The sequence below is a fragment of the Aythya ferina genome, assembly GCF_964211825.1.
Source record: "Aythya ferina genome assembly, chromosome: 8".
NCBI classification, from domain to species: domain Eukaryota; kingdom Metazoa; phylum Chordata; class Aves; order Anseriformes; family Anatidae; genus Aythya; species Aythya ferina.
In genome coordinates, this window is record NC_140304.1 from 14,570,355 (window position 1) to 14,858,712 (window position 288,358).

Consider the following 288,358-nt stretch of genomic DNA (forward strand, 5'->3'; position numbering starts at 1 on the left):
ATTTTTCTTTTATAGTAGGCTAACTATTGGAATACTGATGAACCAAAGAAAACAGTGGACATTTTTTTTTATTGCATGAGAATTAAAATGCATACAAGTAAGAAAGAAACTGTTTAAAGCCTAGCCTACACAGTGTCAAGAAATTCCCTTTTGTTTCATTTGCAAAGTCATGCCCAAGATAAATAAAGGGAATGACATAACCTTTGAAATTTGATGTCCAATTAGTCAACTTTGAAGCTGACCAAGAAGTTCAAATTCTGTTGTTGAATAAATAAAACCAAAAGAACCATTTGAATGATTCAGATTAACATAAAATGGTTTAACCAAATGAAACTTTTGTCAGCTTAAAGAAGAAACATTTTCCATTTACCCATTCCAGTTTGCTCACTGCCAAACCTGACATCTCAATGTGATATATTGCTGATGGAAGAAACACTACTTTCTCTCCTAGTTCTGCATCTGTTGTAGCTTTCAGGATGACAGAGGATAACGATGTTCAGGACAATGATATTTGTGATAAACATTTCCAGTGACAGCTTTTCCAAACTTCTGCAGTACTCCAGTCCTACATATGTAAACTATAACCCTACTTCTGACTGCTGAGTGTGAATACATATGATAGTTGATTGAAGACTTCACCAGTAACAATTGAATATTTATTTGTCATTGGTTACTACAGCTTTGACAGAGAAACATTAGTTGCTATTGACTTAGGTAGAAACATAAATTCTTCTTTAAAGAAAAGTGAAATTTTGTATGCATGGTCTAATAGCCAAGGGTCTTAATTTGGACCAGTCCAAATTAGATTTTCCACTAGTGGAAATCTTCAGGTTGTAGTCTTCGTATTCTGTGTCTCTTCCTCACCTTGTTAGCATACATTAAAGTTTATTGGTACATAAGTAGATCTCACTTATTAAAAGACTGCTTTATGATCTTATGCCATGTACTCCATTTTTGTAACAGATGGTACTTCTGATCACATTTGTTTTCTAGTAGAAAATGTAACACTATCAAAATAACATCAAACATAATATGAGAAATGTGTCCTGTATTCTACATAGAGTTCCAGGAGACCTGACTGACATTGCCTTTCCCATAAAGCTATCCTTTGTATACTATGTCTATATTTAGGCATTTTGAAGTTATGTAAAAGAAAAAGTATAAATGAGAACTTTGTGAAAGTTGGAAATATCAATTTACCTGTGAGTTGGGAAGACAAGTCCAGCGAGTATCAATTTACCTGTAAAATCTTAAGGCAGATGACAGTACTCCCTGGAGCCCAGGAGCAGCTGTTGTAGCTCTGTCTCCTGACTGATACAACTGCTTCTAGATGGAAGGTTGTGTTTCGTAAAGAAAGTGCTTTGAGGGACAGCCCTATCCTGTGACTCAAAGGGGCAGCTGTCACATACAGTGGAGGGTAAGTCCTACCCTTCTGCTACTCTCATTCTGCCCACAACTGTCTCTACTGTCTCCACAAAATTTGCCAACAGAACTGCAAAGCTGTCAGCCATCTTTGCTCAAATATACTCTGCCAGAGGAAAACAGAAATCTGCCATTGCCTTTTCTTAAAGCATTCTTTATAACTGAGGAAGCATTTATCACATCCCTTTTCCTCATGTCCTTGGCTGTTTACTGATCTTGGATTAGAAATTGTAGTCCCGAGAATAAAACTAAGAAAATGATTCATTTAGAAATGAATTCCTCTTAAAGAGGGCAAATACTTAATGGCTCTGAGCTCTCTTGAAGTGTTTTTTTTTTTTTTTTCCCATCAAGGTGGTCTTGTTACATACAGCAGCAGCTAGAGAAAAATAGTCTATATAGAATTTAAATGTTTTGTTTTTAGTTTCTCTCTGTGCCATAAATCTTTGCACAGATGTTCCAGGGGAAATTTCCTTTTGTATCCCATCTTTGCAAAGTTCAGCCATTCATCCCACATCAGCATTGTCTGCTTCCTTAAGATAGATAAAAGGGTATCTTTTAAAACAGATCCTAAAAGATTTTGTTTGTTTGTTTTTAAACAATGGGTTTTATGGTTGAAATGAAGATTATGTCACATACATGCTCTGTATCACCAAAGCTAAATCAAGTTTGTTCCAGATAAGAGCAGTCACTTGCTGTAATAGTTAGCATGGATAGGTTATCTGTAAGATGGAAAGATAAATTTATTTACCTTCCTAGAGTTATTTCATGGGCACAGTCTACCTATGATTAGTTATGTAAGGATTCCTTTGATTTGATGTATAATCTTTTTTATTTTATAGTGTGGATCAGCCATTTGTGAATGTCCTAATTCTGTCCAAACTACTTCAGTGTAGTAATCCATACTTTTATTTTAATCTTTCTCTCTCTCTTTTTTTTTTTTTTTTTTAATTATTTTTAAAATTATTTTTCCCAATTAGCTGTTACTGTATTAAATGGCTTGCATCGTCATCTATCTTTCCCTTCTAGGGTATATCAGATCCTAGATTTTTGAGGTCTCAGTTTCCTTTGTGCAAACTAACAGTCAGCTTTCACATTCGTTATGAGGCATTTCCTTTGTTTCCAGTGTTAGTCTAAGTACCTTTTGTTGCAGCTTACTGATGCTTTCCAGCTTTCTATAGTCTTTATATAATATCTTTAAAAGAAAAGCTCAGAGTATTCCAAATGAATCTATTTTACTGCTTGATATGTGTTTAAATTCTGTTTCACACATCTCACTTCTAGAGACATAATACATGCCAAAACTTTGTTTACCTTCTTGCTGCTACCAGACATTGTGCAGATGGCTACTGGTTTATCTTTAATCACTCTCAGGTCTTGCTGAAGCTCTGTTTTATAGACAAGTATTCTTATTTGTGCTATAAAATTTGCATCATGTGCTTCTGGTCTCCATTTCCACATTTCCTTACACAAGAAATAATCGTATCCTTTCCAATCAGACTGAAGTTTAGGACCATGACATAGGGATGCTTTGGAGAAAGGATACTTCCTTAGAACTGCAGAAAAATTTTGCAGATGCTGTTTCTGCAGCTTTTATTTTTTTATCTTTTTTTCTCATTCAAGGAAATGTGCTGAGTCATGTCAACCGATGACTCAGAAATCAAGTGGCTTAAGAAGTTTGGGAATGTATTCCGTATCCAATAATACTGAATATAGCTATCTTATAGTTAATAACAGGCCGTACTCAACCATGTAGTGTCAGAAACCCATGATATATTTGCAAGTCCAAAAATTAGTTAACAAAATATTCTGAAAAAAAAAGTCCCTCTGGAGTGCCTATATTTGTGCCCAGTACAACATTTTCTGTCCCGTATGATTTAATATTCATACACATTATCTCCTCACAACATATATATATATTATATAAACATACATATATATATTTATATATTTACAAAAGGGATATCAACCATGGAATCTGCATTTCCACTTAAGAAGGAACAAAACAAATCATTTAGGAATGTGAATTGGCAGAGCTGCTAGGTCACAAAAAGTGTTCTGTTTATAAATCATCCATTCAGAATCTCACTACTCCAAATAAACTACATGTGCACTCTGTTATCAAACTTGTTAGGAATATTTTACATTATCTATAAGCCTATGAAACTGTAGGCTGTAGTGTTGAATGTGCAAGTTTAAATACATTTTTAGTTTGGTGTATGAAATACATAAATGAAAGTAAAAAAGATGTACATAAAATGCTGTATTAAGCTGTAATAAGTATGTAATAAATGCTGTAATAAGTAACAGGTTCAGAGGCACATTTAAGTGTCTTCTGAACTTTCTCATCTCTCAGGTTATACATACTTTTGTAAATGGAATGTATTGTTTAAGTATTTGTCAGAAAACAAAAGTACTTTCTATATTCTGTTTCAGGAGAATCTGATCCTTTTTCTCTGATTTCTTAAACAAAGTGTACTGAACAGAGACACCAAAGATAAAGAAAGGATCCCCAAGGGGAAACTAGGACTTGCTGTTTGAGCAAGTTATTTTTATTGCAGAAATTTTGAAGCATGGGGGATTTTTTTTTGTGAATTTCAATAAATAAATTAACAAAAATCATCTGCTTTGTTCTGATCTCATCTCATTCCAAACAGTTAGGAAGATATTTAAGACACAGTTGAGAGAGACCGAAAGCATTTTCATTATGCCCTGTCATCTGATTCTGTTTTCCAACAAGCTCTTCCAACCAGCTACTCAAATCCAAGGGCCTATTTTAATGTACTACACAGAGAAAATTCTTGTCTTTCAACTTTCTGCTTATTTTTTTACCCTTAGGAAGTTAATCTTTTCACTAGGCCATGCCTATTGTAGTGTTTTACTCCTGTTCATTCATGCCATTTTACAAATAGGTCATCCTGTTTTCACGGAAACAAAGTCACTCCTGACAGTCCCGAAGGGTTTAGAGTAGCACATAAACACAATGCAGGACTTCAGCTTTTTATTTTATTTTATTTTATTTTATTTTATTTTATTTTATTTTATTTTATTTTATTTTATTTTATTTTATTTTATTTTATTTTATTTTATTTTATTTTATTTTATTTTATTTTATTTTATTTTATTTTATTTTATTTTATTTTTATCTTTCACAAAGTTTTTTAATTCATTATCATGTTTTCTTTAAGATTTTCAACAAGAGTCATGTATTTTAATCTTCCACTTAAACCATCAGAACAGATTTCAGTTTCACAGCCCAAGTCAAGGTCATTCCCTTTGGTATTTCAAGCTAAATACTCTATCTTGAATAAATAAATAAATAGGGGGATATTTCCAGGTTTTGTGCAGAAACAAAGACTTCTTGTGGGGTAAAGGGAAAATTAAATAGTTGCGAGTTGTTACATTACAAATGAGACATGTCTCTTTTCTATCTGATTAAGATCACAGGCTTAAATATGATTTCATATAGTCCTGACGACTATCTGGCTACCAGGCTGTGATTGCTCTTTGGTTATCAAGTCAGACAGGGATTCTCTACAGTATCTTTCCTTCTGCAAGTTTAGCCTGTGCTGGTACATTCCCACAGAAATATTTCTGTCTTGGATAAACTAACATTTTATAGCAGCCAGAATCAACATATAGTTAAACAATTCCTATACATGTATACATGTATATGTATATAATCACATCTGAAGAATATGTGTAAATGAGGGAAAGAGATTACTTTCAGAGATGTACAGATATTAGCTACTCAGTTTACTGAATACTTTTGTTTATCAGCAAAAATCTGTGAATTGTTTTTCTTAAACCTGCAGTCATTCATACCGAGTTTTTAAAATATTTAAGTGCAGAAGAAATGAACTTTTTATTCAGCCAAAGACAGCTTTCTCTGTACTTTACTAATAGGATTTTTACCCTAGTCTGTCTGAACCATTTATATTATATAAAAAAAATCATTAATACAGGTCTGCTTTAAACCTGTCGATCAATACAAATCATATCAAATGATATATGGTGGTTTATATATTTGGATTATTGCCACCACCAAATGAAAAAATATTCTACTTCAAAGCAGAGGTGACCCACAGCAGAGAATAATGGAAAAAGAGCCAAAGGGTTTATTAAATTTGACACCTAATCTTTCCATCAGCTTATAAAAATAAGACTGTTCTGCAGTAGTGGCCTAGAGCATTAAAGAAGCATAACTGAAGGATGCAGTGTTCTGAGCCACAGCTGTAAAAATACTGTTTTAATATAAATGGTGAGTAGCATGTTCTTATTTATTTTGCCATACAATCATGTAGTTGTCATGGACTACACTGAAAAACTGTTGCATTTAAGAATATGAAGTATTGTAATTTATCTAGGAAGATGGCAAAAAATTAATTTACTTAATGTAATAAGTACTACACCTAAAATTAAGAAGCTAATGTTGTGACATTGAGCATTGTATCACTGTTGTAAACCATTGTACCAATAAAAGATACAACCTTTTAAGTGCCAAGTTCTGTAGCCTCCTAACAGTGACTCAATTGATGGACATCTACGCAAATTGCAAAACAAGATTACCGCATACTCAAATCACTCTATGAAATGTTCTGGAAATACTTTTAACATCAAGAAGACCCCATAGTTAAGCATTCCTCTCTGCAGGGATGTAATAATGAAGAATAAGAGTCTAAACCTCCAAATCAGGATGTCTGTCACACCTTCTAGTACGGTATTACTCAAACACATTTGTGCCTTTAGGTATTGCATTCAGGAAGCCTCACACTCCTCAACTTTTTTTCAAGGAATTTTCAGAGACACTCAGTTTTTCCCTTTTGTCTGAGGATGACTTTACTCAATACATTTTGCAAAAGTTCTCCAGAGTACTTCCCTCAAGTTCCACATCTACTTATGTTTCTTCAGGCAGCTGTTTTGTAATATTCCTTCTGAGCCTTGAACTCACAACCTCAGTAGGACTATTTATTTATTTATTTGAGAACTATGAAGTTGTCATGTTTCACTTATATCTTCTAATTGTTTGATGGGCCTAAACACAGAAGTTCCTATGGCACAGCTTGTATGAATTATCTGGCAGGAAAGGAAAAATGCACAGTGGTTGAGCAGTGATTTGTACTCTTTTTTAAAGACCTCAACCACTCTAAGACTCCACACCAAAAGCAGCCTTAGGAGGAATGTTTGTCAGAATTATACGTCTCCTAGGCATGCTGAGATTGTCTCAGGGTGGAGAGCAGTGGTGTCATTTCTATCTTTTCTCCACCTATTCTCTCCAGCACTGGTGTGTATCACTCTTCATTAAAGTATGCATTTGAAGTCAATGATCAGAGATAGGATGGAAATGCGTGTAATATCTGGCCTAGGCATGAAGGACATTTTACAATATGAACATAGAGTCTTTTCTATATAAACTTAAGAATTTAGATAATAATAGTGGGAAAATCAAAGTACACAATGGGAAAAATCAAATTTCAAAGTAAATTGACATCTTGGTGGGTTGATGTTCCAATCTTGGAAATCAGACTTCTCTGATAAAACCTTGACAATCAAAATACTGTTGTGCACACAAAGAAGCATTGCACATATGACATTAAGACCTTGGTTTTAGCCAGATTTATATTTTAACTGCTTAATTTCCCAATTTTTTTACTTGCTACAGAAGTCTCATTAATAATGCAATGAAAAATGTTGTACAAGGGGAGAAAAAACAAGCAAACAAAACAAAACAAACAAACAAGCAAGAAACAAACCCAAACCAACCCAAACCAAACCAAAAGAAAATTGCTCCAAGGATGCTTTCCTTAGAGCACAAGAACTCTCTATCCTACTGCATAAAAAAGTGGACAGGGAGGCCAGAAAAGTGGGATGACTGAGCAAGGACCTGCTGGTCAAACTGAGATACAACAGGGAAATGCACAGGCAGTGGAAACAAGGACACGTGGCCTGGGAAAAGTACAGAGTCCAGATGTTCAGGGATTAGGAAAGCCAAGGCATGGATGGAACTGAGTTTGGCAAGATACGTAAAGAATAACAGGAAGGGATTCTATAAGTACATACATTACTCAGAAAAGAAAGGCCAAATAGAGTGTATTCCCTCTGGTTGCAACCAGAGAGTGGTGGTCAATGGCTCTATGTCCAAGTGGAGGCCAATGACAAGTGGTGTCCCTCAGGGTTCTGTCTTGAGACTGGTACTGTTTCATATCTTTATCAACTACACAGACAATGGGATCAAGTGCACCCTTAGCAAGTTTGTAGATGACACTAAGCTGAGCAGTGCAGTTGATACAATAGAAGGAAAGGATACCATCCAAAGGGACCTGGACAAGCTTGAGAATTGGGCCCATGTGAACCTAATGAGGTTCAACAAGTTCAAGAGCAAGGTGCTGCACCTGGGCTGGGGCAATCCCAGACATGACTACAAACTGGGTGAAGAACTCATTAAGAGCAGCTCTGCAGAGAAAGACTGGGGTGTTCTGGTGGACAGAAAGCTTGACATGAGAAAGCAATGCTTGCTTGCAGCTGAGAAGACCAACTGCATCCTGGGCTGCAACAAAAGAGGAGTGGTTAGCAGGTCAAGGGAGGTGATTGTCCTCCTCTACTCTGCCCTTGTGAGGACCCACTTGCAGTACTGTGCCTGAGCTGGAAGCACCAGCACAAGAAGGACATTGATCTGTTAGAGCAGGTTGAGAGGAGGGCCACAAAGATGACTGAGGGGCTGGAGCACCTCTCCTGCAAAGAAAGGCTGAGAGAGCTGGTGCTGTTCAGCCTACATACAATTGGGGAACTAAAGGCCGGTGAGCCTCACCTTTGTGCCCGGGAAGATCATGGAGCAGATCCTTCTGGAAGACACATTAAGGCATGCATGAGATAAAGAGGTGATCTGAGACAGCCAGCATGTCTTCACCAAAGGCAGATCTTGCCTAACCAATCTGGTGGCCTTCTATGATGGAGTGACAGCATCAGTGGACAAAGGAAGGGCGATGGATATCATCTACCTGGATTTGAACAAAGCCTTTGATATGGTCCCTCACCACATTCTTCTCTCTAAACTGGAGAGGTATGGATTTGAAGGATGGACTGTTAGGTGGATAAAGAATTGGTTGGCTGGTTGCAGTCAAAGGGTTGTGGTCAATGGTTCTATGTCCAGGTGGAGGCTGGTCACAAATGGTGTCCCTCAGGGGTCAATCTTGGGACCAATGCTCTTCAACATCTTTATCAGTGAGATAGACAATGGAATCAAGTGTACCCTCAGCAAGTTTTCAGATGACACCAAGCTGAGTGGTGCAGTCGATACAACAGAGGGAAGGGATGACATCCAGAGGGACCTGGACGAGCTGGAGAAGTGGGTCCATGAGAAGCTAATGAGGTTCAACAAGGCCAAGTGAAAAGTGTTGCACTTGGGCTGGGGAAATCCCAGGTATTTATATAGGCTAGGTGAAGAAGAACTTGAGAGCAGCCCTGCAGAGAAGGACTTGGGAGTCCTGCTGGACAAGAAGCTGGACATGAGCCGTCAGCACGTGTTTGCAGCCCGGAAGGCCAACTATGTTCTGGGCTGCATCAAAAAAGGGGTGCCCAGGAGGGAGAGGGAGGTGATTGTCCCCCTCTACTCTGCTCTTGTGAAACCCCACATGGAATACTGCATGCAGGCTTGGAGCCCCCAGCACAAGAAGGATTTGGAGCTCTTGGAACGGGTCCAGAGGAGGGCCACTAAGATGGTCAGAGGGCTGGAGCACATCTCCTGTGACAAAAGATTGAGGGAACTGTTTAGCTTGGAGAAGAGAAGGCTCTGGGTAGACTTAATTGCAGCCTAGTACTTGAAGGGAGTGTATAGACAGGAGGGGGAACACCTTTTTACATGTGTTGATAGTGATAGGACAAGGGGGAATGGTTTTAAACTAAGACAGGGGAGATTTAGGTTAGAAATTAGGAGAAAGCTTTTCACTCAGAGGGTGGTGAGGCACTGGAACAGGTTGACTGGAGAGGTTGTGGATGCCCCATCCCTGGAGGTGTTCAAGACCAGGTTAGATGAGTCCCTGAGCAACCTGATCTAGTGGCTGGTGTTCTTACCTATGGCAGGGGGGTTGGCACTAGATGATCCTTGAGGTTCATTCCAACCCAAACTGTTCTATGATTCAAAACACTTTCATAGTGCTTTACTTTAGCACTATGCTTAGCCTTCCAGTGTTCTTCTGTACCCTGGGGTTAAAAATGTTGGTCTTCCTGAAGAGTTGTATGAGGGGAGATTTATCATGTACAATTATGATTCTGAGATATTTCCTGGAGGGATTATGAAGCCTAGAATTAAGGCTTCTTTCTGCTCAGTTTTGGGTTCTGCTTGGGGTTACTCATATGTTTTATCAATACAGTTTTCTTCCTCCTCATTGGTTCCTGGATAAAATTTGAAAGCTGCAAAGCAAACATCCTAGTCTCAAACCACAAAAACAGCTATCATTGGCTCTAAGTGACCCCAGAGTTTTGTCAAACTTCTATCACATGTAGCTTTAATTAAGTTTAAGCAACTATTGGGCAGACATTAGATCCTTGAGTTACAAGTTACAAGTGACCATTGTTACAAATTAAAAACAGCTCAGGACAAGGCAAACTTGGCAAATCCTGAGACTCAGTACTGTCAAGTTAATGCAAGGCTTGTAAGTCCATTACTAATGGTCTCTTATTAGTAATGGTAAATATCATATCTGCCATGTTATGAACTTCTAAGTTTAACCATCTAGTTTCAACTCATAACAATTTTATGAAAAGCCAAGCTTTTGCCATACTGATCATCACACTGGTCCTGTGCTCATCTAAATGTTTTAGTGAATTTAAATCACTAGATTTCAAGATTTCAATTTCAGTACCACAAGTGGGTTAGACACTTATCTGGTATAATCCACATACGGCTGTCAAAGTCAATTAAACTGCTATAACATGAGTGCAGGATTATATCCACTACACTTTTAACCACCTATTAAAAGGAAATAGACCTCATCTACTTTTGCTGAGGATGGAGATAAGACATTCATTTCAAAGGCTTTCTATCTTTACCTGTAGCTTTCTTGGTTTCTTTCCTCTTCCTGGCTGAACTTTATGATCTGCTGCATCTGTTAGGCAAAATGACATTCTAACTCAGCCTCTGTTAATTTCTTGAGAGATCTAAACATATAAAATAAATTTATGTAAGTACACAAAGTGCACATGTAGAGAGTTGATTGTTATGCTTTTTCCATTCCATTTTTTCTACCATTCCTGTAGCATGTCTGTCCAATATATAATTTTTCATACTGTCCAATAATTATTGCATGACATCAGTGCTGAAATCTAAGAGACTATGTGCTTAGGTTCCTTTCAAAAATCTTCATTTTAATTGGTGTTTTGCACTCTACATTAGTACACAAATAAATTGGATATTTAAATAAAAAATCAGCATCTTTTTGTTCAAGACTGTAGATAGCACAGATGAATATTTAGGTGGCTGTTGATTGTACTCAGCAAAAGTGTCTTCCTGATAGGAGCTGAAATATTTTTTCCAGTAGGAAGCCACAACTCAAGTGCATGTTTTAGCCTTCCTACCATTAAGAGGACTCATTAATTCTAAAGAAATTACTGTGAATTCTAAAGCAACTACTGGCCCCCAGTAGGATGAATGCAAACACCCAGGCAAACCTCCAGGCAGTTCATGCAACCACAAAGCATTCAGGCCGTGGACTATACCTAGTGCTGCTGATATAGAAGGTGACAGCACACACACCTGTGGGAGGTGTGCCCAGGTAAATGAGCTGCTCTGTCTGGTGGCCAACCTTCAGGAAGGAGTGGGAAGACAGCCCCTGTCTGCCCACACAGTTTCCATTACTGAATAGGTATGAGGCTCTGAGTGTGGTAGGTGGAGGATCTGAAAAGACAGAGAAGGAAGTATCTCTGCAAGTAAATCTGAGCAGTAAAGAGAAGACAACATACAGGAAATTCTGACAGATCTAGTTATTCTGGGTCTTTTGTTTATCTCGGAAGTGGTCAGGCAGTTAGATTTGATGATCCATGTAGGTCTCTTTCAACTGAACGACTCTATTCTAAATGTGAAAGTAAAATTAAGTAAACATGTAATTATGAGAGTCAAAGATACCATAGTAACACACAGAGAAAAGAATTTATGCATGTTTGTAGTATTTACCTTAAGAAACTGTATTAGAAATTAAATCACTTTCATATTCCGTTGATAAAGGTATTAAGAACTTTATACAGGTATATACAGATCTACCCAGTCTAGAAAAGCTGGGCAAATAGATCAGCAGAGGGAGCTGAATAGTTACACTTTTCCTGCATGTGGAGACAAGACAACCATTACAACGACACTGTACATTTGTTTGTGACACTTTCCTATTAAGTATTTCTTATACAGCTATCTTCCCAAAGGAAGCCTTAGTTTCTACTCTGCTCTCCTATTTCCTCCTCAGCACCTAATCTTAACGAACAACCTATTCAAGACAGAAAGGTTTAGATGGGAAACTTGGGAAAAATTATCCTAAGCTTATTCAAGATAGGCCAATGGTTTCCCATTTGCAGCACAGGGAATACTACAAGATTACTGGAAGGTATTATTTGTCAAGTTATACCTATATCAAAGAGAAAGAAATAATCTTAATGTTGAAAATGATCCAGTGGAAATGAGGAAAGAAGTGGTTAAAACATTCCCATAACTTACAGAATGAATCATTGTGACTAAAAAGATTATATTGCTGTTTAAATAAATGAAAATGTTTATTAGAGAAAATATTTGTTTTAAAAATACAGAAAGTGAAATTAAAATTATGAATGTCATGGTAACTCTGTCCTGTCATCTTTGTTTGTTCCTTGTTTTTTTCCCGGAGGCCCAGTCCCCTAACTGCTAATGCTGCTTGTTTGCTGTTCACTGCCTGCTCTTCACTGCCTGATGCCATGGAAAGGGAACTGCTTTGCTAAATCCTACCAGAAAGAATCTAGATATAATTGGCCAAGATCCGAGCCAGATGAATGCAAATTGTACCAACCTTGTTTTCTGCAATCCAGGATATCTCCACAAACACTGTCACTTTAAATATGTGCATGTCTTCCTGCCACATCCCATCAACTCACATACTCGCTGAGTGTCATGATATTCAAGACTATTCTCATGAACTGTGACACTGAGCTCTCGTAATATCAGTATTCTGAATGAAAAAAAAAAAAAGCACATTGTAACCACGACTGACACTTCAAGGAAACTCTAGATAGAGCTCTGGACCACGTAGGAATGAGAGGACAAATTTTTGGCAGTGCAAATGAGACACTTACTGGATTCACAACATAGTCCACAAGAACATCTCTATGTATTTTCATATATATTGTATAATATTGTGATGGTTTTACTTAGGTGGGTGGCCGAGCTCCACCACAACTGCTCTCTCACTCCCCCTCCTCAAAGAGGAATGGGGAGAAAATAAAATGAAAATGGCTGAAAGGTTGAGATAAGGATGAGGAGATCACACAGTAATTATTGTGACGGGCAAAACAGACTCGGCATAGGGAGATGGTAAGATTTATTGCTTATTACTAATAATCTAGAGAAGTGAGAAACAAAGGAAAGAAGCTAAAAGCACCTTCCCCCCCATCCACCCTTTTCCACCTCCTCCCCCCAAGCAGCGCAGAGGAACGGGGGAATGGGGATTATGGTCAGTCTATAGAGCTTCTTCTCCGTTGCTCCTTCTTGGTCACTCTTGTCCCCTGTGCTGTGGGGTCCCTCCCACAGGATTCAGTCCTTGATGAACTGATCTGGCATGGGCTTCCCACAGGCAGCAGCTCTTCAAGAACTGTTTAACAGGGGTCTGTACCACGGGGTCCATCCCTCCGGAGCAAACTGCCCAATCTGGGTCCCCCATGGGCAGCAGCTCCTTCCAGGTCACCTGCTCCACTGTGGTCTCCTCCATGGGCTGCAGCATGGAACCCTGCTCCACCATGGTACTCCATGGGCTGCAGGGGGAAAGCCTACTTCACCACAGTCTTCTCCACAGGCTTCATGGAACTTCTGCTCCAGCGCCTGGAGCACCTCTCCCCCTCCTTCTTCACTGACCTTGGTACCTGCAAGGCCGTTCCTCACTCTCACTCTCCCAGCTGCAGTGTGGCACAGTGTTTTTTTTTGTTTTGTTTTGTTTTGTTTTTTCCCCTGTCTTAAATATGCTCTCACAGAGGCTCAAAACAACATCACTTATTGGCTCAGCTCTGGTCAGCAGTGAGGCCCTTACCTAACATGGGGCAGCTTCTAGATTCTTCTCAGAGAAGCCACCCCTATGGCCCCCTGCTACCAAAACCTTGCCACGTAAACCCACTACAAAAAAAAATCACATAGTCTAATACAAGAAAGCAATAAATGAACATGTGGGAACCCTTTCTGCAAAATTGAACTTTTTTCTCAGACCACCAGATGTTTCCAGCCATGAGATGAACATCAGTATTAACAGAAACCTTGATGAAATGGGCTTAGTTTTAAGCTTCTTTGTAGATACGGGCTTAGCACATCTCTGAGCAGACCCTATAAAACCCCTAAGGGGTTTCTACAAACCCCTAAGAGTCTGTACCCCTCCATTGAATTTTCTGTATATTTACTTGTCCCGAAGCAATTGCTCCATATGAGAAAAAAAAAACGAAAAAAAAAAGAAAAAAAAAAGTTTGGAGAGACTGAATGCCAGCTGCTAAACAATGCAGAAAGGCAGAAAGGTGTTAAGGACATTATAATTCACTGTGAAAAAGGCTGAAGCTAACCCAAGCACAGTCAAGACTGACAGCAAACTCTGGTATTTGTCTGTCAGTATTCAATTCTTACATATGCAATGCATTGAGAATAGATTTTATAAAGTATAATATGAAGTTATTCTGAACATGCATTATTACGGTATGTGTGTGTGTTAAGGAAAAAGAAGCAGAAGTATAGAAAAACAAAGTGTCAGGGGAAAATAATGAAGGAAGAGAGTTGTAGCTGGCTGTTGGCATTTATTGTTTGTTTCTTTGATCAGTCTGTGCTTGCTGTACCTCACAGGATTGGAATTTTTGATGGCCAGGTGCTCTCAGTTTGCACCACACAGAATTTTTGCTGACATCTAATTATTTTGTTCTACAAATACTTTCTGGAGGCACTACACCTTTTGCTAATAGCCTCTCCACCCCTAAATGTGGCATTGGTTCAGAATTGGGATGTCTCCGAACCACAAGTCCATCGATAACTACTCAAAGGATGCCGGAAGACAGGTTTGATGCTTTTACTTGCTATGATTTATCAGTATCCAGCATAATTTTACTCTATATAGCCAAAAGCAGCCTACTCAGAGTTATTTGCCATTTTGTCTTTCTGTTCAGATCCAGGTTATTACAGAGAATTATGTCCCCAGTCTCTCAACTGAAGTGAGACCACACCACATCCTGTTTGAGCAATGTCATACTAAACCAATCTTACGTTCTTCTGAATCTAAACTCTACATCATGACAGAGACCGTCAGATCTTTGCCTTAGACCAACCATTCCCAAACTAGAAATCATGTTTCTGGAAGTGTGACCACAAGAGGTGTTATGAATACAGACACAAAGTATAGTTGAGAACTGCTGCCTTAGATCCCAATCTATAACTGGTTTGCATGAAATATGAAAAACGTGAATTAATATAGGCACTATTAAGATGGCTCTAAATTCCTAGAAGAGAATCCTCTTGGAGGGAATATTCTGAAGTCAAGGCATAATTTTCCACTCTGCACTGCTAATGTATACAACACCAGACAGTCCATTGCATAGGCAGCTTTGCTTGTTGGTACTGTTTTTAAAAAAGGAACATCTGAAATTAAAAACAAATAAGTAACATAAAATAATAACTATAAAGCAGCGAAACCAAATCAAAAGCAAACCAACTAACCAACCAACCAACAACAGCAACAAACAACAACAAAAGACAACCAACCAATCAAAACCTTCAACCTGCTGTGACTTACATACAAAAGGAAAATACTAGATTTTCATGTCATGCAGCCTCTGATGCACCTTCTTCTCTCAAAAGCAATCTGGGAAAGAAACTTGAAATTGCTTTGTATTTTTTTCAGTATACCATGCCACAATACAGTTGAACATTTTTACCATGTCTGCCTTCTGACTATTTGGACCTTTCTCCTTACAGTAACTGACTTCTTATTTCATTGTAGTTTCATTGTACTTTGGCAATGGACAGAAATTATCTTGCACTCTTATGCTGATCTTTCTTTTATGAGGATTTCAGAAAAGAGGCAAATTAACAAAGCTGATACTTGTACTACAGTACATTCTATTTTGCCTACTATAGTGAGAACTGTAGAAACTGGCATACAATGGAGAGGAACTATTCTCTTCTGGATTTTAGTTCATTGCCTACATGTATCTTGACAACTTATAGAATGTTCTTACCATTTTTTTCTCCTCCAGCAATATTTTTAGAATAAACCAGAGCAGACCCTCTTTCATTTGTGTACAGATTTTGACAATCATTCAGCAGAGCACTCAGGCATATTTTTCTATCTATTTCTGTTCAAGTCTGCATATAAACACCTGTGCAAAGACAAACAGACAGGATATGTGTAGTGAAAAGTGTTAGGTAAACTTAAATCTGAATGGAACAAAGGTCTCACTTCATGTTGCTGTAAGTACATCTGGAAAGTCAACTCTCCTTGTTTTCAGCTCCTCCTTTCCTTCAAAGGAAAGATATAGACAATGCTGCTGTCATAGATAGATAGATATTGCTTTAAATGGAGAAGAAAAATGAAGGTGCATGAAAAGACTGAAGATACCATAGAACTACCTGTCAGGTCTTTTCTGGCCCAGTGATAATAAACAAACTGAGATCAACAAGGTAACAGATTCACACATCATTCTTAAAAGGAGGACCAGTCCTATGTAATGTCCCTGCAATTTTTATCCGTGTTTTGTGTTTCATGTTAGCCCACAGTAATATACTTCAGGCATGGTATGATATAGCACAACAAATTCCAGGGTTTCTGTATTTTAACATTATTCCTGTCCTTATTTAGCATCTAATAACTAGAACTGTATTTATTCATTTATTTATTTTACAGAAATGAGGTCAATATACCCTCATTCTTATGAAAAAGTGTTTTCTAAAGTATTCCACAACAGTGTTCTATTGAGTGTCCACATCTAGACATTGGAAAAAGGGGGCTACAGGCCAGCATCTGAGAGGAGATCAGGGGCTGCCCAGTGTCAGGTACGGCTGGTTCCAGCCAGATCCACAATGCCCCCACTGCAGCCACAGCTAAGCCAATTGGTAAAGCTGGTGGAACCTCTAGGAAAACATAACTGAGAAAAGGCAGAAACGTCAGACAGGCACAGGAATAAAGGAAAAATGAGAGAGAAACAACCTCGCAACTCCAGAGTCAGAAAAGGAGAGGGAGGTGGTGCCCCAGGTGCTGGAGCAGAGATTCACCTGAGGACTATGGAAGAGACCATGGTGGAGCAGGTATTTCCTTGCAGCCCACAGAGAGGACCATGACAGATATTTACACTATAGCCTGGGGTGGAAGAGAGCACTCTGTGCTGTTTCCCAAAGGAACAGCCCATGGAGAGAGAGGACCCCTGCTGGATCAGGGGGAAAATGCGAGGAGGAATGAGAACTGACCACAACCCCCTGAACTGCTTCTGTGGATACAGAGGAATTGGGAATGAGAGTGTGGCTGAGCCTGGGAAAAGACTTGTGTGTGGGGTTGTTGTTTTAAAGTTTTGCCCTTGTTTCTCAGTATCTGACCCTACTTTAATTAGAAACAAAATGAATTTTCCCCAAGATGAGTCTGTTTGGCTCATGATTGTGGCTATTAAGAGATCTCCCTATCATCTTCATCTTGACCAATGAGATTGTTCATCTTATTTTGTCCTGTCAGGATGGAGCAGTGGTAGAGTGGCTGAGTGGGTGTGTGGCATTTGAGCAAGGTCAACCCAATGCAAGTACAAATTGCTCCTGTCACAAGAGGTACGTGGAACAATTTCTGCATGGTTCATGTACAATTTCTACCAACTTCAATGGTGCAGGGTTAGGTCAGTTTCACACATAGGAATATCACCTTAATGATGCTGCATTATCAAAAGAAGACTTAGAAACTATTTTCAAGCTACTTAGAGAGTGAAGGCTTTAAATAGTTGTGATTTTAGCAAGAAGGAGGTGCTTATGTACTTACCTCCAGGGAATATTTTCAGTGACCAAGACAAGACTGTTTGTGATTGGCTAAAGATATCAGTCATTGCTTTGTGAGAGGATTATTTAAATAATACTGGAGAGTGTCTTAGTGGGGTCAGAATATCATTGGGTGTAGAGGTAGATTTTCATGGAAAAGCTAGCATTCTGAATGTGTTTTACCTAACTTAAATAAAAAATAACATAGAACACTTGTTAGGATAATTGTGGATGCATTGGCAAACTTTGCAGGAGTTCTTTGCTGCTTACCAACATTAAAGCTCTACAAGAAGAGAAATTTTAAACTAAGACACTGTAAAGTGCACCACAATTATCTGTGACAAGCATAAGATAATATTTTATGTGTTAGGTACATTTTACCAACTGTTCTTTATGGTACCTTGCAGAATAAGATCATCTACATGCAAATATAAGACATATGAGATGCACTGCTGAAAGAATGAGATTGATGATTTTTTATTTATGTATTTATTTGTTTTAATTTGTATGATTTTTGCCTTGATTTTCTGTGGAAACATTTAGCATTTGAAAAATACAAGATGTAGTGAACATCAGTACATGTTTCTAAGTTCATTTCTTCACATCATTTAAAAATTAGATGGGCTTGTTATTATAAGAATGAGGCATGTTGGAAGAACTGAAACATTTGAATCCACATAGGTTGTTTAACATAATGGCAGGTTTATATTATATTATGTTAAGATGCAGTCCTTAAAGTATATTTACAATTGAAACTGCTTACAAGTTAGTCAGTGAACTTTCTATTCAGTGAATTAGCCCGGTGAGTTTTGTCAGAAATTGACCGACAGTAAGTGCATGATGAGACAGCAATTTTTCTCAGATTCAAAATTTATTTAAAACTTATTTTCTAACTTACATGTGAAGTTATTTCTAACTTCACATCCTTATGTTCTTATTTTCTAACTTATTTGGATATTTTTTGTGCCTTCTTACACTTCTGAAAATCACAGATAAGTATATACTGAATCTGAGATTTGAGAAACAGCAAAATTGGATGAAGCTATAGTATCTGGCAGATGAGAGACCATTCTCTTTTTCAAAAATTCCACAGTTGCTGAGGTATCACCTCTTACTTCTCCATTTCCAAAAGTGGCCATGGAGGCTGTGGAGGGTTAACCTTAGCAGGCAGCTAGGCCTGCACCCAGTTCAGGGAACAGAGCGGCAAACAGAGGTCTTGATGTTGTTCAAGCACCACTCAGTGATAGCTGAAACATTGGTGTGTTATCAATATTGTTTTGGTGACAAATCTGAAACACAGCACCATATGGGTTGCTGTGAAAATAGTTAACTCTATCCCAGACAGACCGAGTAAAAAGGTTTACAGAAGACTGAATATTCTTAATCAAGAGGTCTTAATATTCTATAACAAGCTAAAATACATAGTGAGCCAGGATATTTTCCAATCACAACATCCATTTGCAAGCCCACGTTTTAGTGAGTAGCTTGTTTTGAAGCTGTGGCAGTAGAGTTTTCTTTGTTATACGTCACCAATGTTTTTTTCTTGTTGCAGAATAAAAATTCATGATCAAAAATTCCTTTTATTTTTGGAAGTAGAAGAACAATTTGAATACCTTTGTCCTCTCTCTCTCTCTCTCTCTCTCTCTCTCTCTCTCTTTTTTTTTTTTTTCTTTTTTCTTTCTTTTTTTTTTTTTTCTGTTTGTTTGTTTTAATTATACAGAGAAAAATATTTTTCTCTCTTGGAAGTCTGGGAAACTGGAAGTGATTTCTTCATGTACTCATAACTGCATTTTTTTTTGCTTTTGATATTTATGCTATTTTTTGCATTAGCAAGAAAATATTGTTGGCTACTGAGTTTGAAAAAAAAAAATCATGCTACAGCTATTTCTTATGTGTAGACAATGATTTGACCATTAACTGTAAGGTGCATCTGTAAAGTGCAGATTGGTTAAATTCATACTGACCTATTCTATTCATACATGCATCAAACTTTAGCTACAAAAGTTATTCAGCCTCAAATAGTGTTTATTGCCTCAAAAAAGCAACTGCCAATTATTTTATATGCTGACATTGAATTGTCCAATAAATTCAAGTAGTTGGTTGAAAAGGCCATCTCTTGCCTTTAGATGGTCAAAAAAATAGTCAATGAAAACTTTACCTTTGAGTTGTGTTTCGTAATCTTTTGTTTTATTTAGCCATGCAAAATGTGCAACTGATGCGCACCGAGATTATCCTACATGTATATTTTCTCATTGTTGCTTTTCACATCTTTATCTGAAAACATAAGGAAACACATTTGACCTCCTAGTGTTCAAAATAGGAACATGACTTAATGTTCTGTTGTGTAAGAGATTTCTGCCAAAAAGTCAATGTTATTTTTAAGGTTGAACAAAACCAAGGCAGCTAACTCAAAACTGGATACACGTTTTCTGATTTAGGTCCTAAAATTTGATTTGTTCTCCCTACAAAGTCATTAAAAGAAATTTGACTGAAATCATTGCTTTATGATAAAGGAATTTCACCACCTTAATTATATAAATTACTACTGCCATGCGACTTGGAAAAATACATGCTAAAGGTCTATCAAAGACATAATCTCTTCCTTCTTTGCTGAAGTTTTTAAGCATGTGCTTCAAATCAAGCAGATTCTAGAGCGCTTCATAAAATACATTTGGTCTTTTTGCTCCAATGCCTTGACAAATGGAGAATCAAATCAAATAAATGAAGCAAAAGACATCTTTTTTACTGCCTCCTTTCCTTTGTGACTGAGAAAAGAACCTGAGATCTTTCTAATATCAATCCCCCACAAGTCTGTAAGAAGTTGAAATATTACAATGGACATAGCTGTTGCTGACAAAAATATATCTATTTTGTTCCACGATGACCAAACGCCCACAGAAATTGTAAAAGACAGAAACAGAAAATAAATAAATAAATAAACACAAAATAAATTAAGTTCATCAATCTACATACATCATGTTTTTTCTATCTCATTAACTCCATAGCCTTGACAAATGATAAATGCTTGTAATATTGCTGTATTTTAAGTGTATGCTAGAGACTGGAAATACATTGAACAGATTGTTCAAGAAACTGTATTGTTCTTGTTCATTGTCATTAGTGACCTATGTATTTTGATTCTTATGAGGCAATGACATATAATAACAAAGATTATTTTCAAGTCTTATCTTTTGTTCAGCTCATTTATATGGGACATAAATACATCTGTTGAGATAATGCACCAGATGTTATTCAGAGAATGACTATATATTTGGAATAATATCTGTAAAATAATCCATTTTCCAAATGCAAATTACTTTCTATGCATGCCCTTTTCTTCCCAGCATAACTATCCTGTAAAACCCTACTTTTCTAGTGTGTAATTCCTTCACACTGCAAAGCATCATTCAAGATTTTCAGTGGTATATGCCAGTTGTTCCTTTTCAGTCCATGACAAATTTCTTTAATGCACCCTGACAAACATATATTTTCCTTCTGCAAGCATTCATAAAGAAAAAGTACATAGATTTTAATCAGGATCCCCTACCAGCTGAATACAGAATTGTTTTTGCTAAACTTACAGCAAGTCTGTCCTTTGTACCACAGAATAGATAGAAAACAATTTCATTTGAACCAACCACCCTTCCAAAAACTCATCTGAAAGCGGGTCTTGGTCTTTTATCTGCACCACAGAAAATACACTGAAGAGTCTTCTGTTCATGCTAACACTTCTCTGTCCTTTATCAATTCAAATGTTTTTCAGATTCCAACCTCTCTGGGCAGTGATTTTTTATTTATTATTTTTATTTATTTTTTAATTATTTTTTGTTAATATCTTGCTTAGTCCAGAAATAACTCAATTCTGATGACACAGAAGTAACAAAATACCAACAACCAGATTTTAAGTCTGTGTGACATACTATAGTCAGCTACCTGCTGTTTAAATGCATGGCTTCTGCATTTAAACACAAACACACTGAAAGTACCACTCCATTCCTCTGCAGATCTGTTGAAACGTTAGGCTAGTGTTTCTCAAAGTGTTTGTAAAGTTAGTGCTTGTGGTATAGTTTCCTCCATTCCATTTCCATTACACCAACTACTAGAAGTACATATGGCATAATGTGTAGGACATTTATTCTGATACTGAAGAGTAGGCTACCACAGTCATTGAGAAAAAATTTTCCACAATAAAACATGACATTTGATTTATAAGACATTCCAGCACAAAGCTTCAATGGGATTTTAAACACATCTTCTTTACCTTTTTCTCTACTGTTCTATTTTCATCTTGAAAGTAACAGTCTTTGGAGATTTTTAAAGTCCACCTACCAATAAAAAGTGAATACATTAATATATCAGAAGTTACTTAAAAATTCAAAGCCCTTATCGTTGCCTACAAAATCTTGGAAACATGGCCAAATATGACTTAATTTAAAAATAAATAAACAAATAAAACAGAGAAAAATGACAGTAACAGTATTCTAACACATTATTATTGTCATTTTCTCATGGATTTGAAGACAATTGCTTCATTTTCTGTTGCCCACTTCAGTTCTAATGTCAAGGTTGGGAATACTTTGAAGGAATTACATGATTTTACCCACCAAGATACCAGATAGCAGTGATCACTTGCTTTATACGCTAAGGAGAATTTACAATTATAAAGCTATGTCTATTGCAGCACAGACATTAAATCCATCTGTTCATTCAAAGATAATGTTTCTGGTTTGGGCTGCTGTGTCCAATACAAGTAGAGGACCTTGTAGTGCTCTACCTAGCACAGATAATAACTGCACCAAAGATTCCACAAAACAGACTTCAGTCTTCCAAGAACAGTGACTGAGTAGCTAGTTTGCTAGTCCCTAGAAATGTTCAAGCCCTAGAAATGTTCATGCCTCCGTATCTGACATGCATTTATCTCCCTTCAAAACACATATGTATAGCTATTTCTAGTGAGGTCATGTGAGCTTACAGGTCTTATAGGCCTGAAAAGAGTAGCAAAATACCATTGGTCTTTTCATATGCATTATCCCATCTCAGAAGACTGGTGTTTGAATGATACTAAGAGCCTGAAAACAAAACAAAACAAAACAAACAAACAAAAAACATCTTTTGTCCTCTACTGCCAAATAATAGGGTGAGTATAAGACATGTATGGGGCCCAATGGATTCATCCCAGGGTAATGAAAGAACCATCTGATGTCATTGAGACTTCTCAATTTCTCTTTAACATTCTTGGGAATCTGGAGAGGTCCCTGTTGATTGGAAGCTGGCAGATGTCCCCATCTCCAAGAAGGACAAGAAAGAAGACCCTGGTATTTACAGGCCTGTCAGTCTCACTTGAGTGACTGACAAAATTATGGAGAAGATTATTTTGTGAGGCATTGAAAAACACTCAGACAACACAATCATTTGCTATAGCCAAGATAGATTCACGTGGGGAAAGTCCTGTTTAACTAACAATTTCCCTTTTTGACAAGGTTACACCCCCCAGTGGACAAAGGGAAGACAGTAAATGCAATATTTTTTGTATTTCAGCAAAGCTTTTGATATCATTTCTCATACTATCCTTCTGGACAGAATGTCCAGCATACAGCTAGACAGGTATATGAGATAATGTTTGAACAATTGGCTGAAGGGTCAGGCTCAAGTGGTTATAGTAAATGGGGTTACATCAGGGTGGCAACCAGTCACTGCTGGGGTTTCCCAGGGCTGCATTTGGGGTCAGGTCTCTTGAATGATTTTATAAATGATCTGGATGCAGGACTTAAATGCATACTAAGTTTACAGATGATGTTAAATTAGGAGGAGTGGTTGAGTCCCTGGAGGCCTGCAAGGCCTTGCAGAGAAATCTTGACAAATTAAAGGGCTGGGCAATCACCAACCATATAAAATTTAACAAGAGCAAGTGCCAGACTGTGCACCTGAGACAGGACAATCCTGAATATACATATAGACTGGAGGACTTGTGGTGGGAAAACAGCACACGGAAAGTAATATGGGAATAATGGCAAGCTGTATCTGAGTCAGGAGTGTACCCTGGTAGCCAGGAGGGCCACTGGGGTACACTGGGGTGCATCAAGCACAGCATTGTTAGCTGTTCCGGGAAGTGACTGTCCCGCTCTGCTCTATGCCGTTGTGGCCAAATCCCAAGCACTGTGTGGGCACCACAGTATAAAAAAGATGTACAACTGTTAGTGTCCAAAGGAAGGCTGCGGAAATGGTGAAGGGTCTAGAAAGCAAGACATATGAGGAGCAGCTGAGGTCATGTGGTTTGTTTAACCCAGAGAAGCAGAGACTGAAGGGAGGCCTCATCATGGCCTACAGCTTCCTCATGAGGGAGAGTGGAGGGGCAGGTGCTGATCTCTTCTCTCTGGTGACCAGTGATAAGACCTGTAGGAACAGCAAGAAGCTGTGTCAGGGAAAGTTTAGACTGGGTATTGGGAAAAGGTTCTTCACTGGTAGCCAGGCACCAGCACAGTTCAAGAAATATTTAGACAATGCTCTCAGGCATATGGTTTGATTTTTAGATAGTCCTGTGTGGATCCACAAGTTGGATATGATGATCCTGTGGGTCCCTTCTAACTCAGGATAATCTATGATTATAGGAGTCTAAGTAGGCAGAAAGTCATCATTAATGCTGTATTTCTTTGATGCAATTTTTGGTAAGAAATTAAAGATAATCTACAGTTCCAGTTCGTTCCCTAGGAGTGAAATGCTGGGTAATCCTAAAAATAAACTCCTCTGCAAGAAAAGAAAAAGTCAGTGGTTATAATTTTATTCAAATGAATCATATCTCCGTTTAAATAAAAGCATATATGTTGAAACGTGTTTGTGAAGTAAAATTCTAAATGTAGCATATTTATTTCTGCAGTGAGCAAACACAGGTCTTATTTAGATATGAGTTCAATTTATGGATGCACTTAAATAGTAACAGAAAATGAAACCCAGGAATATCTGACACATTGTTTTCAAAGCAAAATACGAACACTTGGACATAGACAATTAAGCATTCCCTATGCCTTCTAGCTGAATATGCAAATTTGACATTCAAATCAGACTTCTAAAAAAAACCTCACCCATGTCAAAACACGCAATTCTTAGAATATGAGGAGTCCAAAGCCTTTTTGCTTTAACTTTAATTACTTTGCCATTATTTCAGTTAAGGGCAAGGGTCTTCAGTAGGTTATCATTTTGCTCTTCCCAACTGGTTCAAAAGTCAAGTAGTTTCCCCTGACAAGACATGTAGTATATGGAATTTTTAGATGAGGAATTTACAAGAGAGTACCATGCAGAGAATTCATTATAGCTTGAAGAGGAAGCTACTTCAAGAAGGTGGCCATGTTGTTTGCATAGTATGTTTGCCTGTTGCAAACTAAGGGTAACTCCTGAACTGATTTAATGAATTGCATGTGTTTTTGGTAGCTAAAAAGAAGCATGGAGCTAGTTCTGGAAGACAGAGGGTCAAAAATCTGATTATATGAAGTAAAAAAATATTTTATGGGATACACTGTTAAGATGTGCATTTACCAATATACATACACAGCACTATCAAATGTATATTAACAGGACAAAGGAATCTAATGAACTACACTTCAGTACCACTTGGCTTTTAAGACTGACAGATGTCATGTGCCTCTCCATTCTCACATGATGCTCTGCTGTCTCGCTCCTCAGGTGAGACTAGGTCTGAGTTTGGATTTAGTATTTCTAGTTCATGGTAAAAGGTCTATTTAGCCAAACCACTCATCTTTGGAGTACTCAGCCTCCCGACCTGGAAGTCTGGGATGGGGAGCAGAAGAACCCCTCCATAGTTCAGGTGGAAACGGCTAGAGACAGGCTGCTCCACCTTGACTGTCACAAGTCATGGGGCAAGATGGAGTTGGTGGAGGTGATAGCTGGGCCGCTTTCCATCATCTATCAGTGGTCATAGTAATCCAGAAAGATCCCAGATGACTGGAGACTAAGTGGCAGCCCATGGCTTGGGCAGGTACACTCTTTGCTGGGTTAAAAACTGGCTGGATGCCAGAGCAGTGGTGAAATGCAGCTGGTGACCAGTCACCAGTGGTGTTCCCCAGGGATTGGTGTTGGGGGTCATCCTCTTTAATATCTTTATTGATTATTTAGATGAGGGAATTGAGTGCACCCTCAGTAAGTTTGCAGATGACACCAAGTTATGGGGAAGTGTCAATCTGCCAGAGGGTAGGAAGGCCCTGCAGAGGGTCCTGGACAGGATCGGTTGATAGGCAGAAGGTAATGGGATGAGGTTCAACATGGCTAAGTACTGTGTCATGCACTTTGGTCACAACAACCCCATGCAGTGCTACAGGCTTGGGGCAGAGTGGCTGGAAAGCTGTGCAGAGGAAAAGGATCTGGGGTTGCTGATTGATGCTTGCCTGAACATGAGCTGGCAGTGTGGCCAAGAAGGCCAGCACCATCCTGGCTTGGATCAGGAACAGTGTAGCCAGCATTGATTTTTCCCCTGTACTCTGCTCTGCTGAGGCTGCACTTGGCCTTGTTAAACTTCATAACTGCATGAAGTTTAACAAGGCCAAGTGCCGGGTCCTGCACCTGGGGCGCAATAACCCCAAGCAGAGCTACAGGCTGGGAGAGGAATGGTTGGAAAGCTGCCAGGCAGAGAAGGACCTGGGAGTGATGGTGGACAGTCGGCTGAATATGAGCCAGCAGTGTGCTCAGGTGGCCAAGAAGGCCAACGGCATCCTGGCTTGTATTAGGAACAGCGTGACCAGCAGGGCTAGGGAGGTGATCGTCCCCCTGTACTCAGCTCTGGTGAGGCCGCACCTCGAGTACTGTGTTCAGTTTTGGGCCCCTCGCTACAAGAAGGACATCGAGGTGCTTGAGCGGGTGCAGAGAAGGGCGACGAAGCTGGTGAGGGGCCTGGAGAACAAGTCCTACGAGGAGCGGCTGAGGGAGCTGGGCTTGTTCAGCCTGGAGAAGAGGAGGCTCAGGGGCGACCTTATCGCTCTTTTTAGGTACCTCAAGGGAGGCTGTAGCGAGGTGGGGGTTGGCCTGTTCTCCCACGTGCCTGGTGACAGGACGAGGGGGAATGGGTTTAAGTTGAGCCAGGGGAGTTTTAGGCTAGATGTTAGGAAGAACTTCTTCACTGAAAGGGTTGTGAGGCACTGGAACAGGCTGCCCAGGGAAGTGGTGGAGTCACCATCCTTGGAAGTCTTCAAAAGACGTTTAGATGTAGAGCTTAGGGATATGGTTTAGTGGAGGGCTGTTAGCGTTAGGTTGGAGGTTGGACTCGATGACCTTGAGGTCTCTTCCAACCTAGAAAATTCTGTGAAATTCTGTGAAATTCTGTGAGTACTGTGTTCAGCTTTGGGTCCCTCACTACAACAAGGCCTTGGAATGTGTCCAGAGAATGGCTACGAAGCTGATGAAGAGCCTGGAACACAAGTCCTGTGAGGAGCAGCTGAGAACTGGGGTTGTTTAGTCGAGAAGAGGAGGCTCAGGGGAGACTTTATTGCTCTCTGCAACTACCTGAAAGGAAGGTGTGGGCAGCTGGGGGTCGGCCTCTTCTCGCAGATAACTAGCTTTAGGACTAGAGGGAACGGCCCCAAGTTGTGCCAGGGGAGGTTGGAAATGAGGAGACATTTCTTCTCAGAAAGGGCCGTCCGGCATTGGAACAGGTTGCACAGGGAGGTGGTGGAGTCACCATCCCTGGGGGTGTTTAAGGAAAGGTTGGACTTGGTGCTAAGGGACATAGTTTAGTGGGTGACATTGGTAGCAGGGTGATGGTTGGACCAGATAATCTTGGAGGTGTTTTCCAACCTTAATGATTCTATGATTCTGCAAACCGGCATCATTGGAAGATCTATGTCATTATCCCAAGGCAACATTTTTTTAACTTTTAGGTATTCAGCAAATGTGCACAAATGAATAATATCAAAAATCCTCATTATATTTAAAGCAGAAAAATGGCCAGAAGAAGTGATATGAATTGAGGAACCAAAGTTTCATTACTCTTGATTAAAGAAGTTATCAGGAGGGAAATGGAAACGTGAAATACGTATCAGACAGTTTCTACTGCACTCTAGATAAATGAAGAATGAACCTAACTATTAAGGGTCTGAGCCAATCTGTAATTAAGTTAATTTTCTCTTTTTTGGTGGTGTCAGTCAGACTCGAAATTCTTCTTGCTTGACTTAGACAATCTTTGGTGTGAAATGACTGAAAAACAAGTTCAGCCTATGACATCATTTGGGCTAGCATGAAACCTAAAAAGAAGAAGAGAAAAACATTAGCATAGCAGAAAATCTGTTTATACATACATATGTATATATCATATACACACATAAACATATAAAGGTCCACCAGATCTTAAAAGCATTTACAGCAACAAACACTGTTATGAAGACATCGTTGCCTACGCACAACCTGGCATTGTTGATCTATCCCATTCACACTCTGTGTCTCTTTGTCTTGTGTTTTCTCTGGGATTTCATCAATTTTAGAAAATGAACAGTAGTCTTATTGAGTATTTTGAATCCCAAAGTCTATTTGATAGTCATTGCAGACTTGATGTGCAGCAGTCTTTGTTAAGAAACACTGATCTTTACATAAACAGACTGACCTTTTTAACTGGTATTTTGTCAGGAGGGGCTGAAGGAAGGAGGGGGTGAGAAGAGGGAGAGGGAGCCTGTACTACTTGTTGATGTAGGAGAAAGCGTATTTCAAGGCAAAGGGGAAAGATGGTATGCCTTTCGTTTTTATAACTGCGTCACACATATGCCTACATATTTAACAGCTACTACACCTGGAATGGACACTATATTTTTTTTCTTCATTAACAGTAACATCCTTCCTCTACTTCTTTTCTTCCCCCATAAGAAAAAAAAAAGCAAAAAAAAAAAAAGCACACAACACCACCACCAACAAAAAGCAGGCTAAATCATTACTAAAAACAAATTACTTTATGATTTTTTTACTATAAAAATGACTTAAAAATGCTGACAGGAGCAAAGCAAGGTGATGCAAATGGGCTTCTTCAATTGCTCAAAAAAGATTGTGGAAGCAAAAAACTGCCTGATTGACATATATACGGACACTTCACCATAGTGCTCAGTGAGATGACTGAGAGAAGACAAAAACCTTTTTGATCAAAAAGGTCAACAGAGATGATGTGTCTTGTGAAGAGCATATGTAGCACAATGAACAAGAGCTGATGTTATACTGGCAACCACCCCGTTTTGTCCAATGTATACATCACATGGTGTATATGATCACTTACTGATCCTGGAAAGCATGTAAACATGTTGTAAACATGGCCAAGTTACCTTACTCTCATGTAAAGATGCCAAAACTTCTTGTTGAGCTGCAGCCCATTCCCTGTCAGTGGCTAGCTCTCAGTTTATCAATAATAAGCTCTCAGGCTAACTATGCCTATGGAATTATGTGTTTATTTGCCATGAACATGCATGTCTGGTTACAGTCATATATCTAAGAGTGGGACAGAACAGGAGGGGTGGAGGATGGGAAGAAAGATCAAGCTCCACAAATGCTGTCGCTGGCTCCCCTCCCACACACACACCTTGAAATTCAGCACACACTCTGGAGCCACTGTGCAAGGAAAAGGGAGCCAATACAGCTCGTGATTTCCATACAGAGAGCCAAGAAGCGCAGGGAAGGGGAGGAGGAAGGGGGGAACGCTGCGTTTAGACAGGGCAGGGAGGGGGGCACGGATGCTCCGCGGGAACATTCCCCCTGCGCTTCCCCAGCCCTACCGTCCACCGCCGGTGCCCTCCCTGCAAGAGGGTTCCCCGTGCAGGAGCCGCCGCCTGCCGCCCTTCCCCGCCGGGGATGCTGAGCGGGCCCCAGCCACTGCGGCCAGGATGGGGCCGCCGCAGCCGGACGGGCAGCCAGGCGCCGGGGAAAGGCAGCTCCAGGGGTGGCGGGAAAACGTCTGCGCAAAGAAAGAAAGAAAGAAAGAAACAAACAAACAAAAAAAACCCACGCACAACCAATACCCAAAACAAAGGGATCTGAAACAAAGGCTTCTCCGCGGGCAGCGGAGATGCTCAAGGCAGGGGTCCTCTTACCCGGTCGATACCGCCGCTGTCGCTCGCTGGGTTGCGGCTGCAGGAAGACGATGGCCGGCTGCCCGTCCCGGCCGTGCCGCTCTCTCGTGTTCCGAGGCCCGGCGGCGAGCCCGGTGCCCCCTGCCCCGCGCCTCTCCGCGTCCCACCGCGCAGGGCTCTCCGCGGCTGCCCCTCCCCGCGCTATCCCTGTCTCCCTCCCTTCCACCTCCCTCTTCCCTCCCGGGGGCGATCAGAGGATCCTGGCTCCGGCGCGGGGACCCCTCCTGGTGTCCCCACCCCAGCGCCCCAGCCCGCCCCTCTGCCGCAGACAGCGGGAAGAGCGCGCCTGCGAGTCACCTGCTGCTCGGTGCAGGCTTGTCTTTGCTCGGCCCGGGTCGGCAAAATCCCTCTCGTCCTGCCCACTATTCAGATCCCCCGGTTTCCTTAAGGATCACCACCACCATCATCAACAACAAAAACACACACACACACACACACACACACAACACAACACACACACAACACAACACAACACAACACACACACACACACACACACACACACACACACACACACACAGACACACACACAGACACACACACAGACACACACACAGACACACAGACACACAGACACACACACACACACACACACAGACACACACACAGACACACACACACACACACACACACACACACACACACACACACACACACACACACACACACACACACACACACACACAAGGCAACACCAAATCGTATCCCCTCCTCTTGCTATTTGGATTTCCTTCCGTCCCCCTCCCCCTGCAGTTTCTTTGGGTCTTGTGCCTCTCCCCCACACAGACACAGACAGACAGACACACACACACACACAGGCACGCACGGTGTGAATGGTTTTACTTGCCGCTGTGCCACAAGGAGCTGCTGATGGTTTCCAAAGTCCCACCACCACGCAAATCCCTCCTTTAGCTTGAAGCTGAAGATCATGGACTGTATGTTTGGATTCGGGGTGCATTTTTCTCACAGCTGCTTCGCTTCCTGAAATTTCACCCGGTGAGTAGGTTTTATTTCACATTCAGATTGCTCGTCTCCACCAAACAGACCCTTTAAAAAAAAAAAAAAAAAACCCAAAAAAAAAAGGGAAAGGGAAGGAAAAAGGAAAGGAAAGGAAAGGAAAGGAAAGGAAAGGAAAGGAAAGGAAAGGAAAGGAAAGGAAAGGAAAGGAAAGGAAAGGAAAGGAAAGGAAAGGAAAGGAAAGGAAAGGAAAAGGAAAAAGGAACCTTACAATTGTCTCGTCTTGCTTCTCAATCTTTCAATAGCTTGCTTCTCTCCACTTTCTGAGCTTGAAGAAATCCTGAAGCAACAGCCCTATTTGCCCACTCCATTCCACACATTAGTCACAGCTCTCAGCACTAAGTTGCAATCTGCACCGCAGTCTCACATGCACCGTCCTTACCATTCCACTGCTTATTCATCACGTTTTATTAATATTTTCATCAGACACTCTAGCTGCTACATTCTCTGGATTAACCCATTGCAGACACAGCGACTCACAGGGCTGTTGGAAGGGCCCGGTGTTTCTCTCCGTGTGGGAAGACAGACAGAAATCGCCAGTGGTTACGGGGTTGTGTGTGGAAAGGAGTGGCTGGAGGTCTGCGTGGGGAAATAATGTGGAAAAGTCCATCACTCATACTGATCCCCGAAGAAGCTTGGATTGGACTGGGGGCAGGGAATTGTGCCCCAGATGGGGCTGGAGGGGAAGAGAAGGGATTTTCCAGACCTCTGTCCTGCCGTTTCTGCTCAAAGGGAACAGCTCTGGAAGGGAGGCCGGGCTCACCAGGGGAGCGGAGCGCTGCTGCAGCGCGCTTCTGCCGTGCTGGTGCTTGCCCCCACTGTGCACTCTTGCTGTTGTTCTGAATCCCACTGCACGTCCTGGTTGTATTTTTTACTGTTTTAGGGAATATTTATAATTTTGCTCGCCTAGGGTAAGAACGAGGCATCACCTTCACAAAACATATGCACACACATATATATATATATACACAAACACATATATATATGCATATATATATGCATATATATATATACCTGCCGTGTTCCAAAGTGAAGACTGTCTTTTGAATCATGTAGGCACTTCTTTACTTTGACAGAAAAATACAGAAGAGGACCAAGGGAAATAAATTGTTTTTGTTAAAAAAAAAAAAAAAAGATCGAGCACCTTTAGAGTGCTATTTCTGGCTAATGCTTCCAACATTTTAGCGTCTCTAATTAGCGGCAGAGGTCCACCCACGTTCAATAGCAGAAGGTAGGGAGGGAACATGTTACTTCTCACGGGGAGGTATTGACTGAGCTCCATCTAAATCTGTCATTTAGTGTGCGGGATAAGCGTGTGTGTGTGTGTGTGCAGTCATGTCTCCAAAGCAGTACGTGCATAGATCATGAGAAAGGTGCTCAAGGCTTGCAAGCAGGTAGAGGTGCCAGTGAGAAACACACGAGATCTGAATTTATTGCCTGGTGGCAAGCAGAGAACCGAAAAAATCAATGCCCTCTTCTATATCATGCTCCCGAGAGTGCTCTGCCCGCCCCACTCCCCTCCCCCACCCCCTACCCCCGCCTCCAAATTTCTGGTTGATGTCGGGAAAGGGGGAGTGAAAAAAAGAGCCCTTCAAGCGTGGGATCCAAAATTCATCCTTCCTCCAGCTCCTCTCTTCTCCCAGCAGCTGGACACCCCACCGCCTCCCCCGCCCCCGGCTATTTCCCTCCTTACAGACAAGTGTCTTTCTCCCGGAGACTGTCCTCCAGCAGATTTTCTTTGTACCGGCATTGCCGACCTGGCGTCCTCTCCCCCTCCCGCCCCCTCTGCTGTACACACCGCTTCCTGCCTCGGCCCTCTTAGCACGGGACGGGGTAATGAACCAAATCCCAGCCGTTTCTCCCGAATTGCCTGCCTCTGACGCTGCTGCTACGGGGATTCTCCCGCACCAGGCTCCTCAGGAAAGTTTCTGTTCATTCAGACCCCCTTCCCTTCCCAAGTATAGAGGATTACCTAGGTAAGTGTGTTTCAAAATCTCTACCTGAAATTTCACCCTATTCTTTTTTTTTTTAAGCGTAAAAAAAAAGTCCTGGGGGGTTAACTCATTGCGGGAATAACTCATCTGTTGTTGAGCATCACCCTGCCTTGCTAGTTAAATGATAGTGCTCTGCAGAAGAGATTTATGTGCCCATCAGCAGAATATTTCCCGGGTTTCAGAGCAATCTGTATTTTCTCTATGCCGACGAGGGTGGGAGATGGTAGGACAGGATGAGGGCAGCGGAAGGGTTTAGATCACAGTCATGGTGATGGATGGCAGCGGTGCCTGGGCAGTAAAACTGACACAGGTTGGACATGTTGGTGTTTCTATACTCAACAGACAGGGAGGGGGGGCACCGAAACATTTCCATACAAACATCAAATAAATCAACGTAATTAATGTAGTCTTAATAGGCGATTGTAACCAGCGAGCGTGAGACACGTTGAATACAGAAGATTCCCATTAGCCTTTATGGTTCATTTCCAGCGTCCAGCACTCCCAGACCAGAGGATACCCTCTACTCACATAGGGCTGTATGACTCAGAAAAAATAAGAATGCCAGGGAGCAGCCTGGCAATTTTTTGCTTTGGTTTGGTTGGTTCGTTTGCTTTTTGTACAAAGGAGTGGCAGCGTGTAAATACCTCCCAATCCTCACACCCCAGTCCTGGGGGAATGCCTTCTGCCCACAGCCTTCTGCCCTTCTTTTAGGTGTCCAGCCTCTCTGCTTGTTTGTGGCTGGCTTCACTGTCAAGGATTACCATTCTCTCCTCTGTCACCTTCAAACTCCCTGAAGCTATGTGGCTTTGGGACTCTGTTTTGATTAGGAGCTGATTTTCCATTCTCAAATATTGTTGGTGGCAGGCTGACCCCCAGGGAGGGGGCTCAGATGGAGGAAACACCTTTAGAGATGCATACCTGGACCTAACCCTGAGTCGTGGTTCCTATAAGTTGTGCCTGTCCCTGGGGGTGAGACGCTGTGGGCAGGGCAGGCGGGGGCAGCCGGAGGGGCTCCCGCAGCCCGCTGGCAGTGCTGGCCTTCCACTGACTCCCCGCTGGAGAGGGCGGCTTGCTGCTTCACCGCCTCACCTGGTCCTAAGCAGGGGAAGGAAGAACTGAGCACTTAGGGGACTGGGTGTCTGTGCTGCTTCAGCCCTGAGGCTACCCACCGTCCCTGCAGACTTACCAAGACTGCTTGTGACAGGGGGCCAGAGGGACCTGACTGGGAAGGGTTAATCAGGGGTTGCAGGGTGCTCCAAGCATGAGTCCTGAGTGCTCCTCATAGATGCAGTAGCCAATCCTAGGCAACAGAAGCATGAACTATATGTAGCATGGTGTGAAAAGCAAGGTAAAGAAAATAGGGTGTACACCATCACCGCATATCAGAAGGCAGGAGACCTGATTTTGGGGGGCTACGATTCCTGTGCTACTTAGAGATCATCACGCATTTAAAAAGGTAAGGACTTCGTTACCAGAGATCTGTATTGTGACTGACTCCCAAATCCAAATGTATCTTCTGCATACCTTTCTTTAAGTGTTAAATCATGCAGTGCAGAGAGTGGGAAGAAGTAGAATATGGCATGATTTACCATTTGAATTTTTTTTTTTTTGAAAGAATACATTATTTTCAAGTGGTAATGATTTCTTTTAGAGATTAAGGACGTGTATGCATGTGAAGTGAAGTAAATTCACGACTGGAAGAAAAATGTAATGCATGTGATAAGTGAAGAATATTCTGTTACAGCATCAAAATCAGTCATAGATCCACATGAAATGAAGGCCAATGTGAGTCAGACCTGATTTACAAAATATATATATATATATTGAATAATTCAGAGAGATTGAATATTGAATAATGAATAATTCTGACAAGCAAATTTGACAGAAGAAGCAAAAATAACGTATTTGCTCACATCTAACATTACTTAAATATGCCATCTCAAAAGAATGCTCTAAAAAGAATAAATGAAGTCAAAACCTCAAAGACTGTTTATTTTCAAAGACAGGTAACTCCGACACATTAAGTATACAAATAGAGGTAAAGCTAGAGTGGTCCTACTTACATTTACAAGATATAAGAAATAGCTTCAGAGATAACTTCAGAATCCATTTAGATATCAGAGTTTTCAGGCTGCTGTCAGTGCCCAACTCCAGCAGTACAAGGGGTTTCTCATTTTAAATATGTGCTCTATCAGCTTTACTGGAAGACCTAGCTTAGAGAAAAGAGTCATTTGATGTATATCTCTTCCTCTTTCTGTATCTAAGCCTAGCAAGAGCTGTAGTCTTATACACTGTTGCTGTGCTAATTATCAGAGTTCCATGAAGAAATTACCTACAGTTTCTTGCCTTCAACCATTTTTTTTTTTCTCTCTAAATCATGTACATAATTTAAGTGAGAAAGAAAAAAAACCAAAATCTGTTATATTTTCAGTAAGCTGATCAACCTCCAGTGAGAACTAACCTTCCCAACAGATGCTGAGTTCACTAGAGGAGCTGTTTGGGGTGCTTTTTCATGAAATGCTGAAACCCTGTGAGTGAAAGCGTTAACTAGGAGACATGAAAACAAGCAGCTGAATGTTTTACAGATCTTGCTGCAGAAGGCAGCATTTGTTCAACAAACCAGCAAAACAACTTGAAGATCTTGAAGTGATGTAATCTCTCTGTCTCATCGTTTCCCATTTTTTCTACTACAGTCTGAATGGTATTGTGAAGAATCAATTACAGGAGCCTACTCATTGTTTACTCCAATGTGTGTCTGAAAAGTTATTTCTTTAGTCACGTAGATTGCAGTGATTTCACTCCTCTCAATCCCATGTGGAAATAATTTTTAATGGGACTAAAATAGCTTTATTTCATTTTTCATTTCCTTTTTTTTTTTTTTTTTTTTTTTTTTTTTAACCAGCAAGCTTGCTTCTTCAGTGGTTTTTGAAAATCTAAATGGAGAAATGGGACATCAAATAATTTTTACCTAAGTTTTTGCTTAGCAGAAAAAGGGAGTGGTGGAGTGGTGGTTGATACTTTCTGGAAACCTTACATGTTTTATAGGTGTTATGTGTAGCTCTTTGTTACTCCTCCCAAAGGTTCATCTCTCCTTCTCAAAGTCAGAAGGAGAGATGAACCTTTGTTTTCTGTCCTGAAATACTAGTAATCTCGTTTGGGAGTGAAATCACAAGAAAGACATTTTGGCAAAAAGAGCCAAAATACTCTTTCAGGTAGGTTGCATTAATAAAACTTGTCTTGATAGACTGCTGCAGGCAGTAACTTAAGTTAGTAATTTCAGAAGTTACCTTACTCTTCGTATTCTCATCCTAACATGCAAACAAGTGTGAGTGATATTTTTTTTCTTTGTTTTTTAAATTGCAACCACATTTTTCTTGTGGCATTGTTTTCCTATTGTTCAATATGTCTGCTGTTCAATGAGGGCCTGATCTTGTACTATTAAAGTAGATCAAAGCATGGTCATTAACTTCACTGAAAGAAAGATCAATTTCCAAGATAATAAATTGCAACCAAAATTAACTTCAGTTTTTGAAAAAAATGCAAGCACCATGAAGTTAAATACTGTATACAGAGCTATATAAGACTTTGCATATCGTGATTAAAATATTATTAAAACAATAAAGAATTGAAGGATTTTTAATATGATCTTATGCTGCTTTACATCTTAGTATTATTATATCTTCATTGATAAATAAACATTATATATATAATGAAGAACATTAAGAGAGCTCCATTTTCTGAAATGCCTCACTGAACTGCAGGCATTCAGTACCTTGTGACTCAAGTCATCATGCTACTGAAACTATTATGTGGTTATTTTTGTTTCCAGACTCTGAAATTAATTGCTTTTATGTATTATAATAAGTGTAAATGCATAAAGATAGTTTTTATATACATATGCACAGGTGTATATAAACATGTATAATTTATACCATACATATGTATCCATTCATTTCTCCACACATATGGTATGTATAATTGCTCCTTTGCCCTGGGTCACACCATGCGGTTAAGCAGTCTTTTTCCCACCTTCCATTTAAAGTCTCCATTTATTCTATGTGCCACAAGATAACAGGCTGACAAGAGGAAACAAGGACATTCTCTGCCACGTCAAAGCTTTAATATTTAATGAGCCTTTCACAAATGCCACAAATTTTGTTCCACCTTCAAAAGAAGATTGACCAGGCAATATATGCTATTAGCTAAGTTAATATTATTAAACAGTAGAAGTTTCTCTAATAATGAGGTGTGATTTCAAGGCTTGTTTTTCAGATACCTTTATAGTAGCAGTCACATTAATGATGATTAGATAATTCTGCTCATTTGCAGTAAAACTTTCACTGCCACATCTACCAGCACGATTAATGAAATAGTGACTTTTTGGATATTTATTATACATTACAAATAAAGGACTTAAATCTGGGGATTCAGATCACTACTCTAGACTTTTAATCTCATATTATTACTACTGAGAACTGTGGAGAGATCATTTAGCTCTTTCAGTATTTTGCATAAAAATACTGAATAAATACAAAGGATTTATAGCCATTGGAAATAACAAAAAGACCTGGTTAACTGACTGTGGATGACCACTCCAAGTCAAATGGGATTATTAAAATCCATTATAAACCAGTCTTTCCTTCGTTCCTTCCTTCCTTCCTAGAACATTTTCTCAGTCCTTCTAGAGAAAAAGAGAAGAAAAGAGAAGAGAAGAGAAGAGAAGAGAAGAAAAGAAAAGAAAAGAAAAGAAAAGAAAAGAAAAGAAAAGAAAAGAAAAGAAAAGAAAAGAAAAGAAAAGAAAGAGACTGTAATAAAGACATCCTACATTCCTCCTATCTAGAGGACTTCACTGATGTGTAATCTCTAATAAGAAACATAGTCAATGTCTCCTGTTCTTCACTGAAAAGATACTAACTGAAAGTTTAAAGCTTTTCAGTATTAGCTTAGAATCTTTCTGCTATCTCAGAATGTGTTTTTCTATCAGCTGCAAAATAAATAGTGATAATTTTGTGCTACCATGGTTTTAGTTTATCACATAGCTAAATTAAAACAGTTGAGAGATTGTAATCTGTGATGGGAATCTAAAACCCAGACTTTCTCTCCTTGTATAATGATGTTCTTGAGAGGCATCTTTTAATAGACATACTTATTCTTTTTCCTAATTTTGTAATTTCTTCTAAATTTGTCAAAAAAATGTCAAAGAATATATTTTTTTTCTAGATAAAATTAATGAATCACAATCATGCTTAGGAACAAGACCTAAGAGAAAGCTTCAATGATACATTTGTATGAGATAGCAAGCTGCCCAGTATATGACATAATTATTACTTTTACAACCAAGTCTTGTGTATTATCCATCCTGAGATGCAATTAAGTCCAGAATGACTTGCTGAAGCTTGAATCTTTGTTCAGTCAGCCATAAAGTCCCTACTCGTACTATAAAAAATTAATAGCTATAACATGAACATTTAAGAGGATCTGGCTATTTCCCATATACTAGTTATAGGCTTAAAATGATGAGGCAAAGGGACTTACGCAAAGTCATGCAACAGTTTATGGTAGGATCAGACATGGAACTATGGTTTATTGAATCCTTTATGAGTCCTGTGTAGGCAGTAGGCAGCGTGCACAACAGGTAACATTTTTTTTTTTCCCTGATAGGGCAGTCGTGGTATAAGTCTATTTTTTTCTGATAGGATAAATGGGCTGAAACCTGGGAATCTGAAAGGAGATGAAACCGTCCATTTACAACAACTGCAAATCAGCTCCACCGTCTGTGAAATCATCTGTAAAATATGGAGCACTGTTGTCTGAAAGACATGATAGAAGACATTATTATTCTATTAGATATCAACACTAAGAAACAAAGTACAAAAAATTGTCAATTCCTATTGAAATGTATCCAGAAATGCAGTTAAAGAAAAATGTCATGCTTTTAGATCTTTATGGAGATTATTTCTAGCTATTGGTCTAAACTGTAACGACTCATTTTCACATGAAAAAATAAAATCAAGAGGAGTATAAGTTTTTAATCAGATATCACTTTTCTAAAATTACAGGGCAATATTCCACTACTTGAACTAAAGCACCTAAACTGATAAATTCATTTTTAGAAATCCCAAACCCATGATTTTTATTATGAAAATTTGAAACAGGAACAGGGTTATGGATTTGGTTAGATATTGTCTGATGGACTGGAAGTATATGAAACTAGGCTGTCAACTGAATGTTGTATATACGCCCTTGCTAAATTCAATCAAATATTTGTCTCTCTTGCTAAAATCAGAGAAGAGCTTCATTCCATAATTTTTGTTACTTCCTCATTTTATAAACAATGCTAAAGCTTCAACAGCTTTAAAAAAAACTTTTGTTTTGTCTGGCCCTTCCCTTCCCTTCCCTTCCCTTCCCTTCCCTTCCCTTCCCTTCCCTTCCCTTCCCTTCCCTTCCCTTCCCTTCCCTTCCCTTCCCTTCCCTTCCCTTCCCTTCCCTTCCCTTCCCTTCCCTTCCCTTCCCTTCCCTTCCCTTCCCTTCCCTTCCCTTCCCTTCCCTTCCCTTCCCTTCCCAAGGGACTGCACCAAGCAGTCTCCATTCCCTCTAATGTGAATTTTATTCAGCTCAACAAACTGTTGATGAACAAAATTTCCTCTCACCCCATCTTTTAGCCTAATGAGTCCTTTTGCAATCAACAATTAGTTTTATTAGGGTTAGTCCTCAGACTTGAAAGGAAACCTTAGTTTGCAGCCTGATATTTATCTACTTCCTTCCATTTTAGAAAGCATACTAAAGACCTACTTAATCACCATTAAAATACACCCAACAAGATGTACGTGACACTGAACATTTTAGGTTAAACATTAAGTTTTAAAAATTGCAATTAATTGGAACACAAGTTTCTAAATATTTATTTCCTGTTAGGATTTTCTGTGAACATGAATACTCCAGGGTGCAAAATGGTGTCATAGCAATACACATCAGTATGTACCTGAGGAAATACTGTACCAGAAACTCTTCCTGTCCTTTTCCTGTAGAACAGATTCCAAACTTTTTCAAAGAGATCTTGTGTTGTTTCCATTCTTACCTTTTTCATACCATCAGATATTAAGATAATGTTTTGGGAGAATGCTTAGAGTAACTTATCGGATAGAGATGTGACAAGACTGAATTATCATGTACAATACTACATGTAAATATTTTTTGTACATGGGACAGTCCACACACATTCATGAACTTGGAAACATAAAGGAAAACATAATTTTTATGGATATAGTAATTCAGCCTGGAGTAGGTTTAAAGCTCTCAAAGGAGCAGGTTTTACTGTGTCTTCATGGCACCCTGGGTGTCTGATACCTAGGGGTCAAGCAGGATCCTGCTTAGATGTCTCAGGATTTAACATCTTTGTAGCTCTTTGTGTGACTGATGGATTTCATCTTCCCAAGGACATGGGCAGTAACTCTCATCTAAAGATGAGGAGCTGAGATACCATGAAGAGTGGGTAAATTTCTCTCTGTTTTATAACCTACACAATTCATGTGTTTGAGGCATCCAGATGCCTCACATTCTTTCATAAATCATGCACTGTGCTGCATCTTTACATGGTAGAGAAGAGCTGCTCCTCCTGGTTTGTGACCACAGAAAAAAGGCTAAAGAGCCAGAGTCTGCATCTAAGCAAGGAGCCAAGCCACAACCCAGGCAGATGCAGGCCTCAGTGGTGGCATGGCCCCATGGCCATGCTGGAGAGCAGTGCAAGGCTGATGGTCACAGGGGTCTGTCAGTGGCCTGATGACTTTCATGCATGGATAGGTGCAGCTAGTTCCGAGGTCCAGCTGGAAGCCCAAGTAATGTTGCAGGGACCAGGGCAGGAGCAGGCAAACCAGCATCACCCAGGCAGGGACTGAAGACCCAGGAATCCCAAGAGGTTGCTGGAGGCCCCAGGTGAAGCCAGTCAGGGCCACTGAAGCCCATTCATGCACTCAGGGCCCTGTCAGCTGACTTCTCCACAGCATGCTCATGAGAGGAGCAGACTCTTGTTAAGGTAGAAAACTTGAAATTGCAGTTTGGGGATGTTGGCCTCTTTTGTCAGCTAAAACATGTAAAGACTAGTTTGCAGAGAAGGATGAACTTAGATTAACAGATTGAAAAAACACCTGAGGGAATTTAGACATTATGATCGGACAGCAAATGTAAAATGAGGTCTGTTACAAATATCAGGCATTAAAACAATTACCTCAGCATACCTGACAGCTAATGCATACTACTTGAAGGACTAAAGAGACTGGCACTAGATGTACAGAGATATAATAAAAAGCACTTCCATTTAAGGACTCACAGACATTTGCAGGGGTGAAATCCTGCTCATATAGAGCAAACACCAAGGCACTTTTCATTGGTTATAGCTGAAACCATGCAACCCTTGACATTCAAAACATGTTCCAAACTGAGCCGATGATGGCTGCAGAAGTCAGGATGATAAAAACTCATCTTTTTGTGGTTGTGCTTTAATTTTGCTCCTCTTCTCTGATGGCAGGGGTATAAAACAAATAGTAGGATTTGTATTGGGCTTACGTGGCAGGGTTTTGATAGATAACCCCCCACAACACCCTTCCCTCCCCCTCCCGCCCCCCCCCAAAAAAAAAAAAGGAGGGTGGGAAGTGGGGTCAGAAGTCCCATTTGTTCTTTGTTTCAGCTTTTGGGGACATAGTTACTGGGGTCTAGTCCTTGTCACATACAGAAGAGAGAAGAAAAATGAAATACAGCAGTGGATGAAGCTCTGCTTGAGCAAAGAAGATGAGTTGTTAAAAGGGTGCATGCAGTCAAAACAAACAGCAGGATCTGATATGAGCATCTCACTTATTTTTAAGCCCAGAAATATTAAATTCACCTAAAGATGTTACGTATAGAATTATTTTATCCTTTCAGATATGCCAACATATCTGCTTTTGAGTCTTCATTGAAGAACAACAGAGAGCAAGCTGATTCAAATCCCCTTACTGAAAATCCTCTGTTGACAAATATGTACTTCTTGCATAATGGCAACAGCTATATCTTGAAGCTCCTGTGTATCTCGTGACAGGCATCCTTCAATTTCCCAGACTCTGCTCTGTTGTATCTTGTACTTCCAAACTTACATCCTGCCTTTGTTGTTACTGTGTCAGCCTTTTAGTGGTTCATGTGTCCTTTTGCTATTCAGAAAGTTTAGCTTGGGAGATTTTATTCTATGGATTTGAATATGTCTGTTTGAAGAACAAAATCCATGTGATGGCTGAGAGTAGAGCATAGCACAAGGGACATGCACTTTAACTCTCTGCTTTTTCCTCGTTCTCTTTAGCCCATATTGATTCCAGCTTTTTTCTTCCATGGCACATCATCAGCTTCACGACTGTTTCATTTACACTGGACTGTATGAGAATTTTGAGAACAGGTTCAACTCATTCATTTAACATTGTTGACATGCCAAAAGTTGAGGACAACATGATCATCTCTCATCCTCTCACTTCAGATAAGGAAGTGGAAGCACAGGGACATGAAGTAGTGAATCTAGAGTGTTCTCGCAAATAAGAGGAATCTCTGAAACTCAGAGATTTGTTATTTTTAAAGGGAAATGTATTTATCAGTTATTATTTTGGTTTGTTCAAAGAAAATTAAGTAGTGTTTTCTGAGTTCTGCATTTCTCAGACTTGCAAAGTAAAGTGAAATATTGTAAAAAAACAACACCCCCCATGTTATTAAAATTGTCCATTTAATGTAGAGTTATTTTATTAGGATGCTTGAGAACTGCAGGTTAAAACGTGGCCCCCCAAAAGCCACTGATGACTACTGTCAACTTTACTCACTCCTTATTAGCTATACAGTTACTCCACTGATGACCCAGTTGACCGTGATCTACTTAGGAGATATATCTCTACTTTTAGCATGTCTGTTTTATACACATTTCTTATCTCTTACAAAAACAAAGAAAAGAAAAGAAAACAGTGAGTTTTATGCAGTGAGGATACCACACTTCCATTTTAGGAAGATTTTAAACTTCCTGGCTTTTTTTTTTTTTTTTCTTGAACATAGCTGTCCATGCATCTGGTTTGCCCCATATTATTCTGTATATCTTAGTGTGCATGATTTATCAATTAATGTTCTTTACACAAGAGGCCTCAACTCAAAAATCTTAAACACTTCAATTTTATACTATTTTAGGTACAGTAGCTTAGTGGGTTTATAAATTACCACTGTGCAACTATATATAATTTTTAATATTTAAAAAAATATTTCCCTGAAAAAAAGACAAATTTGCTGGATTTTACCCTAAAGTACATAACAAAAAGATTACAGACTTCTTGTTGTCTTGCTCAAAGCTGAATTTGTGAAATTTGTCCCAGCAGTCGTGTTTGTTTTACACTTGCCAGTACTATATTTTCAGCTGATGTAAATGCACAGATTTTACATCAGTCTACTGCACCCTTTACATTTTTGTGAAAGCTAAGGCTTTGCTATGGCATTTCCAGAAATCAAATTCATGACTCATTCCATGAGTAAAATTCATTCTGCATCAACGCCAGTGAGGACAATAGATTTCCAACAGATTTCTAAAGAAGAATTTAGCCCATTATGCTTCTCAAACTCAATGTAACCTCAGAATTTAGAAGAGGAAAGGCTGAAGACTTATTAGCATTTGCAAGTGGTAACTGGGTGAAACCCTGGGGATAGCAGAATGTAATTTTGCTGTGCAACTATACCTGATAATTATCCTGTAAGTTAGCACTTTAAAGAGGTAGCATGTTGATAAGCCAGTTTTGTCTGAAGTGTCTTCTTTACAGAGTGTCTTCTCTCCTTTAAAATACACCAGCTCAGTTACTTAACAGGTGTTCATTTATTTTTCAGTTCTCACATCCCACTCTGAAAACAGCAGGTGCTCTACCACAAATTTAATTCAGATTGTTCCTCCCTGGAATTCTGTGCTGGCTGTTCTAACTACAACCTTTGTATGCCTGTAACAGTCTTTGAAATTTGTTTTTTAAAGTATTTGCATTTATTAGAGAATTTGAGTATTTAAAACCTTGAAATATTTTTTCACAGTGTAACCTTAGGAAAATTCCTTAGGCTGGGATTTTCTAAATTATCTTTTAATAGGAAATACATATTTAAATATTTTTGCCAGCTTACAAAATTCTTGGTCTATTCATGCTTCAGTTCCTTATTTGTTAATCTGAGGTAAAAGCTACCTCAGTAAAGGATATTATGGGAATTAATGATATATTATATTATTGATATATTAATTGATAATTATAATAATGATATATATATTAAAGGATATTATGGGAATTAATGATATACAGATTGTTTTTGCAGTGACTGGACAGTATATACAAGTGGATAAGTATCATAAATGTACACATTGTTTTCCACTCCCTAAAGATTAGCTGTATATTTACACGTTTTTGCAAAATATTTTCATATTTTTAAAACCAAGAGTTTATTTTCTTCTGCAACTGCACAGGTTCTCTGAAGTTGTTTTGCCCTGTAACTACATAGTTTCTCTAAAGATGTTTTGCCAGTGGTAAATTTATGACATGCCCTGAGGTGTAACCTTAAGGATAGTATAGTGCAAGGCACTTCAATATCCCTTCTCCAAGTGTGTATTTGGTCTGCATGTAGAAAGATGATACATATACAAAGCAATTCATTTTCTAGTCTTACTATTAACATTTTAAATACAAAAGGGGCTCAGTTAGTCATCATTACAGTTTAATGCTCTGAAACACTTCGGTGTTAGTAAGTACTCAAAAGAGTAAATACCTATTTCTTAATTTAAACCATTATATATATTTTTTTTCCAATAGAAAATATAATTTAAGAATCACAGGAAATTATGTCTTATCTTGCAATTTTATAACAGCATTAGATGTAAAAATTAAAATTATCATCATACCCTTTATAACCTCGCATAATGTAAAGAAATTATGCCCAGGATCTTCCTAATCTGTTAAGAAGATGAGGGAGGGAGGTGAGTTTGCTGTGCAATATATTTCTTCCTGATTATAGGAATGTATTGGTGGGAAGGAGAGGGAGAGTAGTGTTTGTGCATTTTAACTCTTGTGATGCAAAAACTCATCTGGCCTGTCTGGAAGAGACTAACTTCTTCATTCATACTGAGATAATTCTTACCTGGAAATGGCACCTGAATAATTACAATGGCTTTTATGGGCCAGGAGAGTAAACGATTTCCTGTTTTGCTTCAGATCTATGCATGCATGTTCATCAATCTCATAAAGTTTACACAGCAGTGTAATCTCACGTACATGAACTTCAATCTGCAAAAGAAAAGAACACTGATCTAGGGATAAGACTAAAACTTCATATAGTATACACAGATCTGATGATTGCTTGTAAATGATTGCATGTAAATGATTGCTTGAAAATATCAATAAAAATTTGAGAGTTCTTTGCTGCAATATCCTGGAATCTCATTTCAAAAAGATGTATAAAATTAATGCAGTCTGTGTTTTGTGATCATAAACAACCATGATTTCAACTCGGTGCTTTGGCTCAGCATGAAATAGATGACTAGTCTTTTTTTTAGTGAGGTTACTTACACATTTAATGGTTGCATGATAGGTCCAAATCATGTTACATTTATGCCTAGGAAGACAATAAACCTTCTCTGGTTGTAATGACAATTATTCCATTCTCAGGATGCAAATTCCTGTTGATTCATATGAATTTCTATTCTTTTCTGGAGGCAGTTAACATCTTGCAGCAGATATGCTTATAACCTATACTGAACACTCTTTAGAATATTAATGTCTAGAAAATATGAGAGGAGTGTATTTATTCAGCTACATCATTTCCATTATAATGACTGAACAGTAAAGACTGTGTAGTTGCAGGATGGTTCTATTGGAAGCAGGCTTCGTTTGGGATACACTTGCAAATTAAATTACTGATGGAAAAAAAAATGTTCCTGACAAGTAAAAAAAAAATAAATCAGCAAGTGTAATGTAAAAGTGTAATAATAAGTGCTGTTTTATTTGACTGTGAATTAGAAATTGTTTTTCATGAACATGTTCACATTGTTTCGTCAACTAGAAATATGAAGGCCCTCACATTAACATATTTTGATTAATTCTGTGCAGTTTTACCTAATACTGAAAATTAGAACTGAATGTTTCTATATATTTCAGTATTTCTGAGAACGTCTTGCTCTTGAATAGATGTTTTCACAAAATCTGAACAGGATACCAAATCATTATTCCAGTTCACAGTTACGGGACTGAGGTATAGAAGGAAACTGGCTTGTCTTCACTGAATTCCTAAATGATGCTATGATTGATTCTTGGTTTTTAACTGGACACCCAAACAATTCTTTATGTTCAATTTAAATAGTGTTGATCTATTCAATTGGAGTGAATTGGACTGCAAGTCAAGTGCTGCTATTAGGGATACTTAAAACTGTGGCACCTGGAGCCTGAATAGTTCATTGAACTCATCACTCTCTCTGGCTCCAGAACTATTGAACGGCATAGTCGCTCTCTGTCCAGTTATGCTAGTTTGAACAGAATAACTTGAGTCTATTAACTAAGTTTGTAGTGAAGGCAAGCCATTAAGTGACTCTTCCAAGGCCAAAAAAAAAAAAAAAAAAAAAAAGAGAAAGCAGGCTGTGTCTTCTGGATCTCACCTGTTTTCTGTCCAGTAGATGAATTGAGACCTTATTTATAGACATTTTTGAATGCTTTTGTACTGATGCTAACAGGCAATCATTCTTCTGTTGTATATTCTTCATTATTGATCATCATTATTTGGGGAAAAAAAAAAAAGAAAAAACAATCCCTCCCCTGAAAATTTGTTAAGATTTCCCTTTGACAGTGAACATTATACTGATGATGTTAATGAAGACATTAGTTTCAAAGCATTTGAAGTATTGAAACACTCCACTGTTAACTAGCCTAGTGGGGTTTATGCTAATGTAAAATGTAATAAAGTAGAGGCCACTATCTCTTTACGCTGAAAGAAAGGAAACTTGTTTCTACTTCCAAGGGATGCCTAGTGTGTGCTTATCTAATTGACTGTGTATTTTGTCTAGGTGTTGAGGGAAAGCTAAGAGAATGAAGGCTCTAAGTCCCCAGTGGAAGCATGATATGGCGATGCAGTGCTGGTGCTGAATTGTTCTCTCTGATGGCTCTATGGGAGTGGATAGCACTGAGTCTTCATTGCTGGGTTTTAGCGGTTGCTGCTGTTTCGGATCAGCATGCCACAAGCCCCTTCGACTGGCTCCTCTCTGATAAGGGACCCTTCCATCGCTCACAGGAATACACAGATTTTGTGGACAGAAGTCGACAGGGATTTAGCACAAGATACAAGATTTACAGGTATGAAGCAAAGGGAAAGCAATTACAGAAATAACATCCTTAGAAGCTGTAAATTATCAACAAGGGTTTCCTTAAATGAAAGTTTTACATGTCCGTAGACACAAAAATCATATATGCAAGTCCATATATGCACTGCACGCTATGGAAATGCTTGCTTGTATTGTTTCTATTCTGTTTAAAGAAATTTTGCTAATTGATAATATTGCTTTTGAAAGCATTGTTTACTACCTATCTCTAGTCTGAGAGCCTAGTGACATACTCAAAAATGTTCTAAGGTATTCAATCACATTTTCTGGGGTTACTATGGGACACCCTTGTTTGTGAAGAAAGATCCAGTTTAATTGCTTTCAGTGCTGCTCATCAAGACGTAAACTGATACTTTACAAAAGAAATTGTGGCTTCAAAGATACAGCTGGCAAAGCATAGGCTTCACTGTACAAATAAGGGCATTTCAAAAGTAACTCAAAAGATTTTACATTAGTTTATTCCCATGTTTAGAGAAGTAGCTTTCTTAACCCTGAGGGACTGAGATCTGAGTCCCTGTTAATTTTAATGGAAGTTCACAGAATCATTAAGGTTGGAAAAGACCTCCCAAGATTATCACCCTACCAGCAATATCACTCACTAAACCATGTCCCTAAGCACCACATCCAACCTTTCCTTAAACACCCCCAGGGATGGTGACTCCACCACCTCCCTGTGCAACCTGTTCCAATGCCGGACGGCCCTTTCTGAGAAGATATTTCCAGTCTGAACCTCCCCTGTTGCAACTTGAGGCCATTTCCTCTAGTCCTAAAGCTAGTTATCTTCGAGAAGAGGCCAACCCCCAGCTGCCCACACCTTCCTTTCAGGTAGTTGCAGAGAGCAATAAGGTCTCCACTGAGCCTCCTCTTCTCCAGACTAAACAACCCCAGTTCCCTCAGCTGCTCCTCACAGGACTTGTGTCCCAGGCCCTTCACCAGCTTCGTAGCCCTTCTCTGGACATTCTCCAGGGCCTCGATGTCCTTCCTGTACTGAGGGGCCCAAAGCTGAACACAGTACTCAGGGTGCGGCCTCACCAGAGCAGAGTACAGGGAGATGATCACCTCCCCGGCCCTGCTGGCTGCACTGTTCCTGGTCCAAGCCAGGATGGCGTTGGCTTTCTTGGCCACCTGGGCACACTGCCAGCTCATGTTCAGGCAAGCATCAATCAGCAACCCCAGATCCTTTTCCTCTGCACAGCTTTCCAGCCACTCTGCCCCAAGCCTGTAGCACTGCATGGGGTTGTTGTGACCAAAGTGCATGACACAGTACTTAGCCATGTTGAACCTCATCCCATTACCTTCTGCCTATCGACCGATCCTGTCCAGGACCCTCTGCAGGGCCTTCCTACCCTCTGGCAGATTGACACTTCCCCATAACTTGGTGTCATCTGCAAACTTACTGAGGGTGCACTCAATTCCCTCATCCAAATCATCAAGAAAGTTATTAAAGTGTTTGTTCCAACAGAAACCTCAGCAGCAGACCAGCTGAGGAAAAAAGGGAAAAACAGGGGAAGACTTCAGAAGTATAGATCTGCTTGAGAATTTGTACCTGGCTATAGAATCACTTTCATTATATATTTGTAACCTGTCAGTTTTCAGTCTTTAGAGGCAACACTGGTGAAATATCTTCTTAATCATTCGCAAGAGGTTTAACTCAGTAACACCTAATAGGTTTATAATGGACCTGGAATGAAAAAGAGAGTTCAGTTTAATGGTCGTGAGTCAATGACAAATGAAAAGAAGGGAAGAAATGAGAAAACATGAGAGAATAAGGACTGAAAAAACAAATCTATAAGCAGAGAGACTTATTGTTATAGATTGTTCCCAGAAGCAGAGATAGTGGTGGCAGTGGTGTAATGTAGGACAAATTGTTAACTTCTCTAATAATTCTCTAGCCTATAAACACAGACCATTTTGGCATAGAACAACACATACTGATTAGATTTAAAACAACGAAACAGTCTGTGTAAAGTTTATACCTACTTTAAATTATTATTCCCTGGTGGTATATATTTCTTTAGAAGGAAAGAGTGATACATGCCTACATGCATATGCCATTCTTTATTTCAATGCCCAGTGCCCTGTTACAAATCTGCTGGTCTCAGTATATAAAGCTTTTATTTTTAAGGAACTTGCTTTATTTTTCTTTCCTAAATACATGCAGTAGAGGGCACTCTGTTGCAGGTCAATTTTGTAGTGGGTTCTTCTTTGATATTATAGAGAAATTAAACACACTTTGAAAAGAAAGTGTGATTTGGAAATATGCTCTATGAAGCGGCTTGTCTGAACAGAACAGCATTGTCCTATATTTATTGCATTTTAAAAGCTAGCTGTCAGGACCAATAATGTAAAGTGAATAATGCAGAGACTGAGATAACATATTTTATTCCTATTATTCTATATTAGTCAACACTGAACAAAAATTATCTTGCTAAAAACATGAAAGATGGAATAGTATTTCATTTCAGCTCTTTCAATCAGGTCCTCAAGAGTTTTTCTTTTCTGAGACATCATTACAGAATCATTGTTAGGTTTTCTAGATCTGTAATCATGTCTCTAATATTTCTGCATAGGTTTTAATTGACTTTAATTTACTCAAACCCAAAGAGAGTGTCATTTGTATTTATTCCTGTCCTCTGCTTATTCTCTTCAACAAATGATCTGGAAAGAGGCACAAGCTACCAGAATAAATAGAAAACTGTCTTTTAAATTATTATTATTATTATTATTATTATTTTAAATTTAGTTCTCCCAGTACAAATCTAACTGCAAAGTTCCCATATAAAATATGGTCCCATTAGCAAGTAGTGCAGAACATGGTGACCTTACTACAAACCACACATCATAAATTTAATTCCTGTTGCTTGTCTATAAGCTTTCTCAGGCTAAAGTATCTTGAGTCTAATTGGACTGTTCATTGCCTCACCTATCTTTTATCTAATGAAAATGATCCCACTGGGACACAGTCCTGATTAAAATGGAGAGGTAAGAAAGGAGAAGAAAGAGGGGGAAACACAGAACATAGGCCTGTATTGACTTATCTGAATCATACGGCCAAGAAAAAAAGGTGCCACTCCAAACAGTGATGACAGGAGGGCCTCCTTTCCCTTTTCTCTTCTTTTCACCCCTGAGAGCCCATATCTGCCACACCAGTACTGTCATTTGTATGGCAGGAGACAGACTATTTTTAAGGTTTGGTTTCACCTACATGTATATAGTAATTGCTTTCCAAAATGTTTGGCAATCTTTTTTTTTTTTTTTTTTTTTTTTCTCACTTACATTGTATAATCGGCTTGCAGTTCAAACAGATGGAGTCCAGCTTCAAGACTAAAACACTTAAGAAAATACATCAATATATGGACTCTATGCTAGCATTTCTGTTTTCCTCCTGTTTGTATGCCAGTGAGTCAAAAAAAACATTGCTTTGTATTAGCACTATAAACAACTGCTCATCTGACCATGAATTTGTTATAAATTGTGAAGATAATGTCAAAGGTTGGTACTGAGAAAATGTACCTATTAATTGAGCCCAATTTCTTATGGGAGGTCTTAATTTAAGCATACGAAACACAAAGAAATAAAATTACACTTTGCCTTATCTAGCTTTCTGTACATAAAACAACTATTTGAGAAAAACAACTGATGCATAAATTATGGGATAGTAGCAGTAGAAAAATCTACTCTCACCCATATTTTAATCTATATACTAAAGGTCAGTTATATCCACAGGCAAACAAGCTGATCCTGTAGAATGCCTAGCTCCTCAAGGAACTTTCAGTGTTACAGGATAGAGATGGAAGAAACAAAATATACATGTTTTAAACTAATATACAATGTTTTAAACAAGGGTTTGCAGAACACTAATTAATTGCAACTGACGTCACCATTGTTGTTATAAGTTGGGGAAGGTGGACTCTTTATGGTGAATCTGTGGTGGAGTAATATTTCTATACTTTTTCATAGGAAATATCCTCCTGCAGGAAATTTAATTGTTGCAGTTTCTGATGGCATTTATTGCCAATAATCTATGTCAGGGAAACATCTGCTTGCCTGCTGAAAACTGCTAAATTGGTGGGAATGCTGTGTCTATGGAAGGTGTCTATTTCATGGAAGGTAGCTTGTGTTGTTAATAACAGCAAGTATTTCAGCAAGGGAACCTGATTTTATAACTTATTTAATACACAATAGGAATCCTGTGCTGCTTATGTAAATCAGCTACATGGACAAAGGAATTTAAATGAAAATAAAACAAGAAAAGATGTTACCAGGATGGAAAGAGTGATTGTGAAATTATGCAAAGAATATATATCATATCAGAAAAGGTAATTTCTATGAACATATGGAAACATTTATGCTATCAAATAAGGTTCTGAGGAAATTTCCTCAGGGATATTCTTTAGTTTTGTTCAAGTAAAATGATTTAAAATCTGAAACATATTTGAAAAATCAGGGGAAAAAAAAAGCGTAGCTTTTTCTTTCAAGTCTGAAAGCTTTGGAACATTTGGAAAAAAAAGAAAAAAAAAGAGAGAGCTGGAAGAGGATACAATTACTGGCAATATACATAGCATACAGTGATATGAACTATTTCAACAAAAAGCTGTCACAATGCCAAATTGATATAAACTGGCTACAAATAAGTCTAGGCTGGCTATTTAAAAAAGGCTTCTAACCTTCAGAATAAAATCGTTCTGGGAGAAATTACGTTGCAAAACCTTAAAATCCTAGGAATTGGGGAAAAGTGATAAGATGTTGCTTATGATAGCGGACTATGTTTTAGTAAGTATAGAGGTAAGTGTTCCTAACAAGTGTAGAATACTCTTCAGGAGTATTCTGCAAAAGGAGAAGAAATTGTCTCTTAAAGTACTAAGTAGCTCTGTGCAGAATGATATTTACATGTATGTGGTTTGAGAAGTGTTCCCTCAGAAGTTGTTTTAAAAAGGCTTGTGTTCCTGAACAACTCAAAATGATTACAAAGTAATGCTATCAAACTAAAGTTCATTTTGTATTAAGGCATATTGGTTTCCTCTCATACGTTCTGAATACTTTGGCAGTTGAACCTATAGGGTAAAGTGAAAAAGACTGAAGACTATTTGAACACTCATTAGTATGGTTTATCACTTGTATGGGAAGTTAAGTGGGATCAACATTGAAGTTAGTTTAATTTTACCCACCTATCAACATATTCTAGCCTACAACTATCACTGAATCACAGAATCATATAGGTTGGAAGAGAAGTCCAAGATCACCTAGTCCAACCTCTGACCTAACACTAACAAGTCCTCCACTAAACCATATCACTAAACTCTACATCTAAATGTGTTTTAAAGACCTCCAGGGATGGTGACTCCACCACTTCCCTGGGCAGCCCATTCCAACGCCTCACAACCCTCTCAGTAAAGAAGTTTTTCCTAATATCCAACCTAAAACACCCCTGGTGCAACATTAGCCCATTCCCCCTTGTTCCGTCACGAGGCACGTGGGAGAATAGACCAACCCCCACCTCTCTACAGCCTCCTTTAATGTACTTATAAAGAGCAATAAGGTTGTCCCTGAGCCTCCTTTTCTCCAGGCTGAACAAACCCAGCTCCCTCAGCCACTCCTCGTAGGACTTGTTCTCCAGATCCCTCACCAGCTTCGTCACCCTTCTCTGGACTCGCTCAAGCACCTCAATGTCCTTCTTGTAGCGAGGGGCCCAAAACTGAACACAGTACTCGAGGTGCGGCCTCACCAGAGCCGAGTACAGGGGGACAATCACTTCCCTAGCCCTGCAGGCCACACTGCTTCTTATACAAGCCAGGATGCTGTTGGCCTTCTTGGCCACCTGAGCACACTGCTGGCTCATATTCAGCCAACTATCCACCAACTATCCCAGGTCCTTCTCTACCAGGAAGATTTCCAACCACTCATCTCCCAGCCTATAGCTCTGCTTGGGGTTGTTGTGCCCCAGGTGCAGGACCCGGCACTTGGCCTTGTTGAACTTCATACAGTTGACCTCAGCCCATCAGTCCAGCCTATCCAGATCGTCATGCAGAGCCTTCCTACCCTCAAGCAGATTGACACATGCACCTAACTTGGTGTCATCTGCAAACTTACTGAGGGTGCACTCGATCCCCTCATCCAGATCATCGATAAAGATATTAAATCAACAAATTTCTTCACAGTTATATGCCTTCGACATACAGCATTATTTAAAAAAAAAAAAAAAAGGCTGATTCAGTTGTGTGTGTGCACAACAGCATGCCCTGATTTGCTCTTCATTTTATAGTCTGGAATGATATTTCCTTGTGCTCTGCCCAAGGCTGCTTTCAACTGATAATTTAGGAATTTTGGGGCATTGAGAGGAACTAGTAAATGTCTTCAGTAATTTCTTCCAATACAAATGTTTAATAAAATGGAGGACTGAAAAGAGATAGCTTCTGCCATCCCTTAAAAAAAAAAATAAGGAAACAATGGTGTGGCATTTCTTGGTGATGTTATTTCATGTATGTATTTGATCATACTCTAGAAGCCATTATCATTGATATTTTTTGGAAGGGACCATTTGATACTGGAAGCATCAGAGGTATTTTCTTTTTTAAATAAGACTGTTTCTTTGGAAACTGTATGGGAACTCATGTATTAGCCGTGCACCTCAGTTTTCTTAACATACAAAACCCACAATGGATGAGAGACGTAGTTACAGAGGAATAGAACAGGATTTTTTTTTATTTTTATTGTTTTTGAAGTGGGGGGTAAATTAGTACAGCAGAAGTTGAGTAAAGAAATGGTCTGTAGTCAGAAACCTCTGACTTTATCAGGTGACAGTGTGAGGTAGCTTTCAGTGGGAAGCTTAGCAAATTGGTCAGCCACTGCTTTCAACTCTTCAGAGCCTTTGCTTCCTTGGGCATTCAGTTGCATGCAGTGTCACTGCTGGGCAGCTGAGAACTAGGATTGTAAAAGTATGAAAGAGAAAACAAATTTATCTTCCACAACTGCCCTATCAGTAGGAAATAAATAGCAGAAACAGTTCTATCTGCCTATTCCAGAAGTTCACTGTATCAGTAAATTGGTTCTAGCCTCCATCATAATTGGTCAGCTTGCTTTAGAGATTTTTCCATTCAACCTGGTGGATAAAAGGTATAGTAATCAGATGTATCTTCATTCTCAGAAGGTTTACAAAGGCCTAATCTACCGAATGTACAAAGTCCTCTTTTTAAATACAGTAGTTCATAGACTGGGAATAGAGAAGAACAGCTTAAAGAGAATTTCTGGCATAGTGAAGTGATAGATTTTCACTTTAGTTTGTAATCCAGCACTGGTGACCTTATTATTGCAAGCAGTATAACTACACAGAACAAAAAGACATTAAATTATTTTCTGAAGAATTGAACAATTGTGGTTTCTTATAGGAAAAAAGGATTTGAAAACTAACATAAAAAGTGTACAATATTTCTTAAGAATCTATGGATCTGAAAAATATGAATAAGTTTTGTTTCTGGTTGCAATATACTTTAACAGCCTCTCTTAGTCTAGGTAGCTGAGGACAACAAAGACGTCAAAATTTAAACAACTGACCTTGCTAAAGCTACCTGTATAAGTACATACTTGAGCAAGGTAAAAGCTTTAAATGACTGTATTTCCATTCTAGCAATAGCTAGACAGTGTTCTGCAAAAGTGTTAGATTTCCAGCTCTTTGTTTCAAATGCAAATCTCCCTTTCATAGGAAAGCATTTCTGTCTTACCTCTAGGGCCTGAACATATATCAGCCAGAAGTGCTTTACAACTAGAAATTGCTATTATCAAAATTATATTAGTTTCTTGACCTATTTATCAAGTGGATTTTCTGAAAAGTACATGTCTGTGATGAGGTAGAAAGAAAAAAAAAAAAAGAAATGTAATTTAAAATGAGAAGCTATGTTTACATCACAGAAAAGTTTTTAAAATGCTTTCACATGAATTAAATCTGGAATCTAGTTTGGTTCACCAGTAATATCAAGGAGTTAGTGATTACATCAAATGGACATTCACAAAGTCAGAGAAGTCTTTCAATGATAGTCCTATGACTACCACATATGGACTACCTACAAAAGCACTGGCAGACTAAGGGACCTCTCAGATGAAAATAGGAGGTGCAGGAGATAAGGACTGAACACATTTAGGTATGTCTTCACAATCCCAGTTATGAAATAGGTTTACCCAAAGTATGATTATCCCCAAGAACAAAGATAAAAGAATCTGAGCTCCTGTGGATGCTTGTGGCCCAGGAGACAAGAGGGAGACAAGAACAAGGGCACCCGAGGTCAGCAGAAAGAGCCAAGAGTAGTGAGTTCTGATTTCCAAAAGGTCCCTCCTTTTCCATCTCTGTTGTATATGTGAGGCATCACAGTAGAGAAGTCATATGGTCTAGGTAAAGACCTAGAGCTTCTTATTCAAGAATGAACACATAAGAAATCAAGCAGATACTTTCTGACACTTTCTACAACTTTGGCTCTAAGTCAGTCTTTGAAGGTCTAGGGAAGGGTCTATGACCACACCCTGATGAAACACTATATTTTTAAGAGATACTGGTTTCCTACTGAATCTTACAGGATTCTCAGAAAAACAAGAAATTTATCAGAACCCAATTCTACAGCATTCAAATATCTTCAAGATGCTTTTCCAATGACCAGAATGAGACCTGCACCCTAACATCCCACTCCATTTTGTTAGCTGAGTATTAAATTACTGGGTTTCAAAACAAGTGCTAGCACTGGATAAGATACTGGGGAATGGTGCTGGCTGACCCAGCAAGACGAGGAGGGTTCTTAGGAGTCAGTTTTTTTGATAAGAATACAAGAATGTTTAAACTTGGCAACAAAAGAGAATATTGATGCCAACATTGCTTTCTGTATTTTTTTGTTTTATTTTATAATACACTGCAGCAGTCTGTGTTTTGACAATCTTTGTATTTCTTCTTATTTGTATGGTGTAATTAATCATAGATCCTGAGAAAAATCAAATGAAAAGGAGGAGAGTGAATCTTATTTTTTGTGAACATTACTGTAATCCATTTCCAGAATATATCCTCTTTCAAAATCTAATATTTTAAAGATTATTACTAGACTAAGCCCCCTACTGACTTGTTTTCCTAGAACAAAGAACATTTATTTAGATGATGTGGTGTATCATCATTTCAGCTAGTAAGTTCATAAATCATTTAAGATGTCTTAAAAAAAATAAGATAATAGAAGCTGTGACTTAATGGTTTCAAACAATCACTGAAGTATTAAAGCTGTTTAATACTAATAATAGCTTAATTCTCAAGTCAGCAGGATAGTCTGCCAAGATCTTGGACATGAAATCAGGCCATTATCATTAATCCTTTGATGATTTTTGGTTAGATGGGGCTTTGTTCTTCCATTTACCTTTCCTTTTCATTTTTGTTTGAATATCCCTGATAGTACTATTACTATAGATGTAGAGCATCTCAAATGCTGATGACTTCCATAAAAAGAAAAAAAAGAAAGAAAAAAAAATTGCCAATATTTATTTTGCTTACTGAAATTAAAGGCTTTTCTATTATTACTCAAAACAATTTATCTGTACTATCATTTTAACCCATTTACTATTGTTTTTCATTGTTGCTGCTAGGTCAGCAGTGCTCTCCAAACAGAATGGCTAAAGTTTTCAGTTGTTATTTTTTTTGTTATTAGAATTTATCCTCATTTTAAGTCTGCATGGGTGGCATGTAATTTTTTACACAGAGAAAAGAACAGAACAGCACAGAAACATTTTCTGTATTGGCAGAAGCATAGATTGGAAAGTATGATTCTTTTTATAGAAGAGTAGTTGTATGTTTTCCATACAGACGAACAACTGGCACCAAATGTGCTTACTTAGGATTTTTTTTCATTTTTTTCTGATACCATTAACTTAAGGTCATGCTCAGTATCTCAGAATTCAAATCTTAGTTTTCTTCCTCTGATTGTATGGGTTTTACTTGTCATTATACTGGTTGTGAAATTTTGTTGTGTAACTCCAGATTCCTTCCAACAAAGCCCTTGCAAAGAAAAGCAATGCCTCAAAATAATGTCTTGTTGCTCGATTATCACTAGAATACCAATATGACTGTTACGGAAAATAGTGTTCTTAAGGTCATTAATGGCTGCATATCTCAATTCATCTTCTGACACACTCATTTCCAACTAATTATGCAGTTTGAAAAGAAATGGCATTTTTACTGATCAGACAATTTTATGTATATAGAGAGAGTTCTGCAAACTACACACACAAAGCCCACTAGCAATTTAGAAGTTGTGTATGCAGGTCTCACATGTGTTGAAGAGATACCATCTGGCTTTAAGCAATGAATATTAATTTCTCAAGGGAAAAAGACATATACAGGTTTTGACTTATATGAGCAACATAATTCAAAATCTGAAGCATAAGCAATATTCTACCAAATATTCTGAAAGATCAGTGGAATCTGAAATATAATTGATGCATTTAAAATAAATATTTGTATTTATTGAATTGAACTAATTTTGAACTATATTCTTACAGTTCTTGAAGTTTAAAAAACAGGGGTTTTTAACCTATACCCTGAATGCTAGTAGTAAAATTGGATATTTTACTAGGAACTCAAATACAGTATCAGCTTTGCCTACTTATATATATATGCTATATTTAGGTTTTAAAAAAAGGCCACACAATTTTATCTAGTTTCATCTGCATTTTATTTAAATCGTGTCTTTAGCTGTTTATGTAAAACACTAGCTATAAATTATAATAATAAAACCAAATTCTAAATAATACACAGCATAACCCATCTGATAAACTACACTAACAAACAGGAAAAAGACTTTTGTTTACATTTCACATACTTATTTGTGAAAAAATATACAACATGCCAGGAAGATTTCTAACCACTCATCTCCCAGCCTATAGCACTGCTTGGGGTTGTTGTGCCCCAGATGCAGGACCCAGCACTTGGCCTACACCACATTTATACTCATATACATAGATTTATATACATTGATGAGGTCTCCCCTCAGTCTTCTCTTTTCCAGGCTAAACAGCCCAGTTCTTTCAGCGTGTCCTCATACATGTACGACAGGTGCCCCAGTCCTCTAATCATATTTGTAGTCCTCCTCTGAACTCACTCCAGTAGTTTTATGTCCCTCTGGTACTGAGGAGCCCAGAACTGGACACAGTACTCCTGGTGTGGCCTACCAGGACTGAGTAGAGCGGGAGGATCACCTCCTTTGGCCTGCTGGCAACATTATTCTGAATTCTGTTGGCCTTCTTGGCCACGGTGGCACACTGCTGACTCATGGTCAGCCTGCTGCCCACCAAGACTCCCAGATCTCTTTCTGCAGAGCTGCTCTCCAGCAGGTCAGTGCCCAGCCTGTACTGGTGTTTGGTGTTATTCCTTCCCAGGTGCAGGACCCTGCATTTGCCTTTGTTGAACTTCATGAGGTTCCTCTCGGCCCAACCTTCCAGCCCGTTGAGGTCCTTCTGAATGGCAGCACAGTCCCCTGGGGTATCAGCCACTCCTCCAAGCTTTGTGTCATCAGCAAGCTTGCTGAGGGTGCACTCTGTTCTATCATCTAGGTTGTTGATGAATAAGTTGAACAACACTTTACCCAGTACCGACCCCTGGGGGACAACGCTAGCTAAAGCCTTCCAGCTAGATTCTGCATCACTGAGCACAACTCTTTGAGCTCTGCCATCCAACCAATTGCCAGTCCACCTCACCATCCACTCATCTAGGCTGCACTTCCTGAGCTTGCCTATGAGGATATTATGGGAGACAGTGTCAAAAGCCTTGCTGAAATCAAGGTAGATCACATCCACCACTCTCCCCTCATCTATGCAGCTAGTCATTGCATCATAGAAGGCTATCAGATTAGTCAAACATGACTTTCCCTCTGTGAATCCATGCTGACTATTCCTGATCACCTTCTTATGCTCCCCATGTTCAGAGATGACCTCCAGGGTGAGCTTTTCCAACACCTTTCCAGGGATGGAGGTGAGGCTGACTGGCCTGTAGTTGTCTGGGTCCTCCTTCTTGCCCTTCTTGAAGACTGGTGCGATATTGGCTCTCTTCCAGTCCTCAGGCACCTTTCCATGACCTGTCAAAGATGATGGAGAGTGGCCTAGCAATAACATCGGCCAGCTCCCTCAGCACCCAATGATGCATTTCATCAGGGTCCATGGATTTGTGGATGTCAAGTTTGCTTAAATGACCTCCGACCCAATATTCATCAACCATGGGAAAGTCCTCCTTTCTCTGGACTTCTGCTCTTTTCTTCAGGATCTGAGATTTCTGACGGCTGAGGGCTAGCAGTAAAGACTGAAGCAAAAAAAAGGCATTCAGCAACTCAGCCTTCTCCATATTGTTTGTCACCAGGGTATCTACCCCATTCAGCAGCAGGCTGAAATTTTCCCATCTTCTTTTTTCTACTGATGCATTTGAAGAAGCCCTTCCTATTGTCATTGACATCCCATGCCAGATCTAATTCTAAATGGGCCTTTGCCTTCCTGTTCACCTCCCTGCATACTCTGACAGTGTTCCTATATTTGTCCCAAGTGGCCTGTCCCTTTTTCCACAAGTTGTCAACTTCCTTCTGTCTGAGTTTTGCCAGGAGCTCCCTGCTGATCCATGCAGGTCTCCTGCCCCATTTGCTTGCCTTCTTGCTCAAAGGGATGCACCAATCTTGAGCTTGGAGGAAGTGATACTTGAATATGGGGCAGTTCCCAAGTATTTACCTGCCATTACTTAGAGTGATAGTGTCCTCAGGTATGCTTTCTTCACTCAGAGGTGCGTCCCCAGCCAGTGATTTCTGGGCATAAATATTGTTGATTTGTGACCTTATGAAAGGTAAATAGGTAAAATGATAAAGGCAGAAATAAAGCTCTCATATTTTGCATTTCTGAGGAGATGGAAGACCCTAGATAAACATCAAGATTTTGTTTCAAATCTGCAAGAACTTTCTTTGTTTGTTTGTTTAGTTTTAAATACATAAAACCGTGCTTCATTTCCTTTATTATTGTTGTTGTTATTGTTATTATTTATTTGTTTAAGTTTTAACAATAAAGTGACAAAAGATCTTTGTTCAGCTGTTAACTACTGTTTCCCATTTTTCACATCTGCCTTCTTTCTTTGTTTCTGACCAGACTGTGGGGGAAAGAGAATGTGAGAGGAGAAGGGCATTATGATGTAGTGGTTATGAATAGTAGTACCAGGGGTTCATTCAGCACATAAAAATATTGACATGGGTCTGGGATGTATAATCCTTTTTTATATCTTTCCTTTTTGTACAAAAAAAGAAATAAAGAAAGGAATACAGTTTTTCACTTTGAAAGAAGCAGGCTGCAGAATTTATCTCAATTTTTGTGTCTGAAACCATTTGACAAATACAATACACACAAAGATTTATTGTATTTAGGCATAACAGTACCAATATGAAAATGAGATGTTCAGCACCATTAAAGTCATATTTTTTTAAAGACCTGGTGATTTGCATCAATAACTGTTTTGCAGGGAATGCCTTTACCTCAAGAATTGGCTCCAACCAAAGACTTAATCAGAGACTCATTTGACAGGCAGTCAGAAAACACTAACTCCAACATGTCATACTGATATTATACTGATTACAAAATAATAGAAAAATGGGTATGCAGCTCATATCAAATCACTGTTTTCTCAGTGTTATTTTTTCTTCCCAAATATACCTATAATTAGCTCATTTCCAGTAACAGCAGGCAAGATTATAGCAATAGCAGACAGAGAAAACACATTAATATTTCAACATTACAAGAATTAATTGCAAAATCCTTTCTTAAAATTAAGGAAACTTTCAGCAGTTAAGACTCATGATCTCTTTCATACTTGTTGACATGAAACATTAGAAAGAAAAAGGAAGGGCTTGAATGCTATTTTCCCCCTTTCTGTCTAGATATTAATATTTGGTTGGTAAGATTTTTAGTTCTTAAATAAGTCAAGCTGTAGGAGTTTGACAAAATGAAAAGCTGAACTAAAACAAACAGGATTATGATTGTTTTCTCTGGAGGGTAGCTGAAACTGGGATTTTAATTACTTTTTGATCATAATTGTGACTACTTCTCTATCTAAATCTCTACAGAGTCACAAAAAGTCCTTTATATACCAGTTCATTTCTGCAAGTCATTGCACCATATTAGCTTCCTATATTTTGTAGTTTTTGTAGTGAAGAAGATAATACCAGAAATTACAAAGAAGAGCTAAGGAAGTCTATCTAGGAGACATTTGTGTTTAAATCAGGCAAATGTATTTAGCCTTCAACAACCTACTGATTGAAATATGTACCTAAATGAAATTTAAATGGCAATTTTTTTTTACAACTAGTGCCTTCACTATTAAATCTAATGAATGTTAAATTATTCTAAGCTTCTCTGTTTCAGAGGATGAACTGTTATTTAGCTGTACAATCTAGATCATTAATAAAAGTACCCCAAAACTGCAGTATAATGTATTTGTTTATGCTTACTGCTGAATCAGAATTGCTGCTGCTTTTCTCACATGGCATGAGACCAGCAAATATCACATTACTCTTGCTAGAAATTTAACTGTTTCTGAGGTATATTTAAAACCCAGCATTTCTACACACTGTTCATCTTGTGTTCTACAAGCACTAATTAACTTTCAGGAGAGGTAAATATAATGAAATTTAAAAAAAAAATTTAAAAAAAAGTAATGACTATGTAACTGTGGATATGACAACCTGTGTTTATGAAGTGGCATGTTTCTTCATATCAGTCTCTAAAAGTTACACTGTAGGAAAAGTTTAAATGTCATTTATTAGTGCAACTTTCCATCTGAGGAATGAGTAGCTACCTCTGAACATTGTTGCTTGGGTTTTTGTTGGTGGTGTTTTTTTGTTTGTTTGTGTGTGTGTGTGTGTGTGCGCGCATGTGTTTTCCTTCTTCGTTTTGTTTGTTTTGTTTTGTTTTGTTTTCCACCCAGTAAAACAGACGTCGAGAAACATAATAATTTAATACAGTAATGCTTGGTGAGTTCCTTACAAGAGCAGCCTCAGTTCTGAAGACTGTTGCATTAGTTATCTCTGTTAAACACCAGTTTTTGTAAGGAAGCAGACGTGATAAAGAAGCAGACAGAAAACAAAATTTAGTAGAGAAGGTAGATGAAAAAAAAACAACAAACCAAAGGCTGTTTAGGGTCTAACCTGTCCTTTCACCTAAAAAGGTTGCTAAAAGGTTTATGAGATCTGCAACATCTGTGACTGTGAGAGGCCAGATGGGCAAGAAAGGGGTCCCTTTGCTCAATGTAGTCTAATTCCATCCAAGCTTTGCAGTTTGAAAAAAGGCACTCACTAATTGGAGTAATAGTCTGAACAGATATTTAATTACATATGTCAACACATCAGAATTTCTGAAGGATCTGTTTTTCTCCAGTGATACCTTGTGACCGCTCCAAAACTGTCAAATACAGATATAAATACCAGAATGCTAGTAGGTGAGAAAGGAGCCCCAAAACATTGGAGAAATCCTGCAGTTTACGTTATAGACATTCTGGTAGCTTCCTAACAACTTGGCTTTGACTTCATTTTTTTTTCTTTCAGCACCAAGCACCATATGTTAACTGTTACAGTGAAATAACACTTACCCAACAAGTCTGCAATTGAGATACTATATTTAAATTCAACTGTTAGGTGAAAGTATGTTTTATAAGAACTCTAGGAAGCTGTATGTAGATGGTTACAGAAAGGAATCTATATGTAGAGATTTTGAGAAGCATAATTGTTACAGCAGCATCCCTTCTGAATTTGGGGATATTTAGTGGTTATTCCCTTTGCTTTGAAGTACGTGTATAATTAAAAACATTGCATAATGCAGTGTTTGGCATATATCATCATGAATAGCTTGACAGTAATACATTTTTAATAATCCTGGTTTCTATGGGGTTTTCTGTAATTATTTCTGTCTGCATGTTATCAGCCTCTATACCTTACTTGAAATTAACCTATTGAACTAAAAAGAAATGTTAATCTATTTGTGCAAGCTTTTTGTCAATATAACTTTCCTTTTTTTAACAACAGAATGATGCTGGAAGAAAGATTTTTAGCTGTGGGAATTATCAGCATTGAGTATTTGACATTCTGAATTAGATCTTTTCCAACATCTGAGTTTGTTCTGTAAAGAGAGAGATGACAGTCAGGGAGCCAATTATGTTTTTAAGATTTCCAAAGCACATGTCAGCCTTGACATTAACAAAAGCAGCTGAACAAAGTTGCAACATTGGCACAGAATAGGTGTCTGGTTACTTGCTGGGACAGCACCAACTTCACACCAACAACAGCAACGACAACAACAAAATCTGCACTGATGAAAAAGTAGCATATTCTTTGTTTTTCCTCACTTTTTTTTTTTTTTTTTTTTTTTTTTAATTAAGCAAAGTCTATCAAGCCTCATTACTACTCTTCTCAGATGGAACTGATCGGCAAAATTCACTTTAAGAAAACTCAAAATAAATATTGTAAGATTTAATGAGCAGACTTTCTCACTCAGACTCATGGATTTCTGCCTTGAAGCAAGGTAAACATGTAGGCTTGGTTTTCCAAGAGAGATGAAGGTCCAGAAGGACTTGTATTAGTACCTGGGTTCCTTCCTTGCTTCAGGACTGAGGTCATCTCTACTTACCCATTTGTTGGCACAGGCTATTTCCCTGTTCTACACCAGCTCAGAGTTCTCACTTACATTCATGGGAAGAACACTTTTTCTATTACCTGCCTTGAACTTAAGGGACATAGCCTGTGCAATGGAGTACAGATTATCTTGTATCTACTTATGTACCTGTGTGAGGCAATCCAAAAAATTTTCTGTTAATGTATCCAGTTATTTAGCTACTCTATAGATTTAGCTCTAATCTAATTTACAAATGAATATCCATACAAGGAGTAGTCCAGTTCACTTAGCAGAATCTACGTTTTAATGACAGAATAACACCCAATCAATGGTTTCCATGGAGTAAAAATGTACCATATTACCATATTGGGAAATTTTACTGTGGGACTTCAAGTCATGTTACAGGGAATAGAGACGCTGCAGTGGACTGTCCAATCTACTACTAACTCAGATGAATCCAGCTCTAGATACCATTTGCTGAAACCATAAAGCTTAAACAATTCCCCTTAGAACATAAATTTTCCAGCACATAAAGAAAAAAAGAAAAGTCTTAATTCTTGGGTTTTTATTCCTCTTCCCCATGTGGTAATTTCTTACGGAAAATGGAGCAAGATGAGTATTACTTTCTCCTGTCTTCACGCTCGTGGACTGTTAATGCAGAATGTTCCCTATCACCCTGATTCAGGGTGTACTAGGAGACCACTGTCTCTAATATATGTACCAGGAAACTAAAGGGAGCATACATATGATAAGTAAATAACTGTACAACTTCAGACAAAAAAAGCTCTCCTCTCAGAAATGCTTTTGGAGAAGAATGTGATCAGAACAATTTGTCAAGTAAACTAGTGCCTTACAAGAAAGAGAACAACCTATCAACCCAAACAATGACACAACTTAATATGCGTCTTTTTTTTTTTTTTTTTTTTTTCTATTTAATAAAATGAAGAAAAACCATAATAATCTAGCCAGATAAGTTGAAAGACATGTTGACAACCACTCAGTATTCTTTTTCCTTTATTCTAAGGTAAACTTTGAAGAAGATAGCTCTGTGTTGTACTGACAGAACTCTGCTCACCTACAACTTTGAAATACTATTAGCTTCTTCACAAGAGGTCAACAGGAAAAGTAAATGGGCAATGAACGTAAAATTCACACAGCCACATAACACTGACTTGGTTAATGCAATTGTATCAATTATCAAGTATTGATGCTTTAAAACACTACACCTGCTTTCTTTACCTCTCTTTTTTTTCTTTTTCTTTTTTTTTGTTTGTTTGTTTGTTTTGTTTGTTTGGTTGTTTGGTTGCTTGCTTGCTTGCTTGGTTTTGTTCTTGTTTGGTAATTACTGGGGTAGACCACCACAAAATATGAGTTTACATCTTTCTAAATACATTAATTTATAATTCTAGCTATTCAAATGGGAAGTATTCTGTTATCAATAAGCATGAACAGGAATCCTGCTTTCTTCCACATCCTGACATTGTTTCACGATAACTCTTTGCAAGTAAACCAAGTAGTCCATGATCAGTTACAGTGTCAGAAGCAAACACCAATTGTTCAGAAGCTTAAGAAAGGAGGGAAATGTTACCTTGTAATTCATTAAAATGAGGTGTCTCTAACCACAACTTAGAAATTAATGTGTTAGAAACTTATAGACAACTTTTTAGCCAACCAATACAATGTCATTCACTGCCACAGCAGGTGACAAAACTTACTCAAAACAAAATGTCATAAACTATATAAAATGATGATGTATCAATATACTTGATATAATATAAATATATAAATATTATTTTCATTTAAATGTTAGCTTTCTTAACTGAGCTCATTATATGTACATTTTCATCATTCCATAAAAAATCTTTCTGTTGTTGTTTGTTTATTTGTTTTGTTTTCTGCAAATTCCTTTTCTGCTCCCTAATCTTCTAATCCATAGTACTAGGTCACCTGTAAGTAGCCATTAATCACCCATTAATAAATCTCCCCTACCTCACAAAAACATCAAGATTTCCTCTTGAGAGACTGAACTTTTTGCTCTTATTTTTGTAGCCTCTTGTCATTATTTCATGGAACTATAAAATGGTTTGGGTTAGAAAGGACCTGAATTACCATTGAGTTCTGACCCCCTGATGTGGGCAGAGACACTTCCCATGAGACCAGGCTGCCCAAAGACCCATCCAACCTGGCCTTGAATGCTTCCAAGGATGGGGCATCCACCACTGCTCTGGGCAGCCTGTGCCAGTGTCTCACCACCCTCAAGCAAAGAATTGCTGCCTTATAGCTACTCTACATCTACACTCTTTTAGTTTAAATCCATTACTTGTTGTCGTACCACTACAAAAAGTTCCTCTCCCTGACAAAAAGTTCCTCTCCTGCTTTCCTCTAGGCCCCCTTTAAGTATTGGAAGGCCACAAGAAGGTCACCCTGGAGCCTTCTCTTCTCCAGCCTGAACAACCCCAACTCTATCAGCCTGTCTTTATAGGAGAGGTGCTCCAGCTTTCTGATCATCTTCACAACCCTCCTCTGCACTTGCTCCAGAAGGTGCATATCTTTCTTATGTCTGGGCCTTCAGAAGTGAATGAAATGCTCTAAGTTGGGTCTCATAACAGAAGAGTAGAGGAGAAGAGTGGAGCAGAGTGATATTTATTTTATTCATCAATCATTCTGTATTCCAAACTTTTTGCAATAAGGATCTGAACCTGCTAATTCAAACTACTAGGCATAATCTTGTTAAACACATCAATTGTTAACACCAGTTTAATGTAAGCATTAGATGATTAATGACAATGGAACCATCTTAGAAATTAATTCAAAAATTGATGGGCCATCTTCCTCAGTGCAGCTCTTACCCTTGTTAGGTGCCTAAATAAACAAATATCACACTAAAGGACTAAAATCTTCTGAAAAGATGAGGCTCTTGAGATACTTGTTCTGAAAAGTAAAGTTAAGCTTTATAGAAAATTTCAACAAAGATTATCTAGTGAGAAAAAAATGGTCCTTTAACAGCATATTTAATTGATATGGCATTAGCTTCAATGATATTTAGAGAACATCAAAGATAGAACATATCTGTATTCTGAGGAATGAAGAAAAATTGGAACTTCATCAGAATGACCAAATTTAATTCAGTGTGCAACAATGGTTAAGATAACAAAATATTCTATGCAGCAAGTTTACTCATCCTTTTAACTTTATTTGTGCAGACTGAAATTAGCTTCCATAGAAATGCAAAGTTTTTCAGATTTCTGAGATCTGAACCTTTATCTTTCCCTGCAGGCTATTTGTATTAATCTACTTTTCTTTGAAGCACAGAGCTGTTAAAACTCATTTAAAACATGGCTATATTTCTATCAATGAGCCCAGATAGTTGAAATATAGATTTTAATTGTGCTTTTTATACTTTGAAAATGCTTACTTAGAAATATGTATTACAAAAGTATACGATTAAAGAGCTTTTATAGTTGCTGATCAGTAAGTTGTGTCTATATTGACAGAAAGAGATGGTTTAGTATTCAGAAAATTTTACATGGGCTACTTTTTATTAGGGGCTAATATGAAATACAGAGTCAGCTTTGTTCTCCTGACATGATTAATGTTCTGTCATGGAAACAAAATAGAGTAAAAGATGTGAAAATGTGAAATATGTTATGCTTTAAGAGTGAAATACAAGATTTTTTCATACTTCAGTATCAGCTAATCTACAAAATCAGTTGAATACACTACAAGAAAATAAGAATCTATCCTTACAAGTTTATTTCCCGTTCATCTGACAAATACCTTTTTCATTTCAGTAAAACCAGAGAAGGACAGTTACAATTATACAGTATCAAATAACTTTTCCCAGTGAATGAATGCACAAATACAAGCTCCCTCACCAACCAAAAGTATTGCAGCTCTAGCAGCTGCTGTAGCATCTATAGCAATATCATGGTCTCCATGTATCTTTAAACAGAAAAGGCAATACCACTATAACTTCTGGAGGGAACCTACTTCTGCAACTCACTGCCTGCTGCTGCTATATGATGTCCACAGCTCTAGAAAATTAAAATAAAATAAAATAAAATAAAATAAAATAAAATAAAATAAAATAAAATAAAATAAAACAAAACAAAATAAAATAAAATAAAATAAAATAAAATAAAATAAAATAAAATAAAATAAAATAAATGCAGGAACTAGCATTACATTAAAATGGTAAAAGTGAACCCCCTTTGCTTTTCAGGATATTGTTGGATAACCAGGATTGTGTTACTCCATACTTTGTCAGATTTTCAACAACAAAATCATCTTGTAACATTGAAAACCACCGGCAATAGAGTAGAAAGACATACAGAATGAATCTAATCCTTTCACAAATACCAGAAACATGACAAGATTTACACAGTAGAAATGATAGTAGCACATTAGGGAAGACAGAGAAATCAGGGATGTTTATGATAGACAGTAATGTTCTTTCTCTACAATGACAATTTTAGCTTAACAGCATAACAAAATCGGTTGGAAACAGGAATTACTACTGACTACTTAGAGGCACATAGGGTGTGTCTAATATCCTACCAGCATTGAAATGTCTTCCAAAAGCTGCACATACACACATATTTTCACATTATTACATCTTTTGAGTAAAATGTTAATTACATCATTGAACTCAGTGAAACTGGTAGTTTGGTATATTATTTGGTATAAAAAAAAAATGTTCAAACTACTTGCAAATACTTTTGAGAAATCTAACAAAACAAAACAAAAAATTAGTTCTCAAGTGCCATGTATTATAAAGCACTATGTGATGATGCAACATAGTGCATTTTATAGCATTTGTACCTACTCTATATCGGGTCATTATGATTTCGTATTGTTTTTGGACCAATATAACTGGGACTAAACTTCCCCTCTGATATCCAAATCACCTTCTAATGTTTTAGTTTCCTATCCTACAGCATGCTGTTCTGCAGCTAGTCCACAGAACATTAGGATCAGAAATTCCAGCAACCAAAAATAAAAATCATTGGACACTTCGTCTTCCTCTATATCCAGGTTTGATTTGGAACTGGCATTAGGTATCATATTTACTGATGATTAAAATTGCTTGGGGGGGGGGGCAGGGGCGGAGAAGGGAGGGAAATCATCTAATAAAACCATATGTTGGAGACATTTGTAGAGGTTATGGTGAGGGGTGAGAAGCCAACTCTCAACAGTCTCTGTTTTCTTGGCTGAAGAAACAAATTATTGTTTTAAAGTCTGGATTTAGGTTTTCAAAGAATCCTTAAAAATGTTAAATTTTCATTTAATTGGACGTTGCTTGTCATTAAGATTTTGATGGAAAAGCATTGAAAGCTCTGTAACTAGTGTTCACAAATTTACATACTGCATTTATTAGTAAACGAAGATCTCATAAATAGTAAATAATATGTAATCCTTGGACACATTAGTTGTGAAGACAACCTTTTGCTTCTGCCTGTGAAGACTGTGACCATTGCTCATTTCACATGAGAATTAAATCTCAATTACACTGTTCCAATTTCCAGCATTTATTATCAGTGATAAAAACCATCATTCTTTATGTCAGAAAGGTGCTAAAATCCTAATCCTTTTGCAGGATTAGTCTCAGCATCAACTCAACAGCAGACACACTTATATTTTCACATATTTTCTTCTAATACGGCTGTCTATTTACAATGAGGATCAACATACCATGCCATAGCCTAAACCTAGAGGTTTCTGTAGTCAGTCAGTTCAGATCCTTTACTCTAATTACAAATGGATTTCTTCATCTGAGATAATGGGTTTTCTATCCCAGAAGGTTAATTTAGAGGCAACTTACTAGTATTTTTGTATAACACTGTTACAGAGCTGATGTGGTCCCTGACTTTCAGGACCTAGGTACTGCCAAAGGGTAAATAATAAGAGGGGCTTTGCCGACTGCATCTGTAATGTAAAGTCTTTCATGGACTGCTACATGGTGCTGCTGTTTCACATGAGCACCAATGATGCAGCCAGGAGCAGTTGGAGCAATGTCAGGAGGAATTACAGAGTCCTGGGAGCAGCAGTAAAGGACTGAGGAGCGCAAGTAGTCTTTTCATCAGTCCTGCTGCTGAAAGGAAAGGAGATTGAAAGGGCCAGTCAAGCCTGGCAAATCAACAGGTGGTTGCAGGCCTGGTGCCACAGGCAGGGGTATGGCTACTTAGACTATGGGACTCACTTTGAGAAACCTGGTCTGATGGGGTCCAACTGTCAGAGAAGGGGAAGAGCATCTGTGGTCATAGGCTTGCCAAGCTGGTGAAGAGGGCTTTAAACTGGAGTTACTGGGGAAGGGGAACCTCAATCCATCCCACTCCTCTGAGCTTGATGCCAGTTTCAGTGACAGATGTCCAGATACCAGGAAAAGGTCACAGGTCAGCAGGAGAGCACCTGAAGGCAGCACAAAGGAATTCCAGCCACTGCAGCCAGTAAGCCAACTTCATCAGGGGCCCAACTCCAATGTCTTTATGCTAATGCAGTAGGATGGGGAATAAACAAGAGGAGTTAGAGACGTATGGGCATCTGCAGGGTTATGACCTCCTATACATTACGGATATGTGGTGGGATGGCTCCCATGGCTGCAGTGTTGGAATGGAAGGATATAGGCTCTTTAGGAAGGACAGGCAGGGGGGCCAAAGGGGGAACATAAACCTCAATGTCAATGAGCAGCTGGAGTGCATACCGCTCTGCCTGGGAATGGGTGAGGAGCTGACAGAGAGCTGATGAGCCAGGATTAAACATAAGGCAGGGACAGGGGACATTATGGTGGGGGAGTGCTACAGGCCACCAGATCAAGAAGACCAAGCAGATAAGTTCCTCTATGGGTAGACAGAAGCAGACTCACATTCACAGGCCTTGGATCTCATGAGGGACTTCAGCCATCCCAATATCTGCAGGAGGGGCAGCACTTTTCAGCATTAATTAGAAGTTGTTATCCACTTTACTGAGAGGTAAACAATTTACTGTTTACTGTTTTGCTGTTGTTGTTTGTGTTTTCTTTTATTTATTTATTTATTTATTTTTTACAGCAACTGTTTAATTCTGGGATTTATGCTGAGAACCATCTTCCACTAAACATTTTGCTAAGAACCAACAGTTAGGTGAGATGCTCAGTAATGTACCACGTGAAATTCTAAAGTGACAGGAAGTATGTTGATTAATAGCATTAGAAGAGAAGGAAAACTTTTTGTGTTATCTGATTGCCCAGATGGTGAAAGACACACAGCTTCTCACATTCATTCTTGCATTGATCCTGGTAAGAACAAATAATTCAATTAATGTGGTATGGATATGTAACATGGCACAGCAGGGAGGCAATCTGGGAGGTTCCTGGAATGCACTGATGACAACTTCCTTCTCCAAATGATAGAGGAGCCAACAATGAGAGGTGCTGTGCTGGACCTCATTCTCACCAACAAGGAGGGACTGGTGGGAAATGTGAAGCTCAAGGGCAGGCAGTCTTGGATTAGTGACCATGAAAAGGTGCAGTTTAGGATCCTGAGGGCAGCAAGAAGGGAGCACAGCAAGCTCACCGCCCTGGACTTCAGGAGAGCAGACTTTGTCCTCTTCGGGGTTCTGCTTGGTAGAGTACCATGGGACAAAGCCCTGGAGGGAAGAGGGGCCCAAGAAATCTGGGTAATAGTCAAGGATCACCTCCTTCAAACTCAGGAGAGATGTATCCCAGCAAAGAGGAAGCTGGGTGAAAATGCCAGGAGGCCTGCATGGAAGAACAACGAGCTCCTGGCCAAACTCAAGCAGACAAAGGAGGTCTACAGAGGGTGGAAGCAAGGACAGATAGCCTGGGAGGGATACAGAGAAATTGTCTGAGCAGCCAGGGATCAGGGTAGGAAAGCTAAAAGCCTATTAGAATTAAATGCGTCCAGGGACATCAAGGAAAACAAGCAAGGCTTCTATAGGTAGGTACATTGGTGATAAAAGGAAGGGCAGGGAAATTGTGGGCCCATTCTGGAAGGAAACGGGAGATGTGATTACCAGGGTTATGGGGAAGGCTGATGACTTTTTTGCCTCAGCATTCACTGACAAGAGCTCTAGCCACACAGCCCAAAGTCCCAGAAGACAAAGGCAGGGACTGGGGAGGATGAAGAACTGCCCACTGTAGAAGAAAATCAGGTTTGAGACCGTCTAAGGAACCTGGAGGTCCACAAGTCCATGGACCTGATGAGATGCAACTGCAGGTCCTGAGGTAACTGTCAGATGAAGTTGCTAAGGACCTGTCCAGTTGAGAAGTTGTGGCAGTGTGGTAGAGTTCCCACTGACTGGAGCAGGGGAAGCATCACACCTGTTTTTAGAAAGGGAAAAAAGGAGGACATGGGGAACTACAGACCAGTCAGTCTCACCTCTGTACCTGGTAAGATCATGGTGCAGGTTGAGGTACTGGAACAGGCTGCCCAGAGAAGCTGTGGATGTCCCTTCCCTGGAAGTGCTCTAAGTCAGGTTGTATGGTGTTTTCAGCAACTTGGTCTAGTGGTAGATGTCTGTGCCCATGAGAGGAGGGTTGGAATTAGATGATCTTTAAGGTCCCTTCCAACCTGAACCATTCTATGATTCTGGAATCTATGATATGTCTGATTATTTTGTCTCCTGCTATAATCTGATTAGTATGCTGAATGACCTGAAAAAGGTCTATGCTAATCTCTGTGTTAGGGAGATCTTTGGCATTTTTTGTTCTTTAGAAGAAATCAGGTGTGCAGAGATAATACACAGGTTCCAAATTATGGTTAAGGAATACCTCTGTCCAGAACATCTTTATTAATATTTCCATCAATTAACGAAGTACTAATTGATGGAAATAGTACTCGTTTATATGGCTTTCCCTTTGGGATTACTACTGCTATTGAGAATGGAGAATTCTGTTAATGTGCTACTTTTCCATATTATGCTGCTGGAAGGGTGCAATGTGATGGGTACAAGAAAGACAGCAGCAATAAAAAAAAAAAAAATAATAATAATAAAAAAAAAGCAAAGAGGCACTCACCTCAAGTATCTATACGCAGAAATATAGCCTGGGAAAAAAGAAGGATGAACTGGAGCTCTAAGACCAGTCACAGCATTGTGGGGGTAATGGAGACTGTAGGAGAGCTCATACAACTGTAGTGCTGTGATGGACAGAGAAAAATGGGTGCATTAGTCTTGGCTAGGGGTTATACACCTATATGATCTCTCACTCACCCTCCTCAACAGGACAGAGGAAGAAAACAGGATGAGAAATGCTTGTGGGTCACAATAAAGACAGGGAGATCACTTACCAATTATTATCACAAGCCAAATAATTTTGACTTGTGGAAAGTTAATTTAATTTTTTTCCCCATGTGAAGAAGTAGCAGCTCAGATGTATGGAGTGTTGCTATGGGATGGACAACAGGGGTGAGAACATGCAGGTCAGGATCTGAGGCAAGGCCAGAGAGAGTGACATTGCCATGGGAGTGTTACAGACTTCCTGGTCAGGATGAGGAAGTGGATGAAACACTCCTTAAGCAGCCCTGGTTCTTGTGGGGGATTTTAACCTCCCTGACATCTGCTGGAAGGCCAGTACTGTGGGACACAAGGGAGAAGGGTGGTTGGGAACAGTCAGCGTGGATTGACCAAAGAAAAATTGTCTGACTCACCTGATTAAGTTATGTACCTCCAGTAGCAGACACCACAGGCTAGGGTGTCCTTCCCCAATGCGACTGCAGTCACTGGCACTGAGTTTTACTCATCCACATCCAGGTCTCACCAGTAGCTGGCACTTAGTCCTTTCAGCTCACATACACATGGAAGAGAGAATGCAAATACACAGAGAGATAGGAAAATGATTTAATGAATGAAAGATATAAGAAGATAGGACAGACTGCGGGTGTTAGGTGCAGAGCTTGGACAGACAAGCATATTGACATGCCCCATTTTACACGTGACTGGCCCTCTTACCCGCTTTTCTACCTATCCCCCTTTGTTTGTCCTGCTTCCCCTTCACCCTGCACACTCCCCATGGGTTAAGAGCTCTGCAGTTACTGCACCCTCCCACTCTTGTCCCCCTTGGTTTGCAATCTTATTAGCTGCAAGTTTCATGCTTTCTAGAAATGGTGTCTGTAACTTGTTTGTCCACCAATTAATATGACCGGGAGGTTTGTTTCTACTGATTGTCTCCCACCTAAGTCCTCCATCAGATAACCTTCTTGGGATAAATATGTCTACATTCTCACACTCTCTCATAAACTAGTGTGACTGACCAGACTTGGTTCATCATTGATTATCAATGGAAATAATATATAATACATAATACTTTTTGAGGTGAGTGGGCTAAAACCTTTATGAAGTTCCAGAATATTGTTTTCAGGTAAAAGCACTTTAAGTGTGGGCTAAACAAGACAGGAAAACTAACCTCCCCCCAGTCCCTACCCTGGAAAAAGCCAAAAACAAAACCAAAAAAGCTTTTAATGTAAAAAAGGAAAAATGCAAAAAAGACAGTTACTATTTCTGTACTTCTAATTGATCAAAAGCATTTTCCTTTTGAAAAGTGTTTAAATGCAGAAAAAAATTGACCAGCTTCATTGTTCACTTCTTGCAGAGAAAGGGAATTCAGTTGTATTTTCCTTCTTGATGGCTCAAATATATCTGCTTTATAAGATTAAAAAAAAAAAAAAAAGAAAAAAAAGACAATGATTTGTGCATATATTCTGGCGGATTTAACCTTGTGGGTTTAATAGAGTAGACTCTAGCCTTTCCTCCTTAAGTTCTAGAAAAGTGCAGATTTATATATCTCATTAAGGGACTCAGAACTGACTGCTACCTGAGAAAATATGGGTGACTAATCTTACATGCTTTTAAGTGAAACAGAATATGGGTTTAGGACTTAGGGTGCTTTTTGTAACTTGGAAAACTTATGCCCAAATCCCTTTTCCTTACAGATTCACTGTGTATGACCATGCCAAATCCTTTAGTCTGCTTTTGCAATAGATAAAAACATTTTCCTGCCTCACAGGAATCTGTCAGGATGAATTCATATAAATGTTTCCAGGTACTATGTCAAGCGTAAGGGGCACGGATATTAAATGAATACCGCTTTTGCTGAATATGAACTTGCTTGTTGTTTCGCATTTAGGCCAATATGTCTTTCTAAGATGAGCTGTCTGGGTAATAATACATAATCACAATCAAAAGAATTTTCTTGCTATTAATTATCTGTGTAATGATAATGTCCATAATAGTTCCTAAAATCTTAAGTACACAATCATTAAGCTAGCAATGTGCTCTCCTTCTTATTTAATCTTTTTGTAGGTGCAGGGGGATTGTTTCCTGTATGTATATACATGTCCTCAACTGAAACCTCTCGAAATGAAAAACTTAGTAGGATATAGTAATAATCATTATAAATTGAGTTTATTGTTAATGAATTTAACTTCTTTTAGCAGAGAGGGAGGAATTACAACTTTTTCAATCACAACAACACATTGCATGATTTCATTGTTGTTATTGTATTGTTGTACATGTTTTCAGTGTATTATAGGTATATTGTATATTGTAGGTTTAATTCCTACTTCAAGGTGTTGTTTGCTGTTTGTAGAAGGAAAAACAAAGTGATATTGTGGAAGATTTCAGGACAAATTTTGCAGTCCTTTCACCCATGAAGAAGTAGGATTTGTCTTCCATTTCATGGTTTTATGAAGCAGTGATTCTGAGAGGTGAGTAGTGATTGGTAGTTCAAACACAGCTCCACATATATCCCTTGATTAATTTATTGCAGATGAAGATGATAAAACATATGGTCAGAGAGGAAATGCAAATATCAGGAAAGTCTAGGAACAGTTTTTTTCCTGGACTAACTGGGGGAAGGAGGAAGGATTATCCATAAATTGGAATCTGAAGGAAACCAAGGATTACTGCAAATTATATAATAAGTATTAACTTCCAGTATAAACTGGTGATATAATACCTTTACAGATTTGTAGGCACTAGTAGGACTTTGTCATTGTCTTCCACAGCTATCAGCACTGTGAGTAAGAATTAGATCCAGAAGCCACAATTCCTGCTCTACTATCATTTGGTTATACAGGATGGAGGAATCTTTCTCTCTACTGGACACATTCCAAGGCAGAATTCACTGCCCTGTACTGCAGTAGGTCAGACCAGCTGAATACAGAGTCCCCTCTGGCCTTAAAACACATGAATATATGAATCTCTGAAACAAGGTTGCATCTCTTAGCCACAGCTCACCACCATGTAGAAACAGTCCACACAATGAGAGAATGCTGCACCTTCCATCTCATGTCATACAATACGCATATTCCCTATAGTACTTATATATTGCTAGAAGAACTTGAGTACCATATAGGAATCAAAATTTTGCAGCCCTGGAATTTTTTGGAGACAGGTAGTGAAAGGGAAAAAAATCCTTTGTGTATCTTCTTCCTTGCATTTACAACCATCAAGTTACTTGCAATATAGATTTGAGTAAAGGTGTTGATTTTAGGAAAAAAAAAAGTTTCAAGGCCAAAGAGTTAGTACACTACTGACTTAGAATGTGCATTAGGTGTAAAATTGTGAAGTAGAGTCTTAAGAGGACTGACAAGCAAGTTTTTTAATTGTCATTATAACTCAACTATTTCTTCAGGAAAACTAGAAGATGTTCAGAAATGGAGCTGTGAAGGAATATTCTCCAATACTAAAAACTGGTTTCAAATGTTGGACTGGAAAGATTTAAAAAAAAAAAAGAGCAAAAAATCCAAAGAGGAACTATCATCAGTTCAGCTGAAGTTGTTTATTACATTTTTAAAATGTTAAATCTTGACTTTTTCACCTCATTCCTCACTCCATTTTCCAGATGATTTAGGAATATGCTGAAGCACAGAAATCTACATGGGATGAAATGATAATCTTCTCCCTTGTGCAAACCATTGTTTTTTTTTTTTTTTTTTTTTTTTTTTTCTGCCTTTTCTTTTTTTTCCTGTCTTTTTACAAGTTATTTATCCACTATAAGACCTTCTCTCTTGTTCCATTGCACCATGGTTTCTTTATAAGAGGTTGGGTAGGAAACTTGTCTAAAGTCTTTTGGAAAGCTGAGTATTACAAGATTAAAGTGAAGCTGTTTCTGTTTGGACAGGGGAAAAACTCACTCTGGTAATCCCCTACAGAAGAATTGTAATGGGACCATGCACAGCTAGTGTCATTACTGCTGCAAAACCATCAAAGCATGACTGTTTTTCTTTTCATACGGTAGTGGTATCCTGGGACTAATCCTGCCATAGGCGTAACAAATACTTATGCCTCACCAGAGATATCATACCTTATATCCACATAATATTCCCTGTTGCTGTTTGTCAGATCATGTTCCTGTTTTCCCAGTATCTTTCATAATGGCTCACATCATAAGCAGCAATTAACCTCTTTCATTAGCCAAATAAGCAGAATTAGAATTCCTGGTTTTAGAGCCTGAATCAATCTGAGAATTTGGTACTAGTTAAACATATGTCTTAACAGACTCCTGTGATCACAGACATCTCATGTAATTTGTACATAAGATTAAAGTTGTAAATGAAGAGCAAAAATTGAATTTCTTGTTTTACTTAGTAGGCAGAACAGATTGCCTGTAGGCTTACTATCATATGTATCGTAAAATAGGTCTCTCAGCACCATTCCAATTTCATTTATGGTGCAGGGAAATTCACCTGACCTGTGAAATACCATGAAACAACAATGGTACCAACAAAGAAGAGAGAGACAGAAGAAAACAAAACAAAACAAAACAAAACAAAAACAACAAAAAAAACCAACACAACAATAACAAACAACAATTTACCTAGAAGGCATATCATCTTTCCCTGGGATATTCCATGCAGACAGGCCTGTATAATGTGATGAAACTCCACTGAACCACTACAGTAAAGCATATTTTAAAACACTAGTATGTTTAGTATGCTTTCATTTGGCTTTTGATTCTGCTTAAAAGGTAGTCTATGGGGTTTACACAGCATTTCGAAAAAAAAATACTGTGATGTTTTCTACAGACTGTTTATAAAGACTGAATTATTCCCATATTTCTATGCCTTAGTTTTTGAAGGCCTCTTTTAAAAATGGGTCAACTACATCTCAGTTCTTACTGACAAATTTATCTTTTGGAAATCATACTTTTTCTTCAAAGCGACATACTTGCTTATTTTGTTATCAAAATGTCAGTTGATTAGTATTTTCCATGTCATCACCTATCAGTTATGCATTTGGTATGCATTGATCTAGCTACATTGGAACAATTCACTCTCCTGCATTCATAAACGAAAGCTGCAGGTTTGCACCGGCTGAGAGTTCATGTACATTGCTATCTCCAAGGAGACAGATGTAGATAGTTGTAACATCAAGTTAGTCACATGTGTAAGATTTTGTAGAGTCGGGAGGAAAGATAAGGGAAAGGTAAAGAAAATATGAGCAGGCAATTTCCCTATCACTTCTCTGTAAACTGTCCACTCTACCACAGATGAAGGTAAGATGCAGAAAATAATGAACAATAGTCTGTTAAACCACTGTCATTTCTGTATACTTGCACTGAAATATCTGGCAGAATACAAAGAGGTTATTAGGAAGAAAGTGAAGATAATGTGATAGGAGAATTGTAAATTCATCACAAATGCAGTCTTAAAATCAAACTAAGTTGTGAACCCATTTATCCAAAGGAAACACAGGGACAAGACTTACTTATATATGTGAGTGATTTCTAACACCTTCAAATTATTTCCCTCTCTCCTCTCTCTCCCTTTTCCCCTCCTAACATTAATGATTATTTTATTTTATTATTCATTTGGAACTTCTGAAAGTGTCATTCTATTTACAAAATCCTCTAAAATATTCTATATACAAAATATTTACTACTTATAAAATATAAGCTCAGGAAAATACGTGGACTTTCTCTTCTGTGTCTTGTTGTGCTTCAATGATATTGATCTGAGATAAGTTTGGGGAACAGGAGAGGAGAAGTGGCAAGTGTGGCAACTCGTCTTTGATTCAGAAAAGGCTTTCTGTGCCTGTAAGAATCCCAGCCAGAGATAATTTAGGGCTCTTATTGAAAAAGAAATAATGAAGTCAGAAAGCAGAAATGAATTTCTTTCTTAGTGTACTTTGGTATAAAATAGCAGTCTATGTAAGGTGAGGCTCACCTAACTGTTTTAGCATTGCAAGAAAAAAATTAAATTATGTGACTATCAGCCAATAACTTTCATGAGGCTATTTGACAGATAAAATATTTTGAGATTGAATCACCATCAAGTTCCAACCTTTTAGAAGTATTAAATTTCATTCAGACTACTTTATGACACAGCTTCAGGTATATTAAAAAAGCTATTTGACCTTGAAAAAAATACTTGAGTACAATGTATGATTTTCACTATTTGACTGGTAAATTTTCTTGTACTTTTTGAAGAAAACTGCATTTTCATTTTATTTTCTATGGTAGTCACTTCTTTCATTCTCTGTTTTCTGGTAATGCTTTAGAATTTGATGTCTGTCTTCCTCTGGCACAGTTTAAGATGTTATTTGGGAGGGAAAAAGAAAATACACAGATTTTAAATGAGGAGAAGAGCTGACTACAGGCTTTAGATGTCCTTTGGTTTCCAAGCTGTGCTGCATGAAGTAATGAAACTTAATGAAAATACAAAATACAGTTTACCTTGGACATCTCACCTCCATTTAATATAGTTTTTGCACCTTAATAATTTGGACATTATTAATGTATATTCAAATTGCCTTTACAGAGTACTATCACAAGTAACTAATGATTCTTTTCAGTGAAGTAAAGAAATTCACATAACTTTTTTTTTTTTTTTTTTTTTTTTTTTTTCCCCAGTAGAAATTGAGAAATGGTATAATATGTTATGGTCTTTAGTTTCTCTAAGACTTTCAGCTCATCACCACCCTAAATATCTTCATCGTTTTTCCATTATTTCTGAATACCAATTATTGCGACCTCTGAGAAATTTGCAATAAATAAGTTCATTTAAGATTTTGTTGAATACTTCCAAGATATCAAGTATAGTTGCTTCTCAACCTTTTCTATTTAAGAGGTCTGAAAGGAGGGGACAGGTTGAAGAAAATATACTTTTTTTTTTTTTTTTTTTTTTTTACAGGTAGGACAGGACATGGTAGAAAAAGACAAAAAAGAAGAGTTTCTGAGCACTCGGACAAGACACTCTGAGCATATCAGTAGCTAAATAGTCACACTGGTTTGGTATGCTTAAAAGTATTATTGGGCTATAGCACAGATTTCTTGCAGAAATGACCCCACAATGTGAAATAAAATAAAGCAGTGTATCATCTCATTCCACAAAAATTGGTCTTATGAGAGAAAACAAGTATCTCATCAAACCTTTTTGGAAGGATGGAGAGCTTTTGGATAATTAGTATTCTCCCACAAAAACCAGACAAATTTAAAATGCTAAATAAGGACATTTGTAGAGGAAGTTGAACAAGTTTTCTATTTCTTATCTTAACATCAGATGATTCCTGCTCTTTACCCCAAACACGCATACATAATTCTTTACCTGACCAGCACATTTTTATTTGTCTAGTCTCCAGTAAACATAATTGTGAGCCTATAAAATCCTACTCCTTTTATCTTTTATAGGGATGCAGCAGTTCTCAGCAGCTCCACAGATTTTCAAGTCAGTAAAAACGGCACTTATTCTAATGTAATAATCTTAGAAAATGTATTTATTTAAGCAGTTAATGACTCTTTCTACAGTAAAATTTCATTAGTTTTTTTTTTTTTTTTTCTTTCTCCAATTTGTTTTCAAGTCCCATCTATTGTGCAAGGAACAACAAACGTCGGTAGCACTGCAGAAGTGTTTGCTTCATTTGCAAGTAGCAGCAGTTCTCTGAATCACCAGTTCTGTGACTCTTCTTCACAATACTGCTTTTTCCATGGTTCTGTGAAAAACCTTGAGGTTAGCTAGACACATCCAACACACACACAAAGCTCATGCAAAACCACTCAATTTGCAGTTCTCTGTGAAATGATCATAACATAAACTATTTGAGAACTTTTCCCATTGAAGGGACAAATAGAATTTGTTCTTTTTGCTCTTTGTTACTCAAAATCACTTTAGTTGAAATACTTCACAGATTTCAAGTGTCTTCTGCAAAGGCTGTTTATAGTGACCCCTCTTTTGGGTCTTCATTTTACATTTAATTGTGTCAGGCTGTAAATTTATCATATGACAGTTAGCTATAATTTTTTTGTTGTTAAAATTTTCACACAAGCCTAGTGTGATTGTTTTGAAAGCACATTTGTTAACAATAGGCAAGGCATAGGAACAACATACAGCAAATATATGACTAGATAGATGTATTACAACTATAATGAGAAGTATAAATCAATAAACTGTGGCTCTTCTGCACAATCCTGTTGATCTATCTGAAGAAGCAGAGCTCAAGCCATTAGTTTTTATGCAGTCAGGAAAATGCTTTGCAGCTAGCTGGTTATGGGGAACCGCAACACAGGTAATGTAGCAACCATGAATGGAGGAAAGAACTGGGAAATTTGGCTGGATCTATGTCATAGATTTTTAAAGAGAAGTGGTTGACCTTTGTGTTTTGCCACCAAACTGAATGCCAGTGTTTCTAGATGTCCAAGCTAACGTTCAACAACCAAGTCTGTCTGTTTGTCTTTCCATCTATCTATCTTTTTCAATATAGATCAGCCTCCCACCATCCCTGGATATGGATTACAACCAGTCACATGAGTAATAAAGGTCTCAGGAATAACATAATGTACTTTACACTTTCTAGGCAGGTATAGACTTAGTTGCAGCTTTTCTGTGTATAATCTTACATACTTCAGGACATTTTGACAGTTGTGAATGAGGCATTCTTCTTGAAATCCTCCAAGCCATTTGAATTTTGCATCTTTTGCTAATGTTTCTGCATTTCTCTGTGTCTTTGTGAAACGAGAAAGTCTAGGTGAGGTGGGTTGCAAATATGAAAAATTAGACTTTTAGGAAGATTTTTTCAGTTTCCACATGAAAGACTAGCACTTAACTTTTTCAATACCACTTTTCTGTGACTATAATCAGGAAACTTATAAATTTATCTACTACTGAAAAATATAATGTGGGATGAAGTTCAAAGTCATTCACTTTAAGTCATGTTGTGTTTTCTTCTTATACAAAGAGCAAGAAGTAGGCTATGAATCAGAGACAAAATGTTTCCTGAATGGACCTCATCACTGGTGCCAGTAATAGAACTGTGTCTTCATTAAACCACAGAGCGTCATATCTCTTAACATGCCCAGCTGGGCCATATGTCTTTTTAGGTGCTTATGCCATTTGCGTCACAATGGCAGGACCTATGAAAAAAGTCCTGGGGCCACGCAGCTGCCATTTCTTTAAAACACTGTTACCCAATTCCACCTAAAAAGTTAAACAAAGTGTGTTTTAATAACCTCCCTCTGTGTTCAGATCAAAGAACTGACATACTGGGCTCAAGTGCAAAAGTCCCCTGTGTATCTGCAACGATGGAAATATCCTTTAAGTACCTGAACGGAGGCTTTAAGTACCTTAAAGGAGGCTGTAGCAAGGTGGGGATTGGTCTATTCTCCCACGTGTCTGGTGACAGAACAAAGGAGAATGGGCTAAAGTTGCACCAGGGGAGGTTTAGGTTGGATATTAGGAAGAACTTTACTGAAAGGGTTGTTAGGCATTGGAATGGGCTGCCCAGGGAAGTGGTTGAGTCACCATCCCTAGAGGTCTTTAAAAGACGTTTAGATATAGAGCTTAGTGATATGGTTTAGTGGAGGACTCGTTAGTGTTAGGTCAGAGGCTGGACTAGGTGATCTTGGAGTTCTCTTCCAACCTAGATGATTCTGTGATTCTGTGATCTGAAATGGAAGAGATCAAAGAAGAATCTGACTGCCTTGGCAAAAGGCAGTCACAGATCCTGGTCCAAGGAAGAGCATACAGCCAGTACAACCTGCTCCTCCCATGTGCTGAAAAGGAGGAGCAACTCCATGAAATGCAGAGGAAAGAGTTGTTTCTCTTGTTGAGAAAAGCATAGCTTGTTAGTGATATGAGAACTCATACCATATGAGGCACCAGAAATTCATAACAAATCAGTGAAATTCAACACCTCACTCAGCGTGGGTTGGTGAACAAAACTACCAATAAGCCAAACTGTAGCAGCATACACAATACAAATCAATAGCACTGAACTACTGATCTAATAGTGTGAACACTCTGCTTATTCTTTGTCTAGAGACAGAGAGCAAAAGGTTTTTATAGTCGTATAGTTAAAAAAAAAATCAATCCAAAATTAATTTGGTTATGAGCCCCAAAGCCTGGAGCACTTTCCATTCATGACATTTACTTTCCCTTCAGCTTTAGATAGAGAAGTTATTTTTCAATTTCTTGTCTGTGTGCATCTATGTTGCCAAGACTGTTAACTGCCTCACGTATTTCATACCAGTAGTCGTTCCACCCCTGTGGTGGGTGAAGTGATTCATCTATACAGGTTGCATATATATTAAAGTTTGTCTAAGAGCTTAATGATACTTTGGAGTTAAAAAGGCACTGTATAAATGAAAGTAACTCTGTATTAATGAAAGTATGAAAGTTAAAATGTTTATTTAACTTACTTGTTTTATTCTCAATGGAGAATAAAAGTCAAACAATGAAACAGTCAAACAATGAAACCTTTTAATAGTGTCCTTTCTGAGCCTTAGAAACTGTAGTATCTTGGGTACTATTGGGTACTATTACAGGATGTGTAGTGTATCTTGTAGTATCTGTAGTACATCTTGTTGTTCAAGTTAAAGAAGATCTCATAAAGCCAGATATAAATGAATGGACAACCAGCAATCCACTCTGAAATATGAAATGGATCCATATCAGCATATGGAATGAGTTTGACAGATGACAGAGGACATGATCTGTCTCTAACTTCATTTCAGTATCTGCAGCAGCAATAAAATGCTGCAAAGACTAATAAGGCTTCTGTGGACCACCTCAAGCTCCATGCTGAGCCCACCCTAGAGATAAAAATATTCCTTAAGAGCAAAGAAAAAAATATTATTCAAACATTTGTTATTATCTATCAGAAAAGAGATCAGATTTAGCATTTAGCTAACCTAATGAAAGAAAATAAGTCCCAGAAGAAGAATAGTGAAAGAGAAGGGAAGTATGTGAATGTTTTGAATCTTGGTGCCCTGGTAAATGACATACTGAGCTACAAAAATGAGACACTAAACTCTTCCCCCGCTGTGCCAAAAATTTTGAGCAAGTATGCTGTTGAGGAACGAAATAAATGTTTTTGCCCTACTTTTCTACTCTGCAGCTGTATTTCTGTAGTTTGCCCTGGTGTGAGCACATCTGCAACATCACAGTCAGGCTGACAAAGCATCCTTTCCTCCCTTTATGGAGAGGCAAAAGACACAGTGAAGCTTCACTCAGCCTTAGTGGGGATTTCCAGATGTTCCAGCAATGAAAACAAATAAAATGGTTCCTTTTTTTTTTTTTTTTTTTTTTTTGTAGTGAGAAAGAAAGTCTATGAACATTTGTCCCAGCTTCCTAGGTAATACAATTATGGAAGGTCATTCAGTAATTTCTGAACTAAGCCTATAGCTACTTCAGATATTTTAAGTGACACCACATGACAGTATATGTTCAGTCAGTTATAAATAATAGTTTCAGTGCTTGGGATTAGGGAATTCAGAAGGATGTTTTGAAATACCTGGTTTTCAGTCAGCTACCTGACTATATTCTCAGGAGTATTTTGTGTGATCCTACATTCTTTCAGGTAATTTGGGAAAATAAGGTAATCTTGGCTTGTGGGCTATACTTTTAAACAGTTTGATATTTTCCGTTTTCTAAAATGAAATTGTACTTGGCACTTCAGAAATCCTTTATTAGTACATTTTGGATTGACATTGAGACAGCAATATTTCCATTACTCGTTAATATATATAGATTTGTTCCTCCTTGTGTCATCTTTCTGTAAGTCACTGCCAGCACAGTGCAATTATAGTAAGTGTGCATTATGTAGTTGAAACAAAACACTAGAAGAATGAACTTACAAAAACTATAAGATTTTGTTAAAGACCATAACATCAGTTGGTCAGTATTTAGACTCATCCAATCTCATAAAAATAAGATCTCTGTTGCTATGTCAGACTAATAAATACCACATACACATAATTATAAAACCAAGGTTGTTATTTTATATTATCCCTGCTTGTTCAATTCAGAAAGAAAAACAACAGCAAATAGCATGCAGTGGCAAAGCATTTAATCTAATGGTATGATCAGCTGATGCATTTTCTTTTTTGATTCTTCTTCCTTTTCTTTTGATTCAGAAACTGATTTTGATTTAACTACATCAAAACAAGCAGAAAACACATCTTTTCCGCTCTATGGTTACAGTAAAAACACCACACATTCTATATGGCACTGTATTCTGCTGTAGGACAAGGTATAGCTGTGAAAAAAACATACAATTGCAGACAGAATTCTTTATAAGAATATTGAGAGAGAGAGAGAGAGAGAGAGAGAGAGAGAGAGAGAAGGAAGGTAAAGGAAAACTATAATATACAGCCTCAATGTATTAAAAATAATGCATTTCTGGCAATATAAATAAGAACTATGCATTAGGGAATGCTGGACAACAGTGAAACAAAATATAAAATAATAGAATCATAGAATATCCTGAGTTGGAAGGGACCCTTAAGGATCATCAAGTCCAACTCTTGACACCGCACAGGTCTACCCAAAAGTTCAGACCATGTGCCTAAGTGCACAGTCCAATCTCTTCTTAAATTCAGACAGGCTCGGTGCAGTGACCACTTCCCTGGGGAGCCTGTTCCAGTGTGCAACCACCCTCTCTGTGAAGAACCCCCTCCTGACGTCCAGCCTAAATTTCCCCTGCCTCAGCTTAAATAAAATAAAATAAAATAAAATAAAATAAAATAAAATAAAATAAAATAAAATAAAATAAAATAAAACGGACCATTTCACCACTTTTAAAAATTAATTGCATTATATCTTTAAGGAGATTGGCTCCAGGGCAGATGCGTTCTGCAGCAGAGTGGGGGATTGGACAGACAGGGCTAATTTTTCCGGCACCGAGCCTACTCGAGGGAGCCGCCAGGTCCTGCGAGGGAGGAGAACAAGGCGTAGGCAGAGCCAGCAGCGCCCCCTCCTCGGCCGCTCATAAACTGCCCCTAGGGAGCACGAGTGAACAGGATGGGCAAACAGGGCGGGGCACGTCAGAAGGGAGTGACGCGGCAGTTAGTGCGGCAGACAGCGCAGGCAGGGTGAGCAGGAAGGGCAGAGCGCTCCCCCCCCCGCCCAAACGAACACCTCCTCTAACAGTGATCTACTGCTAGCTCAGCTGCAATGGTGTACACCAGGCATGGTGTGCTCTCCAGGAAGTCTGTACACACCCAGACCGACTGCCCACTCAAAACTGCGGCAGTTCAGGTCTCTGGGTGCAGGGAGTGCCCTCCCCCACCAGACCAACCTTCCCAGGTACCCTTATGCAACAGGTTTGAGACCCTGGAGCTTGAGAGACCAGTAGCTGAGGAAGAGGTAGTAAGTCTACCCAGGAGGATGCCTAGGACGAGGAAGTGGACTCCACACCTCAGGAGTGCCTCCACCAGGACAGAAAGAAGGGTGATTGTTGTGGGTGACTCCCTTCTCAGGGGAACAGAGGGAGCTATTTGTTGGCTTGACCCTACCCGTAGGGAAGTCAGCTGCCTCCCTGGGTCCAGGGTCAGGGACGTTGCCAGAAAGCTTCCCAACCTGATTCACCCCTCTGACTATTATCCTCTTTTAATAGTCCAGGGTGGCAGTGATGGCGTTGAAGAGAGAAGCCTGAAGACAGTCAAACGGGACTTTAGGGGACTGGGACAGTTAGTGGATGGAGCGGGAGTACAGATTGTGTTTTCGTCCATCCCTGCGGGAGCAGGGAGGGGTACAGAGAGGACACAGAATGCCCACCTGATAAACACATGGCTCAGAGGCTGGTGCCAACACAGAAATTTTGTTTTTTTTTGACCATGGGGCACTTTACTTGGCACCCGGCCTGATGGCTGCAGACAGGTCCCTATCTCTAAGGGGAAAACGGATCCTAGGCCAGGAGCTGGCAGGGCTCATTGAGAGGGCTTTAAACTAGGTGAGAAGGGGGACGGGGCTGAAACAAGGCTTGTTAGAGCTGTGCCAGGGGGAACAATGGCCAGGCTGGGAGAGAAGGCAATGGCCCAACTGAAGTGCATCTACACTAATGCACGCAGCATGGGTAACAAACAGGAGGAGCTGGAAGCCATCGTGCGGCAGGCAGGCTATGACTTGGTTGCCATCACGGAAGTGTGGTGGGACCACTCTCATGACTGGAGTGCTGCAATGTCTGGCTATAGGCTCTTCAGAAGGGACAGGCAGCACGGAAGGGGCGGTGGTGTGGCTCTCTATATCAGAGAGAGTTTTGATGTTGCGGAACTTGAGGCTGGGAATGATAAGGTTGAGTCCCTATGGGTTAGGATCAGTGGGAAGGCCAACAAGGCAAGCATCCTGGTGGGGGTCTGTTATAGACCGCCGAACAAGGATGAGGAGACTGATGAGGAGTTCTACAGGCAGCTGACAAAGGCTGTGAAATCATCAGCGCTTGTTCTTGTGGGGGATTTCAACTTCCCAGATATATCCTGGAAGCACAACACAGCCCAGAGAAAGCAGAAAGCAGTCTAGGAAGTTTTTGGACAGCATGGAAGATAGCTTCCTGACACAGCTGGTTAGTGAGCCTACAAGGGGAGGTGCCTCACTAGACCTTCTCTTCACAAACAGAGAAGGACTGGTGGGAGATGTGTGTGGTTGGAAACTGTCTTGGGCAGAGTGAGCATGAAATGGTAGAGTTCTCCATTCTTGTCAAAGCCAGGAAGGGGACCAGTAAAACTGCTGTATTGGACTTCCAGAGGGCTGACTTTGAGTTGTTCAGGACACTGGTTGGTAGAGTCCTTCGGGAGGTGGTTCTGAAGGGCAGAGGAGTCCAGGAAGGCTGGGCGCTCTTTAACAAGGAAGTCTTAATGGCGCAGGAGCGGTCTGTCCCCATGTACCCAAAGACGAGACAGCGGGGAAGAAGACCGGCCTGGCTGAACAGAGAATTGTGGCTTGAGCTTAGCAGGAAAAAGAGGGTTTACAGTCTTTGGAAAAGAGGGCAGGCCACTCGGGAGGACTATAAGGATGTTGTGAGGCAGTGCAGGGACAAAATTAGAAAGGCCAAAGCTCATCTGGAGCTCAATCTGGCAACTGCCATCAAAGACAACAAAAATGTTTTTACAAATACATTAATGCAATTACTAAAATGGAGGACTAAAGAGAATCTCCAGCCTTTACTGGATATGGGGGGAACTTAGTTACAAAAGATGAGGAAAAGGCGGGGGTGCTTAATGCCTTCTTTGCCTCAGTCTTTAGCGGCAAAACCAGTTGCTCTCTGGATACCCAGTACCCTGAACTGGTGGAAGGGGATGGGGAGCAGAATGTGGCCCTCACTATCCATGAGGAAATGGTTGGTGACCTGCTACGGCACTTGGATGTATGCAAGTCGATGGGGCCAGATGGGATCTACCCGAGGATATTGAGAGAACTGGCGGAGGAGCTGGCCAAGCTGCTTACCATAATTTATCAACAGTCCTGGCTATCGGGGGAGGTCCCAGTCGACTGGCAGCTAGCAAATGTGATGCCCATCTACAAGAAGGGCTGGAAGACAGACCTAAGAAACAATAGGCAGAATAGAAACAAACAAACAGTTTGACCTCAGTCCCAGGGAAACTCATGGAGCAGATTATCTTGAGTGTCATAATGCAGCAATTACAGGGCAACCAGGTGATCAGGCCCAGTCAGCAAGGGTTTATGAAAGGCAGGTCCTGCTTGATGAACATGATCTCCTTCCGTGACAAAGTGACGCGCTTGGTAGATGAGGGAAAGGCTGTGGATGTGGTCAACCTTGACTTCAGCAAGGCTTTTGACACCGTTTCCCACAGCATTCTCCTCAAGAAACTATCTGCTCGTGGCTTGGACTGGTGTACGCTTCGTTGGGTTAAAAACTGGCTGGATAGCCAGGCCCAAAGAGTCGTGGTGAATGGAGTCAAAACCAGTTGGAGGCCGGTCACTAGTGGCGTTCCCCAGGGCTTGGTACTGGGGCCGGTCTTCTTTAATATCTTTATTGATGATCTGGATGAGGGGATCGAGTGCACCCTCAGTAAGTTTGCAGATGACACCAAGTTAGGTGTGTTTGTCGATCTGCTCAAGGGTAGGAAGGCTCTGCAAGAGGATCTGGATAGGCTGGACTGATGGGCTGAGGTCAACTGTATGAAGTTTAACAAGGCCAAGTGCCGGGTCCTGCACCTGGGGCACAACAACCCCAAGCAGAGCTACAGGCTGGGAGATGAATGGTTGGAAATCTTCCTGGTAGAGAAGGACCTGGGATAGTTGGTGGATAGTCGGCTGAATATGAGCCAGCAGTGTGCTCAGGTGGCCAAGAAGGCCAAAGGCATCCTGGCTTGTATAAGAAGCAGTGTGGCCAGCAGGTCTAGGGAAGTGATTGTCCCCCTGTACTTGGCTCTGGTGAGGCTGCACCTCGAGTACTGTGTTCAGTTTTGGGCCCCTCACTACAAGAAGGACATCGAGGTGCTCGAGTGAGTCCAGAGAAGGGCGATGAAGCTGGTGAGGGGTCTGGAGAACAAGTCCTACAAGGAGCGGCTGAGGGAGCTGGGTTTGTTCAGCCTGGAGAAAAGGCGGCTCAGGGGCGACCTTATCGCTCTTTATAAGTACTGGTGGTTTAAAGAAATTCTGGTGGCTTAAAGAAAACTGGTCGTTTAAAGAAATTCTAAAATAATTGTGAATAGCTTTCTATATACCATGCAGTTCATGCTGCCATCTTCCTAGGATAAAAGATAGTTCTTTTTTTTGATAATGAAGACCTTTGAAAATTAACCAGATTATACCTTCACAGGTGAAGAACTTGTGATGGCATTTACAGACTAATTACAAATTTTTATTTATTTACTTATTTTTTCAATGGGATATAAGGTAAAATAGAATATTGTAAAAATGGAGAAAAATATGGAAATGTATTGAGGCTTCAAGGGAAGGAAGGGCTGAAAGAGGTGACGCATCAAGTCTTCTAGTTCCAGAACAATGAATCCTAGTATGTCTTTGCTGATAAACAGCTGAATCCTGTTTGGTTCCCTGTGATAAAAATGTGTGAAAAAAACACATAGTAGTTCACTGTAGCAGAAAACTTCTCTTGTCACATGCTATTATGTAATGTTATAGCACTATGCATTAAAGTGATATTAGGTGAGCTCATTAGGACTGCATTCAGCTTCCAGAAACGGCATTGCGGAAGCAGCTGAATGCCTCAAAGTGCAAGCATTTTGTCTGAGTGTATTGTACAGGATTTTGCTGGCAATAGCATAAAGTCAGACATGCTTTCATCAGTAAAACCTTAATTAACAAATATTCTCTCCTTCTGTAATACTATGCTTAGGCTAGGGATACCCAACTCATTAATTTAGAAGGGTTTTCTTTCTTTACGCTTATGGGCTGCTGTTTGATCTCTCCAGCATGGTAATCAGCAGCGCTCAGGTTTCTTCCCGCATATGCTCATCACCATCAGTTCAATTTTTATGCACCCAGGTGACAATATAATCTTTAGTGGGATTCTCATTAATACAAAAGACTTTCTTGCATGCATATTAGATTTTCCATGAGCTGGACATAGTATCTACTATCCCATCTAAATTCAGAATGAATTTGAATATTGCAGGAATTCAGTTTTGTTGGCAAGTGTAGCCATCACTGCTTTTTGAATTTGAACGAAATCACATTACATACTTGTGATGTCTGGACTGACATGGTCTTCTCAATGTTAAAATAAAGTAGTGCATATTTGTCTCATAGGAAATGTAATTAAAAGACAGATAAGCACAATTCAGCTATGTCCAAGATTTCTGCTTTTAAAGTAGAAGTACTTAAGTACTTAACAAGTACTTAAGAAGTGTTAAAGTACTCAAGCTATTTGTGTCATAATGTCATAAAGGAGGATTTTCATAGAATCTTCTTATTTAAATTCATAATCTTATGCATATACACATTCATCATGCATATACTTTTCATGGAGTTCACTAGTTTTTCAACTAGTTTGTTGCCTGGACTCACACTACAAACACACACACACACAGACCGCCACCACCACCAACAACAAAATAAACAAAACAAAACAAAAACATTGATGGTAGCAAGCCTTTATTTCAGTATCATGTCCGATACCAGCTGCTAATCGCTTTTGAAGCTCATCTTTGTTTTTATAAATTAATGAACAATGTCTCTCTAGTAACTAGTTTTCATCCATTTGAGGAAGGTATTAAATGTAACTGCAGCTCAGAAGGCAAGTACAAGAATTCTTTCCCCTTTTCCGTGCCTGTAATTACACAGTGGTACTTTCCAGTGCTTATCATGAAAAGCTTTATTGCTGGCCATGCAAGCTCTTTGGACACTTATTGCCATTAAATAATTTTTAGAGAGCTTTCCTATCTTTTTGCTCTTTGTCTGCATAAACTGTAAATATCCTTAGCAGAACTGAAGCATTCTAGATCACTTGTTTTACCTAAGCATTTATTTTTTTACAGCAGCTGCTCTGCTTTTACAACATACTTTTATACCTTCATCTTGCAGGTACCTAGTTTCACAGACAATTCCAAGGGTTTTGCTGACCAGTCTTCATTGCAAATAATCATTCTTTTTCATGTAATCATTTGGAAAGAATTTCTTCCTGTCTACCCATTTTTCCATGGATACAATTTCAGATCATAAGCTAAAGTTGCAGAATTTCTTGTAGACAGACAGATTTGATAATCTGAAACACAACAATTAGGACCTTGCTCCAGGTGTACCCAATGAATTCTTTTAATTTATCCTGTTATTTTTCTATACACTAAAGTCTGCCTGAAAAAAAGGCCTGTGTGTGTGAGGGGGAAGATCGTTGTTTGTTTTGTTTTGTTAATTTGCCGTTACATTTTTTTCATAGCCCCATAGTAATTCAAGAGAGAAAAGCAGATAAAACTGTTATCCTACCATGTGTAGGAAGCAAGGTACAAGTTTTATCCTGGAGGCTTGCTTATTTAATATCAAAGGTGTCGTAGGAGGCTGGATTGAAAGTTCCTACAGTCTCTTAGTCTCTTCACTTCCACTTTTTCAAGGTATAAGTGAAAGCAAACTTAACAACTGTCCAGTTAAGTATTGAATCAGATCAAACAGGCAATGTCTCATATCATAGAATCATAGAATAATTAAAGTTGAAAAAAACTTCGAGATCATCTGATTCAATCAACACCCTACTACCAATGTTACTCACTAAACCATGTCCCTATGTGCCAGGTCCAACCTTTCCTTGAAAACCTCCAGGGATGGTGATGCCACCACTACCATGGGCAATCCATTCCAATGCCTGACTACTGTTTCTGAGAAGAAATGTCTCCTCATTTCTAACCTAAACGTCCCTTGGTACAATTTGAGGCCATTCCCTCTAGTACTATCACTAGTTGCTTGTGAGAAGAAGACGACCATCCAGATCCTCACCCCTTCCCTTCAGGTAGTTGTAGAGAGCAATGAGGTCTCCCCTGAGCCTCCTCTCCTCCAGACTAAACAACCCCAGTTCCCTCAGCCTCTCCTCACAGGACTTGTGTCCTTCACCAGCTTCGTAGCCCCTTCTCTGGACACTTTCCAGGGCCTTGATGTCCTTCTTGTAGTGAGGGGCCCAAAGCTGAACACAGTACTCGAGGTGCGGCCTCACCTTTGAGGAAGGGAAGTGAGAGAGAGGTTGTGGTAGAGTTTAGCTGTCCATTATAGTGAAACCACCACGAAGTGTACGTATATGTAGATTGTTGTTGGATAGTAAAGCTGACTAGGTTTTCATATAATAAAAAGATGTCAAATACAGGTAAAATGTTAAAGTTACGAAAGCTGAAGCAGCAACTGTGGAGAGGTTGGCTTGCAATTGCAAAACCTGGGAGACTAGCCTTGCAATTTTTATCTCTGCTTCTTAATATTCTGCTAGTTGTCACAACAGTTGCTTTCACTATCATCTCTGGCTCTGATGTAGCATGTAAGTACTGTTTTATTACCTCTGAAATATAAAACCAAAACAAAACTTGTATCCATATTTTACCAAAGCAGCAGTGGCTTATTCAGGATTTTCCCTTCAATCTTATATATTTTCTACTATCTGAGGATTTAATATAATAAGTTTGAGAATCTGTTATTATAAGCATAACAAATTACCTACAGGATAATGGATGGAAAGAGATGAATTACTAGAACATAAATCTGTACCATTCATTCACAGTTAGCAATAACAGAACAATGGTAAGGCAGATTTATTACTTGCTAGTATATCTATCCCTGTACATGATTTTTTAAAATTATAGTACATAGAAAAAAAATAATTCAGTTTATTAAAATGAGAAAACTAATTTCTGTTATCTATTTTGTAACTAAAAAAGTTTTTCATTTTCTCATATATTTATGAATAAGCATAACATTCATCAAAGTGTAAAGACTGTTAGACATATAGCTTATTTTAAATCTCTTATTTCACCAACAGAATGTATACTATGTGTTAGAGTGCAAGAAGTCTGAGCTTTAGAAAGTCTACTATTTAAAGAAATAATCTTTTATAGATATCCAAAATCTTTATATAGACAAAACATATTAAATCCATTTAGACATTAAAATAGTACATATAATACTTGCTTACTGGGTTTATTTCCTGTTTAAGCCATGCCTCTTCAGTATATCAGAAAATGTATCCTTGAGATAAATTTCTGAATCTCTGTCTCTGTTCTGCTCTGAACTCTCCCCAAAAGTATGAAAAATATTAATGGGGTTGCAGTATCATACTTAAGTAACATTACTTAAAAGGGAACGAGATGTCAAAGGAAAAAAAAATAGCCAGCTGTTATTCTAACTGTCCTACTGTTAGCAGGTTTTTTTCTGGCTATGGAGACATCTTGTTTGCCAGCCATCAGCTAGAAATTAGTAAGACTTGGGATTGTCCCTCCTGAGTGGTTACAAATCATTAGGGGACCATCACCTCATTTTTCCGTGGTAGAATTTGGTCCTGACTCACCATTCTGTTACTGGCTTTCACAAGGTGTATCTAAAGGTAGAGTAGCTGTAGTACGCATAACATACTTTGAAATGGACGTGAAAAAACACAAGCTGAGGAGACACAGATATCTGAAGTTACCAGAACTTACACTGATAATTGAATACAATTGTGGTGGTTTTACTCAGGTGGGCAGCCGAGCTCCACCACAACCACTCTCTCACTCCCCCTCTCCTCAAAGAGGAAGGGGGAGAAAATACAACACAGAGAACTTGAGGTTTGAGATGAGAAAGGTTTAATTAAAGGGAAAGGGAATGGGGAGGAAAAAAGAAATAAAAGAAACAATAAGTCCACGTGGAAGCACAGAGAGAGGGAAAAAAAATTATTCTCTACTTCCCATCAACGAGAGAAGTTTGGCCACGTCCTGGGAAGCAGGGCCTCAAAACGTGTAGTGGTTGTTCAGGAGGAACCACCCCCTCCCCCACGAGAGCCTCCTTTTTTATTGCTGAGTGTGACATCAGGTGTTACGGAATATCCCTTTGGTTGGTTTAGGTCAGCTGCCCTGGCAATGTCCCGTCTCCATCAGTTGCCCACCCCCAGCCTGCTGGCTCTTGGGGGCTTGGAAGGAGTCCTGATGCTGTGCCAGCACTACGCAGCAATAGACACAACACTGGAGTGATATCAGTGCTGTTCCAGCTATGAGTGCAGAGCACAGCACTGTGTGGGCTGCTGCAGGGAAAAGGTGACTCCAGCTCAGACAGACCCAACACAACAATAACCGTGGTTATAGAAAAGACAGAGTCAGACGGGGGCACAGCAAAATACTGTGGAGCAAATGATCAAAATTTACAGCAAAATATTGTAGAGCAAATGATCAGAATTTGCAGCAAGAGGAATTGCAGCTGGGCATAGAAGAAAAAATTCACAATGAGAATTAAGCAAGAGACTATGTTGTCCACAAACTGAAAGTACAAGTATCTTTCTCTTTGGAGATCTTCAAAATTCAACTGGACAAAATATTAAAGATTCAACTGAAAATGTCCCAAGCAGCCTAAGATTATGGGATCTGCTTTCAGAGGTTGGACTAAATGACCCCTGTGTTTCCTCTCAATCTAAATTGGTCTGAGTCTATGAAGCCAAAAAATAACATAGACCAAAAAATAACTTAATCCTTAAAAAAAAACAACACACAGAGTACTATAAATATTCTTTCTTTCGTGGTCATGATTGATTCAGATTTGTAGAAGGAAAAGACACATGCAATAAAATATTTATAAAACTCCTACAGTCACTTTTCTATCAGACTATCCCAAAATATTTTATAAAAAGGTTTTGGAAATGGGTTTCTCCTTTCATAATGGGTTTTCATTCACTGATACTTTATTTTATTGATGTCAAGCCTTCCAGTAATTTGAATGATTTTTTTTTTTTTTTTTTTCTTTCCAGTGGATGAATATGAAATCTCACTCCAAACAGCAATTTTATTTTCCTCAGGAAAGAGAAATCTAATTGGCAATTAGATCAGCTTTCAAAGTAAAAGTGAAAAGTTTACTAAAGTAAAGACAGGCCAATTAAGGTTTAGGTTCTCAGAGAGTACGCAGTTAAATCTCAATCCAGACTTAGGTAATATTTTGTCAGTTCAAGAATTTGCAGCTTTACTTCAGTGTTGGTACTTTTCTTCTTAAAGAATCTTTCTGCTGAGCCAAGGACATAAATCAGACTTTAAATTCAAAGCATACACAGGGCTACCTGTGCTCCTAAAAAGATTTATTAACTTTTAGCACCACCAGATAGTTAGCCAAACTGCTTCGGGAGAGTTACTTGAAGAAATGCAGCTCTGATGGACAGCTTGCGTGGAAAAAAAAAAAAAAAAGTTTGATAATTACAGGTAGGCTAATTGAACTTAACAGATGAAGCAAGACCTTAACAAGTGATCAGATGATGTGTTAGCTCATACCTAAAGAGAATGCAATTTAAAAATATGCTACAAATGAGAGTGCTTGTGGTATCTGTCCCTTTGTGGCTAGAGGGAGATAAGGGTGATTTCCTGAAAGATACATCATTTTAGAGGAGCAGAAGCTGTGAATTTGTATCCAGCAGGTAGTTTCTCTTGAATCCATTTGCACACACACATATACCTTATTTACTATTACACATTTCCTTTAGTTTATCCTTTTAAAATGTCATTTGTCCTACACCAAAAAGTGCTGGTGATAAGGTTTTTAAGGGACATTCTATGCTCAGAGAAAAAATATTCTTCAGAGAAAAATAATAGTTCATATAGAGAAATAGTTCATATAGAGAGCTATGAAGAAAAGGTGAAGAAAATCCTGTGGCTGCTAACCATGGAATAAACATGGAAACAGGGAAAACAGCTTGATTGATCAACAGTATTTCTTATTTGACAAAACTAAGTTTTTGACTGAAGTACAGAGGGTGCAACTCAGACCTGCATAAAAGCTTCACATATTTTGAGAAGGAGCATTTATCCATATCTGTAGGAATATATATGTGCTATATATGTGCTAAAATGATCTTTTAGCCTGTGCCAAATGGGTTAGCCAGCATGTTACTCTAGTTTTCAGTGCAAGCAAAAAGCTCACAGACTTTTACCAGTTCTAACCAGTGCCATTTCTAAATTTTGAAATTCATCTTTTCATTAAGACAAAGCTCCTGCATCTCAGTGAGATCCAGACCACTTATTTGCATACCTTTTGTCCTGAAGCAAGACATCAAAAATAAAACTGGATTCATATCCTGTAGCTGCACTGCATTACTTGAATCATATATTTATCTGCTGCAGATTTTGCATGGCATTGCTATTTTTTTTCCATGGCATTGCTATCAGCATTTGTGTTACTGTAGAACTAACACTTGCTACAGCAGAACACAATCTTGAGAGTGCTTAATACCTGGAATGGTAACAGGGAAAAGGAAGTCAGAAAAAGACATATTTATCACCCCTGTTTCTTAGATGATTGCAATGAAGCACAGAGATATTTATTAAAGGTCATATAAAATCTACCTGGGGGGCTAAAAATCTCAACACCTGTAGGCTATATGCTGAATTTAACACCTTAGCAGCAGGACTTCTTTTCTGTGGTTAAGCAAAGAACATAAAAACCTTTAAACCACTGATACAAACTGCTGGACAGGGGAACATGTGAACATCTCTAAGTGTTATGTATATTTTTGTTATAAAGGGTGCACTATAGCTTGCATGTAATCCTCTGTTTTAAACATATTCATTTGAAGAGTACGCAAACATCCTACTATATTTCCGAAATGTTCTACAGTTTTACAAGGCACAAAATTAGTTTTATTTCAAGGACAGTTTTGCATGATTGCTTGCTAGGAATACTTGAATATCTGAACACTCTTTTATCCCATCAGATATTTGGGAAAAAAAGGGATAGAATAACAAGATTTGTTTTTTTATTTTTATTTTTATTTTTATTTTTATTTTTATTTTTATTTTTATTTTTATTTTTATTTTTATTTTTATTTTTATTTTTATTTTTATTTTTATTTTTATTTTTATTTTTATTTTTATTTTTATTTAGTAATGTGAACCAAGCTTTAGCTCAGTGAGGATAGCCAATTAAAACTCAGATACTACAAGCTGTACTCAACCAGTTCACTACAACCGCAAGAGGTTAAGAAACATCTGTTTGTTATAATATGAATTCAAAAGCCAAAAAATCTGAGCAAAAATAACAAAATACGCAATTCAAGCCTTCAGGTAACTTACAGGAAAGTGGTATGAATTTATACAAATCAGTAATTAAAGTAAAGATAAAAGAGAGAAATCACTCTATTTTGTGTCATTTCTGTTTCACCAGATATGTCCGTTCCCAAGGATAATGAGGGATAGATGTGCTTTCCTAATAGTCATGGATGATACACCTGAAAATAAAAGCAGGAAATGAGTCATGAGGCTTTGTCAGATAGCTGGAGCTTAAAGCATGAATCTGCAAGGTCATAAAATAATTTGGGGAAATTGTTTATAAACAACCCTTCAGGACACAATTTATCTTTAAAATGAAAACGATGAAACTGATTTCTAGAACACTAATGATACCCTCAAATTGACATAGAAAGGTTGTAATTTTCAAAGAAAACTTCCTAAAATGAATAGATATAATTATTTTCATTTCAGCAGTTCTTTTAGTTTAAGATTGGACCACAAAATTAAAAAAAAATATATAGCAAGATAGAATCATAGAACCATAGAATCATTAAGGTTGGAAAAGACCTTCAAGATCATCAGGTCCAACCATCAGCCTGGTACCAATGTCACCCACTAAACCATGTTCCTGAGCTCCAGTCTCTCCTTAAACACCCCCAGGGATGGTGACTCCACCACCTCCCTGGGCAATCCATTCCAATGCCTGACTACTGTTTCTGAGAAGAAATATCTCTTCATTTCTAACCTAAACCTCCGTTGGTACAATTTGAGGCCATTCCCTCTAGTACTATCACTAGTTGCCTGTGAGAAGAAGACGACCATCCAGATCCTCACCCCTTCCCTTCAGGTAGTTGTAGAGAGCAATGAGGTCTCCCCTGAGCCTCCTCTTCTCCAGACTAAACAACCCCAGTTCCCTTAGCTGCTTCTCACAGGACTTGTGTTCCAGTTCTGTTTGCTCTTCAGAGCTAGGTTCTGATGCCCTAATGTAGCAAATAAGTACATATGCAATGGGTATCTCTTCTAACAGGAGTCACTACCTTCCAATATCTATGGTATTTAAACCAAGACTACATATATAGGTGTTACATCTTTGAACGGGAGTTGAGAAAAGCACTAGGAAGAAGTATCTATGGTCTTTCTGTATGACAAGACAGAGTAAGTAATAGAATCAAGATAGCACCTCAACACAGAGACCCTGATGCAAACAGCAGATAGATTTGTACTGATCCAAGCATATGTAATTTAAGGCAACAGAATAGGCAGAATAAAACGTTTTCTTTATTTGATACTCTCCAGGAGAAATCTAAATAATAGGTTGAGTGAAACTAAGACTATCCCTTACAGCTCTGGATTCTGCCCTCCTACTCTCTGCTCAAGCCTGTGCCCCTCACATGGGAGAACTGAACTAAACACTCCTGTTAACAGCTAGGTAGGAACTGCTGGTGCATGAAGGGAATATGGCCCTTTACAGCAGCTGTTGCCCTTCCCCTTCTGCCCTTCTCTTCCATCACTGCAGTACAGAACCAGTATGCTGAGTATCTGTTCCTTTTACACCTGCAGCATTTGCTGCCCAAATAAGTATTTATTTATTTATTTGTTTGTTTTCTACTGGTAAGCCAGGCTGGTAGGCTGAAGTGTTATCATTTGCAACAGTCTCTGAAGGCCCTAAATGCATAGGTTCTTCTAGTCTTACTAGAACATTGTCACATGAATGGATGTGCCCAAGAATACAGTTTCTGCTATGAACAGGAAAAAAAAATTATACCCAAATGACAGAAGACTTGAAATGGAAGTGAATTTGCCTTACTGTGGCTTGGAACAGAAGCAGAAGAAAATCAACAGAATTGACTTTTCTTAGAACTTGTATATATGAATTGTAGACAAAAAGATTTATCTTTTGTCCCAAGCTTTTCCACTTGCAAAATTCTTTTTAAATTTTCATAAATCTAAGATAATGTAGGTATCAAAAGATTTCTGATTTCTGTAAAATAATAAAATAATAATAAAATTATTAAAAAATTAAAAATGGCAAATAATAGTATTGCTTAAAGTGACTGAAATTCCTCATAAGCTGAAGTATAGCACAATTTCACATTAAGGGGAAAAAAATGTTAATAGACACTGATACTTTCAATGGTCAAACAGCAATAGAAAAGTTGCTCCTTCTTGAAATGCATATCCCCAATTAGATATTTTATGAAGCCTATCTAATTTGGACTCAGGTGTGAAATACATGTACTAGCATTTGTTTCTAGAGAAAACATGGACACACGTTAAATGGGATCTTGATTACATAAGACTTCAGCAGAAGTGAGGAAGGTCAATACATACATTTGTGAGTGAAAACTATCCTGGTTTAGACTGAAAGTAAGTTGAAGTGACTAGTAAATAGGTCACTGATTGGAAACCTTTTTTTTTTTTTTTTTTTTTCTAAGAGCAAGCTTATTAGAATCTATAAAGATTCCAAAGTTGCTTTTATTACACTCATTTGCAATTCTTTCCATGTGGATATGATCAATTTACTTTAGAATATATTCCTCGGTATTTTAGGATTATCTTTAATGTACTATGACCTTGAGTCTGGCCAGATATAGTTAATACATTACATTGCTGTAAATTGTTGGCCAACTGCTGAAGTAATACTGCCAGTTTTCATTGCCATTGACGTCCTCTTGACTGGGAAGGAAACAGTGATGCAATACTCTGCTGAAATATTTTGAATTGGCTTGTTTATCAGAAGTGATTAGTACTGAGGTGCTTGTAATCTGTTCACAAATCCTGCATTTTGGTGGAAAGCAGATGAGTGTGACTCTTCAGTCTGGAAATGCTTGCAAAAGAACTCCTAGATGTGTTTCTCCCACTCTCCAACTTCACTTTCTAAATATGTGTCTGACTCCATCAGAACTTAAGAATCTGAGTAGTATCACTTGGTTATGTTACACCTTTTTGGTACAGTCAAGCCTGTTGTTTGCTTCAGACAATAATGGATATTGCTCATAAATGTGAAGCACCGAGTCCCACTTTGGGAAATCAGTGCTATGGCAATTGGATCCTCATTACTGGCTGACAAAGATCTGATGAACAAGGATGATTTTTTATGAACCAAATCTATCTTGCCTTTTTGCTAGAGTGAACTTGTCTGAAAGCCTTGGAAGTGGAAGTTAAAAGTTAAAGGCTTTCCTCATTTTTTAATTATGCTTATACTAGTGAGTGTCTTTTTTGTAGGTTTGGGAACTCTGTTCAGACATGCAGTTACCTGCTGACAATCCAGTAAAAAGTCACACTGCTGCAATCTCAAAACTCAGTTATAGCAATCACTTTATGTTTCATTATTCGTGAGAGAAATTCACTGAGTTAGTTCTAAAGACAACAATAAGAATACTTTAGGTACTCATTATTACAGTTAAATTCAGCCTGGTTCACATGCTTTGCATTTGGCATTTATTCAATTTAAATTGCTATTTTGGATTGTAAGAACAATGGGATAGTTTGGCTAGACTCTCCTGTACCTCCACCTGATGCTCTTGTATCAACAGCTGAACATCCATGGTATAAAGTCCATGCTTGGTAAAGTCACCAAATTTGGAAGTTGATGTCTCATGAAATCCAGAACAGTTTGTCTTACCGTACGTTTAAAAATATTGTGTGTGTGTGTTTTTTTTTTTTCTAACTTGCCATCTCTTTCATTTTGTTTGACTTTATTATTATTAATTATTTATTATTATTATTATTATTATTATTATTATTATTGAATTTAAAGAGCGATATTTAACAAATAATTTAGTCTTAGTCTTCTGTTATTCAGCAGCTCAAGTATTATCACTCTATTAAAAGGAAGGAACCTTAGTTCAGGTCTGTATGCGGGGGTTTCACACTGATGGCTATCTAAGCTCCACCACACTGCTATCTCACTCCCCCTCCACAACAGGACAGTGGGAGAAAATATGATGAAAAAAAAATGCTTATGGATTGAGAAAAGGACAGAGGGATCACTCACCAATTACCATCACATGCAAAACAGACTCAGCTTAAAGGATATTAATGTAATTTATTGCATATTGAAAACAGACTAGAGCAGTGAGAACTGAAAGCAAACTAAAAGCACTTTCCCCCCACCTACTCCAGATTTTTCTCACTTCTTTCTCCCGGTTGCTGTGGCTCAGTAGCGTTTTTTTCCTTTTTTAAACATTTTATCAGAGAGGGACAACCAAAATCATTTATTGTATCACTCACTGGCTTAGCTCTGGCCAGTGGTGAGTCCCTTTTGCAGCTGGCTGGAGCTAGCTCTGATCTGACGTTGCAGCTGTTGCTCAGTGCTCACAGAGGACAATCCTGCAGCTGCCCCACTACCAAAACCTTGCCACATAAGCTTCATACACGGTGTGGCTATTTTACATTACTGTTTAGTTTCTAAAAGTGAGAGCTGAACCCTAAATACTTTTGAAAAGCAATAATAATAATAATAATAATAATAATAATAATAATAATAATAATAATAATATAAATCCTGTAAAGCCAGCAGTGTTTTCAAAGGTAACAAAACTTTCTCCATTAAAACATGTCAAGTGTTATCTCAAATATATTTCTGAGTGTGCCACTGTCCATTTTTAGTGTCCATTTCTAGCCATGTTCTAGTGTCACTGAATTAACCTTCTATACATAGTATCACCATAAATCAAACAGCTCATAAGACCTTAAAGGTGAAACTCAAGAATTACTACTTGTCTGAATGAAGTTAGTGGGTTTTTTGTTTGTTTGTTTGTTTTGTTTTGTTATTATTATTTTTTTTTTTTTTTTTTAAGGGAAGGAAAAAGAACATAAATATCAAACTTGGGCGCAGTTGTCAACCATGTCATTGCTACTGTGGAAACCAAGTGCTTGGTCATGGCAGAAAATCATTTGTTCCTTCATTGGTGTTTAGGACTGAGTTCATGCTCAATACTTAGAATTAGCCTAGCTTTTTTTTTTTTTTTTCATCTTTGTCTTGTGCCTAAAGGCAAAATTAGTCCCTGCACTTCTATTGCACTTTGCAGCATTCCCTATGCAGCAACTGTCCATAAAACCAGCTGCCTTAAGGAATCACCATCTAAATCTCTTAATAATTTAAAATGAAATGTTCTATTTATGCTAGAAATTCAAACCGTGCCCATTACTACATTATCTCTCCGTCTTCGATGCAGTCATGCTACTTTGGCAAATAGGGTACTATTAGGAAGGCCTTATAAAGGGATTGGCAATAGTTGACTGGCAGTACTATACCTGATATAAACGAAACTGTTGCTAAAATTACCCAGGGAAAACAACAGCAGCAACAAAGAGAAAAGAATTTCATCCTATGGGATAATTTAAGCAATATAAAGGACTTAATTCTCAAGACAGTTTAAGAAGACACAGATTAGTTGCTTAATTTTAATTTTAATTTTATTTCTATTTCTATTTATTTCTATTTCTATTTCTATTTCTATTTCTATTTCTATTTCTATTTCTATTTCTATTTCTATTTCTATTTCTTTTTCTTTTTCTTTTTCTTTTTCTTTTTCTTTTTCTTTTTCTTTTTCTTTTTCCTTTTATTTTCTTTTTCTTTTTCTTTTTATTTCTATTAGAAACTATATAAGTTTCTATTATAACTCTGCCAGAATTTACAGCTTTAGACTTGTATCAGTTTGATTTCTGTCATTTTTTTTTTCATTTCTATTTCCCTTCTACACTGTAATAGGAGCTTCAACACAAGCTATTATTGGGGAAATTAGCGTAGAATCACAAGAACAGAACCACACCGCTTGTGGTGTCAGAAGATCTAAAACGTATCTGCTAAGTGGGATTAGAAAAGCATGTGGATAGTGATTTCTGTTTTCAGATTTTGACCCTCTGACACTCACTCATTTCACACTCTTGCTTTCCAAGACCACAGCCCATCCAGTCCAGTTCAGATGTTTACTTTGTACCCAAGGAACTGTACAGTTAGTCCCACCTCCAGATGCCTGGGTGCTGGCTGGTGGTGTCACCTAGCCGTAGTGGTGTCATCTTGGGTTGCAACTTCAACACAGTGTTACATGTCCCTGTAAGCAGTTCCCCACAGGACGTCTATTGCTTTCACTATTTACTGCTTTTTAAATTAGATTGTTATCATAAGTCATCAATGGCCTTGCTGAGTACGTAGTCCTGGGCCAATATCTGATTTCCTCCTTATCTAAAGCCAGAGAGTGACCTAAATAGCTCACTACTAGTACACAAAGGTTTTATGCAAAAGGAAAGAAGCCTGTAGCAACACAGTTAGAAGGACTTAAGATACCATAAGCTAAGCTTTACTAAACTGAAGCATTCTGTCATTACACTATGCAATAAATACAGAAGTTGCTGCATATGACTGTAATTTTTCAGTAACATGGCATATGCTATTAATCTTGTGCTATTAGCAATTTCTATGTTTATAAACTTAGTCTTGTGCAATACTTTAATGTCGTCATGCACATGCTTAAGGAACCAAGTAGATAGATATGTCATTCTATAATTAGTTGTACTAGTACATTATGTTAATATTTGTGAGCACTAACTAGCTATCAGTACAAACACAGAATACTGATGACTTTCAGTCCACACTGAGATCAGTCCACATTGGTTTAGCAATTCACCAATGGTATTTTCATTCTTTTCTCCCTCAAGGATTTTGATTTCTTGATTTAATCAGTTGGTACATTTTCCAGTGTCCCTGCATTTGCCTTGAAGAATGATAAGAATGCCTTGAAGTTTGCATACCATTTGTTCTTCCTGAATACAGGTATTATGTTTACATAACATGAATCATGAAAAAAATTCTGCAGTAATCCAAAATGGTAGATAACCTTCTTGTGAGATACACAGCTCAAGACTGAAATTTTAGCTGTCTTAGGTACATAAAAGGAGCCGATTCTAAGCATTTTTGCTCTTGTAATCTCAAGCTAAATGTGATTGTTATTTTGGGTCACTAAATCCTGAAAAACAGGCTGAATAAATGTTATTCTAAAGCTATATCAAAACTATCATTATTAATCTATGTCTAATTGGTCTATTATCTATGTCTAATTAATCTTTTGCCTAATACTATACTAGGCTGTATCCTATCATGCTTACTAGGGAGAAGAAAGGCCAGACAAAACTATGGCAGGATCATGGAAGGAGAGACAAGATTCACAGTAACAAACAGGTGTATTGGTAATAACCAGGTAACAACCAGACTGTTCATAGGGTGCATATGTTAATAACTATAATATATATAGGTTAAGAATTTTCAAATTCTTCCATTTCTTTTAATACTTGCTACATAGCTTTCTGAAACATCATAGATTTTGAAGGCTCATGCACAACCAGTGAAATAAAGAACAGATTATGAAGTATATTTGTATAAATTGACAGCTACATGAAAATTTCTGCCTACATAAAATAGGAACATACAACTAATGATGTAATTTAAGTACTGTCATTCACAGAAGACATACTGAGGTATCCAGTGATATGACTTCTATTCAAACCAGCTGTGTCAGCTCAGGCATCTCTAGCTTGGTACTGGAACTTTTCCATGGTCAGTTTGAGCTTAATGCCTTGATTTTTCCTCTTAGGGGAGGGAATTATCAGCCACTTGTGTGACAAGTAAAATACATGGACTCATCAAGGCAAGTAAATAAGCCTGGCACTTCTTTATTGCAGCTGTGGTATCTCTTCTCAAGGGTAGCACAGACAAAATGCCATCTTCAAAAGGACATTTCAATGCACGATCTGGTTGTTGATGTCGTACTATGATTTCATGTTATCAGCATAGCATCAAAACAGTATTGAAAGTTCTCAGGAGTACTGTTACATCTCCTGGTGTATACAGGTCTTTGAATTTCGGACTTCTTTCAAAGAGACGTGTAACAAACTGGTGATCATATTGACTGCTATAGCTAAGGCAAATGCTTGTAGGACTTTGAATCAGAAAATGAGAGATTATGGGTTTCCATGCCCTGTGATGACAAGGGATGACAAACACAACAGCAACAACAGATTGTCTTTCCCTGCATTTTGTCGTCCCTGAATTCCTGCAGTGAATTATCAGCACTTGTCATAGCATTTTCTTGACTTGGGCACCTCCATTCCAATACTTGTTTGATCTCCAAATATATACAATTTTATCTTGTGAAACGGAAGGCTACTTTTGTTAAATAAAATAAAATAAACACAACAGTTTATATTATTGAGATTCTCGACTCCATGGTAAAGTCTGGGCACAAGAAAGGGAAGAATCCAAGTTTAATACTCAAGTTGACTTAGTATGATCTGCATTCCTGAGCAATTATATCACTGAGTATTGGCTTGCAGTCCAAATAAAAATATATAACACTAATAGGAAAGGTCTGTACTTACCTTTGTGCATAACACAGGAATACTTGGCATGGGAGCCCAAGCTCCAACTCATCCTGAAGTGTAGGTCTGAGCCAGGGCCAGGGTATAGTATCTTCTATAGTTCCTTTCTCAGTACCCGTAGTCACAAGGGCTACATTCAAATGAGGGGCTATAAACAGTAGCTTCTTGCCAGGTTATGCTGTCTAAGGAAAATTTTTTTTTTCTTTTTTTTTTTTTTTTTTAGCTGACTTTCTTCTGCTTCCTGCTGAAATTGTGCAAAGGATCCAAAATTTTCTTTTTTAATATTACGATTCATCGAAAGAGACAAAAAATTTTACAGTAATCCCTCCTACCACTCATTTCCATCATCATACACACCTTACCACCTCATCAACATCCAAAATCTTTTTTGTTATTATTATTTGTAAGTTTAATGGAAAGCTTATTGTTAGAGTTAATCTACTTTAGACAAAAAGCTCTTTTCACTGATACAGACAGGAGCAGAACTAGCCTGTAATATTTACAGAACAATCTGGCATGTAGAAATGTTACCACTAAAATTTTTGCTATGTGAAACACACAAATCAAAACTGCAGACTGCCAAAAGATAACAAAGGCCCTTAACAGTTTCAAGGTAGTTTTTGCAAATCTACATGGCCACTTTTTGTTATAGGACTAAAGAATACATTGAAATTAAATACAGTATTGAAGCATTAGTTTCTTAGAATTGAAAATGGAAAGCATATTTTTACTGTTGTCATAAAATATTTATTCTCTTCTGCACAATGCAACATTTTTGAGTATGCACTTTCAAAATTTGAATGTCATGAATGCAGACTGAGCTGATGCTTTTGGCATGTCAAATGTGCTTTAGCCTGTTTAATACTGGTTAGCGTGGGTACATGACTGAGGAGATAAAAAAATGTAGCTCAAGATGCAAGCAGCAAGTATTTCTCTAAAGAGTAATTTCATAAGTTCAGAGACTTGTCCAGCTGGCTCAGCTCAGAATATCTTTCAGCTCTTGATCACTGTGTACCATGTTTTATTCAAGTCACACTTCCACAGAACTTTCACAGTTTTCCCTTTTTCTGAGATAATTTACTTTCAGCTTGATCTCAAGTAACTGTCCAGAGCTGGTTTTGTTCATCTGTGAAACAGAAGGTATTACATCAGTGCTGTAAGTGCTTATGGAATGCAAACAGTGTGGAAATACCATCAAAAAGTATACATGCATGGGAGTATTGTTGCTTTAATTTTGAGCTGCTGATGCAACCTGTATGAGCTTTTGAGTTTTTTACAGCAAGGGATAAGTTCTGCTTACTTAATAGAAAATTCCCAGACAAATAAGACAGGGCTAACCTATGCTGCAGAAAATAAGTCATTATTTTATAGTTATGTTAATTTAATGTGATAAGAGATGAGTGGAAAAACAGTATTTATTTTTTTTATTATTATTATTATTTCAATTTTCTTCTATTTTTTCTCTTTTGTCTTTACTGGTCTTGTTCATTTCTGCTTCCACCACCTTCATTCATCAATATCCACATTTCAGCTTATTTTATTTCTCAGTAGAAAAAAAAATCTACCTCTACTCATGCTTTTCTTTCTAAATTTCATTTGCTTATGGAATTGTCACTAGAGTCTTCATCTTCAGTCATTCCCCGTAGACTGTGAGTTTCTTTGGACTTCATTTTTCTCTCTTTTTTTTTTTTTTTTTTTTTTTTTTTTAAGAACAGAAGATGTGGGATTATACTCACAAAAATGGTCCTGGGGAGGTGGTGCTGCTGAGTTTCCTGGTTTTCATTAGGAAGAGAAACTGGAATCCCAGATATTTAACACAGAGATATATGTTTGATATTGTTGTACATAATCCTTGTCCAAAAAAAAAAAGAGTCCCCATTGATTTTGAAAAGTCAGATATAAACTGAAATTCAAAAGGAAAAAAGACTGCGTATAACTAAAGCAAAAGAATTTCATATTAAAAAAATTCAGTGATGCAATTTTAATACATTATATTTATGCATGCAGAAAAGAAGTCCTATTCATTTCCCCATAATTTTAGAATTTTCAACAAGATACTTCATTGAAAAAGTCTTGGAACAAGATTATTCATAAGTATTATTTCTTTGGACATACTTAAATAGTCTTCAGTTATAAGATAGATAATTCCTCTTTAATACTGTATGGTGAATTCCTTTCCAGGAATGCAAATAGATGTGTGTTCAAGCAAGTCATGTATGACATTATGCAGCATATTAGGAACAAGCATTTCCATAAAAAGCCTTTCAGAAAAACAGGTCTTCTTATACACCATGCATTGTCTTTTCTCAAGGGCAGTACTAAATGACAGCTTGGAATAAAAATCAGAATTTTACAATAGCTGAATAGGTTTTGAGTGACAGAGTGGCTTCTGTTCTGCTTCATTAGACGTGCAAAATAACTGACAGATAAGAGACCGCAAGACCTATGGCAGTTAGCCATTGAGAACTATATAGTTTTGGTATCCTATGGAAAGCTGTTGAGGGAGTGAGGGGTGGACAAGAGTTTGAGAGAAATATCCCTGCAGTCAGGCTTCCACTTAATACATTTAAAATTTGTCTTGGGGCTAATTGTATTCCCTGTACTATCCTCTTGGACTAAAGGACTGTTTTAATTCTGTTTTTAAAAAAACACTGCAATTGGAATCTTATCCTGCAACTGAAGTTTGCAGACATTGTTCTGATAATGGCACTACTAGTGAATTTAGTAGCACTATACTAATAGCAAATTTTGATTAGCAAATTTATAAATAAATAAGGGCTCAGCAGCTTTACATTCATTAGTATCCAATTTATTCTCTGTACTTTTGGGAAGTTAATGACTGCAAGGAGAGAACTTGGCTCTACTCTTCAGTCACTTTCTTCAGAAGAGCTTTCTTCTGATGGTTGGAGAAAAAACAAAAACAAAAACAAAAACAATTTTCATCTTTGTACACTTACATACAAATCTCAGCCACAGTATGGTCTTCTTTGTATATGAATCAGAATTTTACATGGTGGTTTTTCTCTATATTTGGAGTCTTCCACCAAGTTCATTCCTATAGCTAAATTCTAGAAAACACTGCTCAAAGGTCTCAGCTGGAATCTTTAATTCCCAAATAATTTATAATATGTTTGAATCTAACATGTATCTCATTCATGTTATGCCTTATGTTTTGATATGGATTTGACTAATCAGAGTGAGTGTAGGCAAATTTATACACACACTGTAATAAGGTTTCCTACCCTTTCAGGAACTTTGAAAAAATCTAGGCGATTTATCCCATTTTTATTCATTGATCCTTTCATCCTTGAAGCAAAAGACATCATATTTCATATCTTCAGCCACAAGGACCTCCAGCCTCACTGAGGAATTTTCTAAACCACTGACTCTAATTTCCATATTCTGGGGAGAATGCATTAGATTAATATCTGAACTCAGTAAAGCATTTGATACCATAGCTTACAAGAATTATTCATGAAAATAATCTATCTTGGCTTGGCTATGACCCTTTGGAGGAATTTATACTTAAAAATGCTTAAATGTAAATGTCTGTGAGGATGTAATTCATCAAGGGGAGAATCAGGTCAATCCCAGACTTCAGAATGAAAATAAAATTAATGTCACTTATGTAGCCCCTTATCCTACTGAAGAGATCAAGCCCATAAGTTTAGAGGCAGTATAGTGTTTGAGAAATGCTGTGTTATAAGTGTCGAGGAGATTCTGGCTGACATTCTGATTTTTAATAGTAACAGTTTTAGGTTTACTTGCATATAGATACAAGCTTGCTCATTTTCCTCAGGAGGACTCTGGATGCATTTCATCAATTAAAAGAATATTTTATAAATGATTAACAATGCTCTGCCAACAATTGGTAGCACTCATTCAATTTCCAGAATAAAATTAAAACTGCCACAGTGCAACTAGTGAAAAGCAAATGCCATCCGTATCTATGTCATCCGTAAAACTTTTTTCCTCCATTATAGTTTCAGAGAAAGACAAGCAGATACCTTAATGATGTATGGAGGTGAAGAGCTTAGGCAAAATAAAAATGCCATGGAAATGTAAAGGGGATGGGAAGATTTGTTATAACCAACAATTTTCACACAAGCATGAGGAAAATAAGGTAGTAAGCATAACTGTAAGTGTTTAAGAACTTAACATTACTAAAGATAAACAATTTACCATGTCTTGACAGAAAACAGGGGATACGATTAATTTGGACCTTAAGTATACTGTTCATAGTATACGGCAAAACTTTTACGAGAGTGAGTCTCACTGTCTGTGTCACTTGGAATTCAGGTGAAAATACCCTCCTTTACCCTCTAATGAGTCCTTGCAGAAGTCATTTTTGGCTACTATGGCTACTGTTAGTAACTTCAGTGTTTCAAAGCAGTTCAAATAAGTTCTTGTTATCTTCAGAGATGATGTGAAAGAAGAGTGGCAGGTCATTTGATTCAGAGAGATCATCTGGGAAATATGACTGTATGTCACACAGTAATAGCAGCCTTGGAAGGTGCCTGGTTGTTGACATGTGCTGTGGTATTTGGGTCGTGGCAGGACACCAGTAACACTTTCAGAACCAGTCACCCACTAAGCAAGGGAATTGCTACAAATCAGGAAATCATAAATTTATTTTTTGTTGCTAGTGCAGAGAAGCAAGAGTAAACTTAGATTCATTTCAACTCTCAAGTAAAAAAGTGAACTGATGACCACTTGGAATATATTAATTTACATAATTTATATCTAGTTAATTTATATCTTTGCAGAAATTAGAATGGATAGGCAGGCTTCATACCCATTGGTCTGACCACTTTAAGAGGCTTCCAGTTTCCAAAAATCTATTAAAAAAATCTCATATAGTGCAGCTGTATAAGCCAGGGAACTCCAAACTTGAAGCTTGAATATGAATTTTCCCTACTTTAGGCAAGTAAGTTTGATGCTTTCTAGCTATCATATGTATATTTTAGGGATTGAGATAAGCTTTGCGCCTTGAAAATGACTGCAGCTGTCAATTTAATGGGAAGTTCAGTTTGCTGTAGCCAAACTGCTTTGCTATATTTTTTTTTATTATTTACTATTTATTTTTTATTTGTGACCTGATCAAGTTCAACATCAGGGTCACTAAACAACATCTTTAGAGGTTAATTACATGTCCACACATGTGATCAGCTAAAACATTGATAATTTTGACATAATAATTTTGATAGCAAATAGCTTTAAAAAGTTATATATACACCAGATTTTCTGTTAGCTGCCTTAAAAAGTTGAAACTTGAAACAAAACTGTGTACAACCCTGGAAGAGAATATGCAAGGTTAATGTATTCTCTGTTGCTGTTACTGTGCTGAACTTTCTGAAGGCTAGTATCTCAGAGAACACAATAAAAAATGGTTATTTAAAAACACTTCCACAGCTATAACACCTTTTATTTATTTATTTATTTATTTATTTATTTATTTATTTATTTATTTTATTTACCCTGTTGCACTTTTTTAATAACTTTCACCTGAAAATACTGTTCTTACTTTCAAAGGGTTCACTAAATCTCCTGTAGGTAGCCCTGTAGTCCTTTTTACAAACCTTCTTGCAAAATCAGCTTATAAAGTCCTATGTGAAAGATTATTATTTCAAGTAGCAATTCATGGGAACAGAGCAGCCCCTTGCACTTATGCAAAGGAGAGACGTAGTATAGTGCAAACTTATTCTTTTAAATAGAAAGTGTTTCTAGAAGCTTCAGTGGTTCCTTCTGTGAAAGGTGTGTACTTTAATAATATTTTTTTAATAAGACCTGCTGTGTTATGCCATTTCACAGCTAGGAAATCACCCATTTTTATATCACAGGCTACACTTAAATAATACATTCAATACATTATAGTAATACATTAAGTAATACATTTATTAAAAAAAAATGAATTTAAATGACTTATTCTCTATGATAAATTTTAAAAAATATTTTGATCCATAATGTAACAGTTATTACCAAAGATGAATAAACTAAATGCACTGAGTGTTAGAAATTATAAGAAACTCATCAGAGAGGTCAGGTGTCAAAATTTTCTTCTTCTTAAGGAAGCATGTAATCTCCCACTATGCTTCCATCTATCAAGGCCTATGTAACTGTGGTCATGCATTCGAGGCACTGGAACAGGTTGCCCATGGAAGTTGTGGATGCACCATTCCTGGAGGTGTTCAAGGTTAGGTTGGACAAGGCCTTGGGCAAACTGATCTAGTGGGTGGCATCCCTGCCTATGGCAGGGGGGTTGGAACTTGATGATCTTTAAGGTCCCTTCCAACACAAGGCACGCAATGATTCTCTGATTACAAGGGAAAAAAAAAAAAAAAAAAGTTATCTCTACATCATTCTTGTCCCTACTTTGCTTGACTTTGAGAGCCTTTTTCATTTGGCACTGCAGTTGAGAGATGACACATCTATCTATCTCTATATATTTATTGCAATGCATGTTAGAAAAAAAAAAAAAAAGAGGGGATGAATATTAAATATTTGTTAAGCTGAAGATGAAGAAAACACCTGTATTCAAATCTTCCATTCTCTGCTGTAGATTTTGGCAGAAAAAATAAACATAAAACATTGTTTGCCATATTAATGTGGAACCCTTACTTTGATACCAAGCTTTCTCCATTCTGTATCACACTTGTGGAGGTTGCCAAGCTCACAAATTTATGAACTTGGCTTTGTTTTTACCCTTCATTTCTACACAACTATCTATACAACAAAAAGGGTAAAAAGGTAAAATGACAACAGAAATTGACAATAAAAAAGTTGCATGAGTGAGGCAAGGATTGAAGCAATATATGAGAATAGGCTACTCAATAAAGGTCACTGAAATACACTGCAAGAAAACATGAAGCAGGGATGCTGTGAAGTTCTCTAGATTGGAATGGGATATCTGAGAGAGCAGAATGGATTAGGAAGGCCAGGAAATTTGTGGTGAATTTAAACACAATGTTAAAACCCATTATAATGGGGGTGTGTCTCTGAGAGAGAGAGAGAGAGAGTGTGTGTGAGTGTGAGCGTGAGTTTGTGACTGTGTGACTGTGTGTGTGTATTGTGATGGGTTGACCTTGGCCAGCTGTCAGCTGCCCACTGCCCTTTCACTACCCCTTCTCAGCAGCACAGGCAGAGAAAACAGGAGGCAAAAAAAGCACATAGGTTGAGATAAGGACACGGAATTCACATCTCAACTACCATAACAGGAAAAACACATTTGACTTGTGGAAAAATAATTTCATTTACTAGCAATTAATGGATGGTGACTAGACTAGGATGGTGAAAGACAAATGCAAAACCTGAAACACCTTCCTGCTCCCTAACAACTTCCCAGGCTAAAGTTCACTCCTTCACTCCTGACTCTTGCCTCCTCCCCTGCCCTGAGTATTACAGTGAAGGATGGGGAGTAAGGGCTTGTGTTCAGTCCATCACAGTTCCTCTCTGTTGTTCCTTCCTCCTCACACTTTTCCCCTGCTCCAGTGTGGGCATCTCCATGGGCTGCCCAGCAGTCTCTGCTCTGGTGCCTGGAGCACCTCCTCCCCCTCCTTCTGCTCTGCCCTGGTGCAGGGCTGTTTCTTACACCTTGTTTCCCCCCACTCCACATTGATGTGCAGCTTTTTTTTTCTTTTGAACTCTGTTTCCCTGGAGATGCCACCAGCATTGCTGATAGACTCAGACTTGGTGGTGGGGCTGTTGTAGAGCTGGCTGGAACCAGCTGTGACCAGCTGGAACTGTCTGTGACCAGCTGGAACCGACTGTGTCTGGCACAGGGCTGCCCCCCATCTCCTCTCACAGAGGCCACCCTGTATCTCTCCCTGATGCCAGCACCTTGGCATATAAACCCACTGCATGTTTGTGTGTGTCTGTCATGATTGCACAAAAGAGAAGGGACAAAAGGGTTTTGTGAGACAGGTAACTGAGAACATTTGTTTTGTTTAAAAAAATGTAACTCATTCTTGTGTGTGGTCAGTTCCATTCCCTCCTCTCTCACTACCCCTTTCCCATAAAAACACAAACAACAAAACAACAAAAACAACAAAACACAAAAACAAACAACAAAACAACACTAATCAAGTCCTTTCCTTCCAGACCTCAAAAATTCTTGAGCTTTTTATAGTACTGGTATGCAGCTAACTTTCTTCTCTGGTGAAAATTGGAATGGGAGTCAACAGATGCTGTTCTTCGGCTTCAGACAAGACAACTCTGGGAATGCAGAAGGAAGCTGTACTGCCCAAGCTGTACTGCCCTTGGCAATTGTATTCAGATTCAGTCTTGGCTTCTCATCACTAGATGCCCCAAAATACTAACTTCACCCTTCAGGTAGAATGTTGGATGCTTAAGGCAGATAGCTTAGATGAGGAGATATAGACAATGCTGAGGCTTGAGCCCACACAAAGATATTATGAACAAATTTTGGTCCAGGTGCTTGGCTTGGTGATAAACTTGCAATTGGTCCTGCTGCTCTTCAAAGAGATCATTCATCTTCATACATAATTATATGTGGAGTTACAAATTTCTGATCTTATTTCTTGCTCATGGGATAGATTTTCTTTCTGTTCCTTTCTATTCATGCAAGCTTCCATTTGATCCTACGAAAAGATTCACTCCTTTTCATGGACTCAAAAATTGTAACTAAAACCATTTCCATAGACATGCAATTATGCAGCTGCTTCATGCTGCTGTCTTTTTTGTTATGCTTATTCTTCTTCCTAGTGTTATCTCAGTGGCAGGAGTTATGATACTGGAGTAACACAGCTTCTTAGATCAGCAGTCTTAATGCAGATCTCTTCATCCACATCTAACTTTCAGCCAGAATACACACTATTTGCAGTCTGAGCTATATGTGAAGATCTTAGAAGATTCTTTCTTCTCTTCCGGCTATTCTGTTCATAGTGTGTTTATAGTTATGTATCTGATGAAACAGCAAACATGTTTCATGCTGTTTTGGGCATCCATGTGACCAAAGTGTTTTTTCATGTGGCTTTTGAAAATACCAATAAATTGAAAAAAATATTGGTACTTCTTCTGAGATATACCATATGCATCCTTAGAAAGTCATCTAAAATTGAATCCAGTCTGACCTACAGATTGCTTTTAATTTTCTTGCTGTCATGGACAATTCATCTCAGCATCTGCTGTTCAGTTGGCTGAAAAAAATGGAAATATGCTTTCAGATAAATGAAGGTGCAATAACACACACCAATCCCTTTCTCCTGCCCTTGTTTTTTTTCTTACAAGAAGAGGGTGTTTGATCTGTCAAGGTCTCGCACTGGAAAGTATATAATGCAGATACTGGAAGTTGTCTACCAGCCTGAAATTGTTTGTTCTTATCACAAACAAATTGTTCAGTTACTCCTCAGACTGTTTAGATCTCTGACTCCTAACATTTTCAAATGATAGTAGTAAAAAAATAAAATAAAAATGAATGTAATAAATGAAGTAGAGCCATGGCTGCTGCTTTATGTACTGCATGCACAAAGTTAATGAATCTGTTTTCTAGGGTAAGAAGTTATGAAGTAAAGTAAAGTGTTTTGGAAGTTGAAAAAAAAACTAGCAACATGAAAAATATATACAATGGCATACCTTAAAATATAACTAATTTGGGATGTTTTAGGAAAAGATATTTTTTTCTGGGCTAAATTTGATAGTACAGTACAATTCCTTCAGTGGTAAGAGAAAGCTGATGGCATATCCAAAAGAGACAAGATGTTTTAATAGACTCAAAGATAGAAGCTGAGGAGGACTGGCTTCAACTCTGTTGTAGAAAATCTGAAAGAAAACCTTCAATATAGATCTCTGTCTATTCTACCACAGGAGGTACTAACCTTCCATTAGGAAACAAAAATAAATATATAGTCCTCATAATTAAAAAAATGCTTGGATGGGGAAAAGAAGAAAAGGTCACAGAAAAAGATTCACCACTGATTTTACTTTTTATTTTTTATTTTTTTTTTCCAAAAAAAATCTATTATATCAAGGGTACCTGTCACACAGCTATCTTGATTCTTTGCAAATAGACCCATGGGCTTCAGAGCACCTGCTTCTGTGAATCAGTGGCATAGATGCCTGCTGCAAGGAAATTGCAGTTTTGTGTGCTTTTAAATCAAATCAGAACTAAAAAAGTGTAAGTAATTTATTGATGTTAAACAACTGACTCTCTGTTAGTGAACAGAGATATATATTAGTAATATTCAGAGACAATATTAGTAATACAATGATAAACCACAATACTAGATGCCTACAAGTTAATTTCCTGTAATTTCCAGGCACACTTCTGTAACCAATCCCAAGAGTTCTAATATGACACAAATAGGCTCAAACACACACATGCATCCCCGCAACACACACGCACAGAGCTCCCCAGGTGTCCCAGCTGAACAACTGAGGGCTTCCCTGGGTGCTGTTCCCTGTAGAGAGCTGGTTGCTGGCTGATGGTTGGTGAAGTTGGCAGTTGTGATGCTGCCAAGGTGACACCTGGTTACTGCTTAACCCAAGGGACATCTCTTTCCTTCTGAGCATTTTCAGTTTTGCAGCAAATGCTCTCAGATGTTTTTTGGTGTTTCACTCAAACACTGTTTACACTTACATGTGCATTAGCTGATGTTACATGGTCCATTTTGCTTGGAGCAGTTGAATCCCCAACCCAAGAATGGGAAAGTTCACACCACTGGAAAGACAAATGGGAATTAAAAAAGGAGCAAAATCTGAAATAGCATGCATATAAAAGAATTAGTATTTTTGAGGAAAGGTCACACAAAGTTAATAAATAGAAATAATATTGCTGTTACTTGGTCTGGAGAGTAAGAATAAGTCAATACAATATAACAACAACAACAACAACAATAACAACAATAATAATAAAACATTGCAAACTAGAAAACAGATATCTTAGTAGATTATCTTTATTTTTTATATAAGTAGAAAATATCTAAAATTTGGGGGAAAAAAACACCAGACAGGTGGGAACTGTATTCAATTCTATGTATAAAGAGTAAGAGAAATACCATTATTTTAAAAATCACCAATATGAGATTTCATTTGATGTGGAAGGTAGTTTTCCTTTAAAAACAAACTTGAAGTAATACATTTGTAGTAAGTCTTGATATCATTGTTTCAGTAAACATACAGATTAGTCAAATCTTACATAGCCTGAACTTTTACATACGGAAGAAAAAGAAATACCCCTACTGCTCAAACTGCAAGATGTTTCTACCTACTCTTGTTTGATGCTTGCCTTTAATATCCCTTGTTTTTTTTTTTTTTTGTTTGTTTTTTTTTTGTTTTTTGTTTTTTTTTTTTTTTTAGTCTGTAAAATCTGTAGCACCTTTAATGCAGATGAATGAATAATAAATTGTACACCTAAGCTCCTATAGAATCTTAAAAAAAAAAAAAAATCTCTGCACAAAGGAAACAGTGTAGTAATCAGAAAAAAAAAAAAAAGAAAAAAAAAAAAGACCTTATATTCAATCTGCTCAGATCATCAATGGATTTTAGTGTTTTACTTTAAAAAAACCAGTGATGGGCCTGGGACACAAGTCCTGTAAGGAGAGGCTGAGGGAACTGGGGTTGTTTAGTCTGGAGAAGAGGAGGCTCAAGGGAGACCTTATTGCTCCCTACAACTATCTGAAAGGAAGGTGTGGGGAGCTGGGGGTCAGCCTCTTCTCTCAGACAACCAGCGATAGGACTAGAGGGAATGGCCTCAGGTTGCACCAGGGGAGGCTTAGGTTGGAAATAGGAGACATTTCTTCTCAGAAACAGTAGTCAGGCATTGGAATGGATTGCCCATGGAAGTGGTGGCATCACCATCCCTGGAGGCATTCAAGGAAAGGTTGGATGTGCTGCTTAGGGACATGGTTTAGTGGGTGACATTGGTCATAGGGTGATGGTTGGTTCAGATGATCTCGGAGGTCTTTTCCAACCTTAATGATTCTATGATTCTACTCTATGATCTTTTCTATATATGCTAAAATATATGTTTTAGATTTAGTTTCTTTATGATGAATCACTGGAAAAGTATTAGAAGACATTTTTTTTTTTCCTAATGCTGTTAAATATAAATAGTGTAAGTGGCTTTGTATGGAAATGTTTGAAACTTTTTCAGTGAATTCTCAGTCTCTTGAAATTCTGTGTGAATTCTGGTTAGCTAAAAGCACTGGGCTTCAGGATGAAGAGGAGTCTCCTTCCTTCTTCCTGGCCTACCAGACCCCGGGAATAGTTCCCAACCTCTCCCATCCCAGCCTGTAGGCTGAGAGACCGCTGTGTGTCTGTTCCCATGACTAGCTGGCAGCAAGGCCTATTCTGGGCATGTAGACATACAGCATGGACACAGCCTTTCACACAAATCCCATAGACCCCTTTTTCAGGCCCTTCCCACTAGTTCGCCATGCTGGTTCTTCTCCCCACCTACCATGATCTCTCCCTCCCTGCACTTGGTTCCTCCTAACTAAACAACTTGCCCCTAGTTATTTTTTCCCCAGAGAAGTTATTTTTTCTACATCAGCATACAACTTGAGTATTTCTGATAGCATTTCCCAGACAATCTTGGTGTAACTGATACAGTTCCCTGCTTGCATTGCAGACTGCCTTTCTAACAGGTCCCCGGTGCTCCACTGCAAATAGTTGTAAAGTAGGGCTTTCTCTAAAATAAGCTCCATTAAAAACCTGTAAAATCTAGCAGCCATTCCTAACAGCACTATCTGTATCTTTTGTACTCTTCACACTGTGTTATTTGTTAGGTTCAGCATTTTTTTATGTCATGCTTGGCAGTTTTCCAAGGTCTGTTTGGTTACCCAAAACTGAGTCCAGGGCTTAGTCATTTGTCTGCATAACTTAACAATACATGCCTGATTCTCTAGACTCTTTTAATATCCCAATTTAAAGGACCCATAAAAATAGAAGACAAACAGATAATTGATTATTAAATTTAACTGTATTTTTCCTTTATTACATACTTCTGCACTTACCAAAAAATATTTTGATGTCTAATTTTATTTTCATCTTTCTTAAAGTATGGTTAAGTCTTTCTGACTATATGCCAGAAATTTTAATGCCACTTTTCTCCTGTGCCTATTAACAAGATATACTGGTTATTATACACAAAACAAATGTTTTCAAAGTCTCTCTGCTTTTACATGCTCTTCACGCTCTTCATGTTTTTTTTTTTTTTTTTTTTTTTTTTTTTTTTTTTTTGTAATCCACTGCTAAGTTAGCTTTTCATACCTTTCACTGTCCATGACAGCCCATGTGATCAATTTCCCCTCACCACATGCTAAGCCTTGCACTATACAAAGCTTTAATACAGACTAATATGTCAGGAGGATGACAACTGTATGTCTTAACAATTACTGAAACATATGATAAAAAGACTTAAAAATAAAAAAAAAAAAAAGAAAAAAGACACTAGTTCTATACAGTCTGATTTACATTAGAATAATATTGAAGCACACTATTGGGACATGAAGACAAACATGATATTGCAGTGACTCTACAGTAACAAGTGCTTTGGTCACAACAAAAAATGCTGGGTCCACTGCCTCCCTGCACCTTGTTCTGCCATACCAATATCGAACAGATAATGAGCTCACAGTGCCCAAGCATCTGATCAAAAAAGCTCAAATGTACAACTAGTAACCTTAGAGAATGTGAAATCAGCAGTATGAGATCCAGAAATCTAACCTTCATGATCAACCTTAGCCAAGGCAGTCTTTGAGTTTCCAAAGACTGAATTTCTACAAGGAGTGCTTTGGATTAATGAGATTAATTAAGGCTTGTGGTTTGCTACCTTTCAGTTGCAGTTGTTGAATCATTAGCTTTCTAAAACGTACCCCATCATCCCAGCAATCTATAAATCTATAGATGTCCTTCCCTTGACATCACAGAAATCTGTGTATACTTATCATTCAATCAAGGATATGTGCTGAGATAGGAGTTTTTTGCAGTCCTGTGCTGTAACTTCAGTCCAGCATGGGACAAGCTGAGTTGAATACATCCCAGAGACCTTTACCTTGAGACTGGAGCAGACTGCCAGGGATACCAATTAACAGTGATATTAATATATACCTGGCATACCATGGATACTGGGCACAGGAAGTTTTGCAATGAGCTGAAGCTTATAATCAGTAACTTCACAAATGCCTAGTGCCCACATATGTGAATGTTAGAGACATTCAATGACCAGTGTTAAAGTGGCTTTTGCATTGAGTTTTGCCTAGCAACCATGAAACAAAAACAAAACAAAATAAAATAAATGGTAAACAGGTCTTCTGGCAGCCTGTTTCCTTAGGTTATCAGATCAACAAGCATGAACTCTGGAGCAACTGAACTGGCAAGTCTAGCTTTGGCTAAAACATGAAAGCAATGCTGATCCCTTTGTGGAACACTGTAACTTGATGCAGAAATAGTGAGCCAAAGTCTCACAAAGGCTGGTTTTGTCATTGTTTCAACAAGCAAAGGTATTGAACTAGAGACCATATAAAAGAGCTCTAGACCTTTGAAAAGCATGCAGTGTGAGTTTTGCTCAGGTGTCTTGTGCCTGGCTGTAAACTCTGCGAAAATGAAATGCTGAGTCCCTAACCAGAGGGACATGTAATTAACACATGAAAATTATCCAGATGGTTACCATTTTTCTACCTGTGCTTTGGCTATTTTACATCTTTGTATACAGTCTTGACAGCCATTAAATCCTCTTATTTTTAACACTGCTTTTGGAATTAATTTAATTTTCATACTAAGAGACCCAAATTGCTGATGTGGGATGGAATCCAAAGCTCACTGAACTCAGCAGAAAAAAAATCACAGCCTGACTATATCTTGGAACAACTAATTAGTGTCTGAAACTATCCTATAGCTGACATCATACTGTTTCACAAATGGAGTTTAGTGCAGAAAAGAAAATCATATATTGAACTGCATGGAGCTTAAAAAAAAAAAAAAAATTGCCAGATTCTGCACTTGGGATGTGGCAACCCTGGGTATATGTAAAACTGGAGGACAATAAGCTGGGAATCCTGGACAATTGTAAGTGTGAAGACACATCAGCAGTTGTCTTGGCAGCCAGGAGGGACAACAGTATTCTAGGGTGCATCAGGCACAGCATTGCTAGTTGGTAGAGAAGTGATTGTCCTGCTCTGCTCTGTGCTGGTGCAGCCTTACTTCAAGTTCAGTGTCTACTCTTGGGTGCCACAATATAAGAAGGACATAAAACTATTTGAATGGGCAACATACATAGTGAAGGGTCTACAGGGAGATACATAAGAGAACAGCTGAGGTCCCTTGGTTTGTTGAGCCCATAGGACACTGAGGGGAGGCCTCATGAGGGCCTTCAGCTTCCTTGTGAGGGGAAGCAGAGACAGAAGCACTGATCTCTTTTGTCTGGTTACCAGTGATAAGACGTGAGGGAACAGCATGAAGCTGCAATCAGAGAAAGTTTATACCGGGTATTGGGAAAAGGTTCTTCACAGAGAGGGTAGCCAGGCAATGGAACAGGATCCTCAAGGAAATGGTCATGGCACAGACCCCGCTGGAGTTCAATAAGTTTTTGGACAAGGCTCTCAGATGTAGGTTTTGATGTTTGGGTGGTCCTATGTGGAGACAGGAGTTAGACTTGATGATCCTTCTGGGTGCCTTCTTAGTCAGGATATTCTTTGATTCTATGATTCTATTCTAACTTCATAGCTACATGAGAGATTTTTCTCCAGTTATTGTCTTGACTTACTGTGACTAAACATGGTTGAATGTGAGATGGAAGATATTCTGGTAGGAAAGACCGGTTCAGTCAGATCATTGTACCATGCAGTCTGACATCAGTATACTCTGTAAATAAATACCTTCATTAATGGAGTGCAACAACCACATGTCTAGTCTCTTAGTTACTCCAGAGCCTCAGCTGACCTATAGTCAGCACATTGACTTACTCAACAGGGAGGAATTTGTGCTGTGCAGTTAGACTGCTTCTTGTACCCAAGTTTTTTTAAAGGTGCCTGTTACTGCAAAATCTTTGTTTTCACAGAACCAAGAGCTGAAAAAGCTGCTAACAGTCATTTACAGCTTTGTCTTTATCACCATGCTGAAATCTTATGAAGTATTTAATTTTTAATGCTCATGTACAGCATTTGTTTGTTCAAAGTATTTCCAAATCATGTTGCAGGCTAACAGGCAGAGCTTCCATGCTTTCTTGGCCAAGTGGTGTAAATCAGTTCTCCACATCATAGACTGCAGCAGAATATGGAGGACTTTGGGTGTGGCCTGACAGGCCAGGCTTGTTTTAGTTTTCTTTCCAAAATCCACTGCAATCAAAAGCCCTACTGGCAATAACACTGTAATTCAAGCTGGAAAGAGCTATTCAGTGTTGATAGGATTTGATAGGATTGAGACTGTATCTCCACAACGTGTTGCAATTTTTCACAAAGAAAGGGTGATTTAATCCACTGAGGTTATTGCAATTACAAAACAGAATTCATAATTGGGCAGACACATTCTACAAGGTGTCACACTGTCATTCAGTCACAGCACAGCTGGGAAAAAGAGAGCTAAAGAAGCTCAGTAAAATAACTGATTTAGAGATTAAAATGAAAATGGTTTATTATTGACACACAGGAGAGATTACCAGCTTCATCCCCCTTGGTTTTTGCTGTGAAATCAAAACACAAGAACACTTAGACACAAAATATTTAATTCTTACTAAGGAGGCTTACCAGTTTGAAGTTGAAACCATCTATAAGGAGGTATGTCAGCTAGTGTTCCTTCTACAGCATGGATATATGAAAATGGCAGGCAAGCTTGTGCAGAAGCTTGAATGAGTAGAGATGAAAGACTTATGGATTTGTGCCTTTGTCTAAATCTTAGAGATAGTGGTGACCAATTTTGCGATTTTTTTGGTCACAAGTAATCTAATTACTGCAGCTAAATATTTTGAAGGATCATTTCACAATCATTGATACACTTGCTAGTCAGATTATTCTTATACATGGGCTACCTTTTTTTTTTTTTTTTCCAAGCAAATCAGAAAAAAAAATATGCTGGGAAGTGAAAAGTGAGAGCTCTTGGTGATACAAAGGGAGATGAAACAGACTCTACTGCTGCTTCATCCAGCAAATGGATACCGACATATAAGCTATTTTGGACTACAAAAGGCTTCTGCCATAGTTTTCTGAGGGTGCTGGGAGGTGAGATACCTTATAAAATAGCTCTACTTTAGGTGAAATTTTCACATCTTCATTACCTGAAGTACTGAGATTTTGATGTTAGGAGACTCACTAAGAAGAAAATGTCAACTGAAAGATGAGATAGAGCGTAAATTAATATATGCATGGTCTTCTGATAATATTTCTAAGTAGAATAACGGGAATTACACTTTCCCAAGTCTGGAATAGATGTTAAAGAATTAATTATCATAGCTTCTTCTTCTTTAAATTCTTCCCCTTTAAAAGAAATGATTTTTTTTTTTTTTTTTTTCAGATATATGGATAGCAAAAACGAGATACAAAAATAACTTAGTCAAGACATAGTCTATGCAGATAAAATCTGAATTATGACCAGGAAATCTGACTAATACCACCTTCACTTTCAGTATTCCTGATCCTATATGTGCTTTTCAAAGAAAGACAGTTAATACCAAATAAACTGCAGACAACTTTATATCGAAAAGACAAGTTTATATAATCATCATTCTTAAAAGGTTCCTGTGGAGCTTCATTCATTTACTGTCTTTCTGTTTGACTTGAACTTCCTTCCTCTTCTCCTTCATCTGAGAAGTATCAATTATATTCTGCTTTCTAGCACAAGTCATTGAAATACCATGAAGATTAGTCAGCAACATTCAGAGATTTTGAAGAGTAAAAAATCTGTTTAATTGTTAATTATAACTCTAGGAAAGAATTTATTGCTACCTCAGTGAGTATTTTAATTTAAGAAGATGATTTCAGTTTCTCACATAATCTTACCTGGAACTGCAAACTGCCAGCACAGAAAAGGAGAAGACCAATCAGATGGAGGAAAATATTCATTATAGCCTAAGCATTGAGTTTCTATCCTCCTTTAGCCTCTGTTAATGCAGCTTCCTTTCTCTGTTTGCATCATTCACCTTCCTGCTCTCACCAGTTTAAGCTTTTCTCAGAGCAGCAGAAGCTATTCAAACTCTGATTGATCAACAGCAAGCATAAAAATAGGCCATAACTCTCTGAAACATAAACTTTACATAGCAACAATAATGACACTAAAAATGTTAATTGTAAGAATTGCATTAGATAACAACAAACTTTGTATTTTTCTGGAGAGTAAGTTATTCCAAACATTTCAACATTTTCAAGGACTCTAAAAGTAGACATTCTTAAATAAAATAAAATGGGACGATCTTTTCTCTTTCTCAAAGCTATGCAGTTATAGCTAAACATAACCTGCCCACACATATGCACCTAAATTACAGACTCTCCCAATACCAGTGGACAGTAGTCTACATTGCACTACAGGAACTGCCCAAGGAGGCAGAGTATCATGCTAATAAATAGATAGCAGTCACACTTTACCATTTACCTACTCTTTGTCAGATATTTCATAGGCATTCCGATAATGGAAAAACATGCCAAAAACAACTGTTACAGATATTTGTGTTTGTTTATTGCTGGTTTTATTTCCCTGTCATACACTGTAGATTGATCAGTGACTGGGCTAGATTACAAGGGAGGTTATTGTCTTCCTCTACTTTGCCCTTGTGAGGCCCTGCTTGGAGTGCTGTGTGCCTGTCTGGAGCCCCCAGCACAAGAAGGACATTGATCTGTTAGAGTGGGTCCAGAGGAGGGCCTCAAAGATGATCGAGGGGCTGGAACACCTCTCCTATGAAGAAAGGCTGAGAGAGCTTAGGTTGTTCAGCCCAAAGAAGAGAAGGCTCTGGGGTGACTTCATTGTAACCTTTCAGTACTTAAAATGGACTTATAAAAAAAGATGGAGAGTGACTGTTTGCTCAATCAGATAATGACAGGACAAGGGGAATCATTTTAAACTAAAAGAGAGGAGATTTAGATTTGAGGTTAGGAGGAAATTCTTCACTCAGAGGGTGGTGAGGCACTGGAAAAGGTTTCCCATAGAGGTTGTGGATGTCCCATCCCTGGAGGCGTTCAAGACCAGGTTAGGTGAGTCCCTGAGCAACATGATCTAGTGGGTGGCATCTGTGCCTATGGCAGGGGGGCTGGAACGAGATCATCTTTGAGATCTCTTTCAACCCATGCCATTCTATGATTCTATATAGGGTCAGTCAGGGAAATAGGTATCTTGCTGTCCAGCCAGATGATTTTGAATATTTTAACTATGGGTGATACCTTTAAAATGGATCGTGCTTCTCAACTCCTTTATAAACTGCTCTGAGATGAACTGAAAATGAAGAGTCAGAAGACAGATATTATTCACTTTGTTTCACTTTGTGAATATACATATATATATTTTAAAGTAGCTGTAGTTCTTGTTAGAATTACTGTTGAATGCTAGGAGGCTAGAAACCAACTCCTATGTCTAGTCAATACATGTGGGACTGGGATCTGATGGATTTGTCTGGTTTGATCATGGTTTCCACAGTGAAGCCACAGTACTCATGCTCAATGTCACAAAAACGTCAGTTCAGTTTTTCCCAGTGGACATTGTGGAAACTTCAAGTTAGAAGCAAAATAACACAAGAATTCTCCTAACATGCAGTACATATTCGTGTTCTCTAAAGCTGGAACAAATTTTATATATAATCTGTTTCCATTTTCACTTGTTTAATCAACATCAGCAATGGTTGAACTATCAGACACTCTTCCCAGATAAGGTGCTTTTAATAAGAAGGAAAGAAAGAAAAAAGAGATAAAAATCCCTTTTTGGAAAGTGTTACTCAGTTGACTCTGTCCTCCATGAATATGTATGCTATATACAACATTCCAAGAATATATGTATATATATGTATATATAACAGCAGTAAAAGCCAAATTAAAATCTATTCATATTGGTGCTTTCACCATTTGAACATTTTTGGGATAAAAGAACTAGTAATGCTTATAGTGTTTCCATTAGTGGTTCCATTTCTGTGTCTGCCAATTGTATCTTGAATAGCCTTGGTCAGTTCACTTTGCATCTCCTCTGCTATGAAGACAAACCTTTCCTGGAATACTTTTCAATCTACTTCTGAAAAGCATGGAATATTGCTGATATAAATACTAAATTAATTCATTAAAAAAAAAAAAGTTGGAGATGTGAGAGAAAGGTCAGGATTGAAACTTTCAGTCATGCTGAACAATGGTATCATTGTCTAGTTTTAACTACTCTCTGTTTTGCTAAGTATCTGAGTTTGGAAACACGTTTCTCAGCATGTGGTGTAATATTTCCAAAAAACATAAGTTAAAACCATCGGGATCTCATCACTGCAAAAGGAGAGTGTCAGAGTTGTAAGAAGAACATAATATGTATGAGAGAATGTATTGCACCTGATTCGGTTTTTCAAGTCTTGCTTTCTGGTTATTTAATCCTGCATAATTTCAATAGCATTAGCTTTTCTGCTGCATTATGTCAGCATTTCCATTGTAAATCTCATTTTAGTGTGAATACTGTTCATTTGCAAGAAGGTGTGTTCTACACAGAAAAGTAGCATATACACGATCAAATTCAAGCACAAATCAATTCAAAGGAACATTAGTAATTTTAAAAGTAGACACTCACCTCTTTTTAAAACAGAAGATTAGGGAATTTCAGTTTAATTTCTGAAGATTTGTTAAGTTCTAGCTGCAAATGCAAATAGTCAATAAAAAAAAAAAGACAGAAATGTCTGCTGACAGGGGAAGGGAGGCATCTGGGGAAAGGATCTTTTAGATCTCTTCATGGTTGTTAACAAAAATCAGGAAAAAAGTGACAGTTGGAAAAAGCAGAATACCAGGAAAAAAAAATCTAGCAAAAAGAATGGATAGAATTGTCTCTGATCTTCAGATGCCACTAGGAATTTCCAAATCGGACTTAGGAAATGTATGAAAAGAGTTATTCAAATAAAGTGCACTATTAAAAATGGTGTAAGTTCTGGAAAGGCAGTTATCTGGCAAACATACCGTCCTTAAATCCCAAACAATCCAAACAACACAGCATGAGAAAGATTTTAGTGCTTTTTGGCCTACGTCTATCTACTCATGAGGAGGATGGGAAGAGGAGAATGGACCTAGCTCTTGTTCTGGCATACATTATTGTCAGACACATTATGACTTGATTCATCGTTTGGTCACCAAACAATTTCCAGAGCTGAGACCACCTTTGGAAGAATGAATATTATGATTTTATACGACAGGCTTAAACTTCCACATTTTTGATTGTTGGGGATGCGATAATGTGTGCAAGGACACAGAGAAAGAGACGTTCAAAGCTGAGGCAACAGCATCAGCTGCACCTCAGTGTCTCTGGATCTGTGTGGTGCTGACCTGTGTAGGCTTCATCTCTGATCATCATGAATCCATGAAACAACAGAATGTGTTGGATCACATCATGGCTTGTTTCTCAACACAAGCTTGTTAATACATCAGTTGCAACACTTCCAAAATATTTTTCCTTTATCTGCTGTCATAAGAACACAGTGGCCTAAAGAACAAATGCTATGATTGCAAATTTAGTGGTTTCTTCAGCATTAACTTTTCTCTGAAATGTCCCTGTTAAGCAGCTTTCCTGTAATTTGCAGCAGCTGTTGCGTCACCATGCCAACTGATTGGTGAAATGGGGGAAGGGCATACTCAAAGTCATTTCTGAGCTGTTCAGTATCTTATGAAGAAAAGCTAGTGATTATAATGAGAAAAGTAATTCTTTACCATGAAAGCTGAGAACAAATGGAAAAAAGTAAGACTTTTAGCTAAAGAAAACCTGAGTAAGATTATAACTGTACATGAAAAAGGTTGAATTGCTCAGGAGTTAGGACTTTCCTTGATCTTCCTGAGACTAGTTTTTTGGACTGAAAACTGGCCTTTGTGAATACTTGTTCTGCCTGTACTTGTGTGGTGATAAAAGGTGTGAGGAAACAAGGAAACAGACTTTAAATTCAAGCCTTTTACCTGTGGAGAACAGCTAATTTTGTCAGAGATATAGATGCAGTCGCCTGAATGCAGATGGCAAGTGGGCACGGAGGGAAGAAGACACAACTCCTAGTGGCAAGAGAGAGATAGAATCCCCTCAATGCCTTTTTCAAGATACAGATACTTCAGGAATGCCCTAATTAAAAAAGAAGTTATTTCCAAAACTAGAGCAATGGTAACCAGATACAAAAAGAGAGAAAAACAAACCCAGAGGAAGATAAGATAAAAATGAAGCAATTATATAGTTGGTGCATATGCAGCCATCTCAGCACATTCTCAGTAGTGTGGTGCTTGTTATCCCAGACAATTCCTTTAAGTATGTGCTGCAATGCTATTTAGCAGATGATAATGAAATAGCAGGAAAATACACATGAAAGAAAATGGAAATGTCTTGCGACTCCTCACAGAGAAGCTATCAAGCACAGAAACAGAGAAATGATAAACAGAACACTTGGAGGAAGGTGATTGCTATAAGCTACTTCTCCACTGTAAATTGGGCACTGGGGAAAATAGACAGAATTCCACTGAAGTGTAACAGAGGGTAATATTTGCCACCATGTGTCAACTGTGCACTCAGAGAATACAGAAAAATGAACTTCAAGACAGACTAGTTTTAGAAATTCATTTATAATCACTTTCCAATACAGAAGAAAACCTTATATGTTAAAAATACTGATGAAGGTAAAGGACAATGCCCCTCTCATTTCAGCTCCAGACAACCCCAGATATGTGTACACTTCTTCACCCTACTCTGTAGTCACTGTGCTAGGAGGCTCAGGGGCGACCTTATCACACTCTACAGGTATCTTAAAGGAGGCTGTAGAGAGGTGGGGGTTGGTCTGTTCTTCCACATGCCTGGTGACAGGACGAGGGGGAATGGGCTTAAGTTGCACCAGGGGAGTTTTAGGTTGGATCTTAGGAAGAACTTCTTTACCGAAAGGGTTGTTAGACATTGGAACAGGCTGCCCAGGGAAGTGGTGGAGTCACCATCCCTGGAAGTCTTTAAAAGACGTTTAGATGTAGAGTTTAGGGATATGGTTTAGTGGGGACTGTTAGTGTTAGGTCAGAGGTTGGACTCGATGATCTTGAGGTCTCTTCCAACCTAGAAATTCTGTGATTCTGTAATTTATTTTTTCTTTTAGGGACAGATATACTGATATATTTGGAGGAGTTGTGGACTCAAATGAGGGCGTAAAGGCCTTGCAGAGGGATCTGGACAGGTTGGAGAGCTGGGCGATCACCAACCGCATGAAGTTCAATAAGAGCAAGTGCCGGGTCCTGCACCTGGGACGGGGAAACCCTGGCTGCATGTACAGACTGGGCGATGAGACGCTGGAGAGCAGCCTAGAAGAGAGGGATCTGGGGGTCGTGGTAGACAGCAAGTTGAATATGAGCCAGCAGTGTGCCCTGGCAGCCAGGAGGGCCAATCGTATCCTGGGGTGCATCAAGCACGGCATCGCTAGTAGGTCAAGGGAGGTGATTGTCCCGCTCTACTCTGCGCTGGTGCGGCCTCACCTCGAGTACTGTGTGCAGTTCTGGGCACCACAGTATAAAAAGGACATGAAACTGTTGGAAAGTGTCCAGAGGAGGGCTACGAAGATGGTGAAAGGCCTGGAGGGGAAGACGTACGAGGAACGGCTGAGGTCACTGGGCCTGTTCAGCCTGGAGAAGAGGAGGCTGAGGGGGGACCTCATCACAGTCTACAACTTCCTCGTAAGGGGTTGTCAAGAGGCAGGAGACCTTTTCTCCATTAACACTAGTGACAGGACCCGCGGGAACGGGGTTAAGCTGAGGCAGGGGAAATTTAGGCTGGACGTCAGGAGGGGGTTCTTCACAGAGAGGGTGGTTGCACACTGGAACAGGCTCCCCAGGGAAGTGGTCACTGCACCGAGCCTGTCTGAATTTAAGAAGAGATTGGACTGTGAACTTAGGCACATGGTCTGAACTTTTGGGTAGACCTGTGCGGTGTCAAGAGTTGGACTTGATGATCCTTAAGGGTCCCTTCCAACTCAGGATATTCTATGATTCTATGATTCTATGATTCTATGATATACAACATCTCATTTACAATCATGACCTTGGTGTCATCAGCTTCAGCATTTTGATTACATTGTTATCTACTAGGATACATATAGTGTATAGTTTGAATTTCTAACTTAAATAATAGACACAGAATTAATTGGTCATATCAGATTGTAATACTTGTTGAAAGAATTGCCTTCACAAATGGATTTTTGCTACATTAAGCTCATTCTGAATTTTGTGTTCACTTTCCAAGTTGAATTTACAGAATAATAAAATAAATGTACACAGAACATGCACCTAATATAACTACAGTATGAGGTGAACACAACTGAGTGGACTCCACTGTAGTCTACAAGTTATATTAAATTTGTAATTCAATCCTGATGTATATGGCTGCAACTAATGCACTTGGTCAGTCTTTAGTTTTAAAGTAAAATGAAATTTAATGAAAATTTGAATGTTTCTCCCACATATGCTTAATGTCAAAATTGGTAGCATTTTGTCCAATTAACAAGAAGATTTGAACTGCCTCTTTTTTTTTTTTTTTAGAAGTTGTTTGCCAACTTTAACAAAAAAAATTCCAAGACAGTAACAGTGTAAATCCTTCCATCAAAACAAAAGTCTGTGAACACTCTGTTTTATAGTGTATAATAATTATTTTTTTCCATACAAAACAAAATTAAGCAAAGACTACACCTTCATATTTGTCTTTGCTAGCAAGCTTGCTCTCTGTCAGGGAACTTCCAGAAGGCATTCTGACAAAACTCCTGTCACTTTTGTTTACTTATGATATTGCTTAAGAAGATGTGTGAAAAGTATCAAGAAATACTTCTAACAAGTTACAGTTCAGATTGCAATAGAGAGACATACAGATTAACTGACAAAGACCTTTCTGAGTCAATACACGTGCACTTTGAACTTCAAACATTTTCAGTTCTGCCTTTTTGCCTTTGATTCTGATGACCTAGTACATCTGGAAATAAATATAGATCTGTGAGTTAAAAAACCTGTGATCACTGTGCTTCAGAAATATCTTTCAGCTTGCCTCAATAGAGGCCTTAAAACAGCATTATACACTAATAATCACTAAATAATAAGTCACACCTATTAATTTAAGTTATAGGTATTTTCATTCGGGCATATTTAACATCAGTAAGCTTTTTCTTTTTTTTTTTTTTTTTTTCCTATCATTCACATATATTGTAGATGCACAGTTTATGATCACATAGCATGGCCCATTATCTATAAAATAAGACAGCAAAATATTTCATTTTCACGTATTTGACTATTAATAAGAGGCTGTGTGAATTCTAGCCGCCATGTGCTGTGACATGTAGTTTATATAATAACCTTGTTATAATGTAGCTTAGGTACAGGGGCACTACTGAAATAGCAATAAATAAATAACAAAGGAGAATTAATCATATCTGAAACCTTCAAGGCTGATATATTCAGGTTATATTAAAAGGTCATTAGTTATTCTGTTAAAGTCATCTGAGATTTTGATTGATAAAATAAAAATTGAATATGTCTATTCTGAAAATTGATTGAAAAGCAGATATACTGCTTTTATCATAGAAAATGTAACTACTGGTTAAAATTCAATTTCATGTATGCTTTCAATAAAAAAGAGTTTCCACTGTAATATACTTTAATTGGAAAAAAATGGAGTCACATCTGTAATGAATGGGGTATAATTTTGTCTGTTATCCAGCTCTCCAGAAAATCACATTAAACAACAGGAATAGATAAGTGAGCCAAGACCAATGCAGCTAATTTTAGTTGGCTGAAATCAACACCATCTGGATGTCTGGCTGTGGTAACTTTATATTGATCCAATTCTTTTAGAAGAATTTGATATCAAATATATAAGCTAGTTTTTCATATGCATAGTTTGTAATGGGATGGCCTGTTCCTCTCCATCAAGTGTTTCAGATACTTTTTTTTTTTTTTTTTTTTTTTTTTTTTTTTTTTAATTCGGAGTGAATAATCCTGTTTTTGTGTGCATACCGGGTCTATAAATACATTGGTATCCATTTTATTGTACAATTTTGGAAAAAAAAAATGTTCTCTTCCCAAAGCCACAGAAATTCAATTTGAAATTGACAGAGCAGTATGTTCTCGTGTGATTTCAGTTCAGCCATACATCTGCTTGCGTACCAGTTATGCTAATCCAATTAAAGAAGATTCATGTACCAATCACAGCTTACTGGCTCTATGATTAAAGTGTTAAATATATACAGTGAATTATTCCCTGTACAAAATACAAGGAAAATAGTCTCAGTACATGTAAATAGTGAATAAGCTATGAAAAATAATCTGTTAACAAAAATGCAGTGAATCAAGAGAATTCAAATTGATCAAACATATCTTGTGAATAATTGACTAAAATGTAATTTTAAATCACTGTTAAGAGAAGAAGAGTAAAAATACCATTTAAAAGCCTTTGTGGCTTGTGGATTTATCTTGTGAGTGTCTCTTCATTTACTTCAGTGGGGTTTGTAGTGAACTGTAATAGACTAGACTGATAGAGGACATCATTAAATTTAGGGTCCATTTTATCATTTGCTTCTTTAATCTTAGCATATGGTATGAAAAATCATTTCTATCTGCTAATGCTCTCTTTACTCTGTTAAGATCTATAACATCAATCATATGATCTAAACTCATGGTATTGTCAGCTGTTCTGACACATTTTAGTTTTTAAGTTTGCTTAGAGTAGGGTTTTCCTCAGAGATTATTAATGGCTTTATAATTTAAAATTAATTTAGGTATTTTAATGTATGATTAGCTTATACCTCTTAAATATACCATGTAAAATTAAATATAGATATACACTACATATCTTATATGAAAATTATAGATAAACACTTATTTATATATACTGCAAATTAGTCAACAGGCACTTACAATTCACTTTTCTTTAGTGACTGATGCCTGCTAAGTACCAAAACATTTCAGATAGTGACATTTTGTCAATGTTGAATAACTTTGCCTTTGTATATTATTAGGTAGTATCAGAACCACATGTAAGAATCTCAGAGGGTCTTGAATCCCAAGGTTCAAAATAATCTCACACAATATCAGTGTCCTGAAATATGTTTATTAGACACTGGATAAGACTAGAAAAATGTCTGTCTTTGATGATGGGAAAAAAGCAACTTCTTTCTCATTACTGAGGACACCTCCCAGTGCTAGGAGGCCTCCAGTGGCTCATGGCAAATTTGCATACCTATAGCAGGTGCAGAACAAACATTATGCATTTCTCATTCCCTTGCCATATCTGACCTTCTTCACACTAATCTTTATTTACATCATTAGCTATGTTTCCAAACTTGCATTTAGAAGATTACTGTCTTATTTGAGCGATTGAAAGCACTTTGATGGCTCATCCTTGTAAAGACACCTCAGGGAGAAAGATATTTAAATTTCTAGGTATAGATAAAATGAAGATATGCATTTGTAATTTTTATACTTTTTTTTTTTTTTTTTTTTTTTTTTAATTCTTCTTTAATCTATTAAATCATTGGGCAGGTGAGAGAGGGAAAGCAGAAAGAGAAATACAAACATGTAGCATATCTGCTGCTTACTGAAGCAGATACTGAAATAGTGGACCAGATTTCACTTTAAATTAAAATGAATCCATCTTTAAATTTAATCATTAAATTTATCTCCATTCACACTAGCAAAGTGACTGTAGATTTTTGCAAAATCCATTGTTTCCATCTTTTATTTTTATACAATTTAACACATTTACATTGTTTGATATGTTTGGAAGGCATTATTTCAACAAAAATTGTTTAATTATCTGATTTATCATTATTAATTGTAAGATAGGGGCAGATTAGCCCCCCCAACCCTACAGAAAAAAAAGAGTTTGTTGATTAATGAGCTTTCATGCTGTCATGCAGTATTCTGATTGTTTTTTACCATTACCAGTGTTAGTGTTCTGTATAGATAGATGAGCTAAATTTATCACAGAAGCCCCTACACTTGGATCCAACAACTTTCTTCATATCTTGTCAATAAATGTATCTTGTCTTAGAGGTGTTCTGGGTCTGGCTATGAGTGTTTCCCTAAGAAGCACCAAGTGCAAGGTACCTATGCGTACTTAGATGTGTATTGAGATAAGAGACCTGTTTCAGTAAAAACTAAGTAGAAATTAAAAGAAGCTTAGCAGGCAAAAGATAAGATATCCATCCTCTTATTCTGTCTGTTTAGCATAAAGCCTGTGTGAAGGCTTCATTTTTATTAGTGAGGATTTAACCTTGACAGATACAACTTCAGTTCAACATGATGATATATACAATTGTGAAAATATAACAAAATCAAGCACACCTCTAATCTCAACTCCATTGCTGTGAATAAAATACATTTGCTGATGTCAGTAATATGACTGACAGCTTGATGCAAAGATGTTAAAACTAACCCATACTCATTTTCACCTTCCCAATAACATCGGAGGCTTGCATAAGTGATGTGGCCTATTTAACTATGAAAGTAATTATATTTGAATCTTGTTGATTTTGACTTTTGCCATCTTTTTGACTATTTATAAATATAGCATTTAGGTCATCCTATGATACCATGGTAATTTTCTGGATAACAGGTTTATATTTGTTTCTCATTAACTGACTTAGTATAGCTTATAGGCCTGTGTACATCTGTACAGAAATACAGATAATTGCAACTTAACTGTCTAAAGGAGGACAAGCAAGATACATGAGTTCAAAGAAACAACAATTGCATAGAACTAATGAAGCTTCACTACTGAATCAAAGTGCAATGAGGTCCCTTAAAAATACCAGACCAAATACAGAACCTTCCTGCAAACTATTCAAAGAGTATCCCCAGCCTCATTGAAAATTACTTTTGTAGAAGGAATAGGATCATAGAATGTCTTGGGATGGAAGAGACCTTAAAGATCATACAGTTCCAACCCCCCTTCCATGCTCAGGGATGCCACCCACTAGATTGCCAGGTTTCACAGGGCCTCCTCCAACCTGGTCTTGAACACTTCTAGGAATGGGACCCCCTCCAAGTGGGTCCTAACAAGGGCAGAGCAGACAGGGACAATCACTTCCCTCCCTTGCTGGCTACTCCTTTGTTAATGCAGCCCAGGATGCCTTCTGGGCTGCAAGCACATGCTGCTGGCTCATACCAAGCTTTTCGTCCACCAGAATTCCCAAGTCCTTCTCTGCAAGGCTTATCTCAAAAATATGTATAGAGCCTTTTGATTGTCTGTAGTTGGCAGGAGCAGCATTCCTAAGCATCCCTTCTCTTTCTTTTTCTCTATATGTCATTCCCCTCACCTGAAAAGCAGGTAAAAAAAGGTACATAAGAGCTTTTCCTTAAATAAAACCATCTTTAAATGCTCTGAGGAATTCTTAATTCTTCCCACCTGGTTCCAGACACACTGTCCTCAAAAGATTAGCTGTCTATGCAGCTGTGATTTTCCTCCGAGCATTAGCTCTGTTCTTGCTGGTCCCTAGATGGAGTATTTGACTCACTCTGCATTTTGTCATCCCAAGAACATGATAGTGTATTTTGCGGTATAATAGGATTAAGAGGGAAATTCTTACCCATAGACTATCTGTCAGTCTAATCAAGAATGACCATGATTAGCTGAAAAGAGTATTGGAAATCCCAAACTTGTTCTCAGAATATTGAGAAATTCAATATCTCTAATTCTAAAGAACAAAGGGATGAAAACAATAGTGGCCAAGAAGGTTCTCTACAAATGTTCCAGTTTATTCCTTGTAAACAACTATTTATTAGGTTATGTTCTTCCTGAGCAGCTTCTTTTAAAATACTACTCTTCTCTTGTTGAAGAAAGGTATAAATTATATTCCCAGTGTAGACATTTTTTATTATAGAGTGGCACAGAACTGTGCCTTGAATAACATTTTACAAATAGAATTATTATGCCTTTCATCTAAGACATAATAAAGTAAGGAATAAATGTTTCAATCCCTATCATTTTACAGATGGGAAAACTGAGGCTCCAAGGTATTTTCCTCTGTGTTTAAAAAAATGCCATTTGCAATGACTATATGATTGATGTAAAACATATTTTAGTCTCAAAGTCCCTAAAGCCCCTTCCCAAACATCATAAGGTCAAGAACAGACTGGTTAGTGACATATTTTGTATCCCAGAATAGTTGCTAGAAAAAAAAGTAATATATATAAAATAAAAAATATAGATATATTCTGCTACTTTTCAAAGGTATATAAGTATAGTAAACTGTAAAAAGTATATGAGTATGTAAAAAATCTGAGTCATCTGTGAAAATGAGATAAGATCTCTTACAGGTCTGGTTTTCAGTGCCAAGCCTTGTCAACTATATGAAACTATTTGCATCCAAGCTGTTGGCTGAACAAATATAGTAGAGTGTTTTGATAAATAATCCTAGGTTTACTTAAAGTAAATAGAACCTTAAAATACAGTTTAGGTTATATTTCCCCAACATGTTATCATGAAAGTTCTAAAGTGGAATGTTCCTGTAAACTTTAGTACCTCTATGGCATTTTACTACCTCTGTGGAATTTTCATGTTTCATCTTCTATGGCTACCATGTAAGCTTTGTAAATGTTTAATGAAAGATCAATCCACTCTGTTTCCAGTGTGATGGCAATCCCATTAGGGGATCACAATTATCACAGCTGACCTGAACAATCTAAAACTGCTGTGCCAGTAAAAGCAAGGTAGTGGAAGAACTGTACCCTTCACTTGGGTTTTACTGCTGCTTATCCATGCTTTCTTTTCTGTTGCACCCTGGCAACACATTTCAATTATGTCAGTGTCTCAACTGGAAAAGCTATTTGTCACCTTATCTCCAGCTGTCAGTAGCTATCATCTCTGAGTTACAAGCACATTTGAATTACTGACTGTGGGACTGAGAGGGCAGGACATCACCACAGTTGTAGTTTATTAAAAACCTACAGTTGTTCTGTAGAAAGTCTAGAAATACAATTTCCTAATAAGTAATTATTAGAAGCATCTTTCTGTTTGTTTTCGTTCACAGTAAGGACATAAACTTTTAATGAATCACTTCTCAGAGTGTTCACCTGAAATAATATAGTTCTTGTAACATTATATATATTATTTTTATGTAGGAAATTCTATGATCAGTATAATCGCAATTATTGATCCCAGCACTAATTTCTAACAGTGACATACACAAAATTAATACTTTACGTGGTAAGGATTCAGACAGTTACTGAACAATGTACTAGAAGAATGCAGCAAAGTGACCCAATTAAAAATATAAAGGAGAAAAATCTTTGTAAAATTAAATTTTCTGTCATGAGGTTTCCCTCAAATCACACAGTGATAATTTATTATTTTTGTAAGGTCATAGAATCATAGAATAATTTGGATTGGAAGGGACTTTAAAGATTACCTAATTCCAACCCCTCTGCCATGGTCAGGGACAACTCCCCACAGGTTCTCCCCATCCAACCTGGCCTTAAACTCTTCCAGGGATGGGGCATCAAGGAGTTCTCTGGGCAACTTGTTGGGCCTCACTACCCTTACAGTGAAGGAACTACCCTTTCAGTTTAAAGCCATTAGTCCTTGTCCTATCACTACACTTCTGGACAAAGGTGTGTCATTTGTCAAGGTCATATGTGTGAAATGCAATATGTCTATCTAGGACCAGCTTTTCCTCTCTCTGTGACTTCAAGTAAGAAACAATTTCATAGTTTCAGAAATCAGCAGCAGATTTTCTCTCTGACTATTCCTCCTTGTATGAATTTACATTTTTTTTTTTTTTCTCTGCCCATGTTTGACATAAAATGAAAATCACTGATTATCTAAGAGTAGGCCTAGAATCATAAAGGAAAACAAATTTGCACAAAATATAAGCTTTGTCTTATTTTTAAACACACGTGGATAAAATTTATATTGTATTTAATTGCACAACTTGTATGTAATCAAAATGACATCTTATTGGTGTCTCTGAGTCAAAATGTATCAGGTGTGGAAAAGTATTAGTCTCAAGAAAATGCTAGTCAATAAAAAAGAATCTAGGTATATTTTGAATATCACCAAACAATTTTATGTATGTGTCTACTGAAATGCTGAAACAACTAGTAAATACTGCATATGTGACTTTTGCAGTAGAAAATAGTGTTCTTGACTGCACAGCTCTAGACTACAGGTCCACTTCAGCACTTCAGAATACTGCTGCCTGCATATTGCAATATCCATTATATGACTAACACTTTATAAATTATTACAATTATAATTGGCTCTTTAAAATTTCATTTATTTTAAATTGTTGTATCAACTTGTACCAAATCTTTACTCTACATAAAAGTTAATTAAATCCAATTATTTGGCTGACAGTTCTTTATTTTCCTTCAGTGATAACGTTTCTACACTTTTGTCCAGAGATAACACAATAGTTGCTACTATTGTTACTTTGTGTTCAGGGAATTGCCAACAGAACAAGATTCCCTCATGCTAGAGTGTGTACAGAAACGAGTAAGAAGGTGCCCACAAAATACTTGCAATCTAAGTAAGAAATAAGAGATAGTAGATGGATATTGATGAGAGTGGAATACAGCGAGTTGTATGACATTAGTGAACAAAATAGGTTTATTCAGATGTATCTGCACCCAGTACAGATATTTTTTTCGTAGAGAGTAGTTCTTCACTTCACATTTCTGAATAAGATTTGTTATTTGAAAGCCATGTTCTCTCTCAAAAACCAAGCAATCAACCAAGCAAAAACAACAACAAAACAAACAAAAAAGAAACAAACAAAACAAAACAAAAAAGACCTATCCTAATAAGGAGTTTCTTTTACTTTTTAATGTCCCCCCTTTTTTTTTTTTTTCAAAATTATTTGAACACTGTTCTTGTTTTGTTTTGTTTCATTTTGTTTCTCCTCTCTGGGGGCACTATTGCTATTAAGATGGTAGCTGAGCTCTGGAACATAACATATATATTTTGTTGTCCAACCATAGAGAAGTAACTGATGTGTAGAGGAGCTGGGGAGGATGTGTTTTTGTAGCTTTGTTTGTGTGTGAACAATTTATTCTAAGAAAAGTACATGTAAGTCAAGGAATCTCACAGCACAGATTGTTTCTGTGCTATTCAGCTATTTACTGTAGAACACCTCATGGTCTACTCCTAATTTGTTGTCATCTTTAATACCCTTTCAGCCAGGTTGAGGGGTGAAGCAAATTGTTTCACACATATGGCATGGTAACTCTCTCCAGCCTTGTCTAAAACATGTCAAGGATCACTACTCTCTGCACCAAAGTAGGTCTACTCAGAGGAGATGAATGTCTCTATGGATGTTAGTAGCACTGTGAGTTTCATGCTAATACCAATATGCATTTCATGCTAAATACCAATATGTGTTTCATGCTAAACCAGTATGTGTTACAGAGCAGCCAAATACCAAGCCAGCTAAATGCAAGGCAGCATAAAGATAGCCTGTAGCTTGAGGAAAGAAGGTTGTCCTGTCTTTTTTCACTGCCTATGTTTTCTCATTCAGGGAGACCAAAGACTACTATTTTCTACTGCCTGCATTCTTTCCGCTGAAAGTATTTTATGAATAAGCTGATTACCTTTCTCCTGTGATTTGTTTGCTAGTTATATCCACTTACCATAGGAACCAGAGTTTCAGTTTTCTTCATATTGGCCACTAGACCATCATTGGAGGGTAAAAATAATTTCTTTGTTGCCACATTGAATTGTGCTCAAGCTGGAAATCTGGAAGGGCAAGATTTTATAATCAGGTAGGACTTGAACAGATTTGTATCAATGCACTTACATTGTTCATAACTACAACATAAATTACTTCATTTATCCACTACAACATAGATTACTGCATTTATCCATACACATCTTTCATTTGATGTAACATTTTTATTATATATTAAATACTGGACTATATTTAACACGTCTCTCAGTCTGTGAGAAACAGCACATGCTATGGAAGTTCACTGGTATTTTTTTCATGGCAGAATTAAAAAGGAGGCATGTTCTACAATAGGATGAAAATCATTCTGGCCAAGGCGTTAATAGCTAAGGTTACATTTACTGTGGCCAAAACAGAATCCCCAGTAATTGTTCAGCATTTCTCCTTATGCAAAGAAGCTGGACAAAAATACCATCACATCCATTGAGCATATGGCTTCAAAAGATAGTTAATCTTGGCACTATTTCTAGCTCTGTACAGCCATTTTGCATTGTGTAACCTTCTAATGAACTTTTTCTAGGAAAAATACTGTAACTTTCATGTAGATCCTTATTATCTGTAGCTTGGAGCAATATAGCAACCAGAAGAATGGAGCCCTAAGCACGGTTGCTATACTAAGGCTAATAATCAGCTGAAGTTGACAAGCATCTAGAAGAAAAGTAATAATCTTGTTGCTTATTTTAATTCAACAGTTAAGTCTCTTCTTTATTGCAACTGGCCTGATTATCTTACAGTACTTCCTATGTTATATTAAACTTATATTTTGTGAAAAAAATCAAAGCGAAATGAAGGCTCCTGACCCTGGCAAGCCGACCAGATCCGAATCAGCAGTACAGCTGCTGATGGCACTTTGCTCACACTTTCTGATGATGATGCTGAAGCATGGTAAAGACACTGTAAATGCAGACACCAATGATTCAGAATAGGCTTTTACTCAGCCATTTTAGTTTAAAGGCAGGGTAACCCTGAGCATAACTAAATGTTTGTGAGCATATGCCATGTATTGCTTCTGTTTGTAAAATATGTCTCTCTTCTGAAGTTTTTGTTCCAGTCTCTGTTGAGTGCATAAAGTCTCACTCCTTCCAAATCTGTGTCAATATTTATGGTATTATAAATACAATTCATGGAATATATGATAATTATATGACATTCTAAATTATATTCCATCTCCTATTGTTGCTTGTATCCCATTTGAATTTTTCCATGATCACTTTTATTTTACTCTCACAAACCTATTGTACAAAGGTGCTGAGAGAGATGGTGAAATGGATACAGACACATGCATTTTACAATAATGCATGATCAATAAATATATTTTAAAATTCAGAGCAGAGATTTATTCCATCTCAAGGTTCTTAGAAAAAATAATATGTGGACTCTGTAGATGATAATGTATTTTACTCAGCAGTTTTAATGTAGTCTAAACACCAGAATAAATCTAGTTGCATACAAAGTCTCCACATATGTGTCATAAGATACAAGCTGACCTACCCAGGATTCCTGAAACCTGTGACAGTAATGAAAGTTTTATTTCAGAGTTGAACCTTTTTCTCAGGTTGCATAAACGCTATGTTCATGCCATTTGACAATGACTCAAACTGAAATGCAACAGATAAACAGGCTTTATTCTTTCAGAGAATACGTGTAATGTTTAACTGTTTCTGTTACAGAAATTAGTAGCTCAACTCCAACACTTTTATTTAGTTAAGAGCATTAGAGAACTCTGTGTTTATATTTTGGAACTGTATTGGCAAGTTTATTGCCCTTACTCTCTGTTCAGTTTACTGTTGTAATTCCACTTGTTCTTTAAAGGTAGATGCAATTTATGCCACTGGAAGAAAGAGTATCACCAGACCATTTTTTTTAATAAAGAAAGCTCAAAATTTATTTTGGAATTAATACAAATAGTCATGCTAAAACAGAAGCATCCTTTGTTCTGGCACAAAATAAAAATCAAACATTTTATATACTGAATAAATCTTTTTTTTTTTTTTTTTCTCTTTGTGTTTGTATGGGCAATAGGGATCTGAGCATTTCTTACTAATGATGAAAACCCATATACTGGAGGTTAACATTTAGATCCAAAGATGATCAGCAGCATATTCCTCCAAGAGCTAAGCAATTAAAAAATGAATACATAAAAACAAATAACACACCAAAGTATATATATATAAAGAAAGTCTACATTTTTACATTTACTATTGTTTTCAAAAACTTGAATTGCTGCAAACATCTATAGTGTGACTGTTACATTTCACAATATCAGAACAGTGTTTAGGCCTATGTCTATGAGATTTACACTTGTGTTAAACCATATTCAGCCCACAGTGTTGGTAGAAAGAACTGCCCTTATAAATTCAAATGCAGGTAAATAACTGTGTTGTCTGTTAGTGCCAGTGCCTCTGGCATGTGCTCTGCAAGACAAACATATAAAGAAATGGGAGACAAGAAGTCCTCATTTGGACAGATAAATTTATGAATTGTGAAAATGAGCCAAATCATTTACAATATAAAAGTTTATTTATGTTTATATAACATTCTTACTGGAAAGGAAAAGGCTCTAGACATTATATGTAGCCTCATAGATAAGGTTTTGGATAAGCATTTGTTTGAGAATGTGATGCCTCTTTTATCCAATTTCTGTTTGCCTTCAAGCCAATCATTTAAGGTACCTTTTACCAGTTCACGGCAGGCAGACACAACACCAGCCTTTGCTCTGAGAGACGGGAATTTGGTCTCTCCGTGGCATTGAGCCTAAGCCAATACTAAGCAGATGTAACATTCCAGAAACAAGCAAACAATCCAACAAAACCTTTTCAAAGGACTTAAAAGCTCACATTTACTGCTACTCTGTTCAGGTCATAAAGGCTTTTCATCTGCTCTGACTATGGAAATAAGGTTATGTCTGTTCACAGTGCTCTGTACAGGTGAACCCTTACTATACCACAGTTTTCTGAATGTAAAATAGGGTGATTAGGAAGCACTTCTATTAAATTTTAAATTTAATCGTCACGGTTTGATTTTAACTAAATGTCTCTCTATTGCCCAGTAAAACAGATCAATTTTGTTGTTCTGAAATTATAAAAGCAGTAATATAAGATGTTTAAAAGACTGAAACTAAGAACTGCAGCAACATACTAACAATGAATTTTAGCATTTTGAGTTTCCTTTGTGATTCATCTTTGGGTATTCACCAACACCAAATCAATGAATGCTCTACTCAGTTCCTTCTTATTTTCTCCTCCATTTTTTCCAACAGATCCATTTGCTGATTCCATCTTCAAAAACTACATCTTCTTGTGTTGATTCATGCGCTAAAACACTTCCACAGACTCAGCTTTCTTCTTTATCTCTACAAGAAATCCAATCCCATTATTTTAATTTTAGTCAAAACAAAACCTCTGATCTTGTTGATTTTGAAGCAACAGTAGGTACTGTAAGCTCCTTAAAACCTCTCCTCAACTGAGAACTCCAAAGATGACTTCTAATGACTTTTTTTCTTATGAAATTCCAGAGTCATTGTGTTTTCTTAATGAACAATCAATGAAAGGAACAGGACCTATTGTCTTTTAATGTCATTAAAAAGACTGTAAATATACTTTTCTTCTCTTTATCATAGCTGTTTAATGCATCAAAAAGCTCTTCTTCAAGGCAGAGACATTTTCCATTTTAGGGGTTACTGTTGTCATATCTATAATGGCTTCTCAAAAGATATTCTGGGAATAAGAGTGAATGTAATTGGTGCATTGTGAAAAATATAGAAAGCAGTATTTATATTTCATTTACAAAACTTACATCCACACTTTTTCATCACACTGAAATTTAGACAACATAGGTTTTCACTGTACTTGAAAATAAATGTAATTGGAAGAATCTTCCAATCAAAAGTTATTTTATTATTTTATTTTATTTATTTTATTTTATTTTATTTTATTTTATTTTATTTTATTTTATTTTATTTTATTTTATTTTATTTATTTTATTTTATTTTATTTTATTTTATTTTATTTTATTTTATTTTATTTTATTTTATTTTATTTTATTTTATTTTCTCTTCTGCAAGTCTAAGCAAATGTACGATTTCAGAAAACTGGGTAATAGTTTTCCTAGGTAATAATTTTTTTTCTCTGGGCAGATGGGAGCAGGGAAAACAGAAAGTTTTGAGCTTGCCAAGACTTTATAGGAAGTTTAGATTAGTCTGAGCAATGTGGGTATTAGAAACTCTCCTCGTAATATCAAAGGGAGAATGAAAAGCCTTGTTATCCCTTTTGGACATGTGCCAAAACATGAAATCAATACTGAATTTCTTGCAAGGAAGGATAAACATATAAATCCCTTATAATGAAAAGCGACCTAGACTTTTTGTAGTTAATTGGATGGACAACTGCTTGTTACTCCAAAGTGTCACCATTTTACCTAACAGGTTATAAAGGTTATTGTCATTAATGTATCTACTGCTCAGCATATCTAAATTATCAAGGTCCAGAAAAGCTGTAAAAATCTAGATTTTTACAAAAATTATTTTTTTCTGAAAAAGCTGTAAAATCTACTTCTTGCCTACTCAGACTGTATGAAGATACACATTTACAGCAAAACATTTCCCATGTAACTCAGTCATTCTCCATTTCAGATGTAGTACAGACAAGGAAAGGTTTTACTAGGAATTCTTGTCCTCTCTGCCTTCTGTGACTAATTATTATTATATGTAAAGCTGATAAAAAATTTACTTGAATTTAATCCTTGATTTACAAGCATATTTTACAAGCTATTTCACCAGTTCTACACCGTTAGATGAACAGTTCATATAAAATATATTCCAGTTCAGTAGACTTTGCACACTTACCTGTTCTTGCTGTTTATTTATTTATTTTTTCTAATTTGCAACTTATCACTAGTAAGTGCATTTTTTCATAACATTACTATATACTGTTTGGTGATTGAATGGAGGCAAAAGGTAAATAAGAGTAAGTCACAAAAAGCTGTTACTTTTGTGCAAACACCTTTTCAGGAATAAAGTTGTAGCTAAATATGTGAACAATGAGACATTGAATTAATGTTCACAAGTGTGTTTGGAAGTATATCACAAACTGTGGATAAAAGGGAAACAAAAACACAAAGACAAAATACAGAAATAGTTCCCACTAGTAGAGGGAAATAGTATGAGGGAAAGTAATCTGACTGACTATGCATAGAAAAATAAATAATTTTTAATATATTAGGGGTATATAACATATCTAATTTTTATTAAAATTTGTTCGTATTTGTTCGTGGATTTCTATATACTTCATAAGTTAAATTTCTGTATATTTCATTTGCATAATGCAAGAAGATAGTGAAGCTGGTACAAATGAATTCAAGTTTTGGAAGCAGAATTTCAAGTACTAGGAAACTGATAAGGTGAAAATGGCATACAAAGGGAAGAAATATTACTAAGATGTTTCAAAATAATGGTATATTAAGGTAAGAAATAATCCTGATGATATTGCTTAATCATTATAAGATGAAAGTTGGTCTAAATATAAGAAATAATATAGAAGATATATATATATATCCAACATTTCTGCTTTGATATTGGAAAAATAATATGGTTAATGAAGAAATACAGTATTTTTGCATTTCTCATTTTAGCAATGAGAAAATGGTTTAAAAGTACTTTCATATATCTCAAAATTTATTTTTCTTTTTAATCAGCAATTCTTGATAATTGGCAATTTTAAGAAACACAGATATGATACATTCTATACTAACACACTCAGCTTCTTCTTTTAGACAAAAGATGTTATATTTATATTCCCCATGTTACAGTGTTTGTCCCTATTATCATGTTTCTATATGTAGGTAGATATTTTTAGAAGGCTGCTCAGACAATGTGTCAGTAATTCCTTTCTCTTTCACTTTGAATAGTAGAAAACCACTGTAACAAACATTTAATGAAAGTTGTGGCAGACTCTCCACCACTTAACTGATTTTAATTAGCATGGAAAGTTTCATGACCTGTGCCAGTGAGGGGGATTTTTTCACCTGAAAATCTGTGAATACTGCAGCCTTGGGCATTACCCGATTCTGTTCATATGGGGATGAAGTTTCTGCTTAAAAGCCAATTCTTCAGTGTTTTAACTCCAGTGTTTAGAGAATGTTTTCCATATTTACATGTTACAGAATTTGCATATTTACTGTTGCAGAATGGTGTGTGGGTGTGTGGGTAGTAGCTGCAAGGTAATGCAATATTGCTGTTATGGGATCCTCCTTTAAAAACATCTGTAAGATGTGGTGCAGTTGGGTTCAAAGAGCATAGATGTCCTGGTTTCAGTTAGAACAGAATTAATTTTCTTCCTAGTAGCTGGTGGAATGCTGTGTTTTGGCTTAGGATAAGAAGAGTGCTGATAACACCCCGATGTTTTAATTGTTGCAGAGCAGTGCTTATACCAAGCCAAGGACATCTCAGCCTTTTGCTCTGTCCTGCCAACAGGCAGGCTGGGGGTGCGGTAAGAGCTGGGAGGGGACAGACCCAGGACAGGTGACCCAAACTAGCCAAAGGGGTATTCCATACCATCTGACGTCATGCTAAACAATATATAGGGGTGGCTAGCCGGGGGGAGGGGGCCGGACTGCTCGGGGTTAGGCTGGGCATCGGTCAGCGGGTGGTGAGCAATTGCATTGTGCATCACTTGTTTGTACATATTATTAGTAGTAGTACTATTATCATCATTATTGTTGTTGTTGTTGTTGTTATTATTATTATTATTATTATTATTGTTGTTGTTATTATTATTTTCCTCTCTTATTAAACTGTCTTTATCTCAACTCACGGGCTTCGCTTTCCATTTCTCTCCCCCGTCCCAGAGAGGGAGGGGGAGGGTGAGCGAACGGCTGCGTGGTGTTTAGCTGCCGGACGGGTTAAACCACGACAATAACTACAACCCACTCTGAGCCTGTCTCCTGTGTTGGAATTAGGCTGTGTACAAGTTTTCTTAACAGTTAAAGCTATCTAAAAATAGCATTTGCAGAAAACGGGATACAGGGAGTGTGGTTGACAGTGTTACAACTCCTGTCGAAATCAGACTGTTGAACCCAGCTTTGGTTCATGTCTCTGCAGCTCACAGTTTACATGAGCCCCAGTGTATGATCAGTGCATGATTAGTGTATGATACAACTTATAAACATTATAATGTCTGGTTGACCTTTTTCCTCTGAGGATTACTATGGCAGTCATTTCATTTTACATCATGTTGGTCTTATTTAAGTTATGGCCTCAGGCATTAAGAAATCTTAAGTTTTGCAAAATTAAGTCTTGCAAAGAAAGGAGGTGGAGAAAAACACCATATATTCTCCCATTGAACTGTTCTGCCAACAGATTAACTTTCAGCTGCTTGGGAAAAATTGGCTTCAAAATCCTGCTGTCATTCCAGCCCATTTGAAGCAGTTACCTTTTCACCAGCCAAAAGTGGAACTGTGTCATTTAGAAGACATTAAGAGCACAGAGAATGGAGAGCAGAGTTCTGTAATATTAAAATGATCTGATGTTCATTCTCCAAGCAGGCTTTCCAAACTATGCAACACTACTCTTTATTAATATTTATGCTTCCTGGCACTAATGCTGTTTTATGGAACACCTAAGTTACTTATAACGAGGCCTAACACTTCAAATTTTATCTGGGCTCCGCTTGGGTATGGTTGACCTTAGAAAAGAGTGTTATGTTTAAGAAGAATCCATTAGACTCATAATAAATCTTATAAATCTATTAATTAATTATGTGGAATAGCAGAGATTATACGACCATTTCAAATCTTCTACACACACTACAATTTTAGAGTACAATGGCATTTTTTATTTCCTTCAACTAGATGTTTTATCGAGACCTTTCCCTATATCTCCCCATACTGTATAATTTAAAATGTGTCAAAATGAATGCAACAGTAAAAAGAAATGTGTAATTTATATATAAATTTGAAATAAAATAACAATGGCTTGAAATTCAAAAGAGGCAAACAGCAGGCAAAAAACAGAGGCAAAAGAGCAGGCAAACAAGGCAAAAACCCTTGTTTGCCTGCTGCCCTAGAATTACTTTCAGATCCACATGTAATTTTAACTTTTTTCAAGATGAAAACGTGTTCACATCTACTCTATAAAGAGGTACGTCATGTCAGAACAGTATTTGATTGAGCATCACTCTTTATGACATAGTGTAGCAAAACAAAAAAGAAATAAATGTGTATATATATATATATATACACACACACACATATATCTAAGCAGAGCTTTGTAAAATTTTATGTTATTTTTACCCTGTCCTGGCTACATGACTTCGACCTAACCTTCTCTAAATGGAGCAAATGGCAGGAGACCCCATTCAGGAAACAGGCTGTGGCATGCATGCAGTACAGCTGGTCAAAATTGGCACTAATAGGCTTCAGATCTCTTGCATGTGTGTTAACCAACCAGCAAGGGAACAGATTTTTGGTAGGACATACAAATCTGTGGGTCTGTTATGTAGGAACAGAGAATGCTGCTCATGGCTTCTGGTGCTGCTTATGACAATAATGCATTTCTATTATACCCTTTATCCTGGGAGCTGGACTTATTTATTTCCTTATATAAGCCCTTCCTCTTGTGTAAGCTCAGGAACTCAAAGCCACTGTCCTTCCCAATAACTGCCCTGAGCAATAAAGCACTATATCCAATGGTTAACATATTGTTCAGGCTGGAAATAGATCGGAAGCATAGCTGTTACCACATGTTATTAAATCTTAGCTTCCTGACAGCACTGAGACAGCTGCTAGTCTCAGATCTTATACATTAGAAGAAGAGGAAGAGGAGGAAAGAATAAACTTCTAGTAACGCCACTGTTTATATTCAAGGAGTAATTGGTTTTCTTGACCAGCAGCCAGCGCTGATGCTATGCTGTTCCGTGGGCGGTATTCTTCTGGTAAATGGTATTCCAGTGACTATGGAAGGTGGTATTTTCTCTCCTAAGAAGGTTCATTAACTCTGTCTGCCTTTGGCAGTGAACAGGAACATTATTTCCAAAGGAGAATATCACACAGGGTAGAAAAATCATTTGAGGGCTGGAGAGTTTGTGTTAGAAAGAACGACTCTAAGAGGAATGGGTAAATAAAAGTTGAGCTTTACTGTATGATAAGAAGAGGGAGAGGGAAATAGATCTTCATCTGTCATGGTTCCAAAACACATGACTTAAGAAAGACTTCAGGAAAAGTTGTACGCTGGTTAGTAAGTTTTTTAAAAGCTTCATCTCAGCCTTACAGAGTCACAAAAATGTTATATTAAACAAATAAACAAACAAAGAACAAAAAAGCAGATCCATATTCTACCCTCTCAGTTTCCACAGCAGTGAATTTGAAAAGAAGATTAATTGGAGTGCTAATAATTATTTCCATTGATATGCTCAAAATAAAAACAAACCTAAATTTTACAAAATCATTAGCCTAGGTCCTCTCTCTGAAATAGCATAAGATATGGAAAAACAATCTTTGCTTCCACAGCAAAAACTGTGGAAGGGAGGTTCTCTAAATCAAGTCTGATTAATTAAGCCAAATAAATTTCTCACAGTGCTAGAATAACTCAGTCCCTAAATTCAGTAAACAAAGGACTTTTAGTAGAACAAGAGGACCTGAACTTGGAAATACTTCTGAATTTAGTATGGATGAGACCACCATTTCTAGCTTTACTCCTCCAAAAAATAATTTTCCATCTTTTGAAGAAGAGATGGAATGGTAAGAATGAATTACCATCTAAAACTACAGTTCAGGAAGAAACACAAAAGGCAGCTGTTGACCTAGTTAGTCCAAGGTTAAGAGATGATTCAGACAAGAGCTGTAATTAGTTACATAGAACGTGAGTAGTATTTAGAAGAGCCTTTAATCTACCTGACATGAATTAAAATCTCTAAGATTTGGAAAGTAATGTTGTCAAGGTTTAATCTGAAAATGAAATGGTCTCTCTGAATACAGAAAGTGTTCAGATTGTCAAGAAACTCTGATAAATCTTCAACATCAGTTTTTAACTCAGGATTGAGATGTTTTTCTGAGAGACAGTTTCTTCTTCAGTCACAAACTTACTGACATAGATAGCAAGAGCCATTTAGTGATACTCTTCTGGATGCAATAAAAAATAAATATGCATGGATTATGGTCATCTTCACTTCTAAGAAGCTCTGACAGCAATAAGAGAATGAACAGCAGTAGCAAACTAGCTTTTATAAGAATTGTAACTTTTCCATTATCCTTGTGTTTATACTTCAGCTTTGATACAGAGAATTAGTCAGATAGCAAGTTAAGAAGAAAAGATTTAATCTAGTTATAAAATGTATTTTATATGAATGGTTTATATTACAAAGCTTAAATTTTTATCTCACTGTCAAAGCACTTCTGTCTTGATGGTCTGTTCACCAACTGTAATTGAGCTATATTTCTGATGTATTGAAATGAAGAAAAAAAGAAAGAAAAAAATGAAAACAACTTCAAATATGTCCAAAAAGCATAGAATTTAAATAATAATAATAATAATAATAATAATAATAATAAATAAAAACACACACTGCTTTCCTTATTTCTTTTTTTTTTCCTTTCACTTGAATAGTACATTTACAACCCAGGGTATGTTACTGTATTTAGTGCTTGTATTATTGTGGTCACTGTGACCAACCAATACCTTTTCATTTTAGAGTGAAAATGAAAGTATTTGTGCTTCATTTTCCTCATCACTTTCTAATATGCAGTAGTTCCATAAAGGTTAAAAGAATATATTATTACTTTTCTAGATTCATAAAAGGAAAATAAATTTGTGAGATTAAAACTTTTACAAATGGCAAATGAATTAAAAAACAAACAAAACATAACCAAAACAAAACAAAACAATCAACCATCTATAAAATAACAATTTTCAGATACTAATTTAGGCATATGGAAAATATACAGAGTCTTTAAGAAACAGTGGGCATCTGATTAGTCCTGTGTTCTTGAGTGGTAAATTACATTAAAGATCAACTAAGTTACATAATACTCATTCTACTATAATTCTGCCAATTTATTTTTGAGAAAAAAATCATCTGCAAGAATGCACCTGAGAGGGAAGGCAGTTCACTGAAGCTGCACCAAATTGTCATCTATCATGTGCATGTCTAAGCTACCCTGGGGACAAGGCAATTTGGATCTTCAAGAGAAGTAGGAGGTTGCTAGAAAGAAGGACTATAAAAATGTATTAATTTGGGTTCTACTCATAGACTTGGACTTAAAAGTATTGAAAACAGAAAAAAAATAGTGTTTATGTATTATACAGCTCATACTACTCATTCAGCCCCATGAAACTGTTTTGTTTCAAATATCACACAAATGTTATATGTTAGCTACAACCGTGATTTTTGTGTTTTGCATTAATTTTGAAAATGAATGTTTTATTATATTTAGCTGGGACCTTCAGTAGGGTCTTTCAAGCTCGCTAATCTATTTGCTTTTTTACAACCTTATCTGAGGGCAAATCTTAATTGACAGAGGACTTGGAAAAGCTAAACAACAGTCCAAAGGTTGTCTTGGACTTAATTCTTACAACATTCGAGTCTGTAACCAAAGTCGCTGTTGGTGTATCTCGGAAAAGCAAAGTTGCTGCAGACATTCAGTGTCTTGTCTAGATTTTGAGAGCAATGGTAAAAACTGTACCTGGTATCTTAATTGGTATGTAAATGGATAAAAGATGTGTTTATTACCGTGTAATTGACCTGTGGTTTTCCCTGTTCTCAGTGATGTATTTTGCAGGGAGGCAGGGGACAAGTCTATGAATTAATTTTTATCCCTCCTACAATTGAAAAGTGATCTGTTTTAGGAATCAGACATACTACCTGTATATTTCTTCAAAATGAAGACTAAAACTACAGAAAACTTTGGAAACGTCATAGTAAAGTAAAATGTGGTGTGATAATGTATGTTGCTCAAATTAGCTAGCTATGTACCTAAGTGGCTTATTATCAAAAAGCAAATAACATGGGCCATTTCTTGAAATATTTTTAAAAGTTGCCTTATGTTAATGAAACTATTTATTTCTTCTGTTTCAAAGTTTGAAAAATTATTAGTAGACTTTCAGTTCCTAACATATCTATTTGTTCAAGGCTGTATTCATATCAGGGACTAAACATAAACAATAAGAACAGCAGCATCCCCAATTGTTTTGTTTATTTATTTTTTTTTTTTTTCTGGACAGTTATTTTGTAATGGAATACTCCCTGCAATTCCAATAAATAACACTTATTGCTTGTCCTATGCCTATGATACATGACAGTGTCACTGTCAAGGCCTGCTGTAATACCCAGCTTGTTGCCCCCAGCTAGTCAACAGAGCAGAGTAGTTTGCAAATTAAGACATTTGTCTGAATGACATATTTCTGAATGAGAATCACTTTACTTTGCAGAGAGTTTGGCCGCTGGAAAGTAAACAATCTTGCTGTTGAAAGAAGAAATTTCCTTGGCTCCCCGCTGCCACTTGCCCCTGAATTCTTCCGTAACATAAGGCTACTAGGACGCCGCCCAACACTTCAACAGATCACAGAAAACCTTATCAAGAAGTATGGGACACACTTCCTACTATCGGCTACCTTGGGAGGTAGGGTTAATGCTTGGAAATATGGTGCATATGACTGAACTAAAAGCATTGGTCAACTGATTTCCTTGTAAAACTGTGGTGTTCTCTGTTCCCAGAGCAGCTAAACTGAGCCACTATGCCTCGGTTAGATTTTACAGAACAGGAACAGGTTTTGTCTTCCAGCCTTATGGCTCCTTCTTCTGCTGATGATAAACTTTGTTTTATTAATTCTTTGTAAACAATTTTAAGGACAATAAGAAAAGAATGCCCATTGCTAAGAGTGACGTACTTAGGCCTGAGTTCCTGGTGTGCATGATCCTGGTCCTTTGGGGATGTTGGTCTGAACTGAGAAGTCATTGAGCGACAGTTTTCAGTAAGAGGACCCTAAAACAATCTGACACAATAACAAATTACACAGGTGTCTGGCTCCATTACAGGACTGCAGAGATAAAGCAACAAACCCAGTAACAGTTGTTTCCAACAAATCTTTTCACCTAGGAGACTTTTAAATGACTTTGACTGCTTGGAAGTCCATATATTGCCAGTCTACCCTTTTTAGGACTACTCTCCACTTAACCAGTGGGACTAAAAGTCTCAGAATGGGATGGAGAGGCTTTTCCATGCGGTTAGTATTACCTTAATGGAAGCTGCATCTCTAAATCTCCATGGACTAATTTGGAAAGGGTAGCTAGATGTGTAATTGGGATCTGGTCATAAAATGGATTAAAGAAATCCAGTGAAGAGGCCTAATGTCCAAGGGAGAGCATAAATTGTTCCGAATAAAAGATAATTAGTGCCTGAGATTACCCATCGAGTCATCACAAAATGAACTGACATTTTAGAAATGCAGTTTTATCCCTTGGTGGGTGATTATATTAAAGATAATTCTAGTGATTGAGTATCCTTCCAACAGGACAGTCTTGTCAAAATCCTTTATTCACCTGAGGAATGGTTCTCTTTAACACATTTCATAACAGATTTCGAACCATATATTAAGGAAATGACAGCCTTCCTTTTCTCTTTTGGCTGATATCTGAGCTTTGTAGCAACTGAAATGGCTAACAGTAACTCTCTTTTGGAGAAGACTATTCTAGAAACAAGGTGAATTTCTGCCTTACTGGAGATATTAAAATAACAATACAGAACTAATTTCTATCATTATTTTCAAAACTAGTGCCTCTTCAGCAAATCCATCAATCTTTTGAAATTTAAGAATAAATTACATGTGTTGACCAGAAATTTGGAATAAAATTCCCAGATTATTTTTTTTTTTTAATTTGCTTCGTGTATTTCTTTCATACAAAAAGTACATATTTCAGAAATAAGCATATATTTTCTTATGTGTGTGGCACAGCTGAACAGTAAACCTAATTGCAGAAAAGAAATTAAATTTTTACCAAATATTTATGTACAATAATTAAAGATTTAGCTGCAACAGGTATGGTAATGCAAAGATTATGCAGTGGTAAAACAGTTATTTTTATTAGCTATTTTCTTATTATTAACTAACATAAATTTTGGTACAAACAGCCATATCATCAAATTCACTTTAAAGTTGAAATTGAACCTAACAACCTAAGAAAAACAGACTAACACAATTATAATTGTTATTTCAAAAGTACAAAGCACCAATATCACCCTGATTACAAAAGAGCTTCAGACTTAATGCCTTTTAGAAAGTATAGCCCTAAGTAAAAACTAAAACCTAAGGACAGGTCTTTAGAGAAAAAGACATTTGACAATTTCATCTTAAACATTAAATTTGATCCACAAACCCATAGGATTTCCTGCAGGGAATCCAGGGTAGGGTCCCCTTTTCTCCTCTCTCTTAATACCATCTCAGAAAGCCCCTAAAATGCAGTAGCTGCCATATACTTGCAAAAGTGTACTACTTACAAGGAGACAATGTTGACCTTAGGACTGTGCCTAAGCTTAATGTTTAAGGTTTTGATTTAAGTGTCTAGCCTTAAGTTTTAGGCATAATTTCAGACACACCTGCAGCCTTCCATTATCATTGGATGGGTGCTGAATACATTGAAAAATTCAATTATTAAAATAATTATGGGAAAATAGTAATTTCTAAGAGTGCTTTCATAAGGAGGCTAATAACCCTATACTTTTCTGTAAGTGTTCATTCTTGTTTTGGGGCTAGATTGAATGGAAATTCCCAGAGATGCTTGTCCATATTTTAACATGTACGTCATCTATTTTATTTCAATAATGTAATCATACTTTTTCTTTAATTATGAGTTTTATTCTGAAAGCTTTGTCACCTATGCAGCTTCTAAAAAGCAGAAGACCAAACAGAGTGCACATATTTCTTTTATTTAATGAATTCCCAGTCATCTGTATTCATGGCCATAAAGGAAAAATTGGCAAATGAATGATCTTGTGGTAAGATTTGTGTGCCCTTGTGACCATTTGGCTTTCATGAATATCCCTTTCTGACTGTAAAGGGAACCCTTGCACATAGTTTGTGAGACATTCCCATGTCTTTATTCACAAACACAGAAATATACTCCTCAAGGGCATTCTGAAATGAGAATTTAGGGAAGTTCTATTTTCCGTGATGCCACGAGTTAATGTGGAAAAAGACATTTCTCACTGTTTCTCTATGAAATGGAAATTTTTATATGTTTATGACATAAGGAAAGTCAAATATCCATAATGAGCAGGTTCAAGTTGCACAATGGAAGAACATTTTGTAGTCCAGTGTTTGTACAGCCAAAGCCATGATTGAGCATTGGGTTCACGGATGAATCTACATGCTTGCGCATAGGAGTAACCTCTTCTTTTTCTGCATTGACTGTCTACAGCATCCAATTTGCAGACAAAGGGAGCTGTGGCTGCTCATTTTCTTTCAATTTTGCACAAAAATTGGGATGCTGTATTGGGCTGGGCCATCACTAGTAGGTGAGGCATTTTCCTCCACTCTTCTAGAGCGACACATGTCCTGCTTACTTTAGAAAGATTGCAAATTTACACAACCCATCCAAAAATGGCCAGGACTGTTTGACAGGAGAGGCAAGAGAGGATTCATACATGTAATCTGCATCCTAGAAGGTGAGAGAAGACTTTATTGGACAAATCCCTGAACATCTCATCTAATTAGAACTGCTTTAGCCTGTGTGACCTCCTGAACTTCCTTCCAGCCTAAATTATTCTCTGATTCCATTAAATGTAGTTCTGAATTCTTTACCAGCTTTCAACTAGCACTGCTGTTAAGCAGATTCTTCATCAAGTGAGAGACAACACACAATATTATTTTTCTCCCCCCCCCTTTTTTTTTCCTGCATTTATACTTAATGCTTTTGCTTGCCTACAGCACGGTGCAAGGAACGTCCATCCTTCTGAATAATATACAAAAGTATTAGCTGCCATAAGCCTTAATGGTTTACAACAAATAGTATGGAGCAGTGAGTTACAGAACTGAAAATTATTGTGAAGCCCAGCGCACCACCGTGGAATAAGTGTAGGAGGATGAAAATGTCATTGGATCCCACGTTTCACACTGTTCTTACATATGGATATCAAAGTTGCTTAGCAAACTGGGTAGATTTGATGATGAGGAAATTACAGCTAACTGACCCATTATGATGAAATTATAGGTCTTATTCCTGGCATTTGGGTGAAATGAGTCTGATTCTGGTGCTCTGCAAGAAGAAGACAGTGGGTCCTCTTACCATCTGGAACACCACAACTGCTCTTAAAAAAAAAAAACAAATTTGCAGAAGGTTGCCAAGCTTGTTACGAAATTAAAGCATTAGAGGTCAACTGGCTAAAGGGCAATTTCAAATGTTTGAGATTTTTGCTCCTATTGTCAGACAAGTGCTCAAAATGCTCATTACCAGACCATCAATGCATTTGCTTGTTTTGGTCAGGAAATATCTCTCATAACTCTGAAAGCTTTGAGATAAAAAAAAAAAAAAAATAAATAGTTTCTCTTTACAACAATTTAAGAATATGAGCAAATCAGTTTAATTCCAACCTCCTGTTTTTGTCCTCTCCATTGTTTACAGTTATGCAAACATATTTGATATTCACACCTATACTATTCTGTGAACTGCAAAAAAGAAAGGGTCAGATTTTCCTTCCCTGATTGGTATTCCTCTTGAGTAATATATTACACTGCATATAGAGATGGGAGAGATTTTCAGTTGGTGAAAATCAGTGAATCTCAATGAACTCTAAAGTATTTACGATAATTTACACTAACTGCTGATATGACCTTTGCTTTCTGTGTCACTTCATTCAAGGTAAGGTACAAAGTATTGAAAAAAGAGTAAGAGAGAGTACAGTCTTAAGTAACTGATGTGATAAAGAACCTTGAAAATTTATTATTGGATATCCAAACCCCCCTAGAAATTTAATATAATGGATGCTAAGGGGAAGAAAAAAGCCCAACGATATATTCTCTTTTTTCTCTCTTCCTATCTGCTCAAGGAAGAAAATAATCAAATCATTTCACAGATGGTATATATGGAATTAATGTGCAGTTATTAAGTTGAACCACAGAAATGATGACACATCTGGCCTAGCATTAATTTATATAGTATTTGAAGCTGTGTACTTCCATCAGCATCTGCTTAGGTTTGGGAAACTAATCTGATGGTGTGTTCTGTAATTCATACAGGAATAGATTTTCTAGTGGTACTAAGCGATTTTTAATAACAATGGTTTTATATACATGTAATACTATATTGCATTACAGCTATTGTAACTGAGGTATTCTATTTAACAAGAAACATTTGAGAACTGCACAAAACAAAGACCTTTATATCTTTTTTAAGATACATCTACATGTATATTCATACATGTAAAAAGTACTTAAAAGTAGGTAACTGTATCTTCCAAGTAGGTAACTGTGGACAATGCTGAGATGTATCCAGCTCTGAGTTTTCTCTCTCTCTCTCTCTCTTTTTTTTTTTTTTTAATATATTTTATTTTTTTATTTTTTATTTTCATTTTTATCATTTCCTCATTTTCTGTAAAGAATTGATGAAAGATGCTTGAATCACTAGTTTTTCCTATCACTACCCAGTCTACACATGAAAATATAAAACATCAAGGAACGTGATCCTTTTGTCATTACAAAGTTGTAGGTACAAGAAAACAATCTCTAAATAATTGAAGCATAAAATAGGCTAAAAATTAAAAACATATGAAGATGTATTATTATGTGTAACAAAATACATTTACTCCAATATACATTTATATTATTGATTTATATATATTATTGAGTTACAGTTGTTATGGCATTATTCTATTCTACTATGCAAAAGATTATTTGCATTTTTTAAAATTTAGATAATTCGTGAATATATTAATAAGATACACACAAAATTATTTTCTGATATCTGAATGCCATTTATAAACTGCTGTTTAGGAGTCATATATAAATGGAAGGGTTATTTGTCTAGGTAAATTTCTACATACTTATTTTATTTCATTTCTTAAAAACAGCTCATAGAATATTTATCTCAACTCAGTCATTTAACTTATAAGTAAAAATCCTTCAAAATAAACCTAGAAAGAAAGAAATATATAGGCTAAGGTATAGGTATAATTCCTTATAATATAAGGTATAATTCCAAGGCTCACAGGGACATTAGTATATATTGTGCCAAGGTCAGTCTGTAGTGTGAATGTCAGTCCCCAGTCCCCAGCTGAATATCCGTATCAGTGGCAGCAGCTACATGGTAATAAAGCATCAGCATATGTCTTCTAATTTCTTGAACCAGTCATTGGATCATGTGAGGATTTTTTGTAAGGATGAGCAAATGTTTTTATGCTATCTCTTTTAACCCTGAGAAAGTGAACTAGACTGACTCTTGAATTTCGTGAAGTAGAGAGAATACTGCTTTTAGAGCCTACAGAAGACACAGTTGTATGGATCCAGTGCTGAATAACCACTTTTTCTTTGTATTCCCTGCCATAATCCATTTCAGTTTTTAAAATACATAACCTTGAATAGTTTTCTAAAACTACAGTTAATTTTTAGCTAAAGCCTGGATATCTTTTTAGCCATTTTCAGACTATAACTAATTCATAAATAAATAAATAAATAAATAAATAAATAAATACATTCATGTTTCAAGTGTGACAGAAGAGTTTCTTTAGGCATGGGTTTAATTTTTCCTAAATAAATTTAAAATTCAAGTTGTCTCCCAGTAATTAAACATGAATCAATGGTGTTACTTTACAAAGCCAACAGTTCTGGGTGCAAAAGGGAATCCTGTTACAACTCTCCAGATACATGGTAGAGCCCAAGTAACAAAGTATGGTGGAGGTCTTTGTTTTTCAGTCCACTTTAATGTTTTATCTAGCAATTGTTATATCAGCGCTGTAAGATTAAATACTTCCTGAATATGCAAAATGCCTTTTGAACATCAAATACTTTTGAAATGTATCTGATTGCACCACAGTGCCTGAGAATATTAGTGATGAATTAGTTTGGCATGCCATTCAAGAATGATGCAGAGATTTTTGAGGAGAAAGAGCTTCCTTCATTTTTACATCAAAGGCCCCTTCACTCAAGCTGTGTGCCTTCACTCAACCTTGGGAAATGTAATCTGATGTGATCTAAATCAAAACAAACATGCAAAATTATTTCAATCCAGTTATAGAAACAAAACATATCTGTTATGGAGCAGGGACAGAGACTACAGGGCTGGGGATGAGCGTAGGATGCTGGCAGGGGATCCTGCCTGCCAAAACGCACCCACTGGCAACTTCTGCAGCAAGTATGGGGTCAAACAATACCATGAGGATAGGATGATGTGATAGCTGTGAAGAGATTCAAAGGTTATTTTTCTTGACATTTTCTAATGAAAACAAAACAAAGCAACATACAACACTGTTCTTTTTCAAGGTTCTTTTTGGAAATGGGAGGATTTTTATCACTACTCTGATCTTCACCCCCTGAAGAGCAACTGTTTCTGATGGGAGAAAAACAAACAGAGTCTCTTTTAATAATAAAGCTTATCAGCATTCTGTTGAAATATGATTTTGATGGAAACAGCCTCACTGGCCCTACTAATCTCTAACACAGATCAATCGAAAGGACTCTCTGAGTTTAAACCAGAAGTTTATTCACTGCCCAGTGAAACACAAAGAACCTCTTTTTTTTTTTTTTTTCTTTTTTTTTTTTTCCCCTTCTACTGTTCAGATTTTCAGTGGAAAGCTGATTGAGCTTCCAATATTCACTTTAATCTAAATACATTAGTTGAGACACCTGGAAAAAAGAAAAAAAGCAAATGAAATCTAATGAAAAATTACACCTTTTTTGCATTGCCTGTACTGACCTCTGATTTAGTGTTTACTGCCTGTGAGTTGTGGTATTGTCTGTTCTGATACAGCTGTGTCTTTAAAGTGCCACAAAAAACTGCACAAAGCCCATGGCCCCGTGCTCCCATCTCAGCTCACTCCATTGCTCTTCATTTCAGAAAGGCGTTTCATATTGTGACTAGTGTCACAGGGCAACTTTTGAAAAGGCAGGTTTTATTTCATAGGCATAACTGAAAGCCAACAGTGCTGGAACCTAGAGCAGATTTTGATGGCAAATTTCTCTCAAGGCACCAGCCATGAGACTTTTCTGTGCTTCTCCATCCCTCTGCTCACTGCAGGAAGGGTGGCAACATCCCAGTGTGGGTAGTGGCCCATCTGGCCACAAGACCCGCACCATCTCACATCAGGGTGGTGTGGCAAAATGGGGCACACACGCCTGTGCTCATAAAACATGCTTATGCCTCTCCTGCCAAATGAACCTAGTCTGCTTTGCAGGAGGTTTTGGCATCAATTAAATACAATGTGAATGCATGTCTATTTATTAGAGCAGACAGATTAGGTAACTGGATGGGGAAACCCTGTTACTTTTGGAGACTGTTTTGATTTCTGTTTTTTGGAGTTCAAGCAATTAAAACCTGCTTCAATGACTGCATGCACCAAAACAAACAAACAAACAAACAAACCACAATAAAACAAAACAAAACAAAACAAAACAAAAATTACCCAAAAGGAAACTACTGAAGGGGAAGCATAAACAGAGTGGCAAATAAAATGAGGTAGACTCCAGCTGGAATATTCTGGGCAGCAGCTTTCCCTTCCAGGATGAAATGAATATACTGGGCAAGCCAGGAAGGTTTAGTTAGATACGAGAATCCTGGATAACACAAGTTTTGCCTGTGTATGGGCTGAAGAGCCTGTCTGTCCTCTGAACTTGTGAGAGACTGTGAAACAGTATAAATTGATTAACATGAACACATTCCTCTTTCTCCAAACACAAATGAATTTTCTTCAAGCAGAAGTAGCTGTGTGTGTCAGCAGATGTGTTCTGCATAGAGACATGAGTTCTTCATTTAACATTGCTCACCACCAAAATTATCTCCTTTCAAATAAGATGTCATATTTTTGTCCTACACAGTATCCCTCTACAGCTATATTTGTTGGCACATAAGCCCATCTGAAATTGCCATCATTTCCCTTGAATGGGCAAAATGCCACCATAGCAGATGCATGAGCAATGAAACTAGAGTGAGTGGCAAGTCAGGCCATATCAGTGTAGTTTCCTTTCCAGGAGTGAGGAAACAGCATTCTGTGGAGCTGTTCAGCACATAAAATACAGGTATAATGATATTATTTATTGACTCGAGCAAATTAACACAGAAGAATGCTGCCTACCAAATAAAGGTTTGGAAAGTGAGAAAAGTGTTTTAGTAGTTACTTTCTACATAAGTTGCACAGAAGAAAATATTAGTCAATAAATTATTTTTCTATTTTATTTTCTGAAGAAAAGAGCTTTGTCTAAATAAAACACAAAGTGAATGAATTCTTGTTTAGCCTGAAATACAGGAAAAAAAACATCCACAATGTAAACAATTAATGTAGAATATTCCTTACAAATTTAACATTCCCAGTAACTCTTTACTTAAAATGTTTTTAAGAACCTGCTCAGTTAAATGAATGAGATTTTGCTTTGTTTTCTTTTTTAATTATCCGTTGGGAATTAAATTTTCTAAACTCAAGTATTTGCCCATGTCTATTTAGAGAGGATAGAACTGAGAAAACCACAACCTAAGATGCTGGAGCTTCTCTTTGCTTTTGGAAGAACAAATCTGCTTTAGAAGTTAGGAAAGTGTTACTTTTGTCCCCTCCGCACCCCCTGACCCTTTTTGTTTGTTTGTTTGTTTGCTTGCTTTTAAAGAAACTGATTAAGCTTCTGATTACATATTTTTTTATACTTTTTCATGATATGAATTTGGTTTAAGAGATCTGTTAAATCAGGTTTCAAGCATCTTATCATTGCTGAATTGATTACACAGCATAAACATATTGACAGTTTATAAAGGTTATAAGAAGGTATTATCTTTCTTTTTCTGAAATCAAATGAGATTTATATTTCAAAAGAAGGAAATAACAAAAAGATGCAAAAATTATTTTGATTTTATTTCATGTTAACATTAAATACTAAAAAAAAAACAACGAAGGTATTGATCAACCTTGTATACAGACACATTTTTATATGATTAAGATTGAAAGTGTACATAATATTTATATATAAAAAGTTGGAATTAGTGTAGAAGATTTATCCCTGGTGTCACTGCTTTTTAGGTATAAATATGTTCAATTTTATTGTCGCTATTCTTACAAGGCATTAAAAAAAAAAAAGGAAAAGAACAGTAATTCTCTGTTGATTTTTCAGAGATGTTTCATATGGAAAAAATAGAAAGTGTTGTTTTTTACTTTCATAAAGGTGGATAAATTCTCAGAAATGTCAGAGAGGGAGGATAAACACTGGTCAGACCACTAGACCCATGGAAGTTCTCATTCATGTGCTTAGGCACTAAACTAGCTAAGTATGACAGCAGGGTGTTTATCTAACTGCTGTGGAAAACAACAGCTTGCCACCTTATTTCTGGCAAAACAAAATCTGTAGATGATGTCACTGATGAATGCTGTGGTTTCTGTTTCCATACTCAGGAGAGGAGTCACTCACAATTTTTGTGGACAAAAGGAAGCTGAGCAAGAGATCAGAAGGAAGTGATCCTAGCACCAACAGCTCTGCAGTGACTCTGGAGACTCTGCATCAGCTTGCAGCCTCCTACTTCATTGACAGGGACAGCACTCTGCGCAGACTCCACCACATCCAGATAGCCTCCACTGCCATAAAGGTACGGGAAGTACTCTGATAGAAACCTTCAGACATGTTTCCAGATTCACTACCTGCTTTTCAGGAGAGATGTTTTGATTAGTAAAAAAAGATTGATTTGGAAAATAACAAATTTTGTCCTAATCATTTTCTTACTTGAATCAAAGCATTACATTTATAATGAAGAAGACTGTTAAGAGGTGGGTCTGACAGACTAAAGATAGCACTCTCAATGATCATTGTATAATTTTAATGCTACAAATGTCCCTTACAGAAGTATTAGGTCATTGAGACAATCTGTACATGTGTGTTCAGCAATTATGTTTATAGCCACTTATATTTTTCCCACAGGTACATATAGTTTATGTTTTCCCTTGCACTTTTTTTTTTTTTTCTTTTCTAAATATAGTTTAGTGCACTCTTATGATTGACATGAATTAATTTTTACTGATCTTTCAAATAAATATGTATAAATGGAGCTCTTGGTTCTACAGCACTGTGGAGGCACATCCTATTTTCTGCCAAGAACTGCTTTGGTACAGTCAAAATACCCAACCTACTGACTGCAGTATGTCATTCATAGCACTAGAGGATACTTGGATAAATTCAGTGTCTCTGCAGCTATTATGTAAAGCAACAACTGTTCTTTTGAGCAAATCTTTAGCTGAATGTTTCTTATTGGAAATAGCTGCTCTCAGTCCATTTCCCGAATTGAAGAGCAAATCAAAACGCAACTTGCAGTTGAAAGCATGTTAATTATGAGGCTTTTAATGTAAGATGTGATTTAGAATCCACTACATTTATTGGATCAGACCACTGGTAACAAGGGTCTTTATTAAAGACCATCTGAAGCAAATTTGTATTTTTCAGCTACCTTAGTTATTACTTAAGTAAATATAAATTTACTTCCTTGGGAGTGCCAGGTCCTTTACATACAAGAATACATGCAGAACTTGTGGCATGGCAGCAACCACTTCATTTGTCTGTTATATGGAGGATATTCCTCCTGTCCCATCCATCATGGCAGCTAACCTCAGCTCAGAGCTGGTCATCTGCAGGTGCAAGACAGTGTTTGGCTCTTCAAGCATAACAGATGAAAACCCAGCAGAACCAACACAGAGTCCAGTCTCATCCGGTGGCTGCCTGCTGGATCACACAATCTTGCTGCAGACTGTCCTTCTACCTATCCCTCTGATCTGACTTACCTCTGCAATCTCAACATTCATTACGCAGAGCTGCAGCAATCTTTAAAACTAGTCTGCTTCCTTCAAAGCACAGGCAAAATTTTCCTTCTTTGTTAAGAAAATTTATTATCAGGAAAAGGTAGTAACAAAAGTGCTAGAATATAGAAATGCAGAAGCAAAGCAATCTCTGAAAGAAATGTCTCCTATTAGCTGCATTTTCAAAGCAATTCTGTGCTATAATACAAAATTAAACCCTGCTTCCTAATGATTTAGGTAATGAATATTCCACATGTCAAATGTTTTTTACAAACACCACAAAAATGACCAAGTTTTCTCTACACACCTCCACTGTTTATGAGATGGATATAAATGCAAGTGGTAGTCCACACACAAATCTAATTTGGGTAATTGACTGCAGCAGGTCTCTAGAAAACAGTTTTCACATCAGATGCAACAGTACTGACACATGAAACACTCATTTTGTAGCTTACTTTCGTTGAGATTGGGAATATTTGCATTACAGATTTCTATTGTTAGAACACTTAACTAAACATAAAAACCTGTTTCTGTTGAGCACTGAACACAGGAGCAGACAGAGAAGGCTTTTTTTGTTGTTGTTTTGTTTTGTTTTCTCTCCATACAGATTTTTGAAACACTACAGTTTTTACATTGGAAAGCCATGAAATAACGGTCCAGATCCATGGTGTAAATAGAATATTTTCAGATTGTTTATTAAAACATACTGATAACTGAGTTAGACAACAGGCTTTCCATAGACTTGCAGATCTCACCATCCCTGCGGTTATACCTGGGGGAAGATCTGGCAGTAGTAACACCCTGCAGGACCTGAGGACAGGGAGGGCCATCACCCATCTGTGTGCCTTCCCCTCCTAGACTGCTTCAAGGAGGGGAGTGAACCTAGCCTGTAAATTTCTGCATGGGTTTATTCACAGAAGCCTTGTCTGCCTTGCTCTCCAAAGCCCTGCTCAAATCTTCTGCATGAGAGGTAAAATGGGATTTGCAAAGGCAGTCCAAGAAATGTTCCCTCACTTCACTATAACTCCCTTCTGACAAATCCAATACTAACATATTGGAACAGGTGATGATTTTTTCCCCACATTTAGAAATCCCTGAAATTGTGAAATGTATAAGTTTTCTGAGTAATACACAATCATTTTTTGATTGCTGACTAATTAACAAAAAATAATACGTTCAGAATCTATTTAGTATTTGACACTATCAGTTATGATTCACTCCCAGGTAGCAATTCCATGTCTCAAACATCATTTGCATGTACATAAAACTTCATTTAATTGAAAAGAAAAAGACTAAAAGGATAGTTTATAGATATTTTTTCATTTTTAGATATTTTAGATATTTAGATATTTTTTGAATTGCTTGTTTTCCCTTCCTTTTTATCAGTCAACTTTAGTTAGATTCCGGAAGGCTTTTTAATATGCTGTATACTAGATTATACCCTACTAAAAGAGTTGTTTATATTTAGGAAGAAAGAACTGAGAATATTAATATGCTTCATATTACTCATATCCTTACTAGGAAAAACTCAGCTATCCTTTTGGGAATGTGTACCTCAATGAAACAAACAAACAAAAAAATCAGAACAGGCAAGACAAAGCACAAATCAAAATACACAGTACTGTGGATAAAAAACAATGCTTCAGTGTGCAAATGAGCATCCAGAATCAAAGGTAAGGGATACAACTATCCTTTCCTTTGGTTCTTTGGATCATATAACTACATACCGTAGTGCATTTTTTACCTTTTGAAACAGGTTTCTGATCATGTTTGGAGACATGATGCGTGATTAAATAGGCTGCTGGTCTGTAAACAATTCCAGTGTTTTCATGAATATGAATTAACATGTTATATTGTGCAAAGAATATCTGCATTACATCTGCATGCAAATTCATGCAATTTAAAACAACCTTTAATCGTTTGGGTTTCTTTATCAATGTTAATGTTCTGCCACAAAGGTGTTCGTGGAGTTTTGGACTTCCAAAACAATCAGACGATATTTGATACTATATGTGCTTGTTGGCTTGTTTATTTTTCACATTTCCTGTAACTATGGGCAATCTGAAACTGCAGCTTTAGTTAAAAACAACTGTGCACAACCATATTTTTCTGTTTGTAGTGTTCTCAAATGTCTGTCTTGATGACTGTAACACCCCTAAAAATATTCCACAAGAAATTAGATCATGAAGACACATTCTTCCCTTAAAAATAAAAATGTTTTCTCATAAAATGAAAAAGGATATTTACAAATTCCACCATGATATATATCCTAAACAAATTGCTATGTTAATTCTATGCCTCTTCTTGCAATTTTTCTTTTCCTTTTACTCATTTGATCTGTCATTTAGGCTAACTGATTTGGGAAAGAGATATTTTCTGTTTGGTTACATTGTAACTTGCTAATACATTAATAAGATTTAATGATCATTTAAAAGGAAAAAAAAAGTCACAATAATATTATGCAAAGACATATTCTCTCTTCTACTGGACTGTGAGGCAGAAGGAAAAAAACTAAGCATCCAAGAGCAGAGGGGCACTTTCAGTTACTTTTAAAGCACCACCAAAGATGGATTTGTCTAGGACAGGAAACGATGAGCATTCAAAAGTGCTATAGCAGTGCTCAGTCAAATGTAAAGACAGCAATGAGTAATTCATCCATTCACAAACTATATCTGTTTTTGTGTTTGTACATTTAGGTCTTAGTATTTCCAGCTTCTTCTTTTGGTGCGTCCTCCACAGATTAAGGTCTAAGTTTTCTGCAGATGGGACATTGAGAGGGATCCATTAAGTCTCTTGAGTTGCAGAGCCAAATATTAGGTCAAATATTAGATGTGAATAATCAAGCTCAATCAATCTTCTGAGAAAATATACATATATGTATATATCACTATGGATATATATTTGTTTTCTCAAATATTACAAACAAAAATGGCAGAAATATTTTTCTCCCTAATTTACTTAAAACAATTAATACTTGAGCAACTCTTATATTTTCAATTCAAATTCACTGAGGTATGTAGTATCTTTTTTTTTTTTCTTTTTTCTTTTTTCTTTTTTCTTTTTTTTCTTACAGGTCTTGATACATTATTTTGTGGGACTGATCAGGAAGATAAGATTTTGATAAGTTTAATAATTAAGGTTTTCTGTCAGAAATGCTCATTTATGTTACAGAGAAAGGAAAACATTAGGAAGGGGGAAATGAGAATTAACATTAAAAGTCTTCAAGCCTAATTATTATTTAAGTAGTGAAAAACAAACCTATAATTCAGACCAAAATCTTTTCCTGTGCAGCATGAGAGGAGTACAAGAGATGTATTTGATAAATCAAATTTGTTAATCAAATCTATTTATAATCAGGTTTGTTGATTGTGACATAATTATCTTAAAAAAAAAATCAAAACAAGAAAAAATGACATCAGCACAACTGATTGAAGCTTCACATTTTTACATTGACAAGACATTGTTTATTTCACATAAAAAGAGGAAAAAACACCAAGTCTGATTTTCCAAGTTGAAATCAAATGTTCATGGGAGCTACCCAGGGCCTATATCAATATTTGCCTTATTTAAAAATCTCTGATACATACATTCTTTCAATATTATTTTAATGCATTCATTTTAGTGTAAGTAGTTAGGCTCCTATGTTAAATCAACAGTTTTCAGCCTCAAGGGCATCACTGGACTCTCGCCAAGAGCCTGAGGGCTGCATCTAATTTGCATACACATTTACATGAATGCACATCCTGTTGTGTTTGAAATATTACAGATCCAACATTACTTCCCTTGTATACTCATTTTAGAAGCTTTTTCCTATGAATATTTCTCTTCAGATGCACTGACAGCTGTTAAGTCTCCCTATTAACATGCATATTAGGATGATGGGGTGTGTACTCCTCTTGTTTTATATAATCCTGTAAATTTATGGAAGCATAATACAGACAAAGCCAGGAAAGGTTTTCTTTCTGTTTGTGTTTAATGAGCAATGTTCTCAGCTATTCCAACTCACTGATGCCCTTACCTCTGTACAGCCATACTAATTTGCATCTGTTGAAGATTTCACCATAACTGAATGTCCAGGGGAAGGTCAAATGACCTGAGACCTAGCACTATAAAATAACCCTTATCTGTATGTCTGACCTTTTCCTTCACTGATTGATGGATGGTGTAAACAACATTTGAAGGTCACAAGATTCCTTAGCACCTTCTGTGACAGTATTATGTCTTTGCCCACTAGCAGAATGACCTCAGTGTACTGCCCTGAGATCATGCATCTGTTTTCCTAGCACCTAATTAGAAGACTTTTTAATGGTGGGTAGATAGGGCTATGAATAAAATATCCAAACGTTTTTCTGCTTTCTGAGTGTAACACAATGGGGATACATAGCAGTATAAGCTCTTACTCCTATAAGCAACCCTAAATCCTGTTCACTGGAAGCCACTGTCATTTCCACCAATTAGTGGAATGACATTATTAGTGAGAATTAGCTTGCATCACTGCCTGCCCTTGGCTGGTGTTGCTCTTGAATGTAGGATTTGCCCTGAGGAAATGCTATGTTGAGAAGAGCACACAGCTTTATAGGACCATAGATAGTTTAGAGGATGTGCTAAACACTTGCTGAATGAAATTTGCACTAGAACAGATAGATATGTAGAACAGATAAGAAACACATCTAGTTTATAAGAACAGGGCTCTATTTTGATGGTAAATATATCTGATTATATATGAATGACCCCGTCTTACAGTGGACTGCTAGAAAGGAAATTAAACAAATTAGCTTCTCAGTCAAAACTCGGACTGAAATCCAGACTATTTGTTTCTTTGTTTGGTCAGAAAATACTTCCCGCTTTTTTTTTTTTTTTTTTTTTTAAATCTTTCTTTCATACCTTCTATTTGAATGTGGTTTCCTGTGGATTCAACTAGTTGCTGCAATCAAAAGTGGAAATGCTGCCATTGTTAAATTCCTGACAAACTGTAACTGTTTCCACAGCTTGCCTCATGGCAAAATTTTTGAAGCTTTTGAGGACATGACCTGAAAGCAGTACCATAATTATGTGCTGAGACAATTATATCATGTTGCTCAACAGGGTTTATTTGCTCAGGAGCAGCCCTGAATTTCTACAACCCTGAATTTCTACAGCTATATCCCTTCTTTTTTTCTGAAGATAGATTTTTTCTGAAGATAGATTTTTTTCTGAAGGTATCACAGTACCACATCCTACTGCACAGCACAGAATTTGTGCTTGTCTCATTATAAAATCGAAATACATGAGGCTTTATACATTTATGTCTAGGAGCTGTTGGAGATCTTTGGATCAAATTATCCGTAGACATTACAAAATATAATGACTGCTATGTAGGGACGTAAACTAATTCTAAGCATACACCAGCTGTAAAGGTTAGGGATTTATTGCCAGATCTTATTCAGGAGTTTAAGGTGATAAAATTAAAAACAACCTTAATTCATTTGGACAGTAGAGTTCTAATTAAGTAGAAACTCCACATCTGCTTTTCCTCAGAGGTAATGTGGAGGTCAGCTCTTCAGTTGGTTCTGATCCTCGCTATCCCAGTGAGAGGAAAAAGGTGGGGGGGAAGTCACACAGGCAAGTTCATGCAGTCATGTTTTACTACATAATCTCGGAGTGCATATTCAGCGTAATTGACACCATGCATCACAGCAGCTGCAACATGACAATCATAAACGGATATGCTTTAGCAGCCTCTAACACAGACTACACTGTTTCAATATATTTTCAATAAAGCATATAGAGGAGTAATGAGTAAGAGAAGTTCTAACATTGCCAGCTAGTTGGTGACATCATGAGATGCTCTCAAAGGAACAAATTTGCACATAATGGAGATGTTATGATATATACTTTGGAAAGACTTTAGATAATTATTCTTCAGTCTTAAAAATAAATTAAATAAAATAAATAAAAATAAAGTAGAATAAAATAAAATATACCAGGAATAGACATAATGGAACATAAAAAACTGAACACCTTTGTTAAATTAATTATGTAGTTTAATCAAGAGAGGAACAGGGAGAAAAACAAAAGACAAGATGAAAAAGGAGAGGAGAGGAGAGGAGAGGAGAGGAGAGGAGAGGAGAGGAGAGGAGAGGAGAGGAGAGGAGAGGAGAGGAGAGGAGAGGAGAGGAGAGGAGAGGAGAGGAGAGGAGAGGAGAGGAGAGGAGAGGAGAGGAGAGGAGAGGAGAGGAGAGGAGAGGAGAGGAGGTGAGGGGAGAGGAGAGGAGGTGAGGGGAGGGGAGGTGAGGGGAGGGAAGGGGAGGGGAGGCGAGGGGAGAGGAGATATAGATATCTTATAAATTCTATATTCCATAAATTTACAAATACATTTTCATGTATTTTGCTTTTAGATTTTATAATTAAAACTTGAATCTAGTCTTCCTTTTGAATCTTATTAATTTAATGATACAAACACCTCTGAAAAATCCTTCATGTTTAAATCTTTTAGAGGCAAGTGATTAGTAGACTTACAGCATTGAATTCTCATGCAATTCACAATTATTTCTATCTTCAGGATTTGACACGGTACTACAGCCGGATTTACATTTCTTACAGCAAAACTATATAATGCAAGCAATGCATTATAATGTTTACAACATCAATATATGCAATGGCAGAAGCTGCTGTTAAGAAAAAAACTCATCCAGGAAGGACACTTTCTATAGTATAAAGTGATTGCTATACTGTGCTTTCAGCTCTTTAATGTCTGAAGTGATGGTGTTTTCATCATTGTTCTACAGATTTGTTTGCTGAATCAAGCATTCAAAAAAATTTTTTTTGTAATTTTGCATTGTGCAATCTTACACAATAAATAAGCTCCATAGAAGTCAATGAAGTCAACAAGGTTTCTCTGTGAACAAATCAATATCGAGATCAGGGTTTTTTCCATTCAAATTCAACCATCATCTTCCTAATTTATCAAACCAGTTTTCATATTCTTTCTTCAGATTATCAGAATTAACACTCTAATTCCCACAAAATAGTAGCTACATTTCATGTTCTTGCAGGGAGCTGCAGTATTCTACCTTTGATATTTGCTTCCTGAAAAGTAAAATAATAATATATATAATAATACATAATAATATGTACTATAACATATTAGCTATACTAGTTCATTTTGTTCTAACAGTTTTAATAATCCTAAAAGTAGAGGACACTGGTATACAGTGTCCTACCTAGTATGCAGATTTGTAAGGAATATATCTTCTCCAAAGTACATAAAGCCTTGAAAATAAAAATCATTCCATCTTTTTTTCTTTGTCTTTTAATTAAATACTTACTGTGTAAAGTGATGATAAAATAGTACTGATAATAGAGGAAATGGATTGAAGAGGTACATTAATATTTTTTCTTCCATCTTATTTTAGTGAATTTAAGTAGACTTTATTATTTTTATAAATCTTTGTTATTTATTATAAATCTGGTTATCTGTTTGAAATACAATACTCATGGCAATACTGAGCCATACATATCATTGGAAGAAATGCATACACTAAATACACATAAAGCATAGCAAAATTTATATAATGTTAAAATGTGTGGTGTTTTTTGTTTTGTTTTGTTTTGTTTTGTTTTGTTTTTTAGAATATACATGAGGACCTGTGCTTTTTGATTTTTAATTTATGTTTGAAATTTTTTCATTTGGCCATATAAATTTATCTATTAAAAATAATCTTGTAGAAAGCAGTTGTTATATTACACAAACACAGGAGTAAAATATTATGCTGTTCTTTCTTGAGTTAAATAACTCATGCATTACAACTCTTAAACTCCACAGCATCAGGAGCTTAAAATGGTATGACAATTAGCAAAGTTAATTAAGATAATTTAATAAAGCTTGTCAATGACTTCAGTGTCAATTTACACTGGAGAGGATCTGGTCTTGATGAAAATATAGGAAGCTAGCAAGTGCCTACAGCACATAGTAAAAGCAGTTCTATACTATATCTTATGATATCTCTTTTTTTCCCTTTTATTTTTTTTTTCTTTTTATTTCTTTTTCTTCTGAACTTCTTTCTAGATTTTCATGCTCAAGATCTTTTTTTTTTTTGTTTATTTTTTTTTTTTTTGGTCTCTTTTTTGGTTGAAGAAATGCGCTTGTCTTTATGACATTATTCTTTGCTCTAGGTATTCTCATTTACATCAGGTTCAGAAAGAAATGAATGAAACAAGTCCTTGGACAAGATTCTGTACTCCAAACAATTTTTGCACATGAATTCATTAATGAAATATCTGTCCGCATCCAAGGCCTAATGAATGGGCCTTGATATTTTGCAGGGCCTTCTATTACCACAAATCAGGTTGATTTGAAGGATTTTTCATCTAGGCACACCACTTTGTCATGATAACATTGCCCCTTGAGATTAAGTCTAAGAGCAGTATTCTGCATATTAATATTATCTCTTTGTCTATTTCATCAAATAAGAATATCAAGGATCACTCAGTCACTATCTGAACCTTTCTAAAAAGTGGTCAGTTTGTTCATTCATGTCTTTATAGATGGTGAATGGGTTAAGGTTTAGCAGAAGAGTTTGATGAAAACAGCCTTAATGCCATGGGGCAAAGGTATTTTCACTGTCAGAAACATGGAAAACAACAGGGTACAACTCCACAATGTTCCATCAAATTTAATGTTGATTTATACTGGGGAGGATCTCATATTTCTCAATATATGAGATATTGATATCTCATATGCCAATATGGGATATTGGCATGACTATACAGGAATTTGCCACCCAGCTGTTTTTCCCTCCTCCCAAGATTTTTTTTTTTTTTGATTCTTTGTTTTTCCATTTCACAATGGTCTTTTGTTACAGTAAAATTAGAGATATTTGAGCAGTTTTGGATAGATTTGCTTGCATTTATTCTGTAAGATTCTTTGTATATGCATTGAAATTTTAAGGGATACCAAGAAAATATAGTTTGTTTCCTACATCTTTTCCAGTTCTCATTTGCTAAAGGTAGTTTCCACAATCTTCAAATCTTGGAGTGACATTAAAAGTTTCTATATTTAAGGTTGAGCATAACCAAAAACTTCCCAGTCCTTATACTGGCATATATGTCCTTAACCTGTATATACATGACATGGCTTAAGTTTGAAATAAATGGTCTTTTTTTCCAATTAGTTTGACAAACTAAATTTGAAAGACCACATCACAAAAAACAACAAAAACAAACAAACAAACAAACAAAAACACAAGTACCAACTCACATTTCCAATAAATTTCAACTGAACTGAGAAATTAGGATTCGATCCTTCTCCTTTCCAATCAATAGCAGAAAGGCAATAAGAGAATGGAATTATCCAGAAAACACTAGATCTCAGAGGAAAAAAAAAAGGGGGGGGGGGGGGGGAATTTATTCTGTTTAGAGAAAACTGCTCTGAGTTTATGATTAGTTAGTTTATTTTTTACCATTTTTTTTCCTTTCAAATAGTAATTCAACTGCAATTTTGTTTCTTTCATTTATGCCTTACCTTTCCGAATCTTTATTTATTTATTTATTTGTCAAGAGCCATGCTCACTACCATAGCAGCAAGCTTTCTGTTTGCTTAAAAAATGTTATCTGAATTTAAATTAGGTAAAATTAATGATTACACTAAATGATTCACAGTAGAGACTCAGAGATCAGTAGATAAACAGTAGAGATCTAGAACTGTGTGAATATTTGCATTGTCATAAAATTTAGCCTCAAAGAAAAGTTCAGTGTATTTACTGTCAACTATTTACCATCAGCTCATGATTGCAGAAAGATAACATAGCGAGTTAGTATCATAAATAAAATGCCTTCTTTTACACTCTTTCTTCGATGGTGCTTTCTCTGCTATGAGTAGTCTGAAACAAGCCTGTAAACACTGGCAGTTCTTCCTGAAGACTGGCAGCTGGAACAGAAATAGGAACTCTGTGGGAGAAGTTTCTATGAGTAATTTACATATGAAGATTAATCACAGTAAATGACAAATTTTACTTTTCAGACCACTGGAGATTTATGCTGTTTTATGTAATCCCCCAAAGTTTTCCTTAACACCCCACCCTGCAGTGAATTCAGATGTTGCTTGGGTGACAAAGAGACAAATGCTACTGATATTTCTTGTATCTTGTGAGAATCCCACAAATGAAGTCCTCAAAACTGCTTGGATGATATAAAAGCTCATTTATCAAATTAAGAACCCAGTACTCTGAGTCTTGCAATTAGGGTAGAGTTCATAAATGCTTACATTTGTTTTGAGTATGAACATTGCTCCTTCACCTCACTTAAATGACATAGAAAATATCAGCAAGCATATACACTTCAAAACAGATTTAACACTTAGTGCTTTGTGTTTTACTATTTTTAGCCAATTTGGTATTTGAGTTTCCAGTGCAATTAATAATAAATATTTTTTTGATATTTTCCCTAACAAATAATATTTGCCAAACAACACATGCATTTACTTTAAAACATAAATGCCAGAGATTTGATTTCCAAGTCTTAAATCTCTAATAATTTTTGTAGTGAAAAAGCTGGCCAGTCATATTAGACTACTTTGAATAAGAATCATATTATCTGTATCAATATGTTATACATGATATATCATAGAATCATAGTATATCCTGAGCTGAAAGGGACCCACATGGATCATCAAGTCCAACTCCTGGTTCTAGACAAGTCTACACAAAAATCAGAACTCAGAACATGTGACTGAGAGGGTAGTCCAAACTCTTCTTAAACTCCGACAGGCTTTGTGCCATGACTAGGTCCCTGGGGAGCCTGTTCCAGTGTACAACCACCCTCTTGGTGAAGAACCTCTTCCTGATATCCAACCTGAACCTCCCCTGTCACAGCTTGACGCCATTCCCATGGGTCCTACCACTGGTCACTAAAGAGAAGAGATTGGTGTCTGCCCCTCCACTCCCCCTTGTGAGGAAGCTGTAGACCACGATGAGGTCTCCCCTCAGCCTCCTCTTTTCTAGGCTGAACAGGCCAAGTGACCACAGCTGCTCCTTGTATATCTTCCCCTCCAGGCCCTCCACCATCTTTGTAGCCCTTCTCTGGACCCTCTCTGACAGTTTCACATCCTTTTTGTGCTGTGGTGCCCAGAACTGCATACAGTACTTGAGGTGAGGCCGCACCAACACAGAGTAGAGTGGGACAATCACTTCCCTCAACTGGCTAGCAGTGCCATGCTTGGTGCACCCCAAGATATGGTTGGGCCTCCTGGCTGCCAGGGCACACTGCTGGCTCACATTCAACTTGCTATCAACCACAGATCCCTCTCTGCAGGGCTGCTCTCCAGTGTCTTGTCGCCCAGTCTATACATATAGACAGGGTTGCCCCGTCCCAGGTGCAGGACCGGACACTTGCTCTTGTTAAACTTCACGTGGTTAGTGATTGCCCAGCTCTCCAATTTGTCCAGATCTCTCTGCAAGGCCTTTCCACCCTCAACAGAGTCAACAGCTCCTCCCAGTTTAGTATCGTCAGCAATATATGTATTTACTGCAGCAAAATTTGGAATCAGATTCCCATCTCATGTGTTTTTTCTATGTCTTTACATAAATCCATGGGATTTAAAGGCTGAGTATTTGCTTTCCCCAAACATTAAATTACACAATAGTAATGGAACAGCACAATTAGTCAGAGTTACAGAACAATAAACCTAAACTGTTCAGCTAACAAAAAGGAGACTTCAATTTAAATGAAGTTAAGAACTTTAACATAAAGTTGCTTTGATTTTCTACAACAAATTTAGCCAAGAATTTCCCTTTAGTTTGAACATCTGAGAGGTGCTTAATGATTAAACTATAGATCAGTTGTAATTGATAAGTTGATGGGCAGGAAAAAGTGTAAAAAACTGTCACATAAAAATAAGAATTGTACAAAACTATAAATGGAGACTAATCATTAATGATGAATCAGAAACGGCAAATGTGTTGCAGTCATTTACCAGAAGGAATAAATGGGCAAGAAATAATAAGGACAGAACCTAAAAATAAATCCTTAAAAACATGCAAGTTTTTATATAGAGAGCAAACCAGTAGACATGCATATTATGGACAGTAATGTGATTTTTTTTGAGAGGTTACAGTGACAACCCCAAAAGGGGTAGTTTGACTGGAGTATGGTAAAATAAAGTAGATGTGTAAAATGTCCTTGCAGATGTCAACACATGTGAGGTGCTGAATGTTAGGAACTGTAGTGCTATGGCCAGCAAAAATAATTCTGTAGTTTATATGCATTTGACAAGAGGAAATATAAAATTTGGGAATATCTTAAATTAGTAAATTTTTAATAATGCTACCAAAGACATTGCAAATAAGTTTTAAACTTGTACTGAACTATTTAATCTTAGGTAAGATCTCTGTAGAAAATCTGGATCTTAATTAACCTATTCTTACTTTGATTTTTGAGCTTGAAGATTTTACTTCTTTTGATGTTATTTTTAAGTTCTAATATCTTTAATAAATTTTTTTAATACTTTTTTTTTTTTTTTTCTGAAAATATAATATGTATAATTTTTAAAACCGACCACAGGTAAAAGGTAAAATGTGTAAAAATTATGCAGAAATAATGTTTTTTTAATCTTGACCTTTTTCTGTGGTTTCACAAAGGAATATTTTGACTTTGTATTCTGATTCTAGAAAGACTTTATATTTTTGTGTATAGTTTCCCAACCTAAGACAACAATTGTCCATTCAACTGTGATTGTGATAATATCTGTGAGTCTTATAAATTTCCAAATTGTTCTATCATTTTAAAACTAACGGGAACACAATGAAAAATCCCAGTATCCTCAGCATTGTATATTGAAACTCAGCAATGAAGATATAAATCCTATTCCTAATCCTTTTTGGAAGTCCTTGCATGGGATTTTGCAGTTGGACTAAATAAAGACAGAAGATGTCCCTTTACATTATGCATCCCAGGATTTTTTGGAGCTTTTTTTGTGCTTTATATAATAATTGTATTATGTTTGGAAAAGAAGTGAGGGCTAGGGAGCATGCTATACTTAAAAAATCCTAGCAGCATTCATTCAAGATGTGGGTTAGCAGAAGTATCTAAATGTAAACAAAAATAAAATATTGAGCGTTTATTGCATCTTTACTAAGAAGTCCATTACTTCTCCATAAGAGAACTTCACTCTCATGTATTCCTCAAAACTTGTTAAAAAGAATAACTTGTTCTTTCAATGAGAATGCCTATCCTCATTATCTGTTGTAAGGCTGATGCAACCCTTGATTCCTGGAAGTGCAGGTAATAAAGATTTTGGCACTCCTGCCCAGACAGCCTAATTTTCTGGGAGCTTTCCTGTTGTTTCAGATAAAGATACATGGGAATAAAAGGGAAGATTGTGGCTCCAATGCCAGAACTGTCAATGTTGCCAGCAATTTCAGTTGGGGTAATTCCTCAGCTTCAAGTTCTAGAGCCTCAGAAGTGTTGCAAAGTTTGCAGAGCCATTGTTATGGAACAGCATAAGGAATAATCATTTTTCCTTCCCTTCCCCACCTCTATCCCAGCTATCTTTAGAAAGCTGTTTAACTTACATATGTTTTGGTAGCTCAAAGCTGGTGCATTCCTGAATGTCTTCATTTCTTCTCTAACTTTCCTGTGGCATAGCATAGATTCAAAGGTTTGTCGATGTTCATGTGCATCCTCCTGCAATTAGCAGTTAACAAATTGTTGTCTGAAATAGTGGAAAATAGAACTGAACTTACAAGTGTTTGCTCTGTATCAGATGAAACTAAACAGTTCCCCCAAATCATTATCTTTTATAAGAATGTAAAAACAGAATGGAATTAGGATAGTCTGAGTTCATTTCCAATTCATAAAATATTCTGATTTCCAAGGTATTTAATGTTTAATGTGGGGATAATACCTTTCAATTCTTTGTCATTGTAATGTAGCAGCGTAGCTCACAGTACATTCCTGAGAATAGAGAAAGAAAGGAGTGAGAGGGATTACGCTGATCTCATGGGAAGTTTTATCGCTGTGTTCAGTGAAACTGAAAGTTGTCTCCTTCCCTCCAAATTTGAAAGAAGTTCTTATTCCACTTTTCCTGGTTAATGAACATTTTGCAATTTATTTCATTTGCTGAAACATCAAGTTTACTGACTCTGCAATGTCATATAACATCAGTTGACAGAAAATTAAGATGGTAGTGATTCCAGATTGTCTCAGTTAGTGGATTCATCAAATTAAAAAGTCAGTCTTATACTAACAAGACAGCTGATGGAAAATGTATTGAAAATGTCACATGCCTATGAGGTATTGCTTTAGAATACTAGCAATTCTAAAATCAAAGAAACAAACAAAAACAACAAAAAAGCCTACCACCAACAAAAAGCAAACTCCTAAAATGGCATCCTGTGGGAGAGACCCTATGTGGAGCTGGGGCAGGGAGTGACCGTGAAGGAGTGGCAGAGGCGAAGCGTTATGGACTGACCACAGCCTCCATTCCCTATTCCACTGTACCACCTGGAAGGAGGAAGTAGAAGAAGGTGGATGGTAATTGAAGGTTTTTAGTTTCCTTTTATTTAATCTGCTAGTAATAGACAATAAAATATATGAAGCTCCCTATGCTGAATCTGTTTTGCCTATGATGATAATTAGTGAGTGATCTCCTTATCTTAGCCCATGAGTCTCTTTTCATAATATTTTCTCCCACTGTTCTTTTGAGAAGTGAGAGAGTAGCAGGGTGGATGTTAGCTGTCCATCAGCATGAAACCACCCCACTGCATTGGCAGGAGAGCCACTTCTAAACAGAAAATACAGTTAGGTCTTATTCATGTGATCAACTTTTCTTAAAGTGAAATGAGTATTGAGTTGAATGTACAGGGATGACAAGGTGAGGAAACATGGGCTGGAAGACAAGTCCTTAAGGTAGGGTTGACAGGGAGTCATGCAGAAAAATTCTAAAGACAATAGGGGATGAAAAATATGTGCTGTGATAACATCCAGCCAGGCAGCCCCTCATGACTCTTCTGTTCCATATCAAGGTCATATATACACCTGGTTTTGTAGCTCACAGGTATGATTTATCCCTTACAGACCTTTGCCTACCACCATTAAGTGATCCTTGCCGCCTTGCAGCACTACTGGACTATGGACGCCATTATGTCTAGGTTAACTCTTCTGTCTGATTGCTGATAATGTGTAATTACACTGGGGACTTCCAATTATTTTAGGAACTGCCAAGCGCTGTTACTATGCAATTAATCCCACTGAATGATTTATGAAGGAAAGAACTTACTTAGTGAGTGATGGTGGCAGGATCTGGTTTTACCTAACAATTAGCTTCCTTGCATAAAAAAAGTTCTTCCTCTTCGTCAGATGATCCTCCAAAATATTAAATCACTCCAATTTTGTCTTTTTCCTTGGGTTTCTTCTCCTGATATGCCTTTGTTCATTCTTCTATATGTACCAGTCATTCAGAAGATACCTTCTTCCAACACTGGTGTCACATATATATGAGGAATTTCCTAAGTCACTATTTAAATGTTTAAAATATTAAAGAGGGTAATATGAATATGAATGCAGCTTCCTATTTTGAAGTGACTAGCATTGTTTCCTTCTCCTTTATGTGCTTAGTTATCTTCCTTAGAAGCCAAATACATTTTAAAAGAGTCTTCGTAAAGAGGACAGTCCTTTATGTAAGACAGCCTACTATCTCTGGATGGGCATGTAGATAAGAATATTAGCTATGTGTATTTGAAAGAAAACACCTGGGGAAAAAAAAAAAAAAAAAAAAAAAGCTCTGCAGAAATATATTTTATTCTTATTAGGAGAATCTTCTGTAGGCCTAATTATCACGGACAAAAAAAAGTAGTTTCCCAGGGAAATACTACCCACTGATATCACAAGAATTCAGCCCTTAAGCAGCGCTGGGAGGTACATACTCAGTGCACTTATAATCAGGTCATTATCACCATGGTTATGAGTTTTAACTGACTGAAAACTGTAGGCATTTATCTCGTTAATGCCACATGTTACAGTTTATTTCTGGGAACTGAAAATCCTGCTGCCCAGGGAAACCTGTGTTGTGATAATCTTTGAAAACAAGGCACTTGAGAATAGCTTGCTTGGTTCATGTCAAATATTTTGTTACTGGTTCTTAGGGGTTTTTCATTATTAAATAACTGTTCTGCTGTATTTTGCTTTGTGAGTTAGTGTCCTTTACAGATTCTGGATCAAGCTCTTAGAAATCAGTGTTCTTTATTCATCTTTATTTGTCTTTATTCATCTGCAATCACTTCTGGACTATACTAGCATCTTAGCATACAATATTTACATTTTACCTTTCCCTCTCCTGTTTTTGACTTAGCTTTTATTGTACACCTTCAGACAAAACACTTTAGCTGTGATCCTGGAACTGAATATAGTCATACTTCTGTGTTTGGAACATACTTAAAGAAGTGCCAATTCCTTTCCAATGCTTCTTCTATCATTGTATCTTCTTCCTTTGACAGACAGAAAATGCAAAATTATCGGTGATTTTAGTAACACCTGCACTGAGACAGAATTAACTCATTTGGATTCTACCTCCCTTCCCCCCCCCCCCCCCATCTTTTTTTTTTCCCCTTGTAGTCTACTTTTCTACTTAAAGGATTTTCCACAAAATAAAATCCTTTCATTTGATCAAATAACTTGCCAGAAATTTGAAGCTTTCTTATGTAATCCGCATTTCATTTATTGACTACTCACATTGTTCTTCCAATTTGCAATCTTTGTTGAGTAGGGCTTGTGCAGGGTATAATATGATTTATGTAACTTTGGCCTCTGACTAGAAGTGCCATCCATGGAAAGCTGGAGTTTGGCTGTTTTATAACTGTTTTTGGGGTTTGGAGTTATGTTCGAACTATGCAGTCTATTTTCTTTTTCCAATATGATCTGTATGCAGAAGTTTAAAGTACCAGAGAAAAGGATTAGACAGAAGAAGGCTAGAGCACTTTGAAAAGATGAACAATAGAAATATATAGATTTCAGTGAAAATCTAATACTTAGAAAAAGGCCTTTTATATTGCTCTATTTTTAGATCATTATTTATTATTTTAAATTATTATTATTTTAAAACAATATTTTATTGCTTACCTACAATGAGCATGAGTGCCTGTCAGCTCAACATAGCCCTTCCCATGAGTTTATGTCCACAACAAAATCTAACCCTGCTCTTTTTTTTTTCTCATATATTTAATTTTCATTTGAATCAGAAATTTTATATGGCTGGTCCTTAGAAAACAATTAAAAAAAAAAAAAAAAGCACCTTGTAATGATATGTATTTCCCCTCTGCTTCCTAGATACACCAAGATACACCAAGTGTTGTCACTTCCATAATCAAAACAATGGTTATTGCTATCTGTGTTTTGCATCATCCAAGTGAAGACTGATGTTTCATGAAAAAAATGAGACATTATAATTATACAACTACTTACTAACCTTTCTTATTTTGTAATTGCAGGAAGCATAAGAATAAACAGAATGAATAGGAATTTGTAAAACTGTCTTTATAGTTCCTACATTTCAGATGAATTCATGAATTGCATTGCCTTATAAACAAATGATTGAAAATAATAATTAAAAAAAATGCAAAAATAAATGGATCTTTATATAAAGAATTTCAGAGATAAATGCTTAGCATAATCTTTCAGAAATAGGATAAAACTTATAACTACCTTCATTCCTATTTTCTTCTGGTTATTTATCTTATTTAATGTAGATGCCTGTCTTTGATACTATATGAACAGTTTAGTATTCCTTATATGGGCTGAGGATACTATAGAAAATGGGATTTTAGAATGAAACTCTGATCACTTGGGAGAAGGGAAAGGGCCTGGAGGGTCACCGATAAATCAAAGTTGTTGTTCTGGCTGTGTCCCACACAAATCTGATACCCACGCAAGAATTTTTATGTTGATTCAGGATGATTAAGCAAAAAAACGAGGTAAATCTGGCCTTGGCATAAATATCAGACACTGCCAAATTTGGGCAGGGAGTAGAGATCCTGACTACATTTATTTCCTTGCATGGCTGGCACTTTGCTACCAGATTTGGCTGAAATCATTTCAGCGTGTTCTCCCCACAGGCTGATGGCATTACAAAATCCTTCTCAGTTCTCAGGAATACTAGTTCAGAGTAAAAGAAAGGGGCCAATAACTTGGGATAGCATAAGATTTCACACTTATTTTATGAAAATTTTAGGGCTAGGAAAATATTAAACAATGTATAGATAATCTCAGTAGTTTAAGAAATTGCATGATCCAGCTGCAGCCACTCACACATGCTGGTGGTAGCACAGACACTGTAAGACCACTGAGTGATCCTAAACAACATAATCATTCATGAATTATTTTTGTAAATCTCCATATTCCTTTCAAAACAGATTGCTTAAATAGCAGGCTTCCTTCTATTCATAAGAGTTAATGTTAGATGTTTGCTGCTCAGTGGAGGCGTAAATTTTGGAAATGAGCTCTTTGACCCCGTAATTTAGACTTATTCTCCAGGAGATTCAGGGTATAATACACTACCTGAAATAAAGAATAGTATTCAGAGCTGAAGCAAATCAACGTCCTCTTTCTTTCTGGTGTTGGTATAAAGGGGAAGGAATTCCAAAGCCATGAATTTTCTACAGCATCCAATCCAGTTAAAAAAAGTGAGATCTTGGTATACCCACTTGTCCTAAGTATTTGAGATTTTTCCTCAGCTACCTATAGAAGCTATAATAGCCATTGAGACACTGCCTGGCTGGCTGTGGAGCTGCCAGCCTGCCCTCTGGGCATCACTGAAGAGCTTCAACAGCTGTCGCAATTAATTGCAGAGAAACTGGATTAGGCCCTATTTTTTTTCACTTATTATGGCATTTAAAAAGAAGTTAGCTTTTCTAATCTTTTTTTTTTTTTTTTTTGACACTTAAGTGTCATATATAATATTCCATAAAGTATATAAATCACTTGCCTTTATTATTGTTATTATTATTAATAATGTATTTACTCATTTAACAAACTGCATGTTGCCAAACACAACCCACCACTGCTAACACAAAGCTTTATTTGTGGTGATATTGTTTTGATAAATTTAGATGTATTTTGATCCTGTGGTCATTGATTCTGTGATTACAGTAGGCAGGATGTCTAGTCTTACATCTAATCTTATTTTAGATCTTTCCCAGATGAAAGATAACCCAGCATCACCATTGTAAGCGCAGCTCATAAAGTATTTTTACTTCTGAGTCCTGCTGTGCTATAGAGAAGAAATCAAAGTTTTTTCATGATTTCAACAGGGAGCTGCCATGTGCACAAGTTTCATCAATGAAAATCATAGTCTGCATTTTTATGAACCATATTTATTAAATTAATTCTATAGCTATGAAGAAATAAATCATCTGTAGACTGTTGGTCACTTGTAGTGATTCCTTGCTATTGAAATAGCACTTTCCAAAGTTTGTTGTACTGGTAAAACATTTACAATCATACTTGTCATATATAAAATGAGATATTTCACCTTAAGTCTGAAATGTACAGACAGCTGAATTAAAGGGAAACTTTATGCAACAACCTTCTGAACTCTTCAGTCTGTTTTGAATAATGCAGCAAATGCTTTTCCATTCCCTTACCATCAGGTAACAGAAACGCGGACTGGTCCTCTTGGCTGCAGTAACTATGACAACCTAGATTCTGTCAGTTCTGTTCTGGTTCAGAGTCCTGAAAATAAGATTCAGTTGCAAGGTATGTAGGTACAATTTCATTAATCTGTTTTGGAACAGGATGACATTTATCACACTATTTGTTTTTATTTTTTCCACCTCATGAAAGGTCATTTTCTTTTTTTCTTTTCTTTTTTTTTTTTTTTTTTCTTTTTTTTTTTCCTTCCCCAATAAGTATATTCTAGGCAAAGTGAAAGAAATGTCAGTAACTCATGTTGCCTTTGAAATAGAAGCAATTTCTGTGCCCATCAGAAAATAATCTGAATAATGTTAACATTTTACAGCCTGATTTAGCAACGACTTGCTCACCTTTTACAAAGCTTGAATTCCCACAGATTCTACCAAGCAGGGAATGACATTTAATGTGTTCAGCCTGCTTTGCACATTTTGAGTAGTGGCATATACATCATGCAGTCATCCCACTGGAACAAACGCAGAGTCCAAAGGCTCCTCTGGGACTTTTAAGAAAATCTGGAAGTTTAGACATCTCACACAACAGAAAAAAAAAAAAAAAAAGAAAAAGAAAAAGTGAATATATATATTTATATATATATATAAAGAGGATTAATTTCTAATTTATTTGTTGTTAATTCCAACAGATACGTACCCCAAATTGCAGATTAGGCACCTAAACATTTTTGAAAGTGAACCTCTAGGGACCTTACTAATTATTGTTTGTTTCAGTTACACAAATGTAACATGAACAACTTTTTTATTATTATTTTGAAAACAGACTAACTGATGTTTTTGTGTATACCCGTGTATATACAAAAAGAGAAGAGTATGGTTGTCAATTTGCTTTTACAGGTAGCTTCACAATTATTTCCAGCTGTAATTAAAATTACTATTGGTTCATATCTCAGTTGGACATATAGTGTGAAGTTGTTGCTGATTAATAAGATTGTCTGGGAAAGATTATCTTCTTGTCTAATACATCCTTTTTTTTTTTTTTTTTTTTTTTGGGGGGGGGGAAAGGAGGAGAGGGTTGTTTTTTGCTTTTCCTCTCTCTTTCCAGAAGGTGAGAATCGGTATAAAGCCATTAAATCAAACAATGATTTCACAGATGATATATTTATATATATGTGATTTTTATTTTTTAAAAGAACTTGTCATTTTTATTGAAATGCAATGAAATATCTCCAGGAAAAAAAAAAAAAAAAAAAAAAGCCATTTTTAATGGTCTGCAGCATTTGCACAATGTTTCTAAGTTAAAATTTGGAAATCAATCCTCACATCAGTCAGAGAACAGTTTTACACATGCCATTAAATTGTCACAAGAAATTTAGTGTCAGAACTGCTTAGACTATTTCATGCTTACTATGTAGGAATTGAACAAGGTGGGATTGCTTATCTGGGCTTTCTTTTACTTTCATAATACCAAGGTTTTTCACAAATATACCGGTACATTAAAAAGTATAGTCAAGAGTTTTACAAGTTTTGATATGATGCAGAAGAAAGCACAAACAGACACAGTTTTAGCAATATTATAATGCATTTGAATATGGCTTTCTACTTGGAAAGGTCATAAAATTACTGTTATTTTTTTTTTTATTTACCTTAAAATTAGGAATAAATCTGTATGAAATTGTCCAAGTACCCTTTATCATAAATAAACATTTAATAGCTGAGAAATTAATTGGCCTACAAATAAGCCCCACTGGTTCCTGAAAAATTATTTTTACTTCAGAATATAGCTACATGTAATAAATCAAAAATCTTGCTGTGTGTGTTTTTTGTTTGTTTGTTTCTGACTATTGTTGTAGCTAAAGGACTGATGGCTACAATTAATTTACAATGCTTCTGTATAAAATACTCATTCCCATCAGTGAAATCATGTTAACAGTGGTAAAAATTTTCAGATGAATAAACTTCTGGTCACAGACATTCTGAATTTTTAATTTTCCTGCTCTGTGGTTCTGATACATCTGAACCACATACATTTTGATACATGTGAAACATGATTTTATAAGACTTCTACCTGTCATGAAGTGTGAAAATGGTTTGCAAAGGGATTTGGGACATAGCATGCTAATTTTTTAAACAATATGGTAGCTACATCTTCCATCCCTTCTCCATGCTAAAGTTTTAGTTGATTGAATTCTGTTTCTTAGGGTTTTATAGCCCTACCCAGCACATCCAGCTAACTGTCTCTTAGCATTCTGAAATCCTGTAGGAGTGTAAACATCTATTTGATAACACCTGATTTGAGCTAATTCCAATGCATGTTGTATTCAGAGGACTTTCTGTGGTGATGGATGAAGTCCCATCCTGCAAAGTCTGCTTAAAGTACTGAAAGATGAAATAGGGGTAAACCACATTATAAATGCATGCACTCAAAAAAAATCAATAACAAAACTGATGTTTATCTGATTTTGCTCAAACTGACACAGTTACTGGTCATAACGAATCATTGTACACATATTTTTGCAATGCCTTGCTGAAAATAGGCCATTATTTATTGATGTTTTACAAAATGAAATATTATTTTAATTTTATTTTCCTAAAATGTCCTACAGTTCAATTTTCTGATTATTCTTAGTTTGTGTCTACAGAATCATGGAGAAATAACCAGAGTAATTTAGACATTTCTGTACTTCAGGCATACCTACTTACGTCAAAGCCAACATGGAAAACAAGTCCAATACAGAATGGAAATGTTTGTCTTCAAACCTCTTTTCTTCTGGTTATACAGCCCCTTTACTCTCACTGTTGTCTTTCAAAGCTGCTTTCCCTCCAGCACTCCCAGAATTTGTATTAGCTGCATAGTATCAGTATTGTAATTCATCTGCATGTTTCCTTACTGAATAGCTTCTACAGCTGAGTTTGTAAAAGAAAAAAGAAATTACACTAGTATACAATGTGAGGAACACAAGTTACTATCTACTGGAATGGATGTTCCATAATGAGACAGGAGTGTAAAGTATATATCTGAAATTAATTCTTAGGTAAGGAAATACATGACATAGTGCAAATGCTTGACATATATGTAAATTGTCCTAAGTAAACGATATAGTTTATTTTTGTAGCTTATTATTAGCTTATTGTTTATTTATTTATTTATTACCATGTTATATAGGTACAGGAAATTGCTTGACTTGAATATACATTTGGGTTTAATAACACAGTACTTACTCTGTTTCCTTCAGGTCTTCAAGTCATCCTCCCTGAGTATCTTCAAGAACATTTTGTCCAGGCAGCTCTGAGCTATATTGCCTGCAATTCAGAGGGGGAGTTCATCTGCAAGGACAATGACTGCTGGTGTCAGTGTGGCCCCAAATTCCCAGAGTGCAACTGTCCCTACATGGACATTCAAGCCATGGAAGAAAATCTGCTACGCATAAGTGAAACTTGGAATGCATACAACAGTGAATTTGAAGAATCTGGTGAGATGTTTTATAAGATTTTTGTCTATTTGGCTCTGCATTATAAATAAGATTTATACGACAGACTACATCTATATCCAGAATGGTTCAGAGATCTAAAGCTAAACATCCTGGATCTCAGTCTTAATTATTAAAACATTCTGATAAACTGCTTTCATCACATCATGTTGAACAATTTGTGTGATTACATCAGTGTTTAAGCAGGCTATGTTTGAGTATGCATCTCTTACACTTTGTGGAGTCCAGGGCTGTGAGGACTTGGTCCCTACTGGAGCAAGAATTGTGCTGGAGCAGGCAGAAAGCAAATCAAATGGGGAACAAAGTCAGGTTGCATATACTTAACACAGGTATTCTGAATTTTTATTCTGTTGCTGAAACAACTGTCTATTCAATTATTGCTGAAAAAACTGTTTCATTTCACATCCATTTTGCTGTGTTGGGTCAGAGTTGTACTTCCTTTTTATCTCATACCTCCGGAGATGCCCAGAGACAGAGAGCACAGCCTGCCTTTAATTTACCAAATAGCTAATAGTTATCCCATTGTAGTTGATAACTTGTATGTTATCTTCATGTGATTTCTGCTTATGCTGGGCCTACCCATTGCCATTGCAGAATGTTTATACCACATCAGTTTTCTCTAAAGCATCAAGGTTTGTTTCATACATCATTTCATCTGTCCTGATCTTCAGAATTTCCTGTCCCTTAGAGAATGAGAACCACAGGTAAAATCAGGTTCTGAACAGCTGTTTTCACTCAGTGATATCAGTAACAGCTGTCTAGCCAGATGGTGGGAAAAGTAAGGAGATCTAAGCAGATCTGGGAAAAATCACCAAGAAAAAAGATAAATGAGGGAGATAAGGAAAAAGCAGAAATCATAGTTTGAAAGGAGTTGTACTGGGGAAAGAGGATGAGTAAGTGGCAGAGAGGGGCAAAATGACTAAGCATTTCAGCAATGGGTGTTTCAGCTCCCTGAAATTCTTGTATACTAATGCACTTAGTATGGGTAACAAACAGGAAGAACTGGAGAGCTGCATGTGGTCACAAGGCTATTATCTCATTGCAGTCACAGAGACGAGGTGGGATAGCTCATATGACTGGAATGCTATCATGGAAGGCTACGTACTTTTTAAAAAAGACAGGACAGGAAGGCAAGGTGGTAGAGTTGCTCTTTACAAGAGAACAGAAGAGAACAGCAAGAGAACAATAGAGCGCAGTTCTCTCACAGGAGAACTGGAATGCGTGGACGTCTGCCCAGGGCTGAACAAAGAGTGAGTTGAGTGCTTATGGGTAAGGATTAAAGGGCAGGCTACCACGGCTGACCCTGTTGTGGGTGTTTGCTACAGGCCACCTGATCAGGAAGTGGAGGTAGATGAAGCCTTCTTCAGACAGCTCCCGGTAGCCTCTCAGTCCCAAGCCCTGGTTCTCGTGGTGGACATCAACCACCCTGATATCTGCTGGGAAGATCACACAGCCAGGCACACAGGGTCCAGGAGGTTCCTGCAGTGCATTGATGACAACTTTTTTTGGCACAGTTAGTGGAAAAGCCAACAAGGAGGGGTGTGCTGCTGGACCTTGTACTAATGAATGACTAGTTGGAGATGTGAAGGTAGGGGGCAGCCCCTTAGCTGCAGTGACTATGATATGGTAGAGTTCAGGATCTTATGAGGAGGAAACAGGGCAAAATGTAAGATTGTGACCCTGGACTTCAGGAGAGCAAGGTTTAACCTCCTCAGGGATCTACTTTTTACATTTTTACATTCGCTGTTTTGTTGTTAAAGAAATTCAAAAATTTCTAAAGACTCTATATCAGTTACATATTCATCACTTTAACTGTTAGTGAGACTTGATGTCTGCATCTCAGTCTGTTTTTGAAGATCTTAGGTCCTTTTCCAAGCTCCAGTTTTACTCTTGACATGAGAACACCAGAACGTTCTTTCCGGAGAACATTTCTGCCTGGAAATTATATAAAATTAATTATAAAATTTAAAAATATATAATTACTGATTATAAAGCATTAAATTATATTTCATTTTGTGTACATAAAAGCAGCATTTTGTCAATGGCTACTTTAACACCCTTATACATTTCTGGATTCATGATATCATTTACTGCTTTGCAAACTGGAATGAGTGTATTGACTCTACTAAATGACACAGATTTGTTTACCAAAATTTGTCTTGTTTGATCAGGATGAAATCTTATTCAATAACTGAAGAATTTCATTTGATGGTACCTACTTAGCAGCAATTTTAGTTACCTGAAAATAATGATTATACACATACTGGAACCTGTGGAGAATTCTTATGGCAAGATATACAGGGACATCAAATAACTTACAAGTTAGAATAGTTTATTGTCAGACACAAGTAGTCCTGTGTTCAGGACTGAACCATGATTGTCAGGAGGCAAACAGGTAAGAGTTAAATTCTATGCTTTTAAAAAACTTAGAAATTTTATCTTTTTATCTTTTCTCTGTATCTTTTCAGCTATGTGAATACCCAACATGAAAACTTTACCTACATATGCCAATTAGGTTATTGCTAGTAATCACATTAACTAATAAACTGTGAAATATGGTTTATCAGTATCATTAAGCCATATGCCACATGTACATTTAAGCCCTTGAATTATTTTTAATCTAATAAATGTATGAAGCATCATGTCTACATCTCATATGTAGCTTAGGAAATCTCTGTTCTTATTTATAAACAATTTTGCATAAGAAACCTTGTTCAGTGCTTGGGCCTGCACTTTGCTGAAGAAGAGTTGTCATGTGAACATTTGACATATAATGTAGTCATGGTTCATTCAGTCTTCCTCTGTAAATCATATGTCACCACCTCAAATGCCTGTCTAATATTGACACACATAATCTGTAAGCATTTCCAGCAACAGTGATTACTGCGAGATTTTCTGAAGAAAATTAGACCTTCCTTGTGAAAACTTTAAGAACAATAACATACCTGCAATATCTGATTCATGTAAACTATGTGTTCTGAGAACAAAAGTGACTGTTACTAGACAAAATTAATGTTTTAAATAGATATTCTGTAGGTTTGATGAGGGAAGTACATCCTTCAGGCTTTGTCTAATCAATGTAAGTCAGCTTTTGGGATGAGTATGTTATTTTATTGAAATCAATCTAGAATAAAAATAAATTAGCTAGACAAGAATAGGGAAAAGGATGTCTAGATTAAGAATTTGGAATCTGAGTAGGTAAATACAGGATAATCCAGTACACTAACTACTGGCCTATATAGCCTATTGCAAACTGCAGAGGAATAAATGGATTAATTCCATACTTTTACATTTATTATGAGGTTATACGGAACTCCAGATGCACATAAAGTTTAATACAAGTGTATTAACTTCCTAACTTTCCTGCAACCCTAACCCTTCCTTACTTTACATATAACAGAATAATTATCTGAATTCAGAGACAATTTTTTCCCCAGATGAAGACCTATAAAACTTCCTGGGTTCACTTGAGGTCATGCACTTTATCTGTGGACAGAATTTAGCCTAAAGAGGAAGTAAATAGTCTATTTAAAATTGCTTATTTACAGTCAGTGTTATCATTCTTTCTGTCTGTTCAAGATAAAACAGATGAACATATTTTTTAAAGTGAAAAAGGGTAGTTCTTTGGTGCCTAAATCCCATTTAAAATCAATGGGTAGCTAGATTTAGTTTGTATGTTTGAAACTCTCCATCTGAATCTCCAGAAAGAAAGAAAAAAAAAAAAAAAAGGCAGGAATGCAGGAAGGAAGGAAAGAAGGAAAGAATAAAAGAAGAAAATATGACTGTTTTCTAGGGCTTACTGCTCTCTTCCAAATTAGCCAGTTTACAATATTACTTTGCCTTTTAAATCATGAGATGCAAAAGAAAAATGTGTGTACATACTTAAAAGTCAAAGGTCCTGTACATTACAATTACAACTGCATAAAGGTGAAAATTTAGTATGACCACTCTCCAGGGCAGGACTATATCTGTTTTCAATGTGTTGCTCTTTTCAGGTTGTCACTTACTCTTGTATCCCTACCTATTTTACTCCTTTTGTTAGGACAATGTCCAGCTCCCCCTCCTACTCCACCTGCTCTGTAAATTTAATCTTTCCCATTCAGGAAAAATGTTTGATCTAAACACTCAACTGCTAATTAGTTTCACACAGTAAAGCGTGTCAGAAGATTACTTAGGAATATTCCCAAATTTTAAAACTACGTAGGACTCTGAAAGCTTTTGGTTACAAGATGTGTGTAATGCTGTTAAGGAACACATAGTCGTTGTACATTGCTGATTCTGAAAGTCCAGAGACTCTTTTTTAGCAAGACTTACCAATGCAAAGAAGCAAATTCTAACAAATAACCCTGTCAACCCCTGTCTGGCAACTTAGCATCTTATAGAAATCATGATACCTGTTCTAAAATGGATGGAAGGCATGAATATCCATCCACACGCTCTGGATTCTGATAGCGGGGTAAGAAAATTATCATGCATTGTCTGTACCAAAGACCAGTCCTGGTGTGGTAGGCTGCTGAGTACCTTTTGAAATCTGGCCACTTCATTCAAATAATTTAAATGGTATCAATTTTCTTTTAAGGTGGTTTGTCCAGTGTCATCTAAAAGAAATGTTAGCACTCCATTTTGTAACTGTGTGATGTTTAACACTAACAATCCCTCCATTTAGTCAGGAGACTCTAATATAATTTTGTTTGCCATCCCAATAAGCCACCAATTTTTCTATTCCCCAGTGCAAGTTCTTTCTAAAACTGCTTTAGCAAAAATATGCATTATGGAATTTCTTTTTATTGCCTCTTGCTATCTTCAAATCAGTCACCTAGCTGACAAGTAAAAAAGGTAATTTTTCCCATCTGCCAAGCTTGCAGATTCACTACATTGTATATGTAGTATATCTGAGCCTGGGTTCTGGACTTCTCACTTACTACCAGTAGGAAGGACAACCTAAGATCCAAACAGGGCCCTCAATAACTCATGTGTAAACTACTGTGATAATACTTTAAGTTTTTTAAAGGTTTAATTTAGGAATGTCATATCAAACATAGGTATTGCTATACATACATTCTGACCAGAAGAAACTTCTTGCAATTATAATAGAAGACAAGTGCCCAGAGTGACTTTGAGGGTCTGTGTTGGGATTCCAATTCTTAAAAAATAACATTGTGAGCTGCATAGGTTTGATTTTGCATTACAGACAGGCAGTAAATCTAAAGCTCCACACTGCCATTTACAGAGAAAACAATATCCACTTAAAGTTCTCTCTTACTGTGATTCAGTGACAGATTACTACTTTTCCAGTTGCTGTATTTTAACTTATACACATGTAGCATAAGCTACAAAAAATAAACCTGAAATTAAAATGGAAAACTGAAGGATTTCTTCTGTTTATAAAAGCAACAGATTTCATCTTGCTCTCTAATAAGCTTAATTTTTATTGATTCAGGAGAGAGAATGTACCTGTCAAAAGGTCCTTGCAATCTCATCTTACATGGCACACATAAGGCATAACTGCACAGGTCATTTTGGTGGCACAGTTTGCCTTTCTGTTGACCAGAATAGACCAATTGCAATGCAAAGTGAGTCTCATTTGAAATCTTAATTGAAAGACTCCTTGTGGAATGTCTCAAAAGACTCACTGGAAGTTGAAGGTGCTTTTTAATCACAGAGAATAAAGACTTCAATCAATATGGTTCAAACTATTTGCCCCAGAGCACTAGAGCAGTGGTTTTCTTTAAAACAGCATTCACAGCCTCAGGCTCAAGGCCAAGAAAATTTAGCTTCCTGAGTTCCTAACATAATTATTGTTTTCTCTATTATCTTGCAAAGGTGTTAATTTGCCTCCCAGTAATTAACTTCCCTATGTGGTTGTCAGGAAGTTTAATCGATATACCAAGCTGTCATTCCTTCTGTGACTGATACTCCCCACCTCACCCCTGCAGAGGTGTCACTGTTCTAATAAAATGAACAGGTGGGATGTGTAGTTTTTCTTCAGAGAGTCAATATCTAAAATGTTCATCTCTGATTCAAAAAATGAGGCTATGGCCCATTAGGTCCTGTCAGTATAATTGCCTGTATTTCAAACCTAAAAGCATTATATACCTCCTGCTTAAGCAGCACCTGGCAAATCAACCTATTAAAGATTTTCACAGTATTTGCATTCTTAGACACTTAAAATGTTGTGATGATATTGTAATAAGAGGAGGAGCGGAAGAGTTGATCTAATACAATTCTACTTATGTCCACCATGTACCATTATGTACCATAATGTAATTCACTTCAAAGCTGGTGACAAACTCACTCCTGGTGGAATTCCGACCTTCTCTGGCATCTTTGGACTTTATTAAGAGGGATGTCACTCCATGGTCTCACTTTTAATGTAGGCAATGCTGTCTATTCTGGTTTGTAGCTTCTTAAATCTTCTTTTGTAACAGTTTAACATTGGTTATTTACTTCAAGGCATTTTCCAAGAACATTTTCAGTTTAACTCATTCTCTTTCCTGAACTATCCTTCTCTGACATATTTACGTGTTTATTTGCTTAAACCAGATTTCAAGGTGTAGGAGTTATCAACATGGCCAAGAATAAGAAAGGTAGCTTCTGGGGATGACAAAGGTTATGCCGAAATCTACACATAAGAATTATGTCCTATGCATTAGGTGCATTTACAGTGCTATAGAATGATAACAGCTAGCACGAGATAGAAATTGGAATGTCCGTGCTGCAGGAATATTTGTATAACAAAAAAACTATTGAAATTATCAAAATGTTCACAAAAAATCCAAAATAACCCATGATTCAAAACAGATACATTTCTTGAGATTATTATTATTATTATTATTTTGAGTTTACAATTAATTACAAAGAATGGCCAGTGGAAGGGTAGTGATATGAACAATTTGAAGGGAACAATTATTTAAAATCACACCTGAAAGAATAACAGGACAAAGGAAGGATCCTTTATAAGTTGGGATTTATGGAGACGGCTGTTGGAGTTCATCTTGTGGGTTTCTGCAAAGTGAATTCACAGTCAAAGTCATATTTAGACTGAAATTAAGAAATGAGTCTTTTCTTATTTATATGAAATCTGTGTCTTTTCTGCTCTCAGCAGAGTCTAGGGAAAATTATCTGCTGCCTAGTAAAACCTCAGAATTTCTCCTTGATTTGCAGGATGATATTCTAACTATACTGACACCTTTAACTCTACAATGTTTTCCTTTTTACCTGTGCACCAAGAGGGGTTTGTAACGGGAATATCTAGACTTTCCTGTTCTAGTAAAATTAGTTCCACTGTAACATTTGCATATGGTTCCTAAGAAATTACACATTAATGAAGGACTAAAGGATCTCTGTTCCCCACCAATCTCACCTTCAACTGTGCTAATACTTAGCCCTGTTGTCTCCTCTTTGGAGAGGAGTTTAGAGGCCTAGAGTTTAGAGGATCTATTCCTGCAGCAATCTTCAATTCAAAAATGAAAGCCAAGAGGAAGAACAAACAAACAGAAGCCCCTAGCCCACTACAAGAATAATAAAAATTTGCTTCACTTGAGACTTGCAAAGCAATTAGATTGTACCAGTTCAAACGGCATCTCCAATATTAAATGTTGAGCTTCTCTCCTTCATATGAAGTCCATATTGCCAGAGCAGATACATTTCATTCCTTATCTTTGTCCTTCAGAAAGTTCAAAAAAAAAAATTAATTTACTTCGGAGAAGTAAGTGTTTTAATTATAGGGAAAGCTAAATGATTTATCCTTTAAATGTGGATAAATTGGAAAACTAGAGAAAAGGAAGGGAGGAAGGAAGGGAGGAAGGAAAGAAAAAGTTTACTTTTCCTGTATTTTCTATGAAGAAATAAGGTGGTTTTAAAGCCACAGTCTTATGCTTCCTTCAGTTGGATTAGTTTCAAACATATATTTCTTGGATCACAGCTGCTACTTCCATGACAAATTAAGTAATGTATCACAAACAACTAAAATTCATTGCAACATAAAAACAAATATATGTTAATTTTAGTACTTTGTTTTCTCCAGGCTTTTGAATCACAGTGGTATATTTTAAAAATCATATATCTTTTATAAATCTCTTTAATAATATCTAAACAATATTGAGGCAGCACTTTATTGAACAGCAACCGTATCCAACTGTTAGAAATGTAGGCCCTATTGCTTTTTATTCTCTCAGACTAACAGCTTTGTGGTTTGAGGTATCAATTTGCAGCTGATGCTGGTATTTGACTTGCTGTAATATTTATTGCCCTGGTAACAATTAAAACATTGTTATGGGAAAGTAATTATATTACTATGGTCATATTGTTAAGGAGAAACTTTTTTTTTTTTTTTTTTTCTTCCTCCACATACAGTCCTGTTACGTAAAAGGTGTAATAATGTGTTGGGATTTATGAGATTGTTCCCATCAGAAGTCTCGCTCTTCACATTAAATGCAGCAATCAGTGTGGAATCCAGAGGATACAGTTGCCTTAAGACACAGGCAAATTTATTATTATTATTATTTTTATTACATGCCAACAATTAAATTTGGGGTCTATTGTGCTGAGTGCCCTGTAAAGATATAATAAGGGACAGGCTCTTCTCTGAAGAACTGGCTATCTAAACAGAAAAGACTGTTGAGACGTAGAAAGCATAAAGTGTTATCTACAAAATATTATGAAATACTGAGTCAATTCTTCTGAAGAAAAACAATCCTTCAATAATTACAAGAATGTAATAGTTTAATCATCTCTCAATGGTAGGAGTTCATGTTGTAGTTTCACAGATCATGAAATGTGTCTGTTTAAGATATGAGCACATTATCTTTCCTTTCCTTTCCTTTCCTTTCCTTTCCTTTCCTTTCCTTTCCTTTCCTTTCCTTTCCTTTCCTTTCCTTTCCTTTCCTTTCCTTTCCTTTCCTTTCCTTTCCTTTCCTTTCCTTTCCTTTCCTTTCCTTTCCTTCCTTTTTTTTTTTTTTTCAGAAGGCACTATGTAACCATGCTCATTTTATCTCTGTCTCTCTTTTACCTGCATTGTGGTGGTGCTCATTAGAATGATCATACAGGGCACAGGGATAGTCAAGGATGATGTTTATTACAGGAAGGAAAAGGAGCATTTTCTTGTTGGAATGGTTTTTCGTTGTAAGTTAAAGTCTGTAAACCCTCCTTGTTGCTTCTAAACATTGCATCTGATTAGTTGTTAGCTGTAGAGTTTATTACCATTGTGCAGAGGACAGTGCTTCTTAAATAAATTAATACATAAATATGGAAACTGAAAAGTCATATTCTGAATACATTCTCTGAGATTTTTATTTTTATTTTTGGTCATCATGACACTGAGTTTAAGTAAATATACCAGTGTCTCAGAAGAACAGAAGAGAAATGAGAAGTTAGTGATTAGAACAGGTATTCAGGAAAGCAGCTTTTGGATCTGATCCTACCTGGGTGTATTAGTACACTCCTCTGAAGTCAGTAGAGCTTAGCTGATTTATACAAACTGCAGATCAGAGCTTTGCCGAAGGACATACTTTGAAACAGTTCAGTTAACCCTATTTATTTATTGTATTTATTGTATTTATTTATTTATTTATTTTGATACTGGTTTCATAAATTTGAAAATACACTCCTCAGGCTTGAAATGCTCTACCAAATCAATGAGACTGTGCCTCTTTCAGACAAACCAAACAACCCTCACTCACAACATCTATGCAAGCCTTGAAGGGAAAAGATATCTGGGATGTGTTGTGCAAGGAGACTACGGTGTAATTGTCACTTTGTCACTTGGGAATAGGTTCTCCCAGAATTACACCAAAAGACAAAGAGCTGCTCATGTGGTAAAGCAGAACTTGTCAAATACTTCTATTAAATCGAATAATTAAGGTAAAAACACATATTTACTCTTTTTGAATATGGGATAAGAACCAATATCTTAGATAAAATTAGGAAAAGGATCAGGAAGAGGTGAAGGGTAAGAGTTAGGGTTCAAATACTTCATAAATGAAACAACTCCTTAAGACCCTTAATTTGCACCCAGAGACAGCAGGGGGGCAGTGGTGCTGACCTCAAGTGGAGAATAGTAGAAGGCTATAAAGAGGAAGGCAAGGCAAGAAAATGAATAACACATTGCTAAGGAGATCACAAATGCATTATTAAAACCAGCTTATTAGATATTAAATCACTCTTTTTGCCCTTGCTTTTCATTTTGTACCTTCCTGAAGACCTTTCAATATCATTTTTCTTCCAATGAATCATAATCCATCACAGAAAAATCTATGCCAAAAAATACGTTTTATTTCATCATGGACCTCTGTCCTTCCGAATATGGAAAATCAACATTTGATGTTTTTGTGCTAGTATTGCCATTAAAAATGTAGTTATCTTTCTACTTTAAAACAGTTAAAAAGTTCAATTCCAAAATTACAGAAGTTCATTTGAAAATTTTTGAAGTTTGAGAACACCAAATAAGAAGTTAATTTTTGCTGCAAAAATAGCTACATAATTAAAGTCTATTAAATTTTACCTCTTTTATTTTATTTTTTTTTTAGACGAATTCAAATTATTTATGAAGAGGCTGCCCATGAATTATTTCTTGAACACATCTACTGTAATGCATTTGTGGACAATGGATTCTAATTTTCAACGTCGCTATGAGCAACTAGAAAACAGCATGAAGCAGCTCTTCCTCAAGGCACAGAAAATTGTTCACAAGCTCTTTGGCCTTAGTAAGAGATGCCATAAACAGCCACTCATCCGCATGCCAAGGCAGAGGTAAGAAAACCTGAGAAACTCATAGTATTGTCTAATGCTATAGTATCCTTAATGACATGGAAGTGGGAATGTACAGTATGCTGTGTATGTACAACATACACATACTGTTCATGCTGTGTATGTTCTACATATGTTCATATTTTTCTGTTCATGCTGTCTTAAATGTGATGGTAAAGATCAAAATAAAACCTGATTTGTATGCTATTGTGTTTTGTCAGGCAATTTAAAAGTGTCGTGAGCATACAGATTCATGCCCTGCTTGGTTTACCCCTTTTTTACAGAATTCTATTTTCAGTGGAACTTGGCCAATTGTAACAGTGCCAAATAATTGTATACAGAATACTCAATACCTATTCTGAAGCAAGCATAGCTATTTTAAGAACTTTCCAGGTCATTATACAGTGTATACTACATACTATTGATTTCTTGTCTCATTCGTCAGATATGAATTAGATTTGAAAGGATGCCTAAGGAAAGAAAACGTGTTTTAGCTCTGCTTAAAAACAGACAGAACCTGAAAGCTACCTAGTCAAATCTATATTAACATAAAGTGGTTATTGTTGATTGCTGATCAAATAACTTTATTGAAATTAGTGGAATGACACAGAATAAATCTGAAATGAATGAGCTTTTAGGGAAATTATTTTTCTGAGCAAAAGCATCATGGATTTATTCCAGTGACTCCTGAATTTAGCACTTATCTCCATCAGTTTTGAAGAAATCTAGTTTAGGTTCAGTATTCCAGAACTGCCAGGGGTACTTTACACTCCCCTTCTTTCAGCTCTGCTGGAGTTCCATCAATTTCCCCTTGCCTTTTGGTAGCACACAGCTAATCCAATCTCTTTTCCTTCCTTCCTTCCTTCCTTCCTTCCTTCCTTCCTTCCTTCCTTCCTTCCTTCCTTCCTTCCTTCCTTCCTTCCTTCCTTCCTTCCTTCCTTCCTTCCTTCCTTCCTTCCTTCCTTCCTTCCTTCCTTCCTTCAATGTCTTTTTCTTTTTTTTTTTTTTTTTTTTTTCCCCACATCCTGTGATCTGCTAGTTGAAACAAAAATATGTATGTATGTTTGCTTTTTTGGAGTCATTTCATAACTATAAAACATTCCACTAAGAAAGGTTATATAATTACCACAAAAGAAAACTGGAATATGATGACATAATGATGATCAATAGATAGCTCCAAGATCAATGTTAAAGGCAGGTTTGGGAATACTTAGCCAGCGGGATGCGTTTACTAAAAGAGAGCATTTTCAAAAGATGGATTCCATCAGATTATGTGGGAAAATTGCCTTCTGACATCAAGGCTTTTATGCCTGATAAGAAAAAGCTTTAAAGTGAGAAGTGAGGAGGAAAGGCCAAAAGAAACTGATTTAATTTCCAAAACTGGTTAGAAAAACAAACAAACAACAAATAACTCAGAAAGAGATACAGGGATGGATAAAGGATTCAGTCGCGAGGGATGGTAGGAAGAATACAAACAGAGGTCATGACAGAATACTGTTCAGGTACTTCTAGTGATGACAGTATACTTAATGCAAGCACCATGCTGTGTTTGTCTGTAAGGAACAGCTAACAGTTAAGCAGTAAATGAGTAGGAAAAACCTAAGGTATGCAATGGAGAAGCATGAATTATCTCTCAGGCTATAAAGTAGACATTTCAACAGAAAGGGAATTGAATGAAAGAGCAAAGCTAAATACTACTTTTTCTTGAGTTTGAGAGAAGACAGAAGTAAAAGCAAAAAACAGCTTCATGTGCCAATGATATTAAAGACTCCAACAAAAACAAGAAAGAATTTTGTTCAAGAATTTGAACAAAATGTAATAATTTCTAAAGGATTTCAAAACAACTCATTTGGATTAGTGTTTGGGTCCTGCTACAGAGAGTTAAGTGTGAATTGTTTTATGTAAAGAGAGATTATAGAATGACAGAATTATAGAATATCCGAGTTGGAAGGGACCCATAAGGATCATCAAGTCCAACTGCTGGGTCCCCAAGGGACCAGTCAAAAATAAAAAACAGAATTAGAGAGAGTTAAGGGAGGTATAAATACTATTTAAAATTATATTTTTTAGGTACTTGTCTTTTCAGATATAGATTAAAAAGCCTTCAGATTTTAATAAAGATCATGATGCTGGAGGTGAGTAAAACAAAGCAACTGTGGTAATGTTTAATTTTACATTGCATTTCAGAAGTCAATAGATGATATATATACAAAAGATTTTTAAATGAACATGTTGAAAGTGAGAGCTGGCTTTCTATTTCATGAAGTTGGGAGTTATGTCCTAAAAGTTTAATTTAATTCATGAAAACTTTCTGTAAGACTGAGTTTTATAGGGATTTATCTATGTAGTCTGCCAGAAATCGTTTTGTCACAGTTGAAGGAGCTCCTACATAGAGTCAAGGTTGTAATTCATTACTGAAAATACCCATCTTTCTGGCCTTAGAATTGTGTTACTGAACATGAAAAATAACATTGCTTGATTTTTATTTTTATTTTATTTTTTTTTGCAATGATATTCAATTAATCTGTTAGTCACAACTGCTTTTAACTTTATCCATATTTCCTGAAAATAGCCCCCTAATAATGCTAAAATAATGCTGAAACTAAATTATGTTTATATATTCATTTTCTAATCCTTGAATGAAAATAGCATTGAATCCTCTCTTAGCATCATTGTTCATGGTAGAAGAGGGTCAATTAACTTGCAAGTTAAAGATACATTTGTCTATCTGTTTTTAAAAGACAGTTTGTATTCTTCAACTAGAATAATGTGTAAATAGTTTTCTTTCAGTCTGCACTAGCAATCAGAAGGACTTATTTATTGCAGCACTTTCATATACACATAGGATGGGAACAGGATTACTATTTTTTTTTATTCTGCTCATTACAAAGCTTTTTAAGTTCCGGATGTTCTTCACAGATTTAAGCTGTTTTTCATTACCATGAAATGGATCATTATTCCTCTTCCTGAAAGTCATATCATGCCAAGATACATCACAAGTTTATGTATTTGCATTATAAATTGTTACAGCACAGTTCAGCATAACTTTTAAAATTCACCTGAATTAATCAATACACTTCAATAATCATTGAAGTATTTACTGGTTGTCTAAGTTCAAAGAAAAATACCTATTCAAAACCAACAAGGACTACAGAAATTCTACAGAAATCGCTGTGTGGATAACCTGTTCTCATGTTGTGTATAGGGGTGATAGAACGATAAAACATTCCAAGAAAGTAAGGGAAAAGAACAAAACCAAAAACAACAAAAAAGCAAGGTTAAAAGAAATGTACTTGGAAAGAGAAATTTTTGATTTTCTGTGAAAGACTACTACCAGGGTGATCTAATGCCTCCACGAACTTGAGGCTCTGCTGTTTCAAAAGGTTCAAGAGATTATTACTAACATGCTCTCATTGCATTTACGTATCAGCCTTAAAACCTTGAAATATGATATGCTTATTGTGTTTGCTTTGCCAGAGTCCACCATATGCAGCAATTGTTATTCCACTAGATGGCCAGATCTTGCTGCAGTTTTTATACAGGAAGATTGTTGAAACACTGCTAGTGGCACAATACATTTCGCTTTGCAGGAATCAGTAGGTGGCATAAAATGTACATTAGAGGGTTCTTGAATCATTGCTAGCAGCTCAATACATTTTGCTCTATAGGAATCAAGGTGTTGTGTAAAACTGTATTTCTGCACTAATGCCATCATGCATTACTTCTGTACTGAGACTATGACGCTTAATTAATAATTGTAAATCTTTGGAAGCAGTTTGCATATGATATCTGTGCTTTAGTATATCTAGCCTGAGAAAAGGAATGACACAACCCTAAAGTTAGTCCAAGCTTTTGACTCTGTTAGTGTCTTTCTCAAATGTGGTGAGGAAGTGTTGCCCTGGGATCTGTGTATCTTTCATCTCATGTTAAGGTCATCTTTGGATTGAATCTCCTCATTTTTCAAAGACAAAACAAATGGAGGAAATAAAGAAGTATCAATGTTACATAATTGGTTTTATATTTTAATAGTCCATATAGATCACTCTAGTTCACATATAGCAATGGGCCATATAGCAAACAGCCACCTAAATTGTGGTTATACATTTGTCAGTGTGTTTTGGGGAGTGAAAGTGGGTTTAGTTTCTATTTTGGTTAACACAGCAGTAAGATTTCTTTTAAAATTTAATGACTATATAATGAGAAGCTGAAAATCAAAGGAAGAGATGTGATCTTACCCATGAAATGTTATCAGTGTAACTTCTGACATGAATCAGAGCTGAGGGCAAGCAGGCACTTAAATCTGTCCGAATTAGGGAACTGAGATTATAAAATTGGCAGATTTATGATTAAGAGTGTAAAACAAGTATAAACTGTGTTGAAGGAGAAAAAGAATCTTCACTTTCCCAACTATAATTTCAATTAGAATTGCAATGATTTTCCATGAGTGGACTTGATACCTAAGCACTACTGAAAGACGTTGAAGACAGGGAGCAGCTTTCATTTCTTCCTTCAGAAGTGCCAGTTTGGCGCTTGGTTTCCTTCTTTTTCTATGTTATTCAAATAGGGTCCTTGGCTAATTTTATTTGAGTGAATGAATGTTGTGCAGGATATTGCTGTATGTATGAACCTTATTTATATGCAGTTTAAAACACTTCATAATGAAGAAGCAACACTCAAGACCAAATTTAACCAGCACAATTTGTGATTAAATAAAGACACAAACAAAAATATGCAAAAAAAAAAAAAAAAAAAGAACACACATACAAATAAAAAAAATAAAACACAACAATAAACCAGTGGAATAAACTACGTCTTGCTTGGCATGGTAACAAATGCAAATGTGCTGCAAGAAATTGCAGCTGAAGATTATGAGCAACTCATGTAAATAAAACTTTTAATTTTAAAAGATGAAAAATATTGCACAAAAAGCATATAATCTTGAATAAAATGTCAGTTTTTGAATCTTTAAAACTAATGGATGCTTCATATTGTCATACAATGTACAGCAAGGAATTTTGTTATACCAACATTCCAGCCCAGTCATTAACAGAATGGATTTTACAAAACCACGAAAACAAACAAAAACCAAATCTGATTCTGATAGTGCAAGCTGAAGGCAAATATAGAAAAAATTGTTTAATAGCTTGTAAAGAAGATTTTAATTAAAATATTAGAATTCTTATCTCTAAAGGGAAGGCCATTCTCAGTCACCTTACATTTGAAGTATGTCCTTATCTTCATGAAGGACTATTAATATTATATATATATATATATATTTTTTTTTTAATTATTTATTTTTAAAGAAACATACTTTGGGAGCTAATGTAGACTTAGATGCTGTTCATCATTGTAAATGGTGAATGGATGCATCAAACCGAAGAGCTGCAAAAATAGTTGTTTTTTGAAAAGAAAGTTAGTTCTGGAATTTCCCAAAGAATGCACCACAGGAAGGTCTAAAAAAAGATGAGTTATGAATTTGCATTTTTCCATTTCTTCATGAACTTCACAGGGTAAAAAATTCACATGCCCTAAGAGCACAACAGGGCCTGAGTACTCTAAAAACACTTCACAGAAGGTACTTGTGTTTCAGCGTTCTCTACAGCCCATATGCAGAAATAAAAAGAAAAAAAAAAAGAAGCATTTGAGAAATCTGACTTTTCTATAACACCAATAACAAAATCTAATTTTAAACTTCTGAATATGGAGGTTTTGTAACCTGTTTTCGGGAGAATGCTTCAGAATGAAATACACAAAAACCATAATGTTTTTTGCCCTCAAGATGTCACACAGCATTAATTCCTTACTGCCCAAAGTTGGTTATAAGCTACTTTAGATTGCTTTACTGTAAGCATAATTGATTCCGGGCATAGAATTATTAAGGAATAAAATTTTCCACTAAGGAAGCCACAAAGTTCAATACATGGATATTTCACAATACATCACAAATATGTTCTTCCTTTCAAAGCACGTTCGTGGCACTGGATGTAAGGAGAAAGATCTGATTCATCTGATACATCACTTCGCAGACTGGTAAATAGTGATAGGTAAATAATGATTTTAGACAAAAATTGCATTACAGAAAGACAGTGTAAGACAGCAAAAACTCAGTTGTATGGACTGGGTCTAAATATGGTGCTTCTGAAGAAGCAAAATTGAACTACCAATAATATCCCTCTTTTTTTTGGGTGGGGGACATGTTCACCTTTTTATAGAGTACAACTTAGTGACATTTCTAAAAAAAATGTTCTAAGAAAGGACAAAGAGAAATGCACTTAGATTGTACAACATTTTAAATTACCAACAAATACTAGAAAATTAATTGATCCACTTCATTAAGAAGTGGATCAATTCACCTTTGGGAATTGGCAACTTTGAATGTAAGGGAACCCTCTCCAGTTAAAATTTGATTTGAGCTAAGACACCATGTAGACATCTGAAAGTTGTATGCCATATAAAAGGAAAGTGATAAGGTGAAAGTATGTGAGATAAAATGAAGGTCAGTTTGACAGTGATTGCTTTAGTAAACTGAATAATAAGTCCACATCTTTCCTCAGAGGAAATAAAGCAATCCAATTTGAGATGATGCCTTTAATTGCATGGGGGATTAGAGTTATTTAAAACTAATGTGACATATAAAAATATGATACACAGGCCTTCATATAATAATTCTGATAGCATGGATATCTAGGATAAAACTTTGTTTATAGGTATGTTTTCACACATAACGTAATAGCTGTGCATACAAAAGGGGAAACCACTCAGAAGCTCTCTGCTCTCTGTTTTGGTTTTGTAATGTTGCACTTTATTATCTACTCACATAAGCTATTCTCAATCTCTTGCCATACATGACATTTTTTCAAGCCTTCTGATAACTCCTTTTGTGAATTTTTGATGACTAACAACATTAGAAGAAAATAATCTCATCATCTTATAAATTGCTGTGAAACTAATAGACAGGTTATAGTAATGTCACAGAGCAGCCTTATGCCTGCTTCCATGTTCTGAAATTATGACATGAGCAATATGTGGAATGAATCATGGAATCATTACAGTTAGAAAAGACCTTCAAGATCATCTAGTACAACCATCACCCTACCACCAATATCACTAAACTATGTCCCTAAGCACCACGTCCAACCTCTCCTTAAACACCCCAAGGAACAGTGACGTCACCACCTCTCTGGGCAACCCATTCTTTCTGAGAAGAAAGACTACTCTTTCTGAGAAGAATGTGTCCTCATTTCTAACCTAAACCTCCCCTGGCGCAACTTGAGGCCAACCCCCAGCTCCCCACAACTCCCTTTCAGGTAGTTGTAGAAAGCAATAAGGTCATCCCTGAGCCTCCTCTTCTCCAGACTATACAACCCCAGTTCTCTCAGCCATTCCTCATAGGACTTGTGTTTCAGGCCCTTCACCAGCTTCGTAGCCCTTCTTTGGTTGCGCTCCAGGGCCTTGATGTTGTTCTTGTACTGAGGGCCCAAAGCTGAACACACTACTCAAGGTGCGGCCTCACCAGAGCTGTGTACAGAGGGACGATCACCTCCATGGCGCTGCTGGCTACACTATTCCTGATACAGGCCAGGATGCCATTGGCCTTCTTGGCCATCTGGGCACACTTCTGCCTCATGTTCAGATGAGCATCAATCAGCACCCCCAGACCCTTTTTCTCTTCACAGCTTTCTAGCCACTCTCCCCCAAGCCTGGAGCGCTGCCTGGGGTTGTTGTGCCCAAACTGCAGGATCCAACACTTAGCTATGTTGAATCTCATCCCATTGGCCTCTGCCTATCCACCCATCCTGTCCAGGTCCCTCTTCAGGGCCTCCCTACCCTCCAGCAGATCAACAATTCCCCCCAATTTGGTGTTGTCTGCAAATTTACTGAGGGTGCATTAAATTCCCTCATCCAAATTCATCAATAAAGATATTTGCTTGATTGCAAGTTGAATATGAGCCAGCAGTGTGCCCTGGCAGCCAGGAGGGCCAATCGTGTCCTGGGGTGCATCAAGCACGGCATCGCTAGTAGGTCAAGGGAGGTGATTGTCCCGCTCTACTCTGCGCTGGTGCGGCCTCACCTCGAGTACTGTGTGCAGTTCTGGGCACCACAGTATAAAAAGGACATGAAACTGTTGGAAAGTGTCCAGAGGAGGGCTACGAAGATGGTGAAAGGCCTTGAGGGGAAGACGTACGAGGAACGGCTGAGGTCACTGGGCCTGTTCAGCCTGGAGAAGAGGAGGCTGAGGGGAGACCTCATCACAGTCTACAACTTCCTCGTAAGGGGTTGTCAAGAGGCAGGAGACCTTTTCTCCATTAACAATAGTGACAGGACCCGTGGGAACGGGGTTAAGCTGAGGCAGGGGAAATTTAGGCTGGACGTCAGGAGGGGGTTCTTCACAGAGAGGGTGGTTGCACACTGGAACAGGCTCCTCAGGGAAGTGGTCACTGCACCGAGCCTGTCTGAATTTAAGAAGAGATTGGACTGTGAACTTAGGCACATGGTCTGAACTTTTGGGTAGACCTGTGCGGTGTCAAGAGTTGGACTTGATGATCCTTAAGGGTCCCTTCCAACTCAGGATATTCTATGATTCTATGATTCTATGATATTAAAGAGGATGGGCCCCAACACCAACCCCTGGGGAACACCACTGGTGACTCCATTCACCACTACTACCGTCCAGCCAGTTTTTAACCCAGCAAAGAGTGTACCTGAAACCACATCTCTCATGCCAATGTTTTGTCCTTTTAAAGTATGGACTACTTGCTAGTGCAACAGTACTCTAATAGTGCTTTGGTAATCACATTTTAGTAGCATAAGTCTCAGATAAGGTATAATGTCCTGCATCATGTAACAAAATGTTAAAAAAAAAATAAAATAGTAGGAATCATCGGACATGAAAGGAGTTCTACCAATAAAATAATAATGTAACATGCTTAATATAATATTTTGGGATGTTGCATCACATCTTGTTTTGACACTTATGATTTTAAAATGTTACTAAAGCACAAACCACTATTAGAAGAATGGCAAACAGTCTACACTTTAAAAGAACAAAGCATTGGCATGAGGGATATGACTTCATTCCAGGTTCCTTTCTATAATAACATTGAATATTCAGACAACAGTATCTCAGACAATAGCTCAAAGGTGACAGTATTCAGAGGTCCAACAACAGAAAATGACTCAATGAAAACATTTCACTCAAGAAGACTGATGAGTACTTTACTGTCAAACTCCTTGTAAGTTATCTTCTAAGAATAACAGGGTAAGAGGAACAGAAATACTAAATTCCTTTCAAAGATAAGCTTCCTCTGTACAGTGCAGTTCCGAGAAGTGAAATATTGGGATGCAATTTCCATTCTCCATTATGAAACTGTATCTACAGTATCTTTCTTTTTTTTTTTTTTTTTTCTTTTCTTTTTTTTTTTTTTTTAGATCTGCTAACACTCATCCCACTGTGAATTGCCTCTGTTGTTTCCAAATGCCCAAGTGCCCAAGTCCCTTGTTTATAGCCTAAATGCCCAAATATATATTTCTCCTCCAGGCAAGTTTTATAATGCGATTGATGCTGTCAGCACTGGAGACTGAAAATTGTAACATAATAAAATGAAATCAACTTTGAATTAAATTTTATTTTATAGACATGGTGTATGAAAGAAGAAAAGGGCATATTAAGAAAAAGCTGCTACAGAATTTCTATTATAAAGATCCAGTTTTCAGCACGTTTGCTCTCCAATGTATATCCAGGATATTGCGGAGCTTGCTCTTGGCCTTTTGATTTTCACTGTGACCTAAATGCTGTAATGGACATTCACTCATGCCAAATTTAAAGATATCTTAATCACCATTCCACACAAATTGCTTGTAGAAATAACATTAGAGCCAACACTGCAGTGACTCACGAGGAGTGTGAGCCTGTACTTTAAAATAATTATTGACATATAGATAGATCTTGGCAAACTTTTATTGGCTTGGCAGCTTCTGTTTGCTCTTGGGCTGATGCTTGTCTATCTTTGCAGTCATGACATTTGACATGATGGCTAGGATGCATTCTAAATAGTGCCCCCCAAGTTCAACAAGCACGCTCATGTAAACCACAAATTCAGCAGGAGGTCAGGCATACACATAAGCATGAGATACTGGACTTCAGATCATCCTGGGCTTCATGCTGTTCACAAGTCCAGATAGTTCTAGTATTCTCCAGATTTCACCTGTAGAATAAGAGAACATTTGAGCATTGCTTTATGTAATCTAGAAGAGAATAAAATGTAGCAAATGAGCAGGTCTTTTATCATCTGTGATCTATTATGTAAGGTGTGAGAAAAATAAGAAAGAATAATCGTTGATATTCAGTCTCCAGCATCAGGTTTCCTGTGTGGAGTAACCAAAGTCCCTCTGCCTGTGCTCCTCTTAGGCAACAGAGCTGACAATATACTGCCAATATCACATTTCCCTTGCTCTGTTTTGTCTATTGTCTTTCTTCAAACTGATACACAGATTGTCTCTCACTATGTGAGAGACTGTGTTGGTACAGCACACGTCACAGTGGGGACCCAATCTCAGCTAGGGCTGGTATTAATTTGTATAATATAAATGGTTTTCTGACCTGTGGTATTTGAAATAAAAATGTGTCTCCTCTGCGGGAAGGTAGTATTAATGCAAAACACACAAAAGCTTTGATATGACTGCAGAATAAAAGGGAATATGAAGAGTGGACTTGGTGACAGAAAGTGCGTGTGTGAGTTATTTCCATACATAAGCATATTTCAGGCAAAACCTTTCATTGCTCCAATGCTTCATTTTGACAGAGGCCTCTTCTTGGCAGGTCACGCCTGTCAGTCTCTGAAAACAAGCTTTTCCAGTCTCCGAATTGTAAAATATTCACAAATAAACAATTCGGGGGATTTGTTTACTAGGCACACCTTGGGCCCCTGCTTCGCCAGGGGTGGCCTGGAACACCGGCGTGGCCAGGCCACACCCACCGGCTCCTTCAAGAGGCTGACAGGGCAAGGGCGGTTCTGCCCCGGCCCTCTACCTAGAAACAGCTCCTGGGAGGGCGGTGCTGTGTGCTGCCATCACGGAGAGGGAGGGGGCTGCAGCTGCGTGCTGCTGGTGTGGCAGGGCGTGGGGCCTCTGCACTAACTGTTGGCAGTGTGCGAGATCAAACGCCTAGTATGGTGTCCAGTAGGCAGAGACCTCACTCCAAAAAGACTGTGGCGACCCAGACAGAGGGCTGCCCAGAGCCCTGGCTGTAGGGAGTGCCTGAGCCTGCCCGGGGGAGGGCAGCGGGGAGATCACCTGTGTCCTGTGTGAGATATGAGCAGGTGGAAGACCTGGTCAGCATGGTGGCAGAGCTGAAAGAGCAGGCTGAGAGACTGAGGGCCATCAGGGAATGTGAGCAGGAGATCAATTGGCAGGGCAGCTCCTTGGCATGCCAGAGGGAAAGGCACCAGGGAGGTATCCCACAACTGGTGGTGGACCCCTGCCCTGCCCCTGTTGGGCAGAGGAGGGGGACCTGAGGGATGGGGAGGGTTGGGAGAGGGTCCCTGCTCGGCATCGTGGGCGAGCCACTCCGCCTTCCCCCCCCCCATTCTGCTTCCCTCATCCCCTCAGGTCCCCCTAAGCAATAGGTTTGTAGCATTGGATGTCAAAGGGGAGGTAAGTGGGGAGGTGTAGGAACGTCCTCCAAAGAAGTTACCAAGGACAAGACGGTTGACTGCACGCATTCAGACTGCTTCAGCCAGGAAAGAAAGAAGGGCGGTTGTGGTAGGCTACTCCCTTCTCAGAGGTACAGAGGGCCCCATTTGCAGAGCAGACCCAAGCCGTAGGAAAGTGTACTGCCTACCTGGGTCCTGGGGCAGGGACATAACTAGAAAACTCCTGGAGCTGGTTCACCCCACTGATTACTACCCATTACTCATAGTTCAAGCAGGCAGTGATGAAATCACTCAGAGAAGCCTGCAAACTATGAAGAGCAATTTCAGGGATTTAGGGCAAATAGTTCAAGGAGTAGGAGTGCAAGTTGTGTTTTGTTCTATTCCTTCTTGGGAGGTGGAGGACATGGAGAGGGCTATGAAAACACAGGGAATGAATAATGGGCTGAGAGTCTGGTATTGAGACAGGAACTTTGGGTTCTTTGGCCATGGGGCAGTTTACTTGACCCCTGGCCTGTTCTCGATGGATGGAGCTCACCCGTCTCAAAGGGGGAAGCAAATCCTAGCACAGGAGCTAGCAGGACTTGTGGAGAGAGCTTTAAACTCACTATGATGGGGGAAGGGTTAAAACAGGGCTCACCAGAAAAGTGCTTAGGGGAACAGTGCTGAAGCTGGGGGTGAGGCAGATGTCTCATCTGAAGTGCGTCTCCCCCAATGCATGCAGCATAGGCAACAAACAGGAGGAGCTAGAAGCAATTGGGAGATAGGCTAAGTATGACCTGGTTGCAGTAACTGAAACATGGTGGGATCACTCCTACAACTGGAGTACTGTGATGGATGGCTACAAGCTCTTCAGAAGGGATAGACAAGATAGGAAGGGTGGTAGTTTGGCTCTTTATATTAAATAGTGTTTTGATGTTGAAGAGCTTGTGGTTGGAAATGATAAAGTTGAGTGTCTATGGATAAAGATCGGGGGAAGTCCTGTAGGGGTGACATCTTGGTCGGGGTCTGTTATAGACTGCCTCATCAGGATGAAGAGATGGATGAGGCATTCTATGAGCAGCTTGAGAAAGTTACACCATCACCAGCACTCCTTCTCATGGGGGACTTCATCTTCCCTGATATATGCTGGAAGTATAATAATGCGCAGAGGAAGCAGTCCAGGAGGTTTTTAGAGTGTGTGGAAGACAGCTTCCTGACACAGCTGGTATGAGAGCCTACCAGGCAGGGGAGGTGCCCTGCTAGACCTGCTTTTCACTAACAGAGAAGGACTGGTGGGAGATGTGAAAGTTGGGGACTGTCTTGGGGAGAGTGACCGTGAAATTGTAGAGTTTTCTATCCTTGGTGATGTCAGAAGGGTAACTAGCAAAACTGCTGTCCTGAACTTCTGGAGGGCAGACTTTGACCTATTCAGGTCACTTGTTGCAGGGGTCCCTTGGGAGTCAATCCTGAAGGACAAAAGGGTCCAGGAAGCCTGGATGCTCCTCAAGAAGGAAATTGTAAAGTCACAGGAGTAGGCTGTTCATGTGTCCTGTAAGGCAAGCTGGAGAGCAAGAAGACTGGCATGGATGAACTGGGAACTTTTATTGAGATTCTGGGAGAAAAAGAGAGTCTATGTCTGCTGGAAGAAGGGACAGGCTACGTGGGGCAACTAGAAGGAAGTTGCCAAGATATGCAGAGAGGAAGTTAGAAAGGCAAAAGCCTGTCTTGAATTCTTGGCCACTGCAGTAAAATAGAACAAGAAGTCCTTTCATAAATATATTAACAGCAGGACAAAAACCAAGGAAAATTTTCATCCTTTACTTGATGCAGCAGAAAATGAGATCACTGAGGATAAGAATAAGGCTGAGGATCTCAATGTCTTCTTTACATCTATCTTTAGTAGTCAGATCAGCTATCTTCAGGGTATTTTACTCCTTGACCTGGATGTCCCCTGTGATTCAGGTGAAGAACCCCTCCCCCCTGTAATACAGGAAGAGAAAGTTAGAGACCTGCTTCTCTATCTGGAACATCACAAATGCATGGGACGAGACGAGGTCCACCCTAGGGTGCTGAGGGAGCTGGAGGAGGTAATTGCCAAGCTGCTTTCCACCATCTATCAGCATTCCTGGTTATCTGAAGAGGTTCCAGAAGATTGGAGGCTTTTCTTTTCTTTTCTTTTCTTTTCTTTTCTTTTCTTTTCTTTTCTTTTCTTTTCTTTTCTTTTCTTTTCTTTTCTTTTCTTTTCTTTTCTTTTCTTTTCTTTTCTTTTCTTTTCTTTTCTTCTCTTCTCTTCTCTTCTCTTCTCTTCTCTTCTCTTCTCTTCTCTTCTCTTCTCTTCTCTTCTCTTCTCTTCTCTTCTCTTCTCTTCTCTTCTCTTCTCTTCTCCTTTCCTTTCCTTTCCTTTCCTTTCCTTTCCTTTCCTTTCCTTTCCTTTCCTTTCCTTTCCTTTCCTTTCCTTTCCTTTCCTTTCCTTTCCTTTCCTTTCCTTTCCTTTCCTTTCCTTTCCTTTCCTTTCCTTTCCTTTCCTTTCCTTTCCTTTCCTTTCCTTTCCTTTCCTTTCCTTTCCTTTCCTTTCCTTTCCTTTCCTTTCCTTTCCTTTCCTTTCCTTTCCTTTCCTTTCCTTTCCTTTCCTTTCCTTTCCTTTCCTTTCCTTTCCTTTCCTTTCCTTTCCTTTCCTTTCCTTTCCTTTCCTTTCCTTTCCTTTCCTTTCCTTTCCTTTCCTTTCCTTTCCTTTCCTTTCTTTTCTTTTCTTTTCTTTTCTTTTCTTTTCTTTTCTTTTCTTTTCTTTTCTTTTCTTTTCTTTTCTTTTCTTTTCTTTTTCTGGCTTTTTGATCATTCACATTCTTAAGAGAAATAGCTCCTATGTGACAAGAATGGCTGCAGCGTGTACTTCACTGTGCACTCTCTCCTCATCACTTAAAAGTGCTACAAATATCAGGATCTGTTGCCTCAATTAAAATTCATATATATATCTTTGTATTCTGTAAGAAATTTTGAAATAAATTAACTTTTCAATATGCATAGTCTTTTAAAACTTGGCAATTAAAAAATTATCTTGCCATTAATCATCATCAGAACATAGACTCATAGAATATCCCAAGTTGGTAGAGACCCACAAGGGTCATAGAATCATAGAATGGCTCAGTTGGAAGAGACCTCAAAGATCATCTAGTTCCAACTCCCACATAAGCAGAGATGCCACTCACAGGATCAGGTTGCTCAGGGACTCATCTAACCTGGCCTTGAACTCCTCTAGGGATGGGGCAACCTCTCTGGGCAACCTGTTCCAGTGCCTCACCACCCTCTGAGTGAAAAATTTCCTCCTAACTTTGAATCTAAATCTCCTCTCTTTCAATTTAAAACCATTCCCCATCGTCCTGTCATTATCTGATTAAGCAGTCACTCACAATTTTTTTTATAAGTCTCCTTTAAGTACTGAAAGGTCACAATGAGGTCTCCCAGGATCCTTCTCTTCAGGCTGAACATCCCCAGCTCTCTCAGCCTCTCTTTATTGAGAGAGCCGTGATCATCTTTGTGCCCTTCTCTGGACCTGTTCTAACACATCCACATCCTTCTTGTGCTGGGGGCTCCAGACCTGGATGCAGTACTCCAGGTGGGGCCTCACAAGGATAGAGTAGAAGGGGACAGTCACCTCCCTCCACCTGTTGGCCACTCCTCTTTTGATTCAGTCCATGACACAGTTCGTCTTCTGGGCTGCAAGCACGTACTGCTTGCTCATGTCGAGCTTTACCCAAGTCCACCAGAACCCCCAAGTCCTTTTCTGCAGGGCTGCTCTCGATGAGTTCTTCACCCAGTCTGTATTCATGTCTAGGGCTTTGCTGGCCCATTTGAAGAACCTTGCACTTGAACTTCTTGAACTTCATTAGGTTCATGTGGGCCCACTTCTCAAGCTTGTCCACGTCCCTTTTGATGGTATTACTTCCTTCTATTGTATCAACCACACCACTCAGCTTGGTGTCATCTGCAAACTTGCTGAGGGTGCACTCGATCCCACTGTGTCATTGATAAAGGTATGAAACAGTACCGGTCCCAAGACAGACTCCTGAGGTACACCGCTCAGGAGTCACCAGCCTCCATTTGGACATAGAGCCATTAACCACCACTCTCTAGGTGTGATCTTCAAGCCAGCTCCTTATCCGCTGAATGGTCCACCCATCAAATCCATCTCCCTCCTTGTCAAATGCCTTGCAGAAGTACAGGTAGATGACATTTGGTTGGTCTTCCTTTGTCAACTGATGCAGTCACTCCATCGTAGAAATCCACCAGATTGGTCAGGCAGGATTTACCCTTGGTGAAGCCATGCTGGCTGTTTCAGATCGCCTCTTGGTCTAGCATGTGCCTTGACACTGCTTCCAGGAGGAAAAAAACTACTTGAGGTGAAACTCCACCAGCACAGAACAGTCAATTCTCTCAACTGGCATGCAGTGCTATGTCAATATGGTGTAGACTTTGTTCACTATAGATCCTAAAACCCTCCTCCTTTCTGTAAAACTGGGATATTTCTAATAGGTTCCAGAATCAGGGTGATTATCTTAGACTTGTCCATTTTTTTGTGTTTGCTTTTAATTTTCCCAGTGTTAGGAAACTTCTTTTTGAAAGCTAGGTAGAAATCCTAAAAGATTCTTTAACTGACCTTAGAAGAAACCACAGGCATTGTGCCCTTGAAACACTGTGTATATTAGTTCAGACATTTTAGGATAAACTTGCCTTAATTTTGGAAAAAAGTGGGGACAATAACTGATGATTTTTTTAATGTAAGTTGAAAGCTTACCATCTGTATAGATTGCTTCATCAGTGTATTTTCTTCAGAAAGCACTACTGGTTTATGTAATTCCTGGAGCGATGGCTAAGATACAGTATAAATATAAATGAGAAAGCTGGCAAATATATCCAAGAGGTGAGCAAGGTACTGTGAAATGGATAGCTAAGCTGATGACTGTGTTGTCCGTAATGTTTCTCTACAAAACTTCAGTTAAATTAGCCCTAAGTAGAGACCAATGTAGCAAATCCCAAGACAGCAGGCAGGCTTTCAGTTTCATCAATTTAGCCCTCAATACATTGCAAAACAGTTGAGTAGCATTTTCTTTCTTGCTGAGTTGAGTCCACAGTTGATGAATCTTGCTACTGGTATGGGGTTGTTCAACATTAAGTGATTATTTTATTTTATTTTATTTTATTTTATTTTATTTTATTTTATTTTATTTTATTTTATTTTATTGTTTCTTCATCTAATCATCTGCTGCATATTCAGGCTGCTTATCCATATTATCCACATTAGGGTATAATGTCAACAGAATTGGAGAGGAAACATTTTACTTGTGGACTATGACATAAGCAAAAGTTTGTAAAAGCCAGAATCTTCAACTATAAATGTGAGAAGTAGAGGAACATGTTTCCATCCATGAATATTTAAAAGGAAGTTTATACAGGATATCTACATCTGTGCTTCTAAGTGTTGTTGCAAGTTGGGGTTGGATTAACTTCAAAGATGAGAAGAGACCCTATGTTTATGAAAGGCAAAATTTCTCTGTACTGAATAGAGGTTAGTGTCCTAATACAGAGGAGTGAAGCATTATAAAGGAGTTTCCTACAGGAGGCACCTGTGAATCTTGGCAAATAATGATTCCAGAGCCTGTTTTTTTTTTTTTTTTTTTTTTTTTTTTTTTTTTTTTAATAGCCGACAGTAATTGGTTGTAGACAAATCCAGATGAATAGAGCCATGCAGTTCTGAAATCAATGACATTGCAGGTCTCACAGCCTATGTGATCATACATCTCACCAAATTTTGTAAATATATTTTACAAACATTTTTTAAAAATCTATTTCATCTCTGAACATGCAAGAGCATTCATTAAATTCTTTCTAACCTTGGAGTGGGTGCAGAATTGAAATGAAACTTTCTCTGTGTGTGAAATTCTCATAATTTTGATATTGTTCTGTTTATATGTCTATCCTTAATGGTAAATATAAATTGTAATTTTTGCATGTTGTAATCCCTATTCATTTATATCAAAAATACAACTCTGCACACAAAATCGTATTCACACAAATACAGATACAGAAATTTAATAAATAAAATTAAAGAGAATATTTCTAGGACTCTACTGAAATTCTGTAACTTTCTATCATAATTACCAAGTTGAAATTTCTTATGCACACAAGTTAAAATGCATAAAACCTGGTATCTTAAAAAAAACACAACTGGTTTCTTAAATCTACCCCCAGCAATTTTATAAGACTACCTTGAATTCCAGATGCTTATTTAACATTCCTAGGACTTTTGTATTAAGAGGGTATATCACAGATCAATCCCTCCAAGTGGCACTTTGCATACTTTAAAAAAAAAAAAGCCTTATTTTACATTTTCCTGATTGTGATCTGAGGCATTGCCTTCACAAGTAGAAAACTGGAGTATTCAACAGGCAGATAAAAAGTGTAATTAGTTACCGTAATGTCCTTTCTTCATGAGATTTTTGTATATTTCTTGTAGACCTAAACTCAGTTGCTTGATCATAATTCAAATCCATCGTCGTTGTTACCAGCACCAGAAAAGTGAACGATTCCTCTGCAGTCTTATGTCTGTAAGCTCCCATAGATATTACTGACATTTGTATATATTTATTGGCAACATCAGTCTAATCTGGCATGGATTTATTCTTTTGAAGCTCAGGTAATCTAATCCCTTTTCCCTGTAATGATGTAGGTTAACCATTTACTGTTATTTGTGCTCAGTGTCCTGATGGAAAATTAAAGATGCTGAATCATTTCAGATAATCTGCAAACAAAAAGAATAGTTGAACTTATTTTTAATGTAGTTAACACTTTGTGTTTGAGTGTGGAAGCTGGTCTACTGGTGAGGTTTCATTTGCATGCCTGGATTTCTAGGCTGTTCTGAATATGTTGTTGACATCAGAAGGTGCCGAATTAACATTTCCACTGGAGCAAAGGAAAAGATTGAGTGCTTAATTTCTTGAGAAGATAGCTTTCAAAATGCAGTTAAGGTGTGCAACTGCTGGTATTAAGGCACCTGAATGGCAGTAACACTTTGCATACTGTTAAGCTATGAAGTAAAACTGAGTATGATTAATGGGATAGCTTTGCACATAACAGCACAGCTGGGGATTATGTTATTGTATATTCATCTTCCAAACTCTCATAAAAGTAGATTATTGTAGTACAGCACTTTTGAATATCTAAAAAATTATCGGAATCTTAACAGTTCCCATGTTCTAACAAAAAGAAATATTCTGCATAGAAACTCAGTGTCTTCCTCAGTCATTCACCTTCAAAGAGGATGAGGAGTATAAAACTCTGTAAGGGTGTTCAGAAGACATCGATGTCCTTATACAAATGCCAGAAGAGATGTAAATATTTGGATCTGCATGGGAGCATAAGAAAATAATATTTTCTTAACTTGTGTGGTCCAGGTAGACTGAGGAGATCTAGGGGGCATGCCTGGGCATAGGGACAGCTGGATGCTGGGAACTGCTGCTCTGAGTCCCAATATCATGGTAGTTACTTTACTTCATGTTAAAGGGTTTAGCTGCAAAGCCATTGAATATATTGTGAAGAAAGTGACTGTGTACTTCTTAAGGATCAAATGCGTTGTCTTTCAGTCTCATGCTTGAGCATGAAGAGATGGCACAGAGTGCCTGAAATACCATATCAACATTTAGGGCATTCATGATAGGACCTATGCACAAGCACCGAAATACCCTGAACAGCAGTAAGAGGTGATAGTATACTGACAACTCTGAATAAGCAGTGTATTTGACTTTAAGTTGTTATCACTCACTAATTGCAGGAAAAGACGTTTACAACCATATAAATTCTGCTGAAACACAAATGGAATTGCTGCCATGTGTCGTGAAATATCACTCACAAAAGATATTCATTTAATGCACTGCTGGCATCAGCTGGAAGATACACACTAATCTCAAGCAATTTTTTGTCATGGTCTACCTCTACTCTCTTGATTTATGGTTTATATCTATTGGCCATGGTAGGTATTCTTCCTTTCAATACTTTCTACTAATCAGACATTTTATAGAATCAATTGTTACTGAATCATGGTGTATTCAAAATAAAAAACATATTTATGATATTAACCATAATATAATAAAATAATATTGTAAAATAATATATTATGCTTTGGAAATAAGGAAGTGGCTGATGATAACAAATTAAACATACCAATTTGTATCAACTTACTGACATGCAGGATATAGCAGCTGATAAAAGCTTCTCCTTTATAAAGACTAAGTTACCCTTTTTTTTTATTTATTTTTTTTATATATATAAGTGAAATCATCCTTAAGTCTTTAGTATTTTTTCAAGTATCTTATTTTTTATGACTGGTTGAGACACAAGAAGAGATTTTTTTTTTTTCTTAATTGCTCAGATTCTCACTCATTCCTTTTTTTCTGTTATTTGTAAGGCAGTATAAGTTTACCTTTGATAGCATATTAACTTTTTTTTCCAGTAACTTCAACTGTATTTGTCTGTTGTCATAAGGATTCAGTTTGATTTCTGTAGCGTCAATTATATAAATCTGCAGAACAATTTACTGGCAATCTGGCAGGTATCAAAAAGACACAGGTCGAAAGAAAATTATCAATTAAACAAGTGAAAAAAAAAATGAAGTTCCTTTATGCAAATAAAATTTCCTTAGCAGAATTTTAGCCTTTTTTCATTAATAGAATAATATGAATTATATGCACATTTCTGAACTGTATATTTTCCGTATGCATAGCTCAGATAATACTTCCCCATACTAGTATTTAATTTGACATAGATATGTTAAACTGTCAGTAAATGAATACAAAAATAAGTATTTCTAAAACAGTAGTTTTCTTTAGTATATTAACTTTCATCAACTATTTATAAGAAAGTATAATATAGTATCTGTATATTTTTAGCTACAAGCAATGACTATGTACTTAAGCTACATACTGAAAATTGTTGTTGGTAGTTTTAGTATATTACTGCAGTATCAATTTTTTGCTACACAAGAACTTACAAAGATGGATCTGGCTAGGTGAAGCTGAAGTCATAATAAGAAATATTTTCACAGGTCAGAAAAAATATAAATAATAAAAGGCAATGCATCTCTTTACCTAACAAACAGGAGTAATGCAAATATACTACACATCATGGAAACATCGTCATGATTAAAAAGGTAAACACATATTAACAAATTCTGCCTAGAGCTAAAAAATGCTCTTGTTCCTTATGCTTTGTAAAATACATTTAAATAAAAGTTTTTTTTTTTTTTTTTTCCTGTTGCTCAAACCCTGAAACGCTGCTTTAGAGAATGACCTTTAACTGAATGTGAAAACGAAGATGTCCTTAAAGAGTATGCCCACTTTAAAAGGTTCAACTTAGTATACTGACTGTTGCTATGAATGTAACTGTCAGTATTCTTTGAGATACAGTGGCAAATAGATGTGCAAAGTAGTGACAGGTTTCTGAACATTCTGAATGCTGGCTACACTGTACTGAAGAAGTTATTGACATGGAGTATATAGATAATGTTTTCTTCTGGTCATTTTTCCTTTGTCATAAACATATTAAACCAGGAGTTAGTTGGTATTCCTTAATGACTTCAGAGAGACTGGTTTTAGCTTCTGACCAACTTCAGCATTCATAGATCTGTTAAAGGTGTGATTTAAAAATAAATAAATAAATAAATAAAAGAATTTAAAATACAGCATCCATATATCAGACTTTTCTCCTTATGTTTTTGTTTTGTTTGTTTATTTGTTTTTTCTCTCCCAGAAATCTGCCAGAGTGCTTTCAAGCTGAATAAAAACCAAACATTTCAAAAGAAATAGACTGTACTTTTGAGGAGACAGATCACAGAATAACAGAATGATAGGGATTGGAAGGGACCTTGAAAGATCATATAGTCCAATCCCCTGCCAGAGCAGGGACACCTAGATCAGGTCACATAGGAACACGTCCGGGGGGTTTTGAATGTCCCAAGAGAAGGAGACTGCACAACTCCCCTGGGCAGGCTGTTCCAGTGTTCTGTCACCCTCACTGTGAAAAAGTTTCTCATATTTAAGTGGAACCTCCTATGTTCCAGTTTGCACCCATTGCCCCACACCCCTTCTGATTCTCCCCAGGATGCCATTGGCCTTCTTGGCCACAAGGGCACAGTGCTGGCTCATGGTCATGTCAGTCCTTAAACCTAGTCCTCATCAACTGAGGCAAACTCCTGCTTCATCCCAACTTCCTCTGGGGCACCGGGCTCATGGGGACAGCCTCCAGCATTATAGACAGAGACAAAGAAGGCTTCGTCTCTGTCTATAATGTAACTCTGCCTTCTCTGTATCTCCTGTCACCAGGGCACCCACCTCATTCATCAGTGGGCCTACATTGCCTCTAGTATAAATTTTATCTGAAATGTATTTGAAGAAGCCCTTTCTGTTGTCCTTGACCCCTCTTGCAAGGTTTAATTCTAAGGAGGCCTTAGCTTCCCTAGTTGCATCTCTGCATCCTCTGACAACAGTCTTATATTGATCTCAAGTGGCCAGCCCCTCCTTCCATGATCTGTAGACTCTCCTCTTCCACTTGAGTTTGTTCAGCAGTTCCCTGTTTAACCATTCATGTCTCCTGGCTCCCTTTCCTGAGTTCCTACCTGTTGGGATGCTCTGATCTCGAGCTTGGAAAAAGCAGTCCTTGAATGCTAACCAACTATCCTGAACCTCTTTACCTTCTAATACCTTGTCCCATGGGATTTCCCCTAGAAATTGCTTGAAAACACCAAAGTTGGCCCTACTGAAGTCCAGGGTTGTGAGTCTGCTTGGTATTCCGTTCCTGCCATGAGATCCTGAACTCCACCATCTCATGGCTGCAACCAAGGCTGTCCTCAACCTTCCCTGCTTCAACCAGACCCTCCTTGTTAGTGAGGACAAAATCCAGCAGCGCTCCTTTCCTAGTTGGCACATCCACCATTGGAATTAATTCCAAGGATGCTATCAGCTGCCTGCAGAAGGCCTCGTCAACTGCCTCATCCCAATCTGGTAGTCTGTAATAGATACCCCAAAAAGTATCCCCCATGCTAACCTGCCCCTTAATTCTCACCCACAGAGTCTCAACTTGCTCCTTATTAGCCCCTGGAGAATACTCAGCACACTGTAGTTGCTCTCTCACATAAAGAGCAAATCCACCACCTTGCCTTGCTGGCCTGTCTTTCCTGAGAAGGACATAACCATCCATGACCACATTCCAGCCATGTGAGCTATCCCACCATGTCTCTGTAAATGGCACCAGATGAAATTGGGAACAATTTTTTATACCCAGCAAACCTTTTCACAATGTAGATAATGTAGGAGCATAACTTTAGCCACTTTTTTTTCTTTATTTTTTTTTTCTTTTTTTTTTCCCTTAATCAAAACATCAAGATAGGGTTTTTTAAGTGAAAAATGGAACAATTATTTTGCTTATCTATAGTAAGTTCTCTAAAGTAACAAATGAAAAAAATACTACACATGCATACAGATATTGTAGAAAATTGCAAATTTAACAACAGATGGCAGGAAATGGAATTTTCTATCTTATCAGGACAATAAAGCAGAAAAAGTTGAGGAAAATTTGCTACAAAAGAGAAAAAAATCTTGCAAAAGGAAAATAGCACAGATACTATATTTTGCATTTTTAGATTCTATTAAGAACAATCTATTTTTAATTGGAGAGGGCTTCCTTTGCCTGTAAATTTAGTATGCATGCTCATCTAAAAAGTATTTAGAAGTTATTGTCATTGTGAACACAACAGGTGCTGCTCATGCACTAAATTAGATTCACTGCTCAGAGCCTGCACAGCTCTGGTTGTAAAACAGAAGAATCTTGAGTAGCATCTCAAACAACATTTTCACAAATCATTTATATTATAGTGGATCCTAAGTAGGGAAGCTGCATATTTCTAAATAAAAGCTCAAATACTATTGTTTCAAATGCTCTGAAAAAGTACTTTACAGAAGACTGATATATCCAACATTACTCAACTAATACTAAAGTGGTATGAAATTTGAAAACACTGAGATATGAACCATTCGTGATCCTTTTGCAGTGCAAATGAATAAAGAACTAGTTGCAGGAAAAGACAAACAAAAGATAAATCCCAGTGCATGCATTCAATACAGGGAAATCCTAGGTCTAGGGGAACTCCTGTATGTTCTCATTTCTAATCATCAGATGTTTTATTTTATTTTGTTGTTGTTGCAATGTTGATAGTTCATAAGGAAAGAAAATGTGAAAAAAATTGTAACACAGTGGTAGGTCTGAGTTCATTGTGTTGTGGCCTCATGTGATCCTTAGAGGTACTTTTATGTCCTTGGTATGCTTTGAGGGCAGAAAGTCCTATCCATCAATCATTTCTGATTTATATAAATTTCTGATGAAAAAATCCAGCCCCTTCTACCTGACACAAGAACATACTGCTTCCACCCTCCCTTGAGAAAAGGAAGCTCTTTCATTACTAGCTGTAGAACTAGAATAAGGTATTTCTTAGCGCAATGTAAGCAATATAGATATTCCTCAATATTTTCAATGTTTCTCAAAAACAAAAAATCTTATGAACAATATTTTGTTTATTAGGAATGAATAGCCCACTGATTTTAAGAGGAAACCCAGATCATTGTTATGCATAAGCTGGTCATAACTAACTATTTATTGTAAGGTATTGTAACTCTGTATTCCAAATGAATCAAATGTTAAAAAAAAAAAGAAGAATAAAGAAAAAAAAAAGAAAAAAGAAAAAAGAAAACAAAAAATGCTTTCCAATATTAAAAAGGTGGCAATTTTCCAAACAACAGTAAGAGAGCTGATAAAATATCATATTTCTTTTTGATACAACACTGTTAAAGCTAAGCTTTTATAGACAGCTTTTTCTTTTTTTGTTCTGTGTTCTTCACCTTGATTTCATTTTATCTGAAGTTTGGTATTTCTGTTTCTGAATTATAATTCCCTGACTTTAAGTTATGTCGTGCTTTAGCAAAGGGCATGGGGATCAGCTACCCAAGCATACTGACAGGATTCAGTCAGTCTTCTGTTTTTTTGCTTTCTCTTCATGTACTTGAGAATTATACTTGACTGTAGAATTACCTGAAGGGTAAGTACCTTATTAGGGGTGGGTGTGAGAGATTGAGTATTGGCATTACAGTTTTTGCTTTTGAAGTCATCCTAGTGAACTTAAGTTTTATGTGCTTAATGGCATATGCTGAATACAAATTGGCTAACAAAACATAGTCTTTTTTAATCACAGTGCATATTGTAAAAACAAACAAACAAAAAACACAAAATGTAAACCATATTAAAAAGTTCAAAATTGGAAGCATCTATAAAACAGCCTGCTTGACAGCCATGCTCAAACTCAGTAGGAAATTTTAAGTAGAATCTGTAAGAAAAAGAAAAATCAATTAAACTGCAGATCAGCCTGTACCAAAAATAATAACCCTAGGGCAAGTAAGCAAGGCTTTCTTCCAGGGCAATGGCGATGAATAAACATTCCCTCCTCTTTTTCTAATGGTTATCTTTACCCTAATATTGTCTTCATATGGATGTTATGAAATTGTTGCAATCCTCAACCTTTAGGTTATCTTAGAATAGACTGCAGATTATGCCATAGCTCTTTGAAGTTTCAAATTTTCTTATCCATTTCAGTCATCTCAGGGAAATTAAATGGTCTTACAAAACCCACCAACTCCTTTTTTTTTTTTTTTGTGGGGGGGGGGGGGAGCTAATGGTGTAAATATGAAGAGCTTAATAATTAAATTAGATAATAGATAAGCTCTTAATAAATAATTAAGAGCTTAAGTACCTGTATGTGGAGAGGTAGTTCATGTAGCAATTCAGATTTGAAATATTGTGAAAAAGATTTGTAATGGTTTCCATGGAAACTAAAAACACATTGGAGTAGGTAGTATTAAAAGAATTCAGTCCAGTTACATTTAAATAAATAAGGATCATTTGCAATGTACTGTTTGTAAGTATAGGTAGTATCTTTATATACTTTTAAAATTATGTCACTGAGTTTCAGCCTCTAGTCAGACACACAGGTTCTAACAGGGCTAATATTAAACTGGTTGATGTCAGTGGTTGATCATGAGTGCTCTGAATTTAAAGGTAGTCTTTTCATCAATGCCTTCATTTTTTGAATGAGTCCATAGTGAGGTAAGTAGATCAAAAAAGTAATAAGCATTCAGATAATAGTAACGCTTGACAACTGTATTGCAGCAAGCTGCACAGATCATAAAACTCCTGCCAGATATAAAACTAACATTAATTTTATCTAGTTATATTACATACATGTCTTCCTACAAATGTTTGGCTGCATACAGTTAACTTCAAAAAACAACCAAGTAGGCAAAATTTGAGCAGAGTCTATTTTTCTTTAACTTCCTGGTAATGTCAATTCCAGTTGTTACAAGCTTTATGAAAAACACTGGATTCTGTGTAGATTTGGACTTTTCTGTCCTTTTGCCAGCAGAGACTGTAATTATTCATCAAGGTGAGAGTGTTTGTGTTAGAGCCTTGCTTAATTTCCCAGTGACAAATCTGCTTGCCTTTGCTGTCAAACGAACCACAAAATAGTAGCAGCTACAGACAGGTGAAAAGGCATTAATGCATTGAGGGAAAGTGCCATAGTAAGCAGGCTGAAAAAGATCCAACCAAATTTTCTCAGCACCTGTAAATGCCCCTTTAATATGAATGTGAAGTCATTTTATCCACCAAAATGCAAATAAAAAAGACCTGGAAACTCACGTGGACAGATTGTGTATTGAATAAACAGAAGAAAAAAAATAAAAAGGTGATATTTATGCCTCAGGACATTAGGGCTATTTTTGTGGCTATTCCTTGTTATTCAGTGGTATTCACTGTGCACAGTAAGAAATCCTCTGCAGGGCAGAGGGAATACTAAAGCTCCAGATGCACAATTCAGCTAGTTGCTCTGCAGTTATCCACCTCAAGTTCTTGTCATCCCCTCACTATATCTCTAAAACCTTTGTGAGCACATCCGACATCCCAGTTCTTTTTCTTTTCTTCTGTTGTGCCACATAGGTTGGAAATTCTTCTATACAAAGTCTCTTAAGAAAGATTGGCACTTTCTATACTGGTAATGTCTTCATACTTGTTCTGAAGGCACTTTCATTATAAACACAATACAGAGTACAATAATATTTGCAAGGTGCTGAGAATAGACAAAATCCTTTTTGAGATATCTTGGTACAGCTATTATCCTACTAATTACGTATTTAAAAACCGTCATTGTGGAATTCTTTGTTTCATAACCTGATTCACAATCTTAATGTTTAACAATCCTTCTTGATATTAAGTAGTTATAAGTGCAAAGATACTACAGGTGTACGATTTTGTACAGGTTAAGAAAAAATAAATAAAAATCAGCCATTTACTCTGTATATGAGTTTCAAGATTACATCCAAATACGTCAAGCAAAGGATAGCAAGTTGCTCTACATGGCATTTCATTCTGTAATAACTGAGGACAGCACTGCACTTTTCTGCAGCTTGTGCATCAATCTCCCTTCAGGTAACTTTCCAGAAGTAAGAGCACTGCTTGCAGTTCTATATAATTCCATATCAGAAACCACATTTAACAGAACTATTTAACAGTTTTACATAAACATGTAGTACACATGGTTTCTCTGCAGTTCTGTGTCCCTTCTGGGAACAGCATGCTAGTTTCACTAAACAGAAAGAAAAATGATTCTATGAAGCTCTTCTGCATGGGGAGATTTTCTTTCTCCCCTTTGATATTATGATAAGTATAAACACATAATAATGAGGAAAGAGCAATTCATCAGCATGAGATTGAATATCTAGAAACATAAACAGTTTAGGAGAGCTAATATGTTCTTTCTTTGTATCAAAGGTTGTAACTTCAGATTATGATTTATAATTGATAATACATTCTTCTCAGGTGGAGAGTATTAACATAATCCCACATATGTGATTTTCTTGAACAGATAACATGATGATGCAGCAAAGAAAACTGTGGACAAAACAGATTGACCTGACCATAGAATTGTAGAATGGTTTGGGTTGAAAGGGACCTTAAAGGTCATCTAATTCCACCCACCCTGACATGAACAGGGGCACCTTCCACTAGATCAGGTTTCTCAAAGCCCCATCCCAGCCTGGCCTTGAGCATATCCAGGGATGGTGCATCCACAGCTTCTCTGGGCAACCTGTTCCAATGCCTCACTACCCTCATAGTAAAGAATTTCTTCCTTATGTCTAATCCAACATTTTGAGTCTAAAGCCATTACTCCCTGTCCAAACACTACACTCCCTGATAAAGAGTCCTTCTCCTGCTTTCTTGTAGGAAAACAATTTTTTGTAAAACAAATAAAATCATAGAATCATAGAATATATTGATTTGGAAGGGACCCATGAGGATCTTTAATTCCAATTCTTGATTCCATACTGAGAAACCTATGAGATAAACTGTTTATCTAAGAACATTGTCCAATCATTTATTGAACACTGATAGGCTGGGGGCTGTAACCACTGTACTGGGGAGCCGATGACAAGATCAAAAAGAAAACAAGCAAGCAAAGAAATAAAGAAACAAACACACACACAAAAAAAAACCACAACCATCAAAGCTCCATTAGAAAGCTGTAAGATATATCCTAACAACTTTGATTTTTTGGCAGAACTGCAAATTAATGCACAGGAGTTAATGTGGCATGTATAACAAGTATATATTTTGACTTGTTTCTGCCAGAAGAAATTCTGAGGGAACAACAATTCATCCAGTCTTTCTATCAATTTATATGTTGCATTAGATGTAGAGCTTAGTGATGTGGTTTAGTGGGGACTGCTAGCGTTAGGTCAGAGGTTGGACTCGATGATCTTGAGGTCTCTTCCAACCTAGAAATTCTGTGATTTCTGTGTGATTTCTGTGATTTGAGTGTTGGTTCTTTTGTTTTTGTTGTTTGTTTGTTTGTTTGTTCATTTAAGATAGACAAAAAAGATTATGGTGTAATTACTTGGAATTTATTTATAAGCATTATTACTATACTGTCACCTATTTAGTTTTATACAATATCATTACATTACATATCTCTATATATTGTATGTAATATAAAATTTTATATGTCTATATTATGTACTTGCAACATCTGTCCATTTACGTTAATACTTTCCCTATTTATGATCCTCACACCATTGGCATCTTTGTATTAGAATTACACATTGTTAAACAAAATACAGAAACACTTTCTTTAAAACCAGCATGAAACTATTTTTTTAGACAGCCTCTAAATTTTCTTCAGAACCATAAGGGTGCCTTTGTAATTTATTCAAGCATATCGTGACAGAAAAACAAACTTATCTTCTCCTGTAAAGTATATTGTGCCTACATTAAAACTGAGGGCTTGCTCAAAATGTAGTTATTTTATGTTGTTTTCAGTTACTATTAACATGAGAGAAAAAAAAAAGCACATTGAACTCCTTTTTTTATAAAAAAAATATTAATATAATATACATGTATGAGGTATGAATACAGAACTGAGTTTTGTATTCTTTAATTAAAATCATTAATATTTACTGGGAGATTCTTGCTTTGGTGTAATGTGGTGGGTGGCCAAGCTCCACCACAATCACTCTCATTCCCCCTCCTCAAAGAGGAACAGGGAGAAAGTATGACAAAAAAGGCTCAAGGGTGGAGGACAGGGAGACCGCTCAGCAATTATCGTGACAGGCAAAACAGACTCAGCATAGGGAGATGGTAAGATTTATTGCCTATTACTAACAAGTTAGAGAAGTGGGAAAAAAAGGAAAAAAAACCAAAAACGCCTTCAGCCCATCCACCTTCTTCCACCTCCTCCCCCCGAGTGGCACAGGGGAACGGGGGAATGGGGGTTATGGTCAGTCTACAGTGCTTCTTTTCTGCCACTCCTTCTCAGTCACTCTCGTCCCCTGTGGGGTCCCTCCCACGGGACACAGTCCTTGATGAACTGATCCAGTGTGGGCTTCCCACAGGCAGCAGCTCTTCCAGAGCTGCTCCAGATATGGGTCTGTACCACGGGGTCCATCCCTCAGGAGAAAACTGCTCCAACCTGGCTCCCCTATGGGCAGCAGCTCCTGCCAGGTCACCTGCTCCTGCGTGGTCTCCCCTCCGTGGGCTACAGGTCCAGCCCAGAATCTGCTCTGGTGGGCGTCCTCCACAGGCCACAGCCTCCGTTGGTGCAGGTCCACCTGCTCCACTGTGGTCTCCTCCACAGGCTGCAGCGTGGAACCCTGCTCCACCATGGTACTCCATGGGCTGCAGAGCTGCAGGGGGACAGCCTGCTTCACCATGGTCCTCACCACAGGCCACAGGGGACTTCTGCTCCGGCACCCGGAACACCTCTCCCCCTCCTTCTTCACTGATCTTGGCGCCTGCAAGGCTGTTTCTCACTCCTCTCACTCTCCCAGCTGCTGTGTGGCACTTTTTTTTTTTTTTTTTTTTTTTTCTCCGTTTCTTAAATATGCTGTCACAGAGGTGCAAAACAACATCTCTTATTGACTCAGCTCTGGTCAGCAGTGGGGCCCTTACCTTACGTGGGGCAGGTTCTAGATTCTTCTCACAGGAGCCACCCTTATGGCCCCCTGCTACCAAAACTTTGCCACGAATTTACAAAGGGAGGATATATATTGATAAAGGAATCCAGTTGGTTTTAGCAGCCCCTACTGTGTCACTTCTTCCTATAAATTAGGAAGAAGTATGCCTAATTAAAATAGATTCAGATAATTTTGGGAAGCCCTGTTCTCATAATTATGTTACAATTACTTCACTGCTATGTGTAACTTTGGATCAGAAGACACACAAAAATTAGCTATTTTTACACTTACATCTTGCATCTTACAATGGAATATCTTTAATCTCAAAATACCATTTCATTATTTTTTTTTCCTTTTTGTAAGCCAATGTTCCTTCCATTTAATTTATTCATTGCTTTATCTATCTTATGGACAGTTGAACACAGAACAAAGAGCTGTCATTGCTCTACCTACATTAACATGAAGCTGTGGGGGAAAGGCAGCAATGGTACAGGGCTACACTAATCATGCTGATTTCAAGATGTAAGCATTCATCTCTACAGAGGGATATTCTTTTTGTTGTCAAATCAATAGGTCAATTGCATGCTAGTGTATGAGTCTCTGCATTGTGTACAGTTGTTTACGTGGAATTATCATGTTCTTATATTATCATGTTCTTATATTACTTGCCTTTCTATATGTAGTTGGGGGGTCTATCTTCAGTTTGTCTGATTATATACTTCCTTCACTTTCCCTGACATGAAAAGGTTGATTGTGTTGAAATAAGATTCCTAGTTATTTTTATGTGTTAAAGATGCATATCAAATGGACAAATAATTAAAATGTCTAGCTCCTACTTTCATAATTTTTCTTCACAATTGCACTTTAATATACATGTGGAAAAGCCCATGTAAAAGCTTGCAGAATTAATGGATAATCTGTTGCCCAAGATGAGTTTTATACTCATCTAACACTAGAAAAACAAGTACATGTACATAGATATGTATCAGATGAGTGGCTTTAAGAAACAGATATGATGTCATATAATTTGCATTATTGTTATTTTTGTAACTTCCTCCTGTGCACATTAACTCTTTTTTTTTTTTTTTTTTTTTTTTTTTTTTTTTTTTTCCTAGCACCTTAATTCCTAATTTAACATGATTAATTAATTTTACTGGCATTTCCTTTGTCCCTGCTATGGATTGTTATTTAAAAGCTATGGATCATTATTTAGCAAAAGCTTTCAAAGCTTGTCTCCGATTTGAAGCTTTTTAAATAAGTAACTGTTATTACAAAGCAGTTTGATTCTGATTTCACTCAATAGTCATTATGCTTATAACTTTGTCAAAGAAGAGTGGGTATGTTATCTTAAAATGCTATCTATATGACTATTCTTTGTTGGGGGGGGGGAAGTGCTAAAGATTACAAAAATCTTTGCTACAAGAATAAAGGGGGTGCAACATTAGTGTAGTTAAAACTACAGATTTGTGTACTCATAACATGCTAACTGGAAAGATCCTCTGAAAAAATAAGCAGAATATGATCTTTATATCCAGGAAAATCAACAAGCCCTAAATATCTTTAAAAAGTTAAATAACTACATGTACATACTTGCTCAGAGATAAAAGTCTAAGTTGCTCTAGCTGTGTTACCACAACCAACATTTTATTAAGAAGAAAACAAACAAAAAAACATTAAAGATTTATTGTTAAAAGCTTTGTTTCCTAGAGTGAGGATTTCAAGAACTTTGAGATCTTCAAATTGTATGTGGCTTTGTTTAATCAATAAAACAATGTCAGGAGTTTATTCTTAAGGAAACAAACAAACAAACAAACAAACAAACTTTTGTGAGAGTTTAGCTAGCAGCTGCCCCAAGTCGGACTTATCTCAATGAACTAAATCTAAAGAATGACAAATATCTTCTCAATGTCAAATTTTTTTAGTATGAAATATCAAGTAACTTTTTTTTTTTTTTTTTTTTTTTTTTTTTTCACAAGGTGTTAGATGTCTATGTCTTTTAGTACAGGGGTTTAATTCTGCTTTTTTATAATTAAGACGATCTGGAATTTAAATTAAACATTCATTATTGGTTTTAAAATATAGAGTACCACTCATTGCTGTGGCAAGAACTGCAGAAACTGATACAAGAACTGGGGGTTCTGCAAAGATTATTCTTAGATTTGATTAAGAAGGGAGAAGACAGTATTTGACTTCAATAAGTCAATGTAGATTCAGTATAGGTTGTTATTAATCCTAGCAACAGAATCAGTCTCCTTGTTCTTCCAGTCCCTTTCCTGTAGTATAGGTATCGTACACAGGTCTCAAACCAAGCTACCTTTTAGTTCACACATCCTCTTGCTGGAAGCAATTTTAGCATATGGTAATGATATTTCTATATAATTTTCACACATAATTAATATGTTTTCTGTGAACACTAGCATGGGATTTTAGCAAATTTCTAACCAGAAGCTCTTTCTTTCATTTACATGTATATACATTCAGAAAAGTATCATGCTCCTTCTCTACCTCACAATATGCTGTGGGATGAGTATGCAGCTTGTGAAGACCTCAGTTTCACCACAGGCCATGTACCTAGTGCAGATCTTTAGAAGAGCTTTAAAACATCTGGCTCAGGCAGAACCAGCTGTGAAATTATAAGACGTGAACTCAGAACAGCTGCATTGCTCCCATTTATCATCATTTGAAGCTGTTATTGAGAGTATCGTTGACATACCTGTAACATCAGCCATAGTCAAATAATTTCAGGCGTGTTTAATGGAGCAGTGTTTGTAGTACTACTTTAATTTTGTAAGGCTCAACAAACAAAACACATTCAGTCTTCTAATCAATCATTCACTGGCCTTCTGGTGACTGTCAGGATAGTAGTTTTTTGGTGATTCCCAGAAGAAAAGTGCATTCACATAAAGGCCATTATCAAATTTAGTAAAAATTAATGTTCCTGTTAGGAATCACAGCAGAGGAACTAAGTACTTGGATTCTTATTTGTCCTTCCCAAGCAGTGATCCCACAAGATCAAGAGTAGGATGTTTTAAGCTTGTATTTGCTCTTGATGTTCCTGTCTTACAGATTTATACTGGACTCAACCTCCAAAAGAGGGAAAAATAGGTAATGGGTATTTTACTGCATATACACTTTCAGTTAATTTGTTTTACTTAGCATCTGCCTCACTGAGTACTCATCATCTGCTATTGAACCATCTGATGTACAACAGATGTTAAGCACTTAGTGAGGCAGAGGGGGAGGTAAAAGTGTCATATCATGATTAAGTACTTGCCATGACTATTATATAAGGTGACCATACTGCTTTGTTCTTACGTTTAATATTACAGTGTATTGAACAAGAGTAAGCTTAAGTTTTGGATTTCAACTTGCAACTGCTATTCAAAGAAATTAATTTTTCTTTTGAAATGTAAAGTTATTGCATAGCCATATATATATATTTTAAAGACATATTAGAATTAAAAATCAGAAAGCACTTCATAAAGAGGCAATGCAGTGCATCTCTCACAGAATTATTTCATCTACAAAAACACTTAAGATTGCTATTTTTTGCCATGCTTGTGTAAATGTGGGATTATATGGCAGGCTTTATTTGCTCTGTAAATATTCTAGCTGAAAGCATGGTAGACAACTGCTTAGTTCATCCTGTGCAACATAAAGTTCACCCACAAAAGATACTGGTAATCCAGCAACAGCCCGATTTTCTTCTGATATAGTAGGAAAAGGGTTAAATGTGAGAAGGTAGAATTTACTCCTTCAGTTGGCTGGACCTGTTATTAAACTATAAATAATTAGAAATCTGTTTCCCACTAAATTTTAAGACTTGTGAAAGATTTCTGGAATATTGTCACACACAAGTAAATATATTGATTAAATAGGGTTGGATATAAATGTTTGTCCACAAAAGAGATTTGTGGTTCAGGTGACTAGAAATTCTTTGCAGTCAAAGTGGAAGGGCAGTTGATGGGTTTTAACTAAAGGGTACATGTATGTGGTTTATAATTGTATGTGTTTTGTGTGAGTTACCTGGTTCAGTGTCCTACACTGTGTAAGCAGAGGGTTGATGGTCTATTTCCTAGTAAGACAACAGGTATTCTGCTATCAGAAAAATCAATAATATTTATGTTTACATAGAAATTCCAGCCTGGAATATGCACTTCTTTTGTAACTTTTTGTTGGTTTTTAAATGGTTAATTTCCATAACTCTGTATTAATCAACAAAAAAGTTACAAAATAATTTGGAGGAATTTTGGGGAGCATTGTGTAATTTAATAGAAGGTGTCTTACACTACAATTAATTTATTTCTCTAAATTAAATATTACTTTATTACTACATATTACTATATATTTTTTTAATTTAGAAGTAATTATTATGATGTCAAGTAATTATGATGTCAAGTATACTATTCATTAAAATAGCTTTTGATAATTGCTTATCGCATAGCATTATATGATCTTGAAAACACAGATATTTCGAGCAACACATTTTGTTTCAAAGCTGATTGAAGTAAATAATATTTTTTTTCTTTTTCACTAGGTTTGGAACACAAAAGTTCTACAGCTCAAGGTCTGCAAAAACAAACACATTAGGCTAGTAAATGTAATTTTCCAAATGAAATAATATTGCTTATAATCTTATTGAAAGGATAATTAAAAAGCCCTTTCAGCTTTCCCCCAGATACTTATTGTCTTAATTTATTTTTTAATTAATTAATAAGTAAGTAGCAACTGCTCAAGACAAGTAGCCTCTTAGTGACTAGCTACCCATTAAAACAAGGAGAATATAACTGATTAAATAGAACCAATTAAAGGTAAAAGGACACAGGCAGTGTCCAGAATGATGCGATGAATGAAGGGATGTACTGAAAATTTAGTCACAGAATCATAGAATCAGAAAATGGCTTGGGTTGGAAGGCACCTTAAAAATAATTGAGTTCCAACTCCCTGCCACAGACAGGGATGCCACACACTGGATCAGGTTGCCCAGGGCTTCGTCCAACCTAGTCTTGAACACCTCCAGGGATGGGACATCCACAGCTTCTCTGGGCAACCTGTTCCAGTTCTTCACCATCTTCTGAGTGAAGAATTTCCTCCTAACTTCTAATCTAAATCTCCCTTCTTTTAGTTTAAAACCATTCCCCTTTGTCCTATCATCTACCCAAGAAAAAACAAAAACAAAACCAAAAAACAACCACAAAACAAACAAACAATCAAACAAAAAATACCCCTTGCTCTCCACCTTTTTTATAAGCCCCCTGAAGTATTGAAAAGCTGCAACAAAGTCTCCCTGGAACCTTCTCTTCTCCAGGCTGAACATCCCCAACTCTCTCAGCCCGTCTTCATCAGATAGGTGCTCCAGCCCCATGATAATCTTTGTGGCGCTCCTCTGGACCTATTCTAATAGATCCATGTCCTTCTTGTTCTGGGGACTTCAAACCTGGACACAGTAGTCCAAGTGGGGACTCACAAAAGCAGAGTAGAGGGGGACAATCCCCTCCTTCCAGTGCTGGCCACTCCTCTGTTGATGCACCCCAGGATGCAATTGGCCTTCTGGGCTGCAATTGTTCACTGTTGGCTCATGTCGAGCTTTTTGTCCACCAAAACCCCCAAATCCTTCTCTGCAGGGCTGCTTTCAATGAGTTCTCCCAGTCTGTACTCCTATCTGGGATTGCCCCGACCCAGATGAATTAGAAGTGTTACATTCAAGACTTCATAGTGTATCTAGACAACCAAGCTCAGTCACCTAACTTAGAAAAATAAAGAATAATTAGATCTCATGTACTAGAAAAGGGAAATCTAACGAATGACATCAAGTAATAGCTGATACTAGTTGAATCTTAGGTGAAGAAAATAATGATCTAGAAGAAAGTGAGATTTTGTTTGTCTCGTACTATATGCACCAAGTTTCAAAAAAATATTCCTGCACTATACTGTTGTCTGGAGGCAATGGCAAGATCTGAGCAAGAAAAATGGATCCCCTTAAAATCCCGAAAGATATCTAGTAAATGTCTTTTGATTTTCCTTAAAAGGCTGTTTATTTTAATTATGTTTTCAGAACTATCTGTCATAATATAGATGTAATTACTGACTTGTAGTCACTCATTTGTGTAAAATTTTCAGTCAACCTGTGGCTGAGGTCCTTGTGGAGGATATTCAACAGCTCAATGGTTCTCAAATTCTGGTGTTAGCATAGATTGGACTTGTGTAATGAACTTACAGAGGCAGCAAAATTTTCTGTTTGGACAGTAAATATCAGGGGTTTATATATCACTTGGGAAGACAAGCTCTTTTTGTCCTTAAGTATTAGAGACTCAATCTACATCTGTTGGCTATAGGCACTGAAGAAAGGCAGCACCTTAAATCTCAAAGCTGTAGACAACTTAATCGTTCAGCTATGTAATTTTATTCAGATTTTTTGACTGCTTCTTCTATCCTTTAACAGAAAAAGAAGAAAGGTAGGCTTTTTAAAAATAAAAAGAACAAAAAAGTGTTATTAAGGATTTTACTTGTCATAATAACAGAAACAGTAGATTATATCATTACTAAGGAAAAAAAAAATTCTAAAGACTGTGTGACTGGAGATGTAAACTACCCAAGTCAAATCAACCTTCAACCTGTCAATTAATTTTATTAATTTAAATAACCTTAATCCAGCAATTGAAAATCCTCCTCTTCCAACAGTGTCATGTTTATCAATAGGTCTCCCTCCTTCCATCACCTCTGTGCACCAAGAGAATTTGTTCCCTGCTCTCTGAACTCCATTCTTTGTCAATCTGCAATAATTCTGCAGACTCTCTTTCTGTCTGGCTCACCATGCATTCCAGATACTTGTCCAATCTAACCTTCCCAGATGTATCCACAGGAGGAGACATCCTCCTTTATTCCCCCCCCCCAATTCTTTTATATAAAAATGGGGGCTGAACAACCAGGATAAGACAAACTGGACATTTTTACTCACTGCCTTCTAGTTACTTACTCAGTTTCCTAGCAAACTGTGGACAAGCACATCCCAAAACTTTTCACACAGATGTATTATATACATTTTTTAGTATACACGTTTGATACAGAACATCTTTTCCAGAGTCAATTAATACCTGTATAAGAGTAGACAGTATCTGACTTTAACTAGTGCGAAAGCCTCATATTTTTCCTGTTTTCTTCCTGTTTTTTTTTTTTTTTTTTTTTTCCCTGCAGAACACTAGCAGTGATATTTGTTGTTTGTACTGAAAATTACCATGAAGAACATTATTTGAACTATTTCAAAGTAGCAATATAATATAATAAACCGGAATCCTATGCACTACATCTAAGAGGAAGAAAGGGTAAATGAAACATAACACCTTAAATCTTAAAGATCATCTTAAAGCTGCAAATTTTCTCCCTTTCCCCATGTGGTGGCTTGATCTTGTCTGGGTGCAAGATGCCCACCCAGCTACTCTCTCACTCCCCCTCTTCAACAGGATGCAGCAGAAAAATCAAATGAAAAAGTTCATGAGAACAGGGAGATCACTTACCCATTATAGTCACAGACTCAACTTGGGGAAAATTAATTTAATTTACTGCCAAGCAAAAGAGACTTAAATAGTAGGAAACAACAACAACAACAACAAAAAGTAAAACACACATCTCCCCCCACCCCCATTTTCCCTGGCTCTACTCCACTCCTTCACTCCCAACTCCTCTACCTCCTCCTGCCCCAGGCAGTGATGGAGGGTGGTGAGCAAGGGGCTACAATCAGTCCATCACAGCTCCTCTCCGCCACTCCTTCCGCTCACACTTTGCTCCTGCTCCAGTGTAGGTCCTTGCCACAGGCTGCAGCTCTTTAGGGTAGACCCGCTTTGTCATGGGGTCTTCTGCACCGGTTGGAGAGGAATCTACTCCAGCACCTTGAGCACCTCTTCCCCCTCCTTTATCACACTTTCCTCCCCCTCCTTTATCACACTTTTCTACCTCAGTCTGGTAGAAAGCATTTTGCCCTTTCTTAAATGTTTTCTTAGAGGTGCCAGCATCTTTACTGACAGACTCGGCTACGGCTACAGTGGGGCTGTTGTGAAGATGGCTGGAATTTCTGTGTCTGGCCTAAGGCAGCCCCTGATCTCTTCTCACAAAGGCTGCCCTTACTCCCCCTTCTCCACTGCCATAACCGTGCCACTGACATCCAGTATACCTCAATAAAGTACTATTCAGAAATCTAGCTTAAAAGTATCTGAAGTCAAGCTCCAAAATTCATAGCTGGAATATAGTTGAAAGATAACACTGCCTGGGCTCTGGGCCAGTAGAAATCGTCTTTGTTGAACCTCCAAGCCATATAGAAATGTCTTGTCCATACTAGCACAATGCAAAATACAAGCTGCTAATCTCTGCTGAGAAACTAATGTAGTTACCTGCCTTTGTTTAACCTTCGAGCTCAGGCACAGTGAGTTTTCATTTGACCAGAATATACCATGCAAATGTATCCTTAGATACAACAACCTACACAACATATAGTGATGCCAGGGCAAGCTCAGTAGATACAGATTACTGTCAAAGCAAGTACACAGTAACTTCCCATTCTACCTGGGAAAGCTGTAGTTTTAATGTACTACTCAGTTTTGGAGTAACATTTATATTGTGACAGTGGATTTATTTGTAGAATGGATGTTCTAGTTTTATTCAGGAAAGAAAGATATAAACTTTCCAAACATATTTTTCCTTAATGTTGACTTTCTACTAAATATAGAGAAGCAAGTTGTTTAGGCATTCATGTCACAAATGCTATTGTATATACTTATACCTCCATAAAATACTGATAGACAATATATAAAAAAGAAACAGAAAAGAGGTGAAAAAAAAAGTACTAAAACCTCCCCAAACAAAAGAAAACCACAACATTAAAAACAGAGAGTCACCAGAGTATAAAATGATGTAATATTACTGGTTTTTATTTTCATGTTTCCAAAAAATCAGATTTTGAGATGCCATATGTTTTACTTTTAGTATTTACACTAGAGTTGGGAAAAAAAAAATCATTAAGATTTTTGAACTATCCAATGCTTGAGATAAATTCAGGTATAATAGAAAATGTAAGTTAGTAAATGAGGCTCTTGCACTGAAACAGTGCAATTGAAACAGAAGAACTGTACAACCATCATCATTGCCATCATCATCATGGCAACAATAAAATTGACTCTGCAGCAGACAAAACAGGTCCTTTAAGCTGTGCACTTGTAGGATTACTAAGAAGGACCTATAAAAGGAGATAATTTTTCTCTTGACTATGTCCATATAACTATGTTCACATTTTCTTTCTGCTAGCAACTGTACCTTATCAGCTAAATTATTGGTTTCAGTATCTGTTTTCACAGTGTAATTTAGGACATAAACTGTTGTTTCTAGTGGAACTGAAATGAAATGACAAGAAAAAGATAAGTGATCATTCAATTTCATCTCAGAACGTGAAAATTAAACACAGCTTGGTCATCTGTGGCTTCCCATAGGGATATTGTTCTGTTGGAATTCATTCAGAGAGTTAAGACTGAATCTGTTTTAGTGGGGTGCGGGATCCTATTTGCTATTCCAGGTAAGAATTTTGGTCATTCTGTAACTCACTGTCTATAAATCAGGATGGTTACAGCTAGTAACAAGAAAGTGTGCAAGCTTAGAAAAATCTTCAAAAGAAAAACAGAGAGGTGGTACAAAGTCACATACACACAGATATATACAAAGCATGTCCCTGTGCAAAAAGTACGAGGAAAAAAATCTCAAGTGTATAGGATTTCAAGATGTTAATCTGAAGACAATTACAAAAAACCAGCTCTTTGATAGGCTTTCTTGACAGAGATAGAGAGAAAAAAAGTAAATGAACCAAACGTTCCTGTTGTGTGATCTTATAAGGAAAGTTCTCTATCATTGTTAAAAGGTGATTTAGACATGTATTTATCTACCAGCAGATGCTGTCATCTGACTTTAGGTATGTTTATAGTGCCTTAATCTGCTGTTAAAAACAGCTTTATCTTCCCCCCCCCCCCCCCCTTTTTTTTTTCTGATAAAAAAAATTACAAGGTTGTACTTATTGTGTTTGTGTCTCAGTTTGAGCTAAAATATATTATTTTAATGTTGCAGATCTTCCAACTATTGGCTCAACCGCATCCAGTCCTTTCTCTACTGCAATGAAAATGGCCTCCTGGGGAGCTTTTCTGAAGAGACTCACACATGCACCTGCCCTAATGATCAAGTTGCCTGCCATGGGTTCCTTCCCTGCACAATTGGAGATGGTTCTGCATGTTTGAGCTGTGCTCCTGACAACCGCACACGTTGTGGGAGCTGCAATGCTGGATACATGCTAAGCCAAGGGATTTGCAAGCCTGAAGTGGCAGAATCAACAGAACACTACATTGGGTTTGAGACTGATCTTCAAGACTTGGAAATGAAGTATTTACTGCAGAAGACAGATCGGAGAATTGAGGTCCATGCAATTTTCATCAGCAATGACATGCGCCTCAACAGCTGGTTTGATCCTTCCTGGCGCAAGCGGATGCTCCTTACCCTTAAGAGTAACAAGTACAAATCTAGCCTGGTTCATATGATACTAGGCCTCTCTCTTCAAATCTGCCTAACTAAAAACAGCACCTTAGAGCCTGTTCTTGCTGTTTACATCAACCCTTTTGGGGGCAGCCACTCTGAGAGCTGGTTTATGCCTGTGAATGAAAATAATTTCCCAGACTGGGAGCGGACTAAACTGGACTTACCCCTTCAGTGTTATAACTGGACACTGACTCTGGGCAACAAATGGAAGACATTTTTTGAAACAGTACACATCTATCTGAGGAGTCGAATAAAGTCAAATGGTCCAAATGGCAATGAGAGCATCTACTATGAACCCCTGGAATTTATTGATCCCTCAAGAAATCTGGGCTACATGAAAATCAATAACATCCAAGTGTTTGGCTACAGCATGCACTTTGACCCAGAAGCAATTCGAGACTTGATTTTGCAGCTGGACTACCCCTATACTCAGGGATCACAGGACTCGGCACTTTTGCAGCTGTTAGAGATACGTGATCGTGTAAATAAACTCTCTCCACCTGGTCAACGTCGTCTAGACCTCTTCTCTTGCTTGCTCCGTCATAGACTCAAACTGTCTACCAGTGAAGTGGTGAGGATTCAATCTGCTTTGCAGGCATTTAATGCCAAATTGCCAAACACAGTGGATTATGACACAACCAAATTATGTAGTTAACCATAAATGTGAAGCACAACACAAAACCTTGAAGGAGTTTTTACAGTGCTTTTGTGGAACAGTTTATGTTTGGAAGAGTAAATTTAAATTGTCTTTTCAATATCTGTCTTATATCAGTCAATACTGTTGGATGGCAATTCACACACATGAACTTGCTGACAATGAATATATTATACCTGCAGTTTTGGTTTATGAATGAAATAAATACTGACACCAGTCTAGAAGACATTCTACTTTTTACAATAAATTTGATTTGTAATTTTATATGTTCCGTGCCAATGCTTTTGTGCATTACATCCTTTAGAGGGAACATAGAAGGATACCAATAAAATTTTGTAGCTGAACAGTTATTAAAAAGAAATGCTGTGGGATTCTTTCTTCTTACACAAAAGTAGTAACCTTGATATACTTTTGTGTGTTGAACACGGGTTGTAGGTAAATAAAAGATAGTGACTTATGGTTTTAAAAGAAACCACAGAAAAGTCAAAACTATGGAATATTATATTATTAGGATATGAATCTAAATGTTCATGCTGAGCTGACATGACAACTGTAGTGATGCTTTATTTGCTACACTTCTGAGACTTGAAAAGGTTTCAAGTTGCTTAACATGACATACAGACTCCCAGAGTGGCAATATTGAGGGTTTTAGGATGGTCAGGAGGTTAGTATTGTGAGATGCACAGTAATGAAAGGTTGCATTAGCTCAATAGCAGACAGGTGAGAGCCTGCCTGTGAAACTGATATTACTCACCTACAAGAGACAATCATTTCCAGAAAAAGACCTGTTCAGAAGTCTCCATAATCCTTTGCTTTGACTATGTGTTTTGTATAGTTCTGGAAAGAAGAAATAGTAAACCCTATGTATATATTGTCCCTTCCCCCATGTACACACATATTAGTATTAATATAGAATTATCCATTTTCAACTACTTACCTAAATATCATCCATGCTGACAAGCTTCAAGTTCAACCAAAAAAATTCTCTAACAATACAAGTGTTTAATAAGTGGATTTTTTTGTCTTATGTACAAATAATAAACTTTCAGTGCAAGATTTTTCAATTTTAAATAACACGCTCTTTTACATATACATGGCAGTTTTTTAATCTAGTTTAAAAAGCAGAAGGAGAAAATAAATGTAATTATCTATTAATGAAATGAATTAACTATGGTGCATACTTGTGGATCAGAATTAAGTTATTTGATATTTTAAACATTAAAAAAAAAAAAAAGCGTCTAAGATGGCATAACTTGGGACTCCCAAGAAATCTCTGCTGCATCTGTCAAGCAGTGAATACTACAAATGGCTGTGCTTTCAGAAGTCTTTCTAAGTAAATATAGGATAAAATGAAGGAAATTGATGTGAAGTCTTTTGGTAACACCTCTTTATGTGAAATCTGAATTCATGCCATTTATGTAAAGATATATATATATATTTTTAATGGAACAGAATTTACATATAAAACCACTATTTATGTGCTTGCACATGAAGAAAAAAAAATAGTTAATTTCAATTTAAATTCATTTAATTTCAATTTAATTTCAATTTAGTTATTTTACAATTTAATTCTGAATTGCAGCCTAGTCTGAACTTAAGGTACACTCTTCAGTTTGTTTCTAGGTAGACCACAACAGCAAAAGAAATGCTATGTTTTGTAAGCAAATTAAATATGTAAGAAAATTAAAATGCACGGTCAGAAACACTTCAAAAACTCCGCTACAACAGAGAATTTTCTTTTTCTTCTTTCATCTCCCTCCTGATTTCATCATATAGTTATAACATGTCCTATTTCACCAACAACATATATATATATATATATATGTAACATGTCCTATTTCACACAACATATTCAGATAATTCCTTATACTTCCTATACCAGGAAGCCTAGCGGTACTAAAGTTAACCTTTTTCCCCAAATCAGCCTCTAGAATTCCTGTTTGGTTTCTACTCACAGCTTTCTTTTGCTGATAAATAATGCATCTCCGTCTCTTTGTCTGTATCAAAATCCTGGCTTACGTTAATAAGACTAAGAGTTAAGATTCTTACTACTCCTTATCTTCAAGTTTTTCATTTGGCATGTCTTTCGTAACTGTAATAAAATGCAGAATTAGACAATTTGATTTGACTAGTCAGTCCCTCTTGTAGTCTTCTTAAATAAACAGAAGACTGGTGTAACAAAATATACAAAAAGCAAGAAATCCTATTATGTTCATAGAAAATAAAAATTACACTAGAAATGTGGTGCAGTGATAAAGCACTCACATGTTATCCCTTTGCTAAGGAAAATACTGTTATGTTGTGGCAAATCACCTGAGATGTTTTCCCCTTTTTCAAATTCCTTCCTAAAACAGTTCTTTTCTTTTTCTTTTTCTTTTTCTTTTTCTTTTTCTTTTTCTTTTTCTTTTTCTTTTTCTTTTTCTTTTTCTTTTTCTTTTTCTTTTTCTTTTTCTTTTTCTTTTTCTTTTTCTTTTTCTTTTTCTTTTCCTTTTTCTTTTCCTTTTCTTTTTTCATTTTTTTTTTTTTTTTGAGAATAAAAGTTCTTCTCTAGACCCAAATATGTACACAGAAAAGATGAAACCAAAAGAGGATTAAGACAGACAATTATTACACAACACATTAAGTGTATTTAACTGAAAAAAATCCTATCGGCCACTTACAGACTTTGGAACCAGGGCGTTCTTTTAATAGTAAGGGAATAAAGAAAAATATAAAAGGAAAATCATAAGTGAATAGCAAAAACAAACAAACAAGCAAAACAAAACAAACAAACAAACAAAAAAACCCACAGAATTTATTAGGTTCTCACATTACAAATGGGAGCCAATGATATTTCCCTCTTGATACTTTTCTATTTGAAATATTTCTGTATTTTCAAAGAGAACTTAAGGGTGAATAAAAAGAGAAAAAATAAAAAATCTGGACAAGTCAAAACAGACAAGAACTCAAGGCATAAAATTTTTGTTGTTGTTTACTTAGATATGAATTCACTTATGGATAAGAAGGAACTGTGGGTTTACATATGTACACTCATTTTTACTCAGACATAACATATTTTTCCTCTGTTTAGTGTATGATATACCTCAGATCCTTGCTCTTTGCTTTTTTGCTGTTCATTCTCCATTGCATTCACTACTGCTTTTATTACATGCTGTTATAAACTGAAAAAAAAGACAAGCAAATTATAGTAATTTATGCGATGGCATGATAACAACCTGAAAAAAAACTCAGAAAAAACTTTAGTGACTATAGGCACAATAACCAGATAGATATTCATTATAACACAGTAACCTTCCTGCTTAAGTGAAGGCAACCGCTATCCAGTAAAAATAAAAACAAACAAACAAACAAAAACACAACCAGTGACAAACTTCTATAATAATCTTTTCCAAGGAAACACAGTTCAGACTATGTTCAAAGACTCAAGAAGCCAAGCTAACATCTATAAGTTTTATTACAGGAACAAAGGATAATAATGATTTTCTACCTTATCAATGCCTAAACCGGAATTACGGTGTTACTTCCTTTGCCACAGGACAGTTTTGTCTTTACAAATATTTGAAGGAAGAGCCTTTGTTTCCTAAAGTATGCATAAGCTGACTACATTAACTGTGAAAGCAATTGACTCATCGGATACCTTATCTGACTAAAGAAGCAAAAGTAAGGAATTTTTTCCAGGCTGGATAGGCAGCCAGGCAGTTTACACAGGAGGACAGAGACATACATGAAGGAGGGTGCTATAAAAATCAAAATGTTATTTGCTTGAAAACACAGTGCATATTGGTACAAAACAAAATATTGCACAGCACAAAGAAAGAAAATTGATCAACACACATTGCTGTCCTACTGAGTTATGGCATGTCTTGCATGGCAGGTGTAATAGGAAATGGGTGGTGTGATATGATAATGGATTTTGCAATCTAGTGGCCGTTGTTTCTTTGAAAGGTAGATGGCAGAATCTGAACTATTGTTTGTTCTGGCTGTTGTTTCTTTGACAGGTAGATGGCAGAATCTGAACTATTGTTTGTTCTGGTACAGTCACTTTTATTAATGGGAGCATGCTCCAGGTGGTGTACCAGGAGTTCCTGACAAGACAGCTAGAGTGCAGTTTTGAACCTAAGAAAAAGTGGAGAGGGAAATGGTATCATTTTACTAGGCTTTTAAACATGTGGAAGAGAACACCTGTATCTCACTGTAGTTAAAAAAAAAAAAAAAAAAAAAAAAAAAAAAAAAAGAAGCCAAAATTACCCTGGGTGTCATAGAAGTTGGTAACAAAACATATCATGGCTCCTTTTGTGTGAGAATCAGTGACATGATAGACCTTGACACACAGCTAGTAAAGTATTATTAATACCATACGCACTTTGTTGAGATTTACAGCACAGGCAGTTTACAGGGCTGCACAACTGACTTCAAATCCACACATTGACCTTCATACAGTAAGTGAAAAGCCTATTCTAGATGTAGTATAATAATCTAATATTACACATACAGATCACTCCTGAAGCAACCTATAACTATATAATGTCAGTGTACCCATGTGAAAGTGGAGTGTATGGCTTTCTGAGAGACTATAGGATCATACACACACACACACACACATATATATATAATATATAGTCACACCACAGACTACTCCATTTTGGGAGTACATGTATCTTGAAGAGCAGGACTCCTAATGTCTTTCTTTCCTCTCATAACCAACATTAAGGTTGGGGTTATGAATAACTTCCAGGAATGGTGAAACTATTTCTTTCCACACAGGTAATTTTATTTTATTTTTATTTTTTTTATAGTAATGTGAATGTCAATGTCTCTTTTTCAACATACAAAATGCTCTTATTTTATGGTACATTTTAGCCTGGCATAGATTAATAGAATCACAGAATGGTTTGCATTGGAAGGGACCTTAAAGATCATCTAATTCCATCTAGGTACACCTCCCACCTGACGAGGTTGCTCCAAGCCCCATCCAGCCTGGCCTTGAACACTTCCAGGGATGGGGCATCTACACCTTCTCTGGGCAACCTGTTCCAGAGCCTTACTTTTCATAGTAAAGAATTGCTTTTTTTCTAATCTAATCTAGGTGGTTGGACTAGATGATCTTGGAGGTCTTTTCCAACTTTAATGATTCTGTGATTCTATGATTCTAAACAACCATGCTGGTAAAGATGGATGATAGAGGCTTATCTGCTCTTAGGACACTGCTGCACTAGTTATTCTATATCGCCTCGTCAACATACAGGAAACAGAAAAGAGAGAAGAGGCACCTGGAAAGTGGAGATGGCTTTGCTTTGGAAAAAATCACTCCTGTGAGAAGGTCCAGCTTCTGTCATTTCTGAACTGAAAGGAGAAAAAAAAAAAAAAAAAAAAAAAAAAAAAGGATTAAAGGATTAAAGCAAAGCTGGGTGTGTGCATAACAATCTATGGTTCTTCTGTAGGTGAAAGAGGAAGAACAAAGAATCTCTGAAAGTGTCTTTGGGATCTCATCAGAGGTGTGTAACTCAGTCCAAGAACACTTAGGTACAATAAGGATAAATACAACAGGAAACCTGAAATATAAAGTTTAGGTACTATTGCTTGGTGTGACTGTGACATGAGATAATTTGCCAAAATTGATTTTGAGCAAAAAAAAAATAAAAATTATATATTTCTTTCCCTCTTGGTGTGGAAGAAACTTTAAGTATTAAACATGTGCATGAAAGAAAAACAAAAGATAATTAACATTATAAAAGTGCATATGTTCTTTTACGTGCCTTTTTTTACTGACAACCTCCTCCACTTTAGTCACTGGGTATGCCAGTTATTTATTAGGGCATAATTCTTTTACCTACAGAATTAAAGCATTGTAATGTGAGAGAAATTTACTCTAATGTGAGTTAGTTTTCTATATAATTTTAAATAAAATATATGATTGCATTCAGTTACATATTTTCCAAGTCCTTCCTCACCACTAAACAAACAAATAAATGAAAACCATCACCACCACCAAATGTAAAATGTAGTTAAGACAGTTTAAAAAGGAGATGACATGATATAGAATGTATAAATTTTTGCTCAATGAAAAAAAAATAATTTAACCTGTTCTCAGAAGCTGAAAGCATTTCATATTTTATTCCAACAATATAACAGAGTTGTATCATTTAGTAACAACGTTAACCATATGCTTTTAAAAGACATGCCAAAGAGTTATATGTTATATAATAATATTAGATTAGATAATTAGATTAGATAATTAAAAATTAGATATTTTAAATCTAATTTTATTTTAAAAATAAAATTAAACTAGATAATAATTCTATAATGTATTGGTTATCTGAAAGTGAATATGTTTTTTAACTGGCTTTGTTTCAGTGAAGTTCAATTAATTTATTTCATTGACATTCAGTGTTTAAGATTTCAACACCAAAATCAGCCTTTCTTGAAAGGACTACTTTGACAGCATTATATATGAAAGTTCATGTTTAGCTGCAGGACAGATATATTACAATTTTCATTTGTTTGTTTATTTTTCTGTTTTTTATATTTGAATCTACAAAGTTAAGAAGGGGACTGAATTGCTAGGTGCTTTAAAGTGCTGACTTGTCAACACAAATGACAAAATGGAAATTCTTAGTTAAAATCTTATCTGGACCAGAGAAAACCTCAAAGTCAGACTTTAGTTACAAATCAGACTTTATTTACCAACATGGGAAATTACTAATTATTTATATACCATTTCTCAGTATTTACATTTTGAGAAATCAAAATGAACAGACACTACTGAATTAGAGTGAAAATACCAGTGGTATTTTCTAGGACTTATCTAATAAGTCCTAGTGTAAATGTAATATGTTCATGAAAGGTCTTTTTCCTTCATCTGAAAAAAATTTAACAGCAATGAAAGTCCCGTCACATTCTCTTATTAAAATAAATTGTAATGATTGTCACTTCAGTGTCATCCCACATTGATTTGAAAATCTTTATGCGACTATTTATTAAAATAGCTGGATTAGACACACATATATACACACAAGTACATTCAGGCATTCATTGAATTTGCCTAGTTACTCTTTTCTTTAAGAGGCAACTTGTAGACTCTGATAAAGTTAGTAAAAGCTGTTACATAAAGAGCTGAGGTATACTAGGTAGTAATCCCCCTGCAAGCAAGAATATTTGACTTTAAGGTTAACAATTGTAATTTCTACCTAAGCACTATATATAGCGCTATATATAGTGCTATACAAGCAATATATGAGAAGCAGAAGTTGCTTTGTATGTAAGCTTTTTGCCACAATGCTATAAGGTAATGTCAGATCCCTGAAGCCATTCATACCTCTATGGAGGTATTCATTTCATAAAATGTAAAGCATCTAAAATTATTATTATATATATTTTTAAGATGAAAGCCTGGGCTTCTTCTAGTTATGATAAAGACCTGAAGAGAATTTTCAGATATCTTAATAGACTACACCTGGCCACCATTTACCCAAAAATCCTATGCGCATAACCTAGATTACATGTATAATGTTGGACAGCGTGACTAATCAAGCCATGTTGGAAAATGAGCAGGACTTCTAAAAATCTTTTAATGTCATCTGTGCCAACTCTGCTGAAATTAGGGCTATTCCCTAGGAAAACCTGCAGTATAAATGAGAACGTAGGGAAACAAACACACACACAAACAAAACAACAACAACAACAACCACCAAAACCAACCAACCAACCAACCAAACAAAAACAATTCAACCTTACGAAGCATCACCTGTGTAAGAAATAATCAAAGCCCATGTTTAGCCACTGCATGCTCATGAAGGAAGTTTCCTTATTCGTTGTACTTAAATCCAGGAAAGTGTAACGCAGCTTAATGTGAAAACTACCGTAGAATCAGGCCTTAAGGAAATATTTTTAAAATATTAGGAGAAAATGTAAAATCTTATGAAATATGATGTTTTGATTTATAACTGATTTTCCCCTGGTAAGTTCTCAGAATTTTCACTAAATCAAATTAAACTCAGTGAATCCAGCCTACCTCATAAATCATGTATCTGAATTAGGCATGCTTCAGGTGATGCATGTCCTAGCCAGAAAGCATCAGGATGAATCTGATGACATGAGATGACCTGGATAAAACAGTGAAAATGCACTTTTTATACTTACTTACATGATGCCAAACAAGGCCCATATTTATAATACGGGATGAATTGTCCATATGTACAAACTATATTGCCACATCTCACTTGACCTTATTCAAGAGCTTCTAGTACATTCACAGTAATGGAAAACCTTTCTGCTGAAACAACGGTTCAAGTTACTCTAAACTTGACTCTGAAAATGTCCCCAAAAGTACCAAGTCCTGGATATCTGCTTATTCACTGCTTGTGCTAGCAGACATCAAACAACTAGAAAACAGACAAGATGCTGTGGATGAAGACCATTCATTTTAAGGAGTTTATTGTTTCAATAAGAATGAGATCATTCTTCTCCTTAAAAAATTATCATAAATTCACAAGGTAAAGCTATACAATATGACCATGCAAGAATTCATATAAAATGAATTAAATACAGTGGAAGGCACCTGTTCCCAGCTTTCACTTCCTAGGAAAGCAGCAAAGGCTTTCATTAGTTAATTGAACCTCATTTACAGGTGTTCAAGGGGCTCATATATAGCCTTTCCAGAAAGAGAAGGTGCCTGTACCTGGCTTCTGCAGAACTGGGACCTTTATCGGACTGAAGCTTCCAGAGATGCTAATGTGTATATTAAGGGAGAGGAGAGGAGAAGAGAAGGAAATGACAAGGTAACTGTAAAAATGATCCAGATATCAATTTTATCCCAAACAATTTTATTTCTCTCTCCCCCCCCCCCTTTTTTTTCCCCACCATTTTCAGAGAAATATGATACTGGACACTGTCAGTAGTAAAAACAAAAATGAATTAGAGCATAGTTCTGAATCAGTTTGGCACTATTTATGCATCTGTGATCATTTTTATTTAATGTAACAGTATTTTTATGATACTCTGTTCTACTTGAAAACCTACTGATGAACCCAAAAGACACATTATAAGCTTAGTATTATTTCAGTTATTTCAGTAGTACTACTATGATGGTCTAGTTTCCATTTAGAAGAAGATTGGCTTGCCTTTATTTTCATTTCCAGAGTGCTTCATTAAGTTTACAAATTTTTCATTAGGTTTTATTAAATGCATTAAGCTGAGATCAGGGAGCTGCACTTTGCACACTTGGTGAAATGTACTTCATGGAAAAAGCCTGTTATAAGAATTGATCAAGAGTCATCTATGAATGCTTTGGTTGCTTTGTGGCTTTGGGGAGGCACTTTCTGATTGATGTTTATTTAAAAGAAAGAATTAACATTTTGCCAAACATATCATACAGATAAAATAATTCACATTTTTATTAGCTGTTTTCTCTTGATTTTCTTTGAATTTCCCTGTAACAAATGTATATTCTCCTCTTAGCAGGCAGGCTGAACTAACTTGTTTGGGAAGTGCTGATATTTTGCCAGCTAAGGGATTTTACTGTAAGTCTGAAGATACCTGATTAATGTTTTAAAGCACAGGTCTTGGAGCTTTCACTAAGGGAGTTTTCATTACACACACTAAAAATGTTAAGTTTCTAGTCCTCATGTCTAGGTAGAAATAATTAGTAATGAAACAAGAATACACTAGGAAATACACTTCCAGATGGCACGTTCCATACCAGGCTCAAACTAAAAGAAAAAAGTTTTCCAAGCTGCCAGAGCCACCAAAGTTTCTGATATGCAACATCATTCTGTGATTCTGTGATCTCTCATTCCTGTGGCAGATTAACACCTTTTCACTGCACTTGTTTCTCTCAGTGCAACCTATGTGCAGCTGAAATTGTCTGGAGTGAAAGATCAAAATCAATAGACTTAAACAAATTTGAGTGGTTAATTTAACAATACATTCTCATGTTTTTAAGTCAGATTCAGAGTATCACATGGTTGGTGTTTTTGCTATTATGCTAAGCATATGTAATTTATGCTAATACATCTCTCTGATTACTGATTTATTTATTTTTTAATCACTAGGAAGCTCATAAGTAATCAATTAGCCATTATTTCTTTGCTGCATGGAGCTTTAATTTCTATATTGAAAAAATTTTGCACTCTGTAATGTTCTTGGTTGCTTGAGATGAAGATACTGGTTTTGACCACACTAGAGCAGATACCCACAGTGCAGCCAATGGAGGACCTTTTCCAAAGCAAGTTTATCCTGAAGAAATTGAGGCCTGTGGCTCAACCCACACAAGAGCAGGGGAAGAAAGCTGTGAGAAGGAAGGAAAAGCAGAAAGGAATTGTGATGGACTGATCAGAACCCTTATTCCCCATTCCCCTGCGTCACTTGGGGTGTAGGGTGGTAGATGAACTGTAAGTGAAGTTGAACATGGGAAGCAGTTAATGGGAAGGTGTTGATTTAATTTGTCTTTATTTCTCACTATTCAACTTTTATTTTTAATTGAAAAAAAATATTTTCCCCAACTTGACTTTATATTGGGAAATATATGTCTTCAATACACAGAACAAAGATCTGTCATTATCTGTGTTTCCTAAAGAATAAATTACCAGTAGGTCACCCAGCCACAAAACTTAATCCAAGATTAAATCCTCAGATTTTACTGCTGAACCATACAGAGCCTACAGATAGCTGAAGGGTAAATCACATCAAATAACTACCCCATTCAGAAATTCTTCACAAGACATACTTTTTAGTTTCCTGATTGATAACTCTTTAAGGAATCTAACAAGCAGGACATCCTTGAGCACTTTTCATCTAGCTGAAATAGGTAGCAAAGCAACACATTTACAGTGCTTTTAAATACTATGAGAATGGCTAACAAGTTATACTTAGAATAGCTGTAGCATTACAAGAGCTAAAAATCCAAGAAGAGCTCAGCTTTATCTCCCCTGATATCAGTGGGACTATGTTTGATAGTTACTATTATGTGATGCACAGATTTGTGTAAAACCTATCAGTGATGTAAAACACACTCTCTTGGTTTCTGCATTATTATAAATTACAGTATCCATATGTTGAAAAGATCAATGTTAAAAATATCATAAAGACAACTGTGGAATTTTGTATTGTATTTCCAAAGTGCATAAACATTTCTACAGCATGACAGATTGTCTGAGCATAATGAGATGCAACCTTAGTGCACCTCCATCTAAAATTTAAGAGATAAAAGGTTCTCATACATAAAACACCTATATCTATCATAATTTATATCCTATATTTTACATCTTACACCTTACATATTATTATTATTAAAATATATTTCTCCAGACTGTTGGCACTTGAGCTAAATGAAAGGTATTAAAATAGTGCTTTTCAATCATCATCCATATCAACTTTTTTCTCAATGATTCATTCTTAGACCACCACATAGTTAACTTATAAACCTCACAATAATCTTATTATGTGGTTTCTAAACAATGATCCAGAAAGTTGAGATTTTCCATCAAGATCTAAATTGCCCTCAGGTACAAAGTATATTAGAGAATAAGAATGTATTTTGTTCATCTCCAGTAAGTGTGAATATTCTTGCCTTTAAAGCATTTTCCAATGTGAATAAATACACAGAGTCACTTCATTGCTGCTGAAGGCTCTGTGGACTGTTGCTGCCAGACTTTAACACGGGGTAAATTCACATTCAGAGTTTCTCTCTCTCACTTTCCTCTCCCTCCATGAATCACTAAGCACCATTTGAGCCTGCAAGTCTTGCCTGAAAGAATCCGCATTAATTACTACTCATCAGTATTAAGCATGGTGACAGCTCCTGTTAGCAGCACTGTTTATTTTGTGACCACCTTTTCAGATCTGCTGTCAAATGAAGATTTTTTTTTTAGTGCTCCCAAGAAAACAAGCTTTCTCTGTGGCCAGCTGGTGAGAGAACAAATCTCTTATCCCTTTCCTTTCAAGTTCTAAATTTGCCATCCTTATTTCCTTGACAATGAAATTCTATCCTTATATTATGGGCCAGTCTGGAATTACATATATATATATTTAAGGCTGCTCAAAAGATAGGAGCTATATGCTGCTACTCAGCCTGTATAAATAAATAAATACATAAACAATTATTCTGAAATCAAAACTCCTTGAAGATCCATAAGACAGAAGCTAAACTCAGTTAGGCCTTCCAGATCAACAGAGACTTTGATTTAAAATTATTCATGTTACATATATTCAGAGCTCATGAGAATAGAAACATTTTAACTGTCTTTTTGTCTTTTTAAATATCTGTATGCTTTAAGCCTTTCTTAATGATAAATAACTTGATTTTCCGTTGAACTCTTGTGTTATATATTCCTATTATAATGTGTTTTTTTTTTTTTTTTTTTTTTTTCCTCTTAGCATCTATTCAGATCTGTAGGTATCTCCATACCTATGATAGACTGACTGCCTTTTTCTATAGGCAGTCCAGTCAGTTGGACAGGCAACAAGGCTATGAATTGGGCACTGCATTTTTGGAAAATCTAAACAAGACTTAAAAACAGATTGTTATGCATGTGTCACAGTAAAACAGTATCCCTACATGGGAAAATGATACTAATTTAGTATACTAAGTAAATAAAAATATAAATAGAAGTCCAGGGAATAACATCTATTTCTGCTTGACATATGAATCTCGAGTTATTATTTAATATCAGAATTATAGCAGTCACCATCAAACACACATACAGGAGAGTTTATAGAAGTATACAGATAATCTGCCTCTGTTGCAAGGGATCTTTTTAGTTTAAATATCTCACCAGTTCATTTCCCATGGGGGACACTGCACTCCATTTAGGTCAATGTTCAGCCAGGTCTGATTTCACAGAATCACAGAACACAGAACTGTAGGGGCTGGAAGGGACCCTGAAAGATCATGGGGTCCAACCCCCCTGCCAAAGCAGGTTCAATAGGACTTCAAAGTTCTAAAATTATTAAGTAGCTGGTGGTTGACAACTAGAATGCATTTATGTGCAGGACTTCCAGTTAGCAGTATAAACAGGGAAAAAAAATAATAAATACATCAGGAGGAGTAATGCACCAAGCAGCATGAGACAGCCTTATCCTGAAGTACTTCAGTTTTAGTGTATTTTTGCAGTGAGAACTGTGAATTTGATTTGGTCATTACCACAATGCTGCATCATTAACTTCCAGACACCTCTAGAGCTTTTCCATTTCCCTTGCTATATTGGTAGATTGTTAATTCTTGAATTAGGCTTTATTAGACCTTCAGTTCAGGTGCAGTACTTACCTCAGGCTTACACAGCTGTTCTAGGATCATAGAATCAGAATGGTTGAAAGGGACCTTAACCATCTTCTAGTTTCAACCCACCTGCCCAGCATAGAATCATAGAATCACAAAATAGTTTGGGTTGGAAGGTACCTTAAAGATCATCTAATTTCACCCCCACTGCTGTGGGTAGGGGCACCTCCCTCTAGACCAGGTTGCCCAAACCTGTCCTTAAACACTTTCAGGGATGGGGGCACCCACAGCTTCTCTGGGCAGCCTGTGCCAGTGCCTCACCACCCTGAGTAAATAATTTTTCTTATATCTAATCTAAACCTACCCTCTTTCAGCATAAAACCATGACCTCTTGTCCTAAAACTACATGCACTTGTAAATACTCTCTCCATCTTTCTTATAAGATCCCTTTCAGTATTGAAAGGCTGCCATAAGGTCTCCCTGGAGCCTTCTCTCCTCCATGCTAAACAAGCCCAGCTCTCTCAGCCTTTCTTCATAGGAGAGGTGCTCCAGTGTTCTGAAATTTTTTTTTGACCCTCTTCTGGACCTGCTCTGATAGGTCCATCTCTTTCTGGTGCTGGGGCCCCAGAGTTCAATGAAGTATTCCAGGTGGGGCCTCATGAGGATAGAGTAGAGGGGGAGAATCCCCTCCCTTGCCTTGCCGGCTACATTTCTTTTTGATGCAGCCCAGGAGTCAGTTGCTATTTGGGGTGGCAAGCACACATTGCCAGCTCATGCTGATGTTCTCATCAGCACCCCCAGATTCTTCTCCCCAGGGCTGCTTTCAATCCATTTTTTCCAGTCTGTACTGATGTTTGGGATTGCCCCAACCCAGCTGCAGCACCTTGCACCTGGCCTTGTTGAACCTCATAAGAGTTGCATGTGCCTACCTCTCAAACCTGTCTAGGTCCCTCTAGATGGCATCCCTTACCTTTAGATATCACCTGTACCACTCACCTTGGTGTTATCTGCAAAGTTGATGAGGGTGCATTCAGTCCCTCTGTCCATGTCACCAATTAAGATATTAAACATTAATAGTTCCAGTAATGCAGTATTGCTACTGTAGTACTGATTTTAGCATTCCTAAAAATGTGGAGGAGCTTCACTCCCCCAGTACCTGTCTGAAAGTTTAGGGACTTGAGAGACTTAAGAGATGTGGTGGATGTGGTGGAAAGAGTGGCTGCTAGTGAAAACTGAGTACCTCAGCCTTCTCCATGTCCATGTCTATTGAGAAATCTTGCACTCTATGAAAAGAGTCCTTAAAGGGCTGCCAGTTCTGATCTGTTCCTTTATATGTAAAGATAGTTTCCCAATAGATCCTATCCACTGATTCTTTAAGCATCTGGAATTTCAGCCTCCTAAAGTTCAGTGTCCTGACTTGAAACTTCACTATGCCCATCCATACCCCTCCAGATCAAAACTACCAGTGCATGATCATGCTGCCCTGATTGCCTCTGATCCTGACCTCTTTAATGATCTATGTTGGTGAGCATAAGGTCTAGTAATACTTCTGTTCTGGTTAGTTGTCATCCTTTGGTTCTAAGTCTCTTCCTTTATATAAATGTTCTTCCCCCCCCCCCCCCCCCCCCCCCCCCCTTCTTTCTGGTATTTTGTTTTCTTCAATTTTCAGATAAAATCATATGTATTTATTCTTCTGAAAACAGTTAACCAAGAACTTCAGGAAGATTCTGTTTAACAGCTATGTGAATAATAGAGATTGCTGGAGACCAGAAATACTATTCTGTGATTTTTCTAATTCTTTTTGCATTCCACTTCAGAGAAAATTTTTAATCATATAATCATAGAAATATTAACGTTGGGAAAGACCTTAAAGATTATCTGGTCCAACCATAACCCTACTACCAATGTCACCTACTTAAGCATGTCCCTAAGCACCAGTTTCAACCTTTTCGTAAACACCCCCAGCGATGGTAACTCCACTACTTCCCTGTTAGCTTTTTTTTTTTTTTTTTTTTTTTTTTTTTTTTTTTTTTAAACAAACAAACAAACAAAAAAACACAACACAGTTCTGAAAAAAAAAAGTCTATTTTTTTGCTCAGAGAGGTCTGGTTTTCATTTCATCTTCTCAATGAGTGGATTTCAAAACTCTTCTGTGAGAAAGACAATCAAAACAGACACAATTTCATGAGATATTTAGATTTAAAGGAATAAGCTGAAAAGCTTTCTGAACTGTTTTGGTGAATAAAAACAACTCTGACAGATCTCTTAAGGTGGGGTTATTTAAGAGACTGTATATGTCATATGTACATTCACCTCAATAGCTCCTTGGTTTTTTTAGTAATGAGGTCTTATTCTCTCATCAACACTGGCAAGAAAAGCTAGGTGTCAATGCCAAACTCAAATCAATAAAAAGCTGAAATATCTGTAACTGTGCCAGAAGTAATGTTTCAATTAATCATTTTGAATTAATGTATTAATGTCTACTTCATTTCCAGGAAGTTCAGATAGGTATGATGGACCTGAACTATTAAGACAAAAAAAAAAATGATTTGGAATTCTGGGAACAAACAGAGAAAAGTGCAGTACATTTTTATTTGCTTTTTGCAACCAGGGGACAAGCAGAGGAACAAGGAACATTGCTCCTGCACTGAACTACTATACCAGGAGCACAAAAACTAGCTATCAATTTAGTCTAAAAGTAATCTGCCTCTAGAGACTGGTGGAGTTGTGACATTGCAGAAGAACCGCTCTAGCTGAGCTCTTCTTGAGGTTTTGGAATATTTAAGAGGTCATGTAGCATCACAATCAGAGAGAGTGAATGTTTCCTAAAACTGCTGTACACACACAAGTTCATCACAGCAATTGGAAGAGCCCGGTCCTGTGAGCTCTAAATTCACACGCACCTTGAGGAAAATGAGCCTCTTGTGCTCTCTTCTGCAAATACAGAGCATGGATGCCTGCTGTCTTCCTCTCCTACATTCTCTTTACATGTAGGCTATTATAATCTGGCTGCATATAACAGTGATGAAGCTTTCTAGCAGCACTGCTGATAATGCTGTTATTATGCTGTAATTTCTTCCATTGTGAACACAGGAATGCAATGATTGTTTGCCTGATGCTTGATTGTGATTCTGTCAATATGGAGCTCCCAATTGCTAACCACCAAGAAAGAATCTTATTAACTCTTTTTTTCTTTACTACTCTTGTTTTTGCTTTACCACTAAGCATATTTGAGTCTCTGTGCTCTCCTGCTAGGCCAACTAGTAAGAGGGTTCCTCATTACTTCATTCATTGTTTAATAACAAAACAGTTGCGGGAGTGAAAATGAATGAGTGGCAGAAACACTACTATATTTTTCCAGCACAGCACCTTTTGCACCTTGTCATAAGAAAATATATGTATATGATGCATGTTTGCAACATACTAAGATTACCATTGTGTAATTCAGTTACGTTGACTGTCAGAGCTCAGCAGTTCAATAGAATCCATTGTAAACTTGCCACAAAAGAGAGGCAAACAGATCTGAAATCTAAGAACTCCACTGCAATTTCTTATTGAGTCACAATGAAAACTATCCATTAACATCAGAAAAGTGTGCATTCTTTAAATATTTAAAGCTTCATTCTATGAAGTAATGTGTACTTCTGCACAGTATGCATGTATGACAAATACATAAAAAAATTAGAAGACGTATTACCTTTTGAAGCTGAAAGAATGCTTACATTGGCCGAATATTCTTAAAATGAATTTCCCTTATAAAGCTGTATAGCAAAGATGCTAAAGCCTGACATGTTAATGACTAATGGGGAGAACTTGCACAATGCACATTGACATTTGTTAAGAGGATTATTTAGTATGAAGTATTTCCATGAACACTAAAGCTTTTATTAAGAACCAATTCTATATCAGGTTTTCTTTTCAAGACCATGTGCTTACAAAGAAACCACTCTGGGTCATTAGATTTTCTACCTCGCAGTTTCTGGGTCTCTGGCAGAAGTAAATAACTGTATAGTATGTGGTGACAATCTTGCATAGAAGTAGAAATAAAAGTTCCTGAAAGCTGCTGTTTGTTTGATTGATTTGTGGAACTTTAGTGGAAGTTTTTGCAAGGCTCTGTGAACAAATTCTGTTCAAGGCATTGGCATTTATGAATGGTATAAGTAAAGTACTCCAGTTCATACTCACTCTAACAGGAATATGAGCAGGGTTAGAATAAGCCCTAATATTTTAGCACTATTAAAAAATAATACTTAAAATATAGAAAAATACTCTCATTAGTTGAAAAACAGATTGAGCATTATGTGTAATTTCAAGACTGTAATATATGTTTTTCTTTATCTCACTGAAAGTTGGCAAATTATATATAATAAAAAGGATTTTTGGAGTAGCAATATTACTAAATCTAGAAGTTAATTCCTTTGTTACTCACTTTAATCAGGGTGCCATGCAATCCTAACACTACAACAGAAAAATAAAATAGACAATGGAGGGCAGACATTATCTTTTTTATACTGTTTTCAAAAATATATGTGGAACTTGCAGATATATTAAATAGAAAATCAGCAACTTTCACTCTGCACTTTTACAGGGCACAGATATTGCATCTCATTTTGTATATACAGATGACACAAATATCTAATGAATAATTCATTGAAAAGCACCTATGGCACATGGGAGAGCTGGAAATTAAACCTATCAATTGCCACCTGAAACTTATATTATTAAACTTCAATGTCTGATGGGGTGAAAATAAACTGTGTGACCCTCACTCAAGGATAACTATATGTACAACCTAAGCTGCAACTTAGCTCAGTCCTAAAACAGCTTTACACTGAAAATCAGCATAAGTCTAACAAGGCCAGTGGCATTTCTTCACATTTATGATGCTGCCATTCATACCAGAACCTGGAAATAGGCATTCACAGAAGACACGGATATAGTATAGTTCCACTATAGTTTGCAACCCATAAGGCAATAAGTGCCTTCTCCAGATCAGCTTATAAATGCTAATTCCCTCATTGTCCTGGTTTTGGCTGGGATAGAGTTAATTTTTTTCATAGTAAGTGGTATGGTGTTGTGTTTGGAATTCTTGATGAAAATAGTGGTGATAACATACCAATGTTTTAGTTGTTGAAGAGCAGTGCTTACAGTAAGTGCTTACAGTGCCTACTTTTCAGCTTCTCACAGTGAGGCACCCCCCCTTCTTCTCACACGGGCACCCCTGTACCAGTGAGGGTACTGGGGTTGCACAAGCAGCTGGGAGGGGACAGAGCCAAGACAGCTGACCCAGACTGGCCAAAGGGATATCCCATACCATGTGGTGTCATGCTGAGCAATAAAAGCTAGAAGAAAGAAGTGGTGGTGGTGGTAGCAGGGTGTGAATGTTCCCTGTGTTCACAGTGCACATTTTACTTCCCAAGTAACTGTTACATATGACGAGCCCTGTTTTTCTGGAAGTGTCTGAAGGCCTGCCTGCTGACTGGAATTGGTGAATGAAATATTTGTTTTGCTTTGCTTGCCTGCACAGCTTTGGCTTTACCTAGAAAACTATTTATCTTGACCCATGAGTTCCTGCACTTCTGATTCTCTTTCACATCTCATCATGGCAGGGGGAAGTGAGTGAGTGGCTGTGTAGTGCTTGGCTGTCTGCTGGGCACAACACTCTGCAAGGGGATCAGCTTTGGGGGCATATTCTGCAGCACTGTGGGGGACCACAGCCTATGGGGAGAGTGGGGGTGGGGATTCCTGAGATGGAGCAGCTCCGGGGAGTGCAGAGCCTTCCCCCCCCCCCAGGGGTGGCAGCTCCTGTGAGAGTGCCTGAGGAGGCATGGACAGAGCCAGCACTGTTGGTGGACACCCTAACCCTTGTAGGAGGCAGCCTGAGGGAGCATGGCTGGGAGGGTGCCTTTAGCAAGGAGGGGCATTCACCTGGCCAAATGGGTGAATGCCCCCGACCCAGAAAAAATATTGACACTTTTCTCATGCAAGAGGTAAGGCTTAAACAAAATCAGAAAGAGAATCTGCATTGACTCCTTCATTAAGTCTGCTATTGCAAACAGTGCATGTCTCTATTCTAATTAAAAGCATGAAGTGATAAACAATTTTGCCCCTTTATTTCTAATCCACAGAGATATGTCTCTTTGCTTTTTCATTTCTGTATGTTGTTCAATATCATCACAAAACTTTAGTACATACAGAATTATAGAAAATGGTGCTGTCTGAAGTTCATTTTCTTGCAGCACGACAGCACTAACTTTCCAAATGCTGTTCCTGGCAGATGGTGGTCTACTTCATTTGCACAGAGCTTTAGTAACAAAACTTCCCCAGCCTTCACATACAATTTATTCCAGCATTTCACTGCTATTATGTTAGCTAACAGAGCATGGTTTTAATACCAAATTCTAGGAAGAAAGATTAAGGTTTAAGCCATATGCTTCTACTCTCATCACAATGGACAGAAAAAGTTGGATATTTTCCTTTCTCTTTAAAGTTTGTTATCAAGGCCATTGTTTTCTTTCTAGAATAAATATTTAGAAGAAAGTGACAGAATTAATGATTTCACCTAAGAACTTTGAAATAAGCTAGGTAGGTTTCAATAATTTAGTTACTGAACCTCCTCTAATTAAAAAATGTTATTAAGAAATGCATCCTAATAACACAAGGGAAATTTGTCATTCTTAGTGAAAAAGTGTCCCTGCACCTTCACAAAAAGAAAAAATAGATGAACATTTTAAAGACCTCATAAAAGTTTTTTAAAAAAATAAAAATCTCTATAGATATAATACAGTTCTTTCTTAAATCTATTAATGCCAGTAATTAAAAAAACACTTTTCCTAACATAATAGTTAAAAAGACACTCTTTCTCCCCTCTGCAAGTCCAGCAAATTAGAATTACATCTACTGTGCTGTTTCCTGTTTTGCTGTTTTTAGCATAGTTTCTCTAGGAATTCTTGATCTTGCACATGGTCAGCATCAGCCATGATGTAGTAAGATGGTGGGTGGGGAGGGGAAAGGGCAGAGTGGGACTGGGCAGGCTATACCTTTTCATTAGCTCAGACTGTGGAAGAGGTGGTGTGGCACAACTATCCAAATCTGCTGCTACAAGAGCATCATCTGCATATGCTACTGAATTCTTCAAATTACACCAAAAAATAAATAATCACAGAATCACAGAATTTCTAGGTTGGAAGAGACCTCAAGATCATTGAGTCCAACGTCTGACCTAACACTAACAGTCCCCACTAAACCATATCCCTAAGCTCCACATCTAAACGTCTTTAAAAGACTTCCAGGGATGGTAACTCCACCACTTCCCTGGGCAGCCTGTTCCAATGTCTAACAACCCTTTCGGTAAAGAAGTTCTTCCTAAGATCCAACCTAAAACTCCCCTGGTGCAACTTAAGCCCATTCCCCCTCGTCCTGTCACCAGGCACGTGGGAGAACAGACCAAATATAATAACAAACAAATATAATAACAGAGAACAGACCAATAATAATAATAAAAAAAATATTATCCTCCAACAAGGCCAGAGTAGAATGTCACTGTCAATGGAAACAACAGTTTCCTTAGGCACTACCATGATGCAAGCAGTAATTTTTTTTTTTTTTATTTTTTCCTTAATGGCACACAGGTGGAGAAGAAATTTTGAAGTTGCAATTTTTCGAGAACTAATTTTACTTTTAAGCAACATTCAGAATAACACAGTGCCTATCCTATCCCCAGCAATAGAGAAATTCAGAGAAAAATGGAGATTTATATCATATTATATATATATATATACAGACATATATGTAATGGACTATTACAACAGTAATTGAACACATTGAGAAATCAAGAGCTTCAGCTGAAAAACTTAGATTGGGTATAAATAAGTCAGTGTTTTGAAATATTGCAAAGAATGCCACAGCATGTGTATGTAGAATAAAAAGAGAGTTTGGCACTTCTTATATAGGGAGGACCAGTGTGTACATTTCACTTTTCTAATTTTATACTTATTGGAGAAAAGAGTAAGGACACAGAGAAAATTACTGTGATGGAGACTGGTAGTTTCCTTGTAGCAGCTGCAGCAGTCACTGAAAGGTTGAAAAGGCACGTCATCTTTTTAGGATGTCCATATTCCTAGCATATAGAAACGTATATTAAGGAACAATTTACATAAAGTTTGCTTTTGATTGGCAAGTGTTGGTATATAACCAATAACTATTGACAAAATAGAATTTTGTTGTTTTAGCTATGCAATAGTTCCTCTAATACGCTACAAAAGGTACTTTTTTATGAAAGTAAAAATTGGGTAGTTCCTTTTTATTTTTTACAAAAGTTAAAAATAGTCATTGTGTTAAAGAATTAAATTCCTTCTTCAATTCAAGGGGAATTACAATTTTTCTAGATGTCGAAGACTGACACTGTTCAAGCCAATACAATAATAGGATATATATATATATATCTCATTGCATTTAAGAAGGCAGTAAAGTAACTTAAAATAAATGCAAAAAAAAAATAATAAGGATTAGAATTCCCAATCTACTATGTTGATTTTTTTTTCTAATACTATCTTAAAATGTAACTTCTCCCAAAAAGAGTTCTCTAGAAGTCATTAAAAACCTGTGGTGGTTTCATTCATAAAGAACTTTGTGTGTCATGAAATTTCCAGAAAATAATGTTTTAATTTCATTTTAATCTGCTTCAATGAATGCATTTAGACAACGGTTTAGAAGAGTAGTGATCACGCACATACATTTTATATTCTTACATGCTTGTTCAGGAAATAACCAGATACTAAAAATGACATATCAGAAAAATGTAACAGTATTGGAATGAATGAGTTAGACTATGATGTATTTGATATATTACATATTTCAGATGAATCTTGATACAGAAATAAGATGATCTTGTCAGTGCAGCAGCAGCTTTTTTTTCTTCTATTAAAAGTCAAAAACAAACAAAAAACTTACCTTTTTTCATTATGTCACACTATGCCATTAATCAATAGCATGCACCACTACTATTTTATCACATTGCAAAAAATTCATTACACAACAAAGTACTGAAAAAGTGCCCTATTTAAAGCACAACTTATTCATAGCTACTTAGTCACTGTAATTTCATTCTGGGGAAGACTATTTTAGCAAAATTTTTCTTCCAGTACCATTTTTTTTTTTTTTTCAGTGGGAGAGAGTAAAAAGCCATTCTGTGAAATGTTTGTTATTCCTATGTGCAAAGTGATTGATAGTGTTAGTTCTGTGTATTAGCTTTCTCAATATACCTTAGGGGAGCTTATGGCCTTGTACAGGCGTCTCTGTATGCTTTGGTTTCAAAATATCCTGAAGTATCTAAGAATGCAGTCATGATTTTTAGGCTTTTTGATAAAGAAAGAACCTTTTGACTTTATTAAATCATGTGCCTCTGTATTAACAAGGCTTACAGGCATTATGCTTTAGGTCTGATTGAAAATACTTTAAAGCCATGCATGACTGACTTTTTTTTTTGTTGTTGTTCTTTTGTTTGCTTGTTTGTTAATTTTCAAGTTTAGCCTTTTGTTTATTTTTAAGTGATGGAATTTATTATGGAAAGGCTTTAAATAGTTTGATAAAATGTTCTTTCCCTTTATATTTAATGCCCTATTATTTATGAGTAAAATAAAGAAGACAGCATTTTATGGAAACTGTATTTTCTGATTTAAAACTGATAAGGATATAGAAAGAATGATGGATGCTATAAAATATGTAAGAGAAGTTTGTTGTACGTTGAAGAAAATGTGCACATTTGCAAGATTAATATCACTAAAATTATCTAAAATGTATATTTATTTATTAACAGTCCCAGTGTAAAAATATCTTGAAAAGAAAGGAAACAAACTGGAAAAAATACCTAATTAATAAAATATGTTAAGTTCCTAAGAAAGGAATTAATATATTTATTTATTTATTGGGGGGAAGTGTTTGTTTTGCCTTGTTCTTTGGATGTTGATGTATGCAGAGACCCACATTACATTCAGAAATGGTGAAATTAATAGGAAAGAGTGAAGATGCACTGCTTCTTCCTGCTTGTCGCTTAAAAATCTCTCCTCAACAAGTTAAAAGTAATTCAAAATGCTCTGCTTTCACCTGAGAATCCTGCCTCCCTATTCACTTTTTTTGCCACAGTTAATGTTTCAAACATTTCACCTCATTCTTCTCTTTTTAAATAAATCAAGGTAGTTTATTCAGAAAAACAATGAAATTGGAATTCCATTCAGTAGTATGAATGACTCATTTAGGGTAATGGTTTTTCAAAGCGTACATGTAATAACCATGTCTCACTGTAAATGCTCAGAATTTATATGTCCAAAAGATCAGATATGTGCTATATACTTTTTTTTTGTTTTGTTTTGTTTTGTTTTGTTTTGTTTTTCTGAAACATCAGATTTCCAGTGTGAAATACAATTACTATGAATGCAGGTTAAAGATATGAATATTTCCATATATTTTCAAAATACATCAAATCCATTTAATGATATTACAGCATGGAATATAACCCTGTAAAACCAGAAAAATGAGAACAAGGCAACATAAATAAACAGTAAAAAGCAGTTATTTCTGGAGTTTAATGCTTGTATAGGTTTCAGGAACAGAACGGATCAAAACTCAGAGTGGTAGTCACAGATGTTTAGTATTCATTTCAACCAGTGTGGAAACTAGTCTCTATTCATAGGATTGCTCACACTAATCTTTGCTGGTGTATTATTTAGTAAATTTGACTAAATTCCTCAGCAAATGATTTCTTTCTCAATCAATACAGAGAATACAGAACCAAGGCTATTAAAACAAATAGAAAAATATTTAAACTAAACAGGAAAATGGTCTGGAATTTAATGGTAAAATTAAGAAAAGTGCATTATGGTTAGGTTCATATTTATTTATAATGGTAAGGTTCTAACTTTAGCATATATTAGTTTAGTACAGCTTCTTTCTAACGGATTTAAAACAGGAAGTGATTTTTATTTCTTCTTTTTTTTTTTTTAATTAATAGGTATCTTTTTTTTTTTTTTTTTAATAAAAATAAATATTCTAACTTCAGCTATAGTAAAAGTGGATCTTTGATTAATACAGTGCACAGAAGTTTGGTTTCCTATGGCTTTGTGTTTTATGATTAGATTTCACAGTGTCCAAAGGATGTATAAGCTCTGAATGAAAGTTTTCCAATAAGATGAAAAGTCTTGGTAACCATTCTTTTATAACCACTCTTTTTTCTTTGGTGTCTGATACAGTTGTCTTCTTCAGTAAGGTAGTATTTATTCTTCTGTATTCTGTTTTACCATCTATTACCACCATGTTTCTGTGATGGCAGCTATGTCATAGTTTTCCTGCTGCACAATGGCCTCCAGCTCCTCCTGTGTAACGCCAATGCTGTTGGCATTGGTATAGATGTACAGCAGAACACATCTGTTACAGAGCCGATCTCCTAGATGAGTAAACAATTTCAGATGTCTCAGTGCCTGAGTGAGAAAGTCAGCCTGGTCTCATGGAGTATGTGCTCACTTCCACATTAGCTTAGTGATTGGATTTGAAATTGAATACAGCTTCTCATTTCATGTTGTTTACTGTTAACTGAACATCATCTGAATCATAACTGATTTGACAGATTTTCTTGGGAAGAAGCTTCAGCCCCAGGGGATGCTGCCTGAGATTCATACCTTATTTTTCCATGCAACCGAAGTGTAATGAATCAAGCTAATAACAGCCAAGGTGGAGTGAGTTGGTCAGGAAATCCAAGGACATCTTTCACACATTCTTTCTTTTGTAAACATAATCCTCTCGGTTTTTAGAATGGAAAGCAAATGCCAAGTTGAAGTTATCACAACAAAGAAAGAAAAAAATGGAAAACCATCACCGAGAAAAATAACAATCACACACGATAAAAAAAAAATCAAACAATCAAAAATACAAAACAAAACAATACAAACAACAACAACAAAGGAAGCAACTGGATAGGAGACCTGAGAAGTGCAAAAATGATTCCTTTCCTTTATTAGAGAGTGTGGTTGTTAACTGCCATACCAACAAACCTAATCAACAAAGGGACTTTTTTTTAGGATAGACCAGTTCCCTCAATAAAATTGGTTAACTATCACAAATTCACTATTTTTTTTCATTCACATTCTTTACATCTATTCTTTACCCCTACACACTTCTGTTTTCTAGAAGAAATGTACTTGAGAGGGAAATGATTTTTCACACTCCTGTTTGATATACTTACGCTGGCAAAATCTTTGAGCAAAGCTTAGGCCAGAAAGCACTGGAGAACAGTCCCTGAACGAAGCATAACTAGAAAGGAAATTAATAATCTTTGTGTAGTTGAATTCAACAGAGGACAACAATTAAGTATGTTGCAGTGGAACAGCGAAAGGTATGATTGAATGTTTTTATACTATTCAAGGACCTTTAAAATAGCAAACGTATTTATTGTTTAGTAGAAGACAATATAAGTAGCTCAATGTTTTTAAAAGGAAATCTTCACATGCGCTGACACAAACTGAAATTCCTTCACAGCTCAATCCTCTAGTTCCAGTTCAAAGTAGACCAAACATAAACTTAAAAGACAAATGTGAAATACTCCCCCCCATTCAATAGGAGGAGTGATATTTTATAAGGTCTGTTAAGGCCGCTCTCAGTTCCTTCTGCAAAATTTCTGACATATGTTATTTTAATGTGTTATTGCCATTTGCACTCTAACCCTTCAGCCAGCCACAAAAAAATTGAAAAATGACTTTGTACAATTGAAGTGACAAATACAGATCCACAGTACCAGCCTTCAGAAAGAATCAATGATCATAAATTTTATGTTTCCATTGTCTCTTGAAAAATATATGACATAGTTTGGCTTACTTTTTAAATGAATGCTGAATACACATCGTCAGCAGAAGGGTTGCACAACTCTAAGCAATAACACTTTTCTTTTTATCTTGAAGATTTGTCCCAATGGTAAGGTTTGCAGCTTTACAGAAGCTGGTTGGACAGCAATTTATTACTTTATTTAGGATCTCTACTGCATATATATATATATTTTTCATTTTTGTTATTTATGATTTATTCTATAATATAAAGAAATGTGCTTCTAGAAGATGCCACTAGAATAGTGTCATGTTGTGCAAGGCAGTTTGGAAGTTAAAAATTATCTATATCCTAAAATCTCCACAGTACAAAGATAAAATTAGAATCAGAAAAGCAATAGATATGAAAATAGGATAAGAAAAATTTTCCTTTGATGGAAAAAGGGGAAAATAAAAACCAACCAACCAAAAAATATAAATACACATAGATTTCACTTTCCATCTCTCCAATAATCATATTCATCAAATCACTTAGCACCTTCAAGCTTCAGTTCTCTGTGTATAAAACAGGAAAAATGGATTTGCCCTCTCTTGCAACTGCATATTTATGGTAGGAAGCTCTAACGGTTTTAGTCTTCTTTGCTAATCCTTCAGTTCTCTTCCTTAAGTGACACAGGTAACTTACTCATTCCCGCTGACTCTTCTAATATTGCACATAAGACAAGGTGAAGCTGGGAAGAATTTCGATGATACTCAAAACCAGAGAGTACGTGCTTCTCTCATCAGTAGTGCTGCAATACTGATATATTTTGCCTTTACTATAGTCTGATGCTACATAGGGTTCTGCCTTCTCATTGAAAAGGGTTGTCTTTAGGTCTTGGTCATTTCTGATCTCAACAATTAACTCATCATCTGCACCATAAGTTTTGCCTTATTCCTGCCATCTTGACTGAGCATATTAGGAACTGCAGGCATACAAGTATACCATTCTCTAATGTCTTCCATTCTTTTTATAAAATATGCTGTTCTTTATAGTTACCATTCTCTATATCTTCACATATTCTGGGCCTTCATCGTCATATTTACTAAATGAGTTATACACCAACTTTTCATTTTTATCTCTCCTTGTAATCTAGGGGCACACTATTGTGTTTTCTTCTGCAGTCTGGTATAGCGGGGGACCCCAACCCAACCAATTCTTTAGTTTGATTGCTTTCTATTGCTATAGGTATAAACTGAATAAAGGCTTTTAAGGCCTTTGACATCGTCTCACATAATAACCTTTTATCTAAATTGGAGAGAGATGGATAGACTATTTGATAGATAAGGAATTGTCTGGATGGCCATGTCCAAAGAGTTGCAGTCAGTTACTCAATGTCCAGATGAAGAACAGTGATGGTGAGATGCTCTTGGGTATCTCTAATGGGACCAGTACTTTTTAGTATCTTATTCAAAGTTGGACTTGATATGCAGTTGGACTCAGTGATTTTGCTTTCATTCAAAGCAATGCTGATCATGACCTCATATTTTGGGTGTTTTCTTTGAGATTAAAAGCAACAATTCACTGAATATTAATTTTAACAAATCATAGAAACACATAAAATGGGTACTTCATGGAGCTGTTTTCTTCAACAGTTATTTCCAGAATATCCAGTATCCAGGATGGAATTAATAGAATTAAAGAAAAAAAGTTAAGAGATGTACTGAAAAAGGTGCAATTAATCATTTAAGTTGAGGATGCATTTTTAATGCTATCTGTGCTAGCTCTTCACTGTGAAACTGCTGTTCTACTGCTTATGAGAGAAAGACCTATTACTGGGTTGCACTTATAATGGCTGGGGAAAAAAGTGTAAAAAAGGAGGGAAAGTAGTTAGGTTCCACCCAGGTCTCATCTAGTTCCAAACCCCCTGCCATGGGCAAGGACCCCTCCCACTACCTCAGGTTGCCCAGGGCCCCATCCAACTTGGGCGTAAACACTTCCATTTGCATCAACAACTTATCTGGACAACCTGTTCCAGTGCCTCATCACCTGCATCATGAAGAATTTCTTCCTCATAACTAATCTAAACCTACCCTTTCTTAATTCAAAACCATTATCCTTTGCCCTATCACAACACTTCTTGACAAAGAGTCTCTCCACATCTTTCTTGTAGGCCCTTGTAAGTACTGGAAGGTCACTAAAAGGTCTTGCCAGTGCCTTCTCTTCTACAGGCTAAACAACCCCATCTCTCTCAGCCTTCTCTCGTAAGAAAGGTTTTCCACTCCTCTGATCATCCTTGTAGCTCCCCAATAGACTCTCTCTAACAAGTCTATGTCTTATGCTGCTACTGGTCCCAGAGCTGAACTGAGTGGAGAAAACTCCAGGTGGAGTATCACGAGAGTGGTATAGAGGGGGAGAATCACCTCCTTTGACTTGTCTCTTGTTTCATTTTGCTGGGTCCCACTTGGCCAGGGAGAAAATAAATTTGTTTGAATCTGTGGGTCATAAGACAAGAGAATATGGGTTTCAGGGTTTCAACAAGGTTATAACTTTTACTGATAATTTGGGCAGATTCAGAAGTCCTATGCAACCCTTTCTCAAGCATGTGTATTTCATATAGTGGAATGTTCAAGAAATTAGTCTGGGGTAGTTCTCGGGGTCCATGGTGGTCTTCTATCTCATCCCCCATTTCAGGTGCAGTCAGCCACTTTTGCTGATGTGGTGATATGAGGAAATCGGTCGAGAGAGACACTGCCCTGTCTCCATGATGCCCACTCCCTCACATTAGCTCCCTTTTAAGGTAGATGGTTAACATGCAATGAAAACTGTTGTGACTGCTCTTGGGGTCTTTTTTCTTTCCAGATAGTCAGGCGGATGGTTAAAACATAATGAAAACTGTATTGCAGGTGCCTAGGGGAGCTAGACTCCACAACCTGCTAACTATGCTTCTTTTGATATAGTGCAGTATACGGTGGGCTTTCTGGGGTGGAAGTGCAGATTCCCAGCTCATCTCAAGCTTTTCATCCACCAGCAACACCAAATCCTTCTGCACAGGGAGAAGTACTCTCTATCTGGTGCTCTCTCTCTATCTACTCATTGCCTGGCCTGTATTCATGCTTGGGATTACATGACCTTGCACTTGGCCTTGTTGGCAACTGCATGCTGTTCACATGGGCCCACCTCTTCAGCCTGTCAGGTCCCTCCAGATGGCATCCCTTCCCTCTAGCATGTCAAACACACCACTCATCTTGGTGTCATCTGAAAACTTGCTGAGGGTACACTCGATCCCACTGTCCATCAGAAAAAAAAAAAAAAAAGATGTTAAATCATACTTGGCCTCACTGAGGAGCACCATTTGTCACCAGTTTCCACTTGGACATTGAGCTATTCTAAGTGCTGTGTGGAGGGATGGATAGTAGAATTATAATTCAATAATAGTTGTATGTGATTCATCTAATCTGATAATTAGTGCAGTTGTACTAGTGTGAATGGTTTCCAGAATCAGCAATTAGAAATTTTAAATTAGAAGTAGTGGTGGATTTATTACTTAAATCTGTTATTGATTATCCATTTTTTAAATTATGATTTTCTTAATAAATATTATAATATTTGAATAGGTTATGTCTAATGCCTTCAATCTAAAGAGGGAGGGCTGGACATGAACAATAAAAAGTTGTGAAGAATTTTTATTAAAAACAAGAAAAAAATGTAAAAGTGTAAATTTTTGCAAAAGCAAACAATTGTTCCTCACAATATTTATTCATAGACTCAATTCACTTAACGCTGTCATCTTCTATATTCAGATATCTTCTGAGGTTTTGGCGTATTTTCTTCAATCCAAGAAAAAAAAATCATAAGGTAAAAAATCATAAGGTAAAAAATACAAATGGTAACAGTTGTAAAACATGTTCTTTCCCCCTCTGAACAAACTGTTGGGGTCTTATATAGAGAATTAATTTTTTTAGACTTCTTAAAAGCTTTAGATTAAATTGTATCCATCTCTCAAAAGCAGTGACTGTATATATGTGTATATATACATATTACTTAACTCTTGCAGGTGATTCTTGTGAGCCTGTAGAATGGAGAAATATTGTTCAAAAATTAGTAGGCATAGAGTAGATGGTAAGTGAGTGTTGTTTTTGTTGAGGAATTTAAAATTCCGTTCAACTATTTTGTTTGAAAAAAGAGAGGGAATGTTTAAAAGAGAAGGATTAGTACCTATGCAGGAGAAAGTAAGGCAGCAGCAATAAAGCAAATATTACACCAACGAAATAATAAAGTGGGGGGGAGGTGGGGGTAATCACACACACACACACACACACAGAATTTTCTGACAACATACAAGTAGGAAAAGATATATCAAAGAGTAAGCCCCTGCAAATCAAAATTTAACCAGAAACTGCAGAAACTAGAAAACCTTTTCAACAATGCTCTGAAAATATTGTTTGTTAAAATCCGTCCTGGAAATGAGTGCCCGATCAAGGCACTAAGTTATTAGGATTTGCACACTGATTCTTATTGCATGTTCAGGAACTAGTATCAGATAAATTTTCTATTTCATAAATACATTGCTTTAAGGTCTTGTCAAATTGCTCTTATACAAAAAGTTTAATATGTTCTTAGATGCTTTACAGAAAATGAACATTCTGCTTAAGGTCTTAAGATAACACAGTCACATGTATACAAACTGCTATTATTCATTTTTGGCTTTTGACAAAGGGACATGTTAGTCCCAGAGAGACATATTGGCTACATCTTAAAACAAACAAACAAACAAACAATGTTTCTACATATATCGTATAACTTAAAAAAAAATCCATTTCTGGGAACTACAATAATTCCACAAAACTGATTTAAAGAGAATATTCTGAGCCATAATGCTAGTAAAAGGATCTTGGAGGTTGTTTCTGAAAGACTGCCGACTAGGATTTCTCTTGCTAACCATACATTTTCAGGAACAACTAAGCAAGACATCCAAACTTGCCTATCTTTAAACTTAGCAGACTGATCATTTTAGCCTCTTCTTTTCACAGTTCACTTTTATACTGCAGCAGTTGAAAAGCTGTAGACTGCTGATAATTTTGGGGAGTGGGAGGATAGCAATATGTTGGTGTAATATAACTGAGAAAAACTGGTTACCTCATTTTTGTTTTAAATACAAAAGGAGGCAAAGAAAAACTGATATATGGGACATACTACCCCTGCCTTATGTTCACTTCTCACATAAGCATTGCCATTATCAGTGTCTTTGCTCCTGTACTTGCTTCTGTGATAACAATACAGACAGATTGAGGAGGTGCCAATATTGCTGTTGCAATCATTTTCTTGCTCTTTTTAGTTTATGAGGGAAGAGTGAAGCATTGTGAGCTTTTGATGTTTTAATGCCTCTCTTGCTTCTTTTCCTTTTGTTGTTGTTGCTGCTGCTGTTGTTCCTTCCAAATTAAAAGTTATTAGCTCTATTCTAATATTTTATTTTCATTTCAGAAATAACACTTGACAGTAATAATTGTCAATAAATTGTACTATTTTATCATGTTCTCCCCTTTTTCTAAGGCGCTTCTTTAAGAATTCATCAGAGCAGTCATTGTAGGGTATCAGTAAAGCAGGACAATTATCTTAAAAAAGTTCTCTGATATTTCTTGAAATTATTCTGTCTGAAAAGAGGATATAACAGAAAGTGAAGACCTCATAAAAACGATATTTGTGTGTCTGTGTGTGTGACTTGGCACTACTTGTAAGCATATTATAAATTAAAAAAACCCTCTGTGTAACTCATAGACATGTTTTAATGGGGTGGTAATGCTTGCCACTTAATGTGATGCACAATAGGACATTTGTCTTTGCTCTTAAGTGTTTTACATCCAAAAAGCAAACAGTACATTTGAAAAAGCAAATAACATACTAGATCTGAATAGAGGAGTTCTCATCTTTTAAAGAAATATGTCCTCTGTGATGCTTCTATGTAGATGAACCAATACACTGGGAACCTGAAATGTAAGGAAAAACACCTTAAGATTACTGAGAATAATATTCTCCCATGTGCCTCTATGAACTGTGAATTCTAACACCAGCACACAAAGTTTTCAGCTGATCATCTCTTTACTTTAAATGGAAGCTTGATTTGTTTTACTCCAGTTTGCCTTCAGATATCATCAGTTTCATGGGAATCTGTTCAAAGATGAAACCTAGGGGAGTTCCTCAATGAGGAGGCCCTCAGAAGTTTTCCCTGTTATAGGACGGGATGATCATTTGTATTCTGCTTTATTCTCATCATTTTATTCTCATCATCTTGGGATCACAGAATCATGGAATTGTAGGGGTTGGAAGGGAACTCAAAAAATCATCGGGTCCAACCCCCTTGCCAAAGCAGGTTCCTTAGAGCAGGCTGCCCAGGTAGGTGTCCAGACGGGCCATGAATATCTCCAGAGAAGGAGATCCCACAACCTCCCTGGGCAGCCTGTTCCAGTGCTCCTTCACCCTCACCGTGAAGAAGTTTTTTCACATGGTGGTGCGGAACTTCCTGTGCTCCATCTTGTGGCCATTACCCCTTGTCCTATCCCCACAAACCACTGAAAAGAGGTTAGCCAAATCCCTTTGTCTCCCACAACTAAAGTGTGTCCAATCTGGAAGTCCATTCTTGAAAATGTAAATTTGAAATACCCACATAATAACATTTTATGTTATTTAATTAAATATAAATTAAAAATACAAAGGATTATGCTAAAAGTGATTAGAAGGCTTACAGGTTAAATAACATAATTATTTAATGGAATTCTCAACCAAAACTTATGTGTGTGTATATACATGTATATATATACATATATATATATATATATATATATATAAACTAGATGACATATATTGCAGGATACCATTTAACTTGACAGTTTGTATGATCTTTCTATCTTTCCCCCAACTTTTGCAAACCTATACCTAAAATAATCGATGCTTACCTATCTATTGTTCTTTGTGAATGTGTGCAAAACAGTTGCACAGTTGGCGTACGCTTTTTAATGGCATTCATTGATGTGCAGCATTAGATATGCCAACATATTTCTGAGTTAAATGCAGCTAAGTCTATATTGTGGTTAGCATACAGTAACCAAAGAAATTGTGTATCTTAGTGATGTCAATAGAAAGAATTTGCTTAAGTGCTTGTAGGGTCATAGCTCTATTACATAAAGATGTGAGAAACAACTAAAACATTTTGGATATGGAGAATTACATATTAGATAAGTGGCTGAAAAAAGTACATTATAAGACTCCCTGCGACTGAGGATACCTATCAGTAACTATCAGCTTAATTAAGATTAATGAAATACCAGAAGAAATGTTTTATATAGAATTCTAACACTTCTAGTTAAAAAAAAAAAAAAAAAGCTCTAAACTTTTTCCTGTAGACCAGATTATTGGCTGTTTATAATAAGTGCCCTTGACTTTATGTATTACCTGTTATTCTGGGATGCTGTTCTGAGATGCAAATAAAGAGCAAACACTTACTGGAATTACTAGACCCCCAGGATTAGTCTAATATGGAGAAGTTGATTCAAATAATTCACATGTATTGCTAAAGGTATTTTCTCCACCTACTGTAAACATACACATGAAAACACAAGTAATCATATCAGCTGGATCAATATGCAGCTTTAGGCACATGAAGTTGGCCCAGGGGAGCAGACCATGCTCCAGATAATCTACCTGTGGTTCTGAAAAGCCAGCATGAGTGGCATGGAATATGGAGTGAAAGTAGCTGCTATACTCAGAAGATGGGGAGAACAGCATGAAGTGCAGTAATCCCGGCTCCCTCAGAGCCTCCTAACAGTTCTCCAATCCAGTTCTGGTCCCTTCCCTTCCCTTTTCATGCACTATGCCCAGTCCTGGATCCTCACATTTTCAAAGTGTTCAGAATGAATTGAATTTAATTACAGAAGTAACTATTGACTATCCAAGACGAGGTCTGGGAACAAAAAATAGTTTGGGCCCTAAAAAAAGTTGTATGTTAACAGATAGAGAAATGACATGGGGAAACATAGGAACATGAAAATATTTCACTACTTATCATGCTACAGTCCCTTGAAGCTACTGTGAATATTGCACACTGTTGTGGTTCCGCTCGAGTGGGCAGCCGAGCTCCACCACAGCCACTCTCTCACTCCCCCTCCTCAAAGAGGAATGGGGAGAAAATACGATGAAAAGGGCTCAAGGGTTGAGATAAGGACAAGAAGATCACGCAGTAATTATTGTAACAGGCAAAACAGACTTGGCATAGGGAGATAGCAAGATTTATTGCTTATTACTGACAAGCTAGAGAAGTGAGAAGCAAGGCAAAGAAACCAAAAGCACCTTCCCCTCCATCCACCTTTTTCCACCTCCTCCCCCCGAGTGGCACAGAGGAACGGGGGATTGGGGCTTATGGTCAGTCTACAGTGCTTCTTTTCTGCCGCTCCTCCTCGGTCACTCTCGCCCCCTGGGTGTGGGCTTCCCACAGGCAGCAGCTCTTCCAGAGCTGCTCCAGATATGGGTCTGTACCACGGGGTCCATCCCTCAGGAGAAAACTGCTCCAACCTGGGTCCCCCACAGGCAGTAGCTCCTGCCAGGTCACCTGCTCCTGCGTGGGCTCCTCTCCACGGGCTACAGGTCCGGCCCGGAATCTGCTCCAGCAGGGGTCTTCCACAGGCCGCAGCCTCCATCGGTGCAGGGCCACCTGCTCCACCATGATCTCCTCCACGGGCTGCAGCGTGGAACCCTGCTCCACTGTGGTACTCCATGGGCTGCAGGGGGACAGCCTGCTTCACCAAGGTCCTCACCACAGGCCACAGGGGACTTCTGCTCCGGCGCCTGGAGCACCTCTCCCCCTCCTTCTTCACTGACCTTGGCGTCTGCAAGGCTGTTTCTCACTCCTCTCACTCTCCCAGCTGCTGTGTGGCGCAGCGTTTTTTCCCTGTCTTAAATATGCTCTCACAGAGACACAAAACAACATCGCTTATTGGCTTGGCCCTCGTCAGCAGTGGGGCCATTACCAAACATGGGGCGGCTTCTAGATCCTTCTCACAGAAACCACTCCTATGGCCTCCTGCTACCAAAACTTTGCCACGTAAACCCACTACATGCACAAAGATTCAATTTATGCTGTTCTTCATTTATTTGTTTAGCAGTCTGTTTTAAAGGCTGTAATCAAGAGCAGCACGTAAATGACCTATGCAAACATGTCATAAAATGTAATCTCTACCATTCAAGTGCCTGATGCACTAGAAGTACTTCCACTGATCTGTTTGTGAGTTATTATTATTTTGTAGCTGAGTATTTCAAATAAGTGACACTCTGATACTCTAACTTCATGGGGAAAAAATAAAAAGCTCATATTTCTCAAATTAATTCTTCATTCATTAAGAACCATTTTCTAAGCCCTGTTGCTGATTACTGGTGCCCTGGAAGTCACAGCAAGGAAACAGATAGGACTGTTTTATCCTTCTGATGAAATCTTTCAATAAACACCTTTACTATTAGGAGTTTATTTTTAAATAAATAAAATTTATTTATTTAAATAATTGTTGTAATTTTTTTTTTACAGTTACTACACTCTTTCATAGTTTTTCTATGTTAGGATGAGATTCTTTGTCACCCAATCTTTTCACAAAATCACAGCATGGTTCAGGTTGGAAGGGACCTCTGGAGATCAGTTGGTCTAACTCCCCTGCTCAGGCAAGGACACCTAGAGCATGTTGGCCAGGACCATGACAAGGCAGCTCTTGAAGATCTCCATGGAGGGAGATTGCACAACCTCTCTGAGCAACCTCTTACAGTGCTCCATCATCTACACATTAAATAAATGCTTCCTGATTTTTAGATGGAACCTTCTGTGCCTAGTTTGTGCCCACTGCCTCTTATCCTGGCACCAGGCACCAATGAAACGAACATGTCTCTACCTTCTTTGCACCCTGAATTCAAGGATTTGTAGACATTGATAAGATCACCCCTGAGCCTGCTCTTCTCCAATCAGAACAGTTCCAGCTCTCTCGTACTCTCCTAATAGGAGATGTGCTCCATTACTTTGATCATATTGGTGGCCCTCCACTGGATATTTTCCAGTATGTCCACATCTGTCTTGGACTGGAGGGCCCAGAGCTGCATACAGTATTCCAGCTGCAGCCTCACGAATGGTAAGTAGAGGGGAAGGATCACCTCCTGCTGGTGGTATTTTGCCTAATGCAAAGAATAATCCAAGAATACTGAGAATACCTTCTTAGCAGCAAGGGTACATTGCTGAACCTGTTGGTCAGCAAGGTTGGTCAGGTATGAATTCCTCTTGATCAATCCTTGATGATGATTCCTGATGATTTTTTTTTCTGCTTCATATGCCTTCAAGTGGCTTATAGGATTAGCTGTTCCACATCCTTCCCAGGGATCAAGGTGAGGCTGACCAGCCTGTAGATCTCCAGGTCCATTTTCATGCCCTTTTTGAAGACTGGAATGACATTTGCTTTCCTTCAGTCTTCAGGCACTTCTCCCAGTTGCCACAAGCGAGCAAAAATTATAGAGTGGCCTCAGAATCACACCTACCAGCTCCCTCAGTACTCATGGGTGCATCTTATCAGGGCAATTGCCCAAGTTAAGTATTCCCTGACTTGATCCTCTTCCACAAAAGATAGATCTTGATTGCTCCAGCCATTCAGCCTGCCCTCAGGGGCCCAGGATTCCTGAAGTCTTGTTATTAAAGACTTCAGAGACAAAGAAGACATTCAGTACCTTGTCCTTTTCACTGTCCCAGGTAACCATGTCTTCTGTTTCCCTCAGGAGAAGGCCCACATTTTCCCTAGTCTTCCTTTTGTCATTGAGGTACTTGTAGTAGCCCTTCTTGTTATGCTTGGTGTCCTTGTCTAGATTCAATTCTACCAGGGCTTTAGCTTTCCTAACTCCATCCCTGGCTGCTCAGAAAAAAATGTCTTTCTATTCTTCCAAGGCTATCTGTCCTTTCTTCAACCCTCTGTAGAGCTACCCTTTTGTGTTTGAGTTTGACCATATGAGAAAAATCTCAAATGATTTTCTTCAGACAGGATCTTCTGTGAAGCTATTTTATTTGCAATTGCAATAGTGGGCATTCTGTCAATTAGGAACACATTACAGTAAACTAATCATAACCTTTTATTCCCTATTACCTGACACCTGATCACCTCTCCTGTTTCCTCATTGGCTGAGTACTACAGGTTCACAAGCTACTTGACGCTCCTCTATACCATATATGTACAATTTTTTTTTTTAACCCTTTAATTTCTCCCTTTTCTCTTTTCTTTCCCCATTTCTTATGTTTTGAGAACCTGTGATCTTTGTTTTTCTGTTCCCATCCTGTTTTTCTCAAGCTTCTACCTTATTTTGGAACAGTGAGGCATTCTACTGTCCACTTATCTACTTAGCATTTCTCCTTATTATAACTACACAACAACCTTGGAATACAGAAAATGAGTTCTCTACTGCAAAAGCACAACTTAGTTTCTCACAGCTCCTTAGTCATTCAAGCAGGCCTTCTTTCATTCTTACCTGACTTCCTCTTTGTTGGGATGAATTGCTCCTGGGCTTGGAAGAGATGATCCTTAAGTATTAGCCAGCTTTCTTGTGTCTCTCTTCCCTCCAGGGCTTTATCCCACAGTACTCTACAAAGCAGATGCTTGAAGAGAGCAAAGTCCGCTCTCACCAAGTCCAGGGTGTGAGCTTGCTGTGCTCCCTCCTTGCTGCCCTAACAATCTTGAACTCCACCATTTCATGTCCACTGCAGACAAGGATCTCATTTATAATATTCTGAATTGGAAAATTACTTTGCTATCACATTAGTTCTTTGAGACTATTAGTCTCTTAAGAATATTGCCATGCCCTTCTTTAACAGATTTCAATAGGCATTTTGTGATACATTGTCCTTTCTTAGCTTGTTGCACAATGAAGCAAAACCCCACAGATTTTAGCCTATATAGAAAAAATGTAGTTATATTTTCCATTTTATAGCCTTTTGCTTTTTTGCTTTTTGCTTTTTGATTCTTTTAAAGGGAAATAAATGCACATCTTATATTCTTGGCACTCTATTAAATAGATAGGTCTTGAATTTTGAAAGGCCCTGGAGAAGAAAAGTGGTCTTTTATAAAACTTTCATCATTCTTTTGGAAAATGAAAATCAATGATGGATTATTCAAATAATAAACTATTTCTGGGAAAGGCTAAGAAGCTGATTTGTTATTCAGAATAACTGACCTGCTGCACTTATTTAAACTGAGCATGGAAAAAAATATAATTGGGCTTCCTAACAATGTTTTTTTTTAGTGTCAATGTAAAGTTAGAATCTTCATTACTTAAGCTATGGATAGAAGTGACACTGTAGCACTCTATTACCATGCTACCATTCTGTAGAACGTTTTGAAGTTTAACTGCAAAATAACAAAACAATTCAGCATATAGAAAATCCATTTAGGCTGTACAATACTTGAATGAAGATGTGTTTACAAAGACACTGTTCAGAACATGGAAATACTTTCCGTTATTCACAATTCAGAACCCAGAGTCAGTGCATTTCTACACTGTCTCTTAACCCCTAACCTTACAAATATCAAAAGAATTTTTCCTCAAAGGTCCTTCACTCTAGCCTGCCTCATTCAAACTATGCCTCATTCAAAGTGTACTAGTGGATTTCACTATTTAAGAGAATATATAACTCTGTTTTTAGCATTTAGTCTTGTTCATATAATCATCTATAATTTATCCTGCAATTTAAATGCAAATAATATTTAAACAAGGCTAATTTGGAGGGGTTTTGTATAGACAGTGATATATGGAAAGGAGCTGTTTAAGGTGCAACAATTTACTACTATGATTTTCTTTTCATACCAATCATTTCTTCACATGGTTCAACAATTAAAATGGTTCAAGGCTGCAAGGACCATGACAAACCAACTTCATAGTTTAAATACCCATGATAGTACCTCCGAACATAGGAAACTCATAGAAAATGATAAAAATTTAATTATAAATTGTAAGCAGAATGAAATATTGCTATCCTTCAGTGACCTACTGATGATAAATAGAGTTTGTTTATACAACCAATGCAATACAGCAAAGTATTTTTGTGGTAGGGGTTGCTCTTATTTAAAACTTTTTAGTAAAAAATCAAACGTGCTGTAAAAACAAAACATAAAATAAAAAAAGACCAAAGTAAAACTAACACAAAAACAAAGATTATTGTTGATTTACACATGTAATCATGAATCTTACCCTATGTCATTAGTCATTATTCTTGGAGACTTTAGCTTAGGGAAGGCTATTTTGATAGACGAAACAGCTTGTCTTCTATTGATATAGAAAGAGATCTGTAATTGTTACAAGTAGGTTGAAAATGAAGAAATGGACAATTTTAAACACATTGTAATTGAATTACAAGAAGCAGTACAAGTTGTGGCACTCTGTTGAACTTCCCACTGACTGGAAGTGGGGAAACATAACCCCCATTTTGAAAAGGAGAAAAAAGCAAGACCCAGGGAGTTACAGGCTAGTCAGTCTCACCTCTGTACCCAGCACGGTCATGGAGCAGATCCTCCTGTCAACTCTGCTAAGGCCCATGGAAAATAAGGAGGTGATTGGTGGCAGCCAACATGGCCTCATTAAGGGCAGATTGTGCCTAAAAAATCTGGTGGCCTTCTATAATGGTGTTACAGCATTGCTGGATAGAGGAAGAGCAACTGACATCATCTTCCTGGACTTATGCAAAACATTAGACACTGTCCCTGATGATATCCTTGTCTCTAAACTGGAGAGACAAGGATTTGATGGATAGAGCAATTGGTGGGTAAGGAATAGTAGGATGGTTGCATTCAAAGAGTTGTGGTCGAGATCTGAATGTCCAGGTAGAAATCAATAACAAGTAGTGTTCCACAGGGGTTAGTACTGGGACGGATGCTGTTTAACATCTTTGTTGGTGACATGGACAGTGAAATTTAGAGCACCTCCAGCAGGTTTGCCAATGACACCAAGCTGTGTCTTGCGGTCAGCACACTGGAGGGAAGGGATGAAATCCGCAGGGACCTGGACGGGTTTGAGAGGTGGGCCTTTGTGAACCTCATGAGGTTCAACAAGGCCAACTGAAAGGTCCAGGGCTATCCCAAGCACAAATACAGGCTGGTCAGAGAATGGACTGAGAACAGGTCTGAGGAGATGGAGTTGGGGGCGCTGGTTGATGAGAAGCTCAACACAAGATGGCATTGTGCGCTTGCAGTCCAGAAAGCTAACCATATCCTGGGCTGCACCAAAAGCAGTGTGGCCAGCAGGTCAGGGTAGATGATTGTACCCCTCTGCTCTGCCGTTGTGAGGTCCCAGCTGGAGTGCTGCATCCAGTTCTGGGGCTTTCACTTTAACAAAGTGGGTCCAGAGGAAGCCACAAAGATGATCAGAGGGCTGCAGCACCTCTCCTATGAAGAGAGGCTGGGAGTCTCATAGCAGTCTTCCAGTACCTAAAGGGGGCTACAGAAAAGCTGGGGAAGGGCTCTTTATCACAGAGTGTAGTTATAGGACAAGGAGTAATGGTTTTAAAAAAAGAGTGTAGATTAGATATAAAGAAGCAATTCTTTCCTCAGAGCATGGTGAGGCACTGGAACAGGTTTCCCAGAGAAGCTGCGGATGCCCCATCCCTGGAAGTGTTCAAGGCCCAGTTGGATGGTGATGGATGAACAACCTGGTCTAGTGGGACGTGACCCTGTCCATGGTTGTGGGAGTGTAATTATGTAGTTTATAAGGTCCCCTCCAATCCAAACTATTCTATGATTCTTATTCTATGAAATAGACAGTGAGATTGTGTGCACCCTTAACAGGTTTGGAGATGACACAGAGCTGAGTGGAGCAGTTGAAACAATAGAAGGAAAGGATGCCATCCAAAAGGACCTGGACAAGCTTGAGAATTGGGCACACGTGAATGTGCCTAATGAGATTCTATAGGTCTGTGTGCAAGGAGCTGCACCTGGGTTGGGGAAACCCCAGACATGAATACAGACTGGGTGAAGAACTCACTGAGAGTAGCCCTGCAGAGAAGAACTTCGGGGTTCTGGTGGACAAAAACCTTGACATGAGCCAGCAGTGTGTGCTTGCAGCTCAGAAGGCCAACTGCATCCTGGGCTGCAATAGAGAAGTGGCCAGCAGGTTGAGGGAGGTGATTGTCCCCTCCTGCTGTGCCCTCATGAGGCCCTACCTGGAGTCCTGCATCCAAGTCCGGGGCCCAAGCACAAGAAGGATATGGGGCTGTTAGAACAGGTTCAGAGGAGGGCCACAAAGATGATCAAGGGGCTGGAGCACCTCTTCTATGAAGAAAGACTGAGAGCTGGGGTTGTTCAGCCTACAGAAAAGGAGATCTCATTGCGGCTTTTCAATTGTTAAAAAAGGGTTATAAAAAACATGAAGAGCAACATTTTGTTCAGGCAGATAATGACAGGACAAGGGAGAATGGTTTTAAACTGAAAGAGGTGAGATTTAGATTAGATGTTAGGTATTCTTCACTCAGAGGGCAGTGAGGCACTGAAACAGATTGCCCAGAGAAGCTGTGAAATGTCCCAATCCCTGAAGTGTTCAAGACCAGGCTGGACAAGGCTCTGGGCAACCTGATCTAGTGTGTGGCATCCCTGCTATGGCAGGGGGGTTGGAACCAGATGACCTTTAAGGTCCCTTCTAACCCAAGCCGTTCTTTGATTCTGTGATTCATGAAGGCCAGTCTTGCTAGTAACATCTGAGGCAAGGCAGGAATTCAGTACAGTGGGACCGCATTTACTCTAACCTTCTTTTTTTCACTGATGTGCCTACAGAAGGTGAGGTTACATTCTTCACCATTGTCCAGATCATTATCGAAGATGTTAAACATAACTGGACCCAGTTTTGACCACTGGGGTACAGTACCAGTCACTACACTTTGTGCCACTGATCACTGCAAAAGTTTGTTGTGCTTCAGTGAATTTTTTTTTATAGCTACACATTATTTATTTATTTATTTATTTATTTATTTTTGAGGACACTTGAGAGATTGAAGGAACTTTCACATTTATAAGAGGAATTATAAAAAAGAGAGCAATAATTACTTACATTAGCATACCTGTCATGAGACATCTGAAAGGTGCTGGGGTAATTGTGTTTTCCCTTGAGTAACCATTTATGACAGTCATAACATGTTGTTCCCACTATTACATTAGGTCAATTATAAAGTATACAAACTCAGAAAAACTGTTAAAACATATTAAACAAGATCAATAGGCACATCAATTATTTACAGTCTAATGTGGAAGAATTTTCTTTAAGTTGTAAAGAATCTATGGTATAAATATAAAAATCAATATGCTGTAGTCATGAGGGAGAGTCTCTGTTTGCAATGTGGTGAATATTTATGAGATCTCCAGAATGAATTAATTCTACAAACAGTGGCCTTGATCCACCAGCAATCCAGTCATTTGTTCTTGCAATTGAAGTATTTAGCATAAAATTATGCTGCTGCTGTACTCAGTAACCGTCAGATTTAACAAAACCAGTAACTGAAAAAAAAAGAAATCCTTCAATTGCTTTTTTTTTTTTCTCCCCAAAATGCTTTCTTCTTAAACTACCCTTCCACAAATGGTTTTGTCCCCTGATATGATTTGTAAGACAACATGATAGCTTCAGAATTAAAGCATTTTCATATGACAGTTTTTTTATTTTTATTTTATTTTTATTTTTATTATTTGTATTTGTATTTGTATTTGTATTTGTATTTGTATTTTTTTTTACTTAGTACAAATATCTCTTGATCTAGGGTACCTGCAGATAAAAGGAGTTATTCCATAATTCCATGTTCATTCATAACTAACAAAAGAACTTGAGATTTTGTAGCTATGGGCCATTTCCACCATTTGACTTTCCAGGCCAACAATGTCATAAGAACCTCTGCTTTGATGTACTTCAATGGTCTGGAGTTACATACATAATGACAATGGAATCTCTCTGGCATTGATTCAGCAAGCTAAAGATGTAAAATTGGTGAAAGGGCCTTTCAGTTGACAGAGTATCAGAAAGACGGAATTGCTGAGACCCTGTATCAGTCATACATGGTGACATGATACTGGAGTCCAGTGCTACAAGTTCTGTCCTTGAGTAACCAGCTGGAAAGTTGTAGCCTGGCCCCACTCCCAGAATGCCAGAGCTATTACGGTTTTGATGTAACAGAAGTCTCTGCTGTGACATCAGGTCAACAGGATAAATGAGAGATTCACAGAAGTTTTAATAAGCCTAATATGGCATTCAGCATTAAACAGCTTAATGTGACAATAAAACATCACAAGAACTGTGGTTTGTAAGGCCAGTTTTCCTAAGTAGGTAAATATCACTCTGCCTGTACAAAACAAAAATCTCCAGCCATATAATCTCCATCAATCGTCCCAAATCACTAAAAACATGCAACTTGGGAGATTAAACACTTTTAAATACATCATTTTCTTTGCTTATTTCTGTTGGTTATTTTGAGAGTGATTTTTTTCCACACAGTCTTCCAGAAGTTGTGCAGCAGTTTGGGAAGGATGGGAAATGACTGCCATTTTAAGTCTTTCTTCCAGGAGTTTTCAGTAACTTTGAGAATTTATCAACAGTTTACTGAGCAGTGACCAGAGTAAATGTTTCTCACATTCATCTGTATTTTAGCTGTGCTGGCAATTCTAATAAACAAAGAAAAACAAAACAAAACAAAACAAAAACAACTAAGGAACAGACAATATTTCATTCATTTCATTCCATTTCATTTTCAGTCCCTTAAATTTTATAAAATAATAACTAAAAAGTATAATCCTTATGAAAAAGATTTGACTGTCAAATCCTGTTTTTTCTTTGTGTGACCTGTACCAAACACCTACTGCTTTGTACACTGCCGGCTCATGTTCAGTTGAGCATCGATCAACACTTCCAGGTCCCTTGCTACCATCTGCAGCTGGAGGTGCTAAGCCATTGCAGCTTCATGTCTGTGAGGCTACTAGTTCAAGCAACCCTTATCAATAATCAGTATAGCCTTATCTGGTGCTTGTTCTGGGTGCCTATCCTAGCTAGTAAAGACATGGTAAAACATGTTACCTAATCCTAAGGTACGAACAAGGCAACATAATGTTAGAAAGCGTATGCAACAAACCATTTGTCACACGTGGAACACTACAAGGATTCCTTTGTTATACGTCTGCTTGGAAATTAGGAGTGGCAATAGTTCAGCAAGTATTGGTGATCTGCTGGTGCTTGGCTCAACATCAATCTGTTTCCCTGGCATGCAGAAGTTTTCTTTCAGCAGCTGTAAAACCTTCTTCTGGCTTAACTTAATGGACCCTGATAGCAGTGTGAGGAATTCTTAAAATCATTCTTTTGTTCCTTTAGCCCTGTCCACTCGTGAAACCAGCCTTTTTAAATCCCTGCAATTATACCCTTTTATTGATACCATGGGTTGTCACAAGTCTTAGAGTCTACTATGAAAGTTCTGTTGGTTACATTAAATCAATTTTTGATTTTGTACACTTGATGTATATCCTCCCCCTGTCACAGAAGAGCTGAAAATTAAATAGGTAACAAAGTATATTGAACACACATCTTTCAGACAAGTTACAATTTATATTGCAAGCAGTTCTTTTTATGAGTAAAGATTTTGAAATGACTCTCAGATGATTTTATAATAACAGTAATGACAAGCCTAGTATGTGATTAATGTGATCAAGTAAATGAAATCAAAGTTAATCAGGTAAGGGAACATACAACACTATGTTGTAAGAGATATTTCAAGTTTTCAGAGGTGAATGTTTTTATGCTTTCAATACGGCTTTAAATTCAGACAAAAACATAGAAAAAAATCTTCTACTGTAGAATCACAGAATCACAGAATTGTCTACGTTGGAAGAGACCTCAAGATCATCGAGTCCAACCTCTGACCTAACACTAACAAGTCCTCCACAAAACTGTATCGCTAAGTTCAATATCTAAACATCTTTTAAAGACCTCCAGGGATGGTGACTCCACCACTATCCTGGGCAGCCCATTCCAATGCCTCAAAACCCTCTCAGTAAAGAAGTTCTTCCTAACATCCAACCTAAAACACCCCTGGCGCAACTTTAGCCTGTTCCCCCTCGTCCTGGCACGTGGGAGAATAGACCAACCCCCTCCTCTCTACAGCCGACCTTTGATGTACTTATAAAGAGCGATAAGGTCGCCCCTGAGCCTTCTTTTCTCCAGGCTGAACAATCCCAGCTCCCTCAGCCACTCCTTGTAGGACTTGTTCTCCAGACCCCTCACCAGCTTTGTCGCCCTTCTCTGAACTCTTTCGAGCACCTTGATGTCCTTCTTGTAGCAAGGGACCCAAAACTGAACATAGTACTTGAGGTGCAGCCTCACCAGAGCCAAGTACAGGGGGACAATCACTTCCCTAGACCTGCTGGCCACACTGCTTCTTATGCAAGCCAGGATGCCATTGGCCTTCTTCGCCACCTGAGCACACTGCTGGCTCATATTCAGCCAACTATCCACCAATACTCCCAGGTTCTTCTCTGCCTGGCAGCTTTCCAACCACTCATCTCCCAGCCTGTAGCTCTGCTTGGGGTTATTGCGCCCCAGGTGCAGGACCCGGCACTTGGCCTTGTTAAACTTCATACAATTGACCTCAGCCCATCGGTGCAGCCTATCCAGATCCTCCTGCAGAGCCTTCCTACCCTCAAGCAGATTGACACATGCACCTAACTTGGTGTCATCTGCGAACTTACTGAGGGTGCACTCGATCCCCTCATCCAGATCATCGATAAAGATATTAAAGAAGACCGGCCCCAGTACCAAGCCCTGGGGAATGCCACTAGTGACCGGCCTCCAACTGGTTTTGACTCCATTCACCACGACTCTTTGGGCCTGGCTATCCAGCCAGTTTTTAACCCAACGAAGCGTACGCCAGTCCAAGCCACGAGCAGACAGTTTCCTGAGGAGAATGCTGTGGGAAACGGTGTCAAAAGCCTTGCTGAAGTCAAGGTAGACCACATCCACAGCCTTTCCCTCATCCACCAAGTGTGTCACTTTGTCATAGAAGGAGATCAGGTTCGTCAAGCAGGACCTGCCTTTCATAAACCCATGCTGACTGGGCCTGATCACCTGGTTGCCCTGTAAGTGCCGCATGATGACACTCAAGATAATCTTCTCCATGAGCTTCCCTGGCACTGAGGTCAAACTGACAGGCCTGTAGTTTCCCGGGTCTGCCCTCCGGCCCTTCTTGTAGATGGGCATCACATTTGCTAGCCGCCAGTCAACTGGGACCTCCCCCGATAGCCAGGACTGTTGATAAATGATGGTAAGCGGCTTGGCTAGCTCCTCCACCAGTTCTCTCAGTATCCTCGGGTGGATCCCATCTGGCCCCATTGACTTGCGTACATCCAAGTGCTGTAGCAGGTTGCCAACCATTTAAACATGGATAGCGACGGCCACATTCTGCTCCCCATCCCCTTCCACCAGTTCCGGGTACTGGGTATCCAGAGAGCAACTGGTTTTGCCGCTAAAGACTGAGGCAAAGAAGGCATTAAGCACCTCCGCCTTTTCCTCATCTTTTGTAACTAAGTTCCCTCCCATATCCAGTAAAGGCCAGAGATTCTCTTTAGTCCTCCATTTTGTGTTGATGTATTTGTAAAAAACATTTTTTGTTGTCTTTGATGGCAGTTGCCAGATTGAGCTCCAGATGAGCTTTGGCCTTTCTAATTTTGTCCCTGCTCTGCCTCGCAACATCCTTATAGTCCTCCCGAGTAGCCTGCCCTCTTTTCCAAAGATTGTAAACCCTCTTTTTCCTGCTAAGCTCTGTTCAGCCAGGCTGGTCTTCTTCCCCAACCCCACTGTCTCATCTTTGGGCACGTGGGGACAGACCGCTCCTGCGCCATTAAGATTTCCTTCTTGAAGAGCGCCCAGCCTTCCTGGACCTCTCTGCCCTTCAGAATCGCCTCCCAAAGTACTCTACCAACCAGTGTCCCGAACAGTTCAAAGTCAGCCCTCTGGAAGTCCAATACAGTGGTTTTACTGGTCCCCTTCCTGGCTTCTCCGAGAATGGAGAACTCTACCATTTCATGCTCACTCTGCCCAAGACAGTTTCCAACCACCATATCTCCCACCAGTCCTTCTCTGTTTGTGAAGAGAAGGTCTAGAGGGGCACCCCCCCGGTAAGCTCACTAACCGGCTGTGTCAGGAAGCTATCTTCCACACTCTCCAGAAACCTCATAGACTGCTTTCTCTGGGCTGTGTTGTGCTTCCAGGATATATCTGGGAAGTTGAAGTCCCCCACAAGAACAAGCGCTGATGATTTCACAGCCTTTGTCAGCTGCCTGTAGAACTCCTCATCAGTCTCCTCATCCTGGTTCGGCGGTCTATAACAGACCATCCACCAGGATGCTTGCCTTGTTGGCCTTCCCGCTGATCCTAACCCATAGGGACTCAACCTTATCATTCCCAGCCTCAAGTTCCACGACATCAATACTCTCTCTGATACAGAGAGCCACACCACCGCCCCTTCCGTGCTGCCTGTCTCTTCTGAAGAGCCTATAGCCAGACATTGCAGCACTCCAGTCATGAGAGTGGTCCCACCACACTTCCGTGATGGCAACCAAGTCGTAGCCTGCCTGCCGCACGATGGCTTCCAGCTCCTCCTGTTTGTTACCCATGCTGCGTGCATTAGTATAGATGCACTTCAGTTGGGCCATTGCCTTCTCTCCCAGCCTTGCCATTGTTCTCCCTGGCACAGCTCTAACAAGCCTTGTTTCAGCCCTGTCCCCCTTCTCACCTAGTTTAAAGCCCTCTCAATGAGCCCTGCCAGCTCCTGGCCTAGGATCCGTTTTCCCCTTAGAGATAGGGACCCATCTGTGGCCATCAGGCCGGGTGCTGAGTAAAGTGCCCCATGGTCAAAAAAAATAAAAATTCTGTGTTGGCACCAGCCTCTGAGCCACGTGTTTATCAGGTGGGCTTTCCTTGTCCTCTCTGTACCCCTCCCTGCTCCCGCAGGGATGGACGAAAACACCACTTGTATTCCCGCTCCATCCACTAACTGTCCCAGTCCCCTAAAGTCCTGTTTGATGGTCTTCAGGCTTCTCTCTTCAATGTCATCACTGCCAGCCTGGAGTATTAAAAGAGGATAATAGTCAGAGGGGCAAACCAGGTTGGGAATCTTTCTGGAAATGTCCCTGACCCTGGCCCCAGGGAGGCAGCAGACTTCCCTATGGGTAGGGTCAGGCTGACAAATAGGTCCCTCTGTTCCCTGAGAAGGGAGTCACCCACAACAATCACCCTTCTTTCTGTCCTGGTGGAGGCAGTCCTGAGGCGTGGAGTTGACTTCCTCACCCTAGGCATCCTCCTGGGTAGACTTTCTACCTCTTCCTCAGCTACCGGTCTCTCAAGCTCCAGGGTCTCAAACCTGTTGCATAAGGGCACCTGGGAAGGTGGTGCCGGTAGGGGGGGAAAATCGCCTGCGATGTCAAGCAGGGACCTGTTTCCATTCCTCCTCAACTTCTAGGTCCCCTGCCTCTTTGCCCCCCGTGGGTGGTAGCAACAGGCTCAGGCATTCCCTGCACCCGGAGACGTGAACTGCCACAGTTTTGAGTGGGCAGTCGGTCTGGGTGTGTAAACACTTCCTGGAGACAGCACTGTGCCTGGTGAGCTAGCGGTAGACCGCCGTTAGAAGAGATGTTCATATGGGTGGGGGGGAACGCTTTGCCCTTCCTGCTCACCCTGCCTGCTCGCCCTGCCATGCTAACTGCTGCGCCTCTCCCTTCTGACGCGCCATGCCCTGTTTGCCCATCCTGGTTGCCGTGCTCCTGGTCACTCACACTCCCTAGTTTATGAACAGCTGGGGAGGGAGCACTGCTGGCTCCGCCTACGCCTCGTTCACGTCCCTTACAAGGGCTGCCGGGTCCTGGTGGCTCCCTCAAGTATGCTAGGTGCCGGAAAAATTAGCCCTGCCTGTCCAATCCCCTGCTCTGCTGCAGAATGCGTCTGCCCCAGAGCTGATCTCGGCAAGTGGCTTGCCCTTCTGTAGAACTCTAAAAACTGGATGGAAAAGTGCTTCTGTAGAAGGGTTAATCCCAACCTCAATGAATAAGAAAATTTCCATTAAAAACAAAAAAATATTTCTTTGGTTTTAAGCACTCTTCCATCTAGTTCTTAGAGTTCTTAGATATAATGTTTTCTCAGATTAGAACTTTCTTTTCAGACTAGGCTTTACTAAGAAAGAAGAATAAGTAATAATACAGGTACTGTTTTTTTTTAATTGTCTGTAGCAGTCCCTAAATACAGCCATTCAATGCAGTTTAAAACCA

At 37.4% G+C, this 288,358-nt stretch overlaps 1 protein-coding gene and 4 long non-coding RNA genes across 9 annotated transcripts; 1 reads left to right on the plus strand and 4 right to left on the minus strand.

The window, feature by feature from the left end:
• Window positions 1-27,530: 27,530 nt before the first annotated feature.
• LOC311440573 lies at window positions 27,531-30,142 on the minus strand. Its single transcript, XR_014695472.1, has 2 exons — window positions 29,374-30,142; window positions 27,531-27,867 (listed from the first exon to the last, which is right to left on the minus strand). It is a non-coding gene; the product is annotated as an uncharacterized lncRNA (long non-coding RNA).
• Window positions 30,143-30,333: 191 nt separating this feature from the next.
• On the plus strand, window positions 30,334-239,254 carry BRINP3 (BMP/retinoic acid inducible neural specific 3). 5 transcript variants are annotated; one of them, XM_084527639.1, is made up of 9 exons: window positions 30,334-30,722; window positions 46,806-47,091; window positions 152,202-152,392; window positions 162,350-162,540; window positions 183,355-183,460; window positions 186,585-186,821; window positions 197,366-197,588; window positions 232,346-232,375; window positions 237,910-239,254. In XM_084527639.1, the coding sequence occupies exons 2-9, from the start codon at window positions 46,856-46,858 to the stop codon at window positions 239,024-239,026; spliced, it is 2,331 nt and encodes a 776-aa protein (XP_084383765.1). In that variant the 5' UTR covers window positions 30,334-30,722; window positions 46,806-46,855; the 3' UTR covers window positions 239,027-239,254. The 5 variants fall into 5 exon arrangements, with proteins under 5 accessions (XP_084383765.1, XP_084383768.1, XP_084383766.1 ...); XM_084527640.1 differs by lacking the exon at window positions 30,334-30,722 and adding an exon at window positions 32,461-32,719; XM_084527641.1 differs by lacking the exon at window positions 30,334-30,722 and adding an exon at window positions 33,831-34,193.
• Window positions 30,638-31,735, minus strand: LOC311440572. The gene is made up of 3 exons (XR_014695471.1): window positions 31,450-31,735; window positions 31,224-31,322; window positions 30,638-30,773 (listed from the first exon to the last, which is right to left on the minus strand). It is a non-coding gene; the product is annotated as an uncharacterized lncRNA (long non-coding RNA).
• LOC311440776 lies at window positions 113,903-124,141 on the minus strand. Its single transcript, XR_014695570.1, has 3 exons — window positions 123,918-124,141; window positions 116,564-116,644; window positions 113,903-115,124 (listed from the first exon to the last, which is right to left on the minus strand). It is a non-coding gene; the product is annotated as an uncharacterized lncRNA (long non-coding RNA).
• On the minus strand, window positions 179,948-186,706 carry LOC311440571. Its single transcript, XR_014695470.1, has 6 exons — window positions 186,571-186,706; window positions 186,044-186,255; window positions 183,748-183,925; window positions 183,349-183,436; window positions 180,443-180,628; window positions 179,948-180,198 (listed from the first exon to the last, which is right to left on the minus strand). It is a non-coding gene; the product is annotated as an uncharacterized lncRNA (long non-coding RNA).
• Window positions 239,255-288,358: the final 49,104 nt, after the last annotated feature.

Bases quoted from the DNA above. Each gene is read 5' to 3' on its own strand.
- BRINP3 (XM_084527639.1), top strand. From the start codon at position 46,856: ATGATATGGCGATGCAGTGCTGGTGCTGAATTGTTCTCTCTGATGGCT. The intron at 152,393-162,349 runs GTAGGGTTAATG...TTCCATACTCAG, and splicing joins ACTATCGGCTACCTTGGGAG to GAGAGGAGTCACTCACAATT. The intron at 186,822-197,365 runs GTGAGATGTTTT...TTTTTTTTTTAG, and splicing joins CAGTGAATTTGAAGAATCTG to ACGAATTCAAATTATTTATG.